At 39.8% G+C, this 288,358-nt stretch overlaps 5 protein-coding genes, 1 long non-coding RNA gene, 5 other non-coding genes and 1 pseudogene across 14 annotated transcripts; 2 read left to right on the top strand and 10 right to left on the bottom strand.

Moving 5' to 3' along the window:
* Positions 1-4,400: 4,400 nt before the first annotated feature.
* On the bottom strand, positions 4,401-4,561 carry LOC131244737 (U1 spliceosomal RNA). The gene has a single exon (XR_009170513.1). It is a non-coding gene; the product is annotated as a U1 spliceosomal RNA (small nuclear RNA).
* A 2,176-nt stretch (positions 4,562-6,737) lies between these two features.
* LOC131244239 (probable magnesium transporter NIPA6) lies at positions 6,738-44,468 on the bottom strand. The gene is made up of 8 exons (XM_058243878.1): positions 44,383-44,468; positions 44,220-44,299; positions 24,996-25,105; positions 24,717-24,809; positions 8,626-8,718; positions 8,401-8,518; positions 7,362-7,407; positions 6,738-7,244 (listed from the first exon to the last, which is right to left on the bottom strand). The coding sequence occupies exons 1-8, from the start codon at positions 44,466-44,468 to the stop codon at positions 7,214-7,216; spliced, it is 657 nt and encodes a 218-aa protein (XP_058099861.1). The 3' UTR covers positions 6,738-7,213.
* On the bottom strand, positions 25,827-25,987 carry LOC131244667 (U1 spliceosomal RNA). The gene has a single exon (XR_009170447.1). It is a non-coding gene; the product is annotated as a U1 spliceosomal RNA (small nuclear RNA).
* LOC131244691 (U1 spliceosomal RNA) lies at positions 26,951-27,111 on the bottom strand. Its single transcript, XR_009170469.1, has one exon. It is a non-coding gene; the product is annotated as a U1 spliceosomal RNA (small nuclear RNA).
* LOC131244749 (U1 spliceosomal RNA) lies at positions 36,839-36,999 on the bottom strand. Its single transcript, XR_009170527.1, has one exon. It is a non-coding gene; the product is annotated as a U1 spliceosomal RNA (small nuclear RNA).
* Positions 41,706-41,865, bottom strand: LOC131244678 (U1 spliceosomal RNA). Its single transcript, XR_009170458.1, has one exon. It is a non-coding gene; the product is annotated as a U1 spliceosomal RNA (small nuclear RNA).
* Positions 44,093-66,660, bottom strand: LOC131243498 (probable magnesium transporter NIPA6). Of its 2 annotated transcripts, XM_058242889.1 has the most exons (10): positions 66,234-66,660; positions 60,997-61,053; positions 60,780-60,870; positions 60,118-60,278; positions 59,885-60,012; positions 59,611-59,748; positions 45,938-46,030; positions 45,713-45,830; positions 44,674-44,719; positions 44,093-44,558 (listed from the first exon to the last, which is right to left on the bottom strand). In XM_058242889.1, the coding sequence occupies exons 1-10, from the start codon at positions 66,355-66,357 to the stop codon at positions 44,528-44,530; spliced, it is 987 nt and encodes a 328-aa protein (XP_058098872.1). In that variant the 5' UTR covers positions 66,358-66,660; the 3' UTR covers positions 44,093-44,527. The 2 variants fall into 2 exon arrangements, with proteins under 2 accessions (XP_058098872.1, XP_058098871.1); XM_058242888.1 differs by having other exon boundaries at positions 44,093-44,719.
* Positions 66,661-74,874: 8,214 nt separating this feature from the next.
* LOC131243497 (peptidyl-prolyl cis-trans isomerase) lies at positions 74,875-75,630 on the bottom strand. Its single transcript, XM_058242887.1, has one exon. It carries the CDS (start codon positions 75,555-75,557, stop codon positions 75,039-75,041), a length of 519 nt encoding a protein of 172 aa, XP_058098870.1. The 5' UTR covers positions 75,558-75,630; the 3' UTR covers positions 74,875-75,038.
* Positions 75,631-91,640: 16,010 nt separating this feature from the next.
* LOC131244238 (pentatricopeptide repeat-containing protein At3g24000, mitochondrial-like) lies at positions 91,641-92,081 on the top strand. The gene has a single exon (XM_058243877.1). The coding sequence runs from the start codon at positions 91,641-91,643 to the stop codon at positions 92,079-92,081; it is 441 nt and encodes a 146-aa protein (XP_058099860.1).
* Positions 92,082-109,468: 17,387 nt separating this feature from the next.
* On the bottom strand, positions 109,469-110,661 carry LOC131244237 (acyltransferase GLAUCE-like; annotated as a pseudogene).
* Positions 110,662-120,942: 10,281 nt separating this feature from the next.
* LOC131243495 (uncharacterized) lies at positions 120,943-122,662 on the top strand. The gene is made up of 2 exons (XR_009170098.1): positions 120,943-121,715; positions 122,450-122,662. It is a non-coding gene; the product is annotated as an uncharacterized LOC131243495 (long non-coding RNA).
* A 1,823-nt stretch (positions 122,663-124,485) lies between these two features.
* On the bottom strand, positions 124,486-266,228 carry LOC131243494 (uncharacterized). Of its 3 annotated transcripts, XM_058242884.1 has the most exons (32): positions 265,958-266,228; positions 265,658-265,831; positions 259,175-259,270; positions 223,551-223,620; positions 210,082-210,215; positions 209,765-209,905; positions 209,503-209,660; positions 209,183-209,351; positions 208,996-209,094; positions 206,953-207,030; positions 206,808-206,867; positions 206,540-206,697; positions 197,848-198,046; positions 193,219-193,338; positions 187,177-187,262; positions 186,955-187,065; positions 170,584-170,652; positions 159,637-159,725; positions 159,133-159,281; positions 154,518-154,661; positions 154,302-154,409; positions 148,936-149,046; positions 147,949-148,056; positions 147,717-147,827; positions 145,669-145,829; positions 144,271-144,745; positions 131,628-131,735; positions 131,418-131,476; positions 128,199-128,583; positions 126,533-128,089; positions 125,018-125,225; positions 124,486-124,652 (listed from the first exon to the last, which is right to left on the bottom strand). In XM_058242884.1, exons 1-32 carry the CDS (start codon positions 266,081-266,083, stop codon positions 124,552-124,554), a joined length of 5,922 nt encoding a protein of 1,973 aa, XP_058098867.1. In that variant the 5' UTR covers positions 266,084-266,228; the 3' UTR covers positions 124,486-124,551. The 3 variants fall into 3 exon arrangements, with proteins under 3 accessions (XP_058098867.1, XP_058098868.1, XP_058098869.1); XM_058242885.1 differs by lacking the exon at positions 170,584-170,652; XM_058242886.1 differs by lacking the exons at positions 223,551-223,620; positions 259,175-259,270; positions 265,658-265,831; positions 265,958-266,228 and adding an exon at positions 212,032-212,137.
* Between the last annotated feature and the right edge of the window lie 22,130 nt (positions 266,229-288,358).

Here is a 288,358-nt window from a genome sequence, read left to right as displayed (position 1 = left end):
ATTCTTGATCTTTCCCTTATTTTTTTGAAAATTCAATATTCAGGTTCTTGATTTTTAAATTTAAATATTTACTTTCTTGATTTTCTACTTGGACTATAGTTTTTTTTTTTTTTTTTTTTTTGGGGGGGGGGGGGGGAGTAATTCTCCCAAATCTCATGTCTGTGAACTCTTGCATTATATTGGCATATCTTTTATAGAAAGGTGTGATTATAAAAAGGTTATGACATTTGATTTCATGTAAAAGAAGGTTTATGCATATTCTCATGTGGTTTGCTCATCACCAAGTATGTAAGGATTACTTGATTCGCTAAATTAGTTTGGTGAGCATGTAAGGATTGATCATTTCACTAGATTGGTTTAGTGAGCATGTAAGAATTGCTCATTAGCGAACATGTAAGGATTGTTCGTTTGCAAAAAATAAAAATAAAAACAGAGAGAGAGAGAGAGAGAGAGAGAGAGAGAGAGAGAGAGAGAGAGAGAGTTGAACATGTAAGGATTGCTCGTAGGAGAGTGTGTATGGATTACTCATCTCACTAGACCAAATAGGTGAGCATGTAAGAATTGCAAAAGGCACCTATTGTTTGAGCCATTCGAGGTTTTGGGAAGTTGCATATCTCATACATACATTGCATTAAAAGGTGGGGTTATCAAGTGGAAGTTCATGTTTTATTGTGATATTTCATAATTACGCATCGTGGTGTATTAATGCCTTGTGATCTATGAATTATTTGTACTAAAATCATGATATCGCTTTATTGCATTGCATTGAAAATCTTGGTTTACTTTATTTTCACTCTGAAATTGTGTTGCGTATTTTCATATATTTATATCAAGCCTGTTTTCAAACTCGTGAAGGAAATGATCTCATTAGGCTTTCATAAGCTCACCCAACCTTTGAACATTAAATTTCAAGATTAGGAATCTTGTTAGAGAAAGGGTGAAGTCAAGGTATTCAAAATTGGTTACGGCCGATACGTAACCGTAACGGTTGATACCGTTACGCGATATGGCCCTGAAACGGGGCACCTCCATTTGTTGGGTTTGTAACGGCCATTGTGGCCCATAACAGACATTACGGTAGCATAACAGCTGTTACGAGCCATAACCCTAAAGAAAATAGGAAAAAATGAAAGGGGGGGGGCATACCTTTTTTCTTTCTTCTTCTTCTTCTTCTCGGGCTATGGCGTTGTTGCAGCTACGGTGGCAGCAGTTGTTGTTGCCCTTCTTCTTCTTCTTTCTTTCCGTTCCTCTCTCTCTTTTCCTCTTTTCAGTTCCCTCTCTCTTCTTTCCCTCTTTTCTTTTCGGTTTCTCTCTCTCTCTCTCTCTCTCTCTCTCTCTCTCTTTGGGAATTGGAAAAGCGAATGGACTGCACAGCCACACACTTCAATTATTTTTTTAAAATGCTCTGCGGTGCATGCAGCACAATGCACTTGAACAGTTTTGTTACGTGGGGCCCACCTTGATTTATATGTAGTATATCCATACCGTCCATCAATTTTTAGGTTCATTGTATGGCACAATCCTTAAAATGACGGGATACAAATCTCAATTGATGGTCAGATTTGGATAAACCAATCTTGCTGAATACCATGATGTGGTTGGATTAGAGATTTTAAGAAAATCAAGAAGATCCCACCTTATCACCTTTACATTGTAGGTTTGATGATTCGAAGAGCCATATAGAAAACTGCAGTCGGAAAGTCGACGTAGTTGAGATGCATTTTGGTAGTTTTGAAGACATAAAAGAGTGAATTTCATAATCATCTCAGTCATCAAAAAGCTTATTTATTGGCTCGTGTGTATATCTCGATCGATTGACTGTCATCACAGGAAAAGAAACTATATGAATTAATTGGGAGTGTTGGAAACTTGTGAAACCCTCTCTTTCCAAAAGGGGAGTTTTCATTTTTCTTTTTAATTAAAATTTTCATGTATACTCTTTAATTGCCATCTTGGTTGTTTTTTGTTATTTGAATTCACGGAATTTGTGTTTGGTTGGATGTTCGTCAGTTTTCATTTTCATGGCTACTAAGAAGTGATTTTATTTATATCTTGGATATTCATGTTGCAGATTGAAGAGAATGTTGTGTTACAGTACCTCTTAGTGTTGATTCATCACCACAACAGCATTGCGTGTGATTGTCGTAGGTATGTGATCTTGACAGAATATTTCCATTCATGGAAAACCTCTGTTTACTTATGTGATCTCTTCTTCTAATTCTTGCTTGGAATATGAGTTCTTTTTTTATTTGGGATGTGGATGCTTTTCATTTTTTTCCATTTTTCTTCTTTTCTTCTGGTGGTTGTTTTGGACTAATACTTCTTATGGTACAGGTATTTGATGCTACATAGACCTCCGGGTTACGCCCATTTACTATATACATATTCTGACTCAACACTTTGTAAATTCATAATTGTTCTACTGAAACGTTCTGCTATATTATTTATATATTTGTCGTTTTTAATTGACTCATCCATTTTTCTATGTTTTGCATATAGGTGGGAGGAACTATTGCAGTACTGCTTCTAGGGGATTTGATAATCCAATTTAGAATACCTGCCCTGATTGTGGTATAGGCTATACATAGTAATACTTAAGCACACATTTTAATTTTTTTTAAATGATCTGTATTACTGAATCACACTCTTGATATAATATGGATTTGGTACTGTTGGATTTCACCCTCTACGCGATACAAGTTCATCGACGCTGGCAACATCATACTTGGGTATTTGGTAGAGGCTGGGTGAAGCTGATGGAATAGTTGGCTGCGAGGTTGGTTGGGCTTGAGACACTAGGGGTGTGGGAGATAGACTGATTGATAGGTGGAAGGGCATGCAATGGTTTGGGGCTGGGTGACGCTGATGGAATTGTTGCCTGCGATGTCCCCAGTGCTGCAAGACAACTATAAATTAGAGTGCTCTTAGTTGCACAGGAACACGTGATAGTTTGCAATGTACCAATCATGACCGTCCATTGTGTCTTCCCCACACGTCAGGAGCCATCATGTAAGAATCACAACAATCGGATGATCCGGATCCTTTGAGAGCTTTAGACTGGCACATGTTTTCAAAGTATGCATTGGACAGCCATGGTTCTATCAGTGGGCAACCCATTTCTACCTTTACCTATCTTATACTGAATAGTGTGGAACGGCATGCGACATCATAATTCGGTATCCTATTGATAGATGGTCCTACCATATGTAGTATGTTTCTGGGTGCACCATATCAGTTCATGTTATCAGATTACATGGGTACGTATGGGGGGCATGTATAAAGCACCATCTCAGATCGCTAACCCACACTGGTTTTTAATTGCCCACTCGAAAGGAATGGACCAGACCCGACGGGTTGCCAAACAGGTGTGGGATGGGATTCCACACGTGAGTTTGTGCAAGATCCCATGTATCTCAGGCTAACCACCCAAACAAGACGGGCAGGTGATAAGGTCGGATGAGCTTGGGGAAACCACCATCCAAACAACACTGGGGCTCAAAAACTCATGCTGTCGGTCCAGCCAACCTGTAATTCCAAGACAATGACTTGACAAGGGTAATAATTTGGTTTTTTAAAACTCATACGACCTAATCCCATATATGACCATGCGCCAAACACCCCCTAAGAGCGTGTTTGATTTTCCAAATTCAGGTAAATGCCCCGAAAATGGTCAATTATTACAATTTCACCTGTTTGAAATTATGATGGCATTCTTGTTTCGAAAAACAGTCCAAAATTACTGATGTAAATTTGTGGGCCCCATTGTCATGTATACGACATAAGGTAAATCTAACATTTAAGTGGCCCACACCAAAGTAAACAGTGGGCCCAAGAAGTTTTTAACGGTGAGTTTTCAAATCTATTTTTACTATGGTGTGGTCCACTTAAACTTTGAATCTAATCTACATATATCATGGTGGACACCACATATATTTGGAAGCATCCTCGATTTTAGCATTAGAAAAGGTAGAGTCAAATCAACCATATGGAAAGGGGCCGTAATTACAGGGGTAAATAATTATCGCCCATTTCCCGCATTTACCATAGGATTTGGATGCTAAGATTCACTGTAACTGCCATCCAACGTGATGGAAGACACAAGCATCAGATTGATCCAAAACTTCTGTGGCCCCGGCCAGTAGGTAATATAACACAAACATCACAGTGGGCCCAGGTTTAGATGATCCACTCCACCGGATATGGTGTGATTGGCTTAGGTCAATCGATCCAGACCATCAAGTTTTTCCAAGGGCCCAACTTGTTATCAGATTAGTCTTGGCTGATGGAGTGAGCGATAGTCACGGTGGTATCCAAATCAATCCCCGATCATACAGTAATGACCATTTAAAGATGATATCTAAACCGTTAAATCAAGAAGAAAAATATTGGATTAAGCATGCCAGGGGCCGCGCGTGAGCGTACCCCCTCTAACACAAATTCTGACGTACACTCTCCTACTTGAGGAGATGCTAAGCAAGTGCCCCTCCTAAGTGCAATGGAGGCCACTAACCTAGGCCCTGGGCCTTCCTGATCGCCCATTCAACCCCTTCCAGGTAAGTATGATCCAACGGTCCACATCTCTTCTTTTTTCTAACCCCTTTCCCTTCCTATCATTTATTCTCCATTCCATGTGGGATTTATGCTCAGGCTTACTGATGTAGTACATACTCATGTACTAAGAACATGTATACATTATATACGTCTAATTGGAAATAACCATCCAAACAGTAGACAACAATATAGGGGACCATTAAAACAAAAAATTGTACTAAGATGATGTTTTAAATAATCAATTAGTGGAGATATAATGGACGGATAAAAGGAATGTTCCAAAACAGTCCAATTAATCAGTGGTTAGGATCTTTCCATCAATTTGACTTTGGACCCATGATAATGTATTTCGCATGGTTTGGAGGGTTAAACATGTATCCAGGTCTAAAGTTTTCTTAGCTACTGAATTTGGAAAGTGTGTGAACATCTAATCAATGCATAAAGTGGGTCAGACGGTGAAGACGACGTCATGCAAATATCACGTTGGTACGTACATCAGTTGGACGAATGCAGGCTTTAATGGAACTTCCTGCGGTCCCTTCTCAACATACACGTGTGGACCATCTGATGAATGGATCCAAATGAATTACTATATTTGACCACCTTTCACGTGGGAACCACCTTATCATGGATCAGATGTCCGACGTAATCATCAATGCCCCGTGTAGAGCTGAGCGCGTGGACAGGGTGTATTTGGTGCTAGCAAACATGAATGGGGAACGGATTGGCTACTCCCCGGTGCTCTGTGGGCCCCATCATAATGTATGTGCTTCATCCATTCTGTTCATCCATTTTTACATATTATTTTTAAGGTTTTATCCGAAAAAGCATGATAAGAATATAAGTCTCAAGTGGAACACACCACAGGAAAACAATAGTGATTGGATACCCACCATTAAAATCCTCCTACGGCCCACTGTACTGTTTATTTGACATCCAATCTATTGATTAGGTCATAAAGGCCCGGATGAAGGGCAAAAAAATAAAGATCAGCTTGATCCAAGACTTTTATGGCCCACGAAAAGTTTTTAATAGTCGATGTTCATTCAACACTGTTTTCTATAATGTGGTCCACTTGAGATTTGGATATACCTCATTTTTGGTCTCATACTATAAAATGACATAGAAAAATAGATGTACGGAATAGATGAAACACATACATCATGATGGGGCCCACATAGCACCGACCATCAGCCATTGGCCGGTGGCAGGGGGCGTAGCCAATCCATTTCCACATGAATGCTTCTCTCTATTTTTCTTTTTTCGGGAATTTTACCGCAAAATAATGGACAACCATCCAAAAACACCTAAATTCACATGGTATGGACAACCATCCAAAAACACCTAAATTCACATGGTAGCTCATACGAACCTAGGTTTGATTGGCCTGATTTTTGGGATGTTTGAATTTTATAACGGGGAGATCTTGATAGAAAGGTTGGATCCTGTTCACACCCAGGTGAGCTACCCACAATACTTCTACAATAAAATGGGTCTACAATGACAAATAGAGGATCAAGACATGGATACAATAGGAATAAATAACAATATTAAGAACCATTGCCCTCACTTAGGGTCACATGTGGGACACCTCCACTTGGGAGGAAAATCCCAACATGTCCAACTATTGGGCTCGTGGGCAAAACCATTCAGGCCAGCAAAGAAGGCTAGGTAGACCCACTTAAAATAATCAATAAATTTGAATTTGCGTTAAAATTTAGATTTAATTTTTAATTTTGCATTTGAATTTTGATTTTGAAATAACATTTCAAAGAGAAATTAGCCTTAATTATAGGAAAGTAGATTAGTCTTGAATTTAAATTTTAATATGAATGTGAAATTTAAATGTTTAATTTGATTTTTGGAGAATCCCAAAATATTTATATAATTTTCAGCGATTTCAGGAAAAAAAAAAAAAAACACTAGTAATCTTTTACTTAGTTGCAAAGAGGGCTGGTCTATCCTCAATTTAGACTAGATATCTCAATCATCCAAGTGCAATCTATCATAGTTTCAAATGAGTCACTTTTCAAAAATCACACCTATCAAACATCATGCACGTGGATGAGATAATCAAGGAATGATCAAGCAATACAATGGTGGATGACTCGCCGTTTTGAACGTAGTGAAGTACAATGTAGCCCATAAACAGTCTTTTGGGATCTCTCATTGAAGTATACAAGGAGCCCACAGACAGCTACAATTCTATTCAGCACATCGCATCCCGGTTACAACCAAGAAAGTTGTATAAACAACAGGCAATAACAAAAGTCTCAGATGCCACAAAATAGAAGTTTCATATACAAGGACACGTGAGGAGTACTCACCTATAACCCATTGCAAGATGATTTATACCATTCACTGAGAGAGAAGATTTTGCCAAGAATGGTAGACATGCCAAGTTAGGCAGAAATGGATTGTAGGTGAATGTTCCTCTACATGAACAAGAACAACCAACGAGGTACAAAATCACGGGAAAAAAAAAACCTCCACAGGTCCCAGAAAAATCCCACCCAAGATTAGATGATTTCTGCACAGATATCTCATCTCCCATCCTTGGCCAACCTCTCACAAAGAATGCCTTGGAAGTATATATATACCATGGAACTGTTACTGAACAAACACTTCAATCCCATTAGACAATGGAAGTGGCCAGAAGGCATCAAACTCGTCCCGTGTCATATCCAGCATGCCTGGTTAAATGCTCTTCTCCATCAGGATTGTCTTAAAATGGACGCGGAGCAAAAAAAAAACACTAGTGAAAAGAGTTTGAATTGTGTAATGTTAAGAAATAATCATCGACGACATACTTCATCAAGTCCCCATTGCTTCTAGAAATGTACCATGATATAGATGCTGCATTCAGCAATGGTAAATGCATAAGCAGGATGTCGTTACAAGATTCTGAATTCAACAGTAAATGCATTAGAAAAAGGAAATGTTTATATTTGGAAAGATGCTGGTGTAGCCATCAAAATTCATTTCCAGAGCTGGAGAAATGGCACATGGCACAACGGTGCAGCATGTTGACCGTTCATTAGGAGGTTTCACCGAATAAGAAAAGACCCATTTTGCATAAGCGGGATGAAGTTAGAAGATACAGAATTCAATAGAAAATACATTAAAAATAAAGGAAAATGCTTTTATTTTGAAAGATGCTGGTTTGGCCACCAAAATTCATTTCTAATTCTAGAGAAGGTATTCTGTAACAGTAATGGTAGCCATAATAGCCACCACCACTACCTTCACAACACAGGTTACAATGGCTGTTACAGCCTCTTTTAAAATTATATATATATATATATATATATATATATATATATATATATATATACAGGTATCAGGCCCGTTGTGTACTGTTACGGAGCCATTATGGCCTTTAGGGGGGGTGTAATAAGTCGTTATGGAGGTTGTAACAGCCGTTATTGGTCATTTTTCTCCGTACCATTATAACCAAGTGTAAAGGTTGCCACCATTACTTTTACTTTATGGCCCCATTACAGCACGCCATAGTTCTAGAGAAATGACGTGGCACAGCAGTCCATCCTAACCATTCATTGGACGTTATCTGCCAAAATAGAAAAAACCCATGGTGGGACAGGAAAAGTTCCGACAATTGAATGGGTAGGATCATCAAATCCATGGGAAACGTGAAGAGTGCTTTTCCATGGTGGACCCACCTAACGAATCATGGACCATTTGTACCATGTGTCAAATCCAAGTGCAGCAGAGCACCAGATAAGGAAAATGGCATGCCACCCTGACTCACATTAGATTTCTCCATATTCTAATGGTGTTGATGGTTCACCTAACCACCTATAGAATATTTGGAACTTATTCTGCACTTACCTGCAGCGGGAGCTGGCTCCTGTTCTCTCACAGAATGCAATATGATTGTTCCAGAAAGGACCGTAATGAACCCACAGAGCTTTGAAGTTATACTGCTTACATCTTGACCATAGCAATCCTGCAGCAGCATTGGATTTAGAAAACCATAGGATTCGAGCTCATGTTTTCCTGTAAATTATACCAAAAAATTATACAAGAAAAAAGATAAGATCGAGAGACACTCACCTTGAACATAATCGCACTTGCAATTATTGTTAGAGTTGTAAACATTACATAGTAAATTGGTGAAACGATTGCCGTGTTGAAGGAATCCAATGCCTGGAACAAGGATAACTCAGACTTCAGAGTAAGTCAAAAGTATAGATTTTCCATATAGTGATAGAATGTGTGAATACACGTTCACTTGGAGATAATCAGCAGATATATAGTTTGTGGTAGCACAGGACTCCGTATGTGCGGCATCTATGGTCCAGTGATTCAGATTGTTCATCTGATAGTCACACAGTTGGATGGGGAATGCCCCAAAAATCCTCCATACTGAGGACCCTAACACATCAATCAGTGGCCTCCAAATAGACAGTAATGACCAATGTTGTCAAATAGCATATGTGATACAGTAATGACCAATGTTGTCAAATAGCATATGCAATCGCACAATCACATATGCGGTCGTGTGTATGTGTGTGTGTGTGTGTGTGTGTGTGTGTGTGTATATATATATATATATATATATATATATATATTCCGCATTTTTTCAAAAATTTAAAAAAAAAAAAATCAGAAAAATCAGAAAAAATTCCAAAAAAAAAATTAGAAAAATCAAAATAAATTATTATATGTAATTGGGACATGAAAAACATTTAATTTAAGAAAAAATAAAATAAAACCAACCAATTACATACATATGATAATGATACATCATACATTTACAATTTACAAATTACAATATAGTTAACTTCTTAAATCTTAACAATTAACATTTTAGTTTCATTTAACAATAACAAATATCAAATATCAAATATCAAATATCTATATTTAACATTCAATACTACATGTACATGATAGTTGATACAATACATAATATATCAAGTTATCAACAATCAACAACATCAACATCAACACACTTAGACTTATGAGACAAGCATGAAACAAAATTAAGAAGTTATGTATTTATTATTTATCTAATCAATAATCATTAATCATATACATTGATCTAGCATCCATTGTGGCACATCACCACCAGATCCACCACCACCATCATCATCATTCGAGTCATCTCATTCTTCCACATACACTTTTTCTTCTTCTGTTTCTTCATCATTTGTACGTACTAATACTTTATCAACATCCAATGGTGGATGATCTTCAATTTAATCATCATTATCACATTCTCCTTCTTTAATCTCCTCAATCTCATTAACGGGTTGACGGCTACTACTCGCCCCCCCGGCTCCCCCCATCCTTCGCCTTCGAGTGATACTACTATCTTCACCAGGTGTCGATCCATATGTGGCATCTTCAACTTGTGCTCATGTCAGATTCTCTCCAGCAAATACCGAGTCCACTCGTTATCTGCATCTAACTCATCTAAGTAGATAAGGTTAAAGAAGTCGGGCTTTTCTTTTCTACTTTGGAATCGTTCTCGCAATTTTTGATTGTATTGAACGAAAACCAAGTCGTTGAGCTTTTTTTGATCGTGGCGATTCTTTTTCGTGGTATGAATCTGCAAGAAAGAAAGCGCATTTAGCATTAGCTATTTAGATAATTTATTTAGCTTAGGCCACTAAAAAATTAAAGTTTACTAAAAAACAAAACAATTACTAAACAATCTAAACTTACCGCTTCGAACGTGCTTCTATTGCGCTTGCAACCACTGACAGTACACCTGAGTCCAAGAATCTTCATAGCCAGCTTCTTTAGAGCTGGATCCTTCCTGTTCGGGTCTACTCTATAGGCAACCCACCAGTCAACTGAGAAAAACAGTTTAATTATAGCTAGGTTAGAGTCTTAGTCTCCTAGAGACACTTTGTAGAAAATTTTTTTGTAAGAGTTCAGTACACAGTTGACAGTACACTAACATTCATTCATAGAAGTACTTACTAGGTAATTTTATTGTCCGATGTCTTATTACGATATCCCTTGAGAATATCCCATCACTTTTTGTGTAGAAGTCCAACAAAGTTGAGATCTTGTTCTATTTTCCTTATCTGGAATCATTCTTTTTAAGACATCAATAAATCCAACCATATGCATAGTTAGTGCTTCTGTTGGATCAGCATAAGCGAATAAACAGGCTGGGTTAAGGATGTAAGCAGCCAAATACAATGGGGATGACATTTGGCTGCCCCATCTTTTATCTACAATATATAAATTTGGCCTGTAATCACGGTCTCTATAGTTAAAATAATTCATGATCTTATTTTTCATCATCTCCATCGCATCATATATGTAGCCCATTGCGGGCTTTTCATCATCATCCACCAATCGCAACACAGTGATTAAGGGCTCGAATGATTTTAGTGCCTTTACCACTCCAAATACTTTGAAAAAGAATTGTTTGTTGAACCCGTTTCCCTTCAGCCTTCTTTGACCAAGGCCCACTTGTTAAATCGACCGACACTACAAAGCTTCTAAGTTCTGATTTCTTTTCATGTAGCCTTTTTAGTGTTAAAAAGGCTGTAGCGAAACGGGTGACTGCTGGACGTAGCAAGTTACCTCCATGTGTTTTCTCATTCGACTGAGAAGAAGGGCGTGTTTGTACATAAAGACTGTGATTTTTCTGGCCCTTGCAATCACATTTATAAATAATCTACCTATATCTTCTAACATAAGATCAATACAATGAGTCACACAAGGGGTCCAAAATAAACGTCGCATCTTCTCCATACGAAGACGACTGACCATTATATATGAGGCTGCGTTATCTGTAATTACTTGTACAACGCAATCCTCACATATTTCTTCAACTACACTATCTAATAAGTTAAATAAATATTCTCCTGTGTGTGAATGGCCCGACGCATCCACTGACTTCAAGAACATTGTCCCAGTTAGACAATTTACCAAAAAGTTAATGAGAGACCGACCGGATCTATCGGTCCATCCATCGGCCATTAGTGAACAACCATATATTTTCCATGATTCTCTATATTCAGCTATGAAGGATTGTGTATATTTAACTTCAGTTTTTAGGCATGTCTCCCTCATTTCATGATATGAAGGAGGTTTAAGCCCAAGTCTAAATTGACCTATAGCCTCAATCATTACTTTGAAGCTTTTCGATTTTACGGTGTTGAAAGTAATGCCAGTTTGGTAAAACCACTTAGCAATATATTGAATTGTGGTTTTCCTATCTTTTTGTTTATACCGGTTCTCTAAAGTTGATTGAGCCGGCTCTTTCCCTCTACCCCTTTGGTCGACCACATCCTTGGTGTGTGGTCTAGACCATGTATCTATGGGCCCATGCCCTCGGGCTCTTTTCGATGGTTGTACTTGTGGTTTAGATCGACCTATCGAAGTAGGGAGAGTGGGACTAGCTTCATCTACATTAACTATATTTATATCTTCATATGCATCTTGTTCCATATATTCCTCCTGACGTAGGGCACTATCGCATTTCTTTCTTAATTGTTTTTCCATATACTCGACGATATCCCTTTGAATTTCTGGAGTAATTTTATCACATGCTTTTGCATTTGACCTCGGTAAATGTGCAAGGTGGTACTTGTGCCTTGCAATGCCACCGGAACTCACAAACCCACATAACTCACATACTATGTGAGTCTTTTCGGTAGCACTATGGTAGTGCCCATACTTCCAACCCGGGTCATTTGACTTGGGCTTCAAAGAAGAAGATTGGGAAGAAGACATTTTGATGGTGGATGGTGGTGTGTATATTAGCACTAAAAAGTAATTAACTAGCTACTAACTAGAAACTAGAAAGTAAACTACAAATAAAAAGAAAACTAAAGTAAAGTAAGAGACTAAGAAGAAGAACTAAGAAGTAAGAAAGAAGTAGATCTAAGAGAGTAAGTAAGAGTGAATAGTAAAGAGCCTAAAGAGATGGGACTTAGGAGGGGGGGCGAGAGAGAGAGAGAGAGAGAAAGTTACACTTATACACTTACACACTTACACTTGTAGAAACTAGAAAGGTAGAAGAAGAGGGAGAGAGAGAGTTGAGTTACACACTTACACTTGTAGAAAGGGAGAAGAAGAGGGAAAAGAAAATGAGAAAAAGAGAGAGAGTTGAGTTACACTTGTAGAAAGAGAAGGAGAGAGAGAGAGAGAGAGATTTACACACAAATAAAAGTAAAATTATAAATGTAACAAATCTAAAAGAGGTTCCCAACTTCCAACTTTCAACTTCCAAATTCGACTCTAAGTTGTCTACTTGTCTTGTCTTCACCTTTGCCCCTTCACTTGAGTATTGATCTTGAAATCTTGTTGTAACTTGTACTTGTAACTTGTAACTTGTAACTTGTAAGTTGTAACTTGTAAGTTCTAAGTTGTAACAACTAACAACTAACAATTAACAAAGTAACAAATCAATTAACAAACAAAATATACATAAAAAAAATGATAGAAAGAAGTTGTTAGACACTTAGAATTAGAAACTTAGAACTTAGAAGTTAGAACTTAAAAAACTTAGTGGATGGAGATTGGAGAGGAGTAGAGGAGTGAGGAGTCTCTTGACTCTTGAATCTTGATTCTTGAATATCCGGTAATGGTATAATGTATCATGTATCATATATCTTGGATTCTTGATTCTTGATTCTTGTACCCTTCCTTGATTCTTGATTCTTGAAAGTTGAAAGAAAAGAAAAGAAATATGGAAATGGAATATGGATGGAGAGGAGTGGATGTAGAATGTAGATTGTAAAGTGCTTAGAAGTTAGAATTAGAAATATGTAAGAGAGGATGTAGTAAGAGAAATAGATAATAGAGAGAGAGTTTTAGCTTTTTTTGCATGTAGGAATGCTTAGAATGCATATTTATAGAGTAAAAATCCAGATTTTTAAAAATTAAAAAAAAAAAGGTCAGAAATCTGACAATTAGCCATTATGCGATTGCATATGTAGTATGCGATCGCATACATTGCATATGCGATTGCATATGCTGGCACATGTGGCATATGCAATCGCATATGTGCAGGGATCGCATATGCCACTGCCACATATACGAATGGCCCACATATATGCGCATATGCGATCGCATATTTGCATATGCGACCGCACATGACAACATTGGTAATGACCCACATTCAATGATAAAATGGCTAAAAGCAGAAGGGTTAGGATATTTCAACCAGAGATTTTGGGGCACACTTATCCATTGTGGGCCATCAGATCAAAAGTTTAGCTTGCCAAACTAAGGGCCCACATGTACAAAATTCTATGCCTCAGCACAGGAGCTTATAATTCTTCATCATCATCATCTAAGCCTACATGAATCCTATTCCATCATTCCCATCTATCAAGAGCCATTCACCCTACAGGGCCTTATGATTTCTCACAAGAAATGTCATGCAGCTCATACTTCACAGTAGCACACTTAAGCAAAAGAACCATTTACTCTTTTCCTCTTAGGGCATGTTTAGATGCATGGAATCCAAGGCAAATGAAAAGAAAAAAAAATGATAATTACCCATGGATTCCAATTTTGACTTCCAGTTTGGATAACAAGTGAAAATATCACTGTAAAAATAATAATAATAATAAAACTCACATTCCTCACAATACTCGCTTATTTTCTTGTGTCTAGAATCCAAATTATGGAAAGGTGTAATGATTGCTTAGTGGAATCCTGTCAAACAACCATTTACTCCAAAAGCTTAAGCTGTCAGAGTGTGGTGTATCAATGTATATCAAGGGATTTTATCACTGGACCTTCCGCTCTGATACCATGTCAAGCAACCATTCACTCCAAAAGCTCAAGTTGTCAAAGTGTGGTCTATCAATGTATATCAAGGGACTTTATCACTTCAACACCCCCTTCAACAAATCCAACCTTTTCTTTGCTATCCAAACAACAAAAATCATCACATCAAAGGAAAACCCTTTTCCTGGTCCATTGTTTGGGATGGAATCCATGGTTTCCAGACATGGCCTTATGGTTGTTTGCAGGGTCAAGAGAGGATCTCGGATTAGGACTGGATGGAGATGGTAAGCTCTACTTCCCGGAAAAGCTGCACATGCCTTCGCCTTCCGCTTATTTTGGTTATGTCATCATTGAAGTCATGATTCTAGTCCTATACTTCGGTACTTGGGTTTATATCCATTGATGACATTTGAGTTGGAGAAAAACACGGCCTTTACTAGACTCTTTTTCTGTTATAGTACATGTTGAAGTTTGGAGCCTGCACCTTTATCATCTTAAGGTAGCTAGCCTTATTATGTAATTTTCATTGATGATTGTTCTCAATAGACATCAATTAATGTGACACCTCATTAATCTAAAGTTCTAAGCATTTACAATAAATTTGTAAAACGTGATTAGTATGAGATTATCTTCCAAAATAAAGTATTCCATTCCAATTCATAGTTCAAAAACTCAAGTTGACTCGATGTCCAGCCGGGTCGGGTTGACTTAAAGACTCAATCGAGTCTTTATATGACTCTACTCAATATTTACTAATAAAATTTTAGATATTACAGATAGTTATAGATCTGTTTTCGATTTAAATAAAACAAAATTGCAAAAGTTCTTAGCAATAACTTTACTGCTGCATTGGTTCTGTTGGTGGTGGTTGAGGGTTTGATATCCCTCCCTCCACCTTTACTCGACTTGAGTCACTACAAGTCAGTGTTTGCACCAATTCGAATGAGTATGAGGGTCAACTTGACAAATCTCCCCTGAAATCGGCTGAGTCAAGTTCAAAAGCGAATTTCTCAACGAGTCGAGTTGACTCGGCCGAGTTTGGAGGGGAACATATTTGAATGCATTTCGACACTTGTTAGCATGCATGGTATTCATCAAAGTCTTGTCCTTGCACCCCTAAGAAATGTTGTTGTTGACTGAAGGGGCCGCAGAATGAATCTCTCCAGAAGTCGGCAGAGTGAAGTTTGAAAGAAAATTTCTCACTGACTCGACTCAAAATCTCACCAAGTCGAGTTGACTTAGTCGAGTTTTGGGTTAGGAAGGAAACATTTTTGTATGCATATTGACATTTGTTAGCATGCATGGTATTCATCAAAAGTCAAGTCCTTGCACCCCTACGAAATGGTCTCTTTCCCGAGAATGAGATTTGTGACTATGCCCAATCCTAAGTATGGGAGGAGATCATATCATGGTGGAATGCTTTGGAGGGACACTCCATAGCCTACGTGGTGAAGCTTTGGTTTTCCAACTGGACTAAATTTGACAAAGAGAGGAGGAAGAAGATTGTGATCCTTGTTGAAGTGATAAAGTCCCTAGATATACATTGTACACCACACTCTTCTCCTCTTTTCTTCACACTGCAGTCATCAACCCATTCTCTATTATCCTTCCCATTTGTCTACTCGTCTATGACTCCATATTATGACTTATGAGATAGTAAATCGGGTAATAGTAGGATTTAAAAAGAATCCCCCTGTGCAAGCTACATGATGCCAAGGATAAAGATTTCCTAAGAAGAATCCTAACCAAAACCCTATCATGGGGACGGGAAATAGGCCACTGATTGGAAGACCCTATAATTAAAGTGGCAACTTCTGTCAATCTGGTTATACAAACTCAATTTTAACGGGGCCTAAATCCCCAATGATGAGGGCATCCAACCATTTAGAGTATACCAGAGGAGGAGGAGGTCGGCTCAACCTTCACTTTGGCTCGGTGACTTATACATGAGCCCGAGTGGGCTGCATTGAGGACTTGAAGACTCCACATGCATGATCGTGCATCCTATACTAGGAAGATACATGTGGGTTGCTAATTTGAGGAGTTTTGACTATTGGATCGTGAGGACACAACGATTAGACCATTGGATCGTGTGGATCCTTTGACTGGGCAATTGGATCATTATGATCCTTGATCACTTTGGTCATAACTATTAGGATTAGCTGATTTTATATTTTTATTCATTATTTATAGTCTAGGTTGAGTTATTTTCAGTTTATTGCATCATGGGATATGTGAGCTATGTTTTTATTGAGGGTATTTTTGTCAAAACACGTGTTAAGGCTGTAGGGGGGAACGTCCAACACTAGCCCATAATAATGGAATGAAAAACAACTCTTTCGCTTAAAAAATCTTTCTCTCATGTGATTTGAGATTCTCTTGTGAAAAAAGACTATTTGGTGTAAATTCAAAGGTGTGAAGCCTAGTTATCCTTTTCATCTCTATCTTATTCTCTTCTAAAAGGTTTATTTATTTATTTATTTATTATCATCTCTTATCAAATCCCCCTTCCTTACCACTTTTCTTCTATAAACCCTAAATCCTTACCCTTTCCTTGTAAACCTAAATCCATCTTTCCCTAGCCATCACTCCAAACCCAACCCACCACCACCGTCCCCACACATACAAATAGGGTCATACGACCGTTCGGTAGCCCATTCCCTTCATTTTCTTCCCTTTCTCCAATCCCTCTTCCTATCCTATAAACCCTAGCCTAAAACCCTAATCCCCAATTCCCTACGAAATCCTAATCCCCTATGAAACCCTAACCCTAATTCCCTACAAAACCCTAAACCCTTCATTCCCAAATCCTAAATCTCTCATTTTTCCCAAAATTCCCAAAACCCCTTAAAACCCTAACCCTAGAATTGTGCAAATCTGCCCGTTGAATTAGAACCATACCTATGCTAACATAAGAGCTCCAACCTCTCATTGGGCCTTAGATTTTCATACTTATGTGGTTTGTGCTTGTGTGGGATTGTGATTTAACGTAAATCTGAATTTAATTATCTATTTGGTACTCTTTTAATCATGGTAGAATGGCATGTTATTATATTTGACCTACTTTGATTAATCCGTTAATAATTTCCTGCTTCCAAATGGTTAGATCACATGTCCTGCATCACCCAAGCAGAACAAAGGAGCAATTGACATGCTAATTCAGACTGATGAGGAAGAATTCATAGCAGCCTATAGATATCCAGTTTACATCCGTCGTTGGAGCGAAAGTTTCTAGACTTTGTAAAGGCCTACAACTAGCAAATAGAATCAGAAATCCAAAATTGTAAATTGAAGGAGACTCTAAATTGTAATTGATGCCAACTTGGAAAATGCAAACATTCTATGGAAAATTTATGTTGTCTCAGATATAGTCATATATTCCTATTGGTCCTTATGAGCCATTATGACTTCTGTAAGGTGGAGGGGGGTCTATGGGTTGTTTTGTCATGTGAAAACTGCAAAGTTTCCTTTTGTGGAAGGACTTTTTGTATTGGGGGGTTCTCATTTTAAATAGGAGTACCTAGTTGAGTTAGGATTTGGGAACATCATATATAAGGTTTGGAAGCAAGTTTTTGTGTGTAAAAGAGAAACCTTGTATTTTGTACTCTTTCATCATAGTGAAAATCTCCTTGATTGTCTTAGCTTGTATACATGGTCTGTAATGACCCGGGATTTTGGTGCGCATTCGTATGCACGCATATATGTACACTTGCATTTATCCAAGCACATATACATAGATCTACCCATTCATCCATACATTTATTCATGACCGACTATCCATCCATCAATCTATGCAAGGTGTGACCGTTGATATATGTGATAGATTGTTTAGTGTTAACCATTGGTGCATGTAGTTAGTAATTATATGATTTGTGTGTGTGTGTACACGTTCACACTCACCACTCATGCACACAAAACCGATCGTTCATTCGTAAACTTGCCCAATCTTAACTGTTGAATATGCATTAAACCTACCCGATCATGACCTATGACCCATATACCAAAACTGCCCAACTGCAACCTTTTATTTACACTGAAAATCTACCCAAATTGGATCACCCGATTGTACGTCAAATCAGCCCATCATTAACCATCCAATCTTGAGCTAAACCTACCCAAAACAAATTCACGAAGTTTGAAATTTTAAATCAATCCGCTTTCATTTGACCCATAATTTCCACCATAGACTTGCATCATTAATGACCATTAAACCCATATTTCAGATGAACACTTTGAGAATTATAGCAAGCCCAAATTGTTGAAAACAACCCTACCACAAAGGTGAACTATTCTCTTGGTTCTTACCCTTAACCTACAATGCAAACTTTTCAACTCTCCCATGGATTCTAAGCCATCCATCATTAACCTCCTCACCCCAACCATCCATTCACATCCGCAAATTAAACTGCCATTTGATAATCTAAACCGTTCATTCATCTAACCATCTATCCGATCATTCATTTAACCATCCATTCGTCAATTGTTTGTTGATGCTTGTTTCTTATTTTGGTAAAAAAGATAAATCATAATTTGAAAACATATTTTTTTTACCAATGTTTCGTTTTAACATTATTTTGATATAACGAAAATTATGAGCTATTAGGATTTGAGAAAAACCTTATCATTTAAAAGTTCAATCTTTTTAAAAATATCAAAAAGTCGTGATTTGTTCTTGATTTGGAAATTTTGATTTTTAATTATTGAAAATTTGATATTTTAAGTGTTTTTATTGAATTCGAATGAGGGTATTTGTTTATTTACATAAAAATAACTTAAATGTAAAACGGTATTTTTATGTAAATAAGTGCATGTCCCATCCTTTGGTTGGTAGTGCATGTCCTGTCTTTTGGTTGGTGAAATCCTGAGATCCTCCAATCCTTCTAAATGTTCCATGATTTGTGATCGTCCATTCATCCTAACACTAGACACACTAACCATCCAACTAATCAATCAACACAGTCATCCATCTACCCAACCCAAATCGTCTACCCTTTTCATGGTCCAGTCGTCCACCTAACCATAACCTTTATCCACTCAACCTACCATACATGACATGTCTATGGGGAGCGAAAGAGGCCAACATGTGTAAGTCCTAAGGAGTATAGGAGTTGGCAATGTGCATCTTCTAGAAAGAATAAGAAGCGGGAGATGTGAGAGTGCATTATAAATAAAGGGCAGCTCCTCTCTTTCAATCCACGTTGGGAGAGAGAGAGAGAGAGAGGAGGAGGAGGAGGAGGAGGGGGAAGATAAGAAGCCTATTTTGTTTTATAACTCGTTGAGGTGAGTGATCCTTTCATATTGTAACAGCCCACGCGCATACTGTATGATATTGTCCGCTCTGGGCACAGCTAGCACGGTTTTGTTCTCGGGGTCACCCCCAAAAGGCCTCATACAATATAGGGTGGCAACTCTACATATAACCACCACAACTTCAGACGACACTTCCAATGTGGGACGAAGTTTCACCTTCACTGTGTGCACAGTAGCCTGCCAGCACAATAACCTGCCAGCCACACAGTAGCTTGCCAGCCACCTTGGGGCTCGCCCACATGTGCGCCCGCCCACGTGTGCCTGCCCACATGTGGCCACAGTGACGGGGTGTCACACATATGGTTTTCCTTCGCACCTTTTTTTTTAATTTTCTAACTCTAGTTCTAGTTTTCCTTCTTGCTGTTGAATTTTTTTTCTTGTTCTTTAAATCCAAAATAAAAATAAAAAATCAAGATTTAAGGTGAGTTTTTCCTCATGTGCATTATTTCATTAAATAGATTACAAGTGTATTTCTTAGCCATTTGCTTTTAGGAATAACCCTTTTGCCTTTGGGAATAACTCCTTTTTTTTCATTTAAGTTTAATATCTTCCATTTATTACGATAACACATATAACTTATGATATCCAAGGTTTGAGTTCACCCCTTCTCAATTCTCCGTGCCCTTCTTCAAAAGATAATTCCCATATTTATTAAAACCTTATCTATTTTCCTTATTTTCTTGAAAACCAAGATTTTAGATTCTTGATCTTTCCCTTATGTTTTTTGAAAATTCAATATTTAGGTTCTTTATTTTTAAATTTAAATATTTATTTTCTTGATTTTCTACTTGGACTATAGTTTTTTTTTTTTTTTTTTTTTTTTGGGGGAGGGGGGGGGGGAAGTAATTCTCCCAAATCCCGTGTTTGTGCACTCTTGCATTATATTAGCATATCTTTTATAGAAAGGTGTTATTATAAAAAGGTTATGACATTTGATTTCATGTAAAAGAAGGTTTATGCATATTCTCATGTGGTTTGCTCTTCACCAAGTATGTAAGGATTACTTGTTTCACTAAATTAGTTTGGTGAGCATGTAAGGATTGATCATTTCACTAAATTGGTTCAGCGAGCATGTAAGAATTGCTCATTAGCGAACATGTAAGGATTGTTCGTTTCCAAAAGATAAAAATAAAAACAAAGAGAGAGAGAGAGAGAGAGAGAGAGAGAGAGAGAGTTGAACATGTACGGATTGCTCGTAGGAGAGCATATATGGATTACTCATCTCGCTAAACCGAATAGGTGAGCATGTAAGAATTGCAAAAGGCACCTATTGTCTCAGCCATTCGAGGTTTTGGGAAGTTGCATATCTCATACATACATTGCATTAAAAGGTGGGGTTATCAAGTGGAAGTTACTTCATGTTTTATTGTGATATTTCATAATTACGCATTGTGGTGTATTAATGCCTTGTGATCTATGAATTATTTGTACTAAAATCATGATATTGCTTTATTGCATTGCATTGAAAATCATGGTTTACTTTATTTTCACTCTGAAATTGTGTTGCGTATTTTCATATATTTATATCGAGCCTGTTTTCAAACTTGTGAAGGAAATGATCTTATTGGGCTTCCATAAGCTCACCCAACCTTTCAACATTAAATTTCAAGATTAGGGATCTTGTTAGAGAAAGGGTGAAGTCAAGGTATTCAAAATTGGTTACGGTCGATACATAACGGTAACGGTTGATACCGTTACGCGATACAGCCACAAAACGGGGCACCTCCATTTGCTGTGTTTGTAACAGTCATTATGGCCCATAACGGCCGTTACCGTACCATAACAGCTGTTACGGGCCATAACCCTAAAGAAAATAAGAAAAAATGAAGGGGAAAAAAAAAGAAGAAAAAACATCTTTTTTCTTTCTTTCTTTCTTCTTCTTCTTCTCGGGTTGAGGCGCTGTCTTGGCTGCTGCGGTTGCGGCCCTACTGCGGTTGCGGCGGCAGCAGTTGTTGTTGCCCTTCTTCTTCTTCTTTCTTTCCGTTCCTCTCTCTCTCTCTACCTCTTTTCAGTTCCCTCTCTCTCTCTCTCTCTTCTTTTCATTTTGGGAATTGGAAAAGCGAATGGACCGCGTGGCAGTTTCAGAGCCACGCACTTCAATTATTTTTTAAAAATGCTCTGCGGTGTATGCAGCACAATGCACTTGCACTGTTTTGTTACGTGGGGCCCACCTTGATTTATGTGTAGTATATCCATACTGTCCATCAATTTTTCAGGTTCATTTTATGGCACGATCCTTAAAATGAAGGGATCCGAATCTCAATTGGACCACCCAGTTGGGATTGAATGCCCACTGTTAAAATCTTCCCAGGGCCCACTATAATGTTTATTTTCCATCGTACTTGTTGATAAGGTCACATAGACTTTGACCTTAATGAAGGGAGAACACAAATAATAGCTTGATCTATAAAAAAAATGTCTTAAGAAATTTTTAATCGTGGGAATTAAATCCTTATTTTGTGGTTCACCTAAGATTTGGATCTGCCTCATTTTTGGAACCATGCCCTAAAATAAGTTGGCAAAAAAGACGGACCATATGGATATACAACAAATGCATTGAGGTGGGCCCCACTTTTAAAGGGATACTCACTAGTGGTCCACCGAAGATTTAGATACACCTGAATTTTTAGACCATGCCTTAAAATGAGTTGGCAAAACAGATTCATGGCATGGATATACAAATACATCGAGGTGGCCCACCTAGCCCACTAGTGGTCCACCTGAGATCTGGATTTATCTTTTTTTTTTCATTGCCCTTAAATGAGTTGTTAAAACAGATGGATGGCATGGATATATAATACATAATTGAGGTGTGTTTAAGAACCTGAACTGAAAAATGATGCTAAATGTATGGATTGACGCTCTGAATTCACCAAAGCATGAAACAAACCCCAGGGGACTAAGACTGAAGGATTTACATACCAGGGATCCGAGGAAATCCACCTAGCCCACTAGTGGTCCACCTGAGATCTGGATTTATCTTTTTTTTTTCATTGCCCTTAAATGAGTTGTTAAAACAGATGGATGGCATGGATATATAATACATAATTGAGGTGTGTTTAAGAACCTGGACTGAAAAATGATGCTAAATGTATGGATTGACGCTCTGAATTCACCAAAGCATGAAACAAACCCCAGGGGACTAAGACTGAAGGATTTACATACCAGGGATCCGAGGAAATAAAGTCATTCACGTTAAAGAGGCCCGAAACTGGCACAGAATGCAAGATCACAGGGTTCTCGCCATCCGATTGGCTCGAAACTTCATACATGGGATTAGGACCATAAATTAACCGTACACGTCAAATTTCATCTGTTATATCCCTGTGAAAGTGGCCCAACAGACAGATTAGCCTCTAAAACTCTGATTTTGGGCCCACTTGCTATCTGGATATGCTTCAAAATTGGTATCAATGCGTTAAATGAAAAGAGAATACAGATGGACGGAGCGGATTTCTCACAAACATCTTCAAAGGGCCTCATGTATATCATGTGTGCACGGTAGACAAGTGCACTAGCCGTGCACTAAAAGTCTCAAAGTCGGTCAGCACACGCTAACCAACTCCATCCTCTCTGAATCAAAGAAGGACACAACGTCCTCACGCATTCCGCCGGTTCCGTGCAATGGGGCCCAGCTCTCATCAAAATCATCAATCTGGATCGTCCATTATGCACAGAGGAGGGTTATTAACCTCACCTAGGTGATATTTTGACATCATGCAATCCATGGTAAAATCCTAGTCATTGAACGCAGGATGGACGGCTGGGTTACAATTCAATGGGCCACACCTAACTCAATCCAAAATCACCCATCTCTGAACGATTTTTCGTGGGAAATCGAATGAACGGACTGGATTTTGAAACCGAACTTGATCATGGACTCCACCGACCTTCACAGCGCCCGACTGCGCACACTCTGTTCCGCAACAGAGCTGCGGTTGATCCAGGTGGGCCACTATCATACGTCGGGTGCTTGATCCGGACGTCTATTGTGTAGAGGGGCCAAAACCGTCCGTAGGGACGTCTTCATTTGCGTCGGTTGTGGATATCGCAAGTACCAACAAAGGGGCAGAGATTTCGGGCTCTCACGTGTAGCTGCGCACGTTCTGTGAAAGGAGTGCGTAACTTCTTCCGCAATGGCCGACCTCAGGAAGGTGACTCCGGCCAGCGTTTCTGGAGGGACTTTCACAGCTACAAAAGGAAAAAAGAAGTGAGGAGAGAAGGAGTTTTTTGGAACAGGAAGCTTGGAGGCAGCCATGGACTTAGGGCTGGGCGTAAGCAGAGGCAGAGAGAGAACATGGGCTGGCTTGGGCTGGACCTGGTTTTTTCTTTCTCTTTTCTTCTTCTTTTGTTTATTATGAACTTAGCCTAATCATGCCCGTGATTGGCTAAACCTCTTAGCTAGGGCTAAGAAGTGAAGCCTGTAGTGAGATGGGAGACTCTATTGTATGCTTTTAATTTAAATTTATGAACTGAATTTGATTGATTATTAAAGGAATATTTTTTTTATCTTTAATGGTCTGTTGTGACTAAAATTACAATGGATCTGCAATGGCTTTGAATATCTCTTTTTCCCTTTTGATGTTTATGACGTCAGGAAGCCCTGTTGTTCACCATCGTCTCCTGGGCAGGTCGAATGATGGTACCCTTCCTAACTTTCATGCATTGTTGATTGGTTGATAATTAGTTTAATTTTGTTGTTTGCTTTGTCTCCTGGGCATGGTTTGATGATGGAATCCATTCTAATTCATACGCCTTTTATCTCTTGAAAACCAAATCAAGTAAGTTCAGTTAAATGTCCATGATTCTTGATGCAGGCATAAGATATCCCTGATCTCTACAAGTGGATCCTTTGAATCCCTAGTTTCCTTCCTCTGAATTACTTAAGTTTTGTATTAGTATTTCACTCTTATTCCTCAAATTACAACTCGAATTAGATTTCATCTCATTCTAGTTTTAGTTCTAGTTAGTTTCAAATAACGTACGGATATCAGTCCCTTGGGATTCGACCTCGGTCTTACCGAGTTTATTACTACATCACAACCCTATACTTGGGGAGTGAACATCAATCATTGGCAACAAACAGTTGACACCACTTTCTATAAAACAAAACAAAAACAACATCATACCCTGTTCAGGTAATTCAATTGGGTGATGACACAGATAACTGCAACTACAACAAAAAACCATGTCTGAGGGTATGCAACCTGGCTGATTTCCCCCTAGTGTAAGCTTAATTTATTACAATTCCTATGGCTTATGTGCTAACAACCTACACACCGACAAAAGAAAAGTTCCAGAACCTAAAGGTATCACAGAAAAGTAAGAAGATAATGGTAACAGATACCATATAAATGTCCAATAATATGGTCAAACACTATCATTAGACCTAAGGAAAGATGAGTTACCGTCAACGAGCCCATTAGAGAACAGATGCCCAAGTAAACCAATATGTTTGTCTGTCCGTAGTGGGGTTCAAAATGCAGAATCAGTGCTAATACGATTACTATAGCAACAGCTGCAAAAATAAGAAATGCTGTAGAGAAAATACAACATAAGAATCAACAACCATATCCTAGAAACACCAAATATTTGATAAGAAACATTATTAAAGATAAATGAAATTTTGCATAAGACCAACTACAACTACTTATGAGTCTAAACTGTGGTAGCTTTAACCACTTAAGAGCATAAACTATGTGTGCTACTAACTGAAACCAGAACTTAGCGCCACCCATACAAAATAACACCATATAGACAACACTATATGATTAATAATAAAATGCAACACAAATTTTGATTGATTAAGCATGATGTTTAGCCATTATGTTCATACATGATATTTGTTTGTGATAGGCATGCATGACTCATCAAAGCTTGTCTATAATGTTAAAAAAGAGGAAATAGCAAATACGGAAGCAAACTATGATAGGGGGGGTTCATATATCATCTGAAATTCCCAAAGCAAGCATGTAGCGACGCAGGTCGTCTCTCAGTTGAACTTCAGCGGTTGCACTTTCAACTTCAACCTCAATGATAAGTCTAGCCTAGTTTGGAGCGTCAGTCAGCTCCTGCTCTAAAGAATTTATCACCTCCTCCCCTCTTGAAACTTCTAGCCACTCCAAATCAGCTATCCGCCTGTTAACTTAAATATCCGCCTATTAGAAGACCCCACACATAAGCATTACATCCAAACCGTTAAATAAAAAGTACAAAAGTATAGATTTGATTTTGAATTGTAGGGGCCGCGCGTGCGCGTACCCCCTCTACCACAAATTATGACGTGCACTCTCCTTCTTGAGGAGATGCTAAGCGAGTACCCCTCCTAAGTGCAATGGAGGCCACTAACCTAGGCCCTGGGCCTTCCTGATCGCCCAATCAACCCCGTCCAGGTAAGTATGATTCAACGGTCATCATCTCTTTTCTTTTCTAACCCTCACTCATTTCCCATTATTTAGTCTCCATTCGATGTGGGATTGATACCCTGGCTTCATGTTATGGTACATACTTCTGTACTAAAAAGTTGTCTACATTGCATACGTCTAATCCAAAATAACCATCCAAATAGTGGGCCACAATGTAGAGAGGCCATAAAACAAAATTTACATTAAAATGATATTTTAAATGATCGATTGGTGGGCACATAATGAATGGATAAGATGAAATGTACGAAAACAGTCCGATTAATCAGTGGTCATGATCTTTCGATCAATCTGACTGTGGACTCATGGCCATGATAGTTTATCTGCCATGATTTGGAGGGTTAAACAAGATCCATTTGTATGATTTTCTAAGTGCATTGGTCCGAGCCAGAGTACTTTGCCTAGGAATCAGTAGCTCTTGAAAACCACATACATTTGCACGCACAATCTTAAAAAGCATGTGTGACATCTTATCCCAAATGTATGTGATTTTCATTAGCTACTGATTTTAAGATTATAAGGATGTCCCACACATACAATCCATGCGTAAAGTAAGTTGTGGTAGGATCCTTGGTATTAGGGCTGAAAGTTGGGCGGGTTCAACCCGATCGACCCGTGACCGACCCGACATTGGGTTGGGTTCATATATCATCTGAAATTCCCAGAGCAAGCATGTAGCGACGCAGGTCGTCTCTCAATTGAACTTCGGCGGTTGCACTTTCGACTTCAGCCCCAATGATAAGCCTAGCCTAGTTTGGAGCGTCAGTCAGCTCCTGCTCCAAAGAATTTATCACCTCCTCCCCTCTTGAAACTTCTAGCCACTCCAGATCGGCTATCCACCTGTTAACTTAAATATCCGCCTATTAGAAGACCCCACACATAAGCATTACATCCAAACCGTTAAATAAAAAGTACAAAAGTATAGATTTGATTTTGAATTGTAGGGGCCGCGCGTGCGCGTACCCCCTCTACCACAAATTATGACGTGCACTCTCCTTCTTGAGGAGATGCTAAGCGAGTACCCCTCCTAAGTGCAATGGAGGCCACTAACCTAGGCCCTGGGCCTTCCTGATCGCCCAATCAATCCCGTCCAGGTAAGTATGATTCAACGGTCACCATCTCTTTTCTTTTCTAACCCTCACTCCTTTCCCATTATTTAGTCTCCATTTGATGTGGGATTGATACCCTGGCTTCATGTTATGGTACATACTTCTGTACTAAAAAGTTGTCTACATTGCATACGTTTAATCCAAAATAACCATTCAAATAGTGGGCCACAATGTAGAGAGGCCATAAAACAAAATTTACATTAAAATGATATTTTAAATGATCGATTGGTGGGCACATAATGAATGGATAAGATGAAATGTACCAAAACAGTCCGATTAATCAGTGGTCATGATCTTTCGATCAATTTGACTGTGGACTCATAGCCATGATAGTTTATCTGCCATGATTTGGAGGGTTAAATAAGATCCATTTGTACGATTTTCTAAGTGCATTGGTCCGAGCCAGAGAACTCTACCTAGGAATCAGTAGCTCCTGAAAACCACATACATTTGCACGTACAATCTTAAAAAGCGTGTGGGACATCTTATCCCAAATGTATGTGGTTTTCATTAGCTACTGATTTTAAGATTGTAAGGATGTCCCACACGTACAATCCATGCATAAAGTAAGTTGTGGTAGGATCTTTGGTATTAGGGCTGAAAGTTGGGCGGGTTCAACCCGATCGACCCGTGACCGACCCGACATTGGGTTGGGCTCGGGCAAGATATATCAGGTCCAATCTCAAGCTTAGCTATACAAACACCAACCCGATAAAACTTGGGTTGGGCTCGGGTTGAGGTCTCGGCTTGCCCAACCCAACCCGCACCCGATCAATAAATAAGTTACTTATAAATTATAATTGAGTGTGGATCGTTTGTATCGAAGGTATACTAGTGATGTCGAGTCTCATTTGTCCATGTCATATCCAAGGACTCAAGGTAACAAGATATGCCGGATTTTCTCTCTCCCAAATAGATTGCGTGCTATGTTGCATTACTTTTAAAGGAGTAGTTATCCTATATTTTAGCTTGTTTTTTTAAAGAAAAAAAAATGAAGTTCTTTATGACGCATAATCACATATATAATTAATAAAATCATAGATAAAAAAAATAAGTTCTATATTGAAATATAATAAACTAATGTATTAATGAAAATATTGGCACGTATACTCAATCAACCCGACCGAGCCCACTTGGGTTGGGCTTGGGTTGAGAATTCCCAACCCGAGGTTGGGTTGGGTTGGGTTAGGGTTGAACCTTGGGTTGGGTTAGGGTTGAGCACCAACCCGACCCAACCCGCCCGACTTTCTGCCCTAGGTGGTATACTCTCAGAAGTTTCAACACCTGGTCAAGGGTTCTAGTATCCATTGGTGGTGAAATCCCACTGTAGCATGAGTGTGTGGGGTGTGTGTGTGTGTGTAAAAAAGAAAAAAGTACAAAAAAAAAAATACCTTATGCAAAGGAAAGGGATAGAAAATGAACGTTACAATGGGCTCTATGTCAGCGTAACCTTATGAACAGAATAGATAGAAAATAAACGTTACAATGGGCTCTATGTGGGCCTCATTACGCCAAATGGAAGACCGGTGTGGATATGATAAATACACCATCGTGGGACCCATGTAACTTTGATCTCCTTTGGGTCCTTGCTCTTGCTCGGGTGGGACTCTCAGGAGTTTCAACACCCGGTCAAGGGTTTGAGTACCCATAGGTGGTGAAAAAATAAACTTTGATCTCCTTTGAATTGTTTGTACAACTTGGAGCTTGAGGAGCTGGGTTAGGGTTGAGCCAAGCTATGTCCAAGCCTAGCTCGCATTGTCTAACTTAAGCTCAAACTTAGCCAGGGCCAATAAAAAGACATAATAGGCCAGCCCAAGCCTGGCCCAAGAATGCTTATGTAGGCTTGGCCTGAGCACAACTCAAGCTTAAGCCCAAGCTCAAAAGAAATTTTGTAAATAAAGTGATGTTTTGTTGGGCCCATAGAAGCTTATGATATCTGTTTATTGGTGTGCCTGCATTAGAGAGAGAGAGAGAGAGAGAGAGAGAGAGATGGGAAGAGCAGTCTGGAAATAAGAGAGACATCAAGAGGGGTCCTTATGGCTTAGTGGTAGACTATGTGGTGTGTGTGGTGTGAGCATGTGTGTGTATGTAATTAAGAGAGAGAGAGAGAGAGAGAGAGAGATGGGAATGAATGGTTAAAGGCCTGATAAAAAGACTAAGGTGGGATGGGTATTTCTTTTAGTGAGAATCAATTGGGTTTTCCGGCTCCGGTGGGCATCACTATGGTGTTTGTGTGAAATCTGTTAGTGTACGTATTTGTATACCATGTTTGTTAATCACGTACGTCTGTGTTTCAGAGAGCTGGTTGAGCACTTGAAATCTAAATATTGAAATGCATGAAAACTCAAGCATCAAGGAAGTGAAAAACATATATACGAGATACTATGGTGACCCTAACCTTGACAAAAAAACAACCTTTAAACCTCTAGATGGTATTTGCATTAATAGAAAAACATTGTGTGACCATCCATTTGCCTTAGGAGCCTTATTGGAACATGATAAGATATGTTATAAAGATCCCGAGCCACTAGAAAATATATTGCCCAAACCAGCAGACTCTTTATTGTGCTCGAGTAAAGCTCGATCGATCGATCGTACATGGCAAAAAACGTCTAGAAAGCAACTGACCTACGATCGATCGAACATGGCAAAAAACATCCAAAAAGCAACTGACCTAAAAATGTTTTAGTTCGAGTGCTCGAGGCACGAGCTCGATCGGTCAAAAAATCCTCAATTCCTCTCAAGCGATCGAGCTCGATTAATCAAACATGGTCAAAACAATTCGGTGAGTGACCATTTTTGGCCTAGCTCAATCGATCGAGGGCCAGGATCAATCACTCAAGCCCAGTCGTTAGAGATCTGTTGGAGCCTTTTATGATATATATTGCACCCGAATCTTTGGGCAAACGATGAATTTTGGTATTTTAGAGACCCTAGCGCATTCCAACCTTTATGAAACCTCATTAACTCTATCCTAATGAGATTCATGCTCTTTTCTTAATAATTATTCACTCTAATGAGCATTCCAAGCTCAAACAAAAATATCATAATCTGAAGCCTTTTTTAGAGTTTAGACACCAATTCTAGTGGCAAATTCTAGTGTCTATCAACATCTAGAGTGTCCATCAATAAGAATCCTATAAGAATTCTATTTTCTATTAGTTGTAGGAGGTTTCACCCACATCACATCACCTTGGTCACTTCTATGAAGCATCGCATGAAAGATAGTTGATCTTGGATCTGAAGTATCAGCAAAACATCGACATCAACGATCAAGGGAGCAAAAATGGGAGTTGATTGAAGCACAGGATAGTATTGATCAAACAATCTAAGATGACGCATCAAAGGGACTCAATTTGACAAGTAAGTATCATGTATGAGTTTATACTCTCTTTTCTTATGTAGGATTGAAATTAAGAGTTTGTAACACAAACTTGATAGGTTCTTGTATAGGACATAGGCTCTTGTGTAGGGCCGAATTCACCGGACATGGTTGTATACATGTTAGTCTGCGTGGGAGCCTTCGGTGAGAGTGAACATAGGTCATTGGACTAGGACCGAGGTTGTTGGTTAGCCGATAGAAAATCAACTAAAGTCTCTTGCGGAAGCCTCCGGTGGGAGTGTACACTATATACATTCTTGTGTAGGATCGTGGCCTTTGTGTAGGGTTGTAAATGTTAAAGGTGAACCTAATTTAAAACCTCCGATAGTGAAATCTAGTATACTTAAAGAGAGTGCGTCCACCGAGAATAGAGTAGGGAAACCGAACCACTATACATGCTTATGCTTGTGATTGTCATTTGAGCACTTGTTTAATTATACTTATGTGATTGATTAGTGAATTATATATATGCATGATTAGATGAGTGTTATGAGTTAATATTTAACATATCCTACACACATGTATGCTATCATATATAGACTAGTTGCTCGAATGACATATCTAATATAGCTTACGTGATTAGACCCTCTATTAACTGGGAAGCCTTAGAGTTAATTGTTTTACTTAGTTTAAATTGACATATTAGTTTAAGTAAAAAATTGTGTATTAATTGGCAAACAATTCATTTGGTCTCCCTAGAACATAACCACCATCGTATAACCCTATCAAGCTTTCACGCATAGTTGTTGCATCCTATTCCAAGTGTGATTTCAAAATCCACCCTGACGGCTAGGTGTGTAACCCATGTTAGGCCCATGGCCCAAAAACCAACTCTATCCATATTTCAACTGGACCACATGATTAGAAATTATGAATAGAGCAACACTCACCCTCTAAATTGCTTCCCTTCGTGTGACCCATCTGAATAATGGATGGGGCCTAATGTTTGAGCATCAAGCGTACTTTTGGTGTGACATCTAATGGTTAGAGTGGATTATGTGTGTGTGTGTGTGTGTGTGTGAGGAATGCTTGGTTGCACACTAGTTCTCACGAGTTCTCGTGAGAACTCATTTCCGACGATATGAGTCCAAAATTTGAATCATCCACCTAATGCAGCACCCCCATAAAACCCTCATGGCCCAACTTTTACCATGATCCAAAACTTCGGTGGGCCATGGCAAAAGGAAATAGTTTCCTCCCTTAATTTGCCTCTGTCTTTCATCATGGCCCACCAAAAGTTTTGGATCATGGTAAGGGTTAGGCCCTAAGGGTTTCATGGGATGCTGCATTAGGTAGACGATTCAAATTTTGGGCTTATATCACTGGAAATGAGTTCTCAAAAAGTTCTCATGAGAACTCGTGACAATTGGTGTGCAGCCTAGCATTCCTCACACATACACACACCAATGAACTCACACCATTGTTGTTTTTCATCACAATGGGTACTCAAACCCATGAGATCATGTTGAAACTCTTGTGAGTCTACCATTGAAGATTTTGTATAAAAATCACAACTATTGTTATAAATATCAAGGGTGGGGTGGATGTCTCTCTCCCAACTATTTCCATTTAGTGTGAGCCACTTAAATCACAAATCAGCCTCTCTTTTTTTGCTATGGGCATAAATTATAATTACACATCTAATAGTAATAGTTGAGTGAGTTCTACCTATAGTATTAGGGTGAGCCCATAAACAAATCAAGGGTGGGTGTTTCTCTTGCAGCGGTTAAAAGGGAGCAAAATAGGTGCAGCACTGGCCTCACCCAAGATGGTGCAGCCCTTCCCATGGCTCCCACCTCGATGCATTTATTCTACATCCACGTCGTCCATCCATTTTTTCATATTATTTTAGGGCATGAGATAAAAAAAATAACCCACATCCAAATCTTTGGTGGACAATACCAGAGGACAATATAGTGATGGACCATTAAAAACATCTTATAGGCCACGAAAGTTTTGGATCGATCTTATATTTGTTTTTCCCCTTCATTGAAGCTTTTGTGACATTATCAACTGGTGGGGCGTTTAATCACCATTGTTTCCGATAGTATGGTTCACCTGAGATGTCTACTACATTCTTGGACTCATGTCCTAAAATTATTTACACCATGATCATAGCTCAAGTGGTAGAGATACCTCATTTCAACACTGAGGTCTTGGTATCAGTACTGAGGTCTTGGTATCAATCCCTAGTGGGGGTGACTAACAGTGAAGTGTGAACTGAGAGTAGGGTGTACTAACAAGCTAACAAAAAAAAAATGTCCAAAAATTATTTGTCACAATAGATGGACGGCATGGATTTAGAATGCATTCATCAAGGTGAGGTCACTGTAAGGGCCACGCTGTCTTTGGGTGAGGCCAGGGTGCACTTAGTTTGCTCCCTGGAAAAAGTTTTTTGGAAAAAAGAAGGGCCAATGCAAACCCTTAATTTTTGGAGCCCACCATGATGTGTATATAAGATTTACTTTGACCATTTGGAATCTAGATCATCTGCTTGCCACAAACTGAAAATTCATATTTTACTACATCATGATTGATGACGTTGTCAGCATTGCTGCATTAAAGTGGCCAAATTAGATTGCAACAAATAAGAATTTTTTGTATGTGGCAAGCAAAAGATCTGGATTCGACCACTTGATATGTAATTCCATGTTAGGTTAAGGATGCAAATATCAGGCTAAAGCATGATTTGGGTGGGCCATACCAAAGGAAAAGGTTGTAAGAGAGACATCCACCCTTGATTCTTACGAAGACCATTAGATGCCACACCATTATTTAGGTATAGGCCCCAAAAATCACTGTAATTCATAATTCAGGTGGGCCACATTGAGGAAAACAATTTGGAGGGTGAGAACTATCATATATACTGTTTTAAATCATGTGACCCAGTTGAATTATTGATGGAGCAGATTTTTGAGCCATGGGTCTATCATGGTCTGGCACACCTTATGGTTGGAGTGGATTTCATATCAACATCAAGTTGGAGCCCTCACTTTCCCAAAAATATTTCAAATTGCCTCCTCGGGGCACTCACCCTCTATGCGGTGTTGTGTATACGAAATAATATTTATCCAATTACTCATTTTTTAGGGAACCACTGTGTTGTGTATGCAAGATCCGCTCCAACCATTAGATGTATAATCTTAACTTTTGCTAATGTCTAAAAGTCGATGATCTGCAATTCAGGTGGCCCACACCAAGTAAAACATTTGGGAGAGAGACATCCGCCCTTTATATTTACATGGTCCACCGTGTCATTACATGAAATCCACTCCAAACATTATATACCGTACCAAAACTTAGGCTTGGGACCCAAATAGCATGTCCATCCAACATTTAAGTGGGCAACATTGAGGAAAGTAGTTTGGACTATAGTAGTGTTGGACTCCAAAAATCAGGTGGATCCAAAACTCAGGTGCGCTGCACCACATATATATAGTTCTTATTGGATTAGATAAGATATGCTAAAGGAACCCTTAAATTAATTAGGTAGCTTATTGAAAACTTTTCTTAAATGCTACAAAATGTAAATTCTATATTATTTAGGAAGTATTTTTTTATATTTTTAAATTCCCCTTTTTGAAAAATAACATGAATTAGTTTATTCAACAAAAAGTCAAAACTAAAGACGAACCTCTTGCTGATCTAAACCGTCCATATAATGGCCCTCACTATGAATAATGCCTGATGATACAGCATGAATTACCTTAATGGCATACATTCCCTACCAAAAACATTGTTAGTCCAAAGGATTGTTGGACTAGCAATATATTACCATGCATGGTTAGCAAAACAGGATACAAGTCGTCCATTAAAAAAGGATGCGCCAGAATAAACAGACAATAAAGGTATGATAAAACATGAAGATGCAAAAATTCAGAGATCGAAGTATGCGAGTTCAATACCTTTTGGACTAAAAATTGGAATGAAAAAAGAGTACTTATACATGTGCATATGTATATGTCTATATATTTTTATAAATAAAAATAAAATAGAAAATTTTATTTAAATTAATTGAAATTTCTATATGTATGATTAATAATATGTATAGATAGTCAAATGATGTTCCTTACCTCTTTAAAATCCTTCCTTTCAACTAATCCACATGTAAATCAGTCCATCTCTTTTTAAAAATTTCACCTTTTAATCAATTTTATTGGTAGGTTTTGACCACTTAGCCTCTATTTTCAAATTGTCCCCAAGAGTTATTTTGAACCGAATGCTTTTTATTGAGAAGAAAAAAGTGTTTAATTTGATTTGCCAAAATAGCATGTTTAATCCATTATACAATTTTATTTTTTTATATTATCTTTTTTAATGCAGAGTTTTGCCAACGAAGGAACATAATGTTTCAAATTTTGATGGTGATTTTAACACTAAAATTATTTAGAAATTAGAAGTTGAAATGCGTGACTTGATCATGTAGTGAGCTTTAAAATATTTTTATCTAGAAGTTAAAATTATTTACTAATTTATAATAAATGTTTCTAATTATTTATTTATTTTTACAATGTTTTCTACTTTATATCCGGAAAAATGTCAAAGTCTAAAATTTCATTGAGAAATTACCGGGAACCATATTTATTATTGAGAAGGTGTTTGGATTGTAAGTTGCTTAAGATAAGCTACTTATGCATGTTTGGTAAACAAAATACATAAGTTTATCTTGATTTCTACTTATTATTCAATAAGTATGTTTGGTAAACAACATGCTTATTATTAATCAAAAAGTAGAAAAGCATGTTTAGCTTACAAGGTAATAAATTTTCATTCTTCAAGTCTATTTAATTCCCCTCACATTTACCGTCCATTATTTGGGGCCAACCTTTGATGTGGACCACTCATTAAATGTGCCACACTTTTTATGTTGGTCCTCCATCATGCGGGGCCCACCTTGAACGTGGGCCATTCATCATTATCAACCGACCTTTTATATGCACCATTCATTATGTAGGGCATCTTTGATATTCGTCATGTGGGGCCCACAATCAATGTTATTTTCCATCATGTGAGGCCCACCTTTAATAGCGCTCATCATGTGGAGCCCACCTTTGATGTGATCGTCCATCATATGGACCCCATCTATGATGTGGGTCGTCCATCATTCAGAGCCAGCTTTGAAGTGACTCATCCATCATATCAACACGTTTTGAATGTTGGCTTTTTTATCGTTATGTGCCGACCTTGTTATGAACCATTCATATGTGGGCCCACCTTTTATGGCTTTTATTATTATGTGCCTACCTTGTTATGAACCATTCATATATGAGCCCACCTTTTATGTCGACCATCCATCGCGTGAGCCCCACTTCTAATGTGTACAATATATCATGTGGGGCCTCCTTTGATATAGACACTGAGGGAGAGCCTCCGTAGAAATGAACGAGGGAGAAAAGTCATGAGTTGAAAAGCTAAAAAACAGTAATTTTTAGCTAATAAAATACTTTGAAAATAATACTTACTAAACTAATTCAAGTAAAGATAAGTTGAAAAGTACTTTACCTAAAGTTAAAAAATAACTTAATAACTTATTTGGTAGCATCCAAATGGATTTTCCAAATTCAGGTAAATGCCCCGGAAATAATCGATTATTACAATTTCACCCGTTTGAAATTTCGATGGCATTCTTGTTTCGAAAAACGGTACAAAATTATTGACCTAAATTTGTGGGCCCCATAGTCATGTATACGATGTATCTGCGTCGTTCAACCATTTCACCAAAACATTTACATTTTAACGCATGAGCCGAAGAATGAGGTAAATCTAACATTCAAGTGTCCCACACCAAAGTAAACAGCAGGCCTAAGAAGTTTTTAACGGTGAGTGTTCAAATCTATTTTTACTATGGTGTGGTCCACTTGAACTTTGAATCTACCTCATTTTTTGGTTCATACCCTAAATTCATTAGGCATGATGGATGAACAGTGTCGATAATCTACATACATCACAGTGGGCCTCACATATTTGGCAGCATCCTCCATTTTAGCGTTAGAAAATGTATGGTCAAATCGATGCGGGTAAATAATTATGGATGCTAGGATTCACTGTAAATGCCATCACGTGATAGAAGACACAAGCATAAGCTTGATCCAAAACTTCTGTGGCCCCCGGCCGGTAGGTAATATAACACAAACATCACAGTGGGCCCAGGTCTAGATGATCCACACGATGTGATACTTAGATATGATCCACACCACCAGATATGGTGTGCTTGGTTTAGGTCAATCGATCGACCATCAAGATTTTCCAAGGGCCCGACTTGTTATCAGATTAGTCTTAGCTGATGGAGTGAGCGATAGTCCGTTAAATCAAGAAGAAAAATATTGGATTAAGCATGGTAGGGGCCTCGCGTACGCATACCCCCTCTACCACAAATTATGACGTGCACTCTCCTGCTTGAGGAGATGCTAAGTCAGTGCTCCTCCTAAGTGCAATGGAGGCCACTAACCTAAACCCTAAGCCTTCTTGATCGCCCAAACGACCCCATCCAGGTAAGTATGATTTAAAGGTCCACATCTTTTCTTTTTTCTAACCCCTTTCGCTTCCTATTATTTATTCTCCATTCGATGTGGGATTTATGCTCAGGCTTGCTGATATAGTACATACTCGTGTGTTAAGAACATATATACATTATATACGTCTAATTGAAAATAACCATCCAAACAGTGGACCACAATATAAGGGGACCATTAAAAAAAAATTGTACTAAGATGATGTTTTAAATAATCAATTAGTGGAGAGATCTAATGGACACATAAAAGGAATGTACCAAAACAGTCCAATTAATCAGTGGTTAGGATCTTTTCATCAATTTGACTTTGGAATCATGTATTTCGCGTGAGCGGATTGGATACTGAACACTTCAGTAGCTAAAACGCTACTGAAGTGATGTGGCAAAATGCCATTGGGTAGAAACCAATGGCATGTTCCTGGGTATAAATGCTACTCCGTATCTTTCTCCGTTTCCACCGTGCACCCACTCGGCCATGAAATCGGATTGTAGTACTGCAAAAATTCAGCTGGGCTCACTGTGAATTTATGTGATTTATCCACGCTTTTTATCTGTTTTTCTATCTAATTTTAGGCGTTGAGCTCAAAATTGAAGCTTATAAAAAAATATCAAGTGGACCATACCACAGGAAACAGTGGAAATAATGATTTCCACTGTTGAAACCTTTCCCGGCCCCACAATGATGTTTATTTTTCATCCAAACTGTTCAAAGGATCAAAAAACATGAACGAAGGTTAAAAAAAATATATATAGCCTTGGTCCAAAACTTCTATTGCCCTCAAGAATTTTTCAACTGTATAAATTTATTTCACTGTTTCTTTTTGTTTGCTTAGGTTTTGAGCTAAGGTCCTTAAATTATCTTATAAAATGGATGGATAGACATGATAAAATACATAAATCACAGTGGACCCCACAGCATTTACTCAGTACGCAATCCGCTTCCCTTGGCCACGTACCGGAGGTTTTTTTTTTCTGGACGCGGAAGTTCCTGGCAACCTAGGTCGGGTTCACTGTGATGTTTGGGAGAAATCCTCTCCTTCCATTCGTTTTTTAAGTTCATTTCATGACATGATGCCAAAAAAGAACCGTATCCAAAGCTCAAGTGGGCCGTACTAAAGGAAAATGTGGTTAGGAAAATTCCTACCATTAAAATATACCTGGGTTCAACAGTGATGTTTACAGGTCATCCGTACCATTAATAACTTCATTCCTACTGGGATGAACTGAAATAAAAAATATTAGCATGACTCAAAACTTATGTGGCCCACAAATATTTCAACTGTGGACGTTCAATTATCACGTTTTTGGCCCACTTGAGCCTGGAAACGGTTCATCTTCATGCGAAAGTCTTGGCAGGAAATCCGCCTCCTGTTTTTTCTTAAGATAAAATATTACCTATGCGTGGCCAAGTGCTTTTACGACGTAGATGGAAAAACACCCGATCTCAATTAAAAGAGCATTTATTGAAAGGAAACAGCCGATTGGTATCTACCAATGCCTCAATAACCTTTGTCTACTGAAGCGATCAGTATCCAATCCGCTCCCGTTTTTCGCATGGTTTGGAGGGTTAAACATGTATCCATGTCTAAAATTTTCTGAGCTACTGAACTTGGAAACGAAGAACAAAACCATACACATTTGCTAGCCCATGTGCATTCGCACGTGCAATTCTGGAAGGTGAGTGAACATCTAATCAATGCATAAAGTGGGTCAGACGGTGAAGACGACGTCATGCAAATATCACGTTGGTACGTACATCAGTTGGACGAATGCAGGCTTTAATGGAACTTCCTGCGGTCCATTCTCAACATACACGTGTGGACCATCTAATGAATGGATCTAAATGAATTACTATATTTGACCACCTTTCACGTGGGAACCACCTTATCATGGATCAGATGTCCCACGTAGTCGTCAGTGCCACGTGTAGAGCTGAGCGCGTGGGTATTTGGTGCTAGTAAACATAAATGGGAACGGATTGGCTACTCGCCGGTGCTCTGTTGTCCCCATTATGATGTATGTACTTCATCCATTCCGTTCATCCATTTTTACATATCATTTTAAGATTTTATCCAAAAAAATAATAGGAATATAGGTCTCAGGTGGAACACATCACAGGAAGACAATAGTGATTGGATACCCATCATTAAAATCCTCCTAAGGCCCACTGTACTGTTTATTTGACATCCAATCTGTTGATTATGTCATAAATACCCAGATGAAGGGGAAAAAAATAAAGATCAGCTTGATCCAAAACTTTTATGGCCAGCGAAAAGTTTTTAATGGTCGATGTTCATTCAACACTGTTTTCTATAATGTGGTCCACATGAGATTTGGATATAACTCATTTTTGCTCTAATACCATAAAATGACATAGAAAAATAGATGTACCGAATAGATGAAACACATACATCATGATGGGGCCCACATAGCACCGTCCATCAGCCATTGGCTGGTGGCAGGGGGAGCAGCCAATCCGTTTCCACGTGAATGGCTTCTCTCTATTTTTCTTTTTTCGGGAATTTCACCGCAAAATTCCTCAGGGAATTGGATTTTAACAGATAATACTTCTGCCATTTAAAATTTCCATGGAGATGCTTCTGAAGGATAAGATTACAAAAGTATTATTATTATTTATTTATTTTTCATTTCTTTAAAATAGCAAAACTCAAGACTCGTGGGTCCACGTGCTCTGTGTAAAACATCCAACGCTATAAAACATATGCACCAAACCATGGTCATAACATGAACAAAACATCAGTCGTATCGTCAATTGGGCTGCACTTGAATTGAATTAGCCCCACCTTACTATTAGATCTATCATATGTTTAGTTCATCTAATAATAACGTTGGTATTTTGGATAGGTTGGATGTGAGATACATGCCACATGTGCTACAACTTTTAATTTTTCACTTTGTTGAAAAGAAAAAGCAAAAGAGGATAATAATGTAATTTTAACTGAAGGCACTATTTGGTAAAATCCAGTTCCTTAAAGAATATTGTGGTAAAAATACTTTTTGAACAAAAATAATAATTCGTTTTATTAAATGAAAGTCAAAACCAAAGCCAAAGGTTCACCTCTTGTGACCGTCAATCTACTGACCCTCACTATAGGTGGTGTTCGATGTAGCATGAATTACAATGAATTTGTTAAACATGATTAGTATGAGATTATCTTCTAAAAAAAGTGTCCTATTCTAATTCATAATTCAAAAACTTGAAAACTTAAGTCGGTTTGATGTTCGTGACTCGACTCAATATTTACTAAATTAAGATATTATAGGTAGTTATAAATCTATTTTCAATTTAAATAAAATAAAATTCCAAAGGTATGTCACAATAATTTAACCATTACATATTTAATAATCTTATGTTTTTAGAAAAATAAAGGGATTGAAAATAGGATAAATAAATTAAGCCCTTTATTTTTTAGTATTAGTTTTTTCCTTTGTTTCAATGTTGGGTTTGGTCCTACATTAGAAAGTAGATACGAAGAAACAAACCTTATATTAGATGGGGGTTGCAGATGTGACGATGTGTGAAAATTCATCTTGGGTTTGTGTGGTTGAGATCGTAAATACACCAAATTCAAGTTGTTCATTATGATAGAGAGATGTTGTATCTCAATAATAAAATTAGTGAGATTCACTGCATTAACAATTTTCTTTGTGGGGATAAATATATTTATAAAATAGTGATTATAAGGTGCCTTAACTCTTCAAAAATCATTTCTATTATTTCCTATTCGTGATGTTTTGATTTTTTGCTCTATCTCTATATTAGAACCACCATGAGTTAATGTGAATTGGTGCCAGTAGTAATTCAAATGATTTTGTGAGTCAACTCGATGAGTCTCTCTCCAAGTAAGCCTAGCCATGTTCGAAAGCAAATTTCTCACTTTGCTCAAAATCCCCTATACTCAATTACTCACACGTTTTTGAACTGTCTGATTTATGAGGGCAGCATACAATGTCTGATTTAGGAGGGCAACATATTTGTACGCATTCTTACATTTGTTAGCTTGCCGCAAAAATATTTAAAAAAAAGGTAGGTTTTGTCAACAGTTGCTATGAATGGTGCTTGATGCTGCATGAATTATCTTAATGGCTTGCATTACATGAGAAAAATTTTATTAGTTCAAAGGTTTGTTTGACTAACAATATAGTACCATCCATTTAGCATAAAAAGAATGGAAAAAAGAAAAAGGAAAAAAGTTATACATACACGTGTAAATAAGATTAAAATAAAATTAAAAAAAATATTTAAAATTTTCTATTTGTGAATAATAATATCTATAACAATCAAATGATGTTCTGTATCTCTCTCTAATACTTCCTTTCAAGTAATCCACATAAATTAGTCCATCTCGTTTTTTTTCAAATAAAAAATAAAAAATCACCATTTAATCAATTTAATCAGTGGGTGATGGCCACGGGTCTCTAAATTTTATCAATGGACAAGATTTTCTAGCGTTCGGATGGTGAGAGTTGCAAACGATGGCATATAACACATATCAAAGTAAGGCTCAAAGCAGCCTTAGCTAAGAGAGTAAAGTCAATCCAACCACATATCAGGGCAGCAGCATCCCAACCATTAATCAAGGGAGCATCCAAACCGTTAATCAACAAGACTAAAGTGGCCCAAGCAAATCCAACCACAAAACAAGCACAACGTTAATGACTACATGAAATGGCAGGGGCCGCACGAACGCGTACCCCCTCTACCACAAATTATGACGTGCACTCTCCTACTTAAGGAGATGCTAAGCAAGCGCCCCTCCTAAGTGCAATGGAGGCCACTAACGTAGGCCCTGGGCCTTCCTGATCGCCCAATTGACCCGTCCAGGTAAGTATGATCCAATGGTCACCATCTCTTCTCTTTTCTAACCCTCGCTCATTTCCCACTATGTAGTCTCTATTCGATGTGGGATTGATACTCTGGCTTCATGTTATGGTACATACTCGTGTACTAAAAACCTGTATACATTGCATATTCTTAACCGCCCAAACAGTGGGCCACAATATAGAGGAGCCATAAAACAAAATTTATACTCAGATATATTTTAAATAATCAATTAGTGGACATATAACGAACTGATAAAGTGAAATGTACCAAAACAGTCCAACTAATCAATGGTTAGGATCTTTCCATCAATTTGAAGGGCTAAACATGTATCCAGGGATGAAATTTTCTAAGCTCTCAGCCTATAAGCATCGCACGTGCAATTCTGCAAAGCGTGTGCACATCTGGTCCATGCATAAAGAGGACCTCATGCAAATATCAGGTTGGTACGTTCATCAGATGGGCGATCCTAAACAAAAAAGAATGCACGCTTTAATGGAACTTTCCTGCGGTCCATTCTCAACAGACACGTGTGGACCATTTGATGAATGGATCAAAATGAATATCCATCCATTTGAAAAGCACCACTATATTGACGCCTGGCAATCAACCGGTCCGATGGGCTTTAATTTATGAAGCAAATGTATGTATCTAAAACATTTGATTGAAGTTTTTTAACCCATTCACCTATTTTCAATATTGGGCCCACCTTTTGAGTGGACTAGATTAATTTTAATGGTGAGCATGGCCACCATAAGTCTTGTATCTATTTCATTTTTTAAGTTATATCCTAACATGGTCTAACCAATAGGTGGATGGACTTGATCTCGGACCTACATGCCATGATGGGTTATCCAAGAGAGGACCTATTTGTGGGTTATCCAAGAGAGGGCACTCTCTTGAAGGTGGGTGAAGGTTGTTTGTGTAATGTAGTGGGTTATTCAAGACAGGGCGTTCTCTTAAAGGTTGGTGAAGGTTATTGTGTAATAAAGTAGGGGATCCAAGAGATGTTCCCTTGAAGATTGTAATTTCATTTTGATTATATTAGATTTTTTTGCATGCGCATTTTGAATTTTATTGAAATGAGGTATTTTTTTTATTTTTTAATTTTTGGTGTAGATCACCTTTATATTTAGATCTACCTTTTTTTATCTTTATCTTTTCCTTTTTCTTTTATAATTCTGAGCATTATGCGCATATGATTGTACATGGGCCACCGTAGAAAATAATGGACAACCATCCAAAAACACCTAAATTCACATGGTATGGACAACTATCCAAAAACACCTAAATTCACATGGTAGCTCATACGAACCTAGGTTCGATTGGCCTGATTTTTGGGATGTTTGAATTTTGTAATGGGGAGATCTTGATAGAAAGGTTGGATCCTGTTCACACCCATGTGAGCTACCCACAATACTTCTACAATAAAATGGGTCTACAATGACAAATAGAGGATCAAGACATGGATACAATAGGAATAAATAACAATATTAAGAACCAATGCCCTCACTTAGGGTCACATGTGGGACACCTCCACATGGGAGGAAAATCCCAACATGTCCAACTAATGGGCTCGTGGGCAAAACCATTCAGGCCAGCAAAGTAGGCTAGGCAGCCCCACTTAAAATAATCAATAAATTTGAATTTGCATTAAAATTTAGATTTAATTTTTAATTTTGCATTTGAATTTTGATTTTGAAATAACATTTCAAAGAGAAGTTAGCCTTAATTATAGGAAAGTAGATTAGTCTTGAATTTAAATTTTAATATGAATGTGAAATTTAAATGTTTAATTTGAATTTTGGAGAATCCCAAAATATTTATATAATTTTCAGCCATTTCAGAAAAAAAAAAAAAAAAGCTCTAGTAATCTTTTACTTAATTACAAAGAGGGCTGGTCTATCCTCAAATTTAGACTAGATATCTCAATCATCCAAGTGCATTCTATCATAGTTACAAATGAGTCACTTTTCAAAAATCACACCTATCAAACATCATACACGTGGATGAGATAATCAAGGAATGATCAAGCAATATTGGGCCAACAATTTGGACAGCCCAGATTCACAATGGTGGATGACTCGCCGTTTTGAAAGTAGTGAAGTACAATGTAAACCATAAACAGTCTTTTGGGATCTCTCATGTAAGTATACAAGGAGCCCATGTGAGGCCCACCTACATGGAATCAAGTGACCCACAGACAGCTACAATTCTATTCAGCACATCGCATCCCGGTTACAACCAAGAAAGTTCTATAAACAACAGGCAATAACAAAAGTCTCAGATGCCACAAAATAGAAGTTTCATATACAAGGATACATGAGGAATACTCACCTACAACCCATTGCAAGATGATTTATACCATTCACTGAGAGAGAAGATTTTGCCAAGAATGGTAGACATGCCAAGTTAGGCAGAAATGGGTTGTAGGTGAATGTTCCTCTACATGAACAAGAACAACCAACAAGTTACAAAATCACGGGGAAAAAAAAAAAAAAACCTCCACAGGTCCCAGAAAATCCCACCCAAGATTAGATGATTTCTGCACAGATATCTCATCTCCCATCCTTAGCCAACCTCTCACAAAGAATGCCTTGGAAGTATATACCATGGAACTGTTACTAAACAAACACTTCAATCCCATTAGACAATGGAAGTGGCCAGAAGGCATCAAACTCGTCCCGTGTCATATCCAGCATGCCTGCTTAAATGCTCTTCTCCATCGAGATTGTCTTAAAATGGACACGGAGCAAAAAAAACACTAGTGAAAAGAGTTTGAATTGTGTAATGTTAAGAAATAATCATCGACGACATACTTCATCAAGTCCCCATTGCTTCTAGAAATGTACCATGATATAGATGCTGCATTCAGCAATGGAAAATGCATAAGCGGGATGTAGTTACAAGATTCTGAATTCAACAGTAAATGCATTAGAAAAAGGAAATGTTTATATTTGGAAAGATGCTGGTGTAGCCACCAAAATTCATTTCCAGAGCTGGAGAAATGGCACATGGCACAACGGTGCAGCATGTTGACTGTTCATTAGGAGGATCCACCGAATAAGAAAAGACCCATTTTGCATAAGCGGGATGAAGTTAGAAGATACAGAATTCAATAGAAAATACATTAAAAATAAAGGAAAATGTTTATATTTTGAAAGATGCTGGTTTGGCCACCAAAATTCATTTCTAGTTCTAGAGAAGGTATTCTGTAACGGTAATGGTGGCCATAATAGCCACCACCGTTACCTTCACAATATGGGTTATAATGGCTGTTACAGCCTCTTTAAAAAAAAAAAAATTTAAAAAAAAATTAAAAAATTAAAAAAAAAAAAAACGGGTATCAGGCCCGTAATGTACTGTCACGGAGCCATTATGGCCTTTATGGGGGGTGTAATAGGTCGTTATGGAGGTTGCAACAGCTGTTATGGGTCATTTTTCCCATACCATTATAACCCCGTAACGTGTAAAGGTTGTCACCATTACTTTTACCTTACGGCCCCATTACAGCACGCCATAGTTCTAGAGAAATGACGTGGCACAGTAGTCCATCCTAACCATTCATTGAGTGTATCTGCCAAAATAGAAAAAACCCATGGTGGGACAGGAAAAGTTCCGACAATTGAATGGGTAGGATCATCAAATCCATGGGCTACGTGAAGAGTGCTTTTCCATGGTGGACCCACCTAACGAATCATGGACCATTTGTACCATGTGTCAAATCCAAGTGCAGCAGAGCACCAGATAAGGAAAATGGCATGCCACCCTCACTCACATTAGATTTCTCTATATTCTAATGGTGTTGATGGTTCACCTAACCACCTATAGAATATCTGGAACTTATTCTGCACTTACCTGCGGCGGGAGCTGGCTCCTGTTCTCTCACAGAATGCAATATGATTGTTCCAGAAAGGACCGTAATGAACCCACATAGCTCTGAAGTTATACTGCTTACATCTTGACCAGAGCAATCCTGCAGCAGCATTGGAATTAGAAAACCATAGGATTTGAGCTCATGTTTTCCTGTAAATTATACCAAAAAATTATACAAGAAAAAAGATAAGATCGAGAGACACTCACCTTGAACATAATCGCACTTGCAATTATTGTTAGAGTTGTAAACATTACATAGTAAATTGGTGAAACGATTGCCGTGTTGAAGGAATCCAATGCCTGGAACAAGGATAACACAGACGTCAGAGTAAGTCAAAAGGATAGATTTTCCATATAGTGATAGAATGGAGGAATACACGTTCATTTGGAGATAATCAGCAGATATATAGTTTGTGGCAGCACAGGACTCCGTATGTGCGGCATCTATGGTCCAGTGATTCAGATTGTTCATCTGATAGTCCCACAGTTGGATGGGGAATGCCCCAAAAATCCTCCATACTGAGGACCCTAACACATCAATCAGTGGCCTCCAAACAGACAGTAATGACCCACATTCAATGAGAAAATGATCAAAAGCCGAAGGGTGAGGATATTCCGACCAGAGATTCTGGGGCACACTTATCCATAGTGGGCCATCAGATCAAAAGTTTAGCTTGCCAAACTAAGGGCCCACATGTACAAAATTCTATGCCTCAGCACAGGAGCTTATGATTCTTCATCATCATCATCTAAGCCTACATGAATCCTATTCCATCATTCCCCTCTATCAAGGGCCATTCACCCTACAGGGCCTTATGATTTCTCACAAGGAATGTCATGCAGCTCATACTTCACAATAGCGCACTTGAGCAGAAGAACCATTTACACTTTTCCTCTTAGGGCATGTTTGGATGCATGGAATCCAAGGCAAATGAAAAGAAAAAAAAATGATAATTACCCATGGATTCCAATTTTGACTTCCAGTTTGGATAACAAGTGAAAATCTCACTGTAAAAAAAAATAAAAAATAAAAAAACAAGTGAAAATCTCACATTCCTCAAAATACTCGCTTATTTTCTTGTGTCTAGAATCCAAATTATGGAAAGGTGTAATGATTGCTTAGTGGAATCCAACCTTTTCTTTGCTATCCAAACAACAAAAATCATCACATCAAAGGAAAACCCTTTTCCTGGTCCATTGTTTGGGATGGAATCCATGGTTTCCAGACATGGCCTTATGGTTGTTTGCAGGGTCAAGAGAGGATCTCAGATTAGGACTGGATGGAGATGGTAAGCTCTACTTCCCTGAAAAGCTGCACATGCCTTCGCCTTCCGCTTCCTCTGGAGTATCCAGAGACAGTTCAAGTACTCTATTTTGGTTATGTCATCATTGGAGTCATGATTCTAGTCCTATACTTCAGCACTTGGGTCTATATCCATTGATGACATTTGAGTTGGAGAAAAACACGGCCTTTACTAGACTCTTTTTCTGTTATAGTGCATGTTGGAGTTTGGAGCCTGCACCTTTATCATCTTAAGGTAGCTAGCCTTATTATGTAATTTTCATTGACGATTGTTCTCAATAGACATCAATTAATGTGACACCTCATTAATCTAAAGTTCTAAGCATTTACAATAAATTTGTAAAACGTGATTAGTATGAGATTATCTTCCAAAACAAAGTATTCCATTCCAATTCATAGTTCAAAAACTCAAGTCGACTCGATGTCCAGCCAGGTCAGGTTGACTTGAAGACTCAATCGAGTCTTTATATGATTCTACTCAATATTTACTAATAAAATTTTAGATATTACAGATAGTTATAGATCTGTTTTCGATTTAAATAAAACAAAACTGCAAAAGTTCTTAGCAATAACTTTACTGCTGCATTGGTTCTGTTGGTGGCGGTTGAGGGTTTGATATCCCTCCCTCCACCTTTACTCGACTTGAGTCACTGCAAGTCAGTGTTCGCACCAATTCGAATGAGTATGAGGGTCAACATGACAAATCTCTCCAGAAGTCGGCCGAGTCAAGTTCAAAAGCAAATTTCTCACCGACTCCACTCAAAATCTCAACGAGTCGAGTTGACTCGGCCGAGTTTGGAGGGGAACATATTTGAATGCATTTTGACACTTGTTAGCATGCATGGTATTCATCAAAGTCTTGTCCTTGCACCCCTAAGAAATGGTGTTGTTGAGTGTAGGGGTTGCAGAATGAATCTCTCCAGAAGTCGGTGGAGTGAAGTTTGAAAGAAAATTTCTCACTTACTCGGCTCAAAATCTCACCAAGTCGAGTTGACTCAATCGAGTTTTGGGTTAGGAAGGAAACATTTTTGTATGCATATTGACATTTGTTAGCATGCATGGTATTCATCAAAAGTCATGTCCTTGCACCCCTACGAAATGGTCTCTTTCCCGAGAATGAGATTTGTGACTATGCCCAATCGTAAGTATGGGAGGAGATCATATCATGGTGGAATGCTTAGGAGGGACAGTCCATATCCTAAGTGGTGAAGCTCTGGCTTTCCAACTGGACTAAATTTGACAAAGAGGGGAGGAAGAAGATTGTGATCCTTGTTGAAGTGATAAAGTCCCTTGATATTCATTGTACACCACACTCTTCTCCTCTTTTATTCACACTACAGTCATCAACCCATTCTCTACCATCCTTCCCATTTGTCTACCCGTCTATGACTCCATATTATGACTTATGAGAGAGTAAATCGGGTAATAGTAGGATTTAAAAAGAATCCCCCTTGCGCAAGCTACATGATGCCAAGGATAAAGATTTCCTAAGAAGAACCCTAACCAAAACCCTATCATGGGGACAGGAAATAGGCCATTGATTGGAAGACCCTATAATTAAAGTAGCAACTTCTGTCAATCTGGTTATACAAACTCAATTTTAATGGGGCCTAAATCCCCAATGATGAAGGCATCCAACCATTTAGAGTATACCAGAGGAGGAGGAGGTCAGCCCAACCTTCACTTTGGCTCGATGACTTGTACATGGGCCCGAGTGGGCTGCATTGAGGACTTGAAGACTCCACATGCATGATGGTGCATCTTACACTAGGAAGATACATGTGGGTTGCTAATTTGAGGAGTTTTGATTGTTGGATTGTGAGGACACAACGATTGGACCATTGGATCGTGTGGATCCTTTGACTGGGCGGTTGGATCATTGTGATCCTTGATCACTTTGGTCATTACTATTAGGATTAGCTGATTTTATGTTTTTATTCATTATTTATAGTCTAGGATGAGTTATTTTCAGTTTATTGCATCATCGGACATGTGAGGTATGTTTTTATTAAGGGTATTTTTGTCAAAACACGTGTTAAGGCTATCGAGGGGGACGTCCAGCCCTAGCCCATAATAATGGAATGAAAAACAACTCTTTCGCTTAAAAAATCTCTCTCATGTGATTTGAGATTCTCTTGTGAAAGAGACTATTTGGTGTAAATTCAAAGGTGTGAAGCCTAGTTATCATTTTCATCTCTATCTTATTCTCTTTTAAAAGGTTTTTTTATTTATTTACTATCATCTCTTCTCAAATCCCCCTTCCTTACTACTTTTCTTGTATAAACCCTAAATCCTTACCCTTTCCTTCTAAACCTAAACCCATTACCTAAATCCATCTTTTCCTAGCCATCACTCCAAACCCAACCCATCACCACCATCCCCACACGTACAAATAGGGTCATACGACCGTTCAGTCAGCCCATTCCCTTCGTTTTCTTCCCTTTCTTCAATCCCTCTTCCTATCCTCTAAACCCTAGCCTAAAACCCTAATCCCCAATTCCCTACGAAATCCTAATCCCCTATGAAACCCTAACCCTAATTCCCTACAAAACCCTAAACCCTCATTCCCAAATCCTAAATCTCTCATTTTTCCCAAAATTCCCAAAACCCCTTAAAACCCTAACCCTAGAATTGTGCAAATCTGCCCGTTGAATTAGAACCATATCTATGCTAACGTAAGAGCTCCAACCTCTCATTGGGCCTTAGATTTTCATACTTATGTGGTTTGTGCTTGTGTGGGATTGTGATTTAACATAAATCTGAATTTTATTATCTATTTGGTACTCTTTTAATCATGGTAGAATGGCATGTTATTATATTTGACCTACTTTGATTAATCCATTAATAATCTCCTGCTTCCAAATGGTTAGATCACATGTCCTGCATCACCGAAGCAGAACAAAGGAGCAATTGATATGCTAATTCAGACTGATAAGGAAGAATTCATAGCAGCCTATAGATATCCAGTTTACATCCATCATTGGAGCGAAAGCTTCTAGACTTTGTAATGGCCTACAACTAGCAAATAGAATCAAAAATCCAAAATTGTAAATTGAAGGAGACTCTGAATTGTAATTGATGCCAACTTGAAAAATGCAAACATTCTATGGGAAATTTATGTTGTCTCAGATATAGTCATATATTCCTATTAGCCCTTATGACCCATTATGACTTCTATAAGGTGGAGGGGGGTCTAGGGGTTGTTTTGTCATGTGAAAACTGCAAAGTTTCCTTTTGTGGAAGGACTTTTTGTATTGGGGGGTTCTCATTTTAAATGGGAGTACCTAGTTGAGTTAGGATTTGGGAACATCATATATAAGGTTTGGAAGCAAGTTTTTGTGTGTAAAAGAGAAACCTTGTATTTTGTACTCTTTCATCATAGTGAAAATCTCCTTGATTGTCTTAGCTTGTATACATGGTCTGTAATGAACTGGGATTTTGGTGCGCATTCGTATGCACGCATATATGTACACTTGCATTTATCCAAGCACATATGCATAGATCTACCCATTCATCCATACATTTATTCATATGACCGACTATGCATCCATCAATCTATGCAAGGTGTGACCGTTGATATGCATGATAGATCTGTTTAGTGTTAACCATTGGTGTATGTAGTGAGCAATTATATGATTTGTGTGTGTGTGTACACGTTCACACTCACCACTCATGCACACAAAACCGATCGTTCATTCGTAAACTTGCCCAATCTTAATTGTTGAATATGCATTAAACCTACCCGATCATGACCTGTGACCCATATACCAAAAGTGCCCAACTGTAACCTTTTATTTACATTAAAAATCTACCCAAATTGGATCACCCGATTGTAAGTCAAATCAGCCCATCATTAACCAACCAATCTTGAGCTAAACCTACCCAAAACAAATTCACGAAGTTTGAAATTTGAAATCAATCCGCTTTCATTTGACCCATAATTTCCACCATAGACTTGCATCATTAATGACCATTAAACCCATATTTCAAATGAACACTTTGAGACATTATCGCAAGCCCAAATTGTCGAAAACAACCCTACCACAAAGGTGAACTATTCTCTTGGTTCTTACCCTTAACCTACAATGCAAACTTTTCAACTCTCCCATGGATTCTAAGCCATCCATCATTAACCTCCTCACCCCAACCATCCATTCACATACGCAAATTAAACCGCTATTTGATAATCTAAACCGTTCATTCATCTAACCATCTATCCGATCATTCATTTAACTATCCATTCGTCAATTGTTTGTCGATGCTTGTTTCTTATTTTGGTAAAAAAGATAAATCATAATTTGAAAACATATTTTTTTACCAGTGTTCATTGTTTTAGCATTATTTTGATATAACAAAAATTATGAGCTATTAGGATTTGAGAAAAACCTTATCATTTAAAAGTTCAATCTTTTTTAAAAAATCAAAAAGTCGTGATTTGTTCTTGATTTGGAAATTTTGATATTTTAAGTATTTTTATTGAATTCGAATGGGGGTATTTGTTTATTTACATAAAAATAACTTAAATGTAAAACGGTATTTTTATGTAAATAAGTGCATGTCCCGTCCTTCGGTTGGTAGTGCATGTCCTATCTTTTGGTTGGTGGAATCCTGAGATCCTCCAATCCTTCTAAATGTTCGATGATTTGTGATCATCCATTCATCCTAGCACTAGACACACCAACCATCCAACTAATCAATCAATACAGTCATCCATCTACCCAACCCATACTGTCTACCCTCTTCATGGTCCAGTCGTCCACCTAACCATAACCCTTATCCACTCAACCCACCATACATGACACATCTATGGGGAGCGAAAGAGGCCAACATGTGTAAGTCCTAAGGATTATAGGAGTTGGCAATGTGGATCTTCTAGAAAGAATAAGAAGCGGGAGATGTGAGAGTGCATTATAAATAAAGGGCAGCTCCTCTCTTTCACTCCACGTTGGGAGAGAGAGAGAGGGAGAGAGAGAGAGAGAGGAGGAGGAGGAGGAGGAGGAGGCCTATTTTGTTTTATAACTCGTCAAGGTGAGTGATCCTTTCATATGGTTTTCCTTCGCACCTTTTTTATTTATTTTCTAACTCTAGTTCTAGTTTTTCTTCTTGCTCTTTTTTTTTTCTTCTTCTTTAAATCCAAAATAATAATAATAATAAATAAATAAATAAATCAAGATTTAAGGTGAGTTTTTCCTCATGTGCATTATTTTATTAAATAGATTGCAAGTATATTTCTTAGCCATTTGCTTTTAGGAATAACCCTTTTAGCTTTGGGAATAACCCCTTTTTTTCATTTAAGTTTAAGATCTTCCATTTATTACAATAACACATATAACTTATGATATCAAGGTTTGAGTTCACCCTTTCTCAATTCTCCATGCCCTTCTTCAAAAAATAATTCCCATATTTCTTAAAACCTTATCTATTTTCCTTATTTTCTTGAAAACCAAGATTTTAGATTCTTGATCTTTCCCTTATTTTTTTGAAAATTCAATATTCAGGTTCTTGATTTTTAAATTTAAATATTTACTTTCTTGATTTTCTACTTGGACTATAGTTTTTTTTTTTTTTTTTTGTGGGGGAAGTAATTCTCCCGAATCTCATGTCTGTGCACTCTTGCATTATATTGGCATATCTTTTATAGAAAGGTGTGATTATAAAAAGGTTATGACATTTGATTTCATGTAAAAGAAGGTTTATGCATATTCTCATGTGGTTTGCTCATCACCAAGTATGTAAGGATTACTTGTTTCGCTAAATTAGTTTGGTGAGCATGTAAGGATTGATCATTTCACTAGATTGGTTCAGTGAGCATGTAAGAATTGCTCATTAGCGAACATGTACGGATTGTTCGTTTCCTAAAAATAAAAATAAAAACGAGAGAGAAAGAGAGAGAGAGAGAGAGAGAGAGAGAGAGAGAGAGAGAAATAGTTGAACATGTAAGGATTGCTCGTAGGAGAGCGTGTATGAATTACTCATCTCACTAGACCGAATAGGTGAGCATGTAAGAATTGCAAAAGGCACCTATTGTTTGAGCCATTCGAGGTTTTGGGAAGTTGCATATCTCATACATACATTGCATTAAAAGGTGGGGTTATCACGTGGAAGTTACTTCATGTTTTATTGTGATATTTCATAATTACGCATCGTGGTGTATTAATGCCTTGTGATCTATGAATTATTTGTACTAAAATCATGATATCGATTTATTGCATTGCATTGAAAATCATGGTTTACTTTATTTTCACTCTGAAATTGTTGCGTATTTTCGTATATTTATATCGAGCCTGTTTTCAAACTTGTGAAGGAAATGATCTCATTGGGCTTCCATAAGCTCACCCAACCTTTGAACATTAAATTTCAAGATTAGGGATCTTGTTAGAGAAAGGGTGAAGTCAAGGTATTCAAAATTGGTTACGGCCGATACGTAACGGTAACGGTTGATACCATTACGCAATATGGCCCTGAAATAGGGCACCTCCATTTGTTGGGTTTGTAAAGGCCATTGTGGCCCATAACGGACGTTACGGTAGCATAACAGCTGTTACGGGCCATAACCCTAAAGAAAATAGGAAAAAATGAAGGGGGGGGGGGGGGGGACATACCTTTTTTCTTTCTTCTTCTTCTTCTTCTCGGGCTGCGGCATTGTTGCGGCTGTGGCAGTAGCAGATGTTGTTGCCCTTCTTCTTCTTCTTTCTTTCCGCTCCTCTCTCTCTCTCTCTCTCTCTCTCTCTCTCTCTCTCTCCCCCTCTCCCTCTTTTCAGTTCCCTCTCTTCTTTCCCTCTTTTCTTTTCGATTTCTCTCTCTCTGGGAATTGGAAAAGCGAATGGACCCCACAGCCACGCACTTCAATTATTTTTTTAAAATGCTCTGCGGTGCACGCAGCACAATGCACTTGAACTGTTTCGTTACATGGGGCCCACCTTGATTTATGTGTACTATATTCATACCGTCCATCAATTTTTCAGGTTCATTTTATGGCACGATCCTTAAAATGACGGGATCCAAATCTCAATTGGACCACACAGTTGGGATTGAATGCCCACTGTTAAAATCTTCCCAAGGCCCACTATAATGTTTATTTTCCATCGAACTTGTTGATAAGGTCACATAGACTTTGACCTTAATGAAGGGAGAACACAAATAATAGCTTGATCCGAAATAAAAAAATAAAAAATTGTCTTAAGAAATTTTTATTCGTGGGAATTAAATCCTTATTTTGTGGTTCACCTAAGATTTGGATATGCCTCATTTTTTGGACCATGCCCTAAAATAAGTTGGCAAAAAAGATGGACCATATGGATATACAACAAATACATTGAGGTGGGCCCCACTTTTAAAGGGATACTCACTAGTGGTCCACCGAAGATTTAGATATACCTGAATTTTTGGACCATGCCTTAAAATGAGTTGCAAAACAAATTGATGACATGGATATACAAAAACATCGAGGTGGCATGCCTAGCCCACTAGTGGTCCACCTGAGATCTAGATTTACCTTTTTTTTTTTCAATGCCCTTAAATGAGTTGCCAAAACAGATGGATGACATGGATATATAATACATAATCGAGTGGACCCCAATACATGGCCCTAAAAATTTATACATGACGTATATATCAACTCAAAATTAACCAATTAAATTTTGGGACCATCGTTGCTAAGTCACAATCCCAAAATTAAATAACTCCTACAATTTTCACCATTAGTTTGCAAACACTTGTTTTTTGAAATAGGACCATTTGATATTTTTCATTTTTCATTGTCCAATAAATGTCCACCAATCCATTAGTGGGATAAGTGCCAATAGATTGCATTAATTTGAGGTTAGTTTGCGGCATTAAATGGTCCCCAAATCAGCCCCGAATTGACAACACTATTTACCTCTATTTAATTTTAATTTTTTAAAAGATTTATGGGGGAAAATGATATCAAATTGTTAGGAAACAAAAGTCCCTAAACTCTATATATTGAAATAAAATGTATGTGAGTCACGAAGTATGTAATACACTAACAATATAAATAAAAGGAAAACTTGAAAATATAAGATGTTTTGGTATTGCATTCATTATAGTAAATTTATATAAATATTATATAGTTAGAAAACTAAATATAAAAGGCTTGCAATTAATTTTAGGTTGTCATGTTCATAAATCCATCAGATAGCCTGATATAGCATTCTCACCAAAGAGTGGACCGTTACACCACCATAAACATGTTCCAAATTATAAATGAATGCATATTTGGAATATTTAGAATATTCCGGATTTAATGGATACTTTTCCATAATTTTTTTACCAAAATTTTTTTTACACAGTTACACACCCCGTATCAGCCATTACGGCCCCGTATCGACCGATACAGGGCATATCCGTATCGGTAACGGTGGGCACCATACTGCAACGGAACACCTTGAGCGAAGTAGAGTTTTAGGCGTTTATCTTATGATTGTCTAGATTCACTTCATTTTCAAGTTTGAATTCCTTGTTAGAAGAATGATAGTGAAAGAGTGAGTATGATTTTAGATAGTGGTGATTGAATGTTTCATTATTGTATTAGGAAAGTGTATGTTTTATGGAATGGATTTATGTAATGATTTATGGTTTATGATTTATATTTATATTATATATGAGTCATGTCTTGGGATGCGGGATTGGGCCTAGCCAACCCAGGTCCAGATTTCAGGGCGTGACATAATTACTTTCATGATGAACCACATAAATCATTGTATGTTGTTTCTTGCTTCTTGCTTTCACGTTTTCAACAACCCTATTATCGTAATTTCACACAACAATTTCTGACACGATATCTAATTACAGGACTCTACTTGGTACGTCTAGGAACTACAAGCAGAGAAGGTGAACAGGGAAGGGAATCGTGAAGCAAACAGGGTTGGAAAGGAACAATGGCTTATCCCACCATTTGGCGTGGTTAACACCTGATCTTTTATTTTTATGAATATCATAGATACAATGTGTTAGCAGACAACTCCAAACTTTAATGGGAATCTTTTTGGCTTGTGATTTAATCCAATTGCAACATTCACTATAAATTCTTAATAACTAGTACCCCTACAATGCAAAATCGCAATAGAATCAAAGATTATCAAATCTTGGCAATGGATCCCTAATCCTTACCCCGCCATCACATGTGCTCAGCTTGAGTACTCCAAATCTTTTAAGGAGTTGATTATTATTTTGTATTTATTTATTGATTGTGGAGTAGAGATCCACGAATGAGCTTATGGTCAACGACGCCCATTCATATGTCTAAGAAACACGTTGTCCAATTATCTTTGAGTTTTAAAAGAATAGAAATAGGGAGTAAGGACCTAATTCAGATGAACATTGGAGATTCTAGACATAGACCATCAAGTTTTTTTTTTTCCATTTTGCAACACTAGTTGTACCTCTTCCCACAATTCAAGATGATGGAGATACCAAATAGATTACAAATAGTTCCAACACTTTCACGATGTTGTTACAGGTGCTGACTTTAATCAAAGTAGTCATAACTCATCCTTATTTTTGCACACCACTGCTCACGGAATTGTCATTGTTCTCGTCTATATTGATGACCTACTTCTGACTGGTAGCGATGCTGCTGGCATATCGGTTTTAAAGGAAGTTCTGCAATCCTCCTTCAAGATGAAAGACCTCGGCCATCTCACATACTTTCTTGGGCTTGAAATTTCATGTTCTAAACGTGGGATCCTGGTCAATCAGTGTAAATATACCAAGGATCTTCTCGCCTTGGCATCATTGACGGATCAGAAGATGGTTCAAACTCCCTTAGAACTTAACGTTCAATAGGCCGTGATGATGGTGATCTACTTGCACAGCCCGACTTATACCGCCGTTTGGTTGGGAGTCTGATTTACTTAACTATGACTCGCCCTGATATTGCCTACGTTGTCCAAGTCGTCAGTTAGTTTGTTTCTTCTCCTCGGACTCTTCATATGACTGCGGTGTTGCGCATCCTACGGCACCTACGTAGAACTCTAGATCGATCATTGTTCTTCTCCTCCACGGCGACTCTGGACCTTTGTGCTTATTTGGATGCTGATTGGACCGGTTGCGCTCTCACACGAAGATCTACCACTGGCTACTGTGTTTTTTTCGGCACTTCTCTCATCTCTTGGAAGTGTAAGAAGCAGGCCGCTATTTCCAAATCAAGCACAGAAGCCGAGTATTGGGCGATGTTCGCTGCGTGTAGTGAGCTTGTCTGGTTACGTGGACTTCTTTCCGACATGGGCATTCCTCTACAGAATCCTACTCCACTCCATGTTGATAATCTAAATACCATTCAGATTGCCTCTAACCCAGTTTTTCATGAACGGACGAAGCATATTGAAGTTGACTGTCACTTTATCCGCGAGAAATTTCAATCTGGGCTCATTTCTCTTCCACATGTTGCATCCCATAATCAGATTGCCGACATTCTCACCAAGTCCCTCACTTCTGCACGTCACTCATTTCTAGTTGGCAAACTATAACTTGTCGATGACCAGCATTAGTTTGAAGGAGGATATTAGACAGGCTCACATACCTTGTATAGCTAGTATACCTTGTATAGTTCGTTTCACATACCTTGTATATCTAGTATACTTTGTATAGTTCGTTTCCATAAGTAGAGGATTCTGATTTTATTATTTTCCTTGTATAGATGACTGTAATCTCTATATATTCAACCCCTTTGGGTTGTCTCAAATACAAAAAAACTTTCAACTCCTCTCTGTTTACAAAATCATATCAACAGTTTGGATCACCAACCATGGAACCCAATTGCACAAACTGACAACTCGAGGATGCTATGCCTATACTAAGGTCGAGGGTCGTATGATTCCTCAACTGCACATAGACAGGCATCTATGAATGACATCAGCTGATCTCAAATAAAAGTGATAGATGATATATTGAAAATGTTCTCAAAAAATAAGAATGTGCCAACTTTTTTGTTATTACAGCTTTGAGATTCCAAATAAAGGAACGACAGAAGAAACTTCTCTAAATGTGGCATAAAAAAGATGACGGGAGAACATCTGCATGAATTTCATCTAAAAACCCTAAAGAGAAACTACAAAACCATCAGGCATGCATTAAGCACAAGCGAATCACCCAAACCCCATTTTCATTACAAGTATTAAAGGTTTGCTTGAATATATCCCGCTGTATTGCAAATTTGCCATACGATACATCGGGACTTTAGCCTCTAAATATGGCTCATCTTCCAATGATCCAAACCATTTATATGATAAATTTCACTTTCTATGGTGGAAATACAACAAATAAAAGCTCACGATTGGATTACTTCGGCCCTTCGATAATTTGGCTCTTTTGCTTTGAATAATCTATGGGTTGAAATCATATTGTCAAAATCATTATCGTATCACAAATCGTAATGGGGGTTGAATCGTATTGAATTGCAAACCGTATTGTAAATTATAAGATTTTTTAAATGATTTTCTTTAAAAAAAAAGTAAAAAATATATAAATGAATCAGAAAAAAAATAAATTAATTAAAAACTAAGCACTTATCCTTTTTGCCATCAATATGCACCAAGTAATACCATGTTATGATCATATTAAAGGATTCTTATCTTTCCTATTTTTGTCTTCCAAGAAATTTTTCTTAAAAACCATACTAGGATCCTTTAATAATTTATGTTCTTGCTAACTTTCGTTAACGTGGAATCACATTGGAAAGCAACATTTGATTATGTAGACCAACGAAAAAAGAAATTTTGATTTCTAACCATCATTCCACAATACATATAAGTCAGCATGATTTTAACCATCCATAAAGACATTCGAGATAAGTCATATATCAATTTGATGTTTCGACCAGTTAAGAAGATGTTTCAACCAGTTAAGAAGTAAGAAATCATATAAAAAAAAAAGCTCTACGATTTTACGTGAAGAGTATATATTATTTAGTCTTTTATAAATTAAAAAAAATTTTAAAAAAATTATCGTTTCTAAATGATTCTTTTTTAAAGATTTTTTTCTAAATGATTCTTAAAGCCACAACCAATTAAAAAACATAAAATGAAAGCCAGGTGAAGCTTAAAATAGAAGAGAAAGAGTATGATTTGAATTGTAAATCGGGATTTGAATCATGAATTGTAGGATTTAAGTTATAAAATTGTAGGATTCATATAAAAAGGGATTCAAAGGTGGGATTCAAATCATATTGCTTAAGATTCGACTCAAAATCGTAAATCGTAGGATTTTGACAACACTGGTTGAAATATTCAAACGTCTAACTACCATACAAAGAATGGTGCATCAAAAGCATAAGATGGTCCACGTAAAAGCCATAATCAACTTCAAAGACCACATAAGATGGTGTATGGTATTCCAACAACTAATGAGAATGGATGTTAACTCATGAATGGATTTCCTAGGAATAACAGCTGATAGTTGAAAACAAAAAGAAAGAAGCATTTGATTTGTTTCAAAAAACTCAATCTTTGACTTGAAAAGGGCAGGAAAGCAATTGCATTTGTTTGGAGAACGTCAATCATTGGCAACAAACAGTTGATACCACTTTCTATAAAACATAACAAAAACAGCATCATACCTTGTTCAGGTAATTCAATTGGGTGATGACACAGATAACTGCAACTACAACAAAAAACCATGTATGAGGGTATGCAACCTGACTTATTCCCCCTAGTGTAAGCTTTATTGCAATTCCTATGGCTTTTATGCTAACAACCTGCACACCGACAAAAGAAAAGTTCCAGAACCTGAAGGTAACACAGAAAAGTAAGAAGATAATGGCAACAGATAGCATATAAATGTCCAATAATATGGTCAAACACTATCATTAGACCTAAGGAAAGATGAGTTACCGTCAACGAGCCCATTAGAGAACAGATGCCCAAGTAGACCAATATGTTTGTCTGTCCGTAGCGGGGTTCAAAATGCAGAATCAGAGCTAATACGATTGCTATAGCAACAGCTGAAAAAACAAGAAATGCTGTAGAGAAAATACAACATAAGAATCAACAACCATGTCCTAGAAACACCAAATATTTGATAAGAAACATTATTAAAGATAAATGAAATTTTAAAATATTAATACCAGGTTGAGTTGCCAGAGTCCAAATTTCTTCCACAGAAGTTGGAGTCTGTTCCTGAGGTGCATGGAGCACAATCACCACCGAACCCACTACACAGGACACACAGCCAACAATGCTCATTTTCTGCAACCGTTCCCTGAGCATGAAGTGGGCCAAAACAGCACTGGTCGATTCACAAATCATGTTAGTTCCAAAAACCCATCAAAATATTCAGAACTACTTTATCTGAAGCATCATATCCAAAAAACAAAGCTCAAAAATAAATAAATATATAAGAGATCTCCAAGTCCAACCGATTGGACAAGGAGTTATGTTCCACGCAGCAGATAACTTCCAACCTATTCAGTGAATGCGAAATCCAACCCTTCAAATAGGTTGGCCCCAGAGTGATGATCACCTAGTGCAACATACAACCGCAACTACTCATCAAGTGGGCCACAAAAAACAATGTCCACATTAACAAATATCAAAATACAAGTGCAGTCCACTCAATGAGTGGATGTATCTTATTTTTCTATAAGGCAATCCAAATGGTGGGCCCAACCCATAATGGATTAGGTGTTGCATGCACACGGAAGGTTGGAAGTTATCCATTGATGGACCATAACTCATGATCCAATCGGTTGTACTTGAGACCTCAATAAATAAACATCTCCCTCATTACCTGATAATTATACTCAATGCACCTAGGGGAGTTACTAGAATAGCCGGAGCGAAAACATAAGCCACAAAGTTCACCACCTCTCCAACAATCACTGTTTGTCAAGAAACTTCAAGCCCCAGATCAATTACCCATTTGACTATCACTTCTATGCAAATATATATATGAAAAATAAAGTAATGTCTTTATATATTAGAGGGTTCTCGGATCGTGAGCTTACTTGCCACCATTCCTACCCACCAAAGTGGCTCTAATAAGTAAGTATATCCACCAGCCCCTAGAGTATGAAAAAATAACACAGTAAGTTTAGTTTCATTATGCAAAGGCTAGGATTAAACAGCACATGGCACAACAAACAGATTATGGAGCAAAGCAAGAAGTTTTGGATAGTGAAGGAGAATGTAAGTTTCCATGCTCCTCATGCAAATAGTTACACACCAAAGAGGAACTCAACTGAGAAATTAGCCCAATAAGGATTCAAGACAACTGAGAAAACAAAATTTCACTGCTTATCAATTTGGCACCATGTAGCCTCTTAGAGAAATTGCAAACAAATCCATTTTGTTAAATTAAAAGTGAAAAAGAAAAAAGAAAAGATTACAAATCAAAAACATGAGAACGGGCTTTTTTCTTAAATGGATAGAATCCTGAATTCCTTTTCAGATTGCAAAAGAACCCCCCATAGACAAAGAAGGAATGGGAAACTTAACTTTAATGTTATGATCCTTCTATTTCAATGAAGGGATAGCTTAATATAAGGTTGTGAAGAGGGTAAGAGCTAGTTTAGGGTAAGGGTTTTTGATGGGGACATCACGCGCACACGCGCACTCATGCCGCCCCCCTACGCACGTACGTACGTAGATGGAGGACCCCACCATCGATCTGCCTCGATGACGACGTCCAGGAAGGGCCTCCTAGCTAGAAGTCAAGTTTTTGTTCAGAAAAGTGGCCCATAGTCAAGAAAAGCCCACCATGGGATCTCATGATCGTGGCCCACTCGTCGGATTGGTTTTATATTTTAGGTTTTGCTTATTGTTATTATTTAGAACATCGTGAACGCTTTAGATTTCCTTGTTTGGTTTTTATTTTAGTTTACTTCATCGCCAAGTAATAGGTGTCGCACATGGTGCGAGTTTTTGGGTATAGGGTTCTCCCTATAAATAGGCACCTTTTGTAGTTCTTTTCATTCATTGAAGTTAATAAAAAAATTCCTGCTTTATTTTTCTGCTCTCTTCGTGAGTTGTGGAAGAATTCAAAAGTGGGTGTGAAGCCCTCCCTTTTTGAAGGGCTAACTACTGTGGTGCGAAGCCACATCGATCCCAATTCACCCCCATCTTCCATCATCTTTTTTTTTTTCATCTTCCCCCACCATCCATACTTCGAATTTGTCCTTTTGTTGCATCAGATTTCTTCATTGAAGCAGGTTTCCAGATTTCGGCCCGCAGGCGAGCTGAAACTTCGGCGGAGCACCACGCACAAACCGTACATCGGATCGAGCTGAGATTTGGAGGTTTTGGAGTCCATCCCTGGCCGACCAGGGCCAAGGTGGCCTTTTTCTGAATAGTGGGCCCCACACACGTGCGGCCGGGATCACACACACGTCCGTCTGGGCCATTGTTGCTGTGCACACGCGGGATCATCTTTTGGCTCAGGTTTTTATCCTCTTTTATCCTCTCATAGCCGTTTTTTTTTTCATGAATCCTAACCCTATATTACATGATCCCTAATTGATTTGCCCCTTTTTGTCACCTTAGGGTTCCTTGAATTGAAATTAGGGAATCCCTTGGATTAGGGACTGATTTTTATGCATGAGTAGTTGATTTTATTTCCCTTTGACATTGTTTGGCTTATAATTTCATTGGTCCAGTCCTAGCCTGTGTCGGCTTGGACTCGCATAGATTCCCCTTTAATTGAATGTTTGGATTTTCATGTGGGATGTGGAATTTGTGTGATTGTTTCTGAATTGGTGTGATCTAAGCCTGCAATCTTGCATATCATATTTAATTTTCCATGTCCTGCATCAGTTTTCCATGGGGGTTTGAGGATTGGATTTCCAAAAGTGAAATGACAACTCCGCTGGAGTGCAGAGATGGTAATAGTTACAAAGTGGATACAATGTGGACAACAAGAAAAAAAAAAAAAAAACTACTACAGTACTTTTTTGTCATATGGAGGGGGTTTGAGGATTGGATTTCCAAAAGTGAAATGGTGACAACTCCATTGGAGTGCAGAGATGGTACTAGTTACAAACTAGATACAATGTGGACACCAAGGAGCTTAGAAAGAAAGGACAGTATGATGCCCAAAGTTATAGCATAATTGACGGAGGACCGATGCATGAACCAATTAACATATGAGATTAAGTAGCGGAATTCAGATAATTAACCCAAAAAAAAACACAAGCATTGCCATAATCATCATGAATCCCATAAAAACCAAAAGAACATCATGCATGATCCTAGCCTAGGTTACCAACATCATCACATAAGATTATTAAATAAAACAAAACTAGGATCTAATGGATGTAGGAACATCCAACTAGCATAGGGTATAGTCTATTTCAAAGTAAAAACCTAATACAACCTAGGGTAAAATTAGGGTTTGGGTAATTTGGGAAAGTAGGAAAATTATGAACTTTAGATTTAGGGTTAGGGTTTTGGGAATGGGGATAAGTAAACGAAAGATGGATTTATGAATGGATGAAGGCTTCAGATGGGAAAATCAAAAAATTCGAAGAAAGTACATTGATGGAGGAGAAGAGAGAAGTGGGGATAGATGGAGACATCGCACCTCCGTTGATGAAGATTAGCCTCGCACCAATCTTCCTTCCAAATTGCATGAAAGTATCTTCAAATCGCATAAAGATGGAAGAAGAAAGCAAGAGCTTTTCTCTTTTTTATCACAAAATCCAATGGGAGAGAGGTCACACGCCCCCCTTTTTATAGATCCAAGAAGTTCCAAAAATTACAATAACCCCCCTATCTTGTGAATTTTAACAAAAATGGCCCTACTCTAAATAAAATAAACTAAAACACGCATAATGTGTCCAAATATAAAATAATCAAAAACTAAATAATAAAATATAATAAAGTCTAAAACTGATGTGGACGATCAACAATCAATGGCCTGATCGTGTGATCTAATGGCCCGATCGTCGCGTCCCTCCAATCCAACGGTTTGGATTGCTCCATAAAGCAGCCCATGTGCATCTTCCTAGTGTGGAGTCTTCCAGATGCTCGCACATGCACATGGGATCTTCAGTACGATCACGGGTACTCGCCAAGCCACAGGGAAATCGGGGCAGCCTGCCTCCTCCTCTGATACATACGCAAGAGCGTACGTGATGTGATGTCCTCATCAATAACAACACAAGCTGAATTTCACATAGATTGTAGGAGACCTTTGCTAAGCCTATTTGCACCTCTAACAATGATAACTGGATATGGATATTGACTGTACATTGATACGAATGAGGACACAGGTCTCCATTTCTCAAAATCTAGGACACATATAGGGATATACTGTCTGATTCATATTTAAAGTCTATTTCATGCTTTTTACTTAAGTCATTTGACCATTACATTAGTTTTCAGTTTTGCTAAACAAGTTCCAATTAGGGGTCATCTGGATGCCTGTAAAATTGACTAGTTGTTAAGGGTTTACAGGTAAACACATTACAAGCAGTAAACACTTCATAAGAAAAGGCCCCTTTTTTCCTGGCATTTTGTTGTATTAGGAAAGAAAGGTGCCTCAATCCAATACCCACTGCTGCAATGCAGTATGGTGCACATGCATTGTTTGTAGGGCACACCATGATGTTTTGAACATATCCAACCCATCCATTGGATGTTTATTTGTCATCTAACCTGTTCATAAGGACACAAACATAGATAAGGGGAAAACACAGACAATATCATCAATGTATCGATGTTGCCAAAAATTTGTTTATTAAAAAACTTTCCATTTAAAATTTTTTTATGGGCATATGGTTATATGCAGTATTCAATTTGTCAACGATAATATTAATCGCATTGCAAATATTATCGTTATCATGACATGGGTGAAATTGAGACCACGGTCTTTCATTTCCTTTCCCATTATCGACGATTTCTTGGCAAAATATCGTGTATTATTGATATTCTAAAATATCAATAGATATTTGGATGGAAGGTTGGATGGATGGTTGGATGGATAGATAGGATAGATGGGATGGTTGGATTGATTTCTTACAACAACACATGTTTTTATACCCCTATCAAATGGAAACTTATTATGCATGCATTCTTTTTGCAATTTTTAAAATTCCTAAATATGCAAATATGTGTATTTTAGCATCTCTTGAAGTTTCACTGAAAAAATCCACCATTTCCCCATGTTTCCATGCATTTCCGGTTATTGAGGATATTATTGGCAATATCCATATTGTTTCTGTATCCTCGGCTAGTGAAACTTCTAGAGATACCGATACTTCAAACACTAGGTATCACTTAGTATACGATAATTGTATGGTGAGATGGCCCTTAATTTCTAAAAGTGAAAATGGCGATGGTCAAACCGAACTTTGAACACGAAACATGAGTGTGTGAGTTAGAGCTTACGAATTAAGAAAATTTTAATAGAAGTTCCTTCTTTGGTTGGAAGCAAGGTTCAAAATATTGGTTACATATCAACCATATTGATTAATACAACTGATATCATATCAAACCAAATCAGTTTTTTGGAAAGACCAATTCATACATATTGTGAGCATGGGGTGTTTGCCATGTATCTTTTATACATGAAATATGTACTAACATGTGTTAACTTGAAGTGGTTTGTTAGCCTATATATAGGATTGTAAGCTCTTGAATGAATGCAATGAAGTGAGAATCCTATCTACTTGAGATCTTGTGTTTAAAGAGAATTTACTTCTCTAAACACTTAATCAGAACAAAAAGAAAGATTTACATCCCCATAAAAAATCAAGCTGGTCCATTAATCAGGTGGACCACATGTATAGCTGAATGTAAACCATTGGCCACTGTGCCTAACAGTCCATCATTTTCATAGATGTGAAGATGAAGCACAGCAGATGATTAGACAATCCGGACCATCCACAAGACAAGGCCCGACCGAGCATGGGACTCACATGTGTGGGCCAAGTTGGCACGTGTGCCTGCAAGTTGTGATGCAACTCCTAGCGGATCCATGACACAACTCACCCACAAAATCTTTCCAATCATCAAAAAATATTTGAAGGAATCAATCAAACAAACCACCTAACAAATACCAAAAAAAGAATGAAAAACAAACAGAAGGAAGCCACTATATCCTTTCATATGATTTCAATTTCCAAGATCTGAAACAGGTGTATGAAATACGTGTATAGATATTAATTCCCGACAAGAATTCAAAATCCCCAACTTCTCAAAAAACAGAAAATTGAATTTTACTGAGGTGGAGGGAGTAATTTCTCACCAGCACGAGCACCAGCGGCACCTGCACGCTTAAGCCCCTTCTTCTTCAGTATGAAGCTAGAGCCGATGAAAGCGCTCGATGCCACCGCAAGAATCAGCCCTCTCGTATTATCTGAAATCCCCATCTTTTGGCTCTCTCTATCTCTCTCTCTCTCTCTCTCTGAAGAGAAAAGGCCAGGGAATATTAATTTTCAAATTTTCCCGGGAAAGACAAATGGTATTTACATATCTTTCGGTTTCCCGCCAATGAATTCGATGATTTCTAGAGAGAGACGACACCAAAACGCAGATCGTGTTCCTTTCTCTTCGTCAGAGTTCTATCGATCGGGAAAATGGGAATTGTTTAGTGGGTTTGTTGTTTGATGAAATTTCAGGAATGCCATTGATGAGACCGTGAATGGCGGTGGACGAATTGTGTGGGACGCGGAGTTTGCTCTGTTGTTTTAGTTCTGACTAGTGAGGGTTATGTGATCCAGACCGTTGGTCTGTTGAGTTTCATCTTGGATGGACTAGGTGGGGCGCTGAAACCTTTAATGGTCCTGTAAGCAACCTTATAACGAATCAAACGCACAACAATAGAATACAGAAATTTATATGAAAAATTCATACGTGGAAAAAAAAAAAACAGCATAAAGCAATGATCAACGCACTGCGTTAAAAGATTTATAAAAGATGAAATAACTTATTCATCAAAATTGTGCACACTATTGATACATGTGTTTTATTAATACTGCCTATTTATATGCATCCTTTACACATGACATTTTCTTTATATATATATATATATATGTATTAAGTGACTAACATTTATTGTGAATTTAATTCATTAATTACAATTCCATGGTCCAATGTTTTTCCATGGTAAGGCTTTTATCCCATACTTTTAGATTAAATTGCCAAAATACTATGGTATTTCCTAAGATGTGTTCATTGTGCAATAATGGTTTCCCATGGCAAGGTTTTTATCCTCAACTTGAGATTGAATTGCCAAAATACTATTGTATCTCCTAACATGTAATCATTGTGCAGTAATAGTGTTAATCACATCTAATACAATTCTATAACATTTAATCCCATGGGCCAAACAGTCCCTTACTAATTACTTGAAGATTGCATACATAGCTCAATCTAAGCTGTCCAAACTATGAGTCCCAATTTATACAAGCCATGGATTTAAAATAAATAAATAAATAAAGGCTTATTTAGCTATCTGAATATCAAATTCAGGTACATTCGTTTGACAGTTGAAATGAAAAATATCTAATGCTATTATTTCAACAACCAAGTGTCTATAAACTATGGTAGACCCTGATTCAACATGAAACACCTATTGTAGACTTTGTTGTCTTCTAGATGATTCGAAGCAATACACATGGCCGATAGAGAGATGAGTGGGACCCAGTCGACTGGGACTTATCAGCTCAGGTCGCCCTAGTCAACAAGTCAACAACCAACCGTGACATTTCCTTAACAAGAGAGCATATTTCACAGTTACACAGCTATTCACATATCGCTGCTACCGCCCCTCTCGTTCTCTCTTTTTTTTAATTCTTTACTCTCTTTAAAAAATAATAATAATAATAATTTACAAAATAAAAATACCTAATTAATATGAAATTTATACTGTATTTTTTTTCGATAAAGATTTCAAAAAGTTACTTTATTGATCTATGCAATTATCATTCCACAATCTCATGTCACCTCATGCCATGGCGGCCTGTAAGAAAATAAACCACCTATAAGAAAATGAACGCGTAGCTCAAGTAATCTCCACCATGATTTTAATATAAAATCGGCATGATCACTAGGTGGGTCATCCAATGCTAGGTCAAGTGCCCAAAAATCAACTCCATCTATGACTCAAGTGAACCAAATGATTGAAACAATGTACAATGCCCACCCTCCAAATTGTTTCCATTAGCCTGGCCTAAGTGAATTACATATGGGTATGATTTTTGCACCACTAGCATAAATTTGTGTGGTATATAATAGCTGGAGTGGATTTCATATAAATATTGGTTGGACTTTTAAAATTTAATGGTGGACGTCTCTCTCAAAATTAAAGGCCAACTTATTATTATGTTTTTTTATTGTTGCCTCTAAGCTAAATACAAGACTAAATATCTAGTGGTCCGAGTGGATTGTACACAAACATCATGGTGGCCCATAAAAAAAATAACAGTGGTATGCATATAATTTCTGGTTTTCATATACTTTCTTTGATGAGAGAGGGAGAGAGGTAGATTTAGCAGGCCTACCATGATATGCATGTCAAAATCCCAAAGACTAGTGGATGTGTAATCCCAATTTAGGCCTAGGGCAAAAAAAGAATAGACAAACTTGTCATTAAAATGGGTTACTAAAAAACCTTTTGAAAGAGAGATGTCCACCATTGATTTTTAAAGGGCCCATCATGATGATTATATAATATCTACTCCAACCATTAGAATCCATACCAAAATTCAGGCCAGGGCCTAAAAATCAGTCCCATTCATGATTTAAGTAGCATACACAAGGGAAGTAGTTTGAAGGGCGATCATGGCCTTGTACACTATTTCTGTCATGCCCCAAAATTCGGGTACCCGAATAGGGTGTCCAGGACCTGAATTCCAGACCCGTGACCTATATAAAATAAAAATAAAAATAAAAAGATAATGTATGACAATTTCATATGCATTTCATTTTTTTTTTTTCACACCATAGCCTAAAACTTTAAAATTCAAACACAAACTAAAATAACTAATTACATAATTGTTATTACATCGATGCATAATTATTTAACTTAACTTGAAGTAAGAAAATCAAGTCAAACATTACTACATTCAGAGTTCTAAAATAAAATAAAATTTATCCTATGTAGAATGACATGCCACGTGCATCTAACCACATTCCATGCTCCACTACTAATAGTAGTACCCTGCATCTTCAAAATATTCATAACCTGAAATGGTTAAAACATAATGAGTTGACAACTCAATAGGATCACATCAATCCCGAGTTGAAAATCTCACAAATATTACCAAATTTAATCTCGACATATTAATCAAAATAAGACGAACATTGGATGTAAAATCATAGTAAATAATTTGACATTCATGAATATGGAATGAATAAATTGTTTAACATAGTTTTTCTAAAAATACTAAGATTTGGAGTGGGCAAAACACTCATGTGTGCTGATCCTTTTAGGGGATGACCCACGGCAGAGCACCGGTGTTGATCCTTTCAGGGTATGACCCTCGGCAGAGCACCGGTATAACCTTTTAGGGACAAAAGCCCAGGGCAGTGCACCCGTGTGTACTGATCCTTTTAGGGAATCACCTAGGGTAGAGCACCCGTGTGTGCATATCTTTTAAGGAATCACCCAGGGCAGAGCACCCATACCGATTCTTTCGGGAATGACCCTAAGGTAGAGCATGCGTAAATTCAAATACATTATACATCATACAATAATAAGGAAATAATTACAATTTAAGCACATAATGATAATTAATTGAAGTCAGTTAATAACTCAAATAAATTACCTATATAATATGCAATTAAGAATCAAATAAAACAATTTGCAACTAATGACTATAATCAAATCAATCTATATGTTAACCTAAAATTTTCAATAGGGAATGATCACCTACCTGCTATGGAAAAAAATAGTGTGATGGGAGGAAAATAAATTGAAGCAATGTTGATTTCTACGTGTACTAACTTGAATTGACTAACTCTGAACTTAACCCGAATTAGAAAGTAGAATTTCACATAAATGCGTTCATCTCCATAAAAATCAGATATTATAAAAGGATCTTCAGGTTAGCCCGTACTCGACGAGCTGAGTTGCACTCGGCAGATTCAGTCAACTTGGTGGAATAACTTGATATACGCTACCTCCACTCAGGATCTCTCTCTCTTTCTCTAGAATAGTTGCAAGGAATGCTAGAAAAATCAACAACGCATCATTGGGGATTGAGTCAATGAGTCATGAACTCGACGTTAAACCTTCACAGATACTTTCCCTTCTCCTGATCTTTTTTTTTTTTTCTTCTCACAATTTCTCTTTTATGATAGCCACGTAAAATATTTTTAGGCAAAAGATTTTAAGGGCTAAGGTTAATCGAGGGTCCGGGTTTAATGGACGGTTTAGATTGAGGAGTGGGTCCCATCATGATGATGACATGCATGGTGGATGGGTTCACATGCGCGACCGTACCGCGGAGAAGTGGGAAAGAAAGAGAGAGTCTCGGAGGAGGATTTGTTTCATGGGGTGATGTGTGTCACCACGTCATTTTGTGATTTGAATTTTTTTAAGAGAATAGGCCCCACAGGTGTCACATGATAAATCCACACCATTCATTAGTTTTGCCCATCAAAGTAAGGGCATGTTCCAAAAAAAGAGGGTCATCCACAACTGGGCGGGCCACACCAAAGGCAATAATGGAACCTATCATTTAAAAGAAACAAAGTATTACAATTTCCATTAATGTGGTCCACCCGAATCATGGAGGGAGTATGTTTGGGCCCTCGCCTGACATAAGGTGACACACTTGGTAGTCAGGGTTGATTTTACGTAAGCATTGCAATGGACCTACTTGAGCAGCTGACCTATCTGCTCACACCCTAGTAGTGGAACGATAATTTATCAATTAACGAGGTAGCTTTAAAAAATGAAATATAACTTTCATATTGATTAGGTTTTTTCTTCAATTGTCCGAAGTCCACCTTATCGCTCTTATATTCCTTCACGAGTGGGGACCATCTATGACATGGCTTGAGAAAAGAGCAAGCAGCCCCTGTGCATTTCTCTTCTACACGTTGCTCGACGTATGTTATGTTGAAATCTTGATCGGTGGAATCCTTGAAAAAAAATAAAATCTACAGCTACTCTTCTTAGAAAAGTATCTTCTATAGCAAAAGTATATTCTATAGGAGGGAAATGATACAATGCACCATTGCATATTGCGATAGGATAAGCCACTAATCATGATATGCCATGTGATATCTTAAAATCTGAATGGGAAAAAAATTCCCTTTTTTATTGACTTAAGTGGGCCTCATAAAAAATCAAGGGTGAGCTCTTGTAAGTTTTTTATTATTATTAATATTATTATTATTATTATTTTTAATACATCAGTAAAATTTTAAGAATAATTCAAAAATGAAAGCCCCCCAAGGGTTGGAAGACGATGGCCTGAGAAATCTATTCTGGCTATTAAATATCAAGAAAAAAAAAGGTTAGGGAAAAAAATAAAAAAATCAGGCTTATCCATGATTCTAATAGGTGGAATAGAGGTATCCAACCTTTATTTTTATAGAACCCACCCCAATGATTATATAAAATTTACTATCATAGTTAGATTTTACTATCATATGTTATGACTAAAATTTAAGCCCAGAGCGTAATAAAACCAATCCACACTAAAATTTAAGCTTGGCCAATCAAACCTATCCGGTGATTTAAGTGAGCAGGTGAAGCAAATATAGGTAAAAAGTTTTGACATAAACATTATGGTGGAGCTGGCATGGCAAACTCCAACTTGAAAAATTATATGTTAACAAGGTAATATTTTATAAAAAAATCTTAAAAAAAAAATGGAAGGTGCTTGTTTTTCTATTCATAGCTATTTTGAAGAGACGAATGTTAACCATTGATTTTTTTAATTACCTTTATGATAAAAAGGGTGTGAATCTGTGAGTCACCCAAAATCATTTTAGGGCCTGTTTGAGAGTGTGGATTTGAAACCCCTTGGATCTGGAATCCCCTAGATTTGAAACCCCGCCGATTTAAAATCCTCTTATTGTATTTGGCACCCTAGATTGAGAATCGACTTTAATCCAAAGGTAACTATTCATAATATATTTACAGGGTTTGAGTTTAATTACTAAATGAACTTTAATATATCTCTAATTAGTGAACTTATGTAATTTTTGACACAATGGTTGTAATAAGCTTGCTGAAAATACATACTTTGCTAAAAATAAATGATGAAATTCTAAGTCTCGAATGGGCCACATGCACAAAATCACATTCAAGTGACTAACCAATGATTTTTATCCATTGATTTACAGGACAATGTTTAAATGGTGCTTATCATCGTTGAGACTCAAATATTGCATAATTTTTTCCATTTATATCTTAGTTTTATGAACATAAATCATCTTAATATTCTATTTTACTCATATATGTATTGCAAGGTGAATTTAAGAGCTTGGATTGAAAAATGTGTTAAAAAGTAAGAATTTGATGCTAAAAAAACCCAGGCAAGAGATGGATCTTAGGAGATTAAGATTGAAGAATTTACATGCCAAAAATCCAAAAAAATCAAGCGAAGAATGAAGAGAATCGAAGATTTGAAGTGAAGAATCGTGAAATCGTCCTAAAAAAGTATTCGAAAATGTGAAGTTTATTTTGAAAAATTGCAGCAGGAAGTCTGTTTAAACGAACTATGCAGCGAGAAGTCTATTTTGAAAAATACGTATATTTGAGGCGTTTTCTAGGGTTTTACTTTGTACGAAAATTGGAGTTCCCTACTTATAAATAGGGCCTCCTAGGGCATTCTAAAGTATCATTCAAAGCATTCAAGAGCAATATTTAGAGTTTTTTTAAGAGTTTTTAGTTTTATTAAAGCTTTATAAGTTGTTTCTTTCCTTTTAGATCTTTTCTATTTGCAATTTTTCTTCTTTCTTTCTTTCTTATTTTAATTATGTTTTTCTAAGTTCCTTCTAGCCCAAGCTAGAAGGGAAGCACATGGGTTTAATATTTCTTTAAGTTATGATGATTAATTGTTTTAATGATGAGAAGAATGGTGTAGCATTATCCATTATTTAGGTTTTGTTTTTATCCTTTTGTAAGATCCATATGTTTTATCATATAAGATCCATTGATGGATAGGCGTCTCTAGATTAATCAGTTTCTAGATAGGAGATGTTACCAACTGTTATATTTCTTTGATATTTATTATCCTATAGATATTCATCGTATTAAAGTAATTATAGTGATGCAATTGATAATCTAATTATTTTAGGATATCATTAGTGGATCATGTGTCCAATAGATTAATAGTCTAGTGATACACATGCAACTCGGGAATGATTTTAGATGTAATCCAAAGTCTCACCTTGGATTTCAAACCCCTGGTTGAGGGGATTTGAAACCCCCGTTTCCTTCATGGTGCCAAACAACCCAGGGGTTTTACAATCCCCTCAAATCCATGGTGCCAAGCGACCCCTGGGATATGTGCTAAGAATTGAGTGCGTGGACCACAATATAAGAGGCGAAACTCATGTGGGCATATAAACATGGGTGAAGGGAAAACACAAATTTCAGCTTCATCCAAAACTTTTTATAGAGTAAGGGTGCACACCGAGTAGAACCAATAAACTAGGCACCGGTTCCAATTCCAGAAAATCAAAGAACCAGTTAGTTTGGTTCCCATTTCAATTCCAAAAATCTGGTTTGATTATACAGAACACGTGGTTTGATTCTAAATTTTACATAGAACCATACGTAGAACCAAACCAGACCGTCAACCAGACCCCGGAACCGAACCTAGAACCAAACCCCTTGGTCAATAAATATTTAATTTTAATTTTAATTTTTTAATATAAAAAATTAGACCATTCATCGAATGGATCACAACATAAATAGACATTGGCAACCAAATCATTTTGGGAACACGAAGGTTTCAACGGCAGGTGTTAAACTCTTGTTTCTTGTGATTCGGCCTGCTTGCATCACGATTGACGGGCATAGATCTACAACGATAGGCCCCCCACAAAGTTTAAAAATTTCACCTCATATGAATCTACAGTTACTTATTTTACCATTGCATCTTGACAAGGTCTGCTTTTTCTGCTATTGACATTGATGGTGTGCCTAACCTGTTGGACGGCTTCAATGTCAAATCTAGATAATCTAGTTATAGACACATACGCACAAGGGCACAATAGATTGCCGGCCTAGCGGCAGATGAATGTTTCACCACTTTACCTGCAGCCGTCCTAGGCCGTGGAATCCGCCTGATGAATGTTTCACCATTTTACCAAATGTTCTAGATCTGTGGACGTATGTATTCCATATCCCCACCGTCCATCTGTTTTAACTTTTAATGGACCATTTTAGGGCACGAGACCAAAAATTATACGGATCTAAAGGCGGCCTTAAAATATTTTTTCAAAAAAAACATCAGCTTGATCCAAAAGTTGTGGCCGACAGTTTTTAACGGTCAATCACCACCGTCTCGTATGGTCCACATGAGATTTGGATGAGTTTCAGAGCCCAAAATTGGTCTGGTAAAAAGGTCTGACGGTGTAGATATAGAATACATATATCAAGGTGGGCCCCACCTTTCCTGTCCATCAGATATAACACGTGGATAACGGTCGGCCCCACATTAGAACTGCATACTATCCTGGACGGCAATCGACCTGAAATCATCTTTCAAATAAGCTGTAGTGCATCATGTCCTGTGGCATCAACTCCTTGTGCATGCACAGATCCAACCGTCCAACCGACCCAGATCAGTGCTAATCTCAACTGAGACGCTTACGATCGTTGATCGCCAAGGACGGATGTGATTTGAATGTAGGGCATCAAACGTAGACCCACCCTAATGAACGGTGGAGATCCACCGCCGCGTATGAGTAAAAGGGAATGGAAAACGCAAGACCCTAATCTTATTATAAGAAAGAACCCTTTCTACACCCAAACAGTCGTTTACTCCCTTCTCAAAGACAAAAGCGTAAAAAGATCACAAGACTCTAAACCCAAAGTCATAAACCCTAATTTCTTAGGACATCATCATCCCAACCGTCCATCTCAACAGAGCTGACCGCAATCGGCGATCACGACCGGCTTCGAGGTCCTCCCAGACGAGGACCCCACCTTCTCGATCGCCTTCACGATATCCATACCCTCAACGACCTGACCGAACACGACGTGCTTCCCATCGAGCCACTCCGTCTTGGCCGTACAGATGAAGAACTGGGAGCCGTTCGTTCCAGGTCCGGCGTTGGCCATGGACAGGATCCCGGGGCCGGTGTGCTTCTTGATGAAATTCTCGTCAGCGAACTTGGAGCCGTAGATCGACTCGCCGCCGGTACCGTTTCCGGCAGTGAAATCGCCGCCCTGGCACATGAAATTCGGAATGACTCGGTGAAAGCTCGAGCCCTTGTAGTGGAGGGGCTTGCCAGAGCGCCCTGTGCCCTTCTCGCCGGTGCAGAGGGCCCGGAAGTTCTCAGCAGTCCGTGGGGTTGTGTCCGCGTAGAGCTCCATCACGATCCGGCCGGCGGGGGCCCCACCGACGGTCATGTCGAAGAAGACCTTGGGGTTTGGCATGGCTCAGTGTCGGATCGGGTGCTTTCGACTCAGTGAATCGGTGGAGGATGGGAGATAGGTTGTTGTGCTAGGGTTTTGGCAGTGGTAGGTTTATATAGAACGGTGGGGGTTGGGATTATCTAAGTTCCGAGCATTTCAGCCGTTGAAGTTGGACACGTGGTGCAATCTGGAGCCGAGGCTGAAGAAGCAATTAGCGTACTCGCTCGCTTGAGGTAGATGGGTAGGGGAGTCTTCCAGGTACCGAGGTGCATGTGTTGAGAGATCCAGACCATTCATCAGATGTAGTGTACCTTTGCTCCACACAAAAAAAAAAAAAAATCTAGTCTATTTATCAGATGGTCCACCTTTTATGAGATAAATCCACTATAGCAAGGGAAAAGTCCATATTTGGTGCACACGTGTAAGAGTCCAATTTTACATAATCGGATATTCAAAATCATAGAAAGAGATGAATGGACCGTCTGGATCTCGTAAAAACATTCTATTTTAGCATGTGTATCGCGATGCTGCTCGTTTATATCATGCGAGTGTGTATGCATTTTCGTGGAAAGTGAGTTTATTAACTATGGTTAGGTTGGTTTGGGGTTAGGGTAAGCAGCTTGGGTTGGAGACTTCGAGTGAAGCAGACGTTTCCTACAATACATCGCGACGTACCGTAATAGGATACGTTGGGTCTGTTGCAGTTGTCTGTGAGTTCAAATTCGTCAATCCAAGCTGTGTTTATAAGATGCATCTACCTTTGATGGATGATATATGACAATACAACTCTCCTATTGGAATACTCTACGGTTAGTTTGTTTAACATTTATCGTTGAATAGAGACCGTTCCCTTCATTGTGACTTTGTGGGCCATTGATTTGAATGTTTAGAATTTCTCCAATAGTGAGTATTTTCAAAAAAGCCCCTTTTATTGTTGTAATTCGTCAGATTGACCGTTTGGATCTCTGAGTATGACACCAGATCCAACGGCTCTAGACCCATAACGTACCCTACCACAGTACGACAGGATGTATTCTAGAAAACCTCAATGAGGCATATGCTTTCATTGATTCGTCGGGACTCGGGAGAGTGCATATCTCGTTCTCGCGCATCTCTCGGCATCGTAATTTCTCGGAAGATTTTCGGATTTTGGCTTCCTTTTTTTTTTCTCTCTCTGGATATTATCGAAAAAAATATCCCTGAAAAGTAAATTTCATTTATTATAAATGAATAAATATCTAGGTATAAATAAATGAATCGCGATCATTTCGTGAATAAATCGCGATAAGTCCAATCGTCGATTTTTTAAAATATCTGAATTTTATCGCGATAATATCGTATGATTGTTTTTTCGGGAAAATATCGGTATATTTTTAAAATCGCGACAATATTTGTCACGAGACTAGGGAGACTCTGGTGATAGGGTGTGGTTTCGCACGATTTGATCTGAAAGTTCTTCGCACTTCGTCGTACGATTCTGCCTTACACATGCGAGCTCACGTGCCGGTATGGAACACTTGTGCGACATCCGAGCTTTACATCAGGTGGGCTACGTTTTTGATCTCCTGGCCCAGAATTTACGTTGTTTCCTTCTGAAAGTGGGTTGCACTTTATTTGACAATGGGTGGCTAGAAAATTTCGTAATCTTGAGATTTGTAGCTTTTTAAGCTTTTCTTGGATAATATTTTGGTTAAAATATAAACGAATTGCTTGCTATAAAATCCTTGAAATTTCAAATTTTACAAATTAAGAACTGTCCTTCATGGGGGATGAAATTAGCAGAGCCCAGTTGGAGCTCTTATTTAAAAGATGGTGAGGGACGTCTTCCTTGTTGGGTGACCATTTTAGTGGGGCAGGGAGCGGTGACATGAGATACTAAGAAATCATCTACTTATCACATGAGTAGCTTATCTTGATTTCTACTTATTAAAGTGAAATAAATCTACTTATAATTGGTCACAGACAAAACTTACTTATCTACCATTGGAAGTAGAAAAAATAACTTATTTAGTGAGTATCCAAATGGGCCCTAAGTAAGAATCACAGGGCCACGTTGTGTATGACATCTAACCCATCTAATAGATGGATTCTACTATAAAGATGAGAAGAATGAAAAGTTGGGTAAATCCAATCACAGGATAGGTACATCATTTAAAAATATTTAAAAAAAAAAAAAAAAAACATACAACATGCAACATTCCAAAATATCCAGGCTGAAGGGTAGCCCATTGGATAATTAGTCCATAACCATGATCAACATGATGATCAGGTGCATATGTTAGATGTGTTGGATGTCAAATTGTATATGTTAATACAAAAATCTAGCTACTCCAACCGAGCACCATGTGGCTAGCTCCGAGGCCTGTGAACCAGCACAAGAGAAAGCAAATGAGACCCTGGCTAGAGTAGGGGACCTTCCGATGCCAAAGTCAGGCTAACAATTTAGGTCTAAGTAATGTAACTGGGAGTTTAAAGTGTCAAATGTTGCGTCCCTATTCCAATGGATTCATCTCCTATTTATACCTGTGGATGAAAGGGGACCCGCCGTCAATCTTGGCACGATCTCTTCCATCAAGCGGGCGCTGCATGTGTGCCAATGTCGGTCGTTATCCTTAGATCGTGCACCGGGCAACTCTCCAACATGCCTTATTGGGGTTGTTTCTTTAGCGTGATCCTCGGCCACATGTGCATCCGAGCCGATCTTAGCCCATGACCCTCCGAGCCCATGAGCGAGTTAATCATGGTCAGGTCTCGGATGACTCATATCAGCATCGAGTACTAGTTCTCTGACTCCTGTATATGAGAGAAATATAGCACCATATTCTCATCTGACCCGGGCCTCGCTTACGATCCTTCGAGCCACTGATCGGACTGGACAAGTCGGGCGTATTCCAGTTTCTTCCAGGTTCCAGGCCTGTGTCAAAGCTCAGACACTCGATCCAGGGCCGTAGTTCTTCAGATGAGAGTTCAAGACGTTGGTGTGGCCCAATCTTCTCTTCCAAACCCTAGTTTTGGAATCGTAGTTCGGAAGCATGGTCGGTTTGGATGTAGTGTTATTACACTGAGGCTTTGCTCATCGATTTCTCTAATTCGGCCTTTGTTGGGTTCGACTCAGATTTTTTTATAATAGAAGCCCCCCAACTCTTGTGTCTGAGCTCGGACTCAGGGAGTAAATGTCTATAAAAATGAACCGCCGCCTTACTCATGATGACGGGTCGGCTAAGTTGAAACGAATCATCGTGATGATTATGCTTCGGAATCTGCATGTTGTATGACGATTGTGGCTTTTTGAGTTCTGGCCACTGGATGGCGAACGTGTGGCGTTGGTTGAGGATTCGAATCGGCAGGATGAGTAGGATGTTGTCGCGTGTACATCGGGAGGCGAGGGGTCGCCTATGCAATAAATGCTGCTCAATACTGATGGCGTTCGCTCGGAGAGTATCGGCCCAGACGAATTGTTTGCTTCCACGTGTTAGATCAGGTCCGGGACCGAGATGTTTCAGCTTGTCTGTCACGATTGCGCCCAGCTGGCTGCATTTATATAAACCCCTCCCAGTCCTCATTTGAGCTCTTCTACCTCTTCATTTTCATTCCTTGTGCTCCACTTTCTCTGAGAGTTTGCGCAGTGAGAGGCATTTTGGGGGGCCATTCTTTGTGAGTTTTCCTTCCCAAACTTCTTTTTCATTTCTTTTTAAAACACTATGTCGAACGATCGGATGACGTCCAAGAGGTTCGAGCAATGAATAAGGATTCCTAGCCGGAGACCATAGACTTGGAGCGCGCGGACTCCGAAGGTCCCTTGGAAGCAGTACCGCTCTATTCTCTGGTCAAGAAAACTACGGGCTCGGGAGCCAAAAGCCGAGGCACGGGATCAAAGAGGGTACCTTGGGATCTAGCGGGAAGGGCTAAAGCTGGGACTTCGGCAGGCAGATCCGAAGCGATAGTTCCCAGGGGCTCGGTTTTGATCGAGTCTCAAATGGCTCAACTCCGTGCCGAGTACCATATTCTTGACTTGGTGCATATTCGAGCTCCTTCTCCCCTTCACACTCCAGGTGTCCCTGCCGATGGGGACATTGCAATATTCATCTGCGCCCTTCAGTGCGGACTCCAATTTCCCATCCATTCGTTCGTGTGCTTGGTGACCACACGTCTGAAGCTAGTTTCGAACGCCTGACGAATTTTGGTCTCCTCTTTCATTCTCTGGCACCAGCTGAAGAACCAACACTTGACGTCGGACGAGTTTCTAGCTATATACCAGGCCAAACATGACAAATCTGAGCCATTCTGGTACTATTTTTCGGCCATGCCCCAATGTACCCCGGGCCCGATAAATAGACTCCCTACCTCCAACAAAGATTGGAAAGGTAAGTGGTTTTGGGCCTTGGGGGAGTGAGAGGCGTCTGCTGCTGAACTCGGTAACCTACGGGTCCAAGTTCCCACCAAATTCTCCAATCCAGGTCTAGTCATTTTTTTATACTATATTTCATGCCTCTAGCTCGTCCTTCATCCTGACCTATTTTTTGCTTGTAGTTTACCCGAAAGGGATTCTTGACCTTACTCCCTTCCTTCGAGCCCAGATCGTTAGGGCTCAAGTGCTTAAGGAGGACTAGTGCGTCTAGCAAGACATCATCAGTTTGGATAATCTCTTGTTGTCTAAAATTTGTAGATTCAAACCTCATTTTATCGCTTTGGATAAGCATCATGACTCTTCACTCAATGATCCTTCGTATAGTTTTATATAAGCCGATGTCTTCTTGGACAAGTATGACTGAGGCATCATGCTCCAAGAGAAAAAGGTCAGTGGTACTGCGCCTTCCTATGGACGTGATGATGATTGCTGAGCCAAGGGTAAAGATTACGACCAAAAAGAGAAAAACCACTCCGCTGTGGAGACTGTTTCAGTTGTGGCCGAGCCCGCAGTAACTCCGGCCTCAGCCCTTGAGGCTTAGCTAGTTGTTCCGTCTCATCCCCCTGGGATCTAGAAGGAGGTAATCGGAGAGACGGCCGACGCAGGCCTCTCCCAGGGTAGGGAAGCTTCTAGCGAACCTATCCATGTCAACATCAGCCTTACGACTACTGAGGTTGATTTCCTGACCGGCAGGACGGACGCCCTAGTCGAGAATGTCGCCACACATGAGGCCGAACCTCAAGCCTTTGAGGCTAGCGACGTGGGGAGAGCATTCGATCGAACTCCTTCGGGATCAGAGGTGGACGGACGCCCTAGTCGAGAATGTCGCCGCACATGAGGCCGAGCCTCAAGCCTTTGAGGCTAGCGACGTGGGGAGAGCAGCCGATCGAACTCCTTCGGGATCAGAGGCATTCCCGCCCGGTTACCACACATCGCAGCTGATTGAGTGGGTGGCCAAACATGCAACTGAGGCGTACATTGTCAACACCCTTTCCCGACTACCCGAGTCGTTCGTCAACGACTATACCCCGGTCTACTACACGGTAAGCCCTCAAGGAGACCCGTTGGTTTTGATCGTTGCTTATTACTTTCTAACTCTTCCCTACTTTAGGTGTTGCCGATGTTTATTGTGGTTTGGGATAGGCTGAGGGCGATGACTCAGCTTGAGAAGGAGAAGGCCGAGCTTGAAGGGCTTTTAAAGGCCTCGACTGATGAGCAGGAGAAGTTGAAAGGCCTCGTGGGGGAGGGCCAGCTGAGGGAGCTAATGCTCCAAGGCGAGGTCAACAAGCTCCAGACCCGCTTAGACGCTGCTGAGTCCTACAACCCTTTTATAATTATTCATCATTGCGGACTATAGACCTTCCAATCCCCCGAGCCCATGTCTCATAATTTATATACCATTAAAAAGTTATCGCGATGCCCGCTATGATGGTAAGGAAGATCAACTATAGTTTTAACCAATGATCAACATATAATCAAAATTTTTACGATTGCGACCCTATGGGATATGCGACGTGGGGTCCGCTTGTGGGTAGGTCCCACATAATCTTCCCTTCGAATATCTTCGAATGGATATTTCCTTTTTATTTTCTCTAAAAACTTAATATTTGAATTTAAATTCAAACTCAAAGAGATGAATGGATGAAGTAAAGAGAGATCGGATGTGATATTGCTTATCGCTATCACATCTTAATTCTTTGCATATCCTCTAAATCCCCTATTTATTAAAAAGGAGGTATCCTTTGTCGTTTAGGATCATTACTGTGCTGCCCTGACCTTCAAACGCCGAGCCTCCGACCCATCTTGAGGGACCTCACCGGTGGTGAGGTATCTGACGATGGGATCCATCCAACTTGTAGTTGCTTGCATGGGATTGATCATTTCTTGATCAGCTCGGTCGATACTCAGACTATCAACGAACTCCACTGGAACGATCCTCGGGATCTTCCCCTCAGTTACTGAGGCAAGCTTTACGAGGGTGTCGGCCCAAGAGTTCTTAGCCCTCAGTATTTGATTCACGGCGCAATCCCTGAATTTCTCTGATAACTTCTGGACTTTAGCCAAGTAAGTTATCATCCAGCATCCTTGGCCTCATACTTGGTTGATATTTGGTTCACCACAATTTAGGAATTGCACCACACATCAAGGAGTTGGACTCTCAGGCTAGCGGCTAATCTGAGTTCGACCAATAGAGCTTCATATTCCTCCTCGTTATTAGATGCCTTGAAACCGAGCCTAATCGCGTATTGAATAATGGTCGCGTTGGGTGCAACCACGACGATCCCTGCTCCTGCTCATTTCGATTGGATGACCCATCTACGAATAGAGTCCATCTATCACCTCCCACCTCTACCTCAATGCTCTTAAGGAGAGGAAGGGCTAGGGAAATAACAAAGGTCGCCTCCAAACTCGGCGATGCCTCTAAACTAATGTCTCTGATCCTGCAATTCAGAGTAGTGAATTCAGTTATGAAGTCAGTCACAGCTTGGCCTTTGATCGCAGTCTTCGGTTAATATTGAATATCGAATTCTCTAAATTCCACCGCCCACTTGGTCAGATGTCCAGACAATTTCGACTTCTGGAGCACTTGTCGGAGAGGTAAATCTGTGACGACGATAATGGAATGTGCTTGGAAGTATGGGTGCAGCCTCCAAGCAGAGATGATCAGATTCAAGACCAGTTTCTCCATACTCGGGTATCTGGTCTTGGCTGGACCCATAGCCTTGCTGGTGTAGTAAACAGGGCATTGTTTGCCCTCAGCTTCTCAGATAAGTGTCGAGCTGACAGTTGAGGCGAAAACTGCCAAGTAAGAAACAAGGGCTCCCCCTCTTCGGGCTTGGACAACAACGATAGTGACCCCAAGTATTGCTTCAACCCCTGAAAGGCCTGCTCGTAGTCCGACGTCTATTCTGCCTTCCTGTGGCCCTTCAGCTGCTGGAAGAAGGGGAGACACTTATTAGTGGCTCTAGATATGAACCGATCGAGTGTGGCGACTCTTCCAGTGAGGCACTGGATTTCTTTCATTGTCCAAGGCGAGCTCATGTCAATCAAAGCTCTAATTTTGTCAGGAATTGCCTCAATACCCCTCTGACTGACCTGGAAACCAAGAAATTTGCCTGATCCTACACCAACCACACCAAAGGCACACTTGGTTGGGCTCAACTTCATACAATACTCCCATAGGATTGAGAAGGTCTCTCTGAGGTCTATGATGTAGTCGGATGCTTTGACGCTCTTTACGAGCATGTCGTTGATGTAGACATCCATGGTTTGACCGATCTGTTGGGCAAACATCTGATTGACTAACCTCTGATACGTTGCACCAGCGTTCTTCAAGCCAAAGGGCATGACAAGGTAACATTAGAGCCCCTTGTCGGTGACAAAGGTCATCTTCTGTCTATCCAGAGGATACATTGCTATCTGATTGTAGCCAGAGTATGCGTCCATGAAAGTGAGAAGCTCGTGCCCGACCATGCTGTCGACCAATTGGTCAATCCGAGGTAGGGGGAAGCTGTCATTGGGGCATGCCTTGTTTAGATTTGAGTAATCTACGTAAACCCGCCGTTTTTCGTTGGCCTTCTTTATAAGGACCACGTTCGCCATCTAGTCCAGGTAACGGACTTCTTCGATGAAACTCGTGCCGAGGAGTTTTGAAACCTCGACGGCTATTGCCGCGTACCTTTCGGGCTCGAAGGCTCTCCTTTTCCGCTTCACTGACTTGTGCTCAGGGTCCACATTCAACTTGTGGACCATGACTCTGGAGAGATACCCGACATGTCTTGGTGGGACCATGCGAAGACGTCTTTGTGCTGTCGCAGGAAAGTCAACATTTGGGCTCGCTGCTCGAAATTCAACAACGATCCGAGCTGAATTGTTATACTCAGATCGGCGTCCTCGAGCGGGACAATCACAAAATCTTCAATGAGGGAGCCCTCCGCAGAAGTGTCTCCTCTGGGGTCGAGTATGCCTATTGTGAGGTCCTGCTTCGCAGAGACCTTTCTCACTGTTATTGAATAACACCTTCATGCCTCTCATTGATCTCCTTGGACATAGCCGACTCCCCCGTCAGTAGGGAACTTCATCATCAAGTGGAACATTGACACCACTGCCCTCATGGCGTGAAGGGACGGTCGCCCTATGATGGCATTGTGAGCTGATGGTATATTTACCACCAGGAAGTCCACTAGCAGAGTCACCTGATTCTGCCCTTCTCTCGATATGACTGGGAGAGAAATCGCGCCCTCAGAGATCACTTTATCACTCACGAATCCGTGCAGCGAAGTCTTCATAGGTCGAAGGCGTGACCTATCTATCCTCATCTTATCGAACTCCTCTGAGTACAATATATCGTCGAGCTTCGGGTGTCGACCAAGATGCGATAGACTATGTGGCTGGCTATCATCATCGTGACCACCAAGGCATCGTCATGGGGATGTTGAATTCCTCGTGTGTCATCCTCTGTAAATGTAAGGCTGCATGGGCTTACTCGGAGTTCCTTCCTTAGGCTGTCAACTAAGTAAATGTAGTGCTCGGGGTCGGTGCTCCCGGAATGGGCTTTACGAGCTCGATTCAAATTACCGTCACCGAATAGATCGTCATAAATTGTTCAGATCTCCGTAGCCTTGTCTGAAGTTCTGCCTGACCGGTCATCCTTCTGGGCTTATTTCTCTTCCTTCACATATTGACGCAGATGACCCTTGCGAATGAGGGTCTCGATTTTTTCTTTTAAGTTGACGTAATCACTGGTGTTGTGACCATGGTCATGATGGAAGCGACAATACTTGCGTTTATCCCAATGCTCGGCATCCGTCTTCATGCAACTCGGCCAATGCAGTAGCCTCTTGTCTCAGATATCCAGCAGGATTTGCTCTGGAGATGTGTTAAGAGGAGTGTACGAGCTAAACTTGTTCTTGGGCCTCCTACTTGGCCTCCGGTCTTGGGAGGCAATGTCGTCCGACCTCCTTTTGTTTGTTTGTTGCGGCACTTCATCCTTTCCTCTCTTCTCTTTAGACGAGTTCTCCGAGGTTTGGTTGCTCTTACACGAGCTGAAGAACTCTTCAACATTTGTATATTTCTGTGCGCGATTGATGAACTCACCAAGAGTAGTCGGTGGGTTCTTCCCTATCGAGAAAAGGAATCTCCCTTCCTTGAGCCCACTGATCATTGAAGATAGTGCCATCTTGTCGAAGTAGTCATCCACCTGCAAAGCCTCCTTGTTGAAGTGAGAGATGTAGTCTTTCAATAACTCTTCTCTCTTTTTCTTGAGGGTAAGTAAGTTGGTTGATAGCTTCCGACTCTTCTTTTTTAAGTTGAATTGCGTTAGGAACGATCTACTGAGCTTGGTGAAGGTGTTGATCGACCTCGGCTTCAACTGTCATACCAATTCCCGGTGGCCCCAGTGAGGGTTATTGAGAAAGCTCTACACGTCATCACTTCTGATGCTGACTGAATCTGCATCCACGAGCGGTAAGATTCCATGTGCTTTGTTGGGTCCCCGAACCCCGAATATTGAATGATATGGGGCATCCTGAACCTCGGAGGCATTGTCACGCTCATAATCTCACTAGTGAAGGGAGGTTCAGTTTCTTCCATCATCGCTTCTACCGCAGTCGGAGCAGCGGTCTGCTGGTTCCAGTGCAGAGTCTTGATCTGGTTCCGGAGTTTGTTAAGCTAGGCTTCCCACAAATCTCAGTTTTCAGCAACAGTTTCTCGAGGAGCCTTGACCTCGGGCATTTTGCCCCTTTTCCTCCTCTTTAATTCATGGCGAAGGTCAGTCGGGGCTAATGTCGAGGTCACAGATACATAGGTTGGGGCTCGAGTCGTTGCATTTCATGCAGGGTTTGGAGCTCGAACAGACAAGTTTTGAGATACTCCGGCCTGCGAGCTTATGAGCGTCGGCTCTTCCGCGGCTGCTGGGGTGACCTCTTCCTAGTGGGGAGGTGGCCATTGCCCCTGTTGTTGCTTCATCCGATTGATTTCGTCTACTAATACTTGCACCTGGTTTTACAAGGCCTTATATTTGCCTCCTCAGCTTCAGGACCGTTAAGATGGCCCCATCAGAGTTAACTTAGCATGGAGTAATGAAGATAAGCGTGGTTGCCCGTTTGGCTCAAGTTCCATAGTTGCTACTAGAAGTGCTTTCTTCTTTCTTCTGACCATCTTTTTGTAGAGCTATCAAATCTTTTCGTTATGAGCTTCCCAAAGACGGCTCCAAAATATTGATACAAAAATATGGCTACTCCAACTGAGCGCTGGTGGTGTAACGCCTTGAAAATCGGGGGTCGAGCAGGTGCCCAACTCCCGAGTTCCAACGCATCACTTATGCAATATACATAATGATGATTTGATGTTTTCCATGTTAGTGCATAAAACATGAATGAGATTAAGCTAAATCAGTAGATCATACTTCAGGGACAGTTAAATTTACGCAAGCGGAAGACTGTAATCAGAGTATAAAATATATAAATCATTGTAGGTCCCCAAAGTATGAATGCATTGCCAGGTTAAATAGTTACAAGTACTGTTTCAAAATACAGAATGTCCATAAGAAATGATAGTTCACTACAAGTATAAGCCTTGAAACCCCGTCGATTCAGAACGGTTTACGTAAACCGGCCTGAATACTGCATGTATGAGAATGCCTCCTCCTCATCCTCAATGTCCGGCTCTGCCTCACAGGCTGCGCCATCATCTGAAACTACAATAGGGTCTGGTTGGTGTGTACAACACCGCCCTGTAACGTGGGAGTGAGTGATCAATCAGTGAAATAATAAAGCAAAGGTTAACATGTTATCAAACCAATCAAGCAGTAATGATAAAGTAGCACAATCAGACATCCCTAAATACTCTGATTAATGCAAGAATGATATGAAATAATGATACATGCCATCACCTGCGCTCCCTCAGCGACTTCATCTCATGATCGCGCATGAAATACTTCCTCAGTGCTTGACCTGCTACGCCAAACGCACACGTAATGCGGTGCATGAGCATGATTACCAAGTTCTTATTAGTCCTTTTCATACAACAGGATTGGGAAGCTAAGGTACCTCCCTTATATCAATTCTCAAATAATCATCCATTCTAGGGTCATCAGTCTTAGCAATTCTCATACGATGTTGTGGTTCTAGGTCACTGTAAAGAGCTCGTCACCTTATCAGTGTAGGCCTAGTTTATACTCTAATTGCTATGGAAAGACTCGTCGCCTCTGCGCAGTCTTAGAGTATGCTCGAGGTCACTACGAATGGCTCGTTACCTAGACGTAGGCTGACAGCTCGAATACAGTGTCCCAAACCACCGTATTCAGCTCACGAGTCTGGGTTGCTCACTGGTCACTACGGGGAGGCTCGTCACCCCAGCGTAGGCCGACAGCTCGACCACGATGTCCCATACCACCATGCCCGGCTCATGAGTCTTAGCGGATCGAGGTACCAAGGTTAAAGGAGTTTTTGTTGGTGAGTTTGGTACCTTGGATTCAAGCAGTAGCGTCCATACGTGGTGAATATACATCGGTTCAATCGGGTTACTTGACGAGATCGACTATTACGAGCACACGTAGACGTAATCGACATGGAGTGCATAAGCATTCTGCGTGGCCTAGCCACTGTCATCAAGTGACGTACAACTCGGATTTGTCGAATGCATCTGTCGTGGCTAAAACAGCTCAGCCACCGGTCGTAAATCATTATCGATCGCCTGGACTACCACGTAGCCCCAAACACACTCCAGATCATAGCATTCAAATGTAATAGCCAAGACAGCATGTAACAACACAATTAAATATAGATCCCATATCAGCATCTCAACGAACACCTAGAATACATGTTAACATACATGAGCATTTAATTCACAAATCACATAGTAGTAAAATAGACTACATGAAGGAAACTGTAACCCTAGATAAGGGGATTGAGAATCCTATCTCAACACCCTCATTAAGCACATTACATTAAGCATTTTCTCACTCAGGCATTTTATCAAACACTTAGACTATACATATTGCGTACATGCAATAAATTAGTTAAAACGCACATCGTAGCAAATCCTTCCACATAGGAGTTGCCACACGTACAACCATCATATATCCTCACATATAAATTATGGCAAGCACAAATCATGAGTCCATATTCATTCAGTCATTTCAACAAACACTTAGAATGCATTAAAATCAATATAGTTTACATCTATGTGTAATATATGGGAAACATCGTGTCTAAGCATATGAGATATCAATTAAGTCAGTCATAAATCGTTACTGACATTGAAAGCCTTGAAAACCATAACCTAAACGTTTATAGTCTGCACCTTACGCCGGTAAACGCGTATCGAACTCAATTTGTATACCGAGTCTGTGTCTACGGCACCACAACAACCTATATTAGGGAATAGGTTAGCTATTTCATCTATTACAATAGTTGAAAACCCTTAAATAGGTTAATGTTAGGATTCCTTACCCAAGTACGGAATCAGAATCGCCCGTATAGCGATACAGATAGGGTGGTTAAGTGCGTGGAGCAACGGGATCAAATCCCAGGATGAATCTCCAACTCTCTCTCTCTCTCTCTCTTTCCTTTCCTTTTCCTCTCCTCTCTTTCTTAGGGTTTAAAATTCGTATGGAATATAAGAGAGAGGGTTTAAGGCCCTTACATAGGCCCAGAACTGATGGGAATGGCCCCATGGCCAAGGTATACTTAGGTTATATCCAAAGGGCGTCTGTTTCAGCCCAACGGAGCACCTCTAGTGGCCCCTTTTCCACGTGCAGTCGGACTTAAGTTCCCTGACCATGGATCTAGGTCAAGCTGAGTTTTCGCTCCGATCGGGTTTACAGATCAACCGTGGCGGACCAATTTCAGTTCAACGGTCACTGTCACTTGATCAAGGCCACAAGTAAATTGCCATGTATGAAAAATTTTCTGTGATTCGAGGGTATATTTAGGTCAGATTTTGACAATCTGAATCCTTATATTTAGCCCGTAAGCGACACGACTCAGTTTACTTAAATTCAAATTTTACTTCTAAAGACATTCACGTTTCTTACACACTTTGTTCCGGGCTCAAGTTGTGCATTTCTAGATACAATTAAGACTTGATTTTTGAGGGGTTGTCAAGTCCAGTAATGCGGTCATAGCTGTATAGTTTTGCGGTTATCGGACTTTCGACGTACGGTCCAAGTCTTATACGGAGTTTCGGTGTGCTCCCGAGAGCAACTGGGTTTAGGGATGGATTCTAGATTTCAGAGTAATGTAGCGTTAATGATTCTGCATGGTTTGGGTCTTGCAGATCATATTTAAAGTGATTAGTGCTAATTTCATAAGTACTCTAGTTTAACACTTGCTAATATTAACCTAATTTCTAAAGTTTTCGGTCCTGGGTGATTTCTGTCTGAAGTGGTACTCGGGTCCTTGTAAGGATTTTTTCGAGACATTACAGGTGGTTAGCTCCGAGCCCTTTGAACCTGCACAAGAGAAGGACAAAGGAGACCCTAGCTAGAGCAGGGGACCCTCCGATGCCAAAGTCAGGCTGGGAATCTAGGTCTAAGTAATGTAGTTGGGGGTTTAGAGTGCCAAATGTTGTGTCCCTGTTCCAATGGATTCATCTCCTATTTATACTTGTGGATTAAAGGGGACGTGGCCGTCAATCTCGACATAATCTCTTCCATCAAGCGGGCGCTATGCGTGTGCTGATATCGGCCATTATCCTTAGATCGTGCACCGGACAACTCTCCAACATGCCTTATTAGGGTTGTTTCTTTAGCGTGATCCTCTGCCACGTGTGCATCCGAGCCGATCTTAGCCCACGACCCTCTGAGGCCATGAGCGAGTTAGTCTTGGTCGAGTCTCGGATGATTCATATCAGCACCGATTACTAGTTCTCCGACTCCTGCCTACGAGTCAGACATATAGCACCATATTCTCATCTGACCCGGGCCTCGCTTACGATCCTTTGAGCCACTGATCGGAGTCGATGGGTCAGGCGTATTCTGGTTTCTTCCAGGTTCCAGGCCAGTGTCAAAGCTCAGACATACAATCCAGGGCTGTAGTTCTTTGGATAAGAGTTCTAGACGTTGGTGTGGCCCAATCTTCCTCTCTTCCAGACCCTAGTTTTGGAATCGTAGTTCGGAAGCATGGTCGGTTTGGATGTAATGCTATTACGCCAAGGCTTTGCTCATCGATTTCTCCAAGTCGGCCTTTGTTAGGTTCGGCTCAGATTTTCCCATAACAGTATACAACCGACCTTAGGTAAGCTTCGCTTAACATAAGGCGATAACATTCAATAAGTCTTGTATAATAATATCCCCAAATGGGTAAGCTTTCCTCGCTCTATATAAAATAAGCAAAACCAACAAAATTTAAGGGTGGTCTAAGTCCTCTTTTTTTGTCGAAGTAAGGTGATATTGGAGCCTTTGTTTTTTGTTTGATCTATCAGTCAAATAGATGCGAAGATCTCAAAATAATGAGTTCCACAAGAAAATTAATCTTAATATGCCAAAGCAAGCTAAGCTTGAAAGGCAGAATGGGTGGACCCATGAGATCTGACCGTATCTACACGATCTTAGTGACCTTCACATCAAGCTAAATTGAAGACAAGATAACCCAAATCTAGTAATCTGCCTAACTACTACAAGACTGTAAATGATTTGATCACCATCCTGATCCAACAATTAAAATTGCCTTGGAACACAATCAATAATTTATAAATTATGGGTAGTATGTTTACAACATTTGTGACTATCCATTAGTTTCATAGAATGGGACCCACGTCCTACTTTGAATATGTGCCAAAAATGATCTCAAAACCTTCCCGTATTAGCTAAGAAGAATAGTTCCAACATTTTCATGACCCAAGCCCAAGTCATTGCCATTGTGGCGGCTATGTCTATTGCAGTTATGGCGGGTGGTAGCCAGCTCCCCAAACCCTTCTTCTTGCTCTTTTAAAAATAAAAAAAAACTTTTATTATTAATTTATTTATTTCTAACTCTCTTTATTTTAATTTTCTATTATTTCACTGCTTATTTCCTCTTATTTTTCTTTTTCATATCTCATTAGTTAATAGAGATGTTTGTCAACACATTTTGGGCATCTCTGTGAAAGAAAGATAGTTAATTGGAACTTGGTTGAAATGGTGTTAGTTTACTGATTTGTGTATCTTGTTTGTCAATCCCATGAGTCCATGTGTCATATAGTCAGTTAAGCCGTTGAAAGCTGAAGACCGAAAACACAAGAGGACGTGAGCATCAAGGAGCAAAGAACAAATAAATGAGATGCCTTGATGGTCCCAACCTTTGACCCCAAACAACCTCTTAAACATCTAGATGATCCTTAGCTTTATAGGTAAGCAATTTTTAAATCATCGCTTGTCATTAGAAGTTTAAGGGCGTGTGTGGATTCGCGTATAGTATTGTACAGGGAAGTAAAACTGTCCCATCAACGTATTAGTGGTCCTGCAGCAGTAATGCGTCTGCAAATTGCAAACCACTCACAATATTTAGATAAGAGCGCACTTGTAATTTGAGGAAACCATCGTTTCCAAAATCAGTGTTTAGAAATGGAGTGTTCATCTCTTGGTATCATCCTATATCATCAAACAAGAATACTCTCTCCCCGAATTGATCCAATATGCATGTATTTTGCACTTTTTAGGGCACACCATGATGTATGTATTGAATAATCACTGTCCATCAGTTTTTCCTGCAAAAATGAGAATGAAAATGAAGAACTTGGGCATCAAGAAAGATCCAATTTGCAGTTGGATTGAAGTAGGCAACACAGTTCATACGTTTGTAGCAGATGATGATTTCCATCCACAAATCGAGGAAATAAATCTCGCATTGAAGAAATTGATCGAACAAATCCAAGAAGCTGGCTATGTAAACCATTTAAATCTAACATTTAGTTGTGATGGAATAGAGGAAGGGAGGCAGTCGTACCATAGTGAGAAGTTAGCGCTCACCTTTGGGCTTATCAGCACCCCTTCTGAGAAGGCAATCGGGATCATGAAAAACCTACAAGTTTGCAGTGATTGCCATTCTACCATGAAGTATGTTTCTCAGATTTCAGGCCATGAGATCATTGTAAGAGATGTTTGTCAGTTCCATCATTTTAGAGATGGGAAACGCTCTTGTGGAGATTACTGGTAAGAAGATGATTGTTACTTGTCCCCATGCATCTTTTAATGTTAAATACATGCACCTCACCGGTAGGGTCGTCGACTGGCCAGGCCTAGACTGAACAAAATCAAATTTCTGAATGGGGTTAACCCAACTAGTCATGTCTAACGATGTAGAACCACAAGCTTCTGGTTCGGTAGATGGTGTAGCGATGTTGAGCTCTAAACATCCTTCCCTCTTATCTTCTCGTTGGCGGTGGCTGAGGAAGCAAATGCGTGGACTGCTATGAGTTAGTAGCCAGCCACATTGTGTGGAATCTGCTCGAAGAAGAAATCCGAATGAGGCAGAAGTATCGCAGTTTTGGAGATGATGCGCCTGCTTTCTTCTTTGAAGATAAGATCAATTTAGAGGATTTTTTTTATTTTTTTTCCATGGAGATGGGACCCGTTCAAAAAGCTGTTACAACTCACGAAATGGAAATGAGGTCTTTTTTTTTCAAAGGTGGTGCAGTGCAACACTGCACTGTGGCCTGCACTGTACACCGATAAATGAGATGCGTGGTTTCAATAAAGTAGGTCGGCGTGGTACTCGGCCCGCCAACGTACCACGTGGCAATATTTGGATAGAGTAGCTGTGAATTGTATATTTTATTAAATTTTACAGTACTATACGATATGGGCCCGGCATCCAAACACGCCCTAATTAGAATACGATAAGTAAGGTTATGAGAGGTGCAAAGCTGTTGTAAAATCGCATGCCCAGAACAACATACTTCCGAGTGGTGCTCAATCTCATCGAGTAGTTCTTGAGCATTATTTGATGGCATCAAAGACCACTTGATGGAATCAGGTAGGTAACTCAGATTTGTCTAGCATATATGATTTTTTATCTAAGTTTGTCAATGGAATCAAAGAACCTTCGATGACATTGAAGGGTCCTCTTGATCCCACTAAAGACCACTCGATAACATCGGGTAGTAGTGTGTAAACTATCCAGTGACAATTCAGTTGGAAACCCGATTTTCTCGATGCCATCGAAGCCCTACTCAATGTCATTTATAAAGTCGTTATCTACCTATTTTTCAAACATTGGAGCTTAAACTCCTCATAAAGGGCACTCGAATCTTGGACATAAATTTTTTAAAAAATAGAAGTTTATGTGACTACATGATCATATCCCTAGCTTCTAAACTAATGAGTTCAAAGTTATATTCTTTTATATTAACACTCTAATGGGGATTCTAACATACATCTTAAAAATGTGCTTGAACTCCACATTTTTTTAGAGTTTAGACTTAACTTCTACAGGTAAGCCCATGTCTAAATCCTCTAAAACACCCATCTACGTGAATCCCCTAGGCATTACAACTTTCATTTAGTTGTATGTGATTTCACTTAACCTCCCATCACCTTGGTCACCGAAAGGAGTATCGCATGTAATATATTTGATCCTAGAGCTAAAGCATTGACAACGCATTGACATCATGATCAAGGAAGCAAATGAGACTTAATTAAAGCACGAGAAAGCATTAATCAAACAACCCAAGACGGCGCATTAATAGGGCTCAATTCGACAAGTGTCATTAAGTGAGTCTATGTACACTCATTCATTGTGTAGAATTGTATGTAAGAGTTTGAATTGCCAAACTCAACTAGGTTCTTATCTATGATGTAAATCAAGTCCTTGTGTAGGCCATTGGACACGGGTGTTGTAACACCCAGGTTAAATGTTGTGATGTCTTGGGGCATCCACAAGCAGATCTGCCATAGGACCACACTATGCAATCATATGATATGCATGTGCGAGGCCCTAAAAAGCTAGGGATAAATGATAGAGAGTCACTAGCATAATTAGACCTGAACATGATCAGTGTAGGGAATAGACCGTGGTCCCAGGCCTTCTAGCAATGCACTGCGACAAACAAATGACCGGGTATCGCCCATAGAAAATCCGATGCGTCCAAAATTATAGAAGATTATGGACCTCACTGGGCCTGAGGCCCATCGCGGATGATATACCCTAATGATGCCTTAAACCGTGCAACTTGATCTGTCAAGTCGGTACATGAAAGGTGCGACTCCCCAAGTCTAAAAACTTGTAGACCTGAGATTTAAATAAATGACCCTACCACTAAACAACGAATCACGACTTTTTGACCATTGGATTTCATTCAAACGTAAACCACAAGTCAGGGATATTTCTCCACTCCTCACCAAACTAGACCCCTGATCGAGTAACAGCAACCGTTGATCGCAAATCAGACCCCTGCGATCAATTGCCGCATCCATTTACCACAAAACTTGGGACAACCCCTCATCAGATTATGGGACACCTATCCCATGGCATAGATGAGCCAGGGGGCTACTGGGACCGCCCCAAGGACTAAAAGTGCACCCGCCAAGGATATAAACATTAGGATCAGCCTTCTCAGGGCTAAATGGACTAATTTCCAGGCTTTATAAGCCTAAAAACCTCCTTCCCTCACTCCCATACGAAATTTCAGCAAAGGGAGAGAGAAGAGAGAGTAGAGAGAGAGAGTGTGTGTATAGGAGGAAGGGGCCCAAGGGAGCTGAAACCTTGAGAAATCTCCCTCACCTACCACAACCACTTGCCTGGGATCGCATCTCCACCGCCATAGAAGCGATTGTCACTTATTGGGAGGTAATCACCTAAACTCTCCTTAGATTTTTGTAGTCTAGGCCACTTGCATGTGTCCTAACATGCAAATTTAATTGGTATAGGGGCCCGATGCATCAATTCACGAGTTCGGCACCCTTAGTGCGACTCCACAAGCCCTCAATGACCCCTAGGTGCGAACCATTGTTCTTAGGTGGCCAATTATCGAACCTAAGCTGAAGTTAATGATTGTGTATGTCAAAATTTTTGTGCATGAGTGTTTATTGGGGAATCCTTTAATGAATACTCCTTGTAGTTGGCCTAAACATGCTTAAAGAAATCATTGCTCAACTCCATGCCAAGTAGACTAAGCTAAATTGAACATTGCCTTCCTCCCTTGATTTTTCCTTCATATTATGAGAGATTAAAGTTGGATCATCCCCCAAAATTGGAATGAACTTGGGGAAATTGCGCTGCATGTTTGCCTATGCCTTAAAATTTACTCAAATGTTCAATGTCGATTTCCATGCATGTCTGAAATTTCCTGCAAATAAGAGTAATTTATGATCTTCTCTTTGTTATTAAGAAATTCAAATCCTTTATATATTCATATCCAATTATTGTAATTAGAAGTAGTTCTATAATATCTTTTATAATGCCAAACAATCTAAACCTTGATTATTTGCATGCTTAAATTCTTTGTAACTAAGAGTAGTTCATGTACGTATTTAAAATGTTGAGTAATTTAGCCCCTTCACTAGTTTGGCCAGTGAAACCACAAGGCCCGTGTGGGCAGCCCCATCGGTTGGGCCGCTTAGTGGCCAAACTGACTAATTTAGGTCGAACACGAGTAAATGGCAGTAGTTTGACTACGTGGGATGCTCACACCCAATGCCATGTATTTCACGATTCTCCTGAATTGAACAAATTGGTCCACTAACTGACCAATCATGTTTGTTAACCATGTATGATCACACCTGTTTGAACCTGAAACACCCTACGCCCATGGAACGCCCACTGGCAACAGATAGAAAATGATCCACAAGTCTCGTGAGCCGAGCATGGTGAAATGAGATACTATGCCTGAGTTGTCGGCCTACGCTGGGGTGATAAGCCTCCCCATAGTGACGCAAGTGAACCCAACTTTCAAGCAATTCTCATATGCGTCCATTGGGAGTGACGAACCTAAAAGGATCAAGAACCGTGGGGCCTAGGCCTCATGATCGAATAAGGGCATTAACTTTGTTAGGGTGTTCCAATTTTTTCAATTTGCTGGACGAATGAACATAACTAAACACTCGGCTAACACGTTCATGATCGCATTACATTAGTTAAGCTAGCGACTCGGCGGTTGAGGTCGCATTGAGGGAGTGTTGATGGCAAGGGCATGCATCATTTCACAATACATGCATACGCACTAACAAGAGTATTTAGGAACTTGTGCTTATATGCTTTTCATTAATTTCACCTATGGAATTAATAACTTGTGCAACTCATTGCTAATGACACCCACTGAGTTGAATACTCACTCCCACTCTGGGATGGTGTTTTAAAACACCAACTAGACCCTTCTTTAGATGCAGGTGTCATGGAGCTCGATACGCTGGATGCGGCGAGTATAGATGCGGAGGAGCTTTCCTATTTTCGGCTCTTGGGCAGATCTCCATAGACCGCTTAGGATTAGCGATGGGCCGTCGGGTGAGAGGATAATTGTATATCATTTTTGGACTATATATATATACTTGTATATTTTGCTGGGGTGTCGCCTCGTACGTCACATATGACATTTCCTTCTTTTGGACATACATCTACTTGGTCGTACCTTATTTTAATAACTTGGCAGTGGTTTATGTTACATGATCCATTTGATCCCTCTATTGCTCATTTTTTATTTGATTATACCTGAAATTGTTAATCCTTAAGACATAAGTGACACCCAGGAATTTGGGAGTCGAGTATTACTCGACCCCCGAATTTCAGGGCGTTACAGGTGTGTACATGTTAGTCTTTGAGAGAGCCTCCGACGGGAATAAATGTAGGTCCTTAGACTAGGACTGAGGTTGTTAGTTAGCCGATAGAAAACTAATTAAAGCCTCTTGCAGGAGCTTCTGACAAGAGTGTACGCTTTTGTAGGTTATTGTGTATAACCGAGGTTCATAGCAAGCCTATAAAAAACCATGTAAGTCTTCGAGGGAGTCGGTTCTTGTGTAGAATTTTAAATATTAGAGGCGAACCCGATTTAAAACCTCTAATAGTGAAATCTAGTACACTCATGGGTTGAGTGCGTTTGCCATGAGTGGAATAGGAAAACCGGACTACTATCCATATGCTTGTGTTTTGGATTATCTTTGATCACTAATTTAATTATGCCTATATGATTAAACGTTTAATTATAATATGCATGATTAGATGAATGTTATGAGTTGATAGGTAACATATCCCGCACACACATGTACGTGATCATTTATAGACTAGTTGCTTGAATGTCATATCATTTGTAGTCTATGTAATTGAACATTCTATTGACTTGGAAGTCTTAGAGTTAATTGTCTTACTTAGATTTAATTAGAGATTAATTTAAGTAAGCAATTGTGTTTTAAAAGACATACATTTTAATTGGTCTTAATCACTCCCCTTCAGGACATAGCCACCATTTTATATCTATGCTAAGCTTCTGCATATAGTCGTGATATCCTATTCCACACTATTTCAAATGGGTGTAATTGGATGGTGATGATCAATTTACAAATAATGGGCATTGAATAAATAATTAAAAAAAAAAAAGAGGATAGGGAACTTAACTCAATGTTGATTCCTACAAATTGGAGATCTGTCATAACCTAGTTCTGAAACCACTTTGAAAGGTCCATATAAGTGGGTCAATGGGATTTAACAGTAGGCACAGGGTCCTATGGACCTTCGTATAAAGTCTAACATGGATAACCCACATTAAATGGTTAGTCTAACTACCATGAGAGCATAAATTATCCAATTACGCCTATGATCTTATAGTTAGAATGCCCCCAAATAGAAGATCGTTTAGAGGCAATCTAATGGACAACATGTATTTTATCAGTATTATTCTCTTGATTTTTTTTGCTAGATAACTTCTCAAGACAAGATACCTTTTTATCGAGAGAATACCTTCTTTTTAATAAATAGGGGATTTAAAGTATATGCAAGGAATTAAGATGTGATAGTGATAAGCGATATTACACTCGATCTCTCTTTACTTCATCCATTCATCTCTTTGAGTTTGAATTTAAATTCAAAATTTAAGTTTTTAGAGAAAATAAAAAGAAAATATCCATTCGAAGATATTCGAAGGGAAGATTATGTGGGACCTACCCACAAGCGGACCCCAAGGCGCATATCCCATAGGGTCGCAATCGTAAAAATTTTGATTATATGTTGATCATTGGTTGAAACTATAGTTGATCTTCCTTATCATCATAGCGGGCATCGAAATAACTTTTTAATGGTATATAAATTATGAGATATGGGCTCGGGGGATTGGAAGGTCCATAGTTTGCAATGATGAATAATTATAAAAGGGTTGTAGGACTTTCGTAGCTACTTTTAGAGGATTCCAAGCATAATTTAAGTATTGCTTTCATGAACTTGATTTAATAATAAAAATTCATTTTTAATCTCTTAAACTCAAACATAAACTAATGAACTTCTATAGAAAGTGCGTACAGTGAGAAAATAAAAAAAATCCAATTAAACAATTTATGGAGATATTCATTTCTATCGATTCTTATTTGAAAGAAGTAATTGCAATCTTATCCTTCCATCTAATGAAAGAGAATAAACCTATTAATTTTGAACACACCCTTTTAATTGCCACTCTTATTCTCTCATTTTTGCATTTTGGCCATTAAATGAGCATATAAATAGAGATGTTTTATATATATATATATATATATATATATATATATAAAAGAGGCCTTTAGATTTTTTAACTCTCATATAGTGAAAACTTAGCCAAATAAAAGAGAAAAAAAGAGTTATAGCAAACGAGAGTAGAGAGCAATGGAGGAGAGGAAGAGACAGGGGCTTAAAAAATATTATTCTGACATAACTCGTCTTCATAAGCCAAAAACCACTAAAAGTTGCTGGCTTAAGCTGAAAATCAAGGCCAAAGAAACGTATGAGCTTAAAATTCTTTTGTCATTTTGTTTTCTATTTACTTTTGCATAATTGGTTACAATCAATTTTACCTAATGCACTAAAATTTGCGAAACTCTCATTCCTCTCTCTTTTCGTAGTGCGAATATCATGAAAATAGTCAAAGAGAGGTGATCTACTCCTTTCCCTCTTATAAGTGGATCCTTACTTAGATTTAGACTAGTTGAGATTGAAGTCAAGTTCATCTCATTTATAGGTAGTTCTAAGTCTTTATATACATCAACTTACAAGAGTTACTGGTGACTCTCAATCGGGATCATTTTAGCCGATTTGCACCTGACATCAAATCGTGATCACGCTACAACACAATTTTCTAGTGACTCAACTACGGTTAATTTGACCAAATTGCGCCGGACAACAAATTGCAGTGTCATACCCACAGTTTTCTCTACCTCATAGGGTCAGACAGGTTGGGCGTCAAAACACATACCACATGGCTCACTAGTCTCAACAATATCAATTCTTAAAGAAAAAATAAATAAATAGACATTTTGATAATTTAGACAATACTAGAAGGAATCAAGAATCTTGAAGGAACCGGAATTCTTAATTATTTTGTAGGGAAAATTAAAATGTCTATTATGAAATAATTAATAAAGCTTGTAATCCAAAATTCGTTAGAAATATTTATTTGATCAAACAATGCATTAGGAACTAAAATTCCAAACTGTCCATTTTTTTAGTTGTTCTATAAGAAGTGGAACGGTGGAGAGTTATGGGGCCCATGTGGTTTGTATTTGACATCCAATCCATCCAACAATCCACTCCTTTATGATCAACACAAACAATAATCAGGAGGCTCGAATCATCAAATGGGCCATAGGTGAATTTAGATTATTTAGGTGCTGTATTTTTATTTTTATTTTTATAGTGTGGACCACTTGATGGTGGGATCAGCCTGAGTTTCAGTTATTATGAGCTCAAAAGCATTTTGTTGATTGATTGGATGTCATACATATACCAAGTGAGCCCCACAGTTTCTCAATGCGAGCACCTTCTAAAGACAAAAAATAATTGAGGGCATTTCAGTTATTTGAACACTAAAAAACACACCTCATAAGTTTTGTGGGTTAATACATCATTTCTTAAATTTTAAATTATTGAGAATTTTGCAGTAAAATTCTCAATTAGTATATAAATCATTTATAGTTTTAACATATGTGTGTTAGTTTTTCTAAAACTTCAATAATTGCAATTGTGGGGAGGAAAACAACACTTTAGTGTGTCAAATCCAACATGGAGAGCATGGGTCTATAAAAATCAAGATGATGCTTAATTTTGATTTTGAAAGATTCCCTACTTAAATGGACCATTGGGTGTTTGGTTGCTGATTTTTATATTTTATAGATAAGTATATCTTTAATTTTTTAAAGAAATTAATTTAGTTCACGCTGTTTTAGTTGATTTTTACAATAATATTATTCTTTAAATTTTAGGTACAGAATGAAAAACTAAAAAAATTGAAACAAAAAATTAAAGTTTTCCCAAGCTTTTTAAAGAAAATGATGAAAGAAAATTTAATTCTTCATCAATAAATATCATGCAACTTTAATGATTCCAATGTATATAAAAATTATGGAACCGAATTCCTCTACTATCATTCGTGTACACACACATAATAATAATAATAATAATAATAATAATAATAATAATAATAACAAAAAAAAACAAAGCCTTAAAGTCCATCAGCAGAGGTTGCTTGTTGCTAGCGAGCAGCAATTGCACACTGGTGCATGTAGCGAGAGACAGAGAGTGTGTGTGGGAAAATGTATTATGAGGTTGAGCCCTGTTGCTCTACTGTGATTTTTGATGGACATCTATCCCATCATTCAAATACACGCTTCTATGGTGAGCCGTGTGTGTGTGTGTGGGAAAATGTATTATGGCGTTGAGCTCTTTTGCTCTACTGTGATTTTTGATGGACATCTATCTCATCAATCAAATACAAGCTTCCATGGTGAGCCATGGGCCAAAAAGTCAGGCGAATTCATGACTTCGGTGGGACACACCACAAACAATAATAGAGAGTGGATGCACGCACATTTAAACCTTCCTGATTGTATCTAAGGCCTGATAAATTGTGGTTTATATATCTAGCCCATCCATGGTGTGTGTCTCACTTGGATGAGGGGCCGCACCAAATTTCATGCCTCTCCAAAACCTAGGTGGGTCCACTAAATGCTTTAGATGTTTTAGACATGATTTTCCATAGTTTTAGATGGTGTGGGACACCAGAGTTATAGATATGACTGATTTTTGGCACATCCCATAACCCAGATGGAGCTGATTTCTGGCTCAAAGCTTAAACTGACGGGAGCTTCCCATGAAGTCGAGCTCTATAGGCCTTATGTGTGTCGGATGTCTATCCCATCAATTAGATGCATCATTCCATGGTGGGCTACGAGCCTATAAATCAGGCCAATCCATGACTAAGATGAGCCACATCACAAACAACATTTGAGAGTGGATATCCATCAATTGAAACCTTCATGATTGTTTATAGGGCCCACAGTTCACACATCCAGCCTATTCATTGGGTGTCCCCCACTTGAATGAGGGGTCATGCGAAATTGCAGGCCCTACACACATTCATGAAAGTTTCAATGGGTGGGAATCCCCGAGGTCATGGTTCATTCACCACATCTTCCTTTTTCTATTTTCTTTTATTTCTGTTAAACCGGGGACAGTGAGATTTTTCCTATGATATTATCAGGAGATGGTCCATCAACAATGAGGCTACACTAACCAATGGTCTGGATCCCCAAGGCATGAGCCACACATGTATGTCCACAACCCAAAAATAAAAATAAAAATCCAAAGGGGCCATTTGGATACCACAAAAAAAAGTAGTTTTTAAAAAAAAAAAAAAAAAACTTTTGTAAATTTGTAAGCTATTTTTCTTGAATAAGTTAATTTTGTTAATCAACTTAAATAAGTAGCTTATTAAATAAAATAACTTATTTTCATAAGTTTTATTTTATTACTTTTTAACTAATGAAAAGTAACTTAATATGTTATCATGTGTGAGAGTGCGCTTTAAATCCAGATGAATGGATGTGCCATGTGGGGAAATTAACTTGCGATGTTTTTGAGAAGTCCACTCAATCAATTATTTTATTCATCACATTTTAGGAAATTTTAGGAGATAGGCCCAAATATGAGTTGATCCAACACTTAAGTGGGCCACACAACTTATAATAGTGGTATTGAATACCCACTATTGAAACTGCACCTAATGTTATATGGCTCACCATGATGTTAATGAAGATCCGAAACTTAAGTAGACCAGGCAACTTGAAACGGTGTTATTGAACTTCCACCGTCCAACAGAGGAGCTCAAAAAAGGGAGTGTCCCACCATGATATTTTTAAGAAATTGACCCTGTCCACCATTTTTGTCAACTTATTTTAGGCCACGGGCTCAAATATAAGATAGGTCCAACTCTCAAGGGGCCCCACCACTTAAAATAGTGATATTGAACCTCCCCTGTTGAAATAGCCACGAGGCCTAAATTGATTTTTGAAATATCCACCTATCTTCCAATTTTTTCATATGATCTTATGGGTGTGGGAATGGCCTCATGACCGGTTTTGATGTCATATAATCAGCATAGAGGGGCCCAGGAAGATTTAAATGGTGGTTGGTTAATCTCCATTGTTTCCTTCAATGTAGCTGGTTGAAACTTTGGATCTGCGTCATTTTTGGGTCCACATCCTAACATGATGTGGTAAAATGAATGGAGAGAGTGGATTTCTATGAAACATAACCTAGGCACTTGGAGTTGGGGTCACCCACCGATGGGTTTCCAGCCAGCCAAGCAGATTAGGTTAGTGGGGCAACCAACTAGTTGAGGCATGCAATGATCATCGACCCTCCTTCATTTGTCTGTTGTATATCCATGCCTTCCATTTTGCCAGCTCATTTTAGGGCATGAGCCCAAATATGAGGCAGATTAAAATCTGAGGTGAACCACACCATAAGAAACATGGTGACTAAACACCCACCGTTAAAATCTTCTTGGGGCACAAAAGTTTTGGATCAAGCTGGTCTTTGTGTTTCCCTTCATCGTGGTCCATGTGAACTTATCAACAGGTTGATGTAAAATAAACATTACGGGGCCCTTGCAGGTTTTTAATGGCGAGCGTTTAATCATCACTATTTCCCATCGTGTGGTCTGCTTGAGATATGAATCTAGCTCATTGCTAAGCCAATATTTTAAAATTAACTGGCAAGACAGATGGACAAAATAAAATCTAACCCATACATTAAATGGGCTCTACGGTTGTAACATTACGGGTGTTTAAAACGAGGTATTTCCACTCAGTCTCCCAATTGAGCTATGGATCTGGGTGTACATACTTACCAAACATACTTATATGCTAATTAAGTAGAAACCAAGTTAAGTTACTTAAAAATACATAACTTATCTTAAATAACTTACCATCCGAACAAATCCTACGCATCAGTGTTCGACAGGGTGTGATAGATGATACACAGGCAACTGAAATGTTATTCAATTAGAATACAATTAATTAATTCTCGATAAACTGGAACTGTGTGCCTCAATTTAGATGTGCGATGAACCAGAAGAAAATGCATTTATTTAATGATATATCTATTGGATTAGTGAAATTCATTATACAGCTAGAAAATCCAACGGCCTTATTTGAGCAAACAAGTCTAATTTTAGGATTCTGACTTTAGTTTACCGTGGATTACATAATTTTTAGGCGGTTTAATTTTAAGTCAGTGTCAGCCACGTAGATAATTCTAAGTGCCAGCGTATCAAGTATCACACGCTGGCAGAGTATCAAATAACTTGTCCGAATTTTACTGCAAATTTTCTCTTGGAGGTGGATTTTACCGAACAGTGCGTACAGTAACGGATATTCCCCGCATGTTTAATTTTTAAGAGGAGAAATTACATTCCTACCTTCTTCAGCTTTTCTTTACAGCAAAGCAAAAGATCAAAAGTTGCGAATATATGGCATATATCTCACATCTAATCCGTCCAACAGCTGCAGACCAACATTATTATTAAAGAACAGTCAATAGTAAGGTGGGCCACTTCATTAAAAAATAAAATAAAACACACCATTCAAAACATCTCAATTTAAATTTAAATGTATCTCATTTGCTAATTTGATTAACCTCATGTTTTGCATATGTTATTACCACGGTGAGGTCCATATGTTTAACGTATTGGATGTTATACAAATAACACATGGCCCCACAAATATTGAGTTTCTCCAATTTTTAAAAGAAAAAATGAAGGCATTTTTGTAATTTCTTCGTAATAAATAAATTCCTCTGTAATTTTGCATTAAAAAAATGTAATATATAATATATAGATTCCTCAGTAATTTTGCTGTAAAAAATCTAGCTTCTGTAGGTGTGTTATGTAATAGAGTATGAGGTGTGTACACACCCAATCCGTCCTTGTAAGTAGAACATATCATACATGTTTTTAAAACCAGATGGATAATCATATGTAATATTGCCCAATAATTCCTCATGGACCATCTTTTGGATGGTTTGGATTGAGGTATAGAAGATCCACGGTTATCGTAATGAAGTGCATGTGTATGGATTAGAACATATACCAAACGTGATGTTTTTTAATTTTTCAAGCGCTGCCGACACAATCCACCGAAAAGCTGATGATGGTGATAAATCCACCACGTTGTATTAATGCCCGAGAGATGATACAGTGGAGCCGGAAGAATAAGAAATATGGTACAGCCATCTTTATATAGTACACGTAGCAGTTAGATATTCATCAAATCCGTCCATATGCAGGTCCATATCATGGATGGTTTATGTGAAAAAAAAAAGAATCTATTACGAAATCTTATACGTCTGATCGGTGGCCATGAAATTAACGGTGTAAAACCAAACTGCTGACGGTAAAAAATGCAGTGGGATAAACTGTAAAAAAAGAAGAAGTAATGGATAGATGGTGGGATTTATTTGTACAATTTAAGCTATCAGTACAGGTGTCAGTACGTGAGCAGAGGACGCGGATTTCCTGCGAAAGCCTTTCGCAGGAAGTTCCTGCACTGGGAACGCATGTGGGGCCCACTGGGATGTTTGTGAGAAATCCTCACCGTCCATCCATTTTGTGAGTTCATTTTAGGACATCAGGCCAAAGATGAATCGTATCCAATGCTCAAGTGCGCCGAAAACGTGATAATTAAACTTCCACAGTTGAAATATTTGTGGGGCCACAGAAATTTTGAATCATGATAATATTTGTGTTTTCAGTTCATCCCAGTAGGAATGATGTTATTAACGGTGTGGATGGCATGTAAACATCACTGTCGAACCCAGGGAGGTTTCAACGGTAGGAATTTGGCTAAATAAAATTTTCTTTTAGTACGGCCACTTGAGTCTTGGATCCTATCCAATTTTGGTATAATTTCCTAAAATTAGCTCACAAAACGGATAGACGGAGTGGATTCCCGACAAACATTACGGTGGGCCCCATCTGCGTTCCCAGTGCAGGAACTTCCTGCGAAAGGCTTTCGCTGGAAATCCGCGTCCGTGAGGAGACCCGATCCATACATCGCGCTGCCATGTGTCCGTGGGAAAATGACTATACCATATTTGGGTTGGTCTGGCTTACCGTACATCTCCCCGTACATAAATATAACCGTCCATATGAGGTACTGCTGGACGGAGCATATCTAAAACTCTTTCCATCTAACTATCAAAACTATCAGATACCAGCCGTTGAATGTGAACCACTCTCCATTTTCTTGTGATTGATTGATGATTACGAGTTGATGGCTAGGATCGCTCCGTAAGTGTATTTCCGGAAGGCCATACAAGTTAGATCCTTAAAATTGGACGGTTTGGATTGACTCTATCGGTTACGGTTAAAGAAAGGAGCTCATCACCCACATTCAACGGTCCAACTTGTGATACCCTACCATCTCTCCCGCTGACGTGCCACATCCGTCGGACATGCAATCCATACAATGAAAAAGGTGGGCCACACCACAAAGATCACCATTCTCTAAAACTAGGCTCATCGACTATCTAGACGGTCCACACCTGCATGTTGAGTCAGACCGTCTCCTGTGGTGTGGCCCATCTGATGAGCGACCGGCCTGAATTTTTGGGCCAGATGAGGATCAGTTCTCTCCAAGAAAGGCACACACCGGACTGTGGACTATCCAATTACATGTCCCGCGATTCAGCGATCTATAGTTATTTCCTAGTGCTTCGTGTCCGTACAAGTGGGGAACATGTTATGGTGATACGTGCCGTTGACGTGATGGAGACACGACAAAAAAGGAAGCGGATTCGGTGGATCAAGGGAACTACCTACTTCGGTGGTTCCGTGACTATGGGGACCACCTCGATTTTCATGTTTTATATCCATACCGTCCATCTGTTTTTCGAGCTCATTTTAGAACTGACCCAACAAATGAAGTAGATCCAAATGTCAGGTGGATCATATCACAGGAAGCAGTGGTGAATGAACCCCTGCCATTAAAAACTTATTGGGGTCCACAGAAGTTTTGGATCAAGGTTTTATTTGTGATGTTCCTTCACCCGGGTCTGTGAGATCTTATCAAAGGTTGGATTGAAAATACACATTACGGTGGCCCCTAGGAAGTTTTTAATGGTGAGCGTTTAATCACCACTGTTTCTTCTGGTGTAGTCAAAATTAGAATTGGATCCGTTTAACTTTTAGTATTACGTGCTAAAATGTTCTAAAAAAACGGGATGGACGGTGTGGATATAAATAATATACATCAAGGTGGGCCTCATCCTAGCCTGATACAGCGAATATGTGCGCCCACAAGAATGGGAGATATTTACGACTGTGGACCCCACCTTTTATCCAGTGGTTTTTACGAGCTAATACAAACTTAACATACGCATTTAGACCTCCTCGTACGGACACCGAATTTGAGGACGAAAATACCCCTGCCTTCCTCATGCTGCCGTGCAGAGACGAGAGCTGACAGACGGTCCGGCAATGGAAACTCAGGTCGGGCCCACTGTGATGTTTATGAGAAATCCTCCCCGTCTGAGCTCATTCACAGGGTCACAAAGACCTGGATGAAAAGGAAAAACAAATTTCGTAATGATCCAAAACTTCTGTAACCCCTGAAAGGGTTTCAATGGTAGACGTTCAATTCCCCACTGCCTTTTACAGTGTGGTCCACTTGATAGTTAGATCTATCTTATTTTTTTGTCTCAAGCCTTTATATGAGCTCACCAAATAGATGGACGGTTTGGATATAACACAGACCTCATGATGGGACCCACGAAAGCAACCTAGCAAAGAAAAGAAAAAAAAGCACAACGGTGGTGCCGCGGCTGTCTGGCGGAGAATTTTTTTTTTTTTTTTCCGGAGGGAACTTTTTCTTCCTTACATTTTTCTCTAATACATAATTATGTAAATATGTATATATAAGTATATAAAAATATTTTTCTATCTTTTAATTTATTTCTTTGTCTATTTATTTAACAAGCATATCTCTTAAATTAGAATGTTTTTTTTTTTTTGTTTTTTTTTTACACACGCGCACACACACCCCCATGCACTCACACTAGTGGAATTTCACCATGTATGGATACTCGAATACTTGATTGGGTGTTGAAACTCCTAAGAGTCTACCACCCAAGCAAGAGTAAGAATCCTAAATTAGAATGATTTACTTACAAGAGAAAATTTGGAAAAAATTTGGTTCATGGTACGACCCATTGATGACTGGCCTGGATTACCAATTGGGAGCAGAAAGAAAGATTCAGACCCAAAAAACTCTAAAACAAAAGTTTTATCCAAACAAGGAAACTATGTGGTTTATACATGACGAAATCACCCATGAAAATTAGCGGGGCAAGCATGAAAATGAACGGGGCAAGCATGAAAATCAGCGGGGCAAACTAGAAAAATAGTGGGGCAAACTGAAGTATGATCGGGGTAAACTAGAAAAACAGCGGAGCAAACAAGAAAAACAGCGGGACAAACTGAAGTATGAGCGGGGTAAACTAGAAAAACAGCGGGGCAAACTGAAACATGAGTGAGACAAACTAGCAAAATAGCGAGACAAACTGAAGTATGAGCGGGGCAAACTAGAAAAACAGCAGGGCAAACTGAAATATGAGCGGGGTAAACTAGAAAATTAGCGGGGAAAATATGAAAATGAGTGGGGGAAACAAGAAAACCAGCGGAGGAAATATGAAAATGAGTAGGGAAAGCATGAAAATGAGCGGGGCAAACCAGAAAATTAGCGGGGCAAACAGAAATATGATCGGGGCAAACATGAAAATGAGCGGGTCAAGCATATGAATCGTCATTTTTGCAAACATAATTTTACTATTTGCCTATGCCATATATAATTGCTACATCTATATATGAATCGCCATGCTGACAGTGTGTAATAATAAAGTCCATTTTCTCTTTTTTTTTTAGTACAACACTGATTAAAAAATGAAGGAAATTCTTCCACCGTACATGGCATACCTGCAGTTTGCCTCACTGTTTTTCTAGTTTGCCCCGCTCATAATTCAGTTTGCTTCACTGTTTTTCTAGTTTGCCCCGCTCATATTTCAGTTTGTCCCGCTGTTTTTCTAGTTTGCCCTGCTCATACTTAAGTTTGCCCTACTGTTTTTTCTAAACTACACCTATTCATCTAAATTAAAAAACGAGTTTAAGCTTTAAAGTATTGTCTTCCAATGTCATCCATCAACCATTCGGCTCATATCATTCCATATCATCCTGAAAAGCCTGATACAAGGCGACATATGTTGTTGATGTATCAAATCTTTCAGCAATAAGGTCAGTCGATGCTATCGACAGACCATTTGATGCCACCAAGAGCTATTCAATGCCATTGGCAGTTGTTCAAAGCCATCGGAAAAATACGGAAATCTCACGATTTGTTACTGGGCACTTTTAGTGTCATGCTCAAAGCTATCAAAAGAGGTTCGATGCCATCGACGAACCTTCGATGATATCAAAGTCCCATCGAAGTGCCATCGAGAAAATTCGAAAAATACATGTTTAGTCACTAGAACATTTTGGTTAGTTCGATAACATCGAAGATGTTCGATGTCATCGAAGTGTCATCGAATGTTTCATCGGACGATCATACAAAGTTACACAAAATTGCATAAGTGCGGGATTTATTTCCTATTTCGATTGTGATTCACCTAGATGTCATGCATATATATGGGTGTAATCGGCAATAGGGGGTATCAAGAGCTTTTTAATTCGTTCGTAGGGTTTCAAGCTTATAGCTTAGGTGATTCAAGACTTGTTCGAATCGAGTAATCTCTATCTCTTAAATTTTATTCTTTTATAGTGAATATATGTCGCTTTGTGCCTTGATACATCCTCAGTGGAAGTCAACTGACCGATGAATTGTTCTGCATCACCCAAAAATGTCTCCCACTTGTGAAAATTTAAAATTATGCATTCTGTGCAAAGATGTGAACCACTGTAATCAAACCATTATACAAGGATACCTAAAAAGTTGATAGTTAAACACTATAGTTTGTACTCTTTTCACTACAGTACAACTCATACACATGACAAGGACACTACCCTATTTCACGTGTATACCAACATCTAAAATATAAGGAAAGGACTACATCTCAAACACATGCATCATGAATTTCTCCATCTTCTCTTGTTTTAAGGTCATCTATACATTGACACCTCCACCTCTCCTCACCCTAATACCATTAGAGAGCAACAACACAAACTCATCCATTCCACTCACAACTGGGCCACCATAGGTGGGCCTCCCATACCCAAAATCCAGCTCATGGAAGGGCAGCTTCCACCAAGCTGACACATAAAAATTTCCATCTAAAGTGGAAGGGACCCCTTTATAAACCTCCAACCAATCCACTACTGATTTTCACAGGTGGGCCACCATGGCCTCAAAAGTTGAGCACTTGATCATAGCCTTGTTTTTTAGGGTGGTGATCATTTCAAGTGTGAAGTGAGAAAGTTTGTGGCTGTGATTGTGTGATACTTTTAAGAGGGATTGGGGTGAGGAAGGTTGGTTGGGTGATGTGAATGAGGAGGGAATGTTAGTTATTTCAGTTAGCTTTGTGTATTCCTTGTGTGGGTATTTGATCTGAGGTTGGATTCTTGCTTTGATACATGTCCTGTCATTGTTGAGAACATGAGTCTTGAGGCCTTCACCCCTGCAGATGGAGGCCAGGTTTTGGAACATCTCAGCTGCTGATTTCCCATCAAGTATGTTGTGGTTGATCATAAACCCAATTGAGAATCCTCCACATTTGAATCTTGTGACCTGAAAACATAAATAGATTTAAAAAAAAAAAAAAAAAAAACAGAATCTTGTTGCAATTGCTGATTGATCATATAGTATTTTTTCTTCTTCTTATTTTTTATTTTTTATATATTTTTTTATTTTTTTTAGTATCAAGAAGATGGGAGGAATTATCTCATCCATGCATTGTACCATGGTCCATACATTTGAGCCCATGGCCGACCAATCTTTGCTATTGATACTATGGAGCCTACATTATCAATCTGGATTTTCCAAAAACCTCCCCAATCTGAATGCAATAGGTCATCAATATGCGGCCCACAAATAGACAACCGAGAAAAAAACACAGCAATTCACCACGTGTCTAAAAACTAGGACAAATATTTGGATGACTGTTATCATCCAATCAGGGAGATTTTCAAGGAAATTCACATCCATGGTAGACTGGATCACCACACGATAATCATTGATTAGATAATTCCACAACAAGGAAGTAGCAACATTACCTGAATTGTAAAAAGGGAAAATTTCTTGAGACTCATACTTAAGTTTGCCCTGTTGTTTTTCTAGTTTGCCCCGCTCATATTTCAGTTTGCACCGCTATTTTTTTAGTTTGCCCCGCTCATAATGTAGTTTACCCCGCTGTTTTTCTAGTTTGTCTCGCTCATAATTCAGTTTGCCCTGCCGTTTTTTTAGTTTACCCCGCTGTTTTTCTAGTTTGCCTCACTCATAATGAAGTTTGCCCCGCTGTTTTTCTAGTTTACCCCGCTCATAATTCAGTTTGCCCCACTGTTTTTCTAGTTTGCCCCGCTCATATTTCAGTTTGCCTAGCTGTTTTTTTAGTTTGCCCCGCTCATAATGCAGTTTGCCCCCGCTATTTTTCTAGTTTGCCCCGCTCATAATTCAGTTTGACCTGCTGTTTTTTTAGTTTGCCCCGCTCATATTTCAGTTTGTCCCGCTGTTTTTTTAGTTTGCCCCGCTCGGGTGGTAGACTCTTAAAGGTTTCAACACCCGGTCAAGCATTTGAGTATCCGTAGGTGGTGAAATTCCACTAGTGTGAGTGTGTGGGGGTGTGCGTGCGTGTGTAAAAAATAAATAAATCATTCTAGTTTAGGAGATATGCTTGTTAAATACATAGACAAAGAAATGAATTAAAAGATAGGAAAATATTTTTATATACTTATATATACATATTTACATAATTATGTATTGGAGAAAAATGTAAGGGAGAAAAAGTTCTCCCTGTATATATATAAAATAAATAAATAAAATAATAAAAAAATAATAATAAAAAAATCTGCCAGAGTGATTTTTTTTTTTTTACTATGTTGCTTTTGTGGGTCCTATCATGAGGTCTGTGTTATATCCAAATTGTCCATCTATTTGGCGAGCTCATATTAAGGCTTGAGACGAAAAATAAGATAGATCTAACTATCAAGTGGACCACACTGTAAAAGGTAGTGGGGAATTGAACGTCTACCATTGAAACCCTTTTAGGGTTTACAGAAGTTTTGGATCATTATGAAATTTGTTTTTCCTCTTCATCCAGGTCTTTATGACCCTATGAATGAACTTAGACGGGGAGGATTTCTCACAAACATCACAGTGGGCTCCACCTGAGTTTCTAACGGTTGACGCTCATTCAACACTGTTTCCTGTAATGTGGTACACTTGAGATTTGGATATACGTTATTTTTGGTCTCATACCATAAAATGATCTGGAAAAATATATGGACGGCATAGATGAAAAGAATACATCATGGTGGGGCCCACAGACCACCGACAATCCGCCATTGGCGGGTGGCAGGAGGAGTACCCAATCCGTTTCCTTGGAAAGGAGGGGTATTTTCGTCTTGAAATTTGTCGTCCGTACGAGGAGGTCTAAGTGCGTATGTTAAGTTTGTATTGCTTCAAGAATACCCAATGGAATGGATAAAAGGTGGGGTCCACAGTCGTAAATTTCTCCAAGGATGAAGTCATTCATCAGTAAACAGGCCGAGCACGGAAACTCTACGGATGCACACCACTATTTTACACTTTCAAAGACAGAACTCAATCCAGTCCGTCCAAATCATGTCATCCACTATGTCCATTATAATCCAGAATTCAATTTGAATGTATGGTTCTAACCATACAACCTATGGGCCAAAACATGGACGGTCAATATCTAAAAGGATTAGCGATCCATATTTAAGAAACAGATGTCCATCAACTAATCTAGATAGTATGGGGTCGTATATCTACAGTCCATCTCTTGAATTCGACGGTCTGATTTTAAATACGAGAGTCCTGAACAGACAGTGGTGGAATGCATGCGTATGGATGTCCATAAGCTGCCAGAACATCATTGTCTTTTGTAATTTTTTCATTATAAAGACTCTGGCTAGGGCCTAGGGGTGTCAATGGGCCCGGCTAGGGCCTGCAAAATCAGAATTTTTAATAAGTCCGGCCCGAATCATTTCAAAATAGGGGCCAAGAGCCCAAGACCAACCCCAGGCCCGGCCCGTTGACAGCCCTAACTCTGGCAGAGCGTGGTAGATGATACTCAGGCATTTAAAAATTACTTAGAACTTGCATATTTGGAATTAAATTAAATTAAATTAAATATTATAAATTATGGTCACCATTTTAGATGTTTCAATAATTAAAAATTACACTTATTTATTTATCTTGATATTAGATTGATGGGCATTTTTTGGACGGTTGAAAATGAAAAAAATACCAAATGGCTTTCAGCAAACAACTGTCTATAAATCAGAGGCTAGAATAGTTAAATGCATATAAAATTTATTTGGTAACTTAGTCACATTGATTTTCAAAATTTAGTCGGTTTGATTTGTGTTTGTAGATTCCACGTGTACCATATCTAAGTGCCTGCGTATCAACTATCATAGGCTACCACAGTATCAAATAACTACCGCTATTATAATATCTTCAGCGTCGGTCCGAAAATACAAAAAGAATTCAAAATAGAAATGGATTGCACTCTTGCGTACACGTTTTATACCATTTAAATAATTTTGGTGACTTTTCAAACTTACGCATGTAGTAGTTTTAAGAAAATCCAAACCGTCCAAACTTCTGCATAGAGCACAAATGAAAATTTGTAACGATAATATAATTACAATCTGATTTTCCCCTTTGAATTTAGACAAGTAACTATTGAGCAATTAACCGTCCATCTGATACCCATTAATTAGATGATTAGGATTGTCTGATCAGTATGATTTTAAATATATGCTCCAAACACAATGGGATCCTAAATTTGGATGGTCTGGATAACTACACATGAGTGTCACATGCGAAGTATGAGCCACCACAATGTTTCAAATTGTGTAAACCTCACACAGAAGCCTACCAACAAAAGAGACTGCAGCATCCTATGCTAAAAGGCCTCTATGTGAACTATCAAGCATTTAAGATCCCTTCCACGTGGGATACAAGCATGAGATCCGTACTTTTCGTATATTTCACCCTGGATAGGCCACTTGCCAATATTAACAGTGTTCAGATAATCCTAGCCGCTGATTGAAGATTTTTTTCCCATTGAAAACCAACCGTTCAACCTTTCCACAAATTCTAATATTCAATAGCCCTCCAATCAGTGGCTATATACCACTTTATTAGTATGATTTTTGGGTAAGTCCCATTCATGGTAGGACCCACAAGATGAAAGGTCCAGATCTGATCATAACATGCGTCCTTTACAGTTATTGAATGCCTGACCACTACGAAAGTATTGATAGCGAGAGATCCTGTCTAGATGAAGACTAAAAAATGGACAGCGTGAATACCATGGTGAAAAATCTCGTTCTCGAAAAGTTCTGGAGATATTTTCAGATTCTAAGGGCCTGTTTGGCCGGGCGAATCCAATAGGATTAAGAGGGATGGGGTGAATTTTAAGATAATGATGTGGCGTCAGTGGATAGGTTTAAATCCCATGGAATTGCTATATCCCGCGACTAGCTCACTGGGTCTGTTTGGCATGCCCGGCATATTTCAGGATTTTCCCTTATCCGTCCAATCAAAGGATGAGATCAATCTTAAGGTAATGATGGTGATGTCAGTGGATTGTTTTAAGATTCATGGGATTACTTATATCTCAGACAAGTTCACCGGGGCTATTTGGCTCGTCATGTATATCCGGTCCCATCCCTCTTAATACCGTGGGATCGGTCCGGCCAAACAGGCCCTAAGTGTTTTCCCGGGACATTTGCAAAAATCTCTCTGAAAATATAATACTTAATAATATGTATTTTAAATTATTTAACAAAATAAAAAAAATTTTGCATAACAAATAAATATTCCCTATTTTTCGAGTTACAATCGCGATATTATCGCGAAGAAAGAGATATTTTAAGATCACTGGAGATTCAAAAATATCGTGATAATAATGTTCATTTGGTTTATCGCAATAGTACCGCGATATTTTCAAAATCTCTGCGATATTTGTCACCCTCGACTGGTGGAGTATCACACAACTCCTTTAACAACACCTACTATACAATACGTCAATCCAGGCCGTTGAAATATACATGATCCAGCTGTGCACGAAGCATGTTTGGATAACCAGACTCATCAGATTATCCGAACCGTCGAATCCGGTGGCCATCGAATGGACGGATGGCTCGTCCAAATTCAACCGGAGAAACCGCTTAATTAGTACGATTTCAGGTTGTGCATCAACAAAGATGGCGACACGTTTTGGACGACCGCACGTATTTGAAACACGTGTGACGAGCATAATAAGTGGGGCCCACACCTTTATGCGGTGTCACGTGACCGTTCACGCTTCTGTCACTTTGTTGAGCACCTTATCCACTCATCGAAAAAAATTACTGGCGTGATTCACGCCACGAGAAAGGTGAATCGCTGAATATTTTCAAATATAGCATGCCAATAGGAGATCCGAGCCATTCATCTGGTGAGAACCACCACAATGGAGATCCGAGCCATTCATCTGGTGAGGACCACCATAAATATGATCTGTTGTATAAAACAGACCGTTACACTAATTAAGTGAGCCATACTTAAGTATAAACAAACGGATGATCATAAAGAAAATGAACGGCTTGTGCAATAAAAGAATTCAAAGTGGGGCATATATTTCGATACAAACAACTTATTTTTTTTATATTACATATCCAATTAATTTTACACATGATTAACGGTTATGATCTTGATCAAGATTAGTAATATAGCAAGTGTATCGTTGTGATTTATCTCCGAAGTCTGTCCTCCCGCAAATAACTTATCGTTTCCAGAACGAGAGTAAAGAGAGATTTGGAACTGTGGACCCCACCTTTTTTCCAGCTGTTTTTATGAGACAATACAAACTTATTTTGGGAGGTTAGACCTGTCCCTTACTTTCGGAGACGAGCGCTGACGCTCCTCCATCCGAGAGTTGTACAAACGGCTCAAAATAGATCAAAGTTACATGGCCCTACAGCTATGTATTTATTATATCCACAACGTTCATCCATATTTCGAGATCATTTCGGAGCATTATCCAAAAAAAATAAATCATATCCAAAGATCAACTGGACCACACCATAAAGAGTAGTGGGAAAACTGGTTTTCACTGTTAAAAATTTTGTAGGTCCCACCATAACATATATTTTCCATCCAATCTATTCATAAGGTCACAAAGGCTTGGATGAAGAGGAAAATTTTTTCTCATAATGATCCAAAACTTTTGTAACCCCTAAAAGGGTTTCAATGGTAGACGTTCAATTCCTCACTGCCTTTTACAATGTGGTCCACTTGATAGTTAGAACTGTCTTATTTTATGTTTTGAGCTTAATATGAGCTTGCCAAATAGATGGACGGTTTGGATATAACACTGACCTCATGATGGGACCCACAAAAGGCGGTGGGAATTACAACGCTAAAAAAAAAAAAAACTGGAACCTTTAGCTACGGTTTATAACTGTAGCTATAGCCATAGCCCTGCCTTTGCAAAATGTATCGAAGGTCTGTTGATATATTGAAAAAAGTCCAAAACTGTCCAGCAAAATTGCCTTAAAAATCCTGTAGTTTTCCCTATGGCTATGGATTATAACCGTAGCCATAACTGTAGTCTCTTGCAGTCTATGCATTTTAAAATTTTTTTTTTTTTACATAGAAACTTTATTCTACCTACAATTTTCTCCAATACATATTTATATAAATATGTATATATAAGTAATTAATTTTTTTTATCTCTTTTAATTCATTTCTTTGTCTATTTATTTAACAAGCATATCTCCAAAGCTAGAATGATTTACTTAACATACCACATTTGATTTTGGGGTAGGAGGAGCTAATTTAGCCAACAAACTTAATTATTTTCCAAGATTCCATTGGGTCGATGGTCAAAAATTCATTCAATCACTTCGCGGTCAAACTGGAAATTGAGCGGGGCAAACATAAAATTCAGCAGGGCAAACTAGAAATTGAGCGGGGCAAACATAAAATTGAGTAGGGCCAACGAGAAATTGAGCGGGGCAAACATGAAATTGAGCAGGGCAAACGAGAAATTTAGCGAGGTAAACATGAAATTGAGTGGGGCCAACTAGAAATTCAACGGGGCAAACATAAATTTCAGTGGGGCAAACATGAAATTGAGCGGGGCAAATAGTGGGAAACAAAATATATTTGTGTTTTCCTTTCATTAATGTTTAAGAGACCTTATGAACCAGTTAGATGACAAATAAACATGTTAGGCTTAGGAGCACTAGTCTGTCTGGAGCTCAGAATTGGTAGGGCAGTACCTAATCCATCGTTAGGCTTTCTTAAGATGTCAGCGCCTCAAACGATCGTGTGTTGTGCCGGAGAGGGAAGCTGATTGGCTGGTGTACAGCTGCTGTATGTACGTGTTGTTAGAAGAGGAGCACTGACGCTCCTCGATCTCCAAGTTGTACGAACGGTTCAAAGGAGATCAAAGTTACATAGCCACACAGTGATGTATTTATTATATCTAGATTATTTTAGAGCATTATCCAAAAACTGAATCATATCCAAAGATCATCTAGACCACACCATAAATAGTAGCAGCAATAATGATTTTCACCGTTAAACAATTTGTAGGGTCCACCGTAATGTTTATTTTACATCCAATCTTTTCATAAGGTCACAAACACCTGAATGAAGAGTAAAAACAAATTTTATATTGATCCAAAACTTCTGTGACCCCAAAAAGGGTTTCAATGGTAGACATTTAATCCTCTACTGGTTTTTGCAGTGTGGTCCACTTGATAGGTAGATCTGTCTTATTTTTCATTTCAAGCCTTAAGATAAGCTCCCCAAATGGATGTACGATCTGGATATAACACATACCCCATGATAAGACCTACAGAACTCTCTCTCATAGCCACTACCCTATATAAAATGCATTCGGTCCCTAACACAGACCTCGTGTTTGCCCCGCTGAATCTCTAGTTTGCCCAACTCAATTTCTAGTTTGCTCCACTAAATTTCATGTTTGCCCCGTTGAATTTCTAGTTTGCCTCGCTGAATTTCGTGTTTGCCCCACTCAATTTCATGTTTGCCCCGCTGAATTTCTAGTTTACTCCGCTGAATTTCATGTTTGCCTCCCTGAATTTCTTGTTGGCCTCGCTTAATTTTATATTTGCCCCGCTCAATTTCATGTTTGCCCCGCTCAATTTATAGTTTGCCTCATTGAATTTCTAGTTTGGCCCACTGATTTTCGACCATCGACCTGATGGAATCTTGAAAAATAATTAGGTTAGTTGGCTAAAGTAGCTTCTCTTACCCCAAAATCACATACAGTACGTCAAGTAACTAATTTTGGTTTAGAAGATATTCTTGTTAAATGAATAAAGAACGAAATGAAAAAAAAGAAAGAAATTTTTTTTATATGCTTATATATACATATTTATATAAATATGTATTAGAGAAAATTGTAGGTAGAATAAAGTTCTCGATGTAAAAAAAAAAAAATAAAAAATAAAAAATAATTAAAAATAAATAAAAAATTTGCATAGACTAGTTATGGCTGTGGTTATAATCCTAAGCTATAAGTAAAATCACCTTCGATACATATCGAATACTCTTCCTATGTATCAAAAATTGCAGGATTTTTGAGACAAATTCGCTGTACAATTCTGAACCTTTTTCGATAATATCGAAAGACTTTCGATATATCGAAGTACATATTAAAATACCTTCGATATATATCAAAGGACATATCGAAAAAGCTGGGGCTACGGTTATAATCCGTAGCATTAGGGAAACCAGCTTTCCAAAATCACATTTCCTTTGTGGGTCCCATCATGAGGTCTGTGTTATATCCAAACCGTCCATCTATTTTGCGAGCTCATATTAAGGCTTGAAACGAAAAATAAGATAGATCTAACCATCAAGTAGACCACACTGTAAAAGGCAACGGGGAATTGAACGTCTACCATTGAAACCCTTTTAGGGGTTATAGAAGTTTTGGATCATTACAAAATTTGTTTTTCCTCTTCATTCAGGTCTTTGTGACCCTATGAATGAACTCAGACGGGGAGGATTTCTCACAAACATCACAGTGGGCCTCCAAAAAGTTTTATGGCCCCCAAAAAGTTTTTAATAGTCCACGCTCATTCAACACTGTTTCGTGTAATGTGGTACACTTGAGATTTGGATATACCTCATTTTTAGTCTCATACCATAAAATGATGTGGAAAAATATATGGACGGCATGGATGAAAAGCATACATCATGGTGGGGCCCACAGACCACCGACCGTCCGACTGGTGGCAGGGGGAGTACCCAATCCGTTTCCGTGACAGGAGGGGTATCTTCGTCCTCAAATTCGCTGACCGTACGAGCAGGTCTAAGTTTTCAAACGAAGTTTGTATTGCTTCATAAAACCTGCTGGATGAAAGGTGGGGTCCACAGTCCCAAATTTCTCACGAGTAAATGCTTAATATGCAGCTCTCCGGGGAGCTTATACACAGCTGCCTCCTCACGATTTACTTGGCTATTAAAGAAATAATCTAGGCTATTGATTTGGTGGGCCACAATTTGAATATGCTATTTTTGAAAATGGAAATGGATTGATGAGGATAGGTATCCCATCAATGGCCCTCAAAATAGATTATATGAATGGTTCATATTTAACTAGAAAAACCCAAAGAAATAAGTGGAGACAGCATTCTAATCGCCAAAATTTTGTCATGTAAGACAAAGTTTAGGTGGTCCAAATACAAACGGTCACGATCAACAACAATATTTTCTAAATATAATTTGAGGAGAGAGAGAGGTACATCTACTATTCCTGGTCTATACTTCAAATACAAAGCTGACACGGAATCCGATGACCTACGCAACGGCTAAATCTGCCACGGGAGCAGATTAGGTGCAACCCCGGCCGAACCCAATACAGTAAGGCACATATCATGGGTCCCACCATGATGCATTTATTCTACATCCACTCCGTCCATCTGTTTTTCCGAGATTATTTTAGGGCACGATCCCAAAAATGAAGCAGATCTAAGTCTCATATGCAAATAACATATGAAACAGTGGCGATTGACCATCAAGACTATTTTATGGGCCACAAAGGTTTTAGATCAAGATTATTTTGTTTTTCCTTAATCCACTTTTCTGTGATCGTATCAACAGGTTAGATGGAAATAAATATTACAGTGGGTCCCAGAAAATTTTTAATGGTGGGGCGTTCAGTCACCACTGTTTCCGAAGGTATGGTCCACTTGAGATTTGGATATAATTTATTTTTGATCTCATGCTATAATAGGATAAAAACGGATGGACGGAAGGGATATAGAATGCATGCATCAATGTGGGCCACACCTTAAAGAACGCACCATCGTGAGTGGGGCCGAGGCGGCACCTAATGCGCTCCCACCTACCACACGATGCGTGAGACCCAATCTTAACTTTATATATCTTGTCTTTTACCAAAGAGGAGAGATACTGCTCCTAGGGGCGCGGATTAGATGAAGTGACGTCACCAAGCTTTGTAGAACCCACCATGATGTGTGTTCTATCCATACCGTCCAACAATTTCTAAAGAACGTTTTATGCCATAAGAAAAAGAATGAAATAGGTCATACATGTCACTGTGCCCACTGTTTTCTACGGTGGAGTCCACTTGAACTGTAGATCTATCTCATTATTTTTCTCATGCCATAAAACGATCTCTACAAATGGATGGACGGTATGGATGGAACACATGCATCATGGTGGGGTCTACAGAGCTTGGTGACGTCACTTCAGTAGCGATTTGGCTGCTGACCTTGTCAGTATCTAATCCGCGCCCCTGCTCCTAGTTGCGTTAGGACATTTAGATAGTCCGATCCATTGATCTAGACCGTTGGGCTACCGTGCAGGCATCACAAAGGTCTTAGAAACGTTAGCCATTCGATCAAAGGGTCAAGAATGATTTACTCAAAAATGGGTTCAATCAAGATTTCGATCCATCTATTTAATAATGGTCATCATGGATTGCTTATGATTTTAAAGAATCATATTTTAGGCAATTGTAACCATCCCATCCATACTTGGAAAATGGATGGCTATAGAAAATAAATCCAAAGAAAGGATGGAGTGGATCATAGGGTCAGTTCGAATTTTTTAAAGATAATCTATTGAATGTGTTATTGACTTAATGGACAGTTCAGATCAGTGGATTGGACCATCCAAGCAAACCAATGCAACTAGGAGCACGGTAACTTACAGTGCCCTGAGAGCACTGGATCCTTTCTCTGAAAAGAGATAGTAGCCATTTCAATCCTACTCTCGCTCATGAAGCACGTGCGTCAATCAAGCCGTTCATCACATTGGCCACAACTTTCTGTTACATGTGGACCTTTGGTCAATTTTTCCACTGTCAATTTCTTCACCCAGATGCAGATCACCCCAACAACATAAACAGTAGCAGGTCCATCAGATGAACGGTGCAGATTTCGCACTACCCAGGCTCCTTCTCTAATAAAGAAATTCAAGAAAGAAATAGAGAGAGACCACATTCAAGTAAGAAAAAAAGAAGTAGCCGTTGGAGCCTCCACACTATAAGAAGCAGTTCAAAACATATGAAATGAAATGCCAGACCTAAACAGACCTCTCTTTTTTGTTGGTGTTTTTGAAAAAAAAAAATTCAAGATTTTCAACGGCTAAAATCTCTTTAGACATTTCAGATTGCAATTCCTTGAATCAGATTCACTCTCTCATCTCGTTTTCAAAATTCAAATTTATTTTAGTTTTTCACTCCGCAAAATCCTCCCAAAACCTCTCAAATCTCTCTGAAATTCGAATCTTTCTTCGTAGAAATATTCAATTCTCAGCGCCTCCTATGCAAATGGAAGCCAATCAAAACAGATTTCCAAAGAGAAATGGCAATGCCAAAGCTTACAATTTCACAAACCACTCCAATTCCTTCTCAAATCAAAGCATTTCTCGTAATCAGGCCAGTCGGAAACTTGGTCTAACCAAAGACCGAAATTCCACTACGAAGCGTCTTAAAACCTCCGATCATCATTCAAGAAAAGACCAACGGTGGATGATCATGACCGAGTCCTTGATCATCGCATCGACGGATCGACTGGGTCCAGACCCGGCTGATCTTCCAAAGGAAGTTTCGGAGGTACTAAAATCTTCTTTTGTGAAAAGTCAGCCGGTAGTCAACGTCGAATCGGAGTGGTTTTCCGGTTCTGTTTGTGTGCAATCTCCACCTCCGGACAGTTTGCCGTTGCCGAAATTTTCACCGAGGCCGAAAACCAGTTGCAGTGGTGAAGTAGGAGGGATTGATATCCATGCGACACATAACCTCCGGAGCCTTCTAGGCATTTAATAGATCTCTCAGGTGCTGTTTGGATGTGCACCAAATCACAATTGGATTGGATATTGGTGGTGGTAGGCATCCAAACGGTGAGAGTCCCATTTTGGGATTTACAGCCCAAAATCAATCCTGAAATTCTCTCGATTGATATTTGGGCAGAGTGCATCTGATCCATTCTTTTTCTTCTTTTTAGTATACTTGGCAGTGTGAAATGGATGGACGGGTTTGTGGCACACGTGTGAAAGATCTAGGACATTCATCTGCTGAAGCCCACCATGAAATGCCCTGGCCCAAAAATCAGGCCAGACATTTTACTTCGAATGTGGACTGTTAGTAATTTCTCTTGACAGGCGTCCATTTATTTGCAATCGCCCATTTCTTTTGTACATGTGCGTGGCCCACTTAATGAGCAAACAGGCCTGGCTTTTGGGTCAAGAATTCTACGGGTAAAGCCTGTCACCTGTGATGGGCTGGTGCAAAGAAAAAGTCATTCCCACCTTTTCTTTTCTCTCTCTCTCTCTCTCTCTCTTTTTTTGCAGGTAAACCCATATGAAGCTCATCAACCGTCCCAGAGGGAGAAAATAGATCGAAGGCAGGGGATCATCCCATCTTAAAGAAGGCATGATGAAGGGTGGATTGTCTATGATATATATGACCTTGCTTTTTCTAAAAGGAGTATCAGATCATAAATAGAACGAGATGTATCATACATGTAGAAACAAAGGAATGTATAGGATTTTGTTATAGACGTTTCTCAAATGGGCACATGAGGGTGCGTTTTGAGGACATACGTACGAACAACAGAGCCATGGGTAAGTGATCCAGACCATTTGTTGAGTGGGCCCTTGATGGATGGAACATACAGATTCGAAGATCCTAGCTCCCAATCCTCTAGCTTTTTTCACGGTTGAAATATCTAACAATAGCAATTTCTCCTCCATCTTCAACCATCAATTTGCAGAATAAAAATTGAAAGTTCAGGATATGAAGGAGATTTTTAGTCGAAGATCCTAGCTCCCAATCCTCTAGCTTTTTTCACGGTTGAAATATCTAACAATAGCAATTTCTCCTCCATCCTCAACCATCAATTTGCAGAATAAAAATTGAAAGTTCAGGATATGAAGGAGATTTTTAGGACATGGTCCATCCATTGAGGGGTATCAGCCAGGAGTCTGGTTCAGTAAACCATGGCCCTGCAAGTGCATGGTCAAGAGTGTTCTCTAGATTGTAATATTTTTGGACATAGCACAATCAAATTTCTGTTTTCTCTTTGTTCTTCTTCTCAGTGTTGTTGCATGATATGTTGTCGTCTTCACGGAAGAAAAGCCCAGCAGCGGATGAAAATGTAATATCATGAATGGTCCATATATTCACCTAGCATAAGTCTAACCAGGCAATCACAATCCTTGACCAAAATTCATGATGATCAAACCAAAATTCATAATACAGCACACGTTTGTGAGTTCCATGCCATTAATAATAAAGGTAGCCAGCCCAAAATTTAGACTGGTCCACTCATCAAGTGACCGGTCTGTGAGAAAAGATGACTCCCAAGTCCACTTTCAACAAGCATGGGTGCTCCTACCTGATGAACGACCTGGATCTGACTCATTAAGTGGGGCACACTTAAAAAGCCCATCTTCAATGAACAGGCTTGAATCTTGCACGTGAATCACAAGTTGGCGGGGGCACGCCTGTGTTCATAGTGACCAAGGCCTGCATTTTTTCTGCTAGCGGAGTGTCATATCCCAGCATGGATTGATCATGCCCAAAAAAAAACTCCATAAAGGATTGTTCGAAGGCCATCCTGTCCGCTTGTCGAGACTAATGAGCGAGATTTGTATAGATTATAGGGGCCTGCATTTTTTCTGCGAAAGGAGTGTCATATCCCAGCATGGATTGATCATGCCCGAAAAAAACTCCATAAAGGATTGTTGGAAGGCCATCCTGTCCGCTTGTCGAGACTAATGAGCGAGATTTGTATGGATTATAGGGGCCTGCATTTTTTCTGCTAGCGGAGTGTCATATCCCAGCATGGATTGATCATGCCTGAAAAAAAACTCCATAAAGGATTGTTCGAAGGCCATCCTGTCCACTTGTCGAGACTAATGAGCGAGATTTGTATGGATTATAGGGGTCTGAATGACCACATGGAGTGTGAAATAAGAATCAGTATATCGAGGGGGCTCTGCTTCAAGTGCCTTTGCTTATGTGATCTATAAAGATCCCACTCTTTTGGAGGGACTACAAGCATGGTAGGACAAGATTCCATGATCACCATCAACCGAAGATCCTTACCATCTGCTTGTCTAGACTCTGATGAGCTATGAGGTCTTTGATGAGCAACATTTGTCAAGATAAAAAGTGTCCGGATTATCACATTGTGGAGTGTGAAATAAGAATCTGGGTGTCGATTGGGCTCTGCTTCAAGAACTTTGCTCACATGATCTGTAGAGATCCCACTCTTTTGTAGGGACTTCAAGCTTCATAGGACAAGATTCCATGATTACCATGGACATCAATGATGCAACCACAGTTCGCAACAAGTTCGAAGAGATTGGAAGATGCCGTAGGGTTGACAAGAAACAGATATTTCACTCAATTAAATGTTACAGAGTAGGATGGATCACATACACTAGTATCACATGATACCCTCAGTTTGCAGCAATCCTGGGTACAGAAGTGCTATTATCTGTTTCAATGACTTGAGGGTTGCTTTTAAATATGCATGCTTCTCTGCCACTGCAAACACCAACAAGACAAGACAGAACCATCAGATTCATATAAAACATATCCATATTTGGCCTTGTTTGGATCGATCTTTTATCCTGAATTCGGCGGGGCCCGCAGTACTGCAATTTTCATTTGCAGGGTCATGGCCTGCACAACGCTAACAATGGAATCTCCAAAAGGAATTCCATGATTCATTGGGCAGCGTGTGATCCTGCAAGAGCGACAATGCCCGCCCAGCTGGTACCTGGGCCCCACAGAACTAGTGAATAGTTTCTCCACAATCGCCGCCCAAACTGGCTCTTTAAGGCATCCCTAGAGCGAACGCTATGGAAGGAAAAGGGAACTGCAGAAGAAACCATTTTGTTTTGTGATACCTTGTATCAATGCTTTGATTTCCTTCGAAAAGTCTTCAATGCGTCCTAATACGGGTCTGATTCCGCATGTCTGGGACACACACGTTTCCAAGTACAATGCCATCTCCAATGCTTGCAGCAGCATCAAACACAAATCCTGAATATTGGGCTGAATTGCTTTTGACTTGTTGGCTTCACATAGCTCAGTAATAATAGCGATGGCCTGGTCCTGCACCATCATGAACACTGCTCAGGTGCCAATTCGCAGTATATGTAGAAGCTGCATTTTTTTTCAGATGAAATAAAGTTTGAAGAATCTTCAATGTCCTTAGGTCAGAAAAAAATATCAGGTTTGTGCACTGGAAGCTTTGAAGAGGTTGCTATACGTGAGTATGATGTCCTGAACATCCTGATGCATCCATTCAGTACAAGTAGAGCCATGGTTAGGTGACCCAGACTGATCTGATCAGACTTCTAGATTGGAGGATCCTTGCACTTTGATCAATGGTCTCCATTTAGGAGAATATACAATGGCATTCCAAGAAAAAAAAAAAAAAAAAAAACAGGGAAAAATATTGGATGGCTAGGGACTTTAAAATTTCAAGAATTTTAGTGTCCCCCATCCATGGTGTGGCCCATCAGACCAATGGTCTGGAGAACTTGGACCATGAGCCCCCATAGTAAGGAATGGCTGCATCAGAAGACTTTTCATGTCCTGATGCATCCAGAAACAATTCAGTAAAGGCTGTTTTTAAAAAGTTTGGTTTCTGGACACATTTCTTATGAACTGGTTCCATTTTAGAATCTCTACCATGTATCATGAGAAGTCGGGAAAAAAATTTGCATGCAATTAGTTTCTCAAATTGCTTAAGCTATGCATTATTGAAGGACATGGAAGGGTTACAAACCAAAATAAAGAGCACTTGGGTAATTATGAGGTGGAGCCATTACTTGGAAAGCTACTACTTTTTACGAGCTGGATGCTGTGATAATTCAGAACCATTAAAAAAAAAAAACAAAAAATGGTGGCGACTCTTCAACCATACACATGACAGTTTCAAGGCAATCCAGAGTGTTCAAATCTCCGAACCACATAACCAAAAGTTATACTAAGAATATCTTTTTGCCCTTGGAATTTGGACCATTCACCAATTTACTTTTAACCCTCCATTTGGCATCCATCAATTGGATGGTTAAGATTTCTTGATCGGGGTGATTTTAGAGAGATGATCCACACACAACATTTCTTACAGGATGGTATGGATAGATGCACATGAATGCCATGAGTGAGGATGAGTCACCACCAATTCAAAATGGAGGTCAACCATCACAGTAGTCCACTTCTTACAGCCACTTTTCTGCCCTGTTATCTCACATCTTCAAACTGCTTCCTCTAAGGCAGAAGCTAATGTCCACTGCTACTACATTAAGTGCAAAAGCGCACCATGCCACTGTATTTTCAACCATTCTGCATTCCTATTAATTTTAACACATGCAACCTTACCGGAACTGGAAGAACGCATGCTATCATTTTACCTGTAAGCCATGCAGAATCTCAGGCATGGGAAGCTCAGGAAAATGCGCAAGATCAATGAATCCCACCTCCTCTGCCCTTTTAGCTGCTGCCTTAGCTTGCAGACACAGAAACTTCAAAATAAGAAAAGCAATTCTGTAGGTCTGTATAGCAACAGAATCAGTGAAGTATGTTCTATGGATTGAATCAGCTCTTCCACTTGCTCGATCCTTGATTGGGAGAGACAAGGCCGTGCTTGAAACTGAAGAGATGGGAGGTTCAGACCCACAACCAAGAGCAGAAAGAATAAACCAACCATGTTTGCTGTCAATGGATGGCGGTCTTCCATTAGATTCGACCTCCTCTTTTAATATCGGAGGACATAAGAGAGGTGCAGTCCTACGTGGAGATTCTCCAATGCGATGAGGTCCCTTGCTTATAAAAGCTAAAAGATGAATACTTCTCTCTCTTAGTTGTGAATCCATTTCTTTCATGGCTTTACTCCATGAGTGCTGATGTTTCACGAGCATGCAGATAAGCATGAGGGTGTGCTCTGTTTCTCTCAGTGCTGTTAGAGAGGTTAGTACCCTCTGAGTTCGGGCTCTCTTCTTGCTATGATCGTCAGTCGGGACGTCTGGTGCGGAAAGATAGAAGAATATCAAATACGATTTCTCGGAAAAGTAAGGAATCACGCTCTCCACAATATCGATACAAGATGGATCGTCCCCCAAAGAGCAAATCATAGCGCTGACAATAGCCAGCCCTAGTCCCCATATGTTATGAGGGTTTTCTTCTTTGTCACTTTCTTCTTGACCATTTGGAAAAGGCTTGTCATCCAATAAGAGAGCAAACAACACCTTTAGAGATGAAAACAGATTGATGGTTTGAAGCATCTCAGCACCTCCTCTGATGCGTGCAAGGGTCAAAAGGAATCTCAAAATTATGGGAATGGAAACAAGAGAATCCTTCTGTAGAAGCTTCGATAGAACATTATGGAGCTGCAGATGCTTCTGTAGGATGGGCAACCAGGTATTATATGTCGAGAAACCTTTCAACAGCATGTCAATTGCAGCCGCAGAGAGGTTACAGTATTCAGAAATCTCAATGAAGTTGCAAAGAACAGGCAACACCGCCAGACTCACAAGAGACACCTCAGCAAATGCATCAACAGCATCTGAATGTGACTTTTCTTCTACATGTGATTTCGGGTAACTGAATTCGATTGCTGTCAGAAGCAAGGTAAGGAAGAGTTTCACTGTTTTCTTGAGCTGAGGAGTAGATGGCCGAATATCACTCAGCACACGAAGGCCTGGGCCTGAAGTTCTCATGACAAGTGTACAAAGTGGTAAGCACTGCTGCTTGTTGTTTCTCACTGAAACTCTTCTGTATAAAAACCTGAGAAGATTGAGCAGTAATTCCCCTTGAGTTGTGAGATAGTTCAGTATATCCTCAGATGCATCCGGAGCTGAAACTAATGATTCTGCCGTTGACTGCAAACATTTACATAGGTAACTAATGCATGATTCCATGAGTGGCTCACTGATCCCCCCACCAAGTGATCCTGTCTCTGTCTCAGTTAACTGCAAGCATAGGTAAAATTCACATGAACGCATCGAACCAGATTGTGGCTAGAAAAAAGAAAAAAATATAGCTGTTCAAGTTGGAATATAGATTTCAAAAGGAACTCACATTTCCTTCATACAAAGATAAGGTGGCTGCAAGCGCTTTCAAAGAAGAATGCTTGGAATCCATCAGAAAAGCCAATGAATTTGCATCATGCATGTACACCAACATTCTTTCGGCAACAGGTTTAAATGCCTTCCAATCTGAATGATCCCAAAAATTCAATCCCAGATCTGCTCGTAGTTGCACAGGGTTAAACAGATGGATATTGTTCTCTGACAGGCAGAATTCCATGTTGATCTTCTTCTTGTTAGTCTGCAAAATTTCTGACTGAAGTAGGTGTAGCGAAAGCTCCTTAAAAGGACCAGGTGCGATTTCTCGGCCTTCCAGTTCCCCTTGTAGATGATAATAGAGATCACTGAGTATTAAAGAGCTCAACTCCTTTCCCTCACTGCAAACACCGGATAATTTGAGTACAAGATGTAGTACCATTAAAACACAGCATGGATAGAGAGTTTACAGGGCAAGAAGCTTAGAAAAAATCAAACTGGAACTACTTTCTATGCACGTTAATTTCAAACAAAAGTAGAAAACAGATAATACAAGGCACTCGGACATGATGGAGCAACATGATATTTCCAGTAAAGTTATGCTCATGGGGTTGACTATGGTGTGAGATTGCTTCACCACAGTGACTTCAGCAAAGATAAAAGACAGCAAAAAGTGGTGCCATAGCCAAGGAAGAAACATCAACCATTAACTTGTTGCCTTTGAGCACTGCTAATGGTGTAGCGATCTCACAGTGAAGTTTAACCGTGTCCTTACAAGACTAATAACCTGACATTGGTGTAGTTAAAGACTGTTGCCCACAGAAGACAGTGATGACTCAGTGCAGTTCGGGGTCCTGAGAATCAAGCTGACTGGAGACTCGAGGGAGTTGACATTGGAGGTCATGCCACCTTATAAAACATATGAAGAAAGGAAAATAATAATAATAATAATAATAATAATGAAAGAGCAACAAAATTAATTAATCCTTGTAGCTTAGAATCTGCCCAAGAAAGAGGCATGCACTGAGTGATGAGGTAGAGTTTTTGTGCCCTTGCCTTCGCTTCAAGACGGTGAAAGCCTAGCTGCTTTAGATATTTCTTGATTTATTAAAAAAAAATGTCAATACGAATCAACGGTTCCTTAATTGAAAGGCCGAGGATGAACGCTAGAGAAAATCATGCCCGGAGCTGCAGGGATGGGGCAACACCTAGGGTAAGTCAACAGAGAAAAATTCTCTTCTAAAGCAAGAGATCTGTGTAATGATAAATCCATATAGCACGATATACAAGTCCATATAGCTACACACAAAGCCAAAGCCAAAAATTACAAATATACAATAATACAACAACAACGAAGAACTGCCCCTCGAAGGACAAGAAGAGGAGATAGAAAAATCTATACTTCTGCCCACTCCTTCATATTAAGAAATGCCTGATTGAAAACTTGCACCACTCCGCTCTTTTTGTTTACGAAGCACTGCTTGTTTCTTTCCCACCATAAAGCCCATAGACTCGCTAACAAACTTAATCACCACAGCATTTTCTTTTCCTTCCCTACCGACCATACGAAGAGAAGAGAAATTCTTTCATCGACTTTGGAAACACCCACAACACCCAAAATTTTTGAGAAAACAATCCCAAACCTCCCTGGAAAATATGCAATGAATGAATAAGTGATCCACTGATTCTGCATCTTTCAAACACATCAAGCAAACGTTTGGTAGAATCATGTTTCATTTTCGCAAATTATTAATCGTTTGCACTTTATTCCTGCCTAGAAGCCAACCAAAAGCCGACACCTTCAAAGAAGCACCATAATGCCAAAGGAATGCCGTTGCAGAAACCTCAAAATTTTCCTTAGTCACACTCATGAATCGATAGAATGATCTAACTAAGAAAGAACTTGACTTGGACTTAAACCATCTCAAGGAATCCATTTCTGCTAACACTAGAGAAATCTTAGATAACACCTCAAGCAATTGAACCAACTATTCAAACTCCCCATCCGACAAATTCCTTCTAAAAGTAGGAATCCATGTTACCTCCTCCCTTCTTATTGAGTAGCAATTGCTCACCATCTCCACCTCTTACCTAGCTAGACCCGCTAAAAAAGGAAACCTCTCACCCAATCTCACCTCTCCCACCCACCTATTACCCCAAAATCTAATACTTTTACCATCCCCCAAATGAAAGCCTATTTCTTCCCACACTCTCTTTTAGGGACTCTATCGATTTCCACAAGTAAGAACATTGATACATTGATGAAGCCTTCGCCCACCACCCCCCTACCTCTTCCCCATATTTTTTCAATAAGACCTCCCTCCATCTAGCCTTTCCCTCCAACCTAAACATCCAAACCCATTTACCCAAAAGAGCTAGATTAATCTCTTCTAGCATTAAGATACCCACTCCTCCTAGCACTGTTGGTTTATAAACATCGTCCCATTTCAAAAGATGGAACTTGTGTTTGTCCTCTGACCCTTCCCACAAAAAATCTCTCCCCCGTCCCATTCTGCAGCTTTGTATATAGCTAATGCATAAAGTAACACTATTTTGGACTTACGTGGTGTAGGTTGTCTTGATCTAAATCTTTCTCAAAGTTTGTTTAATTTGTTTAAATGTGTCTTTATTTTTTCTAAAAATTTCAGATTTTTATCAACTTATGTAGTTTAGGTTGTCTAATATCTATAAATCCATCTGACACCCATAACCCAGATCATCGCTAAAACTGTTTTTCTTCACCCCAACAAAAACAAATTCCGCTGAAAAATATATAATGCTCAGGTAAATGTAGCGCTTTTTAAAAACACGATTACTGTTCACATAATCCAAGAGTACAAGATATCGGATTAATCTTTACAGATCAGGCAAAGTTGGACAGGAAAGGACCAATGTTGGTTCCTGCAGAATGAAAAGAATAAAAATTATCAAATACATAGGCAGTTTGGTGACCACAAGATATTGGATGTGGATTAGGAAATGAAGGTTTTAAGAGTGAGTGTCAGAAGTTCTCAAGCATGCATTGTGTTGAATGAGATGCAATTGCCTGAATAAAATTGCAAAATCATATGCTTGTTTGCAGCCAGAAAGGATTTGCTGATAATATAGTGCATAGGATGTCCTCCCGATTCAGTCTGTTTGTTGCAGAAAGCCAAATCATTAAAATGGACACACAAACAGGCCAACTACATATTAATAATTAGTGCCTATACTTACATAAAGCTTGGCATCCTACCTGTAACCCCTCGATGAGTATTGGGCTTTTAGCTCAGAAAACGCAGGTTGTTCGGTCAACTGTAGAAAGGAAAAATAAAATAGTATGTAATAATAATAAAGAAAAATCTCTAGAAGCAACTGACCACTAAATAAGAGATCTATCATGAGAAGAACAGATTTGAAAATAAAAGTTTCTAATTGTACAATTTTGTTGCATGCAGAAACTAACCTTTTTGAATATTTTATTGATCTTTTCAACTAATGATAGTGACAAGCTCCCATCATCGCCAATTGATATTCTCTCCATTGCATGTACAATACACAGACTTGCAGCCATCTGCGAGCCCACTCATGAAAAATGAGTAACCCCAATGAAAAAAAAAAGAGATAAACCAGAAGTTAGATCAATAAAACACTAAAAACAGGCACTAGATTGGGAACTTCAATAATTTAAATGAAGTTTGAGATTATATATTTTCTCCCTAGCTCTAAGAAGAAAATGGGCATTCAACAGTGTTCTTCTACCAGATTTGGATCACAATGTCAGTCAAAATTCAAGAGAAGGTTCTGGCAATATTCATGTGAAATGTTAAAAATGTGTTCCTTTAGTTTATAAAAAGGACGGGCACAACATAACTCACCAGGGTTCCTAAATAAACTAAAAATATCAAAATTGCAAAAGAACAAGCTGGTGAAAAATGTTCTATTGACACATCAAACTAGTTCATTGTCATCAATAAATCACTAAGAAAAAACACACAGACATTGGATATATCAAAAATCAGAACTGCAGGCCCATGCTCAATAGGGCAAGATATCCCTGACAGAGATACAAGCTACCAGTTTAAAGGTATTTAGCATTTAGGGAAAACTTTGCCTTTAGGCCATGAAACTCAATGCAGTTGGAAAATGGCAATAGGAAAGAGAAGTAATCCTGGTGATTATGGCCTCCATTAGAAATAGTGTGGCGTAGTAGATTTCAATAAGGGAAATGGCTCTTGATTACTAAACTGCACTGAAAAATGCAGTTGAGAATTTTCTTCAACAAATCATGTAAAAACATCAGTGCAAAATGATACCAACAAAGAATTGAATATGGTAGGAGAATGCATTTCACATGCAAGTGAATTTGATTCAATGTCTCACAATGTCTCCAATGAAGCTTGTACTTTAGGTGGAAGCTTGCGGAGAAGTTGAGCTTGAAACCTAGGAGTTTTAACACTTACGTCCAGAACCTCCCAGTGAACCTAGGGTCCTTAATACTGATGATGATCAAGGGTCTGCCCAGGTAATTTACATCATCTTTTACTAATCATCCTGCTGCTTCTTCTGCAGTACTATTAGTAGGTGCTGGAGTTAAGATGGCATAGAACTCATGTCTAGAGCAACCTTTACTAGGTGGTCCATCATCCCCCACCTTAGGCAAGTTCACAATGAAAAAAATGGATACACTTGCCCAGTATCTTTGGTATAGGCAAGGGCTCCAACCCACAGGTTTAGCTGGCTCCACCTTGTCCTGCTTACAAAGACGACAAGTTCTCACATACCCTCCAACCTCTTCCTCCATTTTTAGTTAGTAGTAACCTCGTGCTATCAAGGCCATTATCCTCCATGGGTGACCAGCCACATAAGATCCCCTCCTCTTGATATCAAAAGATATCATCGACAGTCCTTTGAAATAAATATATTATCCTGTAGATACATGTGATAATATTGCAGATATTATCAATTATATTAATGACAGCAGTGTAAATACCTGCAAAATTCCAGAAATAAAAAACAAAAAACCCCCCAAAAAAGGAAAAAAACATTTTACTGAATTTTTAGGGTGATCTCTTTCTAGGGGTGTTTTAAGTTAACGCATTATATGTGTTAAATTATTGCATTAAAAATCATATTTATTAATTAAATATTTTTTCCAACGGCGCATAGTTTGGGACCCTATACAATGGGAGCCTATCATGTATAGTTGTTTTTTCTAATATTTTGAGTCTAAATGTGCATTTATCACCATCATCATTATTATTATTACTATTATTATTATCATTATTATTATTTGATAATGGTGGCAATGGGCTAGGTCACCTACCTGACCATGCTTAAGGAAGAGCTTGGGCCAGCATGCATGGCCCGATCCATTTTTGGGCTGAAGTAAAAAAAAGAAAAGAAAAAAAGAAGCCTGACCCAGCCCAACCTGACTTCATATGTGTGTGTGTCAGATTCCACAAATATGCCATTCTAATCCTCGGTTAGAAAATCCATACATATTGAATGTAGACCATTGGTTTCATTCCTCTAAAATGTCTATTTCTTTGTGCAAGTGTGGCCCTTTTGATCAATGGCTAGATTAGGAAAATTCGAGAGGGAAATATGGATTTTATCAATTTTTGGGTCAAGCCTAGAGGTGTACATGAGCCGAGCCGAGCTTTGCCCAGCTCGGCTCGACTCGGACAACTTGAGTTCTCAGCTCGTGCTCGGCTTGGCGCGGCCTTCGAGCTTGGAACAGCAGCTCGGCTCAGCTCGACCAGCAGCTCGGTCCAGTTCGAGCCGAGTTTGAGCTGAGTTTTCGAGTCGAGTTCGAGTTTGAGTCTTCAAGCCGGTTTCGACCGTACCAGAGCCACCCGGCCAGTGGTCATTGGTCGGATGGGTTCCGCTACTCGGATGGACGCTACTCGCTGGAAAAAATGGAGAGAGGGGAGGAGAGGACTCACTTTCAGATGTCGGTCGTCCGGATAGACGTTGGAAGGAGATTATTCGTCGAGCGATTTGGGCGAACGGACGGACGATACTATTTGGGCGAACGGATGGCCAAGAGGCGGCGAACGGGTTAGGGTTGCTGGCCGATTTGGGCGAAAGGGCGAGAGTTGGGCGATTTGGGGGCTGGCCACTGGGTTAGGGTTGGGCGAATGGGTTAGGGTTATGGTCTGGGTCAGGCGAACTGAAGTGAAGGGTATTTTTTTTTAAAAACTTATATATATATATATATATATATATATATATATATATATATATATATATATATATATATATATATGAGCAAAACTCGATCCGAGTCGAGCTCAATACCGAGTCAAGCCGAGTCGAGCTAGGTCCAGCTCGGACTTGACTCGAAATGTTCCGAGCTCATAAAAAATGGCTCGACTCAGTTCGAACACAGTTTCGATCCGAGTCGAGTCGAGCTTTTCCGAGTCGATCTGAGCAAGCTAACTCGACTCGTGTACAGCTCTAGTCAAGCTTGGACCTAACCAATATTGTTCAAAACCCTAATGCTCGGCGCAGGCACCCCTACGGCCCCAAATTCAATTTTTTTATTCTCTCAATCCACAAAGCCATTGAAGAGGAGATTTTGGCCGATCAATTGGCCTTACAAGAAGGTCCATCTGCACTATTTTTTTCAATAGTGTTGAAGCCTAGGGTGGATCCATTTTAGGGGACCGGTACCATGCAAAATATTGTGGAATAAGCTTCTTCTACAATCATTTGTTGCATGGGGCCCGTTGTGGTGTGTGTATGGCATGGAATTAACCTTGTCCATTTAAACATGCTTTTCCATCAAAAAAATAAAGCATTTTTAGTCTTTATTTTATTTTGTTTTTTTAATGTTTGTTCTTACTATATATATATATATTAAAAAATAGAAGTATCTTGCAGCTTATGCCACATGCGACTGTTAGTATCCCCGATAATATCCGTATCTGTAGCTCGACGATACCAATAACACTAGTAGTATCATAAATACCAGGTATCAACAATATAACGCTAAGTATTGTCAATATTTTCGACTGTGTAAATTCTAGGTGTTGCTTGTATTGCTAATGTATCAATATCGCCAATGTATTAACAATAATTCAATAATATCGCCAATGCATCGGTATCACCAAAAATATGTTTATTAAAAAATGTTTACATGGTTGGATGGATGTATGGATATTTGGATGGATGGATGTTTAGATGGTTGAATAGTTGGATGAGAAGGATGGATTGATGGTTGGATCATCGGGCATGTGTATTATTATGTTTATATGTTTATTTATGCACGAGGAATGTATAATATAGGAACGCATTATGCATGTTTGTTAGCTTGTTAATTGATTTAATGATATTTAAGGAGGTTCTTTATATGGGAAAGGTTAGCTGCATGGTACGCTTGAGCAAGTTTTAAACCCCGCACTGGACCCTAACCTGTTCTTGTGGACAATTCTGTCCAATAGCCAGCTCAACTAGCCAGACACAAGCTCACTCGTTCTGGCCCAAGATTCTCCTTACTTAAGATCATTAAAATATAACGAAACAGACAAAATATACTCTAAGCATAATATTTGGCCATTTGATTTATGTGTAGAGGCCATGGTTGACCTTGGTCGGTGTTTTCTTTTCCGTAAAAAAGGAGTTGCCAGCGTGGTTGAACCAGGTTTCCAATGATCCACCTCGTTTCGGTGGTTCAATGATAGGATCTACGATCTCCCGCTTTTCTTCATTTATCCTCTATTTTGTTGCTATGTGAAGTCTTGTTTAGACATGTATGCTCAAGTGTTTATCTTAAGCATGATTGGATTTATGGAAAGTGAGAGCTGTTGGTTGTGTGCCCCGAAAAGCCAATGATGACTATGATCATGGATTTGGATTGCTACTATGTTTGCTATGTACCTTTGATGAATTAATTATTGTGTGGGAAATTTTAGTTGTTTATGATTATATGAGTTCCCGGGAGGGGTTCCTCTAACTGTCGTAGAGTCTTGGGGGAAGAAGAGTTTGGTTAGAATAGGCACTAGCCAAGGGAGAGTTGTGTGCTATGGATCTCAGAATCTTGAATGTCCATGAGAAACCTGTAATCATGTTCCATGGTCATCTTGTATGATGGGAACTAGTGACGAGTTAGGATGGACAGTCTCCACCATCAGGCTCTTGGTGCCTTAGTGCTACCCCACATGGTAGTGTAAATGTTCACTATGCATGTAAGTTTTTTATGTTTAGGTTAACTAGACACTTGCATTGGAGGATCGCATCAAGTCTTTGATTTGGGACACCATTACGCCTAGGTCGAATCAATTTGATCATGTACTAGCTTTGACTAAGCCTTGGACTGGAGCTCATGTTGGACTTCATGGTCCTAATGTTTTGTGCTTTGGACCACTTTGTGAGGTTATATTAGTGGTTGACATAGGGGAGGGATTGGCTGCATGCATTAGGATATGGCGAAGCTCACATGCTCTAACACTGGATGCACAAGTTCACCTGAAAACTTTTTTTAGCCTAGATCTTAGCGATTGGACTGTCTATCAAGTAGTTCTCTAGTTGGTCTAAGGACTTGAATGGTTTAAATGTTTAATCAAATGTCTTTAACTATTGATATTTTGTTTTAATCATTAAAATTGGTTTTAGAAAACTTGGTGGATATCTAATGGTTGAGATGTTGTGGTCCATCACTTAGGACGACATGAGATTATGGTCAAGAGTGGATGATGGAGGGACATGTGATGACCTAATCACAAATGCATATATAATCAGGTTAAGGAATGTTCAAGTAAAATACACGAATCAACTAACCATTTCCAATCAAAGGGATTAGGTAAATTTCAACACAAAAATGAGATTATTTTGTTAGGATTATGCCCCTTGGCATAAAATCGCGTAAACAGTAAAATGGAAGGACTTAGGAATATGAGGATATCCCAGATCTAGTATAAGTCAATCCACGATTTGGATCTGATTCTACCTAGTAACCATCCCTCTTTTCCATTCAAACTAGAAAGGGGATATCCAGAGAGGAACGAAAGGGGTCAAGAATGAAGGATTCGAGATGAAGAAAGTACAGGTCCTTTTGTCTTCAAAAGAAAAGGAGGATGATTCTTACCTTTCCCTTCAGCTCGAAGATCTAGAAAGAAGGAAATCTGAAATCGGGGTGGAATCCTCAACACCGAAGGGCCAATCCTAAAACCCTGATCTCTTGAATAAAGAGGAAGAAAAAATAGAAATTTCTATTCATTCAATAATAATAAAAATCGGGTTTCTCACAATGTATATATAAGCTATGGAAAAAAAAAGAAAGAAAAAAGAAGTGAAAGTGCACTAAAGCTCCTGAAAACAAGAAAAATAAAAAACAAATACGAAAAAAAAATAAAGAAAGTGCAATAAAGCTCCTGAAACAAGAAAAAAGAACAAAAACGCCTAAAACTAAAACACCCGTGTGGTAGGGTGTGAAATCCGACCCATGGATCTATGATTACGGTGCGGTCATGCCGCTCCTGGGTCCGATGGACCCAACTTCCTATAGAGAATGCTAGTGTATTGTATTTATTGTGTGTGGTTAGTGGGCGGCCCTTTTAGTGTAAGTGCATGTGCACACTTCCCTATTCTCCTGCAGTGTACTATATGCTTTATCACAATAAAATATTATGTGTTAGGGCAAGCAAGTCTAACACATCATCTCTCCTAAACTCTCCTCCTTCTTCTCTCTTAATATTCTCATCTCTTCTTCACATTATCCTCATCAAATCCTTCTCTACTTGGTATCAGAGCAAAGATCCAGGCATTCCGCATCCAACAGGTTGAGAGGCGACATGTCACCTTATTGACGTCAACGTTGTACGGACGCATGAACTCTGTTTGAGCTAAAAGTTTAGGGGTTTGATAGATCTTGATTTTAGAAGGTTTGTCATGATTTTTTCAGAATTTATTGGACCTCATTTCATGGTATTTTGGGCAAAATAGAGAAATTCGAAAATCGGTCCCAGATTCCGTTTTTCTTCGATCTACCTCAAATCGGTAAGCTTTTCTTTGGTTTCTTTGCTCAAGATGGACTGAAATCTTCCTCCCAAGCTATCCATGGTGGATTTTTTACTTAAGATCAATGTTTGAGAGGTTTTTAACCTCAAATGGGCGTGCGGCTGAGCCGTTTTTCACTCGGTCAAGCCCTATTTGACTGTGTTTCATGGTATTTTGGATGATTGATATTTGTTTAAGGTTTATCTCTTGTTATCTTGAAGGATTGAGTGAGATAGAGTTGTTTGAATCAATCTTTCTTGGCATAGGGGGTCTCTGGGCATAGGTTTATTTCTCTTGGACTCTACTATGGCTGACAAAGGGCCCTCATCTCTTGGCATAGGGTCTCTTGAATTCAACCCCTTGCAGATTACCTCCATTAAGTTGAATGGTGACAACTATCTTCAATAGGCACAATCTGTAAAAGTATTTTTAGGAGCCCGTGACAAGTTGTCGTATATTTTGGATGATCCCCAAGCTCTACAGATGTCACCTACAAGTCTTGGACAAAGGAGAATTATCGAGTTATTGCATGGTTGTTAAATAGCATGGATTCCTCGATTAGCCACTCAGTGATGTTTTAATCCTCGGCTAAAGGCATTTGGGATATGCTTCATGATATGTTCTCGGAATCTCAGAATTTTTCACGGATATTCTAGCTTATTTAAGAAATTGGTCGGTTTCAACAAAACTCCAAATCCTTAAAAGACTACTATTCGACGCTTCGGGGTATGTGGGATGAGTTGGATATGTATTAGCCTATTCCTTCCAAATGTAAAGAGGATCATGAACATGCTCATAAGCAACGGGATGATACTCGTATCAGGCAATTCCTCGCTGGGTTGAGTTCTGATTATCTTCACGTTCGCAATCAGGTTGTTATGCAGGATCCTCTTCCCCCATTGACAACAGTCTATGCCATGTGTCAGCGTGCTATGATCTCTACTCTTCCTTCTCATTCATTTGTGCCACTCGAGCGTTCGGCACATCTTGCTGGCGATTAGTCCTCTCTTGGTCTTCGGGTACCATCCTTGAGCTCAGGGCGCATTTCTGGTTTTGGTGGTCGTGGTAGAGGGCGTGAGGGAGATCGCAGTCTCAGCGGCCATAGTCTTCGTGGTCGTGGTGGACGTGGATGAGGACGTAATGGTTTCCGCATTTGTTCACATTACGGTGGAACTAATCACACTATTGATTATTGCTAGTAGCTACATGGTCGTCCTACTTATGCCGCTGCTTATATTGCTTCCACTGTTGCTTCTGAGACAGTCTGCCACCCCGACAGCTGAATAGTCTACTTCAGGGGAGTCTCTTATCATTTCTCGGGCGGCATATGATGCCCTTATGCGGCTTCACATTCGGGATATTCCTGAGCCTTCTCACGCAGCTTTGGCCCAGTCAGGTAGTGCCCTTCTTGCGTCATCCTCTCCTACCTCCTGGGTCATCGACTCTGGAGCTTCCTCCCATATGACTGGTAAGTTGCAATTCTTTTCTTCTTATTCTTCTTCTCCCACTCAGTATGTCAGTCGTAGATGGAACCCAATCTCTCATCTCTGGGATTGGTTCCATCCCTCTCTCTTCTTCCTAGTTTGTCCTCCGTATTGCATGTGCCTCGTTTTCCATTAAACTTATTGTTTGTTAGCTCTCTTACTAAATCACTCAATTGTTCCATCACCTTCTTTCCTTCTTATTGTTTGTTTCAGGACCTACAAACGAAGAGAGTGATTGGTGGGGGCATGAGCGAGGAGGCGTTTATCTTCTCGATGATACACCTGTTGCCGCTTCTAGTACCATTTCTCTATATCGAGAGTCCATGACTCGGTGGCATTGCCGCTTAGGCCACCCATCCATTGCTAGATTGAGACTTTTGTTTCCCTCCTTATCTGTCACTAAACCATTATGCTATGATATTTGTGAATTGTCTAAACATCATCGTGCTACGTTTCCTCCTAGCTCTTCTGGGAGGAAATCTCAACCTTTTTTTCTGGTTCACTCGGATGTCTGGGGACCAACTCCGGTTACCTCGACTTTTGGATTTAGATATTTTGTACCTTTATTGATGATTATTCCCGCATGACTTGGATTTATCTTTTAAAATCTAAAAGTGAAGTGTTTGATGCGTTTAAAGTGTTTTATCATGAAGTGTGCACTCAATTTTATTGTTCCATCAAATCCCCCCATTCTGATAATGGGGGAGAATACATGTCTACTGCCTTTCTGTCCTTCTTGTAGGAACGTGGTATTTTGTCTAGGACGTCATGTGCTTACACTCCTCAACAAAATGGTATTGCAGAACGAAAGAATCGTTATCTTCTTGAAGTTGCTCGCACCCTTCTGCTTGGTATGCATCTACCCAAACATTTTTGGGGTGATGCTCTTTTAACTGTTACTTTTCTTATTAATCGTATACCCTCACGTATTCTGTCTTACAAATCTTCATTTACTATATTGTATCCTCATGATAATCCATTTCCTCTACCACCTAAAGTTTTTGGTTGTACATGTTTTGTTCAAATTTTGGATGGGAGTAATGATAAACTTAGTCCCAGGGCGATTAAATGTGTCTTTATAGGGTATACTTGGAGTCAGAAAGGGTATAAATGCTTTAACCCATTGACTCGCAAGAAATATGTCTCTGTCGATGTCACCTTCTTTGAGGATCTTTTTTTTTCTCCTCTCCAGGCCGATCCCTCTGTGATCCTCTTGCGCGTCAGGGGGAGGATGACTCTTATCCTCTTTCCACTAGTGATCATGGGAAAACTCCTCTTCCCGCTAGTGATCATGGGAAAACTCCTCTCCCCTCTATTCAGCATCCTGTTGGTGATATGGGTGAGCCTAAGCCTCTGCGAGTGTATCATCGTCGAGATAAATCTTCACAAGCTCAGCCATCCACCCTTCCGCTCACTTTGGATGTTGGTTTAGGTGACTCTCCTAACTCGAGTTTAGATCTTCCCATTGCCTTGCACAAAGGGTCATGATCTTGTACTAAACACCCCATTAGTAATTTCGTTTCATATGATCATCTTTCACCGTCTTTTCAGTAGTTTGCAGCTTCCCTTTCATCACAGACTATTCCTAGATCTCTCTCACATGCTCTTCGGAGTCCTGATTGGATAAAGGTGATGATGGAAGAAATGTCTGCTTTTGAGAAGAATCATACTTGGGATCTTGTGCCACTTCCTGTAGGCCATAAACCTGTTGGCTGTCGATAAGTTTATACAATCAAGTTTCTTCCAGCTGGCTCAATTGATCGCTATAAATCCCCTCTTGTTGCTAAAGGTTACACGGACTCATGGTTGGATTACTTCGAGGCATTCTCTCCGGTGGCTAAGCTTAATTCAATTCACATTGTGCTCTCCTTGGCTGTTAATTTATCATGGCCCTTGTTTTAGCCTGATGTTAAGAATGCATTTCTCCATGGGGATCTTGCAGAGGAAGTTTACATGCATCAACCTCCTGGCTTTGTTGCTTCTTACAACCCTGCACTTGTATGTCGGTTGAAGAAGGCTCTTTATGGACTCAAACAATCTCCACGTGCATGGTTCGAAAAATTTAGTCAGGCTCTCTTATAGTTTGGCTTTGTTCGTAGTCATGCTGATCATTCTCTTTTTATATGCCATAGATCGACGGGCATTATGGTTCTCATTGTCTATGTGGATGATATTGTTTTGTCCGGTAGTGATTCTGCTAAAATGAAGGAGGTCAAAGATTTTTTGAAGACCAAGTTTGAGATCAAGGATCTTGGTCCTCTTCGCTACTTTCTCGGAATTGAAGTTGCTCGCTCATCATCCAAATTAGTCTTGTCACAACAAAAATATGTGCTCGATCTTCTCATGGAGACCGGCATGTTAGGGTGCAAGCCTGCTACCACTCCCATGGATACTTCACAGAAGCTTCGACCAGATGGTGCTCTCCTTACTGATCCCGAGATGTATCGACGACTTGTAGGCCGGCTTATTTACCTGACTATTACTCGTCCAGATCTCTCATTTGTGATGGGGGTTAGCCAATTCATGCAAGCTCCCCGTACTTCTCATCTCACGGCTGTCTACCGCATACTTCGGTATTTAAAATCAGCCCCAGGTCTTGGTCTTCTCTTTCAGTTGTATGGTCATCTTCATCTTTCTGGCTATTCCGATTCTGATTGTGCAGGTAGTACTTTTGATCGCCGCTCTACATCCGGCTTCTGTACTTTCCTAGGTGGCAATCTTATAACCTGGAAAAGCAAAAAGCAGCCAGTTGTTGCCCGGTCCTCAGCTGAAGCAAAATATCGTGCTATGGCTCATGCGACGTGTGAACTTGTGTGGCTTCGCAATCTTCTTAAAGAACTTAGCTATCCTCCTTCGAATCTTATTCCTCTTCACTGTGACAATCAAGCGGCCATCCATATTGCTTGTAACCCAGTTTTCCATGAGCGAACCAAGCATATTGAGGTTGACTGTCACTTTATTCGGGAGAAAGTCGCTTCTAAGGAAATCATCACTCCTTTTGTTCGATCTGGGGATCAACTTGCTGATGTTCTTACAAAGTCCTTGAGTCGAGATGCTCTTCATCGTGTTCGTGACAAGTTGGGCATGATCAACATCCATGCTCCAACTTGAGGGGGAGTATAGAGAATGCTAGTGTATTGTATTTATTGTATGTGGTTAGCAGGCGGCCCGTTTAGTGTAAGTGCATGTGCACACTTCCCTATTCTCCTGCAGTATACTATATGCTTTATCATAATAAAATATTATGTGTTAGGGCAAGCAAGTCTAACACATCATCTCTCCCAAACTCTCCTTCTTTCTTAATATTCTCATCTCTTCTTCACATTATCCTCATCAAATCCTTTTCTACTCGTCCATCCACATCAACTCCTCTGCTCCGGTACTCTGTCGGCGACGCCTCCTCCTCTGGTACACTCTAAAGGGTGTACCACTGATGTCCGCATCAATGGATGCCATTGGAAGTAGAGGGATTTGGTTGAGTTGGGTACCAGAGAGAGAGAGAGAGAGAGAGAGAGAGAGAGAGAGAGCATCTTCATTCACACCCTCTCTCCTTCCTTCCATCACACGTGTATGTGTGGGGTCCACGTAGTGAACGACTCACTAGTTGAGCATGCCTAGCCTAAACAGTGGGCGTGTATGTTGGCCTTCTACTCTCTATCTCTTTATTGGGATAGATTGGGGACGGATCTCCTACGTTGGAGAAGCAAAATAAGCAATTGTCACGGGATCAGAAGACAATTTAGGGCAAAATAAGTATATAAGCACCCCCCTTTTTTTTTTGAATTTGATTGTGTATCCACATGGGGATCCTAAAAATCTGGAAAATTTGGAAAGTTTACATTTCTACTTCTTTCAAAATTGCTAACAACCCTACTATGCATTTTGTAACAAAAATTTGAATTCTAAGTATGTAATATCATGCCTTCTAACATCTCCTAAAGTTTCATTGAAAAATTCCATCACCTTCCTCCCTCATACTGTGATACATTCCCTAATACACGCAATATTTCCCATGTGATGCTGATATGTTTCCTATCCCAAGGGTGCAATATGGGGTGTCGTACCGATACCTAAAACATTGTGTAGAAGATATCTAGGAAGGCCTTTTGAGATTTCCAAAGGGTGTCATTGTTGTTGGTTGGTGGGCATTGAATGTACCTCCATTCATAATTCCTTACATTTATTTCATGCGGGGCTGTTACCTCAGTTTGAGGTGTTTCTTGACAACTGACATTTAATTGTAATTTTTAAATGCAGTAGATCCTAGTTTCTACAATTCTGAACACATTTAGGCTCAAAATACCTCCATTCAAAGAAAAAGAAAGGTTTTAGAGCGTAACTGTGTTTACGAGTAGCTCATGACTAACATTGTGTCCCACCTATGGCAGCAATGACAGTTCTCGGATACCAAGACATGGATGAGAAGATAACATGAGCAACATGGAGGCAAAGCATCATCACATTAGAAAGAAAATTCTAAGGACAGAATGATAATTTCAATTATTTTGTACATGATGAATTAAATCAGTTCTGATATGATGTCTAACCATCTAAGAATTAAAAAAAGGCACTCCTGAACTTCTTCCAATAAGAACTAAAACATGACATTGCAAAAGAGTTCACCTTAGCATGGCCAACAGTCTCCCTATCATATCCACCAGACGCATATAATCTGACAAGATTTTCCATGACAGAGTGCTCACACCAGTTCGATAACATAGCCATAAGATCATGTAGACTATCAAATTTTTCCTTTTCAATATTAACTGTGTTTTCAATCCTCCCTTCGGATGATTTGGATGACTTCTTTTCAGGCTTCTTCCCATGTAACAATTTCTTTTGCAGAAACATTTCATGTGCCACAATCTCTAAAACTGCAGACTGACATTGATATCTGTATGCCACTTGTAAAGTCTCATCACCTTTCATATTTTCAAGTGAAGAAGCTTCATTGACAGAAAATGTCAAGATAGAAGACAACAGATGTTTCCAGAACTTCTCTGAGTTTTTCAGTCTATCCAAGATCTGCATATACTGGGCAGCCCCTTGCCACAATGCCTTCAGGAAGTTAAGGACATTCAGCAGTAAACGAGGATGGCTGGAAATACAGAAAATTCAGCAGATGAAATGTAGTTAATTACCTTTCCACAATCAATTTACACCAAGCTAACAAACAGACTAAGGGGGTGTTTCTTTTTCCATTTATGGTGGTAAATGAGCAATAATAACTTCTGAATGCTGTTTGGAAGGAAATGGAAACCGCCAACTATTTACTCATCGATTTTCGAGTTTGTCTTTAGAAAACGGAGTGGGAATGGGTGCGTTAAATATGTGGGTCTGACTGTGATGTATCTGCTTGATCCACACTGTCCATCCATTTTACCAGCTCATTTTAGTACATGAGCCCAAAAATGAGGCAGATTATAAGCTCAAGTGGACCACACCAAAGGAAACAGGGTGGATAATGATGTCCACTGTTGAAATGGTGAAACCTTTCTAGGGCTCACAGAGATGGGTATTGATCATCCAACCTGTTCAAAAGGTCGGACAGCCATGGATGAAAGGAAAACACAAACATCAGCTTCATCCAAAACTTTGGTGGCCCGAAAAATGTTTTCAATAGTAGACGTTCAATTCCCCCTATTTCAAGTGGTGTGATCCACTTGCACTTTGGATCCTTCTCATTTTTGGGTTCATTACCTAGAATGATCTGGTAAAACAGATGGATAGGATGGATCAGACATACATCACGGTGGGCCCTATAGAATTTTTACTTCTCCTCAGTATTAGCGTGGAAACTCGTTTCTGTCAACATCGCAAGTTGTGCCAGCATGAATTACACAAGTAATAATTACTTATTTTCTATCATTTACCACCAGTTACTGGGGGAAATGGAAAAACAAACACCCCCTAAATGAAACACATAAATGGAAGATGTCATTTGTTTTACAACTTGAGAAAAAAATCATACGGAGATAACCCACACGAATTATGAATAACTGTTATCTGGCCAGATGATACCTAGCAATAAGATCCTCAGATCTCTCGACATATTGCAGAAGAGATTGAATAAGACTTGTTTTCTTCAACCTTGATGATCCAAAAGAAGCTTCCAAATTGTCCTTTCTTGTGGATACCTCCACGTTCTCCTTTGTGGACATGATAGAAATGAGGAAAGCCGGCTGCAGTGAAAGAATTGGTATGCAGTAGAGAATGTGAAAAAGAAAAAAAAAAAGAAAAAACCCAAAAAATGGAAAAAAAGAACTTTCTATGGATTAAAAAAATGGAAGATCCAACAAAATACATTCAGTTGATATGGTAATTTGACAACCAAAAGCCATAAGCAGCAAATGGAAGAACTAAAATGCCAGATATGGATGCCAGGCAATAGGACAAATAAAGTTGCAAAAACCGATTCCACTCATATCAGCAAAATATTCATACTTCTAGTAGAGCAGTTGTACAAGAACCAGTTAAGCGGTAAAGAGAAAAACAGATCTCATTAAAAGTCAGGTAAGATTTTTTTAATGCGTAACTTCTCATATGATAACGTTAGAGCTAGAATGGACAGAAACCAAGCAAAAACACGCCCATAATTTCAAAAAATAACCTACTATTTCAGAAGCTAAGTTATACTGATGTAATTCTCATGCAAGGTTTCAAATTCTTGGTCAACAATGGCGAATCAACATTTTTTTGGAAAGATGAATGGCCAGGCAGCAGTCCCCCTCACCACCAAATTCCCAAGTCTATACAGACTGGTTAGTGAGAGGAAATATCAGTCAAAGATTGCATAGAGATAACAGAAGAAGGCTATCGTGGAATATCATCCTCAGGAATTTAAAGGATAGCAAATTGGTGGATTTCCAGTCTCTTCCTTGCATGCTGAATGAAGTGTGCATCTTGCACTTTGTGTGGGACGAGAGAATCAGGAAAAGAGATCCCTCTGGCAAATTTTCAGCCAAATCTTTTTTCAGATGTATGTCTTCTGAAGCTAAAAAGCCTCGATTCAACAGCCCCCTCTGGAAATCACCAGCCTCACCTTGAGTTTCAGCTTCCTTATGGCTCGCAGTCAAGAGGAAAATCTTAACAACAGACAAATTACAACATCGTGGCATAAAAGTCTGCGGTGTTCAAAGCTAATGAAGAAAACAGTCGCCACCTACACCTCCACTGCCAGTTGGCATCATCAATCTGGAATTTCTTCCTTCCCATATTCCAACCATCTAGGTCAAGAGTTTCCATCTAGAAGACGAATTCAACCATTGGAGCAGCTGTACAACACATGAGAAGGGAAGCATATTGTGGAGTTTGGTGCTTTTCATTTGTTGGGAGAATTGGAAAGAGAGGAACAACAGAATTTCAAGGGCATGAGTCAAGGTGTTCCATAATGGTAATGGTGGCCGTAACAGCCACCACCGTTACTGTTACGATATGGGCCGTTACAGCCTTTTTTATTATTTTGAAAAAACCTGGTTCAAGACCGTTACAGGGACGTTATGGGAGTGTTACGGGCAGTTTTTTCTGTAACAGCTGTTATGGCTGCTTCGGCCCTGTAACGTGCAACAGTTATGGCTGTTACCGTTACGTAACCGTTCTTGTATACCATGGCATGAGTTGTCCATCAAAGTGCTGGTTGAGAAGATCAAATAATCGATAATCGAATGGACATTGTTTTCCTCAAAATTGCAGAAAGTCTGTTTCGGACACAGGCCTCGATTGGCTCAACATGGTGCAAAAACTGTTGTGCAGCTCCTCCTGGGTTAAACATTTCATTTAAGTTGAAACCCAAAATGTTTTCCAATTGTTTTTGTTTCTCATTTTGGTTCATGTGGGCTCTGCTATGCCTTCTATTGCAGAACTTCAGCTCTTTTTTTTCTTTTTTTTTTTTTGAAAAATAATAACATTGGCTCTATTATGAATAAATTATGTTGCTTGCTCAAAAAAGAAGAAGAAGAATCTAATGCAAGGGACATACTTGAAGCAGATAAAAGTTTCAATGCGAGATTTCACAGATGAAATTTAGATAATCTTAATCATTTTGCATAGCGATGTCAGAAAAAGCAAACCTGATAATGTGCTGCGGATGTGAGCAATGCCAGTACAGCAACAAGCAGATCATTTTTTCTTATTGTTTCCTCAGACAAAATCTGAGAAATGGAAGTTGTTAAATCCCTAATCTGAAAATAACAGTAAAAATGACCTCATATCAGAAACTACTTAATTCATTCAATGAATCTGTTATAAGCTAAAGATTAGGAGAGCTTCAAGAATAAGCTCAGAGATGTAGAAATCCAAAACCTGAGAATCATCAGAAACAAGGCAGACATCTCCATATGAGTATGACTGTGCCTTCTCTGCGATAATACATAACATCGAAAGAACTCTAGCAGCAGCAACTTGTATTTCCTACACACGTAGTCCACAGATATCCCTTAAAAGATTCATTTCAATCCCACTCACCAATTAAAACTTTTATGCCATAAGCACCAACTAAACTATTAAAGTATTCATGAAAAGAAATAAATGAATGAAGTGGTGAACATGTATTAGAGACATTTCCCAGAATGAAAAGAAATTACACCTGTGCCATCTGTATAGATTTTATCTAATAATTATCCACAAATAACTGAGATGAGAATGCAGAGATGGGATAAAAGAAAATATAGGCACCAGTCACTTCGGCAACCAAGGAAACTTGTCAAAACCATCAAAACTAAAAGCAGCTGCGCTCGGTAATTTTAATGACAACTAAATGAGGTTCCGGTGTTTATTGTATGAATCAATTTAGAGTGAAGAAACATAATGCACAGCAGTGGAAAGAAAAGAAGATAGAAAGAAACAGATTTAACATGGATTTTCAATAGCTAATTCTCTGAAGCATTGAGAATCCTTTTTAAACTCCTTGCATGCATGGGTACGTGTGTAGGCACGTGTGTGCATTGTGCATGCACGTGTGTTGTGTGTGTGAGTGCCATGCATGCTGGAGTACCTGAAGTGGTATTGTTGAGAGAAATTAGGGCCCTGGTTCTAGGCTATACATTTCAAAACCAATATGGGTAGAAAGGCAAATTCAATTGCTGATGTTCTAGCAAAAGAAGATATTCGCCTGGAGGCTTTTCATTATGGGGATTCTTCCCACTTTGATCTTGTAATATACTTTCGATTCTATTTTCTCTTTTAAAAAAAAATAATTTACAACTTCATCTGTAAGGAAATTAAAATACTACTAAGGGACATAAATTTAAACATTAATGATCCACATTTTGAAATAGAGATGATCCTTACAGGATTACGGAATAAGGAGATCAATGATATCATTGCTGTAACTACAGGAACCGGCTTCGTGGTAGATGACAACATTGCTTGGTGAAAGGCAGGCAGACCAGAAACAAAATCCTGCAAAAATTTTCAATGAAGGCATTGAATATCATACGTAAACAAATGAAAGATAAACTACATGCACATGCAATCTTTTGGCAAATATAGATATAAAATAGCAACCATTATTAACCAAAAAACAGCAAGAGAAACTTGAAAGAATGAACAATTTCTGTTCTACTATTATTATCCAAGAACACTGACCCAGCTATCCAACTAAAAGTATAAATATGATAAATGTTCAAAGAAAGGATGAAAAATTGGAGCCTACGAAGTGAGCAAGTCCTATGAAGAGGGAGGAGCCGGCCTAAGAGACATGGAGCTGACGAAAATAATGATGTTGGGCAAGTGGTTGTAGAGGTTTAGGTTGGATGAGGGTGCCCTATGGAGGGAGACTATAACTAACGAGTGTGGGTGTCCGAATGGAGGGTGGTGCATTAGGGATTCCTCCTTATCTAGAGTATCTGTGACATGGAATGGGGTTTCTTGTGTTAAGTCCAAGTTCTTAGAGGGGATTGGATTTTCCATTGGTGATGGGGAGAAGATCCACTCTTGTGAGGACGTGTGGACTGGCGAAACTTCATCGTTAATTGCGTTTGTAAGAATAGCCCACCTATCCACGGAAAATTGGCCATTTGGTCTCCCCCTTGCCCGTAGATTCTTTCTCGATGAACAAGTGGAGTATATATTGCTATTAGATCGTCTTCAGTTATGTTGCTCATTCAGAGGGACCAGGATAGGATGGTCTGGCTAAAAGATAAGTTAGGACACTTCTTAGTCCCTTTTTTTTTTTTTTCTACTATGCACTTCAAACTCCAAGGATATTGATAGTGATAGTGATAGTGATGGCGAGATACATCAAGGTTTCTATTATCATCTGAAACATAGTAGCATCGTTTAGTTCTTTCCTTTCATTTGACTTGAGCTCAGGATTTTATTCAATTATAGTCATTGATGGTTTGCATTTTTTCATGCCAAACTTCTTGAGCTTTTTTTTTTTTTTGGTGTATTGCCTGGGAGTCACAAATAATCCTTCTTTGCACCTTTTCACCTCAACACCAATGCATTGTTTCTCTCCAAGGCCTTTTATCACAAACCAAACCAAGAGTTCTTTATGATGCCTAACATTGATTCACACAACTATCATCATACTATTACCCACTTACAAGAATACTATTGCATGCATATTTTCATCAATCTTAATAAACATGAACTTGCTACCTTGGATACTTTTCCGACTTAAAATCAGGTGGTTCCTCCATGTAGATCTCACGATCAATTTTGTCATAAAGGAAAACATTCTTCACATCTAATTACCAAAGCTTCCAATTGTTGCATGCCGCAAGAGAGATGATTGCTCAAACTGCCATCATTTTACCTACGGGTTAAATGTCTCATAATAGACTAACCCATAGCACTGTGAGAATCCTTGTGCCACAGGCCTTGCTTTGAATCGATCACTGGAGCCATCCACTATGCATTTTATTTTGTAAATCCACTTATATGATGGGTTTAACATCCACCGGCTAAGGAACTAAATTCCATGTCGCATTCTAGTATTTCTTCTTCATTACAAGTTTCCACTACGAATCCCTTTAGCATCTTCATATGATGCCGGTTCTTCATCACCTATTGGGCATGTAAGGAAAAAAGGAATGATATTCACAAAATTCACATAATCTTCTCCATATCTAACTGGCAAACTTCTTTCTAGAGTTGATATCCGCAAAGTAGGTCAATCTTCATTCTCTTGGGTTAAATCATATGCTTTTTTGCTCTTCTCGACTATTTGTAGCTTTGTTGCGCCCCTTGAGCAAAGATTCTTAGTTGATGGAGAACTTGAAGAAGATGATTCATTTGAAGGATCGGGTGAATTAGTCTTCATATTATCAATGTCTTCCATCTCCTCACTTATGGGAGTTGCACATGGGGTCAAAATTGGCTACACATATTAGGATGAGACAACGTCAAATATTAGCATCATGAAATCTAATGATCTTGGGCATTTTTTGATCCATACATCTCCAACCTTTTCTCTGTGTCATACCCCACAAATACACGCTGTAGATTTTGCTTCAGGCTCTTGCTTTTTCTTCAATGGGAATATGAGCATAACATGTAGAACTGAAAAGTCAAAAATAAGCAGGCCAAATAAAACATATTTACCAGCGTTGAAAATTTGAGAAAAGGAGATAAAGTTTTTAGTTATACTAGGAACATGATAGATGCTCTTCAAAGTTACGACTCTTGCTTCTGATCTGGTCTTCGCTTTAATACAACCTTCATTCTCCACAGGATTATATAGAGTTTTCAGCGGTCATGATTGCATAATTTCCCTTATACATATGAAACTCCAAAAACAAGAAGTCATTTCCAATTAAATGATGAGAACAATTGGAGTTGATTATCCAATAACTTTGGTAGTCTATGATTGCCAAAGCAGCGTCATTATGCCTTTCTTCAATTGAAGTAAGAACCATAGCTTCACGAGAGTGATCTTCCGCATTGACCAATGTGGTGACAAGACAAGTTTCCAAACCCTTGCGATCGCCATCCTTTTCTTCACTTTCACACAATGATGTGCCGATGTTGCCGTTGATAGTGTTAGATCTACAATCCTTCTTCATATGTCCAAGTTTTTCACATTTGAAGAATTGAAAATCCTTGGTCATTGATACTATTCTCAATTTTGAGGTTCCCCTTCTTGAACTTGTCCTTGAAAATTCTTTTGTCCTCCATGAAAATTTTTCCTCTTCAAATCTAGATTGGAGCATTTTTATTGCTTTCTGAAAAATAAAGCATCATGTTTTCAAGAAAGTGAAACTTTGGTCCACTTGTAGTGCCAAAGCTTCTTGGTTTGATAAAAGATTTTCAAACTCAACAAGAAATGGTTGTGTTGCCCACTTTTGCAGAGATGTAACAAAAGGAATCTACTCTGTTTGAAGCCCTCGAATTAAACACCACTTTAGTCTTGCTTCGCTCACAAGTTCATCTGTATCCAATTCCAAAAATTCCGGCACAAATACTTTTAACTTTTAGAAGTATATCCAAGATATGTTATTGAATTGCTCATTTGACGAGCATTCTCAATATTATGCCTTGAAGAGGACTTGAACCTCCACGCTCTTTAGCATGAGATTTTGAGTGTTAAGCAATCATCATGTTACCTTGAGAGAGTAGCACTTGAAGTCTTGCCGTATTTTTCAGGCTAAGGAGTAGAGTTTCCCATACTCACTTCAACGACACAATATCCCGAATATGATTGATCAAGTCTCTTTAGATCGATCCAGTTGAGCAAAGAGGGCTTTCTAGCATCATATTTTTCATTTTTTCCCTGCCTACATATTTTTTGTTGTGTCCTCCATACTGGAGTTGTTGAGCTTCTCCACACTGAATTGATTGAACCCACCATTAGCATCCATCTATGGTTGCTCAAATCAAACTGCCAAAAAGTAGTGTTCTACCATTTGAGTCTCTACTCCTTGCGAGGAAAAAGTGCTCCACCAAGCTAGTGAGATAGATATAATATCATGATGAGGGTTATCCAACTCCATAAGTGTAGCTAGATGCACTCAGTGTTTTAAGTATCGACGATATCGGCCGATATATCCCACGATATATCTTGTATCCCACATGAGCAATACGAAACATATAAGTTGTGGGATATGTCCCACATGTGCGATCTGGTGAGCATTTTCGATCTTTGCCCCCCCTATATATCATGTTAAATCAATGTCAAATTGTTATAAATCCATGATTTTTCTTCAATTTCGAGACTTGGGAGGAGATGGGCTGAGCTGCGGAAAATTGAAAAAAAAAATCAAAATTTCCCAATTTCTCGCAAATCGGTTGCAATCTTAGTGTGCAAACATAAAATCAAACATGTATGTAACCTGATCTAGTGATTCTTCTTTTGCTTTTGAATGTATCGCTTATGTTTCCACACATCTTCTTATATTTATACATTATATGAATAGACTTTCAATATAGCTGCATCAATTCAGTTAGACAAAGCAAGATTAGGACCTCATACAAAGAAAACTTATTATGTGCACTTGTTTTTTGTAATGTTTTGATTTATAAGCGTGTATTGATGTCTTTTTTAACAATCACTGAAGTTTCATTGAAAATTTTCACCAATTTCTCAATGTTTCCCCATGTTTCTAACAACAACAATACATTACACGATACAATCGATATATCCCATGAGATAACCGATACGTATCTATATCCCAAGGGTGCGATATGTAACGTGATATTGATATTTCGAACATTGGATGCACTAGACAAATGTATCATGCACTAGAACTACATGCTCAAGACCGTAAAAGAACAATGAAAACCCACACCCCATTGCAAGAAGAACTCGCTTGAGAAAAATAAAAAAGAAAAAATTTATTTACTCACAAGAACAAGCTCTATAACTCGAGCTTATGGGCCCAATTTCTCACACGATGCAAACTTTCTAGGCACATTTTACAGCATTTACTATTCATTACAGTGAACTTCTCTAGAGGTCTTTATGGTCACAAACAACACCCTTTACCCATATATAGATCTTAGAGACCTTTCTAGAGGTCTTTATGGTCATACAAATTTCTACACATTCTTCTCTAGACAATTCCAAAATTTTAAAAAATGACAAATTTCCTTCTTAGAGGCTTCTAACAGACTAAAAAAAGCCCTTGTAAAGAAAGACTAAAATGCCCATGCATAAAAAAGGAAATTACAAAAAAGCCACTCAATGTTAGCATAAAAGTTCAACATATATCAGGGAGGTAAGAAAAATGTTTGAAGCAGGACAACTTGAGGATAATGAGGAGAAAGAATGACAATTGGCTTGTAGCAATTGTAGTTGTGCCCCAGCTTTGGGATCGATTTTATGAATTTTGCTTCGTCAGTCCTCGGAAAAGGAGTTCTCAGGATTTCTTAGCAATAGTTCAAAGGCTGACTGACTGCCTACCTAACATCAATCCTCCTTTATCAGGATACAAATAAAAGAGGCTGCATGATGGATGCATGCAGTCAGACATCAGTGAGACACTTGAACCAATAGACTTGCACTTAATGTTGTGAATGCAACACCCAGTCAAGCATTTTCTCATGAATAAACTATCACTTAAAGGTTGCATGTGTTACGGATTACAAATTCACATTTTTAATATCTGATGTGTTTAACAAGCAATAAACTATATTTATGTCAATTCAAAATCCCATTAACTAGTTAAAAGCTAGTCAATTGTTAAATGACAATTTAAAGTTGCAAAATATACCTTCGAAAGATCAGCAAGTACAGACGACACAATATCTAGCACAGAACATACTGCAAGCTGCAAACCTTCAATCTCCTTCAAGTCATAAAGACGGCTAATGTATATTCTCTGTCAAATTGTCGACATCCAATAAGCACCAAAAAGGAAAAAGAAAACGCCTAAGCGATTACAATGGATATGTGGTACCGAGGAGAGAAAAATTGCAGTACCACCAACCTCCAATGTTTCAGTTCTTATGCACATGATTCGACATAGTGCGCTGTGAATAGAAGAGTCACCAAGTAAAATATCCCAGATAAGGCAACCTAGCTTTTGTGAATTCTGGACTGATTTAATGCATTTCTTCATGACTTCCAGAACCTAAAACAGTAGAAACCAACTGCAAATCTAAGCAACAATTTGTATCCATGCCTGACAACATCACTAGAAAGATGACTGCATAGCACAAATAAAGTCATGCTCTACTTCAATTGCAAGGATTTAGGAGATCTTCCTACCAGTGAAACAGTAACTAACATTGAAGTCTAGCAATATCAAAGATGCAAGAATGGATAAACATACTGATGGAAGCTTTACTAAACTTGTGCCATGACAGGAAAGGGAGTGAGGTGTGCTTGGTAAAGCAGAGATGTAAAAGCATGCAAATGCACACTTTTAAAGAAAGCAGATGCCAGTTCAACTTGCATATCCAGTATAAAGGCATAGTGACAGTTGGGAAAAAGAGGTAAAGATTACAAACAGTAAGTTACAAAATGGTTGACAAATCAATTGCCAGAGATAGCAATTCAATTGATTCTTTGAGATACATTTGTAGTGCCCAAATGAATGGTGAACACCATTGAAGTAGATATACTTAACTGGGATGTATTCTCTTATGCTTTAGGTTAAGGATGTAGTGGGATAATCAGTCAAGTTGGAACAGTATTTCAGTCTTTCAAATTTAGCTTGAGTCAACTCTTGAAATGTGAAGGTTAGGGAATTGTCTAGTGATGCAGTTGACATCTTTCATTTCTCGAAATTTTCATGTAATAACAAAGCAAGATGACAGCCCCTTATCCCACAAGATTACTGAAGAGCTGAAGATTCATCTGAGATCTTTAACACATCTTCTGTACAGACAGTGCTAAGAAAACTTATTGTTCTTAATAATAATAAACAGACTCTATGATCCTGCCTGAACAAATTCAAATTCCTAAGCAGATTCCTTTATAACTCAAAATGCAGTTGCTGGTCATGACTAAAGATTAAAGTTAGCAGCCAGTTCATATTAGAGGGCTAAAATACCTTTAATACAGAACCCTATGGGGCTGTGCTGATTGACAGTTATAGAAACTCCTCAAGAGAGGCCTATGGATGTATATAGCAGCCTCTTTTTTATTTTTACTTTTATTAAGTATAAGCATTTTTTTTCCCTTTAAAAGGGAAAGAAAACAAATACAGAAGTACATAGAACAAAGAGCTCCGCCATGGGACCTTAGCAGTGACAATACAGAGCAGAAAAAACACAAAAACAGCAGGACCAAGCACCCATGCAGCAGGCGACATCAAATTGACTGAATTTCTGCCTTCAATCAACAGAGAGGCCCTACAAGATGCAAAACAAATCAGCTACTTTCCACAGATTCAAGCCTGACTTAGCCCAAGAAACAGCATTACTTAGTGACCCTCCACAATAGCTAGGACCAAATTCTGACAGATTATAGTTCTTAGTGCTTGGAGAAAAGTGGCAGCATCTGCAACGTTAGAGTCCTTGATTCCTACAAACCCTGAAAAAATATTGAGAACACCTTCACAAAGTAACAGCTATCGAATTTCACTTTGAACAACCCCGCAAATGGGGCCTGCCATTGAGCATGACCTATGGGATCCTTTTTGGGGTTGTTTGTTTTTCCAATTGCCACTGTAAATGGTGGTCCATAACTAATAATGACTTTTGAAGGGTGCTTGAATGAGAGCAAAATACTTATATAATTACACCTTAAAAATCACATCCAAATGCATCAAATCGGATAGGGATTGGGTACCGTTAAAATATGTGGGTCCCACCATGATGTATGTGTCTGATCCACACCGTCCATCCGTTTTACCATCTCATTTTAGGGCAGGAACCCAAAAATGAGATGGATTGGAAGCTCCAGTGGACCACATCACAGGAAACAAGGGATTAATGATGTCTGCTTTCAAAATTAAAACCTTCCTAGGGCCCACAAGGATTTGTATCTATCATCCAACCTGTTCACAAGATCACATTGACATGTATGAAGGGTATACACAAATATCAGCTTGATCCAAAACATTTGTGGCCCCAAGAAGTTTTCAACGTTAGGCATTCAATTCCCACCATTTCCTATGGTGTGGTCCACTTGAGCTTTGGATCTGCCCCTTTTTTGGGCTCATCGCTTAAAATGAGCTGGTAGAACAGATGGACGGCGTGGATAAGATACATACATCACGGCGGGTCCCACAATTTTTACATGCAGAAATTATACGAATGTATTCCTTGGAGTCTAAAGCTTTGCAATGTCAGCATTGGGACCGCTGCTGCAATTACATGTGTAAATAATCATGAGTTATTTACCATGAATTACAGTTGTAAATAAAAAATGAAACAACCCCTACATGAAAATGGAGACCTCCATCTAATTTAGCTGAAACATTGTGCTAGAGATACCTCACAATCAAGCTTTTGCCAGCCCATTTACCTTGAAAAACCTTTCCATACCTTTCCAACCAAATAGACCAAAGCACAGCATGATCCACCATAGTCCACAGAAATCTGTCAACATCTCCCCACACCATAGTGAACCAGCCTCTTAATTAAGAGCTTCACCAAATCAGGAAAAACCCAGTGAATGTTAAATTTAGACATGAAAGATACCCATAACTCTTTGGCGGTCGTAGTTTAGTAGAAAATCCAATTTTATTTGTGGGCACCTGAGACCTATTGGATTTAATTTAATATAACTTGTCAGATGTGTGGTCCAGCTGGGGTCCCCACTTGTGATGTATTGCATGGATGTATCATGTATCAGTGGGGTTTCTACTCAAACCTATGTCGCTCGAGAATGTTTATATTGTCGCTGCAGCAATCATGATGAATGTGTCTTTCCAACATCCAACATACACCCAACTAACCTCTAGTGTTTGCTTAGTTTCATAGCCCATATATTCATACTTTTTAAAATCACAACAGGGTAAGATCAATGGTTCGAGTGAAAAAGATAGACGTACAAAGAAAAAAGTCTGACACAGGAGCTCCATTAAACTGGAAGCACTAAGATCTTCCATTCTCTGTGGCAAGAAAGATGCTGAAAGTCTGAAAGCCTCTTAATTACCATTGTAAACAAATGAACGATCTGCTCTTCATTTAGTACAAAAGGTATCTTCATGGTACCTTCACCCACCCTCTACCTCATGAATGGCAGTCCATCTTACAAGGCTTCTTTCTTCCATTACAAACATGCAGCCACACACTAATCATCACAGGCATGGTCAAAGCCTTCTTTCAAAAATACCAATGAATACCTTTTCTTCACAGGATGTATATTAGCATTGAACATGTTGACTGTGGCAATGACCCAATGAAGAGAAATCCATGCCAGGAAACTTTTTTTCCCCCAGAAATAATCAAATTCCTAGACCAGCAAGAAAACAATCAAACTTATGCCAAAGATTGATAGAAAAAAATATGGCAATTGTTACCACAATAACTTTGTTAAGTGCACTTTGACTCTTGCATGCTCCTTCTAAATTAACAACTGGAGGTTCACTCCAATGTTTAGATATCTAAAAAAGACCTACACAGTGTGACCACATGCACTAGAGGAAAGCTGACTGGAAGTGATCAACAAATACATGAAAGTTAAAACAGGACAGAGAGTGAGCAGGTGCACTAATGCATCGAGTAGCTTACATTCCTGGGAAAAAGTTTTACGAAGATGCAAATCTCTTCAACTATGTCAACACACTCCAAATAAATAGATCATTATCATGAGGGAATTTTAAGATAAAGATAATTAATTTACTATAACATTTCCTTGATAGATAATCAGGTGTGACCTATGAGTAATGATCTTGTGTGTTGACATCCACATGACCAATCTGGACCGTCCAATAGGCCAAGTCCACTCTCTCCATGGGCCGCATCGAAAAAATCCTACTGATCAGCTGATCCCAAGTCCCAACCGTCCAGTCAGTGGCATGCAAAATGGATTTACAATATTGTCATGGATGTCTAAGGCCATCCGATTGCTGTGATTTCTCCAAGATCTGAATGCCAACAAATCAAATGCAACTAGCTGCAGGTTTTCATGCAATTGCACACTGGATCATCACTCGTTAGGTATGATGTTTATATGAATGTGGATATCTCTATCTTTATCAGTTTCCATATTGTAAAATGTACATATGAAACCTAACTGCTGAAATACTTTTAACACCTCCATGTTTTCTTCTCTAATTTTTCTATTTGAAGGTTCCATGCGCAAGTAGAAATCTCAATCTAAACAAAGACTGAAGGCAGTTCCATTAAAAAAAAAAAAAAAAAACATGCGGAAGCCCCAATGCTAAAGGATGACTACAATCTATAAATCCAAGTTCAAACACACAAACACATGCAAACACACGCGTACACACATTGTTTGATCAATAACAAGAATTAACTACGAGAAGAAAAGGACGATACGAAAATCCTTAAGGCAATGAATACAAATCACCGACAAATTTTTTTGGAAGACACCCATACAGCACAGTCTTGTCCCCACTAACTGCAAAAAGCCCACAAAGATGATGATCTCTGTGCATGTGAAATTTTGAGACACTTGAAAAGTACCTTCAGTGTCACTTTCCATCGAACATGTTTCAACTTGTATTTCCAGTGCTCGTGATTAACAAAGACATACTGCAGAGAAAATACAACAAGTGCAGACACCATATCATCCTCTACTCCAGTTTCCACAAGCTGCATAGTGAAGTCCAGAACTGAAATAGCACAAATTGCTTTGGTCAGGAAAATATAGACATGGGTCACTACTAACTGTGGGAAACAAGCACAATTAACAACACGAGTATCTGCTAAAATCAATGTGACAACAAGCACTTGCAATAAGCTGAATAACAGCACTCTCCCAGAAACTATACCAACATCGTTTTCAGATGCAAAATGGACAAAATCAAACCAAATAAATTGGAGTAAAGGAAGAATTGGATAATTTTCATATTAAAAAATAACATCAATCAGGTATTCAGATTATATTTATGGATGCCAGATTGAATCAGGGAATAGAATCAGGATCATGCATAAAAATAAATATAAAAAACTAATGGAAATACATGCCTGAAATAGTCAATGAGCAGCATTCCCCATTTTGCTCACAGTCATATAACAGCATTCTTGCAAGCCCCCCTGAGAGCAGCCACGTGCTACTGAAGAAAAGATGTACCCATAGGGAAGTCAGAATCAAGTTTTTCTCTTGGAAGAAAAAAATAGTCTCTTGTAGACAAATGAGCAAAAAAAAATCTGCAGATTTGGATTCTTCACAACAAACATCCGACACCTCAATATTCAGTTTGTTAATGCAACTCACATAAAATATCAAGGCAAGATTGATATGCTTTAATCAAAATGCAGGGAAACAATTTAGCAGTAGCTAGTTGAAAATTTGAATTCAAGCATGGTCACATTAATAACATATCCAAAGAAAGAGGGAACCAGAAAAGAAGAAAGATGAAAAAAAAGAAAGGCAAAGCATCAATTGATACTAAAGCAAATTTAGTACATCATTTGATTGAATTTACTGTAGTCATCAGTGCCAATGAATAGTTGGATTTCGCAGCACTAAGAATTTATTTTTCTGTGGAAAAAAAATATATATATATATATATATATATATATATATATAGCAAAAGAAACAAAAACAGATACAGAGATGAGTAAAGATGAAGCGAAATCATCTCTAAACAGGAAAACCCCAGCCCAAACAAACCAAAACCAGAAAAAAGAAAAGGAAAAAAAGAAAAAAGAAAAAAAAAAGAAAAAAGAAGGGAACTCCCACACAAATGAGTTTCAGGCAGAAGGGGGGATGGGCACAGAAACTCCTTCAGTTATGTATTGGACATGGCTCACTTCAAAGTCATGGAATGAATTTTCTTTTTAAGCATCTCAAGTGGAAGACGTTATTCTCTGAAAATCCTGCTCTCTCTCCCATTCCAACTCCCCCACACAATTGCATAGGGAGCCATTTTCCAAACGGCCACCCAACTAGGAGAAAGGGACCTATTACCAATCCTGCAGGAAGCTCCAAAATGAATTCGTGGAGGATCCACGAAACCCCAAAAGGTGGAAAAGGAAAAAAAGATTTCCGACAGCCCTGCCTGCAAAGAATCAAAAGATGACTAATGTGCTGTTTGGTAAACTGAAAATTAAGGTAGTGTTGAAAACTTAATAGTGCTGAATTTTAGTACTTAAATAAGTACCGAAAAATCTGTTTGGTAATTTGTCTGAAAAAAGTCTTGATATCTGAAATTAAGCACATTTTTCACAAAAAGCTGTTTGGTAAACAAAAATCATAAATGTTTGAAAATTGACAATATGTCATATTTGCTCCGACTATCTTAGTTTCTATCTTCTATAGAGTATTAGACAAAACATGTTATTGTCACGTCACCAAATTTGGCACACTTATGCCCATTCATATATTTTTTTCAAACATAATCTTTGGATTGATGAACCATGTATTATGTACTTCTTAATAGAATAATCATAACCCTTCAACTAGTGTCCTCGAATTAGAGGACTAATAAGAGAAGAACAATAACATCTGATAATTAATTGATAAAAACCAATTTTTTGGTTTCATGCCTTAAAATAAGCTGGCAAAATGAATGGACAATGTCAATAAAGCAAATACATCATGGTGGGGTCCACAGAACACCGTCAAGTACAATCCATGTAACCTAGTGTGTAATGTGTATGCCATTCCCTTGGCCTTAAAACAAAAGAGAAGAGATGGACCACCTTGATGTCTATGTGAAATCCACGTCATCCCACCATTTTGCTAGCTTATTTTAGAGCATGAGCCCAAAAAAGAAGCAGATCCAAATCTCAAGTGGACCACACCACAGGACACTATGGTAATTGAACGCCCACCAGTAAAAACTTCTTGGAGGCCACAAAAGTTTTGGATGAAGATGATATTTGTGTTTTCCTTCATCTAGGTCTATGTGACCTAATCAATAGGTTTGATATCAAATAAATATTACAGTGGCACTAGGAAGTTTTTAAAGGTAGGTATTCAATCACCACTATTTTCTTGTGTTGTGGTCCACCTTAGATTTGGATCTACCTCATTTTTTAGGCTCTTGCCCAAAAATAATAATCCAAAATGGATGGATGGCATGGATAAAACACATACGTACTGGTGGAGCCCATAGAGCACGGTTCGGTTGGTGGTTACGAACAACGTCAATGTAAGCAGGCAATCCACAGGAGTGGATTAGGTGTTACTTGAGTAACACCTTGGGTGTTACCTTTACTGTGTGGGGCCCACCTTAATGAATGGGTTGTATATCCACGCCATCCATCAGTTTTTACTGCTCATTTTAGAAATAATTTTGTGGGCCACAAAAGTTTTGGATCAAGCTGATCTTTGTATTTTCCTTTCATCCAGGACTGCTTGACCTTATCAAAAGTTTGGACGACAAATAAACATTACGATGGGCCCTAGGAAGTTTTTAATGATGGGTGTTCAATCACCATTGTTTCCTATGGTATGGTCCATATCAGGTTTGAATTTGCTTCATTTTTGGGACCACATCCTAAAATGGGATGGAAATAAGGACGAATGGCATGGATATACAAAAATTCATCAAGGTGGCCCCACGGTAAGGGTACCAATACCACCCATTAAGGTGTTACTCGGGTAAGACCTAATCCGCTCCCGCGTCCCTAATTTCCAGCAACGGCCTATCAACTTCGATGGTGCGTTGACATCACCAAGTTCTGTGGGCCCTACCATGATGTATTTATTATATCCATTTGGTTATAAAGTTTTAGGGCATGAGCGCAAAAATGAGGCAGATCCAAAGCTTAAGTGCATCACACCATCGAAAGCAGTGGGGACAGTGATGCTCACTGTTGAAACCCTCCCAGGGCCCACCATGATGTTTATTTGCCATCCAACCTGTTCATAAGGTCACACAGACCTAAACGAAGGGAAGAAACAAATATCAACTTGATCCAAAACTTCTATGGCACCTAAGAAGTTTTCAATGGTAGACATGAAATCCCCACTGCTTTCTATGGTGTGGTCCACGTGAGATTTGGATCTGCCTTGGCTTAAGCCAAAAAATGATCTTGCCAAATGGACAGATGGTTTGGATATAAAAAATACATCATAATGGACACCACATAACTTGGTGATGTCTACACACCACCGAGGTCAGTTATGCGAGGCACACCACGCAATCCGCTTCTTGTTCAGAATCGTCTTAAGTAGCCTTGCTTACCGTGTTGATATGGCAAAGTTCTGTGGGCCACACCGTAATGTATGTGTTAGATCCACACCGTCCATCCACTTTTTAGATCATTTTCGGTCACGCGCCCAAAAATGAGGCAGATCTAAAGCTCGAGTGGACCACACCACAGAAAACAGTGGAGATTGAATGTCTACCATTGAAAACTTCTTAGGGCCACAAAAGTTTTGGATCAAGCTGATATTTGTGTTTTCCTTTCACCTAAGTCTCTATGACCTTATGAACAGATTTGATGGCAAATAAACAGCATGGTGGACCCCAGGAAGGTTTCAACGGTGGGCGACATTATCCCCACAACTTTCTATAGTGTGGTCCACTTGAACTTTGGGTCTACCTCATTTTTTGGCTCATGCCCTAAAATGAACTAGCAAAATAGTTGAATGGTGTGGATATAACACATACATCATGATACGGCAAAGAACTTTGTCACGTCAATTCTACCCTATCTGCCAAAGCTCGCACAACAAGTTATAAAAAGAAGAGTAAAGTTGCCATTTAAAAAAAAAAAAAAAAAAGTTTCAACTTGAAATCACTAGCCACTTTCGGCATCAAGCATTAAGCTAAAGGAATAAAGCTTTAAAAAAATCTGACATTTTCAGTGAAAATTTAAAATAAGCTCTTAATTTTTTGGATTTACCAAACAATCTGAATAACGGCAATAACTAAAAATAACTCTTTTCAGTGATAAGTGCAAAAATGAGGCAGATCCAAAGCTCAAGTGGACCACACCACATAAAACAATGGAGATTGAATGTCTACCATTAAAAACTTCTTGTGGGATCAAGCTGATATTTGTGTTTTCCTTTCATCTAAGTCTCTGTGACCTTATGAACAGATTTGATGGCAAATAAACGGTATGGTCGACCCTAGGAAGGTTTCAACGATGGGCAACATTATCCCTAAACTTTCTATGATGTGGTCCACTTGAACTTTGGGTCTACCTCATTCTTTGGCTCATGCCTTAAAATGATCTAGCAAAATGGTTGAATGGTGTGGATATAACACATGCATCATGATAGGGCAAAGAACTTTGCCGCGTCAATAGGCTTCTACCCTATCCGCCAAAGCTCGCACTGCAAGTTATAAAAAGAAGGGTAAAGTTGCCATTTAAAAAAAGTTTTAACTTGAAATCACTTACCGCTTTCGGCATTAAGCATTGAGCTAAAGGAAGGAAGCTTTAAAAAAATCTGACATTTTCAGTGAAAATCTAAAATAAGCTCTTAATTTTTTGGATTTACCAAACAATCTAAATAACAGAAATCACTAAAAATAACTTCTTTTAGTGATAAATGCAAAATTTAAGTTTTACCAAACCGGCCCTAACTCTTCCTCGTTGCACATAAAACAAATGTTCACAATGGCAAAGTTACACTTCTTGAGATTCTCAATCGTGAGGATTTTCATAGCCTTAGAAAGATTTTGATATCACCAGAAACCACTGCAAAGGCTTGGACCCTAGGAGGAACTGAGAATCTCTAGTTTTCCACAACTTGGCAAGCGGAGATTGAACCCTTTCATAGCTGACAAAACCAAACCAAACTGAAGTAGTTGTTTTTCTTCCTCTTCTGAACATTCTTGTCCAACTCTGTTGGATCAATTTGTGTCCCGTATATTTGACATGAGCCTATTAAAACAGCTTGAATCCTCATTTTGAGCTCGTTGAAGCAACACAGACAAAACCACCAATTTCGCATGCGCTCAAAGCAAACCACAACCTTTCATTCTCTATTGATGGAATGCAAGAATAGACCGGACAGATTTTGCAATCAATCCTACCTATGGCCCTACACAAGCCTTCATATCCCTTTCATCACCTCAATCCAACTCCACTTTAGGTCTTCCATTCATCTTCTTTACAGACCCTACAACCCTAACCAATGTTTCCCACCTTCATAGACTCCACAAAGGGCCTATTTGGCAAAACTTATTTTCTGCACTTATCACTGAAATATGTTATTTTCAGTGACTTTACGGATTCAGACTGTTTGGCAAATCCAAAAGCTTAAGTGCTTAATTCAAATTTTCACTGAAAATATCGAGTTTTTTTAAAGCTACCTTCCTCTAACTTAATACTTAACACTGAATACGGTAAGTGATATTGTGTTAAGATTTTTTTTAAATGACAACTTTACACCTCTACTTATCACTTTTGGTCAAGCTTTTACGCAGGGTAGAAACCATGTTTACGTGGCAAAGGTTTTTGCCCCCATCATGATGCATGTGTTATATCCTCGCCATCCATCTATTTTGCCAAATTATTTTAAGGCATGCGCCAAAAAAAATGAGCTCGACCTAAAGCTCAAGTGGACCACACCACAGAAAGTTGTGGGGACATTGACACCCATCATGGAAACCTTCTTTGGGCCCACCATGATGTCTATTTGCCATAAAATCTGTTCATAAGGTCACACAGACCTATATGAAGGTAAAACACAAATATCAGCTTGATCCAATTGAGCTTTCTCTTTATGATCAAGGCCAGTAATTTTAGTCTATCCTTTCATCACAAGGTGAGATTTGAGACATTCGATAAATCCATCATGTTTGTATTTACCCACTAGCAACCAATCGCCCATTTACCAGGAGGTAAGGGAACCAAAGTCTATGTCCCAGTGCGACGCTTAGCGGTAATTTCATCCTCCATGGCTTTTCGCCATCCAGGATGAGCTAGTGCATCATGGTATAAATTAGGGACCATGTCACGTGACAAGGCCATAGCAAAGGACCGATTAGAGGAATGTAGGTGGTGATAAGATATAAAGTGAGAAATAGGATGCAAGGTGCAGGATAGAATACCTTTGCCAAGGGTAATGGGTAGGTGAAGATCTTGGATAGTTAGTGGGGACACCAAGACCTCAGTGCAGGCTGAAGGTGATGGACGTGAGTCAAGCTGGCTAGAAGTAGGATCCAGCTCGATGTGGGATAGAGGCTCGGGTGAGGATGTTCCAGTAAGGATCATTCTGGAGAGGGAGGTGAAAAGAAGGGTTTATCTTTGAAGAAGGTGATGTCAACATTGGAGTGTAAATGATTGGTAACTAGGTCAAACCGTAGATAGCCCTTTTGAATGCATGAGTAACCGAGGAATAGACATTTGTTAGCACGTGAGTCCAGCTAATTAGAGGAAGTCCCCGACTTATGAACAAACACGGTACAACCAAACACCTGACGTGGCAGACGGAATGGTTATTTATTAGGAAAGAGGACATAGAAATGAGTACGACCAACAAAAAACGAATTAAGTTTGTCGATAGATGAGATGACAGGCCGCTAACATGGCATAGCTCCAGTAGTGTTTTAGATCATGCATGTGTATAAGAAATGATCTAACAACTTTCAAAAGATGCTTATTTTTCCTCTCGAGCACACCATTTTGTCCAGGTGTGTATGGGCATGAAGTTTAAATGTGTAATACTAGAGAAGGACAAATACTCCTGGAAGGAGCCGGACATTTATTCCAAAGCATTGTCAAATCAAAGACAGTGAATTAGTTTGAAATTGTATTTTAATTTCAGCATGAAACAATTTAAAACAAGCCAACACTTTAGATTGTTCATGTAGTAGCTAAACCCATGCCATACGCGAAAAATAGTCAATAAATCTAACAAAGTATCTAAAGTTATCTATACTTAGGATCCGAAAAGGACCCCACACATCTGAGTGAAACAAACCTAAACAAACAGAGTCATGATTATCGATTCTAGACCTGGTGTGCTTTGCCAATTGGCATGTTTCACAGTTTATTGAAGAAACGAAACTTAAGAGAAGTTTTCGAAGATTCAAGAGATGGGGTCCAAACTGGGCGTGTACTAAAAAGGGTGATGTTGCCTTGGGTGGTGAGAGCACACCCATGTTCTCCAGGTTTAAAGCAACGCAATCCATACCGCTCACACCCCCCACCAATTGTCGCCATTGTTTTTAAGTTCTAAAACACAATGGGAGGGATAAAAGGTTGCACGCAGCTGACGACCCCCACCAATCATCACCTACACTTTGAAGTCCTGAAACTCACAATGAGAGGGTTAAAAGGTTATTGAATAATTTAGAGTAATACGACTACTAAGGGAGATATTTCCCTTGTCGGGGACTATAGATGATGAGCAATTGGCTAGCGAAACTAGTGAATGATTGACTAAAGTATTGAGTGAAAAAAATAGTAATATGGTACCTATTATGTGATCTACGGCCCCAGAGTCGATCACTCAAGGTGATGAACTAGAGAATACAATGAGGATTTTACGTGAATTGGCAAGTGATGTGGAGGCAGAAGAACTAGAATTTGTAATAGTACTCCTGCTAAACAATTTCTAGATCAGCTGTGGAGATCAATACGGAGTCACTGGTATTGGAGGGAGCATCACCTGAAGAGGATTCGCCCATATAGATGGCGGGATGGGCTTGAGATCCTCCTTTATGCCACAGAAGATCCCAACACTTGTCCACAACATGGTTATTCTTCTTAGAGTATGTACTGAAATAATGCCGCCCACTATGTTGTTTGGAGCCATCATTGGACAATGAATGCCCACACCCTCTCATCCATCCTAGCCATGACCAGTGTTGTGAATAGCGTTGTAGCGTACGCTACGTAGCATATGGAAATAGCATATTTCCACTGTAGCGTACGCTCCGCACATGTAGCGTACATTGCGTACGCGTCAGGAGTTTGGTAATTTTCTTTAAAATAAAAGCTGCATTTTATTATGTGAGTTAAGAAAGTGTTTTAAAATGGTGGTGACCCATATTTTTCACACGTGGCAGCATGTAGATCCATCAGGACCATCCTTCACACACGTGACACTTTGTAGGTTATAAATATGTACTCATTTAAACTTTTTTACAATCTAAATCATTCAAAAATGGGCCTTGAAATGTACGGCTGAGACTTTTTCCCTTTCAATAGATGGTGGGAGACTCGTATTTTAAGAAGGAACCTTTTAACATAAAGCTATCAAAACAGGGCTTTCGAACAACCCTATCTTAGTGCAATAGCAACCGCACTTGTTGCCATTTTCAAGCTTTGATTTTGTCCGATCAAAAGGCCCATTGAAGATCAGATTTTAAGCATTCAATCAGACCTATAAGAGCATCTTATTGAGGGATTTTCAAGAGCATTGAAGCCCAAACAAGGAAGAAATCATGGTTTTCCCTTTTCGCAGCTGTGCAGACACAACTCAAAAAAGTCAATTTTCGGTTGATTGAATCTCTATTTAAGGTATGTTTTGGCCCATTAATCATTGTTAATGAGTTTTCTTTTTTATTTATGCTGGAAATTTGTGGTTAATTTTTCATTTTCTCAATTTTTTTCTTTTTAGAAAAAAGTCGGTTCTTATGTAACAAAGATGCATGAGGGTTGTAGTGTGTATGGCATGGATTTGACCCATCCAACCATCACCTGGGACACATGCGTGGGGTCCACTATGGTGTTCTATGCCATAGCCCACATGCGTGGGGTCCTCTGTGGTGTTTTATGCCATGGTCCACATGCGTTGGATCCACTGTGGTGTGTGTATGGCATGGCCCACATGTGAGTAGCTTACGCATGTTTTCTTACCATTTATCATGTTTTATATTTTTTAATATATATATATATATATATATATATATATATATATATAAAAAGTATCGTGTAGCTTACGCTACACGCTATAGCCTTAGGGGGTTGGACGCTACGCGCTATTTAAAACACTAGCCACAACACCACGATGGTCCCCCACCTCTGATATTTTTGCCCATGTCCAAAAGGAGAGCAACATTGTCACCAGAGTGAGGTGTTGAGAATGAAGATGATGGAGATGGCACAACAGTCTGGCAAATACATATAACAAGGATAGAGTCCATTCCCTGCCCAGGAGTTGAGCCTTTAAAGGGTCCAGATAAGGTTAGATAGTGGCAAGAAACATGGCAATACTAATCTCTTCCCTTTAGCGTTGTTGTTGAGTGATGCCTTGAGTGAATGCATGATAAGAGTTTCCATTCATCAACTAGGCCACACAATTTGGTACAATGCTTATGAAGATTGTCCCCTTGCTTCATAAAGATGTCATATAGACGTTGGATATTTTTCTCATTAAAATAGAGTTGTTGAAAAGTAGTCCAGATCTTCTTAGCACTATCACCATACATGACATTGGAGTAAACATGGTCTTCCATGCAGTAATCTTCCTCCCAGTAAGAGTACAAGTCAGATTCCTTTGCATAACCATCATTGAGATGTTTGTGACTATGATTGGATGTGAGATAGATTCTGACGGATCGAACCCCTATAAGGTAATTCTCAACCCTTTGAAGTTTCACAAAGGATATTTGTTGTGTATATGTACGATTCTCAGGTTTGGATTCCATAAAGAGGATGGGCACTAAGACAACCCAATTCAGGAACAAAGAACATCCAATAAATGATAAAGCATATATAAACGGACCAATAATAGTAGCCTCCAAACAAAAGAAATTAGGCATCAGAATTTTTTTCAGTAGTGGTGACACAATTGCCACATCTAAGGTCAGCGATTGCGAGACGTACTGGCAATTCAAGCCAATCACACCAACACAACTTTGGTCATGGTCAGCCAACATGGAACCAGCAACGAAACTAGCAACAAATAGCAAATCATGGTGGCATCACACTGACCTCTGAACCCCAACAAGAGTCGCAACAAGGAGCAACAATCACATGACAGGAATGAAACATTCATAACAATCACAACGAGCAGCAATGCCGAAAGCAAGGCAGCAATGATGAACCAAACGGCGGACAAATCAGCAGATCACAACCTACCAAGCCACGGATCACATATACTGATCAAACACAATCACGATCTTTGAGAACAATCTGTCCAACATTACACAACCATGTTGCTAACAATGGGCCACCAATCACAGCAACAAATAAAGACAGAAGGGGCCACAACAAATGACACTGATCTGGGCCAACACAAGGAAGAAACAACCACAATCAAGGGGTAGAGATTGTATATTTGTATTAGAGTGAGATTAAGAGTATGAGAGTAAGAGATCAAGAGAGTAAGGAAAATGGAAGCATGATAGTGCCTATTTACAAACAAAAAGGGAGAGAAATGGAAAATTAAAAAATTAAGTCCCAAAATTAAGACCTAACCATCAGAAATATGATCGTTGGGACATTATGCAATCGCATGCTGATGCATAATTGCATAATCATGGCTTATGCAATCACATACTTCTCTGTGCAACTGCATAAAACCAAACAGTCCAAATTCCGCTTATGCCGCTATGGCATAAGCAGTCCATTCTCCAAAAATGGCATATGCCATCGCATGATTGCTTTATGTGATCGCATAACAACACTGACCACAGGACAGCTGAACATGTGTACTTTCACGTTTAAATACACTTCAACACATTATGTGATCGCATGACAACACTGACCACAGGAGAACATTAACATGTGTACTCCCACGCTAAAATACACTTCAATATATATACACTGAACAGTGTACTCTAACAGCGCATACAATAAAAAAGAAAGAATGATAGTCCAACAGTCTGCCAGAATGGCCAAAGCACCAGCAACCATTCTTTTAATGAGACAAATGGAAGTAAAATGAATTAATGGCAACGATAGCAGCAATAAAACAACAAATGAAGAAAAGGTGCGCCTGATAGTTTAACAAGACATCATATATAACCAAATAAAGGAAAAATTGACTTCATCAATGTGTCAAGGACAAAAAAGTAAATTGATAAATGGGTAATGTTTCAAAAAAAGATTCACCTTGATGATTTGGTTCCTAAACCAAAGATATTTGTCTTCAAGGCCACCACAACAACATGAGAAGGTGCACTACATTGGTTATGCAAAAATGCAACCATTAGCAATGTATCCACTTAAGGTGTTCAAATAAATACAGCTAGCTAAATGTGGCGAATCTTTCAGTAAGGTGTGAAAGTTTTGAACTTGTTTTGAATACTATATTAACATACTAAAAGGATATTATACATTATCACAACCAATAAAGTTTGGTAGACAAATGAATCTCTCGCAACTCCCAAAAGGTGTTTGGGTTTCACAGACAAGGTTTTTACTCATCACAAGTTCATCAAAGAAGAAAGAGAGAGACTCACCATTTTCTCATTCCATGCAGCCATACATTACTTTCATAAAGTTAATGATAGATGTTATGTATCAATTCAAGATACCCAAGACAACTCTACATTATAAAAGGTATCCACCAGCATTTACGGATATTTTAACAATTAAATACAATCAAGCAAAACAAAGGAGTATCATTTTTGAGAAGTGTAAAACAAATCAGGTGGAAAGTTTTTTATGAAAATTTAGACATGCATGTCAACTGGGAAAATATCAGAAAAAAGAACAATAAACAGAAACAAAGTGGGAGGGGAAGAATGCATAATGCATCTCTTCCCAAGTCATTCCATTCTGGTTGAAGGAACCATAGCTAGGTGTTACCATCCAGCACACACAGGTACAGAATGGAAAGGTGGTCTGGCTAAATGCAGCATCAACACTCTCCGTAATGCACTATGGGAGATTATGAAGAAAACTCACAGGCAACTGTGACTGGGTAAAAATTAGGGTTTTCTTGCACCACCCTTTCTTTGATCAGAAAGGTGATCCCATCGGGATCTGGTCAGGGAGGATCATTTTCTGGGTCACTGATCCGTCTCCTTGGTTTTCTACAGTGGTGATGAAGAATGCTGCTCTGGAGCCTCCTATTCAGATTGCACCTTAGATGGCCAAAACGTATAATGGCAATCTTGTAATCTTGTTCTCTGAGGAGGAGATTGAACAATGGTTCAGCCTTTACAGTTTTGCTTCATTTCAAAGTCTCTTTTGGTAGGCTCAGTCATTGAAATTAGGGTTGGAATGGTGAGGTGGTTGGGACAAAGGAAAGTTTGGACAAAGGAATCAATGGTTACAATATCGGTGTCGCTGGCCCAGCGACACCGAAACCCCATTTTTTCGTTTCTCTTCGGATTATCGGCGAAATATCGGAGATATCGGCGAAATATCGGAGATATCAGCAAAAATCTTGGATTACCGCCGACCAAAAATCCAATAAATAGGTAAGAAAACCCCTCTTTCAAAAAATCAGAAAAAATATCGGAACGGGGGAGATCTCTTACTTGTTGATCAGAAATCGGAGCTCCGAAGATCGCCTCGATCAACATTGGAAGAATGCCAATCGACAGCGCCGGATTTACATGTAAGAAAATCCTCCTTTCTTCGGCAACAATCCACCTCCAAAAACCCCCTTTCTTCCGCCGCATTTTCTCTTCGGTGAGATTTTAGGTTTTGTTTTTTTAAAAAAAAAAAAAAGAAGAAGAAGAAGAAGAAAGGAAGATATGTAGCGTGAGTCGCGCGTGATGTAGTTTCACTAGTGGCGCGGTCATGATGTTATGTGGGCCCACCATGATCCATGTGTTTTATCAACACCGTCCATTCATTTTTACACGTCATTTTAATTAATTTTCTTATAGACGAGATTGACTAGAATCTCAGGTGGACCACACCATGGGAAAATAGTAATGATTGAACGTCTATCATTAAAAACCTCTTAGGCCCACTGTAACGTTTATTTGACATCTAACCTGTGGATTAGGTCACACGGCATGCAGATTAGTTCATACGGACCTGGATTAAGGCAAAAAACAAATATCAGCTTGATCCAAAATTGTTGTAGCTCCAGGAAGTTTTTAATGGTAAGAGTTCAATCAACGATGTGTGGTCCATTTGAGATTTTGATCCATTTCAGTTTTGGATTCTTACCATAAAATTGTCTCTAAAATGAATTAGACGGCATGGATGATACACACACATCATCTTTGAAGTCCACGGAGCACTGACCATGCTAGTCCTAGGGACTATCCAGTCCGTTTGAGGCAGTGGATTGCGTACGTAAGTCGTACGGGTTGGAACTCAGTAAACACGGTGAGGTCCACCGTGATTTATTTATTTTATCCACTCCGTCCATACATTTTAATAGATAATTTTAGGCCTTTAGGAAAACAAATGAGGCATATCCAATGTTCAAATGGACCACACCACAAGAAACAGTTGTATTGAATGTCTACCATTGAAAAATACTTGGAGGGCCATGGAAGTTTTGGATCAAGCTTATATTTGTGTTTTCCCTTCATCCATGTCTGTATGATCTTACGAACAGATTGGATGAAAAATAAACATCACTATGGGGCCTAGAAAGGTTTCAACGGTGGAAATCATTATCCCCACTATTTCCAGTGGTATGATCTACTAAATCTTTGGATATGAATCAATTTTGGGCTCAACCCCTTAAATTTGATGGAAAAATGGATGGACGGTGTGGATATACCACATACATTCAATGTGTGCCCAAATGAGTGATCAATTATGTTTAAACGGTGGTCACTGAATCTCCACTATTTTCTCTCATGCGGCTGCCCTGAGTTTTGGATGCATATGATTTTTTATCTGATATCCTAAAGTGATCTAAAAAAACGGATGGACGGGGTGGATTTTTTAAAAACATTATGATGGTTAGCATCTCAGTGCAGGAAGGAAATCACCGTCCACGACGCGGATTAGTTGTTAAGTAGGGAGACTCGCTGGTGACGTCACCTAGTTTTGTAGGCCCCACCATGATGTATGTGTTGTATCCTCACCGTCTATTTATTTTTTTAGACCATTTTAGGGTATGAGACCAAAAATGAGGTATATCCCAATCTCAAGTGGACCACATTACAGAAAACAGTGTTGAATGAACGTCGACCGTGGTAGACTCGCGGGAGTTTCAACACCTGGTCGAGGGTTCGAGTACACATAGGTGGTGAAATCTCACTGCGGCGTGAGTGTGTGATGGTGTGTGTGCTGTAAAAATAATAATAATAATAATAAATAATAAATAATAAATAAAAAAAATAGAAAAAATGAAAAAAAGAGAAGAAAAAAAGGAAACAATGTTGAATGAACGTGGACCATTGAAAACTTTTTGAGCCCATAAAAGTATTGGATCAAGCTAATATTTGATTTTCCCCCTCATCTAGGTCTGTATGACCTAATCATACATATTGGATGTCAAATAAATAGTATAGTGGGCCTTAGTAGGATTTTAATGGTGGATATCCAATCATTATTGTTTTCATGTAGTGTGGTCCATTAGACATTTGGATCTGACTTATTCTTTATTCTGTAAACTAAAATGATATCTTCGAATGGTTGGACGGTGTGGATATGAATACCGAGTAATTTATGTGGGTCCACTGTGATTTACATATTTTTTCCACTCTGTCCATCCATTTTATCACATAAATTGAGGGCTTTAGCCCAAAAACTAAGTATATCCAAATCTCAAGTGGACCTCACCATGGAAACAGTGTGAATTGAAATTATATCGTCTAAAATTCCATAAGGCCAAAGAAGTTTTGGATCAATCTGTTATTTGTGTTTTTCCTTCATCCATGTCTTTGTGATCTTATGAACGGGTTGGATGACAAATAAACATCATTGTAGGCCCTACCAAGGTTTCAACTGTGGAAATCATTAATACTACCGTTTCATATGGTGTGGTCCACTTGATCTTTGGACATGCTTCAAATTTCGAAACAACCATTAAAATGAGCTGAAAAAACGGATGGACGGCGTGGATAACCCACGCACATTGATGGTGGGCCCAACATGTTGGGTAACAGTAGTACTCTTAACTGTCGCGGGATCCGGACAATGATTACGAGTCACCTTGTCATTCTATGTATGGATGAAATGTGGTCATAAATGTGTATTTTTTTTAAATGCATTTACTTTTGCATGTCTTAATTATTATAAGCTTACATTTGTATTACATAAACTCATTTTGGTTATTATTTGAGTGATTTCTTATGACAACGCGTGCATTTTGACCCCCATTAAATAAAAACTTCTTATTTAATGCAATCTTTTTGTAATTTTTTTATTTCTGAATATGTAAATATGTGTATTTAGGCAAGTCCTGAAGTTTCACTGAAAAATTCCACCATTTTCTCCATGTTTCCCCCTTTTTCTCTGCATTTCCGGTTATCGGCGATATCATCGGCGATAACGATATTATATCTTTATCTCCGGCCAGCGAAACTTGTAGCGATACCGACAAAGGAAAGTTTGGACAAAGGAATCAATGGTTACAATAGGAAGACCAGTTCAGCATCTCAATTAGTATGCTTATTCTAATCCTGCTGCAGAATAACCTCTTGTGCCGATTTCGATAGGATTTCCACTGCTTCCCTTTTACTTGTTCAATGAGCCGTTCTTACGATCTATTGCAGGCTGCCTTGGGTGAATGCTAAAAATTGATGGTCCAACTTCAACCAGAATACATCCTAGCGCTGCTAGGGTTAGAAAGAGATCCTATGAAGAAAGGGACAGAAAAGATTTGGATAAGGACATGATCGAAAGGGCAACGGCAATAGATTGTCAAGGAAAGTCCCCCCAAGTATTGCTCTGTGTTAGGATTGACGGCATGATTTGGAGGGCTTCATTTTTATTTTGAGTTCTCAGAAGGATGCTGTGGATGGGTTAATCAAGATGGCCCAGATGTTGTTAATAATGCTTCAAAAGCCAGTGAGGGCCATGTGTTTTTTTCAGAATAGATCAGTGATGGTGAACAAAACAGTGGGCAATATAATAGGGTGGAGGAATATAATGGTGAACAAAATGACTTTATTAATGGTGCTCAGAAAAATTCTAGGATTGCTTCAAGTATGGTGCAAGTTTATGACATCAACGAAAATGATTTGGAATTCAGTAAACAGGACATGTTCGAAGGGGGGGGAAAATCGTTTCAGCTGTACGGAGGATGACTCACAGGGCAATTCTGGATGATCCCTCTCTGGAATGCCATGATTAACAGCGTGGGGTTGTGAATTGGAATGGAAAGAAGGTGACGATCTAAAAGGTTTTTGATGATCTTAGTTCTTAGGGGATTGAGACAGGTACTGGAAAAAAAAGGATGAGATGAGTTACTGATAATATGTTACAGTTGGAGGATCAGTTATTAATCAGAATGTTGACACTTTACCAGGAGAGTAACAACAACTGATTCCAATCATTAGGAGAAATCCAAATCAATCGAAATTAAATCAAGTATCACCAAAATTAAAAGGAAGAAATTTTGGTGCAGTGGGAGTGTTGCAAGTCAAACAGGTCTAAGATGACTTTGAATATTTTTTCCAAGAATTTGCCGCAATGATTAACGGCTCATTCTGGAATTTTAGAGAGGTTGGAAATGCCCCTTCTGGTAAGAAATTAAGGAACCTAGTTAGTAACAAGGTATTCAATAACAGTAATGGTGGTTGTAACAGCCAGCCTTATGGAGATTATGGTACGGGATGTAACGGTTATCATAACCCCCGTAACAACCGTTTACAGCCCTGTAACAGTCTTTTCCTTCTTTTTTTTCTTTTTTTTTTTGGAAGGAAGAAAATGCATAAGCCGTGTATCGGCCCATTACAGGGCACTTACCAGCCTTTTCTTTTTCAGAACAGGTGTTACAGGCCCATATCGCATAACAGCTCCCACCGTCACCAGCCATAGCGTGACCATTTTTTAATACCATGGTTGGTACAAATAGTCTCTTTCATTGCTTTGGAAGAGCAGGAAATAAAGCAAGGTGATATTTGTACCGTTTCTAGAAAAGCGCAGCTAAATAATCGGCTGTTAAATGATGTTGAATGCCCGGACCTTTGTTTATTATGGAATGACTTGTTGGTTGTTAAGCTGTTGTCTTGCTCGGTTCAGCAGGATTCTGCTTTTGTTGGCTTTCCGAAGGACCCATTCACTTGTTTCTCATGGATGTGAAAGTTGGCAGATTGGATGTTCTCGCATGAGACATGTAGGTGGGAAAGTAATGGATGGATGTGAAAGTTCACAAAAACAGATGTACATGATCATTCCCATTCCCATTTTATCAACCGAATGGGCAAAAAGAAAAAGGACTTAAACCGTCCCAGGGGATGCTATTGCTAGATCTAGTTGCCCACATGAACAGGGACTTCACAACGCATATGCCACCAATGCATACTTGTACGCAGTGTTCCCATTGTCGACGAAATGTCAATATTATCGCCGATAATATCGGTGTCGCTAGTCTAGCAACACTGATACTCCAAATTTTCGTTTCTCTCCAGATTATCAGCGATATCATCGATAATTTTGTGTTAATGCCGAGAATATCGACTGTAGCCACCAACCACATAACCTATTACAAGAAAACGGTAGCCAACGATCCCTTTTTTTGATAAATAGGTAAAAATCAGGAAATAAAATCGGAAGATCGCTTTCGCTATTTTTGTAAATGCGCGAGAGTGATCTCGTACCTAGCTGATCGAAACTCAGAAGTCGGAAGAATGCCTCGATCGACAACGCCAATCTTCGAATATTGCACACAAAGGTAAGAAACCTTTCTCGATTGGAAGCTCAAAATTTCGGCAAAAATCAGGGATTTTGGGAATTTCCTCACGATTTGGGAATCATTTAGGGTTTCAAAACCCTCCCTAAAAAATCCCTCTTTCTTCGGTGAGAATCTCCCTCCGAACGAAATTTCAGGGTTTTTTTTTTTTTTTTTTGGTTTTTCGACTTCGAGTTGTTGACGATATAGGGGAAGCAGAATAGTACATAAAGGCTTAGTAGCGATTTGCTAAGTCACCAAGTTCCGCGGACCCCACCATGATATATTTGTTATATCCATACCATCCATCCATTTGGTGAGATCATTTTATTCCATGAGTCAAAAAATGAGGTATATCCAAAGCTCAAATGGACCCCACCACATAAAATAGTGGGGCTAATGACGCCCACCATTGAAACCTTTCTAGGGCCCACCACGATGTTTATTTGAGACCTAGCCTGTTTTGAAACCTTCAAAATGTCACACAGACAGGGAAGAAGGGAAAATCATAAATATCATCTTGATTGAAAACTTTTGTGGCCCTTGTGAAGCTTTTAATGGTAGGCGTTCAATCCCCATTGTTTTTTATGGTGGGGTCCACTTGAGCTTTGGATCTGCCTCATTCTTTAGGTCATACCATGAAATGTTTTCTCCAAATGGATGAACGGTTTAGATATAACACATACATCATGGTGGGTCCATACATCCCTACATCAACACGTTATTTTTGTACCGAGTAACTCGTATGCTTAATCGTACTGAGTAAACTCTCTTGGGCCACCGTAAATGTTTGTGGTTTATCCATGTTGTCCATACATTTTCGAGATCATTTTAGTGGTTAATCCCAAAATTGAAGCATATCCAAAGCTCAAGTGGACCACACCAAAGGAAACGGTGAGAATAATGATTCCACCATTGAAACCTTCCTAGGGCGGCCCACAGTGATTTTTTGTTTTTTGTCATCAAAATTGTTAATCAGATCATACAGCTATGGATGAAGTTAAAACATAAAAAATCAACTTGATTCAGAACTTGTGGCCCGTAAGAATTTTTCAACAGTATACGTTCAGTTCACACTATTTCCCATGGTGTGGTCCACTTGATGTTTGGATATGCTTCATTTTTTACATGAATCCCTAAAATTATAGGGTAAAATAGATGGATAGAGTGGATAAACTACATAAATCATGTTGGGCCCTACACACTTTACTCAGTACGCTCATCGTACTCAATTACTCGGTGCACAATTTGTTTCGGATTTTTCCCAATGAAGTCGTGGGCATGCGACTTCCTTGGCTTAGTGCTCTGTGGGGCCCACTGTGATATTTTTTTGCCATCCAACCTCTTGATTAGGTCATACAGACATAGATGAAATGAAAACACAATTATCAGCTTGATCGGAAACTTTCATGGCTCCTAAAAAGTTTTTAATGATGGGATTAAATCACTATTGTTTCCATTGGTGTGGTCCACTAGAGATTTGGATCTACTTCATTTTTGGGACCATGCACTAAATGATTATTTGAAATGGATGAATGGGGTGGATTTATCACAATGATGTTGGGCCCCACATGATCAAAATAACACGGTGTTACTTGGGTAACAGCGAGCGGCTTTGGTGGACCCTGACTCTGGGGCCATCTTGATGTATGTGATTACATCCATGCCATCCATTTGTATTGGAAACTCATTTTAGGGCATGATCCAAAAAAAAATGAAGTAGATCCAAATTTTAAATGGACCATAGTATAGGAAACAGTAGTAATTGACCATTAAAAACTTCTTGTGGGCCACAAGGTTTGGATCGAGCTGATATTTGTGTGGTCTCTTAATATAGGTCTTTGTGACCTTATAAACAAGTTGGATGGAAAATAAACATTCTGGTGGACTTCATGAAGTTTTTAGTTGTGGGGATTCAATCACGATTGTTTCCTGTGGTGTGGTCCACCTAAGATTTGGGCATGCTTCATTTTTTGGATTATGCCTTAAATTGAGCTTTGAAAATGGTTGGACGGTGTAGATTTAAGGCACATGCATCACTGTGAGCCCCACAGTTAGGGGTCCCACCCACCTCGGTGGATCAAGGGACCCACAATGATGTATATGTTTATCCACGTCGTTCATTCATTTTTTCATATCATTTTAAGGTATGAGCCAAAAAATTAGGTATATTCAAATCTCATGTGAAGCACACCACAAGAATCAACGTGATTAAACGCCAACATTAAAAACTTCTTTGGTGTCATAAAAGCTTTGGATGAAGCTGATATTTGTTTTTTCCTTCAATCACCATTGTTTCATGTCCACTTGAGATGTGGCTTTGTCTTATTTTTGGGCCCAAGCTATAAAATATGTGTATTTAGGCATGTCTTAAAGTTTCACTGAAAAATTCCACAATTTTCTCCATGTTCCCCCCTTTTTCCCGCATTTCTAGTTATCGGCGATAACAATATTATATCTTTATCTCTAGCTAGCGAAACTTGTAGCGATATCGACAACTCGAACACTGCTTGTACGAGATCTAGGACATTCATAACGCACAGATCGTTGTGGGAATACATTGGTACTACCCTTAAATCTCATCTGTTTTTTTTTTAGACAATTACTTTATTTAGAACCAGAAAGAAAACAAAGAGGGAATCAACCTGATGAGATAGCAAGTCGATTACCCTCCAAAACAGAGCAGATTACATCCCTTTAAGAGGTAATCTCATCTGTTGGGTACATATCCTTGATGAGGACATCACATCTTATACGCCTTTGCGCACGTATTAGAGGAGGCGGGCCCCAGTCTCTCTGTAGCTAGGCGAGTATTCGTGTTGAAGGCCTTATAGTGCATGTACGAGCATTTGGAAGACCCCACACTAGGAAGATGCACATGGGGTTACTTTAAGGAATAATTTGGATAGTTGGATTTGAGGGACGCAACAATCGAACTGTTGGATCGCATGGAGTACATGATTGAGCCATTAATCGTGGACCATTTTTTATCATAGGACATATATCTTTTAGGATCAACTTTTATGTTTGATGCTTTTGGACACTTCGTGAGTGGTTTTATATGTTTTTCTTAGACTAGCGTTACTTTGGTCAAAAGACATAAAGCAGGGACTATTTTGTAATTTTCTTAAAGCTCTTGAGGGGGTGGGCAGCGGCATGTGAAGCCCACTCCAATGGTGATTTTCTATAATAATAAAAAAACACAAGTCTCTTTGTTTTCTCTTCTTCATGAGATGTGAAGACTAGTTCTATGCAATTTGGAACGAAGATCGGTGCGATGAATATCTTCAATCGCGAGAGTGTGAAGCTTCCAATTATCCACCTTGAATCTTCCTTCTTCGTTCGAGGTATTTTGTTGAAATCTCTTCTTTTCTTCACCCCAAGCCATCCAAAACCCTTCCAAACATCTTCCTTTCTTCTTTTACTATCCTCTCCATCAAAACCCCACGATCACGGACCAAACCAAGCCGACTGGACCCTACACATGCAACCGTACGGTCACACGTGTGAGCCCACGAGCTGGTCCGAGCGGCCACATCTCTATTCCCCTTGCATCTTTTGACTTCCCCTTCAAAATCCTTTCATCCATTATTCGAAACCCTAAAAACCCCAAATCTCACAATTTCTCAAAATTCCTAAACCCTATATCCCCAAATCCTTCAATTAACCTAAAATCCCTAATTTTCATCTCATAATACCTAAATCCTTTTATCCCTTCATCCAATTCCCCAATTTAGCCCTAATTTCACCCTTTTTCCCAAACTTCCCTAACCCTAGCTTCACCCACACCCGAATCTAGTAAACCTTAGGTAGTATTAGACCTTCCCTTTTACAATAGACCTAACCCTATGTTATTTGGACGTCTCTAAATTAACTAAATCCTAGTTTTCCAAGTTTAATGATCATGTAGGACGATGCTTGACAACTTAGGCTTAAATGATGCATGCTTTCCTCTTAGAATCTTGATATTTGTGATGACATTAGCATGATTTGTGATTTTTAAACTAATTTAATTTTGCTGATTGATCTCACACATGATTTGATTTAATGAATTGGTCTTGCATCAATCCTCATATACCCAGATCCTACCCATTAAATAAATCAGTCAACTTATTTTTATTTGGCTTGACCCAGATTATAATGGATAGGATCCAGGGCAAAAATATAGACCCGATTATTAAATGGGTTGGATCCGGGACACCCCTCAACCCGAACTAACCCATTTCCACCAATAATTTGCATTGCTCAATTTGTAGGTCCAATAGTGAATGGGCCAAATACCAAAAATAAGAGTTCAGAAGATGCTAACCCTTTTTGGTGGCACAGAAATATATATATATATAGTCTCATCAACAGCTTAAGTTCAGTGAGAAAATGTTCATTTGTTAGCTGGCTAGGATAGTCTCATCAAGGTGACAAGAGCCCGTTGGATGCGTGGTTCAGATCATCATTTGCATACCATGAGGCACGAAAAATCCATGCCTCTAGAGGCATTGGATCTCCTTCCTTGTTACTATTATTTAAGATTATGGCTGACCTGGACAAGAGATGCTTCCACTAACAGAGACGCCAATAGCAGGTTGACACTTGACACACACAAGGGCGTGGTGGACGAAATGTAGCTCAGAGGCAGCTGATAAGAGTTCCTTAGAAACTAACAGCAAACTGCCACTTGGTGGTTTGTGATTGGATGTTAGGAAGCTGAGGCAGTTCCTATATCCTATAATTTATAAATAGGGGTAATCCTGAGAACTTAAAAAACTATTATATTTAGAAGCTACACATCAAAAGCTCAGAGCCAAACCGTCTTTGAACAACTGAGTTTGTGCGAGTGAGAGCATTGAGCTTCTAACCGAATGGCGTCAAGAAGTCATGTAGACATTAATCATCAAGTGAGCTAGAAGTGATTTCATTTTTAGAGAGAGACATTGAACACTTCAGAAGGCAAGTATTGGATTAATGCATGAAATACAGTCATAAGGCTCACGAGGGAGATTGGTTGCAGTAACCACAGCAAGCATATACGTGATAAAAGGAAAAGCTCTAAACCCTTGACTTACAAAAACCTCATAGTGATGGGGACATCACGCGCACACGCGTACTCACGCCGCCCCCCTACGCACATACGTACGTAGGAGGACCCCACCATCGATCTGGCTCGATGATGACGTCCAGGGAAGGCCTCCTAGTTAGAAGTCAAGTTTTGGTTCAGAAAAGTGGCTCGATATTCAAGAAAAGCCCACCATGGGATCTCATGATCGTGGCCCACTCGTCGAATTGGTTTTATATTTTAGGTTTTACTTATTGTTATTAATTAGAACATCGTGAACGCTTTAGATTTCCTTGTTTGGTTTTTATTTTAGTTTACTTCATCGCCAAGTAATAGGTATCGCACATGGTGCGAGTTTTTGGGTATAGGGTTCTCCCTATAAATAGGCACCCCTTGTAGTTCTTTTCATTCATTGAAGTTAATAAAAAAATTCCTGCTTTATTTTTCTACTCTCTTCGTGAGTTGTGGAAGAATTAAAAAGTGGGTGCGAAACCCTCCCTTTTCGAAGGGCTAACTACCGTGGTGCGAAGCCACATCGATCCCAATTCACCCCCATCTTCCATCATCTTTTTTTCCATCTTCCCCTACTATCCGTACTTTAAATTTGTCCTTTTGTTGCATCAGATTTCGTCATTATAGCAGGTTTCTAAATTTCGGCCTGTAGGCGAGCTGAAACTTCGACGGAGCACCACGCACAAACCGTACATCAGATCGAGCTGAGATTTGGGGGTTTTGGAGTCCATCCCTGACCGACCAGGGCTAAGGTGGCCTTTTTCTAAATAGTGGGCCCCACACACGTGCGGCCAGGATCACACGCACATCCGTCTAGGCCATTATTGTTGTCCACACGCGGGATCATCTTTTGGCTCAAGTTTTTATCCTCTTTTATCCTCTCATAGCCATTTTTCATGAATTCTAACCATAGATTACATGATCCCTAATTGATTTGCCCATTTTTATCACCTTGGGGTTCCTTGAATTGAAATTAGGGAATCCCTTGGATTAGGGACTGATTTTTATGCATGAGTAGTTGATTTTATTTCCCTTTGACATCGTTTGGTTTATAATTTTTATTAGTCCAGTCCTAGCCTGTGTCGGGTTGGACCCGCATAAATTCCCCTTTTTAATTGAATGTTTGGATTTTCATGTGGGACGTGGAATTTGCGTGATTGTTTCTGAATTGGTAGGATCTAAGCCTGAAATCTTGCATATCATATTTAATTTTCCATGTCCTGCATCAAATTTGGTATCAGAGCCTAGGGTTCTTGTAGGGGAATTCATTACATGTTTAGGGTTTGGTTGTTTATGTCCATTACGCATCAATTCTCATCATATATGGCTGTTTAGAGGTCCATAAACCCTGAAATAAGCTGCTAAAATTTTCTGTTATCCCCTTATTTAAATTATTTTAGAAATTAACTTAGTTTTCGATTTCTAGGTTTAGAAACTTTCCTTTTCTGTTTTTTTATAAACTAATTTTTTAGAAACTTTCTTAATCTGTTTTTAGAAACTAATTTCCTTTCCTTTTTCTTTTTTAGAAACTAATTTACTTTCCTTTTTCTTTTTTAGAAACTAACTTACTTTCTATTTTTAGCAACTTTCCTTTTTTCTTTTTCTTTAGAAACTAGGTTGTTTTTTTTAGAAACTTTTCTAATTTGGTTTTTTTTTTTTTTTAGAAACTTTCCTAATTTGTTTCTTTAGAAACTTTCCTTTTTCGTTTTTTAGAAACTAGGTCGATTCTTAAAAAAATAAAAAAATAAAAAAAAATAAAAAATAAAAAATCTCTCTTATATTTTGACAACTATATGGCTGAATTTTGGTTGGCACCCTACACTAAATATGGAACAATTGCAAGAGTCAATAAACAAGTTGTCCCAGAAGTTGGAGTTTATGATTAAGCACTTGGAAATGGACTAATGCTTTGAGCAGCTTGATGAACGCATTGCCCGACTAAAGACCATCGCCAGGACAAACCCCATCATTGGGGTAGATGTTCAATCTCAGGTAGGTGGCCTGAAGGATAGACCAATGAATGGAGTTGGCCAAGGAATCAGTTATGCGCGTGCACCCGTATACCCACCCCATGACGAACATCAAGACCACTATTTTGAGGGGTACAACATGTGCAGCCTTGTGACTGGAGATAGTGCACCAGGTGTTAGTGTAGAGTTACTCACTGAGGTCATTCCGGTAGTGGATGAGTTCGTGATGTTTGTCCTGATGATCTACCGAATGAGTCCCCTAGGAGGGATATAGAGCACACCAGAACATGGGACACCGTAATACCTACAACCGAGTTTACGTTGAATAATTTTGTCGATAGGTCCACAGGTCTAAGTCTTCGTGAAGTCGTTACTGATTATAAACCCAGGAAACTTATTGATCTTGTCCCTATGTCACTGTCCCATAGGCCGTCAGAGTCTGCAGAGTCTTTTGCGCATCACATTCATTCATGGCATCAAGAAATCAAGCAGAAGATCATGACTAATAATGAACATTGCACATTTTCTACAGACCAATATAAATGTTTCAAATGATTCAATATTGGGGACTCTGTGATGGTCTGCATCAGGCCCGAGTGGTATCCTTTGAGGGCCGTTTGTAAGTTACACACGTGTAGCGCTGGACCCGTCAAAATTATAAAACGAAACGGTCTCAATGTGTATGAGGTGGATCTTCTACCTTTCATGGGAATTAGTTTCACATCCGATGTAGAGGATTTAGTTACTTTTCAGGGGACCACTGATACTTTGTTCGGCCCTTCGCCTACCCATCCTGATTCTCCATATATATCCCTTGAATTATGGCCCCTTCCCAACCTATTTTCCCAGCCTCTACCTCCCATATCTACTTTTCCTAACCTTTCTTCCCAGCCTCTACCTTCCATACCTACCCTTCTCGACCCATTTTCCCAGCCTCTACGTCCCATATCTACCCGTCCTGACCCATTTTCTTAGCCTCTACATCCCATATCTACCCTTCCCAACCCATTTTTTCAACCTCTACGTCCCATACCTGCCCGTCCCGACCCATGTTCCCAGCCTCTACCTCCCATACCAACCTGTCCCGACCCATCTTCCCAGCTTCTACCCCCCATACCCATCCTTCCCGACTCATTTTCACAGCCTCTATCTCCCATACCTAACCTTCACACACCCAAAAAGGAAATAGAGGATATCCTGGACCATCAGATAGTTTCAACGTCGAACGACAGGTTTCAGAAGTACGTGGTTAAATGGAAGTCACACCCAGCTTCAGACAGCACGTGGCTCACTGAGGAGGAGCTTCAGAGACTTGATCTTGACATCCTGGAGCGGTTCAGGAGTTTTATTTCGCCAGTGGCGAAATCTTTGCAGCCAGGGAGAATTGATGGGGACATCACGCGCACACGCACACTCACACCGCCCCCCTACGCACGTACGTACGTAGGAGGACCCCACCATCGATCTGGCTCGATGACGACGTCCAGGGAAGGCCTTCTAGTTAGAAGTCAAGTTTTGGTTCAGAAAAGTGGCTCGATATTCAAGAAAAGCCCACCATGGGATCTCATGATCGTGGCCCACTCGTCGGATTGGTTTTATATTTTAGGTTTTGCTTATTGTTATTAATTAGAACATCGTGAACGCTTTAGATTTCCTTGTTTGGTTTTTATTTTAGTTTACTTCATCGCCAAGTAATAGGTGTCACACATGGTGCGAGTTTTTGGGTATAGGGTTCTCCCTATAAATAGGCACCCCTTGTAGTTCTTTTCATTCATTGAAGTCAATAAAAAAATTCCTGCTTTATTTTTCTGCTCTCTTCGTGAGTTGTGGAAGAATTCAAAAGTGGGTGCGAAGCCCTCCCTTTTCGAAGGGCTAACTACCGTGGTGCGAAGCCACATCGATCCCAATTCACCCCCATCTTCCATCATCTATTTTTCCATCTTCCCCTACCATCCGTACTTCAAATTTGTCCTTTTGTTGCATCAGATTTCTTCATTATAGCAGGTTTCTAGATTTCGGCCTGTAGGCGAGCTGAAACTTCGACAGAGCACCACGCACAAACCGTACGTCGGATCGAACTGAGATTTGGGGGTTTTGGAGTCCATCCCTGGCCGACCAGGGCCAATGTGGCCTTTTTCTAAATAGTGGGCCCCACACACGTGCGGCCGGGATCACACGCACGTCCGTCTGGGCCATTATTGTTGTCCACACGCGGGATCATCTTTTGGCTCAGGTTTTTATCCTCTTTTATCCTCTCATAGCCATTTTTCATGAATTCTAACCCTAGATTATATGATCCCTAATTGATTTGCGCCTTTTTATCACCTTGGGGTTACTTGAATTGAAATTAGGGAATCCCTTGGATTAGGAACTGATTTTTATGCATGAGTAGTTGATTTTATTTCCCTTTGACATCATTTGGTTTATAATTTTTATTGGTCCAGTCCTAGCCTGTGTCGGCTTGGACCCGCATAAATTCCCCTTTTTAATTGAATGTTTGGATTTTCATGTGGGACGTGGAATTTGTGTGATTGTTTCTAAATTGGTAGGATCTAAGCCTGAAATCTTGCATATCATATTTAATTTTCCATGTCCTGCATCACATAGTAGTCAACAGACATAAAGGAACAATGACAGGAATATAAAAGCAAATGCTTATGAACCAACCAACAGAATCATATATAACTCACCAATTCAGAAAATTTGTCAAAATGCTAATGCATGTGGACATCACTCCTGCATTGCTAACATTAGGTTCCAAATTGCTGACCAAGGAGCAAATGATCTTGACCACATCAACACTATACAGTAGCCAACAAAGCAATCAGTTAAACTCAACATACAATAAGGAAGATAAAAGACTGACTGAAAACTAATTACATGAATAAAACTTAATAATCCTATCTACCAACCAAATATTCGTCTCCATGTTTCCATCCATTCGAGCTGCTTTCACGGATAATGAGTTGTCAATGTCCATTAAAGCAAAACACAAGGCCTAGAACATATTGAAATAGTACATCAAGTTCAGAAAAATGTATAAAGAAAAACTAGTTCAATTCAACAGCAGATAGGAAATACCAATGCAAGCAAGCTCCAAAAGTAAGAAAGACAACTTTACAAACAGGCATAATATACTAAATAATAGAAGGGGTTGGGACAAGGTCAGCCAAGAAAAAAATCACAGTCTAACAGGCACTCTTTTCTGGCATGGTCAGCCATAGACCTAGATCCATATTTATTGCCAAGTGAAGCCCAATGAGGTAAATATATCCGGACTAAGAATAAATACACTGACACAAAAAGTCACCAACATATCAATGTGTTTGCTTCTACCAGAAAAAAAGAAAAAAAAAAAAAAAAAGACACTTCCTTATATAATATTCAAGATGCATCCACAGCCATTGGAGTGGCACAGTTAAGGAAACACATAAAAAAAATAAAGAGGTATTAAATAACACTCCATTGAAGGACATGGTGTATGTTCATTTTACCATTCAAAAGCACAGGTAGGCCCAGCTGCTGATGATACATACCACTGACCCGGTGGGTTTGCCATGGGATGGTTGACACCCCAATATCTCCACATTCAGGTGATCCTACCAACCCAATCAAAATAGATAATTACAACCAATGGTCCCCCACATCTAACGAGGGCCCATTCAGGCAGCTAGGATAGTCTAAGGGGGGCCTAGGATGTCCCATCCACCAGGGGTCCAACTATGTGAACAATTTGGATCCCCAAGAAGTGGGCTTCACATGTATAGTTTTTTAGCAAAGCCAATGCTCAATCGAGCACTGTATATTTTATGCAATGTAAATTACAATCTGCACCATAGAAAATACAAAATTACCAACATAAACGCTACTGATGTATGAAAGCAACATCAACAAATAACAGCCATAATTGAAAACCAAAGAATAAAAAAAACAAAAGAGACGACAAATACAAGATGAAGATTTGGTGTGATGAGTCGACAATATTAGAATCCTCAGCGATGTTTGGGAGGAGGAATTTGTGCAATCCACAGATTTCAAATAACCCCTGCTTGTCTTTTGTCAGGGACTTGCCAGATCTGGTAGCTCCTCAAAATGGAAGACTCCTTTAAAAGCCAAAAAAAAAAAAAAACGCAATTCCTTCGCAATAAATGCTCCCCAAATCCATGAATTTGTAGTTCGATTTCCAAAGGGTGGAATTTGCCAAATCCAAATACAATGCAAATCCATGAATTGACCAAATTCACATATACATTTCCTTGATCCCAAACAGGGCCTAAATGACGCATAAATGACCATTATGACCAATCTGTTAGTCAAATAACCTTCTCAAGCCAATCACTAGATATCATGCATCCCTCATCAATGACCAGAGACACAGATAAAGTCAAAAGGCCACTATGCCACCATCAGATTCACACGTGTAGGATGATAAATCAAGAACAATAGTCAATGAGTAGGGTCAAAGAACTAGAGAAAAAAAAGGCACTTAGGTAGGCCCCCAAAACGGCCCCAAATTCATACAAGCTATGGCAACCATTTCACTAACGCATATCCCTAACCATTTAACATCATATCTCCCAATAAATTTTAAGAAATTTTTAAAATTAAATTCAGATGAATAGTGTCGCCAATTTGGAGGATCACTCGATGCCCTAAATCGGCCTCAAAATTCATTCAATCTATTGGCACTCATCCTGCTAATGTAATTGACCCCAAATCAATGGACATTTATTGGATAGTGAAAAATGAAAAATATCCAATGATCCTATTTCAAAAAACAACAATCTACAAATCAACAGTTAGGATAGTTCAAACAATTTGATTTTGGAATTGTGACTTAACAACAATGGATTCCATAATTTAATTGGTTAATTTTGAGCAAACATATGCGACGTGTACAATTTTTTGAGTGCTAGTCTCAAGTATCATTCGCCACCGAAGTATCATATTAGGAAAAAGGAGGTCTCAAGTTAAAATATTGGACCACATGGTAGGGTTCACCCAACAGATGGGTCCTACTCATTGCTCAGTGGTAGACTCACAAGAGTTTCAACACAAAGGTCATGGTTTCAAGTACCCATTGTGATGTGTGTGGGTGTGTTTTAAAAAAAAAAAAAATGGTCCACCCAACAGATATCTTCCAACCAGTGTTTTCAGTATGCTACCTAGTGTAACATGTAGTGTATGCTACATAGTGTAGTGTGTGGTGTACGCTATGTAGCATACGCATGTGGCATATTTCCCTGGTAGCGTATGCTACAGGGCATGTAGCATACCCTGTAGCGCAGGCACTATTCAAACTATCCCCGATATTATCTGTATCTACAGCTCGGCGATACCGATAACATTGGTAGTATAAAAAATTTTGAGTATCGATGATGTATCACTAAGTATCGCCAATTTATCGATATCGCCAATATTTTTTATTGTGTAAATTCCAAGTGTAAATTCCAAACGTCACTTCTATCGCCGATGTATCAATATCGCCAATGTATCGCCAACATTTTTTACTGTGTAAATTCCAAGTGTCGCTTGTATCGCCAATATATTGTGATATCTCAATAATATCGTCAATGTACAGATATTATCAAAAATCTATTAAAAAAAAAAATCATTTCAATTTTTTATGGGCATATGGTTGTATGTAGTGTTCAATTTGTTGACGAATACTAATAATATCATGATATCACCATTATCGCAACATGGGTTATATCGAGACCACAATCTTTTGTTTCCTTTCAAGTTGCCGACAATTTCTCGGTGAAATATCGTGTGTTGTCCATTTTTGAAGTATCGATGGACATTTAAATAGAAGGTTGGATGGTTGGATGGATAGATAAGATGGATGAGATTGTTGGATTGATTTCTTACAACAACACATGCTTTGAGGCCCCCATTAAATGGAAACTCATTCTGTATGCATTCTTTTTACAATTTTTTTATTTCTAAATATGCAAATATGTATATTTTAGGATCTCCTGAAGTTTCACTGAAAAATTCCACTACTTTCCCGTTGTTTCCCCAATGTTTCCTCGCTTTTCTGGTTATCAACGATATCGATATTGTTTCTGTATCCTAGGCCAACGAAACTTGTAGTGATACCGATACTTTGAACATTGAGTGTAGGTAGCGTACACTATTTGAAAAATCTCCTTTTTTATCATTTTTTCTATGCTAGTTCAACATTTATTTGAAATTAGTGGTGACCCGACCCCATCACACCGTGCCACTACATTAGATCAATCTGGACCATCCAAATGATGGTCCATATCATGGATAGAGAATATTCCTATTATCACACCCATAGGATAATCCTAACCATTTGTACTGGTCCATAAAAATGTACGATTGGAGAGTTTTTCTGTTTTAAATGGTGTCAAACTAACACAAACATAACCCCATAATACAACTCATCTTTCGAAAGAGGGGTTTCCATTTCAAAACCCCAAATACATCGCCAAAAATAAAAATCGCCAGCTCAATTCTACCAACCCAGTCAACCATTTAGGGAAAAAAAATTAGGAGTTTAATCGGACCCATGAGAAGATTGTGTAGCTAAAATTTCACTAGCATTGGATCCCAAACAAAGGAGAAATCATAATTCCCCCATTTCATGTCCACACAACTATGGAGCTTTAGATTTGCAGATTTTGCTTGATTTGGAAGAGAAAGGTACACTTTTAACTCCTAACCTCAATTAATCATTTTTATTTTATTTTGATTGACTAAATGATTGACGGAGTATATTGTCTTTTTTTTCCACTTTAGAATGTCGTTTTGTCATTTTTTTTCCTCTTTAGGATGCCGACTCTATGTTAAGTTGTAAAATTAGCATTGTTTTACAAGCATTTGTTTTGTGCAGCCTACTTTGATGTCTGTACAAGCATTAGCCTACGCTGTAGAATAGCGTGGCCCACTGTTTTACATGTTTAAGCACCTGTTTTCTATGGTGCGGCCAACCAGTGGAACTATGTGTTTGGCTTATTTCTCTTTTCATTCTCTTTTCCCTTTTTTTTTTTTTCTTTTTGCTCTTTTAATGTATTTTTTTATTACTTTAATTCACAAATATTGCATATTGTGTAGCTTACACTACAAGCTATTTAAAAACTGCTTCCAATTGGTTAAGTGCATATGAAATCCAACCTTTCCAATAGATTAAGCCCCAAAATGAGGTCACCTAGTGCAAATTTCATCCACATCTACTAATTGGGTGGGCCAAACCATGGACAAAATTTTCTGTCATTAATAAATTGCAAAATACAAGTTTGTCCACTTGATGAGTAAATATGCCTGAGTTTTGTGAAAGGTGATGTTCATGATGGGGCACTTGCATTCTCTTGGAAAGAGAGAGGCACTTCATCCAAGAAAAAGAAGAGAGACGCAAGACTGTAATGGACCGTTGCGGCTTTGCAACGGTGGTTACAGCCTTGTAATGCCATTATGGTTCTGTTTTTGGGGTTGTTTTGACCCCATAACACAACTGATTTGCCACAGCTTAGTGCCCCAACCTTTCGAAAGCGCAGCATGTTTTTTTTTTTTTTTTTGTAGAGTGAAATAACCATGGTACCTCATTTGATATTTGATAATATGTGTGTGTGTGTGTGTGTGTGTGATTTGAGTCAAAACATTGTGGAGCCAACATGGTGTGTTTATAACATCCAACCCATCCCAGCATGGTGTACATTTGAACCCATAATCAGGCCAATCTAATCATCAAATGGGCCAAACATGAACCACTTGTTGGGTTAGATGTCCTACGGACACCACATGGGCCAACAATGCCTCTGACACTAGCACCTTTTCTCAAGAAAAAACAATAGATAAGAGCATTTTGGTCATTTTTACTCACCAAAAAAGCACTTTTCCATACTTATAAAAGGTGAAGGCATTTTTTTGTAAAAGCACAAATCACGAGGAACTTTCCAGTAAAAATCCCTAGAATATTGACAGCATAATAACAATAATCTACATTACATAAAAAGTGGCAGTTTACATTTTTAGTTAAATACCATTCATGTCCTGTGAGTGCACTCTAGTGCAACAATTTTTATGTGTCTGCCCTCAGCCTATATTTGCACCTGATTTGAAACATAAATCCGGTGAGTCGCACCTTAAGCATGCCATGGTGACGAATTGTTGGGGATAGGCATGCAATGTGTGTAAAATCATGTAGATTTGTATGATAGAAAATGCATGATGGACAGCTTGGATTGTTGACTTCTGTCATGTTGTGACCTGCCTCATGTACATGGGTTGCCGTTGTAGCGGGTTACAGAGTCCACATAGGGGTAGACTACTTTGTTAGTTTTGCACCGTTTTCAAAATGGTAGCAGTTCATCGTCCTCACATGTGGTGCTAAGTAATGTACAGTAATGAAAACCATCAAAATCACACATCCACAATTGGATGGAAAAGATATCCAAAATCAACCTCATCAAGCATGGTCCACTTTTAGTGGCTATCAATTGGATGGGTGAGAATACTATAGTGAGTGATTCAAATTCAAAGAGAAATCAGATGGTTAATATTATTTGTATAGTTTTTTTGGTCATGCTCCATCCATAGTTGGGTCAGCAATTTGGACAGTCTGGATTGCTGTGCAACTATGCCATGTGTACAGTTGAAGAGACTTATTTCAAACTATGCCCTTGCATCATATGATTTGAAGAAACATAAAATATGCTATTCATGCCATTTGAAATAGCATATCAAAACTCTCATCTACCTTTCAAGAAAATTTATCTACAAAATCCAACTGATTCAGCACGGTTAAGGGAAGAACAAGTGTTTAGGCATGTTTAGGTAAATCATATTTGATACAGTAGTAACAAATCACATTACTTCTAATAACTCTTTCGGCACTAAAATCAAGTTGGAAACAAAGCAAAGATTTCAGTGAAGAAGTTATACAGAAAAGATGAAGATGTTAAGAAGCAATATGTATCAGAAATTACCTTGTTGAACAACACCATCCGACAAAGAAGGTCAACAGTAACGAAGACATCCTCATAACTGTTCAAATTATACTCTTGTACCAAACGCAACAGCAGCAAAAATATTCCAGATTGCATATACTGCATCGAAGTTAGAACAAAGAAAAACTGAGTCACAAAATTTATTGAAGCCTTAAAAGACAGAAAGGACACTATTTCTCCAAACAGGTACAATTTTTTTTTTATGGCGTCAAGGTGGTCCCCGCCCCATTTTGAGGCAAGACTATTTCCTGCGGATGCACACAATCACCCGCAATGAAGTCTGAATTGCCCTGTGTTCATACTTTATATCTTTCTCACTCATATCTTTCTCACTCTAAAGTCTGAATTGCTTTTAGTCACATGGATATGTAGAAATGGTAAGGGATTGAAATCATATCAAGAAATTATAACTATACTTGCAAATTTTGAAAACAATAATCCCAGGTTTTTTTAATCTTTCTGTTCGATAACTAGAAGTGGAATTACATGATTCCAGATCCCAGGGTATGTAGAGTAATCTAGGGCCCCGAGTTTCAACCTCTCGTTCAGTAATCCAGAACTTTGATCACAAGGGCCTAAGAGTGGGATGGACTGTGCCCCTAAATACCACTGAAGGGACAGTCATAACCCTACATTCACTGGCCTGCAAGTAGATGGTTAAGAAAACGTATAGCAACAGCCTTCATTCAACAGAAAAGGCACCAAAGACTGGATAACTATGATCTTCCAATCTGAGGTTTTTGGGGCATGGTCCATCCACAGTGACACCAATCAGACCAATGATCCGGCCTCTGGGTCACCAAACTATAATCCCCACTTTTTTGAACCCAGGACCTGAGGAAGCTATACATCATCTTCAGACCAAAGATCATCTACTCTGTCTTACAAGAAACAGCTTACTTCACATATCAACAGAAGTCTTACAATAAGAAAACATATTTAATTTCCTACAGGTGATTGCAAGCGATCTGGGACATGCGAGACATTGCCAAATCAGAATCATGAGCTCAACTAATGAATTGCTACAATGTATAGCAAAGAAAATCATGAAAGAGTACGTGTAAGAAACCAGTTTGCTACAAATCCTTACACAGGATATGGGCTTCATAACCACAACCACTTGATATTATATTTTCGTAATTTTCGTCTATGGGCAATCAGGTTCTGGTGAAACATCACAGGACATGTCAACAAGCATAAAATTGCTTAAAGCTGTGAAATTTGCAATCGTCTAGAAGAATGGGCTACCAGTGCTCATAACTGAACAGGCAAAGACATATGTGGGATACATTCTTTAAAGCAAATGAGAACGTAACAAACACACTCAGAATTGATAATTTAGTCTGATAATCAATATTAATGTACGTGATGCAAGGTATGCGTGAGCATGAGATGCATGCTCCCAAGGAAAATTCAACTACAAGGCTGGAACAAAGAACGGATTGAAGCACAACTTGGTAAGCTTCTTAAATCACTAGTTGGGCAATTTAATAACATGAGCAGAAGGTTCAGGAAAGGAATAGCACCCATGAAGGATTAGGTCCCTATCCAATGAAGTCCTAGATTGTCAACATGGATGCAGATTGGAGCTGTTATTTTTATTGAGAATTCACAAGCATGTGTATAGAGAACATGTCATTCCATCATTCAGAAAAGATGGAACTATAACAGACAATGTTCGATAGTCGAGTAGAGACATGTTTATCGAGATTCCCATTCATTCGACAAGAGATGCAGAAATAGTTGTCGTAGAACTTGAAGAAACATTCAAAATTAGCTGTTAATAGCTCCAGGCAGACAACTGAATGGAAAGTTTGATCGCATGCACCTGTCTGATGGCTTCCAAGAGGAATAACTTTGTTTTTGGTTGCCCCATTTGGAGCAATCAGTATCTTTCAAAGGCCTCATTAAGATCTACTACAAACACTTAAACATCTTTTGCAAGATTAGACTGTTATGGGCCTCAAGACTCTTCGGGGACATGGGTAACCAAGGTTGGGTCGAGAATTTGTTTCAAGTATAGTCTAAAACAAGTTGGTATCATCCAAGTCAAATCAATCAAGGTCCAGCAGTCTGCAACAAAACAAGTCACCAGACTGATATGGGACCAAAATGGATGATTTGGGGCAAGTCATGCCAATTCTGATCCCCAAGCGAGTCACACAACAAAACCCCAAGTCATGCCGGCGTCAAACTTTTGCCATAACTTTCATCATGATTCCGGACAATTTCTGATGATGTTTCAGATGATCATGTCAATATAATTATCAATAGACATACGAGGTGGGGAGCACTTGATGGATGGCACAGATTGATGATTGGACCTTTTCTGTTCTTGACTGGACCTTGTTTCTTGCCTTTCATTGGATAACGAAAACCATACGACTCTGATCAAAGTGATTCATGAGCAAAATGGATTATCAAAGGTGCAGTTCACAAGATTGATGATTGGAGATTTCCGGTGAGGGAATTCTTGAGAAACATGCTACTGAAGCCCAAAAATTTCAAGCTGGCAAGCCGAAAGGCAATCCAATTCGAGAACACTTGGAAACAAAGACTTACGTGGCAATGAGGAAAACCTAAGTGGCATTGAGCCATACCCACATCGGAAGGGAGAAGATTCAGGTTGTAACCAGGTCAACCCACATGACATCCTCATCCATTCAATAGATCAGATGCTTTTAGAGAGTGTTAATAGATATTGGCATTGCGGACTACCCATTTCAAATCCAGCATTAGCAAATAGTGGATTTTTGGCACCTGGTACTTATGGGACAGCTGTGATTCCTATGAATGTCATGGTAGGACAGTCTAGTGGACACATCGGCCTGATACATACGAAACAACATGAGTATGATGCTCGTCCTCTTTAGCAATCAAGGGGTATCAACATGGGGTTCAAAAAGAAGTATTACACATAGTTCCTCAGATACACCCAAATGGAGAGATTCTTGGGAGACCAATGACCTCATTTATATCATCTTCCGAGCCAATAGAAGATATTCCAAAAAATGCATCTGAAGAGACAAGTAACCAATAGGCTGCTCATCCGTGGGAAAGACAAAAGAGTTTTGGAAGAAGGTACAGTGTAAAAAAGAAAAAATAAAAACGACAGCTAGAATTCCAAGAGTAGATCTCCTAGTCCATTGGATTCATCCTTTGGGTCCAGGTGGTGCAATTCCTTAAGGGAAATGAATAGCTTGAGCTTGAAGTTGTTGGATTCCCTAGAGATGGCAGATTACAAAAAATCCAATTCACCAATATGTTATGAATCCAGCAAAGTCTTCTAGGGGACAAGGAGTATCACCCAAGTTCAAAACTGGACCAAATACAAGTTGGAGGAAGATCATGAGGCAGCAGAAGAAAATCCTAATTCTGAAGAGGACTTTGGCTCTATGGAGGGACAAAAATCACAGCATTGAGGTCAGTGGGTGGATCAAAGGAAGGGGAAGGTGCTACAGCCTACATTGATAAAAGGAACATTTTCCAAATCAAAATTGAGAAGACGGATGAGGATTGCATCTGAGTGCAGAAAAAAAACTAGAGAATCCACAAGGCCTCTCACAGCAAATCAATACTGTTTTATTTTTACTTTTTTTTTTCTTGAAGGAATGAAAATTTTAGGACCTTTCTCAAAAGAATTAAAGCCAATGGGAAAAATGTTAAATGGAACACGAAAGATTGCCTACGGAAAAAAAAAAAAAAATCATCATCTAAAGCTTGATCCCAACTAATTGGAGTCGCTACATAAATCCTTTTCCGCTTTCACTCTATCAAGGGCCATAACTTTGAACACCCTAGCATGAGTTTTGAGTTTGGAATGTTGTATAGTTTGGATTCATGGAAGTCATGGCATAAGTTTGATGTCGTCTGCCAACCTGACGCAACCTTCCTTTATCCAAGCTAGGGTTTCCATTCATGCCTCAGTGGTAGACAAACAAGAGTTTCAACACTGAGGCCAGGGATCGAGTGCCCGTGTGGTGTGAGCGGGTGTGTGAGTGTGTGGGGTGTGGGTGTTTTAAAAAAAAAAAAAAAAGAGGCTAGGGACCAGCAATGAGGGCATAGATATCACACAAGAGTGGGTGTGTGAGTGTGGGGTGTGGGTGTTTAAAAAAAAAGGCTAGGGACCAGCAATGAGAGCACAGATATCCCAAAAGTGCAATGTAATAGATATCAAAAAGAAACTTTTGCTACTAGTGAAGAATGATAATTGTTCTTAACAGCGTTCATTTAACTAATGCAGTGGTTTGGTAGGATGCACAAACTCAAAAAATAAATAAAACAAAATAAATCTAAGCGACTGAATAGCACAAAGTAATCTGTCACAAAACTAATCATGATGATCATTAATACACCGTGCTACATGGAATGGAGCCCATCATAAGTGGCTGCACAAGTAATTTCAAGATGTGTCACTCTAACATCACAAATAAATATAAAAAATAAAACATATTCTGGAAGCTAATCTTAAATGGCAAATGAATTTTAGACTTTGTCGATTTGATATCAGAGGCATCTAGAACCAGCACAACAAGAACGAAACTTAAATATCATAAGCCTAATTATGAAAAAAAAAAAAGGACTAGGAAAGAAAGTTGAGACATCCACCTCCCAACGAATGAGAGCATTTTTTCCATCCAAGACTCTCAAAACATGACCACAGGTTCCACGAGGAATGAGCAGGCCTTCGACCCCAGGGACATGCATTGGATTGGGTGTCACGACAATCTGGGAGATGTTGGCACAGGAATCGCCAGGGATCTCAAATAAGGATGTCATACCAACCATCTTATCTAAAAAATTATACCTGTTAACAAAAAGAGCATGACCTAAAAACACTGAAGATAATGATAAAATGCAATGTGCATAGTACATACTGTGAAGTCTTCCATTTCATGCTTTTCTAGTAAATATATGAGCATCGAGACAAGTAGGCATCAAATTAAGTGAAATATTTGCATAGCCAGTATTTGCCATTCAATAAAGCGGAAATACAGGTCCTGAAGCCTAAGATACGCATGGCATTACAGATTGTACAAGTGCTAGATACAATTCAGTGATCAAGATTGTTGTTCAGATGGACCTAACCATGTATGGATCATGTGCAAAAATATTCCTTGTTAGGACAAGCTAGGCCCTCTAATTAATGACTGGCAGAATAAACAGCAAAGATAAACAAAAAGCAACCTATTCAACAGAAAAGGCCAACTATAGGACACTTCGAATCTTGCAATCTAGGAAATTTTTGGGTATGGTCCATCCCTGGTCAGCCTCCCATTGGATTAATGGTCTGAAACATTGCACCATGGGACCCAGGTACAAACAAAAATTCACAGATACTATGCATATCTTCAGGCTGAGGATCGCAGAATTCTACTTCAATAAAACCATCATGAAACTATTATGTTCGAAAAACCAAGGATACAGTGAATCAAAAGATATGCAAAGACACCACACATAAAGATTAAGGAGCATACATAAAAAGGGGCAGGTTTTTTAATTGCTAAAAATGAGCATCAGCAAAAAAAGGCTAGTCATTACTAAATATAAAGGCAATACCGCATATATTTGTAGCAATTGCAACCTTCATGTGACCATCACTGAACACTAATGTACAACTCTAATCAACTTCAAAACCCAGCAAGCTCTTCCATGCATCGTATTGCATCAGTGAGTAGCAGAAACAAAGGATAATCATTATTCTTCTATCTACTAGTAACGAGCGCATTTGTGGCTTTAGATTCCTGAAAGGAACTCCTTTTAAGAATGCAACCAGATGCAATAAAAGTTCATATGGGGGGAAAAACTCCTTGACCATAAGTACTACCAAGACAAGCCATTTCATACGTTGCTTTTGTAATACTAACAAATTACTAACCAAGCAGACATTGCTGGCACTAGACTTTGAGACAATTTTGTTTCGGGAACTCCTTCATTGACATCAAGGTATAAACAAACATTACCATATGGTGAAAAAGGTTCTATAAGTTGATGACCCAAGCAGATATTGCTGACTATCGAGGAATATAGGCAACAGTTCAATCAGTTGAACCATCCGATGCCAACTGTTTAAGACAACCAAGCTGCAACTGGCCCAATATTCCAATGCACTGAAGGTGAGCTTCCAACATGTGTTCATAACTGTTTGGTTGAACAGTATAAACAAAGATTACCATATGGTAAAAAAGTGTGGGCACATAACAAAAGCATTATCACTAGATGTAGAGCTTCCCTACTCGGGGACTATTCAACTTCCCATCCCACTATGAGTAGCTATCCCTCACATTGTTGCACTATGCTCAAAGGAATCCCAATGGTCGCCTATGATCCCCAACAAGGCAGAGAAAGGGCTATATGCACTATTAGCCCTAAGACCACTCATGAAATAGGAGAGACCTCAAAGAAAGCTTATGGGATTTTTTATTTTATTTTTTGTAAGTTTGAAGGTAAAGGACATCCTCCAGTATTATGTCATACCAAGAACCTCAACTACTATGATGAACTTCTCTAGGCAACGACAAAAAATGAAAACATGACTGATGAGATGAATAAGGAACTGAAGGAGGAAAGTTGACAATGTTGAAGACAAAGGCGCCTTTCATTGATGACGAAGCAAATTGAGACAATAAGGAGAAAAAACTGAGAATCGTTTGCACAGTAATGCTTTCCCCAACTCAAAGTACACGTGAAGGAAAGCCCATCAAGGCCATCATCGACAATGGCAGTAGCCTTAACATTGGTTCACAGAATCCAGCTGATCAGTTCTAGCTATGAGTGGAGAAGTACCGACAGCCTCATCAGATCACCAGGATAACTGTCGACACAATGGGGGTGACCCATCAATTCCCTAGCGACTTACCAGGATGATAATACACTGAGTAGGTATGATGTGCCGCCATCCCAATTAGAGCTCGTCAGCTCCTACTTGGTCGAAATTGATTGGATGTATGATCATCCTGTGGAGTATTTAGAGTTCACCAACATCGACACCGACAACTTTTTGTGTGATGGAATGGAGATCACTACCCACCCGATGAAGGAAGATCCTCCACGAAAGGACAACAGGATGAAGACTGTTACCAAGACAACAAAGGACTACATAGGTGGTGGCATGATGACATGCAACCAGCTAGCAAAGGACATGGTGAACAAGAAGAAATCATATAATGCAACAAAAACAGCACGAAGAAAAGAAAGCCTCACCATTCGTGAAGAAGACGAGACTGTCAAGGAATAAATTGTGTTTGCGAATGCAAGTGGAATTAAAGATTGTGCTCCAGATTAGAAGTGCCATGTAAATGAAGTGCCCACCAACAGTGCGCAGCAGCCAGGAAAAAGAATCACTATAATGAAGCAATTGTCAGAACTTCCCTCTCGATACTGCTACTCGAGGTCGAGTTCTTTTAAATATGGAGGGAATTAATGCATCCAAACCACACGAGTTAGCTTATCAGAGATCAGGCCCATCCAAGAGTCACGATAAAGGAGTTGGACCATCCAACTGATGGGATTGATGATTTAAACTACATTGCATGTCTAGATTAACCAGATGGAAGATCAATGGTCCTAATGAGCATTATGGAAAGCATAGTAGTCATTGGCTTAGCTTTTCTTTTTTTTTTTTTGAAGAGAGAGAGAGAGAAAGAGAACAATTTTGTTAAGAAGCCCACCAAAGGTGAGAAAAGAATACAACCCAACTCTACAACTCAAAATGAGCGCGAGATTGATAGAATTAACAGTCTTTACATAAGAAGCCCAGCCCATAACACTATGCTTGACTTTATGAATACTTTCCTCCACTGAAGATTCCCTATTCTAGAAGCAGCGGCCACTCCGAGCCCCCCAAATCACCTAAAAAATAGCCATGATAAATATTCTCCACACCACTTTCTCAGCTTTCCCCACCCCTCCCCAATGCTAGGCCCACAGAAGATCCACAACGGACAACAGCATCACCAAATTTATATGAACCAAAAAGAAAAAATGCTTCCAAACATGGAGCACATAAGGGCAATGAATAAACAAATGATCGATTGACTCTGTATCCACCAAGCACATCAAACAGATGTTCGGAAGAATAGGGGCTCTCCTTTGAAGGTTGTCAATAATTAGCACTCTCTTCCTTCCCATTAAACGAACTAAAGCCACAACTATAGGGGGGCTCCATATGACGGAAAGCAAAAAGGGAAGTGAACAGGATGGACGAGAGGAGGCTCACAAATCAAACTAAAGAAGGATCTGACAAACAACCAGAACTAGGAGCATGCCACATCACCGAATCATCCTCATGAGGCAATGGAGCAACACAATTCAACCGATCTAATAAACGCACAAGCTCCTCAATCTCGTCATCCTTCAAATCTCTACAGTAAGGGGTAGCCCACAACACTACTACACTGCTAATAGTATAACATCGATCCACGGTAATACATCTTATCCACCACAAGGCAAGCCACCCTAGGAAAATCTTCTTAAAGCAGCCTATCACCACAACAAATGACCACCAAGAACCAAATAACATTACCGGATCCGAGCAAAAAGGATAGCCCTCTGCGAAACAAAAGATCAATTAACACAACCGCTTTCCAAATGCTAGAAGCTCGATAAAGCGAAGAACTCTTCACTGCCCCTGCTTTCCAAATGCTAGAAGATCGATAAAGAGAACTCTTCACTCCCCAAATCTCCACAAACATTTAGCAAGAAGTGCTAAATGCAGTCTTTTCCTTTCAATCAACTCCCTCAATAGTCTTTTCCCTCTTCATACCCAAATCTCAACAACCATTTACCAGGAAGCACTAAATTCATCGTTCCCAAATCCTCCACCTTCATGGACTAGCTTATAAAGCTCCTTCCAACTGAGGAGGTGCAACGATTTTTTCCTCTATCTCTTTCCAAAGAAAATCCCTTCACAACTTTTCCAACCTATCCGGCACCTATTTTGGACATTTAAACAACGACATAATATAAATCAGCATATAAGAAGGGGAAAAAAAAAAAGCAGCTTTGACGAGAGTTAAACAACCTCCCAAAGACAAATATCAGTGTTTTTAGCTAGACAACTTCCTTTCAACACTCTCAATAACTTTATCCCATAAATGTTCGGTCAACCTCCCAATACATAAAGGCATCCCCAGATATGTAAAAGGAAAAAAAAAAAACCCTTCTTCGCATCCTAACAACGTAGCTAAATGCACCAACTCCTCTTTCTCCAGATATATTCCTGACAATTAAATTTTAGCAACATTGATGATTAACACTGAAACTGCTTCAAGGCAAACCATAATCTTCCGAAGATTATCCACTAAAGTCGCATCCGCGTCACAAAATAAAATAGTATTGTCGGCATATTAAAGGTGACTAATTTGCATTCCCATCTCTAACACTTTGAAGCCACTAATTAAGCCCGCCTCCTCCCCTTCATGCATCATCTTACTAAGAGCCTCTCCAACTACTACAAAGTGGTAAGGAGATAGCGAGTCACCATGCTTAATACCCCCAGAAGCCTTAAAGAAGCCTTTAGGAAAGTCATTCAACAAGTTGAGAAGATAGCAGGCAAAACACAAGAACGCATCCACCCTCTCCATTTCTGGCCGAAACTCATCCCGCCAAGCATGTAGTCAAGAAACTCCCAATCCACATGATCGTAGGCATTTTCAATGTCAAGCTTACAAACTCTTCCTCCCTTGCCTTCCCGGTGCCTAGTGTCGATGTATTCATGAGCAATAAGAACACAATTCAAAACCTATCTGCCCATCACAAAAACCCCTTGATTCTCCAAAGTCACTTTAAAGAGCCCTCCACGAAATCTCAAAGCAAAAACCTTGGCTACAACTTCATATAGACCTCCAATTAGACTTATAGGCCCGAAGTCTTTTATCTATTACACACCTTCAATTTTGGGAACGAGAGCTATAAAAGAATCCCCAAGGTCAGTGGAAAGAAAGCTTCGCTCAAAGAACTCAAAGACGAACACCATCACATCCCCTTTAACCATCTGCCAAAACTTTAAATTAAAAATTAAATTTTTTATTTTATTTTATTTTTTTTTAAAAAAAAAAACATCATCAAAAAACCGTCAAGACCTAGGGTCTTATCTCCACACATCAAATTGAGAGTCGCCTTAACTTTTTCTTCAAAGATCAGACTTTCAAGATGAGTCGCCTCTTCCGCTGAAAGATGAGGAAACTCCAAATTATCTAAAAGTCGTCTCTTCCACTTTTCACAAGATAACAAATACTTATAGAAATTAACTATTGATTCGCAAATCTCTCCCTTTTCCAATGTTCTTTTCCCTTCCACTATTATGCTACTAATTTTGCTACCCCAAGCCCTTGCACAAGCTATACTATGGAAGAAACAACTATTCTTATCACCCACTTTTAACCACAGAGCTCTTGATCTTTGTCTCCACCTGATCTCTTCTTTAATACAAATTGGAGTACTTCATATTTAAATCATCTCTCTTCTCACAATCTTCGGTCATCAACTAACCTACTTCCTCTCTCACATTTAATTTATTAATTTCCTTCAATAATATGTTGAACTTTGCCTCACGAGCCCCAAGAACTCTTCCTTCCATATTTTAATCTTTTCTTCCAATATCTTCAGTTTTCTGCTTAACATAAATCCGACAAAGCCAATGACCGTGAAAGAAAACCACCACTCGATAAGCATATGGTTAAAGCCAATCACCTCCATCCAAGCTATTTCAAACTTAAAAAGGTTTTGGACCCCAATCCTCTCAGCTACCTCAAGAAAAATAGCGTCGTGATCCAATACCGTTCCCGGAAGACCTTTTTAACATACAAGAAAGAATTTTTCAATCCATTCCATAGAAACCAAAAAAATGTCTAATCGGGATAAAGTGGAATTCTTTCGACGATTTGACCAAGTGAATTTAGCTCCCCCCACTAGAAAATCTACTAAATCATGTGAATCCACCCAATCAGTAAAACCTTGCATACTACGGACTATATGCCCCCCTTGTGATTTCTCATGTGAAAATCTAATAACATTGAAAGCACCTCTAACAACCCACGACAAATTCCAGTTTTGTCTAACTTTAGAGAGATCCTTCCACAAAAATTCTCGCTGCCTAGCAATAGAAGACCCATAAAGTGCTGGGGAAAAAAACCAACAAAAACAGAAGGAGACTTCTCACAAAACAAATTTTGAAAAAATACCAACGTCCTTGTCTTCATTAGCACATAACGCAGAATTCCATGCAACAACGAAACCACCAGTTGATACCACAACATCCAAAGTAACGCAATCTTTGCTTTTAATCCCCCAGACTGAATTTGAAAATGCCGACTACATCTTTGATTCCGGCAATGCAACAATATCCGCCTTATATTATTTACATATCTTCCGAATTTGAGCCCTTTTAACCTTACAACCCCAACCACTAATATTACATGAGAGAATAATCATTGATCAACCGTTCTATTGCCTTTGACCCTCTTTCCCTCGTTGGCCTTACATGTGGTGTTGTACTTAGTTGAGCATTCCAAGCTTAGTAGTTCCCTCAATCCTCTTACAGAGTTCCTAGGCTTCATCACTTGACTCTCCTGTTGATGGAAAGCTCCCCTACCTCAAACAAATTGAAGTAACGCTTAAGCATCTTCACCCAAGCCCTAAACGATAGTCCAACGGACCTCTCACTCTTTCCAGAACATCCTTAGACCATCGCAATAGCTCTTCTAACAGTGTATGTTCCCCTGTAAACCCAAGTTGTTCTTCCCGCAACGGATCTGACTCACGTTGATACAAACTGTAGTCTTCCTCTCTCATGATGGTAGCCCAAAGAGCACTAATTATCACTGCCTCCTCTAAAAAGTTGTATGCAAATCCAACTGACACTATATGTTGATCTCCTAATGAATCATCTTCCATAGTTCTCGTTTCTCAGTTATTTTCAACAATGAGGACACTTGACACTTCCACTATAGTTCCAAATTCCACTGTTCTCCTGTCATTGTATGCTAGAGTCATCTGACCCCGAGCTTCGAACTCCATGGTGGGTCCCACTGTCAAACAACCATTTACTCCAAAAGCTTAAGCTATCAGAGTGTAGTGTATAAATGTATATCAAGGGACTTTATCACTTCAACACCCCCCCGCACGTGCGAGGTGGGAACTCCGCACGGGAACATATTGACGAAGGTGGAGGGACACTCACACCATAAATAGGTCGGGCTTAATTTCCTGGTCCCTGGGCCGGACCTGATTTTCCTGACCCCCCGTGGGAGAATAATATATTAGCGAGGCATATTTGCTGCTCTCGAGATTCGAACATAGGACCTTCCGCTTCGATACCCTGTCAAACAACCATTTACTCCAAAAGCTTAAGCTGTCAGAGTGTAGTGTATAAATGTATATCAAGGGACTTTATCACTTCAACACCCACCTCCCCTTTGTGAAACTCCGCTTTGGCTAACTACAACTATCGAAGAGTCTCCCGGTTCCTTTATTAAAAATAAATAAATAAATAAAAGGATGGAAAAACCTCCCACGTGTGATAACTTATGGCCCGTGTGGGAGTAATTGTCCCTCCAACACATGTGAGAGATTCAAGCATAAGAGGGAAGTAATGCCCGATGTTGCCAAATGATGTCCTTATATTAACCCCAAGTCAAACCACCTTCTCTCCTTTTACGTGTTGTCAACTTGTCATAGGAGTCGCCAGCACCTTTCATAACTAAGGCATGCATCACAAGCTCTGCATAGGTGACAACACGTGTCGCAATCTCTTCCTCTCCTCTGCCCCCATTATGCCGTGTGTCCTGAAGCTGAGATCGAACCGAGTTAAGCCTGCCAGCACCAGCACTATGTGTCTCATTCTCTACAGGTTTGGCACCCAAGCCGATTGCAAGAGACTAGTTCGAGGATGAGTACTCTCACCTCAATGCAATCACCATTAGTTGACCTTAAATACATGGTATGAATTTTTTATTACTACATAAAAAGCTTCATAACCGCATTTCTTAACTTCGAGAATAGTTGCTAGCACAAATCTTCATGCATCTGAAGGCATTCAAAACAACAGACATGAGGCTTCAAGATTACATAAGAGGCTCCATAGAAACTCATGCAGTTTCCAAATTGATATTAAAGAACAAATTCCAATCCAAAACCAAACAGCCACAAATGTATAACATATTTATGGGTTGAAAGAAAATTAACACAAAATTAGTTCAACTAATCACTTACAAGGATTTAAAAAAATGACATGACAAAGAAAACAAAATAAGACAGAAAAGGCCGCATAAATGAAAAAGAGAACAGAAAGGGAACATACACACATTCTGCAGGCCAAGTTCCTTCACAAAGAGCAGACAATAAGCGAACGAGTTCAACTGTTCGAAATGGGAATTCGCTCTCCAAGGAGCAAAGGAGACAACGAATTGGACCGTCGACAAAACTATTTTTGTCCCAAAATTGCATGCAAAGTGACTCCTGCAACATACAATGAAACCAACCTCCAGTAACAAGTCATGAGCAGCACAAAAATTAATAAAATTCACATGGACCTGTATTACAATTAGAAAACTGTTAGGCATTCAAACCTCTCCACGGTAGATCATACAAAGGATATCCAGTATCTGCTCAAAGGTATTCCCTTCCAGCTGTCATGCGATCAAAGGAGTATGAGCAAGCAATAAATACATTAGTTTGTCCAACAGAATTTAGCTGGTAAAAAAATTATGGTACCTGGTGGGTAATCTCATACGACGCAATAAATGCAGAAATAAATGTTCTGAGAACACTTCGATAACCAGCAATGTGGCTCTGCAAGAGCACATGCCAAAGGACTGAGGAAAATACTCAAACTTCAACACATCTTATGTCAAATTCAATATATTTCTCAGTCTACAACAGTTACAGTTTTCATGTCATGCATGAATAATGGCATTCTGACAAATGATGCTTTTCAAAACCCAAGCAAGCCAAAAAAGAAAACAAAATAAGGCACTATATTGTCCTCTATTGCTTAACCAATAAAACTGTCCAATATTGCTTACTCCTTGTAATCAATCAAAGAAGAAGATGAAGAAGAAGAACAGGAAGAAAAGTATTTATTCAAAGGGTCAAAAACAACAATCTCTAACAAACCCAAAACAATAACAATGAGATTGCCCTTCGCAAAGTGGACGCTTCAAATGTTGTCCCATGCATAAAATAGGAACAACACAGCAAGCTAATAAGGCCAGTAGGAAGTGACAATCAAAGGTCAGGAACCGCAAACCCAACATCTATACATATAAAAATAGATAAATGGAAAATGAAGTCACAAGTTAATAAACATCAAATCATCATTGTCGCCATCCAAGTCTTATCCCAACTAATTGGGGTGGACCACACGAATCTTGCTCTGCCATTCCACTCTATCACGGACCGTTTCCTCAGTTAAACCATATTCAACAAGTCTTTCGTTAGAAAATTACAGGCTTTTGCTAATCTAGTCTGATATTTGAGATAAGATTTGTCTTCTTTTTCTTTTTTTTGAAAGGTAACGAATTTTATTAAGAAGCCACCTTGGGAAGCTAAGACAGAAAACAATACAGAGCGATTACAAGCCCAAAAGGCAATGAGAACACGAGTCCATATTGCGAAACCAGACACCCACTCAACAACCCAAGAGAGTCTTTCTAACAACCTTCCCCACAGACCCGGACATGTTCTCAAAACAGTGGTTGTTCCTCTCACCTGATAACGCATAAGGCAGCCATCACCGCCAAACCATCTTCCCCTTTTTGCCACCATGCCACCAGGAAGTCTGGAATAGATCCCAGCACCACCCATTAAGTGTTAAGGGTAGCTAAAAGGCTTTTCCAAATCTTCCTTGCAAATGGACAATGGAGGAACAAATGATCCACTGATTTGGCATCACTCATACACAACGCATATGTTGGGGACCACCATGGATGTCTTAATGAGATGGTCAACGGTGAGCACCTACTTTCTTCGCATTAACCAAATGACAGATGCAACCTTTGAGGGGGCTTCATACTTCCAAAACCAATAATTGTGGCGGTTGACCAATTCAAGCTCACTAAGCAAACTATAGAATGACCAAACCAAAAACCTTCCCAAAATATGAACACACCACGTCTTTTACACTTGCCCTGGGAACCATGAATTTGAGGTTATTGAAAAGGCTAGTGAGATTGGCCACTTCCTCATCCCAGAGGCCCCTTTGACACGAGAGAGACCACACCACCTCACCACCGATCCAGTAATAGCAGCGAGCTACAAAGACGTTCCTGTCTAGCGTAAGATTGTCTAACCTCAGGAACACCTCCTTTAACGGGCTTTGCCTAACCACGAATCCTCCCAAGAATGAATGCAACTACCATCATCCACAGAAAAGGACACTCCTCTGAACTTGGGGGCCACCGTGAAGATAGCATTCCACAATTTGGACGCTCTGTATCGCAATGACTCTGTAACACACAAACCCCGTCACACATCCCATACCAAGAGTCTTCCTTCCTGAATAGCAAACTGCCACATCCACTTCCCTAACAGCACTTCGTTCATGGAATCCATACACCCTCCCCCCCCCCCCCCCCAAAAAAACTTTTTCTCAAAGAAAACCTTACCAAAATGAGTCGTTAAAAACCATTAAATACTAAATCTGCATTAATAAAGTGATTAGCCTGTTAAATGAAGCAATAAATGATTGAGAAAGCCAAAACTCCTAAAGACAAGAAAAGTAATTTCACCTAGCTTTCATAATTGAGTTTCGCTTACATCTGAATCCCTCAAAACATCGTTGTAAAGAATCTCAAGGAAATAACTTAGTGGTGTAGCTTCAAAGGCCTGGCGAACATAAGCTATGTGATCGATCTCCTGAAAGCAATGCACAGTTCACATCATAGAAGGAACATGCCATCAAGCTGACTATTAGAAAAATCAACAGTTCATGTAAAACACATACCACTAGAGTACTGCAATCTTGTTTCTCTGGGAGAGATGAAATTAGACAAAGGAAAACTGCCCATGCAAGAATCAAAGGCCCTGCTTCTGCTGTTTCCAAAGCATTGAAACTTGAAACTATAGCATCCATCTCTTGGAAATCCGCCAAGGAAAATGTAGAATGACCTTGCCTGATGAGCAATGCACCAAGTGAACAGTAACATGAATATCCAAACAAAAGAATGAGGTAAATATAGCTATATTGAACACAGTTCAGAAACTCTTCAGCCAAAACACTGAGAATCGAATGAAAGAAAGAGAACCCAAGAATCTGATGAAAACCTGAATGGCACTTCATCGTGAACCATTCGGAGAAGATTGTCCAGGTCCAGGGTCTCGATAAGAATAAGAAGTAGCTGAACTTTGGCATAGTATAAAGAACTTGTCGCTTCAATTGATATGGCCAGCCTTTCAATGCTTAAAGAATTAGACAACATTCCCTGAAATTGGGAATAGTTGAGGGTGGAAATGTTAAATTAGACCTGCTTCAGAGAGAGATATCTACCAGATTAAAGCTAACAGTTACCAAAAGAAAATAAATCACCTTGAAAAGCGAGCATAACCTTTTCCATTGCTCACCCTTGCAAGTGCAAAAGGTCTCATAATAAACAAGAAATAGAATATCCAATAGCAAATTAACTTCGATCAAAATCTCCTCCGCCCACAAAATGGCAAGGTCAACTTCCTGCAAAATGTTCCTCATAACATGCATAAAAGGTTAAAACACCAAAACAGACCTAATACTGTTATATAAATGAGAAGAATGGCAATTGAATGGAACAAACACAATAGCCAAAACCTCTTTGTCAATCACTACGGTCACCTTCGTCAAACATCAAGTATCTTCCTAAGCAAACATACCATATGTTCTGGATGCTTGGACGAAAGAAGGTCCTGGAGAACAGACAATAAGTTCCTTTCCAGTCCATCATTAACTAACTGCAACACCTCTTCTTCGGTTGAATTGCCTTCAAGAGATTCATTTCCAATATATACTGCAAAAAAAGAAGAAGAAGTATTAGCTTTAACAGTGTTTAGATAAAACCACAACCTCAATAATAGTATAATATCAGTCTTCTACATTAACTTAAATGTTCATGCAACAATATAAGACACAAATTCAACTAATGTCTTTAAGAAGAAAGGTGTCTACAAAGGAAGCAAATCCTATGTCAGTAAATTTTTACGGATGAATATGCAAGTTTTGTAGGCAGTATAATAGAAAGCATTGAGACCAAAAATTTGGATGGTAACAAACAAGAATTTTTTCAAAAGACAACCAAAAAAAAAACAGAGAGAGAGGGAGGTATTCGGCAACATATTTCACAAAAGGAACAACTAGCATCCACAAAAAGAAAGGCTAAGGTTGGAAGCCCCCCACTGAACAATAAAACTGGACAAGCGCTCCAATTTATGCATCATTTCCTGATGGAAGCGGAAATCCATAGGGGAACCAGACAGTTCAAGTATCATAAATATTGAAGTCAAGCAACCTACTAGAAGTTCATGAGTGGTCCACTGAAAAACATTTACAGTGTCACTTTATTCCAAAAGTGAGCAAGGTCCATACTGGTCAGCTCCGATGTTTGGAACCTCAACAAACATAGCCATCAAATACACGGACGTCCAACAGTACTTATGTAACCACCATTCTGTCTACAAACGCCACCCTCTCCAACTACGTTGAGATCATTTTTGTCAGCAATTGAACCTTAACATAGCTCATCTGTTGAAAGAAAATAGGATGTACCATTTGGTATGTTGAAAATGAAAAGATAAAAACTTAACAAGGATGACAGCAACAAGCAATCTAAAAGATCGCACATTCTGAAATATTTGCACCTAAACCAAAGAGGAAGATAACACAACTAAAATGCAACATAGGGTCAGCAAAGCTTTTTCCGTTCTCTATCCAGTTACTAGGAAAATTGCTGGAAGTTTCCAACTTGATGTGAAGCTTGTGTTCTCTGAGAGGTTACAAACTATCAAAGTACTTATATTTCAGAGAAAATCATGCAAGAGAGACCCAAAGTGCAACGCACAAGCAATGTTGGGAGCCTCAAGCACACAAGCCATAGCTCAGGTGGTTAAATGGTGAGCAACTTTTGCATCTCAAGGGTCAGTTTCTGTTTAGCTAGATACTAAAGTCTAACAGAGATGTTTGAAGGCTATGAGGAATGTGTTCAAGTGAAGCCAATGAGATAAAAAGTCCACAATCCTAAAGGAGCAAAAATAACCCTTTACTCCACCATCAGCAATGGAATCAAACTGCAAGCATTAACTGAGATAATTAGATTCTAGAAGAGCTCCCTTCCACAGCCAAAAGAAATATACTTCCATGGTGTATGGAGCAAAGAGGTAACAATATCCATCACATAACATGCAAACCAGAAAAGGGGCAACAATTCTTATTTTAAAAATTGCAAAACAGCATGTAAAGACCAAGTACATACGGACAAAAGTCCCATCATGGTACAATTTGCTCAACCAATGTTCAATCAGTATTGCTTACATACGAGTATTTGACCATAATGATGGCACAACCAATCCATTCAAAAAGTTGGAATCAAGAATTTTATGTGGGACAGCGCAAAGACAGAATGACAAAGGTACAATGACATGAACAGGTTCAGTTCATGATCATATTTCACAAACACAGCCTTTCAGGGAAAGATAAGAAATTGAAGGTTTTGTACAATAGGCATGTGATCGTAAGTTGGTCAGGGTAAAACTTTTAGATGTATAATGTATATTTCAGTCATAACATTGATAAATATGATATTATACGAAATTAACACAATCAATGTGTACCACAATATGTCATATCATCACCATCGTCATCGCCATTGTCATCAATACCTTGTACAAGGTTTTTGGGGCCATTTGATGCATCCAGGACCATAACCATAATGATCTGTGACCAATGATCAAATGCTAAGGCTCACAGCCTATCCAGCAGATAATCAGTCCCTGAAAATATATCCAATGGGCCTTATTCAATGTCCAATCTGTGGCCCCACTGAAACACACGAACGGCAAAATAGGGCCAATTACATGTACCTCTATCCAATCAGGTGGTAGACACTGCAGGTGGTTCGATTATATTGTGGACCCCATGCCTGCACATTTTACAAATGGGGCCTATGATCATGTGGGGCGATCGTAAGGAGCAAATCATGTGAGCTAATCAGACAGTCTAGATCATGTGGGCTACACAGTTCAACCGATTAGGCCATACAATTCAATCCAATGGACCATATGACTGGGCCCAATGGCTCACGTGCATAATTCTTTTTTACTTGATTTGGTCTTTTATTTGTTAGGTTTGCTTGGCTAATATGGTTAGCAAGTTACCATGGATATTTGGAATAGTCATCAGCTTTAGATATTTAGGAACACCTCTATATAAGGAGCAATTGTACAGACCAGTGACCGCTGATTAAAAACCCTAGAGTTTTCCCCTTTTGTTCTTGAAATTACAGAAGAGGTTATTAAGGGTGAGTTTAGCGGTCAAATTTGCAAACAAGTGTGTCCTCATTCTTGGTATTTTTAGCTATTACCTATTTCACTTCTAGTCCTTTTTCTTTTCTTTTTTTTCTTTTTTCTATTCTTTTTTTTCTTTTTCTTTTTTGAACAATGATGAGATTTCATTGAAAAAAGGCCGAAGCCTAAAAAATACAATATAAACAAATGTACAAGGGAACGCCCCCCTAAGGAAAACTAAGCTTCCAACCACTCATTCACATTAAGAATAGCCTGAAATACAATATAAACAAATGTACAAGGGAACTCCCCCCTAAGGAAAACTAAGCTTCCAACCACTCATTCACATTAAGAATAGCCCAACTGAAAATTTGCATCACTCCATTCCCTAAAGCATCAATCATTCCTTTCCCACCATAGTGCCCAGAGTGCAGCAAGGAAGCTTATGCACCACATTCTTTTCCCTTCTTTCCCTACCCCTCTACCATGCCAAGCTATTAGAAGTTCCTCTATCTTGATTGGAAACACCCATTGAACCCCGAAGATTTGTAAGAAACTCTCACATACCTCCCTTACAAAAGCACAATGAATGAATAAGTGATCGACAGATTCTGCATCTTTGCAGCACAACAAGCATACGTTCGGAAGGATCATTTGTCTTTTGCGCAAATTGTCTATTGTTAGAACTTTGTTCCTACCTATTAGCCATCCAAAGGCTGCGCTACCTTCAAAGGAGCGCCATACTGCCACAGAAAGGCCGTTGAGGATACCCGTTGGTTTTCCCCGATTGCACACAAAAATCAATGAAAGGATCTGACTAAGAATGACTTGTCCTTTAACCACCTTAAGGAATCCATCTCTGTTGGGACTGGAGAAACCTTTTCTAAAACCTTAAGCAATTGAACAAAGTCTTCGAACTCTCCTTCCGATAGGTTTCTTTTGAGGATAGGGGCCCATGTTAGCTCCGCACCCCTAACTGAGTAACAATTAAATACCTTCTCACCCTCTTCCCTAGCTAACCTGCTAAACATGGAAACCTATCACCCAACCACTCCTCTTCCACCCACTTGTCCTCCCAAAATCTAACTCTCCTACCATCCCCCAATTGAAAGGCAATTCCCTCCCACAATTTTTCTTTAAGTGTAGCGACCAACTTCCATAAAGAAGAGGATCGATACAAAGATGAAGCTTTAGTCCACCACCACCCTTCCTCAACACCATATTTTCTTGCTACAACCTCCCTCCATTTCGCTTCTCCCTCGATCCTAAATCTCCATTTCCCCAACAAAGTTAAATTCATTTCTTCTAATTTCAAGATTCCCGCTCCTCGTTGATCCGTTGGTTTGCACACTTCATCCCATTTCATGAGACGAAATTTATGTTTCTCACCTGACCCTTCCCATAAGAAATCCCTTCCTCGTCTCTCCTATGCATAATGGTAATCACAAGTACATTGTTGGAAAAGAAGCTTCCCTACAACCAAGTGCCTTTGCAAATTCCCGAACTTTCTCTTTGGATATGCCCACCCCTAACATCTCGCTCTTGTCAATGTTGACCCTCAAACCAAAAACCGCCTCAAAACTTACCATAATGGGGAGAAGATTTTCCGCCAAGAAGTCCGCCTTGCACAACGGAAGAGTATCATCCACATATTGAACAAGGGAGATATGAAAGTTCATGTTATCCACCCCAAAGCCTTTGACCAGACCAACCTAAGTTCCTTTGTCTATCATTCTACTAAGGGCTTTCATTATTGTAATGAATAGAAACGTAGACAAAGGATCACCTTGACGCAGGACGCGAGAAGACGCCAAAAAAAAAAAAAAAACACTTTCGGTGATCCATTGACCAGAATGGAGAATTTAACATATCTAACACAAGTTTGTATCCAAAATCGCCATTTAGGTCCACAACCTAACTTGCCCAACATATAGTCTAAAAAAGACCAATCAACGTGATCATAAGCTTTTTCAACATCAAGTTTACATACTAGTCCTTCCTCACCTTTTCTATGACAAGAGTCAATGCATTCATTGGCCAATAAGGAAAAATTAACGATCTGCCTACCAACGACGAACGCCCCTTGGGCTTCTGAAATCACGTTGTCCTTTTTTTTTCCTTTGAAACCCGTTGTTCTCAATTGCTTGGAAACCCTAATTTTCTTAAACCAATCCTTCAAATCCCATAGAGAAGGCTACAGCATCTTTTTTCTTCTAATATTCCATAAAGCCCAAGATTTCAAACCCCACTCCCAAGACTCAACTCCTAAAACCAATCTTTTACAGAATCGCACCTTCCAAAAAATTAAAGATCTATGGACCGAAACAAAAACCTTCAAAACCCATCATACAAGTATAAAAATGAATAAATAAAGTTTATTAACAATACTTGCAGGTAAAAATAATAACAAGTCAACAATAACATTAACAATATTAATAATAGTTAAAAATCGTTTTCCTTTTTCCTCCAGCAGTTCTGGATTCTTGGACAAATATCTACTTGCAGTGGCAAGTATTACTGTCAGGAACTGGATACATATGATTTGTTGTGGGAATCCAACCAACTTCGGTCTCTTCAAGATTGAAAGGATTTGTTGATTCTTGAACTAGAAAAAGAGCACCCAAGGCATCTAATGATTTGGAGAAATTGAAACAACAAGATGGTAAAGCAAGGGTTAACCCGGAAGAGGAATTTCACGAGGTTTCTCCTAAGTACCAATTAGGATAACTACACCTCAGGGAATTGTGCAATTGAGTAGAATGGTTCAACAAAGTTGCAGCAAGGAAAACCGGGAATTAGAAGCAATTTTTCCAATAATGGAAAATTTATATTAACCAAACGAAAGGGGAAACAAGAATAGTAACACACCAATACTGAGAGACTCCCATCACTTACTTGAAAAATGAGACAATTGGCTAATAAAAAAAAAAAGCAACAACAGAAACAATAGGCACGAAAACCCCACAGACAACAATTTGAAAATTGGTATAGTCCCCCATTAGGAGTACCGATCAGGGCTGCTCTCCATTCACAGAAAACATCCTCATACAAGTCGCCACTAGGCTCAAGCCTAGAAGAGTCCATCTTACAATCATAAAGGACACTTCGCATGATGTATTTGACTGCCCTTGATTTGCCTTCGAATACTCTCCTATTTCTTTCCTACCATAGTCCCCCTAATGTGACATAAGAGAGCATTTTCTACAATACGACCTTTTCTGATGGAACAGACCGACATTCCAACAACAATTTTTTTTGGATTGTGAATGCTTGCTTGTTTTCTTTTTCATTCTTTGTTTGCACTTGGTGTTTCTTCAAATTCTCCATTGTAAGGATTTAGTTTGTTGCTGCGATTCATACAAATGCTTGCATGTTTTTCCCCCTTTTTTATGAATACGTGGATGATTGCACTCTCGACATGAAAGGAGCCTATCAAACCTTAACATATGGCACCTACAACGACCTCAGACATAAAGATTTCCATTATTGACTTTATAGAGAATTTACCATTCGCCAAATGCTTCATCTTTCCGATCCTCTGCTAATGGATCAATGATAAGTGATAACTTTGCAGAACATCTTCATGAGCTCTTTGAATCGGCATAATTCACTTTCAGAAAAGTCCATATGAAGCTTGATATTCCAAGCGACGACATAGTCGAGAACTTCATAACAATTGATTACCTTCTCCTCTTTAGACAAGAAGAAGAGGGCGCAAACGGCTTCTCCACAGCTTTCTTACAAGAGTATTGGAGTATAATCAAACACAACTTTATGGGTTACAAGTGATTGCGTGCATCCGGAGGGAATAGTCCCCCCTCAAAAGGGGTGGGGATATCGTGTCATCCAAAAAAAAAAAACGTTATGGCTTTCTGATGCAGGACGGATGACCTAACCTAGAATGATGCAATGAGATCATTAACGGATTAACAAGAATAATTTAAAGCACAAAATAATACTAATCAATGACAAGCTTAATGAATTCAAGTATTTAACTATGCTTAGATTCAAGACTAAATCATAACCCGTCAGTTAGATCTTATAAAACATGATTAGATAGGACCTATGGAAGGTAGGACTTCCATCTAGCATAGGAATTGATCTAATTCTAAAGGGAATCTCTTAGTTTGTTAAAGGGTTTAAGACTAGGGTTTTGGGATTTGGGGATTTTAGATTTGGGAATTAGGGCTTGAGGTTTTAGGGATTAGGGTTAGGACTAGAGGGCTTAGAATTTGGGAATTAGGGTTTTGAAATTCAGGACGATTTGGGATTAAGGTTTTGGGAAATCTAGGTTCTAGGATTGGACTTGATGGTTTTAGACTTGGGGCGATGGATTTTAGAGAGAAAAGAGCAAAGATCAAGGGGGGAAATAGAGAGGAGATGGATTGGTTGTATGGTCTTGTCCATATGGTCGTACGGTCACGTGTGGAGGTCCGTACGGTGGTGCGGTGTAAGTAGGCCTAGGTTTAGATGGGTTTTGTGGGAGATTGGGGATTGGTTTTAGGGAAAATAAAGGAGTAGGGAAGGATTGAGAGAGCTTGAGGAAAGTAGAGAGAGAGAGAGAGAGAGAGAGAGAGAGAGAGAAGAAAAGAAAAGTGTGGATATTACCTTGAAAGAAGAAAATAAGAGAGAGATAAGATGGAATCATTCTATGGCTTCACACCACTCCAATCATAGGAGATTTTGCTTCATCTCAAAGCAAAGAGAAAGAGAATTTTTTGATTTCATATGCAATAATGACTATGGTGGGGACGTACAAGCCTTTTATAGTCTCAAAAAAGACTTTTTACAACAAACAAACAAACAAAAAAAAAAATGCTATTAGATAAAAATTCTCACATAAAGACGCTCAATGAAATAAAATTTGGTCATAACTCCCTAATCCCTATCTCAACAAAAATATAAGCTAAACCAACAAAACAAAAAAATATATATATCAAAACACAAACAAAATAAATAAACTAAACTATTTCGTGGCCTGTGGGATTCATGATCAAGATGTCCAATGACAATGATCCGACGGTTAGAATGGTCCCCGATTGATATCCAACCGTACAAATGGTCCAACCAAGTAACCCACATTCATCTTCCCAGTATAGGGGGGCCTTCAAAGATGCATAATCATGCATGTGGAATCTTCAACGGGCTAGGCACTTGAATTGGGTCCACAAGGCCCCATGTATGCATCACCTAACCATAAAGAAACGGGAGCTCTCATCCTCATCTGGTATACTCTGACTGGTGCTCGGATGTCATCATCACTTTCATCAAGGATTTTCAAGATAGTGTCATTCTAAGTAAAAGCCTTAATGCAGTGTTTTTTTCTTTTTTCTTTTTTCTTTTTTTGAAGGATGCCTTAATGCAGTGTTCATCATGTTAGTTCCCAAAAGTCAGTGTTGCCATCTCGACTTCATACCAAACAAACTTAGTTAGAGGACCTTAAAAGATTCCTGCCAAATGCCTTTCCCTCCCTCCTTCCCTCCCTCTAGCTTAGGAAGGCCACAAGCCATATTATTTCGTTGTCTGAAGGTGCATTTGTGGAAGGGAGACAACTTTTGATGGGATTCCACAGTACAATGAGTGCAATTGTTTACGAAAGAAATCAAGTAAAAAGCTTATGATCAAGTAAATCTGGATTTTTTGTTTTACTCACTTCAAAGGATGGGCTTTGAAGACATGCGGAAGGCATGAATTTCTTCGGCTTCTTGTTGCCCTTATCAATGGGACTCCGGCGTGCTAATATCTCAAGCACTAGAGAGTTGTCGGCCATTTATTTCTTCAGCTTCTTTCTTTGTCCTCATCAATAGGTCTCCAGTGGGCTATTTCTTGAGCACTAGGGAGTGGACATGGAAATCCACTCTCCGCCTTTTTTTATTGTTACCAAAAGCCTTAGCTTCTTGCCAACAAGGCTTAAGAGATTGAATTCATTGATCAAGTAAAGAACCACAAAGGCAGAGTTATGTGCCAATGTGGCGGCTTGCAAGGAAGTTGTGTAGAAAGTTCTCTCTATGAAAGTATCTTCACTTCATGTAGGGAGATGACCTCAGTTTCTTCATTTGGGGACGCTATTGTCAATCAAGTTGAAAAAAGATATCCCTCGCCAGGCGGGGGGGGGGGGAGGTTTTGGGAGGATGTGTGGATATTTGAAATTTCTCTAGCAAAATCCTTTTCCAATCTATGTGCCTTGTCCGTTTGTAAAGAGGCAAAGGTGAATGATTGTTATGAGCTCAATAGAGGATTTGTTATTTAGAGTGCAAATTTGAGAGTGAAGAGATCTCTTCCTTTAACAGGTTCACGGAGAAGTTATACTCTTTGAAAATTAACCCGGAAAATGACGATAAAAAGGGGTGGTGTTCATCAAAACTGACAGGCTCTCTTTCACATCTTTTCTTAGGTGATAACAAGGAGTTAGCATTCTTCCCTGATCGCCAAGATGTGGTATTCTTCTTTTCTTCTGCGGATGCAAACTTTTATTTGAAACACTTTAACAAGATCCACACACTTCACAACCTAAAAAAGAGGAATATCTCAATCCCTAATAGGTGTATCACGTGCTAAAAAGGCAAAAGAGTCTCTTAGTCATCTTTTCCTTCATCTTGAGGTAGCAAGGGACCGATGAAGTCATTTCTTTACATTTCTGGGAATCTCTTGGATGCCCAACAAGTCCATCTATGCAATTCTTCTCGGATGTGACAGATGCCATTTCACTCCAAGAGGGGTGATTTCTTTGACATTGTTCCCCTTGGCTTTTTATGGGGCATTTGGAAAGAGAGGAATCAAAGGATTTTCTAATATAAAGCAACTGTATAGGTTCTTTGAAAAGAACTTGGAATGGGCACTAGATCACCTTGAGCTCAAAGGGGTCATCTCTCTATAGGTTGTTCCTCTTGGGAACCTTTTATTGTTGGGGAAATTTCCATCTCTCTAGGTTGAGATTTATTTTTTGGGGGCGTAGTTCTCTTTAATTTGATATTATCCCTCAATGTGTCTTTTTTTAAGCCCCTTATATCTTTGGTTCTTTACTCACAACACATTGAGGTATCTAGTGATGGAAGACAAATTTACCCTCGCAATTATTTTCCCCGGGGAGGAGAATGCTTAACATTCAAAGGACATAGTAAGACATTTTAAACGGAAGTAGGGGTATTTTGGAAATTGAAAATGTAGTTGAATATTATGCTCGGCAAATTCGACCCCTGCAATTAGGTGTCAGTTTGGTTTTTCTAAGGGCATTTTGTACTTTAAAATACATATGTGCAAGTAGCAGGCATTAACTCTACTCTTTACATGTAGCCTGCATGGAAGGCATCTATTAAGAGCCCATGCAAGAGACTTCCTAGGCCTACCTTGATGGCCGCATGACAACCACTCCATACATATGTTGCACCATCTCATCTCAAGACATTCGCCCAAAAAAGAAAATCTATAGCTCAAAAGGGCATAGAATTGGGATAAGTTGGGATGGGTTATCCACTGTTGAGCCCTTCCCTCATTCTCTCTCTTCATGCATCATGCACCTGCATGTAGCCCGCCGGTTTCCCAACCTCTCTCTCCACTTTTTCTATCTTTCACTCCGGAAACTCCCTCCCTTCATGTCTCGACGTGCATCACACATGCCTTACCCCTAGTAAAAAATGGAGAGGAGGCTTTGAAAAAAATTCAGAGAAGGGAAAGTCATCAGTCAAAGTATCTTTCCATAAACAGATAACAATAGCTTTACTAATAAGGAAGGGCATACTTTCTAAAATTCACAACCAACTTTGCAAGATAAACCCTAGTTCAGCACTCTTAATCATCTTCCCACTTTGCTGATTTCTTTCCACACACTTGACCCAGCATGACTAACCAACCCCCCTCAGCTTCCCCATATATCCATGATATAACTCCCTCCGTAGAGCCTTCGACTCCTCGAATCTCCACCACTAACTCAGAAGGGCCCAATTTCTCTGTTTTTCCCACACCTACGCCACCTTCCTTCATTGGTCTTTGCACCTCTTTCCAATCCATTAGTTGAAATTTGAAGCCTAGTTCATTTCTTTATGTCAGCAAGTTCCTCTGGACTTGCTCCACCCTTGAAAGAACAGCCATTGGCATATTATAGAAACAAAGGAAGTATACCAGAAAAATGAAAAGAACCAAATTGATCAATTTGGTTGATGTGATTCTTCTCCTCAAGGATAAGTAGTTGCCTTACTCTTCAGAACTTAGTTGCAGTATCTTTCAAACCAGGTGCCTCACCAACTCCAGCTTGCTACCCATTTCTACTTGTCTACATGATGAAACAGCCAAACAGGTGCCTTCCCACTCCCGAACTCGAATCTGTTGCTAGTTCTCCTCACGCTTCGTACAACTATACCTCAAGATCATTTGGGCAAGAACATAGGGGATTCTGGAAGGTCTAAGGTGGTTCAAAAGCGAGTAGAGGTTCCAGACATCTTTAGAAAGTGCAACATGCACACTTTACAAGTATGGTTGGTGACAATAGAGGATCACTTTGGCTGATATGCTATAACGGAAGAGGAAAAAAGTTTGGCGAGCAAACTGCAAAGTTGAAACTGAAGGAATCAGCATTGTAGTGGCTACATCTAGAAGATTTCTTTAGCAGGCAGAGAAACCTACTATAGAAAATCGGGAGAAGATGAAAGAGAAGTGTGAAAAGTACCTTCTAGTTGACTAATAAGAAACCATATCTGAAGAGTTATACGAAGAGTTTCATGACCTGATGATTCTTTGTGATGTTCTCTAAAGTGATCATCAATTCATCTCCCACTCCCGAACAGGCTTTCACATCTAGAATCAAAATGAGATAATGACGGGTCATGACTATAGCATTGGGAAATTGCAATTGATGCTGAAAATTCAAGCAAAGCTCGGCAATCTTCAATTCACCGATTTGCATGCAAAATCAGGAATTTCCGTCGTCGCCTGGACAGACCAACGCAGCACATGAATCCCAAGCAGGGGTATACACCGTCGCTGACCTCATCTAGTATACCACATGAGACTTGAAGCACAACTAATGTGACAGTAACAAAATCGGACAGAAGCATAGACGCTGCCCCTACTATCCACCACAATGATTGAAAATGGTATGTCAACACTCAACAGGCCATTCAAGACAAGATAGCTGTGCCACACTTTGCTTTAAATGCAGGGAAATCGAACACTTTGTAGTAGTGTGCCCTTCAAAGATTTTACAATTTTGCGAAAAGGTGGAAGAAGAGGTAGAGAAAGGAGTGGTGAACAAGAAGAAAAAGGAAGAACAACAGATATAAGCTCGATGCATTGACTTGGCGCAGCTTAGAGATGTGTCATGCTATGACAGTGTTCGAAGATAGGAAAAAGAAGATTATGCAAGCACTAACATCTTGTGTATATGAGTGGATTATAAAGAAAAGATCTGCAATGTGATCATTGATAGTGGGAATAACCTGAATGTAGCACCAAAGTATTGGTAGATAACCTGAAATTGAAGGTGGAAGACCAGGTATACCAAGTTGCTTCAGTGCCTAGTTAACTAATTGCTGGGAAAGCATTACTCTGATTATCTACACTATGGTGTGGTTCCTTTTTTGTTCTTTTGAAGGATGATTTCAATGAAGAAGGTTGATACATGTATTGTTGGGGCGACCATGACAATTCGCAGGAAAGTGGCTCACAGTAGGAAATATAATACCCATACAACTGTGGACAATGGGAAGAAAATAGTTTTCAAGACCACTAAGAGTGAGCTGTCTCTGAAGAAGCATCAATGGATGAATATTCACATCAATCTGCTATGGATCATCGGACAAGTTGACCAAGGAATCCCCAGATGCATCTCCTCATGGATCTACAGCAAGATTAGAAGGATACATGGATGGATCTATGAGATGGATTTGATCAGCAGAAGGATCTAGATGGATATGCAAATGAATCAACAAAAGGATCTAAATGTGGATCTATGAAAAAATTCACCGACCAATTGACAGCAATATTTGCAAAATCAGAAGAAAAGTTGAATCCAAAAGTCCAACGTATCCCATTGATTATGTTTATGTCCACCAAACGAACAACCTAAAAAAATCTAGGATTTGAAAAGGTTCTTCAATTTCATGATTTTGTGTCCAAGCAGGCAGACTGCACAGGAACTTAGGACCTGAAACATCAAACTCCTAGAAACCTGTCAATGTCTCCTTAAACGACCAACGGATGGTGTCAAAGACAACCCTAGATAAGTCTATGATAACAGAAGAAATTGCAACACTAATCTCCCAAAAGCATCGCCTACTACCTTCTACAAAACCTTCACACTTTCTTCCAATCATCCAAATCCATAATAAGCCTTAAAAAAATCTTCCAAACTAACTGAACAACATCTTCCATCCTCAACTTGAAGTCCATTGGATATTGTCCAATTTAACTACTAGTGATAACATAAGGCCGAAAGATGAAGAAAAACATAAATGGCAGGATCAATACCATAGCCTCAATAAGCAGTATAATCCACTAAAGAAATTGATTTCTATTATATCTTATTAACTTAGATGGATAATATTTCACTACCAATCTCCCGCTCATTAGATGAGCTGGTAGGGACAGTGTAGTGTGTGTGATCCAGGGGTCAATCCCTGGTAGTGTTAGTTTCAAACTATATATATATATCAAGGAAGAAGAAGCAAGATGTGGTGGAAAAAAATTGGAAATGGATAAGATAAGACAGATTCTCCATTTTTACATAGGAAAAAAAGAAAAACCACAATATCTGCGGTGGCAAAATTTTGGAAAGGGATAAGATAAGACAGGTTCTCCATTATTACATAGGAAAAAAAACTACAATATCATCCGTGTCATCAAAAAGGACTTACAGGCATGCAGGAGAATTTGCCTGACACACTTCAGCAAACACTGTCGCTCAAGGTAATATTGAAGCAGTATCTTCATAACAGAAAAGAAGAAAATGTCAGTTCAAAGCTAACTGCACTGACTTTTATTCATATCAAAACTTTTATTCCATGATTGCAAGCGTGGCATGCTTAACATTTAGTTCAATAAGAATAGCATATAAATGAGCACCCAAAAAAAAAAAAACAGAGAGAAGAACATACAGATGCTTGTATTCATTTAGTACATGGAAAAATGATTTAGTTCTATGAAAACAAAAGAAAGAAAGAAAGAACGAAGTCACACCCACATCACGCTTAGAAATTTACACAAACCTAAAAGTTCATTTTGAGATACTAAAACGGTTGGGAGTCTTGGGACAATAGGGAAACCAATCATTAGAACAGATATCATAAATGATCGACTATCGTTTTCCTGAGCTTATGTTAGGGACCAGGGCAGTACCAATAAGCCCTAACCACAAGCCAAACCTCAGATTATATTGTGATCCACCTCCAAGAAAAAAAAAACGAAAAAAAAAAAACTAAGCACAGATTAGATTTCAGAAGATGCTTGTAGTAATTACAAAGTTTAAAAAAAAAAAAAGCAATTAAATCCATGTAAAACCTTTGAAAGTACAAAATAAACAGCTATCTCTACCAGCCAGCAACTGGAAAGGCTTCTTGTGCCAACCCATTGAGGAAAAAATGCCTAAACATGAGGGCATTTGGTTGTTCCTGTGCAGCCAAAGCAGCAGCTAGTGCCAACCAGGCAAAACAGAGCTAAAGCTGAGAAATGTAAATACAGCCTGCACAATGATTGACCATGAAAAGTCAATGTGGTTGTACTGTTAGGCTATCTGCACATTTTAGCAGGGAAGAGTGTGTACATCATGTAAACGACTCCAATTAATTGGGATAAGGTTTAGATGGCGATGATGATAATTATGATGATCTTATCTAACGATGCCACATTGCAATCCAACTTTGGCTTTTTTGAATGATTGAAAACATCCGGACATTCCGAAAACACATTAAGGCAAGTTGAGTGAAGTTCCCCATGAAGAGATTCAAGCAAAAGCCCATTTGAGGGTACTTTCGAAGTCTACCTTAGCATTTGGCATGACTAATTGTTAAAATTCTCCCTGCTCAGGATCATCTGGTTGCTAGTAGCACTGCTGATGACGCGACAGGAAGCTCGCATTAAGAGCAGTGGAAGACTGTGTTAACCAATAAATGACTGAATTTCCCCTTAAAGTTTCATGTACAATCCCGTTTTGCCATTCCACTCCATCAAGGGTTTGGAATGTCATGTTTTTCAGTTTCATTATGAAAGTTATAGCATAAGTTTGACACCTGCTGCCAACCTGTTGCAACCCCCCCCTTTACCTGGGATGGGGACTGGCAATGAAAGCACAAAACTCCCACAGGCGAAATGTAAAGACTATTAAACAGGCGGTTTACTATCAAAAGCCATCTAATAGTCTATCTAGCAGGTTGATTACAATCAACGAGTTCATTACAAGATAGGATCATGGCTGCTTTTAGCTCTGGCTTTAGATACCCAACTAAGAGTCATTTTGCCTTATTTTGAAAGCCAATGCCAACTTGGATAGTTTATCTTTAGTCAGATTGAGTATAGCAGGTACCAGTACCACTAGACAGTTTTCGAGATGTGCCTTATACATGACTACTATTTTCAGTGGTTATCAAATTGGATAGGATTGAACTCATTGAAGATATACAATGAATCCCATTGTTTAGAAGTTCAGCAAGTTGAATTTAGTAGTCATTAACATCAGCCTAAGTTTAAGTGACCACTATAATAGATTAAGAGGACGAGCATGGCTAATTTAAAGAGGATTATCATATTTCTCTAGAGCAACCCGAATTGTACTCCTTGTCTCATGGCAAGTTACAATGACCAAAACAACTTAATATGTAGGCTCCACAAGGAAAGGCTATGTGTCATGCCCCGGACTCGATGACCGGACTCACAAGGAACCTGATAGCCGGTTCTGACCGCAACAGCCTCCGTAGTAACCCATTCTCGGCTCCTGACACATGTTCCAATCCTGGGATCCTACAAGAAGGATTTCCATAACATAAATCCAGTGTTTCAAATATCGATACTATCGGCCAATATTATCGATATCGCACCACTGTGAGACGATATACTCACAATAACCTCCGGAAGATACCAAAAAATCCCAAATCCAAATATCGGCCGATATTATCGTCGATATCGCACGATATATCGTCGATATCGCGCCATTTCCTCTCCATTATTGTCGGACATCAACGCACGAACAGTCACGGGTGGATTGTAGGGGACTCACGAATCTCACTATAGCTAACCACCCACACACACCATAAAAATCGGATCCGAGCAATGGAGAATCAAAAAAAAATTGAATTAGAAAAAAAAAAGAAATCGGAGGGTACCTGGCTATAGCGGTGATCGGAGGTGGGCCATTCAACAGGTAAGTGCAATTTTCTTCCCATTTTCTTCATCTTCCCTCTTTCTAAGAGATTCCGGCGAGGAATCAGGCCGGAACGAGATTTGGGGGGACGAACTGGATCGGACTGCGTGGATGGAGCCATGGAGGTGAAAATGAAGAGGGAAAGTGAAAAGAGGGGCGGATGGGGAAATCGGGTTGCGTACTGAGTAAACTCTGTAGGGCCCATTGTTTAGTATATAGTTCATCCACGCCGTCCATCCGTTTGTCCAGATCATTTTAGGGGTTGAGCCCAAAAATAAAGTATATCAAAATCTCAAGTAGACCATACCAAAGGAACCAGTGGAAGTATTGATTTCCACCGTTGAAATATTTATAAGGCCCCCAATGATGTTTATTTATCATCCAAACTATTCATAATATCACAAAGACATGGATGAATGGAAAAAACAAATATCATCTTGATCTAAAACTTTTGTGGGCCCCCAAGAACTTTTCAACGGTAGACTTCAATTCAAACTGTTTCAGGTGGTGTGGTCCACTTGAGCTTTGGATATGATTAATTTTTCTCTCAAAAGCCCTGAAATTATATGATAAAATGGACGGACGGATTTGATAAAATGCGTGAATGACAGTGGGCCCCATAGAGTTTACTCAGTACACACTGCGCAATCCGCTTCGACAGATGGAAATAGGATTGCGTCCTAGTTACTTAGTACGCTTTTATCGTACTGAGTAAACTCAGTTGGGTCCACCTTGAATGTATGCGGTTTATCCAATCCGCCCATAAGTTATTTCACATAATTTTATACGTTGAGCCTAAAATTGAAGCATATACAAAGCCCAAGTGAACCATACCACTGGAAACAGTGGGAATAGTGATTTCGACCGTTGAAATCTTTCTAGTGCCCAAAGTGATATTTATTTCTCATCCACCATGTTCATAAGATAAAAAAGACTTGGATGAAGTGAAATAAAAAATATCAGCTTGATCCAAAACTTCGGTGGCCCCTAGAAATTTTCAATGGTAGACACTCATTTCACACTATTTCCTGTGGTGTGGTCTATTTGATCTTTGGATATAATTTTTTTTTTGGTATATGGAACTGAAATTAACTTTTAAAATGGATGGACGGTATGGATCTAATAGAAAAATCACAGTGGATCCCACAGTGTTTACTCAGTACGCTTAGCGTACTAAGTTACTTAGTACACAATCCGCTTCCCCGCCGATGGGGTAAATGCCTTCCACCGTTGAAACCTTTCTCCACTGATTTCTATAGTGGGGTCCACTCGAGCTCTGGATCTGACCCATTTTTTGGCTCATGCTATAAAATGATCTCTTCAAATGTATGGACGGTGTAGATAGAAAAAATACATCATGGTGGGACCCACGTAACTTGGTGACGTCTCGTGCCCCCATCACTGACGGGCATTCACGTTAGATTGCGTACTCAGTACGCTCTTATCTTATTGAGTAAACTCTGTTGGGCCCACCGTGATTACACGTGGTTTATACACGCCGTCCATCCATTTTTACTGATCATTTTAGGTGTTGAGCCCTAAATTGAACCATATCCACAACTCAAGTGGACCACATTACAGGAAACAGTGTTGAATGAACATTGACCATTAAAAACTTTGTGGGAGCCATAAAAGCTTTGGAACAACCTGATATTTATTTTTTCCCTTCATCTAGGTCTTTAGGACCCAATCAACAGATTGGATGTCAAATAAACAGTACAGTGGGGTGGATATCCAAGCATTATTGTTTTCCTTTGGTGTGGTCCACCTTCGATTTACATCCCTATGATTTATTGTATCAATCCCTAAAATGAACCGTAGAAATGGATGAACGGAGTGGATGAAACAAATACATTACGGTGGGGCCCACAAAGCACCGACCACCAGCCATGAGGCCAGTGTCAGGGGGAGTAGCCAATCCGTCTCCCCACGCACGATACTGACGGGTTGCGTAGCCAGACTGCCTACTGAAGTGACGCACCAAGTTCTGTGGGGCCCAGCATGATGTGTGTGTTGTATCTACACCGTCCATACATTTGGGTATATCATTTTAAGGAATCAGACAAAGAATGAGTCAGATCCACTATTTTCTGGGGCCTTAGAAAATTTTAATGGTGGGCGTCACTCTCTCCACTGTGTTCTATGGTGGGGTCCATTTGAGCCTTGGATTTGACTCATTCTTTGGCTCCTGCCCTAAATTGATATCTTCAAATGAATGAACGGTGCGGATACTACAAATATATCATGGCAGGTCCCACAGAACTTGGTCATGTCACTTCTGTAGGGGCCAGGGAGTCTAGCTACGTCTCAACCTGTCAGTAGCTAATCCACCTCCCACACGCAACCTACAAAAGGTGAAAGCCGCTATACATACGTGTCGTGCAAGGACGAGCGCGTACGCGCCTCGAGCTCTGAGTTGTATGAACGGTTCAAATGAGATCAAACTTACATGGCCCACCATAACGTTTATTTTCCATCTAATCCGTTAATAAATTAATAATGTTAAAAATACATGAATAAAGTGAAAAAACAAATTTCATATTTTAATGAGTTTCTTCGTGAATTTTAAAGTGAAAAAACAATACGTTGTGAGGCCCACCTGAGTTTCTTTTGTCATGATGAATTTTGTACATTCTCTTTATTTTAATAGGTTACACCTGATTAACGGCTTTGATTGAAGGTCCACATCATGGTGGCCCCTAATTACTAACTTATTGTTGCCATCAAATCGCATTGTTCCATGTGGTGTGGCCCATCCGAGTGCTGGATCTATCTGATTTTGACTCTATCCAATCTCAATGGATAGATAAAATATTATTTTACAGATAAAATATGTCGGGAGGAAGAGGAGGAAGAGGAGGGAGAAAACCTGATATAGGGTGGACGTACGGTCGGCCCATTCTCGATTCGAGAGTATTTGTGATTTATGTGGCCATGTATCGAGGAGTGGTGGGGTAACCCGCCTAAAGGAGCATTTAGCAGGAGGGTATCGCAATGTTGTTAATTGCCCTAAGTGCCCACAGGATGTGCGAGAACAGATGAAGACCATATTGAAAAAAAAATGTGAAGTCAAAAGATGAACGACATGCGCGAGAGAGGGAGATTAGGGAAGAGTTGAGGCGGCCACCATATGTAAGTGATGATGATGTAGTGGATCTCGATATTGATGATGAACCCGAATACAGACACGCAATTCAAGAGTCCATACGGGATTAGTGAGAGGGATCAAAATAGGAGGTGGGACACAAGTAGGCCTAGATTTGAGGGGTTTATCCATGAGCGTGGTGGGGGGAGTGGAGCAAGGGAGAGTGTTAGGGGTAGATCAGGGGAGGGTAGTAGGCGGGGAGGAATATGGGGCATGGGCAGGAGTAGTAGCATGCAGGTGATGGATCTACCTTCAAATACGAGGATGTACAAAGAGGCAGGAGGGACACAAAAGAAAATAAAGGAAATGTTTAGTGGAGGGGATGTGAAGAAAAAAGTTGAAAAATTTATAGTAAAATTTTTTATATACGATCAAATCCCCGCAAATGCCGCAGCAAGCCCGCACTTCAAAAATATGATAAGTGAAGTGCAGCGTGGGGGTGAGGGTGTGCAGCCGGCCACACCCGCATAGATCATGGGGAAATACTCGGATAATTAACATGCAAAAATGAAGACATACGTTGATTCGTATCGGCAGTCATGGGAGATGTACGGCTGTACTACCATGTGTGACGGTTGGACCGAACCGACAAAGATGTCGATTATAAATTTTATGGTCTATTCCAGGGGACAGGCGGTGTTCCTAAAGAGTATAAATGCGAGTAGGAAAATTATGGATTCTTAACTACATTTACAAACTAATGCACAACGTCATGCAAGATGTTGGGAGGAGAAATATTGTGCAGTTTGTTACGGATAATGAGAGCGCATTTGTTAAGGCGGGGAAGGATATTCAGAGGAAGTATCATATGTATTGGACCCCCTGCGCAGCCCATTACATCGATCTCATGCTGGAGGGGATCAGGGATAGGCTGTCGGTAAAGACTATAATTACTGATGCACGGCTCATCACAAGCTTTGTATACAACCACAGCTGGTTATTAGCCGCAATGCGCGAGAGGTGTGGTGGGGATATAGTGCGCCCCGGAGCGACGCAGTTCGCCACAAATTATATCGCCTTAAGTAGCCTTCTCAAACAGAGCTAAAGCTGTGGTGTGGTGGGGTTACGAGAGCTTTTAGCCTCTCCTGATTACGTAGAATGGAAAAAGAGGTTGACAAAAGTAACCTATAGAATTGAGAAGCTGGTGCTGCGAAATTCATTTTGGGATAAAGTGCGTGGTGTTGTGGGTATTCTAGAGCCCATTTATGAAGTGTTGAGGATGGTGGACAATGAGACAAATCCGTCGATGGGGTCGTTGTATCTGTCTATACAGCTGATGAAAGAGGCCATCATGGTTAAAGCTCCCAATGCATATAAGTGGGTGCATGCAATAATAGACGACCGTTGGGAAAGGACGCTTTCTCACACATTACATCAAGCTAGTAAGTACCTATATGGATTTTTTTTCCATATGCAATAATAAACGAGGGTTGTACTGATGTGTATATGTTGGTTTTCAGCGTATTTCCTGAATCCCAAATACCACTACAGTTGGAACCTCTTCGAAGATAATTCATTAAAGAGGGTTGTGTATGAGGTGTACGATCACTTATTCCCCGACTGTCCGGCGAAAGGCACCTTTGGTAGTGAGGTAAATATGTTCCGCATTTACATTCTCCTTATCTTCATCTCAATCATTAAATACTTATTCTAGTTGCTATACGCCATCAACAGATTGTTAAATTACGCAACGCGATTGGGATGTTTGGGTGTCACCCTGCGGTGAAGTCAAGGAATGCCATGATGCCAAGTGAGTCACTGTAGTAAACTTAACTTTTATATTATTTTGAAAAATCTAGGATAATGAAAGAATCTTATGATATGCAAGCGAATGGTGGTCCATGTATGGGACTGATTGCGAGGTTTTACAACGACTGACTGTCCGTGTGCTTGCACAGACAGTGTCCTCGTCACCCTGTGAAAGGAATTGGAGTACATTCTCCCTCATACATACAAATAAACGTAATAGAATAGGGTATGAGAGGCTTCAGAAGCTAGTGTATTGTCACTACAATATGAAGTTACGAGAGAGGTTGCTCCGCTCGGAAGGAAAAAGAAAAGCACAGGAAGACCCACTGGACCTGATGACGGTTGGACAGCATGCATATGTTGAGAATGCGGAGGATGACCTAGTTTACCAGTGGGTTAGGTCGGATGACTTAGATACCTCGGATGGGCGACCAGAGCCACATATTGCACCAGAAGCAGAGACACAAGGGATTGATGTTGACAAACATGTGAAGCAGTAGAGGTCTTCTGATGATGCACATATTGCGGCAGAAGCAGAGACACAAGGGATTGATGTTGACAAACATGTGGAGCAGCAGCAGAGCCAGTGGGTTAGGTCGGATGACTTAGATACCTCGGATGGGCGACCAGATCCACATATTGCGGCAGAAGCAGACACACAAGGGATTGATGTTGACAAACATGTGGAGCAGCAGAGGTCTCCTGATGAGGCATTCGACCCATTAACAAGGAGTCCAGAGGGCAACCCGCGGCAGTCACTATCACACGGGACACGTGGCGGGCAAACATTATCTGACACCGAGACTGAGTCAAAGAGTGATGAGAGAAATGAGTCCGGTGATGATGATGGCGGCGATAAAGGTGACAATTACTCTGATGACAGCAAGGATGATGATGATGGTGGTGGTGGTGGTGGCAACGGGGATGGTGGCGACGCGGGTGGGATTCAGGATAAGAGGCCTCTTAGCCCTTTTACCGGGGAGGAGAATTTCTATCATTCCACACAGGACCCTGACCATGGTTCTCGTCCAGGAGAACCATGACCCTGTCTTGTTTACAATAAGACATACATGCGTCAAAAGCTACTGGAGAAAAAAGAAGACTCGTAAACTTTCAGATTTTGAGGAGGAGCTGATGACAAAATGCATGAGGGACACAAACGTTCGTGGCAGGCGAGGTGGCTCTAGATTTGGATCACGGACGAGGGAGGGGAGCTCGAGTTATAGGCCACAACATGAATCTGAATCACAAACACTGGAGAGTAGCTCGAGTTCTGTGCCACAGTATGGGCATGGATATGGACCTAGTGGATATGCGACGAGTGACTCCAGTAGTTACAGCACATCATTTTTCAACCCTGGTCAGGAGTTCACTTCTGCATATGGGCAAGGATATGAGCAGCAGTATCGATATGGCCAACAATATGGATACCAAGGAGCTTCATATGTGCCCTTCCCAGATCCATATCAGTTACAGACTGTGACGATTACGCAGTACCCACGGATGGGCGTATTGATTCAGTCCGGAGAGGATGAGTACTAGCGTTATGTCAGGGAGTATCTTAACTGCTACCACTCTACTATGACTTGGGCACAATATTGTCGATTTGTGGAGCAGCAGTACTATGCCCAGCCCCGTCGAGATGGAGATGATGATTACGAGCCACCACGCAACTCTATGTGGGTCTAGACCACAACTAGTCCCCATCATTGATATGTATATTTCTCAAATTTTACTTCTTCAGTTCTTCTTTCGCTTTTGAATGAATTGGTTGTGTTTTCATACATGACTATGATATATTTATAAATATCATGCATTCAATTTAAAAATAGCTGCGTTAGTTCAATTAAACATCGCATAACTTAGGACCCTATACAAAGGAAACTTATTATGTGCATCTCTTTTTTGAGATATTATTATTTAAAAGTGTGTATTAAGGGCCTTTTTAACAATCCCCAAAGTTTCATTAAAAAATTCAACCATTTTCCCAATGTTTCCCCATGTTTCCCAAAAAGTGTGATAAACTATGTGATACAAACGATATATCCCATGCGATAACCGATACGTATCTATATCCCAAGGGTGTGATACATTGTGCAATACCGATATTTCGAACACTGCATAAATCTAATCCAATAAGAGAATACCCAAGATCATAACACATTAAACTCAGAAAGTAACCATAGGAACGCATTGCAAAATCCACTATTACATGATTTACATGGATCTACAAGAGCATAATGCTTCCTACTCAAGATCTACAGTGGAGATGCAATCTCCACTAAGGATCAAGGGTATAAATGACCAAAGGAACCTTGAACATAAGAAAGAAAGCCATGTAGGGGTCCATGGAGGATGGCCCCTTGCATGGATCATGCATGCACAAAGGATGGGCTATAAGCCACATCCATGAAGACATGGGGGCCACCACCATCATTTGATGGGCCCCACAAGCTTCAGAATGAAAGAAATGGGAAGAACAATTAAGAAATCAAGAAATCTAAAATGTTATCTACATGCACACCCACCTCAATGATCTATCTTCAAACCTCCACCACTATGATCCTCTAGCTCCGAGGAAGAGGTTTCTAAGGTGGAGATGGGTTAGAGATGGTTGGATTGGAGGAAATTTGAGAGAGGGGCTGGAGAAATGGAGAGGGTGGGGACGTCCTTGGGCTATCTAGAAAGGGAGAGAGAAAAGTGTGAGAGAAATGGGAGGGAAAAGAGGGACTTGGAAGATGTAGCTAGAAGATAATCATTATCTCTCTAAAAGAGGCATCTAGATAAGAGAAATGCAATCATAGTCATGGAAGAAGCAACCCATGCTTCCATAGGGTCTAGGCTATAGGGTAGGCTTTCTAGAAAGCTATGCCTAGGGTGATATCATCACATGAGAAAACGTGAATGGCTAGGGTGGGTCCCACCAATCACACATCAATTGTCCAAAAAGAGCGCGGGCCGAAAGGGTCAACCAGATCCTTGAAGATATGCTAAGAGCCTATGTGATTGACTTTGCGGGTAGTTGGGACGAGCATTTGCGCCTTGCCGAGTTTGCGTACAACAACAGTTATCAGACGACTATAGGCATGGCTCTTTTTGAGACATTATATGGTAAACCGTGCAAATCTCCTAGCTGTTGGACCGAGGTTGGAGAGCATCGTCTCCTAGGTCCCGACCTTGTGCAGCAGACGTCAAAGGTTGTGGATATTATCAGGCAGAGAATGCGCACAGCTCAGAGCCGGCAGAAGAGTTTTGCTGATCGTCGGCGTCCACCCCTCGAGTTTGCAATTGGGGACATGGTATCTCTCAAGGTCTTGCCTATGAAGGGCGGGGTTCGATTTGGAGCGAAAGGCAAGCTTGCCCCGAGGTTCATTGGACCTTTTGAGATTACCAAGCGCGTGGGCGCTGTGGCCTACAGGCTTGTCTTGCCTTCAAAGTTGTCCGGTATCCACGATGTGTTCCATGTGTCTATGTTATGGAAGTGTGGGTCGGACATCATTCCAGTGATTGATTGGCAGCCCCTTGAGGTCCGTGAGGATGCTTCTTATATCGAGCAGCCGATTCGTATCCTTGATCAGAAGGAGCAAGTTCTTAGGACCAAGGTCATTCCCCTGGTGAAGGTGCAGTGGGGTCATCATTCGGAGGCTAAGGCGTCTTAGGAGCGCGAAGCCAAGATTTGAGAGCGTTATCCCCATTTGTTTGATGCTTGAATATTATATTATTTTATGTATTGCCTTCTCTTAAGCTTATTGATATATATATCATGATGTTTATGCATGCTCGTTCTGGTTTTAGCTATTACGAGGACGAAATTTCTTTGTTGGTAAGGAGAGCTGTAAGACCCTACTCCGAGTGTGCATGTCGTTCCTCTAGGTCTTGCGGTCCTACCAGTCGAATCCCGGCGACCCGCGACCTATGGATAGTGTTTGCGGTCATCTTTAAGTCTGGTCACGTAGACCCGACTCGAATCGACTCTCAACCTATGCCATTGCAACCGCATCGGTGCCACGGTTCCAACACTGTGTCTCATGTGTAGATCCGACTTGTACATCATAAGTTATGAGCCGCGCTCTTGTTGGACAATTGATGTGTGTTTGGTGGGACCCACCCTAGCCATTCACGTTTTCTCATGTGATGATATCACCCTAGGCATAGCTTTCTAGAAAGCCTACCCTATAGCCTAGACCCTATGGAAGCATGGGTTGCTTCTCCCATGACTATGATTGCATTTCTTTTATCTAGATGCCTCTTTTAGAGAGAATAATTACCTTCTAGCTACATTTTCCAAGTCCCTCTTTTCCCTCCCATTTCTCTCACACTTTTCCTTCTCTCCCTTGCTAGATAGCCCAAGGACGTCCCCACCCTCTCCATTTCTCCAGCCCCTCTCTCAAATTTCCTCCAATCCAACCATCTCTAATCCATCTCCACCTTAGAAACCTCTTCCTCGGAGCTAGAGGATCATAGTGGTGGAGGTTTGAAGATAAATCATTGAGGTGGGTGTGCATGTAGATAACATTTCAGATTTCTTGATTTCTTAGTTGTTCTTCCCATTTCTTTCATTCTGAAGCTTGTGGGGCCCATCAAATGATGGTGGTGGCCCCCATGTCTTCATGGATGTGGCTTATAGCCCATCCTTTGTGCATGCATGATCCATGCAAGGGGCCATCCTCCATGGACCCCTACATGGCTTTCTTTCTTATGTTCAAGGTTCCTTGGGTCATCTAGACCCTTGATCCTTGGTGGAGATTGCATCTCCGTCGTAGATCTTGAGTAGGAAGCATTATGCTCTTGTAGATCCATGTAAATCATGTAATAGTGGATTTTGCAATGCATTCCTATGGTTACTTTCTGAGATTACTGTGTTATGATGTTGGGTGTGCTCTTATTGGATTAAATTTATGTTATGGAAATCCTCCTTGTAGGATCCCAGGATCGGAACATGTGTCAGGAGCCGAGAATGGGGTACTACGAAAGCTGTTGCGGCCAGAACCGGCTATCGGGTTCCTTGCGAGTCCGGTCACCGAGTCCGGGGCGTGACACTGTGCACGTAACATTAAGCCATTAAAATAATCCCAATAGCTCAAGAAAGGAATGGTCGAGAGGAAGAATTGTCAATAGTTCGCATTCAATAAGTAACAATCCATAGATCAATGGTTATTTTGATATGGGCCATTGGGCCTACATAGGCCCACTTAGATGGGTTATTTTGACATCAATTTGGAAGAGGGGCCAGCCATGATTAACTACAAACAGCACACCCAAATGGAATTCAACTTGGCCAGAGGAGAAATGGTTCTACTATAATCACCACCAAGTGTTTGAGTATACCCCTTAGCGACTAGTTGCGCCTTCAACTGTTCAACCATACCATCAAGATGAAACTTGAGTGTGTAAACCCATTTGTAACCCACAACACATTTACGAGCTAGAAGATTGGCAAGTTCCCAAGTGTCATTCCGAAAAAGTGAATTCATCTCTTCCCCCATAACCTGCTTCTACCCCTTATGCAACAGAGTTTCTTCAAGTGACTTGGAAACAAAGTGAGTAGACAAGGGCAGGGCACAGTCGTGGAACTTTGGAGATAAGCAACAAAAGGAAACATATTTAGAGGTAGGATTATCAGTATACATATGGTTACCTTTTCATATGGCATTTGGAATATCAGATGTATGTACATAACTCACTAGAACACAAGTCTCTGAAGAAGATATGTTGGATGACACATCATGATCGATTGTACCATTTGTCCATTTTCATCGTGAGTAGACCTTCAGTTGAGGCACAATGGAAATGGAAGACATAGTAGATGATGAAGGTTAGACATCCTCAATGACCACAATAGGTATGGGAACAGTTTCCCTATCAAGAGATTTGTTGTCATTTGAGAAGAACGAGATAGACTCAAAATAGGTAATATATGAACATATATATTATCTTCAAAGTGATAGATTGTAACAATAATAACCCCTCCATGTATTAGAAGATCTAAGAAAAATACATTTAAATGCTTAAGGATCAAATTTATCATGGCCAGACTCCAACTGATGGATAAAACAAACACATCAAAATCGCAGACATCAAAGGACCAAATTTATCGCGGCTGGAGTACATACTCGTGCCTGAGAATTCCGAGTGTTAATAATGTAAAACTTGGATGCTTCAAAATCGCACCTTTTTTTTTCATTTAGATCTCATCCAGTTACATTCACGAACGTAACCATTCACAGGAGTAAAATCAACTATATTTATTATTCCATTCAAGTAAAAAGCATACAAATAATTCTTTAATGCCCTCTTAATGGGAGCTTATTACATCAAAGTTTTGCAGCGGAAGATAAATAAAACGATTCTTGGTGCTATCCTTCTTTTTTATTAGAAAGAATCTTCCACAGAATGTTTATCGTCCGTATCATCAAATTGTAATTCACCTGCAATATATGTACAGTTGGAGAGGGTCAACGCCCCACTCATAGTAGCGGTTGTCCTTTAAAGTTTACAATGATTCATGTAATTCAAAAGAAAAACAAAAGGGTACCGATACATCTCAAACTCCACAAATACAAGTGGTATCAATATGTGCGAACATTCTATATGAAATGCATGCCTAGCAAAGTATATGCGGTTCATCACACTCAGCGATCATGGTCACAATGTGGAAGGTAGTTCAAGATATCCGACTCTCCCCGCATTCTCACACTATGGAGATTCGCCAGCGTGTCCCACGTTAACGTGAATTTATGCGAACATCTCAAGGCGACACAACAATGCAATTGGGGGATTTACGTGACATGATGTGTTCATGAAGCAACTATTTGCGACATCCAATCCCGAGAAGTGATGTGACATGAGTGGCGATTTACTTACATCGATTGTGTATCACTCACCAACCCACGGGATTACGTACCAACTAAGAGGGCCGCAGCCCAAAACGCATTACATCCACAATAATATATTGATCGCTAGGAGTAGGATTTCCAACATGATACTAGCGTGCAAGATGATAATATAGTGCTTTGAATTATGTAACAATGATTCATAGGGGGAAGATAAACAATAGTAAGAAAATGTAAGGAAGATGTAGTCAAATCAATTTAAATGTAAAATTTAAAGGAATAAAACCCCCATATTTGGTTATTTAATGGACCAGTACCAAGGTTAGATGTCCAGAAACACGCGATGATCAAGCTTTACCCTAATTTACAGGTTCCGAATTGTTAGGATTTAGCTTAGTCCGATTTTATAATAGAGTTAGATCTAATTGAATTAATGGCTCTTAAAGGAAACCTTGGTTGAGGGATGGTTTGGATGTGCTATAAACCTTATGAGCTTCGACTAGAAACCTTGAGGTTTTGGTGTCCTTACACCGAGTCGAACCTGGTTTGACAAGGTGGAATTCCACGCATCTGTTGCTGGAAATAAAAGGGATAGAAGAGAAAGAAGAAGAGAAGATACAGCAGTTTTCGACCGTTCAAACCTGAATTTTTTTCAATCAGCCACTTGGCGATTTTGGTGCACGTGTAGCAACTTCTCTCTCCTTCCTTCTTTGCGGCCAGAGCTCCTTCGGTCAGACCCGATCTTTGCTAGAGATCAACGAGTCTGGGTGCTGACCTTCGTGCTTAACCTTCTCTCTCTCTCTCTCTCTCTCTCTCTCTCTCTCTCTCTCTCTCTCTCTCTCTCTCTCTCTCTCTCTCGGTGCAGAGGCTGGATGGTTCTTCCATTCCTCCGCATACCAGGCTTTTTATAAGCCTTCGGATGTGGTTCAAGCGAGAGGGAGAGTTTTAGTCAATTAAGGTTGCGTCTTACGTAACTCTGTTTTTCGCTCAGGGATATCGTTGTTGATTTGTGCATGGACACGGTGCAGATTTAGTACTTTGTCTCTTCTAGGCGTTGGAGAGATTTCCTACTTGGAGTGCTATCAGATGGACAGTTACGATTCACATTTAGATGTTAGAATGGTGGCTGTCGTCCAGCGGCTGGTCGAGGAAGACGAGCCTTGCTCCAATGGTGGATGCGCTTTCCGACTATCTTTCCTCGACCTAGTTCTCCCAGACTGTCTGGGATTGTCATCTAACGATCCCTAGCCCACAAGATCAGTGGTCCGGATGTGGAGACGTGGTATCTGCGAAAGCGGTTTTCGCAAGGAGCAGATGGCTTGCGTGAGAAGCAGCGGAATGTCGACTGACTTGCGTGAGAAACGGCAAAACGTCGTGTTTCCCTTCCTTTCTTGTCTCTTTGTTCATCAGGGAAGGATCAGAATTCACTTATCCGGAGTTTGGACGACTCGGATCGGAGTTAGATTCAAAGGCTCGGAAGTCCTAGGCATGGGATCTTTCGAGTCGATCGGTTCACACCCTGTTGCGATTTGCGGAGGGAGTTCTACTTCAGTGTAATTGCTGGAGTTGATGGGGTCCAATCATGATGTTTGTTTGAGAAATCCACTCTATAATCCACTCTATTCATCATCTTGGTCGTGTCACGCAAACCCATGTGTTCAAATATGGAGCTGATCTGAGTTTTTAGTGGGCCACAACACATTTGATAAGAAGATGTTATGTAAGGCTTAAACGGTTTGAAACCACGTAACAAGATACATGATTGTCTCTGCTATAGGTGGGGTCCACTTGTGATGTCCTTCGGGAGATCCACTCCGTTGAATAGTTTTAGCTCGGTCATAATGGTCATGAACTCAAAAAGTGATGCAGATCCAACGATTAGGTGGGGTCACACTTATCTTTATGATAAAAAATCTTCCGAGGCTACAGGTTTGGAGAAGGAAATTTCCTCCAACACGTCTCTTCCTCCAACACATCTCTTACGTGAGGTAGTTTGGATGCGAACAGTGTTGTGTAGGTATAATGTGGGGTCCATCACGATATTTATAAGGAATCCACTCCATTCATCGATCTAAGCAGGTTGTGTTGGGCCATGGGACTAAATATGGAGATGATCTGAGGCTTAAGTAAGCTTATCTTGAAAATACTCCTAGCGGGTGCCAAAACAAACTTGATCTTAATTAACGGTCCATGTTCAATAATCGTGGCCCAATTTTTGGAAAAATGTGTAATCAAGATAGGTAAATGGTTGGACAAAATTTGGTAGTTGATCGATTGTGAGAGGAGCCTACATCGAAAATTTCACCTTTTACAATAAAAGGAAGGAACTAGCTTCAACGTTCAACGGTGTAGGATCATGGATCGAGGTCTAAATTTTGTATGATAACGTAGTCATGTGAGGCCAAGGTGTAGTCCAAGTTTGAGCTTCGATGGAAGGCAGGAAATGGTTAAATCTAAAGATCTAGATTTCTACGGAGTTGGTAAGGCTCAAAAGGATAACTTCGCGCCAAAGTAAAAGCCTACCAAAGTGGGGTCTTCATTTTTCACACTTGGTCCATATGATAGGCAATCCAAGTCGTCCATATGAAGGGAAATGTCTTACTACAACTACCCACGAGCTTTCCTCATTTGATGGACACCAAAATCAATGATTAAGGGCTGATTTGTCAATTGGGCCACTTTTACAATGATTTAATGGCTGAAATTTGACATGTACGGTTAATTTATGATACATAGGTTAATTTATGATACATAGGCTAAAATTTGACATGTATGGTTAATTTATGATACATCAAACGGATCATGAGAACCATGTGATCTAGAATTCAAGGGTCTAGGTTAATGGCATTTTCGTAATTATTGTTGATCTAAAAGTTTTGGAAAATCTAATGATCCTACATGATTATAGGCATGTTTTTAAGCAATCTCTACAAAAGAACTTATATCTAAATTATTGTGAATAAAGAATTATTCACCAAATTAATTAAGGGAAGGTACATATATCAACTAACATCATGGACGGTCAGATATTTTTACCTAGCAGTGATTAGTTGACTGAACGGTCAATTATGATGGACAAATGAGAATACTCAGATATATGATGATTGTCTTAAAAATCAATGGTCGGATGACTGATCTATGGATGAAGATTATTTTCAACCATCATTTAGATGTAAGGTTAGGATTGGCTAAATTGGTATCCTGCACATGTACATGCTAAGTTCAATTTCATGGTAACACTTGAGAACTTTCAATACTCGGGTATTGAAAAGTTCGGGGTGTTACAATAACATATAAAAGAAAAGTACCTCACAAGCACAAACACGGGTTGACCTAGCACAATCAATGAGTACCATACTTGAACATTTCACATGATGCACATGCCACCTCAGATAGAAGAATCAGCCCACGCATCCACTACTTCCAACCGGCCACATAGAAAGATAGTCACAAACACGACATCCAACACAGACATACAGCCCGCACATTTACAACAATCACAATTCACAAATGAGTTGATATCGTTCAAGAAGCCAATGTCTTCATTCCCCCATGCACACACCGACCGGTAAAAAAGGCCCATCACACAAAAGGAGCAAAAAAGAAACTCTAGGTTTCTTGATAATAATAAAAAGTCGGCACAAGATATGGACCCCAAGGGATAAAAGAAAAGAAGAAATAAGAAGACTTGGATAAGAAGAAGGATCAGAAACCAAGTATCTCTAATACCACGTAAAATAGTGGAAACAGAGATGGAATAGAGAAGAAGAGAGGAGAAGAGAGTCTATGGAGAAGGGTGGTTGAGCATGGGGATGGTGGGTTAAGGGAACTTCTCTTTACAGAGCCCCATGCATTTGGGGGGCCATTGAATGTGTGAAAAAGAGATAATTAAAAAGGGGGTTTGCTTTGCAGTAAGAAATGGTAAAGGGGTGCTCTTCTGGGATAACAACTGGCTCGACAACAGATCTCTTTGCGCCGAATTCCCTAGATTGGTGTAGATAGCTTCGGATGCCTAGTCTTATGTTGCCAATTGTTTCTCAGTGGTGGGCGAAAATTAGGTGTGTTCTCCTTCCTATAGAAGAAACTTCTTTGAAGAGGAGTTGGAGGAATTCTCAAGAGCAGCGGAAAAGCTTCATGGAATTTGCTTGGTACCGAGGATGAAAGCCTCATTAGTGTGGAGTCTAGGTAAGCTAGGCAAGTTTTTCGTCAAATCTTTTTATAGTCTCCTCCAGTATACCACTTGTTTATTCATTACACATTTGCTAGATACCTTTGGGTGGGCTTTTGGGGGCGTGTTCAAGATTGCATGGGTGATGTCAGGCACTATTGAGGACCTCTTTCTGGCTTGGCACCGAGGCAGCATTGGTAGGAATGGCGAGAAGTTGTGGAGGCTATTCTTTGATCTATTTGGGGCAAGAGAAACAACCGCCGTTTTACAGGTACGAGTGCTCAGGTTTCTATATCTTTAGGGAGGATTTTGTTCTATCTGAAAGAGTGGGCTTCCATTTTGAATATTCCATCTGATTGCTTTTCTTAAGCGAGTAGGGTTTCTTTGCATGTGAGTTGGGGTTCTGTCTCTTTTGTGCTTCTTGCGCTCCTTTTTTAATAAAATCTCTATTGTCTTGAGAGAGAGAGAAAATAGGAGATAAGAGGGGAGGAGAGAAGAGAATGCAGAGAGAGGAGAAAGGGCTGAAGTTAGAGACTTCATATTGAAGTTTCGTAGTTACAGAAATGCCATTAATAATAAAAGTAAAAATTCCGTCCTAAACCAAGATAACTCATCTGAGTGAGCCTATATAGGCCCATATCACATTAATTAACAACCACAATGTTGTATTTTTTGCCACAATCATCCTCCAGGAAAAGCAGACAACTCACATTTGTGCAATTCCAGTGCACAAATCATGCGACAAGGATTTTTAAAAATGGATGGAAAGAGGTTCAGTTAAGGCTACAACTTGGATTCGAGTTCACTGGCACAAACCAAGTGTGGGTCGACTCGGGGCAAGTTGTCAACTCCTTGGATTGGGTTAGGGTTGGCAAACTCCAGGTTTGAAATCGAGTTGAGTTCGGGTTTCAGCAAATTCAGGTCTAGTTATGTTGGGTTGGATTGTACAACCCGACCCGACCCCGCAGAAGTTGCACCTTTAGGTTAAGTGGGAGGGGAATCTCAATAAGAGAAGCCAAAGCCACGGCAAACAGGAATAGCAGCAAAGATGAGACTATTGTTCATGCAAGTGAATCTAGTCCCTGGCATGTCAAAGTGGGCAGGGATGTGAATTACAAGCAAGGGCTTAGATGGTCATTCAAAGAGGGATTGGTTGCTGCTAGTTAGGTGTGAAAGGGGATGTGGTCACGATGCATAAGTTCATTGCTAATAGAAGATCCTCGAAGCTAGCTAGATGTCGCATGGGGAATGCCTCTCGTGGAGAAGTTTCTATTGTGGATGACATCAATGCTCTTCGAAACTCTTCTTTCGAGGCGCCAAGAATCTCAATGGCGACGATATCTCCACTGTCCTTTGTCTCAAGGGAGAAGATGCATGCATTCATGGATCCGATCTTGCATCCTGCAATGTCACTAGCCAACATTGAGAGATGGTGTCCATAGAAGGCAGTATCTAGCAAGGGTTCTTGGATGTTAGATCTCCCTGTTTGGGATTCCAACATGCGTGGACTAAATCAATGATGATCAAGCTTGGAATGAAATCTTTCCGCGTGTAAATCAAAAAATGATTCCAAACAGGGTTTGTAATCTCAAGCCTCTTTGCATGTCTTCTGAGCTGGAGTTGCAGGGCCCCGGACTATTATGTTTTGAATGAGTGTGGATGAAGCACCACGGCCATGATGTTGCAGTTCAAGAACGGTGGGCTTCCTTCAATATCACAGTTAGGACTGCTCCTAGTCTCTTTGTCAAGTTGTGGGTTGAAGGAGTAATTAAAATTATGGAACAAAAAGGTATTCGAGGATCCAAAGTCAACTAAGACAAATCCCCACCAAGAGGACCTTGCTCGATTGAAAAGATTTGAAGAAGAGCATGGATCATTGCCCTTGGATTCCGCCTCTAGTGAATCAAAGGTCACTGAGGAGTTGGAGGGTATCCTAAGGAGAGAGGAAGTATATTGGGAGCAGTAGTCTTACAACATGTGGTTAAAGAAGACAGTAATTCAGCATACTTCCATAAGATTACTAGTGCTCAGAGGAAAGCTAATTGAATCTCTATCATTAGAAATGGGGAACACATTCTACACAGGAAGGGAGAAATTTGCGTGCGCTCACCAACTTCTTCCACTCTACATTCTCTATCAAATTTCCCCTTAGGCCTCTCTCCATGGAGAGGTTGCCTTCAATGTTCTCTCTATTTTTCAAGCTCAGGAGCTAGAAGATGCCTTTACAACTAAGTGGAGGCTATTGTTTTCAATGCTAATAGTGATCGGATACCAAGAACTGACAGGTTCCCTCTTGTGCTTATTCAGAGGTGTTAGGAAGTGATTAAAGTTGATGTTATCGCTGTCTTTGCAGAGTTCCGTGACTTCTTATTTAGATAGGTAATCTGGGCTTGAACCCGAGACCTCAATGGTGAAACACACCTTGTCTACCATTAAACTATGGACTTGAACCCGTTCTAGGATTAATTTGTCATCAATAAATCTTTAGATGCTTCTTTTATCTCATTGACCACAAAGAAAGAGGAAGCTGAGAGCGTCAACGTTTTCAACCAATCAATCTAATCAGCAGAATATACAAGCTCGTCGCCTACGTTCTGGCTTCACAGCCTAAAAGAGTTATCAACAACATGATATATGAGTCTCAAAGTGTGTTTGTCTTAGGGATATCGATAGTAGGTGGGCCATTCACTGCAAACAAGTTGGTGGACAAATACACAAAGTTTAAAAGCTTTTTGTTTAAGCTATACAAGGAGACAGCATACGATTTTGTAATTTGGATTTGATTTTATATATATATATAGAGAGAGAGAGAGAGAGAGAGTAATGGTCACCTGCGCTGCTGCGCACCGTACCACTGGAGACCTTTGTGCACACCAGGCTGAGGTACTAACATATTTGGAGAGAGGGTTGGGGGTGGGCTCTACGGTGATGTGTTCATGAAATCCACTCCAACCATTAGGTTTTTTATGGTAATTTAACCGTAGGGCCAAAAGAACAGACAGCTTCGTAATTCAAGTAGGCCACCCAAAGAGAAACAATGGGAGAAGGGGACGCCCACCATTGCATTTTTATAGGGCTCACCATGATGATTATGTGAAATCTACTCAAACCATTAGCTGTCTTGTAACAATACATGCATTGGGATAAAACTTTAGGCCCATACATGATTTATGTGGGCTACACCAAGCAAAACAGTTTAGACGGTGGGCGTTACCTTCACTGTTTCCACTTTTATGGCCCACTTGAATTATGGATGTGGGTGATTTTTGAGCCCCTGTATGTGAATTCTTATCACACACCTTATGATCGAAGTGGATTGCACATACACATCGAGGTGGGCCCACCCCCATCCCACCCTGTTGGCACGCTGGGGCAACACAGGGAGCGGCTTCCATGGATCCCTGGATCACCAATACCGATGGATCAAGGTGTACATTCATCTCCTTGGTTCTCTATTTTAGTGAACAACACACCAAAAGGTTTCTTCTATGCTAGATGTAGTATCAAACAAGGTGACCCCCTCTCCCCTGTTCTATTCTACATTCCAGTGGATTCTTTATTGAGGCCTATTGACAAGGCTACTCTATGAGTCTTATCAATGCCATGGCTGCTAATAGTGGCAATATTCACGTGACATATGTCCAATATATCGATGATATGCTACATTTCGGCAATGGCTTGATCACTAAAGCCCAGACCTTCAAAGACAATATAGTTTATTTCGAAGTGGTATCGGGGCTTACGATAGTTGCACTATCCTTTTAACCAGCCCCGATAGTTGCACTATCCTTTTAACCAGGTGTCACACTATCCTTCTAATAGGGATCAGACCTACTTCAAATCTCTCTTCAGACTATGTTCCCGCTCTTGCCTCCTAGCTGCTTGTACTTGCAAATATTTTGAAATGGACACTTAGCTACTTCTGCATTTGAATCGCTTGCCTGATGCAAGACAGAATGATCTAACCTAATATGATGCCATGAAAGTAAAAGACAAATTAACTTGAGCAATGGAACGACAAAATAAAGCCAATTGACCATAAATTCATAAATTTCATATCCATGACATATCCAAATTCAAGCCTATGACAGTCCCACAATGCAAATCTCACAAATTATTGATTAACTAGGACCTATTGGAGATAGAACCCCCGTCCTAGCATAGGATTAAATATGAATTCAATGGAAATCATGTGTCTTGTACGAGTTTTGACATGTTAGGGCAGTTTAAAGGCTAGAAAATGTGGGAAATGGGTTTGGGGTATCTAGGCCTAGAGAAATTAAGGGTGGAACACTGGGGTCAAGGATTTTGGAGGTTTTGGGTTGGGATTTCAGATTTTGGATAAAAGGGTTTTCGGACTTAGGGTTTCTAGAATTTGGAATATAGGTTTCAAGTTGTGGGAACTAGGGATTTATGATTTGGACAATGGACTTTCATATTTTGGGGATTTGGGTTTGGAAATTTTGGAAATTTAGGAATTTGAGAATTTGAGGGTTAGGATTTGGTGAAATTAGTTTAGGGGTTTTTTAAGAGGGAAGCAAAGGGAAGGGAAGAGCATTCGTAACGAAACAATGGGCCACTATACAAGGTTGTCCATACGGACAGCCGTATGTGCATGCGTCCGTACATCCATAAGGCCAGCAAAGGATGGCCGACTGTGGTCGGTTTGGGCTTAGGTTGGGTCGATTTAGGTTTTGGATGGTAACAAAGAATGGAAAAAAAGGAAGAGATGAAGAAGGAAGAAAAGAAGAAGATGAGAGAAGAAGATACATTGTTGAGAAGAGAGAAAAGTAGAAAAGATAACTAGGGAATCGCTCCCTATGATTTCGCCCCACTAATCCAATCACAGGATGAAAAAAAATTCTCAATCTCAAAGTAAAAGGAGAGAAATCTTTTTCATTCATAACATGCATAATGGTTAGGGTGGGTACGTCCAACCCTGTATAATCTCAAAAAAGACCTTTTACAAAAAGGCACTCAGATAAGATTCTCAACTTAAAGATGCTTAATGAAATAAGAGTTGTTCTTAGCTGCCTAATCTCAACACAAATATGAGTCATACCAAAAATAATGAAACATGTAAACAAACTAAACAATTAAACTATTTCGTGGCCCATGGAGGTACACAATCAAGATGTCCGATAATGATGAACCAACCATCAAAATGGTCCACAGTCGAAATCCAATAGTCCAATCATCATGTCCACTCAATCCAACAGTCTAATGTGTCTATCAAGCTCATACATGCAGCCCACGTACATCTTCCTAGTGTGGGATCCTCGAAGATGCAAGAACATGCACGTGGGATCTTCAACGCGGCTATGAATATGAATTGGGCCAAATAGGCCCCATGTAATGGTCGTCTAGCCATAAGGAGACCGGCTCAGCCCTCCTCCTCTAGTATGGTTCTCGGATGTCCTCATCATTGCCACATCCAGTGTTCAAAATATCGGTATCGCGTTCCGCATCGCACCCTTGGGATACGGATACGTATCGGTTATCGCATGGGATATATTGATTGTATCGCGTAATGTATTGTTGTTATTGGAAACATGGGAAAACATTGGGAAAATGGTCAAATTTTTCAATGAAACTTAAGTGATTGATAAAAAAGACATCAATACAAACTTATAAATTAAAACATTATAAAAAAACAAGTACATATAATAGCTTTTCTTTGTATGGGGTCCTAATCTATGCACTGAATCTATGCACTGTCTAACTGAATTGATGCAAGTATATTCAAAGTCTAGTTATATAATTTATAAATGTAAGAAGACGTGTGGAAACACAAGCAATACATCCAAAAGCAAAAGAATAATCACTAGATCAGGTTACATACATGTTTGATTTTATGTTTGAACACAAAGATTGGAACCAATTTGCGAGAAGTTGGAATTTTTTTCAATTTTTCGCAACTCAGCCCATCTCCTCCGAATCTTGAAATCAAAGCTCACAATCCAAATCATGGATTTATAACAATTTGACATTGATTTAACATGATTTACAGAAGTAAAACAAAAAAAGGATCGAAAACTGAAAATGCTCATCGGATCAAACAGGCAGAATATGTCTCACTACTTGTGCATTTTGTATCGCACAAGTGAGATAAAAGATATATCGTGGGATATATCGGTTAATATCGTAGATACTTAAAACACTAGCCACATCACTTCACAGCTTCATGCTTTGTGCAGCTATAGGTGAACCTTGCTAAAAGCAATATCTCGAGTATTGAATTAGACTTCGCAATGGAGTATCTTATTGCAAGGGAGATTGAATGTGGGGTGGCTGCTCTTTCAATAAATCATCTTGGCATTTTGTTGTTTAAAGGCAAAGTAGGCTTGGAGATTTGGATAGGGTGACAGAGAAATATAATAAAAGACTGTTGATCGAGAGAAGTGAGTTTTTATCTCATGGAGGGAGATAATTCTTATCAAATATGTTCGTTCCTCCCAATATATATGATTTCTACTCCATGTCGCTCAGTGAAGATTGTGCCAAGAATTGAAACAATTGTTAAGAGATTTCTTTGGAACGACTGGAAAAGTTCACACGAGTTTAATCTTAGTGCAACATACAAGGTCTAATCATTGATCAACCATAGCAGCTTAGGGTTAAGAAGTGTAAGGACTATCAAAATGTCCATGCTTGGGAAGTGGTGATGGAGATTGGCTAGGGCTATCAATGCGCATCGGGCTTTAGGGCCAAACATGGGCTTAGATACTAGGCCCAAGGGTCGGACTCATGCCTAAAATTTAATCATGTTTATTAATTAGGCCAGGCTCGACTATGTCTAAGAGCCCATCAGCCCGGCCTGAATTCGGCCCCAACTGGCATGTTTAAGGTTTCAAGGGTATTTTTATCAATGTCAAGCATGACTGGGCATGCCTAATAAACGGCCAAAATCTAGCATAAAAGAGGGTGGTCAGGCTCAGGCTATACTCATACCCGGCCATCATAACCAACACAAGTCGAACTCAGGCCTGTTTGTTTTAGCCCGTCATGGGCTTGAGCCAGACTTGGGCTTGGGTTTTACTTTGAGAGCAAGGCTTTGACAAACCTCAACCCCTCCTGAACCCGACCCATTGACAGCCCTAAAGTTGGGAAGTGGAGAATCCTCCCTTTTGAGAAGTATCCTCATGGCGAAGTACAAGGAAACCGATAATGGATGAGACATTATTCATAACAATTGTCTTTCTTTCAATACGATTTGATATTACTTGATAATTAACCTCACTATAAACAATTTACACCCAAATATGCCCTACCGAAAGGCTTCAATTGATCTAGGAGACAATGCATTCCATGTTGCACATTACCTAGGGAAAAACCCCTAACTAAGAGGTAAAAACCAGAAAAAACTAATATGTTACACGGTACTGAATAGCACAATACAAATGATGCATAAAGGTCCTAACTTATAGTTCTGTCTTCAGAGTGTCCGGATCATCGATCAAGTTGAAGAGCAATAGCCTTTGGCGTCTGGGCATCTTGTATAGTCAATTGCACATCAGTATACTAGCAAATGTTGTATGTCATATACCTTGATAAGCATCGGTAGAGCTGGGTATCGGACAGAGTCAGATCGGATTGGGTCTAACTCGACTCGGTCCAGATTCTACATGGCCCAACCTGAACTCGGACCGATCCAGAACCGAGTCCAGGTCATCTGACTCGGACCGATCCGAACCCCTGTTGGCCTAAACCAATCCGAGTCCGACTCAGTTAGGAAAACCGAGTCGGATCGGATTAGGCAAGGTTCGAATTTGATCAAACGGGCTACATATCTAGAAAAGAAACCCACATCACAAGAACATGGTTGCCAGTATCCGACGCCCAGAGGAACAGGTAGAAACATAGAGGAATCAAGATAAAGACCAAGATAAGTTTTCTTTGAAACGCACTTCGAATCTGAAGGCGTAGAAACCTTCGGTCCTGAATTCATGCCGCCGTGAAATCTCGAAGACTCTGCTCTTATTTTCCAAAGATTCACGCAAGATGTAGGCAAGCGATTCCCACCTATTCCTATTCAAGGAATCGCCTATGAAGACGAGCCTCTTTCCTCAAAGCATGCATCTCTAGCATTTCTTTCCCATCCAATCTGCCCAAAAGAATGAAAATCAAACACCCATTTAAAAATTTCATCAAGAAATCAAAAAAGGAAAAAAGAAAAACAGAACCCAAAATAGAGAATTCCCCAACCTTGGAATCTCACAACCCTTTGGGCTTCCACCGCAGTCTCTGGAAAGACATTGAAAGTTAAAAAAGACATTGAAGAAGGGAAAACACAACTATCACCTTGATCGAAAACTTTTTTGGCCTTTAAAAGTTTTTAACGGTGGTGTCACTCTCCCCACTGTTTTCTGTGGTGGGGTCCACTGGAGCTTTGGATGTGATTCATTCTTTGGGTATTACCCTAAAATGATCTCTCCAGATGGATGGACGGCGTGGATACAAAACATAAATCATGGTGGGGCCCACAGATGTTGGTTGGTTATAACTTTGATCTCCAGCACAACCTTGAGGTGCATGCGTATGAAGTACCACGCTCCCCCTGAGTATTAATGCTCGTCAGGTTTTCATCTCACCCATTGATGGCTCCAGTCATTCACAATGCTATGTTGCGTTGTGTGGCACTACAAGACTAGTACCTCATAATTCCAATCCAACACCTGTTCTCCTCAGCGCGTAAAACACTCGAGCTGTATGTGGCCATACGACAGGCAACAATGTGATGGGACACCAACCATAGGTTTGTGTGTGGGGTCACCATGGTGCGTATATTTCATCAAACCCATTCATCAGGTGACCGAAGAGAGAATACAAAAGTCATCCTGATCTAAAACGTAGGTGGGCCACACCTGGGGGTCACCATGGTATGTATCTTTCCATCCGTGTGGCCCACTCAGGCCTGATCTTTTGTGCATACAATGAAAATACGGGACCTCACCTGACGAACGGAGTCGATTTGACATATACATCATGGTGGGACCCACAGAGCTAGGGTGTTCCACCCTATGGGTACAAGAGGTTTTATAATCTTGTAGACGATTCTAGGCCACATCAATCGTACTGCCCATCAATTCTCCCATGAAAGTGTCCAACCTTTCTGTGAGAAATCAACATGAATTATTAAGAGCCGTTCAAAACATCTCTGCGGTGTATGTGCCACATGGTAATCAGGACCATTGTTTCGTGGGCCATATGAAAAGATTAGGATGATCGGACTATGGGACCCGTCCGATTGGTAAATACGAAAAATGGATGGTCAACACAGTGGATAAAAAAAGAACAACGATCCAATTTCAATGAGATAAATGGTTAGGACCGTCCACAACGCATGGTTGTCCAATTAGATATTACCCTCATTTCCACACTTTTTACCTGCTAGACAGAAAGTTCGGTAATCCAGACGGTTAATCTAATGGGCCCACCTTCATGGACCATTGTCTCAAAGGATAGGCAACGTTATCTTGAACCATTCGTACAACTCGGAGCTCGAGGAGCGTCAGTGCTCGTCTTTGCACAACACATACCTACAGTAGCTATATAGCTGGTGTGAGGTACACCAGCCAATCCGCTTCCCCTCTCCCTACCTACTTCTTCCTGACCTACTTCTTCACCTCCAGCGTTTCTGTCCATTTCCCTACCTACTTCTTCTTCACCTCCGGCGTTTCTGTCCTCGCCTTCTTCATCCATTTGCCCACCGTTCACCGCCTCACCTCTGCCAACTTCAAATTCCTTAAAGACACCCCTGTACACCCGAGCCTTCCTCCCATACCTGCTTCTGAGATGCCCCTACCCATGCTCGACCAAAGCGACAAGGCATATGATGGATTTCTCTATATAGCCCAGCTCTGGATCGGGTCGGGTCGGATCGGGTTTTCAGATTGGATCGGTCTGGATAAACCACTGTCCAAACCCGACCCGAAAAACAATCAGATCTGGATGGACACTCAATCCGCACCGATCCAGGCCGTCGGCTAGGTTCAGAACTGGTCGAATCGGGACTGATCGAGTCGGATCCACTGGATCGGGTCAGACATGCCCACCTCTAGGCATCGGCTTCAGGTAGCCATGTAGGCTTGTGGTGTACACTAGTAAGGTTCCAACATTGCCAGGGGTCTCACATGCCAAAGATGTAGCAAAACAATGCACGCCTCCTTTAAGAGGGAGCGGGATCTAAACAGGGGGTTTGTGCGACCTCTAGAAATAGTGCAACATGATTATGAATCAAATATGGTTCTTCTGAATGCCTAACATCAGGAGGCCTAGGACAAGACAAATGAAAAGGTAAGCCCATGTCATGGACAAAGGTGTGCGACCCTCTGAGGACTTTCAACTTCACAGCATATAGCCTCTAGGGGTGCCTCGAAGCAAGGTGCACCACGAGGGACCACAGCCAAGTCATATAGCCTTTTTAGGGTGCCCTATAATATGGTGTGGGACTTCCCATGGGAGTGTGCGAGCAGCATTAAGTATACTTAGCTAAGGGCGCAAGGCCTCCACTGAGGGGTGAGCCCTTAAGCTGCTCCATGCTCACCTCATCTCAGTCGTCAAGGGCGAAAAGATGGAGGCAGGAGATCACAAACCATGAGCAATTCAATGAAGTCGCAAATGAGGACCCATGGGGGTAATATAGACTTTGGAAAGCTAGTTTTTCCTCTAAAATGAATAATGAATGGCTATTTTCTGACTTCTTGCCTACAAAGTTGTTAAAAAATTCTTTCACAATTCACACTCGAATGGTCGCTATGGACAATTTATGCTTATTTTGCATGTTCTTACTTCTTAACAGGCCGCGCTCCCTTAGAAAGTGACTTGTGCCTCCCACTAGCCAAGTGCACGAGGTGTGCACTAGGTACCTCGAAAGACGGCCCACTAGATGAGTGCGCAAACTATCGAACTTGATATAAAATCAGTCAAGTCTAGCTAAAAGGGTGCTTGAGTGGAGAGCATCCCGATTTCTGAGAGCACTACACCATTTTCGTGACCCAATAGATATGAATGAGGCATCCAAGAGAGTTAAGACCTCCAATTCCGAGAGTTGTTGAGTAGGTCCAACCTTTATGTTCTAACCATCTTCACTTCATAATTGGAAATGATGATAGAGACGAGTTCTAGGAAGATCTATGATGTTCATATGTCCCTTTGGCATAAACTTTCGAAGACTTACTCATCCTTGTCGATAAGAGATGCCTCAATGGGAAATTTTTCCAATAGTTGGACGGTAAGAACGTTTTGTACCCCTCTTTTTAGGGAGATTTGAAGGAGGAAAGTACAAGTCTTGCATGATGTTGTCTCTATTGTTATGTGCTTATATTCCTCGTTCAGTTTCTGACAAAAGAATCTAGGATTTGAAAACCGATGGCAAGTTCTCAGTCAATTCGTTGGCTCTCTTGTTTCTAAGTTGTCCAATGGATCACTCCTTCGTATTCTCGAAGATTCGTGCAACTGTCGGTCCGTTGGAAGCGAGGGCTTTCGTTTCACTGCCCTGCTTAGATAAGATCCTTACAATTGAAGACCTCAAGAGAAGAGGTTTTCCAATTGCAAACAGGTGTTGTCCATGATGCAAAAATGAAGAATCGGTTAATCACCTCCTCCATTGTTGTTATTCAAAGAATGCTTGCATAACAGTGATTTCCAAGTTCCATTTGAGCGGTCGCTTCCTCATTCGGTAAGAGAGATGATTGAAGGCTGGCCGGTTGCTTAATGGGGGCCTATGTCAGCTTCCTTGGAAATTGACGGTTTTTGCTGCAATCTGGCACATTTTTGTTGGAGAGAAACATAGGGTCTTTAATGGTAAAGCCTAGTCCATGTGTTCACTAGTAAAAAGGGTTTTCAGTTGACCCATTTTCAACTAAGGCGGACTAAAACTTTTACGGGTTTGTCCGCATCAACATTCCTAGCTTGTTGGGAATGATGTTTTGCATTCCCGTTGGCTAATTACTATGGGTGTGGATACCTAAAAAGCCTCCCCACAAATATGCTAAGGCTAATTGTGATTAGGGGTGCACATCGAACCAGTAGAACCGTGGAACCGGACCGGAACCGACCAAACGGTCCGGTTTGGTCCGGTTCTAGAGTGCATTGGTTCCAGTTCCGGTTCCAAAAATTAAAGAACCGTTTAGTTCGGTTCGGTTCCCGTTAGGGGGTATGTAGAACCGAACTGAACCATGATCCGAACCATGGATCCGATCCGTGAATCCGATCCGTGAAACCGAACATGGAACCGAACCTAGAACCGTGAGTTTACAATATATTTTAGTTGTATATTTGACTCATGATTTATGGTTTACAATGCACCTTTGGATTGTTTTCATAAATATATTTTTTTCACACCATATACAATATCTAAATCATTCATCAAATGGATCACAACGCGAATGGACATGGGCTAAATTATAAAATAGAACATGCGATTGGACTGGATTATAAAAAGCCCAGAACCGTGGAACCGATACGGAACTGAACCGGTTTTCACGGTCCGGTTCCGGTTCGGTTCTAGGGTACTAACTGTCCGGTTCCGGTTCCGAAAATCCTAGAACCGTAAGGAACGGTTCGGTTCCAGTATCACCCTGAAACCGGACCGGACCAAACCGTGTGCACCCCTAACTGTGATGGTTTCTCGTGGGGAAATCTCAGACCCTCCGGCTCAAGGTATCCCAAATCGATATCGGTTGGCGTAATGGTACCCTCCGATACTGATACGGATACAGGGGTGTAACGACGATACGAGGGCGTAATGGCCCGTAACAGTGCATTTTTTTTAATTTTTTTTGCCAAAAAAATATGAAAAAATATTGATTAAATCCAAAATATTCTAAACATTCCAAATATGCATTCATTTATAAATTGAAACATGTTTATGGTGGTGTAACAGTCCACTCTTTGGTGAGAAGTTGTATCGGACTGTCTGATGAATTTATGAACCAGACAACCCGGATTTGACTGCAAAACTCATATATTTAATTTTCTAACTATCTACTATCAATGATAGATATATTAGAATGAATGTAATATGAAAATATCTTACATGTGTAGGTATAAAAAAATGATTTTTCGAATTTTTTAAAAAAAAAAAGGCTAAAAATAGTGCGTAAATAGAAAAAACTATAAAAAATATATATATAAAATGACAACAACAATTTGTAAAATGGACATTAACATGTTCTACTATGATTAACACATCATCTTCTGCCATTAAAACAGCAAAACATTCAATAAAAAATTATTTTTCAAATTTTTAAAAAAAAAAAGAGCCGAAAATAGTGCGAAAATAGAAAAAATGTATAAAAAAATATAAAATGATAACAACAATCTGTAAAATGGGCATTAATATCTTCTAATATGATTAACACATCATATTCTACCACTAAAACAGCAAAACATTGAATAAAAAGTATAAATACCTATTTTTGAGAAATTTCTAGAAAATGGCCCACGGAGCTTCGAATCAAGAAAATCCTTAATATAAGTTGTTTTTATCTGTAATATCAAGCTAAGAGTGGTCGAAAATAGCAATAGAATGATTTAGGAAGAGTTTGGAAGAAAGAAATTTCAAAAAAAGTGAAAAAAACAGACCTTAAAAAGCCAAAAAAAAGGCCATTTTTTAACCGTTACACTCTAACCGTTACGGCTACAAAATTGGGGGGGTGCCCTATATCGCGTAACGGCCACTGCCGTTACCGTTATGTATTGGCCAATACAGCCAATATGTAACCGATACGGGACACCATGCTCCGGCTTGGGGGGCATCGTTCGAGACATCTCTATTAGAGACATATTCTAATTATATTGAAGTTGCAGCCTCGCTTCAAGGCAGTAAGTTTGTGATAGGTCACGGTTGAGTTTAGATAATCTCCAAAGGGGATTCTACCAATGCCATCTACTAGTCTGGAGGAATTTCTGTTAGAGGAAGCCTGGGACTTATATGTTGGGCGGTTAGCTTCCTTCTCTCAAGTCCCAAGAGAGACTAACTTTGGTGCAGATAGTCTAGTGAAATCTGGAGCATCTAGATCAGACATTTCTTTGTCAATAGAAGCCAAGAGTTTCTCCGGTCACCTATTGTTGAGAGTCATGGGGCCTTGTTGCTTCTTTTTTTCTTGTTGTACCTGCTTTTCTATTTGCTTTGAGGTCCCAAGTTTATGGTCCCTTTCTTCTTCTTGTTCTGCTTTCTTTGATTTTATTTTATTTTTGAAAGGCATTTCTTCGAATAAATTTCTTTTTATCCATTTTTATAATTTAAAAAAAAAAATGGATTATTTTTGGCATATGGCCCATCCAAGAATGCACCCACCTCCTAAGCGGTATTGATCACAGGATGGGTGCCCTGAGATCCAGAAGAGTGCAATTCTAGGTGATACCAAGCCCGTCAACCTTTACATGCAATTTAAAAGGATATAACAGTTGGATTTGTAGTTTTATTACCTACTTGCATTTTTTTTTACGTATTCAATTGAGGATTGTGCTTTTGTAGTTGCGCTCTTTCTGTGGACACTTCTATGTTTGAAAGCGAATCTTCTTTTTTTAATTCCCAAAGCAATACGATCTCTACTTAAATAGTCGAGTCCACTCCTTTTCAGCCAAAGGACCAAAACATTTCATATCTGTACCAAAATACGAAAGAAAGCACACTTCATATTGGAATAAATTATAGTCAGTTCCCACCTATTTTAGCCATTCCAATGATACCAATCCATTTCCTTCCCTTCTGATGGAAAATTCCCAATACCTTTTTACTTTCAATTTTTGGCCACTCCTGTCAGTAATTTCAGAGCCTTTATGTTCATTTCAAATGACAAAAAACATCACTCCAGATGGAATGAGAGGGTTAAATATAAGTAAAACCCTCTCTCTAGATAGAGGATTTCCTTCTTTCTTATTTTTTAGCTTCAGTGCATCTTTTCCTGAACTGAATGTAAAAATTAAAAAACCAAAATGCAAGACTTTCCACTTCAAAATATAAAAAATAAAAAAGCTGTGAATCAAAAGAGCATTTACCTCTGCATCCAAGTCTGAGCATCATCATCATCATCATAGACCCCACCCTCCTCTTCCTCCATCATCATCATCATAGCCTTCCTCCTCTTCCTCATCAGCATTATAGCTCTCTCCTAACATTTACAGCTGGGGCCCAGCTATTTAGTGTTGGGACAGTTTTACAAATCCCTTTTCATTATCTAATAGCCCTATCGCAAACGTTTGGGGTTGGGTCAGTTTCATGAATTCTCCCACGTCCTCCACCTCCCCGTCACTTCCTCCCATCATCATCAAGACCACCACCACTGTGATCATCTCTTGTCTTTCCTCACTCCTCCGTCCTACTACTCTCGTCGCTAACACTGCCATCATCCTCGTTGTCACAATTGTTGCATCATCACCTTTTTTTCTTTTTCTTTTTGTTAAACAGCAATGGTGAACTTAATAAAGCTCAAAAAAAGACAAAACAGGACTCGATGATGCCTTTCTATCACAACCAAATATCTTACGAATGTTGCAATGAAGTATGTGAAAGATAAATGGACTTGAAATTGAACAAGCTTTGGAGGCTTTGATCAGTTCACAGAAACTGAAAAGCTCAAAAGATGTTTCTGGACACTAAAAAACCAAGGTGTGCTAGTGATTTGAGTTTAAATATGATATGCAAGATTGCAGGCTTAGATCACACCAATTCCGAAACAATCACACAAATTCCACATCCCACATGAAAATCCAAACATTCAATTAAAGGGGAATCTATCCGGGTCCAAGCCACAGGCTAGGACTGGACCGATAAAATTATAAACCAAACAATGTCAAAGGGAAATAAAATCAACTACTCATGCATAAAAATCAGTCCCTAATCCAAGGGATTCTCTAATTTCAATTCAAGGAACCCTAAGGTGATAAAAAGGGCAAATCAATTAGGGATCATGTAATATAGGGTTAGGATTCATGAAAAAACGGCTATGAGAGGATAAAAGAGGATAAAAACCTGAGCCAAAAGATGATCCCGCGTGTGGACAGCAACAATGGCCCAGATGGACGTGCGTGTGATCCCGGCCGCACGTGTGTGGGGCCCACTATTCAGAAAAAGGCCACCTTGGCCCTGGTCGGCCAGGGATGGACTCCAAAACCTCCAAATCTCAGCTCGATCCGATGTACGGTTTGTGCGTGGTGCTCTGCCGAAGTTTCAGCTCGCCTGCGGGCCGAAATCTGGAAACCTGCTGTAATGAAGAAATCTGATGCAACAAAAGGACAAATTCGAAGTATGGATGGTGGGGGAAGATGGAAAAAAAGATGATGGAAGATGGGGGTGAATTGGGATCGATGTGGCTTCGCACCACGGTAGTTAGCCCTTCGAAAAGGGAGGGCTTCGCACCCACTTTTGAATTCTTCCACAACTCACGAAGAGAGCAGAAAAATAAAGCAGGAATTTTTTATTAACTTCAATGAATGAAAAGAACTACAAGGGGTGCCTATTTATAGGGAGAACCCTATACCCAAAAACTCGCACCATGTGCGACACCTATTACTTGGCGATGAAGTAAACTAAAATAAAAACCAAACGAGAAAATCTAAAGCGTTCACGATGTTCTAAATAATAACAATAAGCAAAATCTAAAATATAAAACCAATCTGACGAGTGGGCCACGATCATGAGATCCCATGGTGGGCTTTTCTTGACAATCGGGCCACTTTTCTGAACCAAAACTTGACTTCTAGCTAGGAGGCCCTCCCTGGACGTCGTCATCGAGACAGATCGATGGTGGGGTCCTTCACAGAAACTGAAAAGCTCAAAAGATGTTTCTGGACACTAAAAAACCAAGGTGTGCTAGTGATTTGAGTTTACTATGCAGCCTATTAGGGTTTTCTTCACAAAAGAGAAAGGAGGTTGGGATTTTTGCACCGGCTAATACTGATGCACATATCGAACACAAAAAAATAATAATAATAATAAATAAAAAATAAAAAATCTAAAGTGAATGGATAGAAAGCTTCCAACATATTTTTCAATGAAGCATTTGTGAGACCTAGTTACCAACCACCATCAAAGTTTAAATGCATGTACTACAATGGTAAATGAATACACGAACTATGAAGGTAAATCCATGTCATGAAAAGCAGAGTAAGATCTATTTACTCCCTTCATCAAAACCTAAGCATCAATGTCAGAACAAACAATGTGGGAAAATCTATGAAACTAAATCTGTCCTGTAAAAAACGAAAATGAGGAAGTTACTAACCAAATGAAGAAATTCTTTCACTTTGTAATCCGAATCCAAATGATTGCAATCGATAGACCTAGTGACAAGGATGTATGATTGCACCTCATCTAAACACTGAAAAAGATCAACAATGAAAATATCTAAAAACAGCCAGGAATATCCTTTTAGTCAAATTAACAAATGATGATCAGAAAGGAATCAAATTTTGAAGAACAAAAAATAGTGACAAGTAGTCATAACCAATTATGCAGAAAGAAAACACACAAATAATCAACTAAAATCATGCAAGTACTAGATTTCAAAACTAAAACATTATATGATTCAATTCTCATCATTTTCCTTCCGCATCAAATTCCACCAGACATGCCATAAGCTTACAATCTTAATACAGCATGTTATTCCTATTCAGGAAGCCCAAAATTTAAAATTATAAACCAAGGTCTTTGATGCTAAGGGGTCCTTTGGCACTATGGATTTGGGGGGATTTGAGGCGATTTCAAATCCCATAATATGTTTGGCACCATAAAGTAACTGGGGGTTTCAAATCCCCTCAAAGAGGGGGTTTGAAATCCAAGGTGGAAGCTAGGATTACATCTAGGGCCTGTTTGAAATCCAATTATGCTCAAGTGTAATTACCATGTAAATGGGTAATAATTATTTACCTAGGTAATTACCACATCTTTCCCAATGCAAATGTGACAACTTACTTTTTTAACACTTTAATTGAGAAATTTACAACATCAATGTGGGGCCCGTCGTGATGTATGTCACTTATCCACACCGCTCATTTGTTATGCCAGCCGAATTTATGACATGAGCAAAAAAATGAGGCAGATCCAAAGGTCAAGTGGACGACACCACAAGAAACATCGGGAATCAAACGCCTACCATTAAAATCTTCTTGGGGCCCTTAAAAAGTTTTGGATCAAGCTGATATTTGTGTTTTCCCCTTATCCACGCCTGTGTGACCCTATGAATGGGTTAGATGATGAAAAAAACCTCAATGTGGGCCCAGTGGTGTGGGTCATTTGAGTGTTGGATCTGCCTCATTTTTCGGTTTATGTTCCAAAATGTTCTGATAAAATAGATGGACTGCGTGGATATATCATATACATTACAGTGGGGTCCACATTTAAGTCAACACTTTTGTTTCGATTTTCGAGGTGGAATTCTCTCATATTTTCAAACATGGTGAAAAAGTAATAATTACTTATTTACCCTGATTTAAGTGTATCATGGAAAATCAAACAGGCCGCTAAAATCCTTCTCATAGTCGCATGTGTAACAAGTGTGTCACTAGGCTACTAATCTATTAGGCACATGGCCCACTGATGATATCCCAAAACAATCGTTTTATCAACTGCATCACTAAAATTACTTTAATAGGACGATATGCACCGTCCAAACATTGTCCATGAAAATGAACGGTTAAAGATCGTTGGTTAGTCACTTGGATGTGATCTTGTGCGTGTGGCCCATCCGAGACTTGGAATTTCATCATTTTCGGCCAAAGTATATATTTCAACGAGCTTAATGCAACCATTGTGTCAAACATCACATACGTACACTAATTAGGGATATTAAAGTTTATTTAGTAAATAAATACAAACCCCTGTAAATATACTATGCATAGCTACTTTTGGATTACAAGGGATTTTGAATCCAGGGTGCCAAACACAACCGGAGGATTCCAAATCCAGGGTATCTCAAATCCACGGTGCCAAACGAGGCTTGAGGATACATGAGTGGCTCAAAAGATTTTAATTACTGAAAAACCACAAGCATAATTTTTGGAAATCCTTATCAATAATATTTTCAAAGAGATCTATGATCCTCCCTAACATTGGTGTTATGTGTATGGGTGATGCATAATCGAATGATCATCTCTTTATCCACTGCCCTCTCGCTCGAAAGGTTTGAGATTGCTTTCTAGGCATCTTCAATGTGGCATGGGTGATGCTGAAGACGATGGAAGATCTTTTATTGACTTGGCATGGGGGAGGGCCCGAAAAAGAAGGTAAGGCGATCTCGCGGGTAGTCATAATGACAATGTTGTGGGTGATTTGGGGTGAGAAGAATGGTCGATGCTTCTAAAATAGGAGCACCTCCATGGAAGAGGTCATTAGGAAGGCTAAATTTGTTTTGGAGGATCGGGCCTCCAATATAGAAGCAATGAATGCCATCAATCTTGTCTCCTTTTTTAGGTTCTTAGCTTTGTGTTGTATTCTCCCCACCTTGCTTTTGCTTTAGCGATTTTCTTCATAAAATTTCTTATCTTTCAAGAAAAAATAGAAAAAGAAAAAACTGGGGAAAAAAACGCTTGTTTCATACCAAAAGAATTAATCATGTTGGAAAAGGTCCAGCACAAATTTGGATCATCCATCATGTTTCCCACCTTGGATTCTCCATATCTTTCAAAGAATCACCTTGATCTAGATAACCCCACATTTTGTCAATGGCTAAAAAAAATGACAGCACACATCATAAAAGGTCCCATTATCGGTCCACATCAAAAGGACCATACAATTGATTGATCTTGATTTGGGGACTCTCTCTCTCTCTCTCTCTCTCTCTCTCTCTCTCTCTCTCTCTCTCTCTCTCTCTCTCTCTCTCTCTCTCTCAGGAATCCAGTAAAATGTGATGTCCAAACTATGAAGCATGAAGAGAAAAAGATTTGGATGAGGGAACGGAGAAGCATATGTTTCAAAGTGTTAGCAACTATAAACAGATTGGATGCAGGAGCAGCACCTTGATCATGCAACTAAGGTCTGAACACCGATCTTCTAAAAAAAAATAATAATAAGTTCCAAACACCTCAGTAGAACACTTCATGAATTTGATAATTAGCAAGTTCGTGAAAAAGGCTTCAATCAAAGCAGCCCTTTATTCATTTAGGGGCCCAATCACATTTGTTGATCCATTGCCTTCATAAACATTTGCACTTGATCAACCAACTAGCACATTCTACTCACTATGCATGCACGCAAAGTCCAATGAGTTGACACACTCATGTATCTTGTTTTATGTGGGGGGGGGGAGGGGTAGTTATAGAATTGGATTTAAAAACTATAACTCCTCCCTGACAAGGATCGCATGACTCATTTATTTGTCAAGGATAAGAACCCAAAGAACTTCATGTTCCTTAGGAAAATCCCAGTTGTTAGAAATATGATGTCGTGACTCTGTAAAATTTCCATTATAACATAATTCAATCATGGTTGTAATTATCAGTTTTAGGGCATGTATCTATGAGATCAAACACTAGGGTAGCATGTGGGTAAGAATGGCCTGGCCCCTCATCCAGCCCACTTTGGGCTGAGCCTCAAGGCCTTGGAGATGGACATGGGACTGAGTTTGGGCCCTATAATAAATCAGACTGCATGGCTCAACAAATAGATCCATCACAGCCCAACTTATTTAACATTGTGGACTCTTTTTCTCTTTCTTTTCTTTTTTGAAGGATAATCAGCTTCTCTTTAACTCTGCAGAGTCAATGAGCCATGAAAAAACTCACAAAAACTCGCTAAAGCCAGGTCAATTTTGTCCCCGGATTGAATCAACACCTTCTTTACTCATTGTAGCAAGCGAAAAAAAAAAAAAAAGGGGCTAATTCGAGCAAGTCACAAGTCAACGTGGCAATTGTGCCAACTGTCAACCTTGATTTACAATTTTATATATCAGTATTACCAAGTCTTGGCGTTCAAGACTCAAAACATGCAACTGAGTTACTTGAGCCACTTCAATACACCCTCTAGTCTACTCAAGTTTTCAAGTTCTAAAATTATGTCCAAAAGGATGCATGCCTACATGGGGTAGTGGGCTGCCCTTGCTTGCGTTGCCAAGGGGATTGCCGGCAGCGCCCATATACTCATGATGAAGAGTGGGCAATAATTCTTCAGCACTTGTAACACTTATAAATAAGGGTGGTAATAGTTAAGGTGGCCTGATAAATTTGTCTCTCTAAAAAGAGGGGCAAGGAAGCCAAATAAGGCTCAGTCACCAAGCCCATCGGCAGGCCAAGCATTGGACCTAACCCCATTGGAACGAAAGATGATCAGGCAAAATTCAATGGCTTATTCAGTGATGGTGTTCAATGCGAACTTAGATAGTATCAGTTAGATAGGCAATAAGATGAGGGTAAGTAGACTTAGATGGTTTGGCCATATATGCAATGGAGACCAAGAACTGCATCAATTAGGAGTGACTTGTTTCAAGTTAAAGGTTCTAAAAGGATAAGGGCAAGGCCCAAAAGGATGTGGGTGAAGGTAGTAAGAAAATACTTGATGACCTATGATTTAACTAAGGGTATGGTCCTTGATAGAGTGGAATGGTGGAACACGATTCATGTGGCTGGCCCCAATTAGTTGTGATAAGGCTTTAAATGATCAAAATGATACATATAATAGTAGGAAGGTCATGAGTGGGCCACATTTGACATCTCAACGTATGTGCACTCATGTTTAACATGTGCAAATGACATTGAACTTCTAACACGAACAAATGTCAAATAAAATATATTTTTTGTATTATAAACTAATAGTTCTCAAACTTTTTGGGCTCATTTGGGAGCTTGTAAATGAAGGTAAATGGAAAATGGAATTGGAGGAAAATGAATTGTGAGTAGGGGTGTACGCCGAGTCGAGCTGAGGCCAGCTCGACTCGGCTCAGCCACTAGCTGACCCCAGCTCGAACTCAGCTCCGCTCGGTCCTCGAGCCTGACTGGCTGGCTCGGCTCGGTTCGATCAGCAACTCAGGCCAGTTTGAGCCGAGATCAAGCCAAGTTCGCCTGTGCAGCATTTTCACAAACACATGGACTGCACCTTCAAAATCTCATTGTTTTACATACAGCAGCAATGGTTTTACAGGTATTTTATCAAACACCTTCTAAGCAACATAAAAATCAAGAAAAAAATGGTATTTGTTTCATATACATACCTTCCTTGCCACCGGCCACACTTCGTTGAGTCATTTCATCAAACACTCAACATCAATATCAAAGTAAACGAGTCACCGAACTGGTTCGATCTGAGTTCGATTCGAGTTGGGTTCGATCCGAGTCGAGTTGAGCTGGGGCCAACTCAAACTCTGCTCGAACTCGTTTTCGAGCTCAAAAAATCAGCTCAACTCGGCTCAACCTCAGCTTCAAACCAAGTCAAATCAAGCTTTTTCGAGTCGAGTCGAGCGAGTTAACGAAGCTAGCTTGGTTCGTGTACACCCCTAATCGGGAGTAAATGGCTTACTCGGTTGTGTTTGGATGTGAGTAAATGAAATTCATTTGAAATCCAAATATTCTATTTGGATGGGAATAAATGGGAGGAATTGTAATGCATTGGAATTTTTCATCATATTCACAGGAACATATGTGATATCCCAAATTACTGTAAACATGTGATATTTAACAAAATAATTGTAATAAGCCCATTGAAATCTATACTTTTGCCAAAATTGAGGAAATTTTGAGCCTCGAGTGGGCCACAAACATGAGGATCACAGACAAGCAACTCGCCAATGTTTTTTAACTGTCCATTTAGATGGCCAACCGTTGCATGGTTTGAAACATTCTATTGGCGTGATCTTAGTGATGTAGTCGATAATTAGATTGTTTCGGAGTGCCATCAGTGTGCCGTGTGTATGGTTGAGATGTGCATAGTTGCACCTTTGTTCACTCGTGCGACTCTCCAAGGGAGCTCAAAAAGGCATTTCACTCCCATTTACTTCCAAAGAGAGGATTTCATTTAGAGGCCCATTTACTCTCATTTCATTTTTATGCATTTACTCCCATCTTTACTCCCATCTCAACAGCACGTTAAAACTTCCAACAAAAATTCTCTACCGTTGAAAGAAAAATTATTATTAATTGCACGTAATAATTGAAAACATGATCTATGGTTTAAGTGAGGATATGGTTCTTAATAAATCGGAATGGCCGAACAGGACCCAGTTAGTTGGGATAAGGCTTAGACGATGATGATGAACTGAAAACCTAGAAACAGGTGTACTAGTATACCTTGCTCATTGTTCAGCCAAAATGCCCAGAGCTAGTGGTGTTTTGGAGTGGGCCAAGTTGCATGCATATGAGGGCCACCTTTCAATGATCTAACCCTTTCATCTGTCAGCCCCGGATGGACGGGTCAAAATAATTCAAACATCTTCCATCGCCAATGGGGCCAACCAGTTAAAAAGTAAATAGAGTCAACGACTCATATGCACCAGGAGAAAATCCACCAATTGGCTGATATTTGCTCCATCATCCATCGCCCATGGGGCCGACCAGATGAAAGGTCCATACTAACATAAGGTAATTCCCAACCCAAAAATGAAAACATTGTCGATTCAAACTAATCATTTATAGCACCAACACATCTCTGAAAAACATTCAATAAATCACACATTTTCAATGCTGCGAAAAAATTTTGCGAGACTATCTACACCCCTCATCTTTTCACGGTAGAAAAAGGAAACAAGAATCCCAACATCATTTCCCAATAGCCTTGAACTTACAGCACATGAGCTAACTTCAAGAGCTACTGCTTTCAATTTAGACTTCACAACCAACCGATGTGAACCGATGGCAATTTCAGAAGAGTCCAGAGCCGACTTGGACGTCTGATTTGGAGGCTTGAATAAAGCGATGGAATCCAATAACCAGGCATGATGTCTCTTCAGCTTATTTGCCTACAGAAAGAAAAAAAAAATATGTATAGAAATAACGAAAGCGATGGTATTCTACGCAATTGCGGAAAGATTCGAACGAAATAGATATGTATAGAGAGAGGGAGAGAGATGAAATTTGGGTTTTACCAGAGAGGAAGGAAGTTCGGAGGAGGGAGAGAGAGGGGCGTTTTCAAGATCGTTGAGTAGAATGGAGAATGGGTCCCACCACAGAGACTCATCGACGGACTTTGTGCTCGCCGCAGTGCTTGCCATTTTCTTCCTTCTCGGGTTTCAGGAAACCCTTGGAAGGGAAATGAGAGAATGGGAAGTGCAGAAGAACCCGCGCTTTTTTACTTCGAACAGAGGGGGTTTTGGGGGGAAAGGGTTTTAGGGTTGTCGAGGGGTTCGCGAGGGAGCGTGGAGGTATTGGAACCCGGCGATACGGGTTTGGCCGCGTGCGTGTAGCCAAGCTCGTGGCTCGTTCGTGTGGCGAAAGGAAAATGTGGGACCTAGAAGATCATGCCCGTTCACTCATTAGGTGGGCCACGCGTATTAGAAAAAATAACCTAGGAAACACGTGTGTTCTCTGCACACGTTGGAAGCACGATTGATCGGTGAGGATCATCATTGAGTCACACTTATCGTCGATGTCCCGTGGTTCAAAAGCCATTCTTATTGTACGATCCATGCCGTCCGTGTGATTCGAAAGCAAATAAGGCAAGAAAAATGCATCTTTTTATGAAAGGAATTATGTCCAAATGCATGTTGACCTGGCGAAGCAATCTCAGCCTTCACTGTTCCCAAAAGAGATCCGTTTAAATGGCTGTGATTAGTTTCCATTTGTTATAATTAACCTATGTAATTGTTTGGCTTGAAAATCAGCCCTTGATGTGTGTGTACAGAGCCGTGTGTGCCCGTTCTTGATACGGCTCAATCTAAACTAGCGCCTTAGACCCAACGCCGACATAAACTAAGAGACCACGAGCTTGATAGTTCGGTAGCTTATTCAATCACGTGTAATAAGGATAATGTAATTTGTGAATGGGAGGTTTTGTTTTTCTGATGAGTCATTTTGACCTTTTAACTAAAGTATTTTTTTACCATAATCAAAAGACAGAGACCTACAAATAAAATAGAAAATTCGCTAGCCTATATAATATTCCTTCTACTAAGACAAATTACATGTATACTGAGGTGAAATTAAGTGTCTAGGCCCATAAATAACTATGGCATATTATGCAATCCCACATATGTCAATCCTCGTAGGTCCATGCAATTATTATCCTTTCGTCCACTTAGACATATGTTGTGGGCTGTGAATATTTGCCAACTCAGCATTGTTGTCACATCACTTGGTTTCTTGAGTAGTTTTGGCCATAAGCATATATTTTGTACGGTGATACAGTGCTTCTGCCGATTCTGTACTGGTTATGATTGAATTCCAGTTGTCATGAGGACACAAAAGTAAGTAATCAACTCTATCGTGTGAGTAAGACATACAACACGCATCGCGTGACAGTACTCTACTGGATTCATCCTTTCAGGCTGCTCAGAACTTCTCGAATTCAACTGCCGGAGCAGCTGATAACATCTTTTGTTTATCATTCACTAAGATTTTATTGTTACGTGGCATCATTTGTGCGCCATCTCAGATTGGTCATAAATAATAATAATGTTTGATTGTAATCAACCTATGTAGTAGTCTTCGCAACAAGTTGGCAGCCTTGTAAAACTTGTGCCATGGGTTGTGTATTTTCAAAAAAAAGAATGGGACTCTTTTTTTTAAGCTCAATATAAATTGCTCACGGTATTTGGCAATTCTTGCTTGTTCTTGTTTGGGAATCTTAGTGACTTTTAGAGTTGTTTACAGACTCTCATCTAATATAATAGTTGTTCTAATGAAAGATAGAGATTCATAATCCTTTACTGTGCCGCTTGTTGAATTAAGCATGCCTGGCAGAACAATCAAATAAAAACTTTGTTTAGAGGCGGTCCATCATGCGGGGCCCACATAACATGGATTGTCCATCATGTGGGGCCCAACTTTGAAGTAGGCAATCCATCGTGCGAGGACCTCCTTGAGTGTGGATCACTCGTTAGCAATCTTCAACGAGGAACGTCCATTGTGTGAGGCCCACATTGATGTGGGTCATCAATCATGTGAGGCCCACCTCGAACATGGATCATTGACGCAGGGATGAATGTGATGAGGATAACTACTGTGAATCCATGGAGCTTCTCTGGACTCCTCACAGAGACTTCTCATATCCACGAGGAAAGAAAGCAGAAAATAGAAATAAATTCAAAATTGATTAATTAATGAATAAAAATGAGTTCACAACCCTTTAAATAGGGGTACCAAGCAATGGGAAAGAAATTAGAATCAAACTACAACTCAAACTCTTAGAATCCGCGACTTACTAAAAATAGTAAACTTACTATTTATGGACCGTCGTGATGTCTATTAGTGCGTAAGGTTTTCGGCCAAAATTAGTAAGTGTCCTATTTGGCTTCACCAAACCATTCTCCTAATTATTATAAGCTCTCTTCACGTTAGGCGCAACTCCTAAAGCCCGACGGATGAAGAGTTATGATCAAACTAAAACTTACTATTTATAGTAAAAACAAAATTAAAATAGGGAAACGACCATCGATTCAGGGGTTTTTTGTAATTCCAGGCTGCATAACCCGGCGTAGCAGGGTCGGTTGGATTCAGTAGCTCGTTCTACCCCAAAATCATATATTTTACATTAGATAACTCATTCCGGATTGCAATATACGCCTGATTTAAGGTTCGATGGTCTGGATCACTTCTGTCGTCGACCGGGCCTTTTCTGATCCATCTTGGCCATGTAACTGTCTGCGACCCGCTCTACATCAGTTTCCTCTACTTCAAAAGAACTCGTCCTCGAGTTCTCGTCATGCTCTGGTTCATGATACTCGGTCAAGTCCGCGACATTGAAAGTCTGTGAGATTGCCATGTCATCTGGAAGATCAACAATATAAGCGTTGTCATTGATCTTTCGAATGATTGGGACGGATCCAATCTTCTTATTTTTCAACTTGTTGTACGTCCTGGTCGAAAATCTTCTTTGCGCAGATGGACCATAACGCGGTCGCCCATCTCGAACACTTTTTGTCGCCGATGCTTGTCCACTTGTTCCTTGCACTTCTCGTTCGAGGCATGTAACTTGGTCTGCACTTCTGCATGGATGTTCATGATCTTGTCAGCCATATGTTCTGCTGCAATGCTCGTGCCTGGGTGCTTGGGTAGAGGGACCAAGTCAAGTGTGTGACGAGGTACTCGTCCGAAGATAATCTGGAACGGTGATCTCCCTGTTGAGCGGTTCACCGTGTTGTTGAATGCAAACTCTGCTTGGGACAAGAACAAATCCCACTGCTTCGGTTTTTCTCCTGAAATACAGCGAAGGAGGTTTCCCAATGTGCGATTCACAACTTCAGTCTGCCTATCAGTCCGTGGGTGGTAAGCACTGCTGAATTGAAGTCGTGTATCGAATCGATTCTATAAGTCTGTGGGTCGTATGCCTCGCCAGTTTCCTTGGATTCCTCCATAAAATCCCAAATGGTCAAGAGGGAACTCCCCTCCACTTTAAAGGCTTCAGGGTGGTTCTCTGGTGCCACAGGGGCAAGGATTATTTTTCGACTATCCTTGACGAATACGTACACATTATCTCGTCCCCGATGGGTCGCATCACGGTCCGACTATCAGGGTCGACCGAGTAACACATTATCCTTCTAATTTTTGTCAATTGAAAACGAGATAGTGCATTGTTCAGTTACCTTCGTCTCATTCACCTTTTTTATCCAGCCAATTGAGTATGAGGAAGGGTGTTTCATCGTTGGTAGTCACAACTTGTCCACCATTACTCTCAAGACGATGTTTTCGCTACTACCATTGTCTATGATCACATCACAAACCTTTCCGTTAACGGTGCACCGGGTACGAAATATATTGTGTCGCTATGGATGTAATTCCTCTCGTGGGGCATACAGTAATCGCCTTACAACTAAAAATTCACCACGATCCTTGCTCGTCACTTCATCGCCACCTGTTATTTCTTCAGCGGTTTGTTCATGTTCATCAAAGCGATGGTCTTCTTCTGCGGCCTCATCTTCAGTGCCCCCTTCGTTTGTAGTCAAGTGCATTGCAAGACGTTGATGACAAGTGTTTGATAAGTAGCCTGGTTGGCCATAGCAGTAGCAATTGTTCGACCTTGGCCTAGTATAAGAATTTGGAATCCTACTCGAACCTGCTGTTGTGGGTGCTGCACATTAAGGTCTGGATGAGCCGCTCCCCGTTTCAAGGTTTGCGGTTGTATGAAGTTGAGGTACTGGATCTATTCCTCGTGACAGCACTGGATCCTCCGTGGGACCCGTCATGGAGGGTCGATTTGAATGATATGGACGAGCAGGAGCTCTTGCAAGTTGTGTTTCTGCCCTACCCGTCAATTGAACTGCTTCATCTACTGTCCCGACTGGGTACATCTGAACTCGGTCCTGAATTATCGATCGCAACCCACCTATAAATCATGCCACCTTCTGTTACTCAGATTCTGACAGATCATTTCGCGTAGCCAACCGTTGAAATTCTTCAGTGTAATCTGTGAGAGTTCGATTTCCTTATCTGCAATTTTGATATTGCTAGAATAATATCTGCTCATAATCACTGGGGAGAAATCGTAATCGAAGAAGACGTCTCATCCGTGGCTATGATGAAATGGGCGCCTTGTTTTGGTGAGCTCGTGAGAGTTATAATTGCTCCTACCATACAGAAGCATCAGATTTTAATTTAAATGCTACCAAATTTACCCTTTTATGATCTGACACGTCCATGTAATCAAAATATCTCTCTACTTTGGCTAGCTAATCAAGAAAATCTTCTATACGCAATAAACCGTTAAAACTAGGAAGTTCAGCCTTACCTCGATAGTCTTTTTCAGTACGATCTAGATGATCACTTCCATTGATTGGTTGTCGGGCAAAACCCTCATTAAAGTCCTCATCGCTAGAACTTGAATTATCTGGTGTAGCCCTACGGTTTGCCACTGATAGTGCTCTACGAAAATCGGGGTTGTATCGTACAGCAACCATGGGTGGTGGAGCACCGCCTAGGGCTTGGGGCGGAAGTAGCGCATCCGTAAGACGGTCGAGAGTTGCCTGCAGCCCTTGCATGGTCAACTGACTCTCCCGGTGGAAAACTTCCATTCTTTTCGAAAGATAACGAATCTCTGGATCACCGTCCCTAGGATTTTGATTCATACTTCGTTGTTTGCCATCGGTTCGAGGGGAATCCTCGCTCTGATACCAATTGACGCAGGGATGAACGTGATGAGGATAACTACTCCGAATCCACAGAGTTTCTCTGGGCTCCTCATAGAGACTTCTCGAATCCATGAGGAAAGAAAGCAAAAAAAAGAAATAAATTCTAATAAATTCAAAATTGAATAATCAATGAATAAAAACGAGTTCACAACCCTTTAAATAGGGTACCAAGCAATGGGAAAGAAATTAAAATCAAACTACAACTCAAACTCTTAGAATCCGCGACTTACTATAAATAGTAAACTTACTATTTATAGACGGTCGTGATGTCTACTAGTGTGTAAGTTCTTCGGCCAAAAATAGTAAGTGTCCTATTTGGCTTCACCAAACCGTTCTCCTAATTATTCTAAGCTATTTTCACGTTGGGCGCAACTCCTAAAGCCCGACGGATGAAGAGTTATAATCAAACTAAAACTTACTATTTATAGTAAAAACAAAATTAAAATAGGGAAACGACCATCTATCCAGGGTTTTTTGCAATTCCGGGCTGCGCAACCTGGCATAGCAGGGTTGGTTGGCTTCAGTAGCTCGTTCTACCCCAAAATCATATATTTTACGTCAAATAACTCATTCTGGATTGCAATATACGCCCGATTTAAGGTTCGATGGTCTGAATCACTCCTGTCGTCGACCGGGCCTTTTCTGATCCATCTTGGCCATGTAACTGTCCGCGACCCGCACTACATCAATCATCCATTGCCACTGGATGCAGATTGTCCACTCCTTAAGGCCCATCTTTGATGTAGATCATCCATTGTGTATGGCTACCTTGGACGTGGTCATTCATCATTGGGGTCAGCCTTTTATACAAATCGTCCATTATGCAGGGCTCACCTTGGGTGTGGGCCATCCATCATGCTAGACATTAGATATAGATCGCCCATCATTTGGGGCCCGCTTTTAATGTGGAATGTCCATCATCCCTTGCCTCAGTTCAAAATGGGACATACATTATGTGAGGCCCGCCTTGGATGTGGATCGTTCATTGTTAGGAGCCGACACTCATGTAAATTGTCAATTATGTGAGGCCTCACTTTTAATGCCCCTTACCCATCATTTAGAGCCTACATTTGACGTAGACCACCCATTGTGTGGGACCCACGTTTAGTGTGTGTCATCCATTATGCAGGGCCACCTCTGACATGGACTATTCATCATGGGGAAGGGGGGTAAGACCTTTACCCACTTTAGCACAATACACTCATAGAATTTATCCTACTTTAGCACGATACACTCTTAGAAATGCCAAACAACCCCCTACTGGCGGTCCATTTCAGCAATCAATGAGTTGTCATGCGTCGACACACTCATACGGAAAAATGGGAGAGACAGTCGCATAAGAAAAAACCACATGCGCCTATTGTTGAGGACACATGTCATGCCAAGAGGCCATGTGTTCAAATCATATGCACTGTTAGAACCCAAGATGGCAATCAATTCTTCCATAACGCAAGACCAACAGATGCAAAGCATGCACGGCCCTTAACGTGTATAAGAGGTATGGCTAAAGACCTGCCATTGCTGGATTCCCCATGGCCAACAATCACACAACATGGCCATCCCTGGATTTTAACTCGAGAGGAAACTATTTTGGAAGAATGTTCGAAATCTTTCCAGAAGCCACAAAAAAGTCGAAGCGAACGATGAACATCCATGTGAAAATATAAGCAAATAATTTACAATGGCATAATACAACAATGACTCCAAATCCAAATAGGAGACAACAGTTGGAAGACTCTTGCATGAGTAATTGGATCTTATGCACGAGCATCGTCTCTCCAAAGTATATAAAACCAGCACTCGAATATAAGTTTAGGGCCACACACCAATACAAACACAAACAATCTTTCAACTCTACGATGCTTATCCCCTCCGTCCTCCATGAACATCTATTAGTTTTTATCCCAGTTTCCTCCACCTCTGTCCAAAACAATGTTGCAGTAAGAATAGAGTCCCTTAGTTCACCTTTTCAACTTATTTTTATTATTGTCCAGTGCACCACTACAATATAATGGTAATATAAACATCCCCATGGCCTCATTGTTGGATTCTCATATTATTGAGTTCATACTCGGTATATCTACAGGTACATCCTGCTAACCTTGCATCATGACCGTTCTTGCCATCATAGATTGTCATAGGTAATTTCCCATACTTATTTAAATTTCTATTTTGCTACTTGTACTGCATTGATACCCTGACTAATAAAATCGGCGGTTAAGCGCTTTATTTTTAATTTATTTGACTTTTGCTATTTTTATTGAGAAAAACGATCTAAGATATTACCGTTGAAAGAAAAGTCACTATCTTTATGGCAAAAAAGACTCATTTAAAAATGATTGATACTCTCTTTTCCAAAAATGCATGATCGCTATAATAATTGATGGTTGAACAATTAGTCTAATCTTCACATATTTGGTCGTAATCCGACTAATTTGGCACATGGGATAATAAGCGTTCAGTTTGATTCGAATCAAATGCAACACTGGCATGGCCAACACTTAATCTAATCGCACACATTTGATTGAAATTAGATTGTCCATTATACATTTAGTCATGTGTTCAGATTAAACAACAATAGTGGCAAAAAGTTACAATCAATGAAAAACATCATGCGAGGGCACGTGCCTTTTCATGAATGGGACTTGAAGTGTCATTTATATGCATGTAGAATCCAACATTGGACTATTCCATACAAATAACAATCTCTTCTCTCTATCTTATTCTTTTTTCATTTTAACCACCTTTAAAATCTACATGGGTTGCAAAAATTGCGGGCATAAAGTACAAAAAGGTGAAGAAATCAATGGTGTATCAAAGAAAACAAAAGAAAAAGAAAAAGTTGGGAGTGTGTTATGCAAAGGTATGTTTGAGATGTAGATTTTGTTTTTGTTAACCAAAGCCTATATTTATTTGGTTCATAAGATGAGGTCTATTGTGTCATATATGTGAATTTGTGCGACACGGTTGCAAACCATCTTAAACATCGGTAGGTTGGGGGAACATGTCAATGATAGCGATATTACAATGCCCTGATCCTATGTTGAGGTGTGTTTTTGTTTTTGCTTCTTTTATTCTCTTATCCTATTTCACTTGTTGTAGACACCCCACCTAATGCGAGAGACAACCACTTACCATCTTGACCATTAAGAAAGAACTAGACGGACCAAATCGCCCGGTCAAAAGTTGTTCATGACCGATTTGATTGTAACAATGCAAATATCAAGATTGTACAAGGTAGGAAGTCCTAAAAGCCCATATACCCTTGATAAGAATTGGTCCCAATCTTGGCTCAAAATCAACCACTGATTCAGATCAGCAAGCTTGACATCAGAACGATTGATAGTCCAAAAGAGTCAATAGTAGACGTGATCAACCAGGACGCGTTTCCTCGATTCCAACGGTAACAAGGGCCACCCAAATTGGGTCCAATCGGATCCTCATCACTTGCAAAATACAATTACCATATCTGAAACAACTCAAAATTTGAATTAAACAGAGTACATTTCAGCCGAACATTAACCCCAATCCTAAAATTAATCACATGACAACTATGACCCAAAGATAGCAAAAACTGATCGATGGCCAGGAGATGACCACCAATTTTCTGAAAGTAGCTTGCCCTTAGACCTCACACTCTGACATTCTACCTAGTCGATAACGTATAAGGGCAACCTATAATTAGCAATGGTTCATGGAAAACCGTTGGTTTCATTTATAAAAACCGATCACGACAACCACCTAATAATGGGGAAAGTAAAGTCACAAAGCTATGCATGAGTTTTTTCAGCGGGAGAGCTTGGGTCACATGAAAGTAATTATGGTATTATGTGTTGAATTTTGTGGTTTTGGAAAATCAAAATATTTGAACATTTCGGGATTTTTTTTTGCCGCCAAAACGCTTTTTGAAAAATTCACAATGAAAAGTACGATGTGTGCTTTTGTCCCACATTGAAAACAAAAAGAAGAAAATTGTAGTTTTTATGTGGATGTTTGTGTAGTATTCTTAATTGGAGCTTTGGAGATTGTGACGCTTGAGTTGCATGTTCTAGTGTTATACGCGGACGCTCGGGCTCGGGCACGGGTACGGGTGTGGGGTGAAGGAAGTGTGACTATAGTGGTGTTAGTTGGCGTGCTTTGCGATGCATCGTGTTGCAGAGTGGTCGCTCCCTCGCGACCTTATGCAAACTGCCGTGAGATGATGCGATCTCAATGCGAATGGTCTAGCACGAGCTTAGGTGTGATGGGTCTAAAATGAGGCAGGGCTTTTATAGGTGACTGAGAACAGTCAGCCATTTTTTTTTTATAAACGGTTAACAATCTTTAAAGACATAACAGTAAAAAAACAGACGGGCCATGATGATCAAACAGTCAGATTTTTTGATCCGATGATCATAAATGGCTCAAACTAATGATCAATGGTCAGAAACACTTTTCAAACGTTACGAGCCATTGATGACCACCTAGCAATGGTCCATTCCATAGAGCATATATAAATCGGGCCATTTTTGTCCAAATTCCATCAACTCGAACACATCTCTTATCATCCATCAGATCCTCCATATTGCATCTCCATTTTAAAACACACCACTTCCATTGTTTGATTTTGCTAGAAGATCCATTGCGTTGAATTATTCCTAAGTGGACCATTCGTGATTGATGAACCCATCGGCAAATGAGAAGGGGGTGAATCACGCTGTAAGGACAACATAAATTGTATGTGATTGTGAAGTGAAAATAATTATTTTTATTTTTTAGTATTTCTGACACATTTCTTCTAACATTACGGTGTACTGGCATGAATAGTCCAGCCAGCCAACCCAAGTCCAATGGTGTAGATTAGTCCAAACAACACAGGAAACAACCAATCATCCAAATCAACTCAAGTGGAGAGTAGGTACCATTGGAGACGTCCAATCATCTCTTTTACAAAAAGAAAAAGGATAAAATTAATGCTTAATTTCTTAAAATTGTCCCGCCTCTTCAAGTTAAACTAGATATAAATCCACACATTCTATATATCGCAACAATTATTACATTTTTCGTTTCTTGGTTTATTTTTCCATTTTTTAAATGCTTGCCAGCCTAGAGAGTTAGATCCCTGTGCAATAGGGTCAAATGCACGAGAAGAAGACAAAGGAGACCCTGGCTAGAGGCAGGGGACCCTCCGATGCCAAAGTCAGAATATGAATCTGGGTCTAATAGTTTTAGGTGAGAGATCGTGCGTACCCCTTTGTAGATGCGATCTGTATATATAGGATCCTTGGTGGTGTTGTATATAGTACTAATTTTGTCAATTGGTGACGTGCCACGCAAGGAAGTTAATTTGGAGGAGTGAAATTGCTATCCCGAGATTCTTGAAGAAAATCCAGGAGATATCCCGGTAGATCTCGGGTGACGGGCGGCTCATTAAGTCGGGGTATGTGGCGGAGCTCCACCCGAGGCTTGAACCAAGCTCATATTCGAACTTAAGAAAATTGAAGTTTGAGGTTGAGTCCATAGTTAAATGGGCCATCATCGAGGTTGGTCAGAGTGAGCTCGGGGTTGATCAGACTGAGCTCGGGGTTGGTCAGATTGGGCTTAGGGTCGGTTTCGGGTTAGGAACTTAGGACCGAAGTTGGCATGATCCATTAACTTTGAGGTCAGGAGTTGAGGTCAGGAGCGCCGTAGTCTCTCAATTTTGAGTTTTTTTTTTTTTTTTGTCAGTCCATTTTTACCCATAACCAAAGCTCCCTTTCTTTCTAGCGATCTTCGGGTCCTTGAGGAGCAAGTTATTGTGGGCCGACTTGGTACTCGGTCTCGAACATGTTGGGAGGTTGAGAGATCAAATCACTGTTGTTATGACAGATGATGAGCGACGGCGAGCGCGGGGATTGAAGCAAATTTATTAATGACAATCGTGCCTCTCAGAGGTGGCGGGAGTGACGACATTGTTTGGTTATCAAATGCACAACTAGATGTAAAGGTGGGCAAGTTGGACCTGATTCGATAGATCTGACCCGATTTGACCTGACTCGGTACCGTTTCGAACAGAATCGACGACCTAGATCAGCCCTGATCGAATCTGTCCATCTAGATCTGATCGTTTTTCGGGTTGGATTCGGATAGGGGTGTATCTGAACGGAACCGATCCGAAAACCCGGACCGAAAGAGTCCGAATCAACCTGACCCAGGATATAACTATCCCTCGTTTTTGTAAAATTCTTTCTCCACGCATCTTTAGCTTTTTGTTTGGTGCCAAAAAACCCCACCCAATGTACACCTGAGCCCCAAATCTATTTCTCTATCTCTCTTTATATCTGTCTCTCCCTATATCTATCTCTCCCTTTTTGTTGAAGAAGAAGGCTAGCCAGATGTCTTGCGGTGGGTTTTAGAGCTTCTATGGGATTTCTCTGTTAAAGAGAAATATACATGCAAAGCCGTTGGGTTTTGGAGCTCGATTTCTATGTTGGAGAGGGAAATACACTGAGAAGTGATATAAAGCTATGTACGGAAGAGAGAAAGACAGAGAGAGTGTAAGACCCGTATCCTAGACCGTACTGTTCCGTCGAATCCTGCGATCATTTCTGTTGAAATCCGGCAACCTGCGACCGATAATCAACATTTGCGCACGACCCTAAGTCGTATCTTGTAGAACTAAGTCGGCTTAATCTAAGACTTGTACCATTGCGACCGCACCGTCGCCGCGGTTCCAACGCCGCGTCTCTCGCACCAATCCGATACCCTGGCCGAGAGATGTAGTCGGCGTTTATTTCGAAGAAAACGCCGTGCGGTTGCAATTCCAAAAGAATCTCTACAACATGTCAAATCAATCCCATCAATCACCTCATGTCAAGTACAAAGCAACCCATGCTTTCTTTCTCCACAAGTCAAGTAAACCCAAAGTCAACCAATCCATCACCTCACCCATCACTCGCATCCATCACCCATCTCCCATCACTTCTCTTTCAACCACCCCCTCTCTCTCTCTCTTTCTCTTCACAAATTCCAAGCAACCAAATGAGCTCACATCCAAGCTCTTCCATGTGAGAGAAAGTGATTTTTGGTGGCCCATTTTCCCATCCCTTTAACCGTCATCCTAGCCATTCAAACTTCATCTCCCTCCATCAAAGTGAAGCAAAAGGAGATTGGCATTCCAACGGACCAAGAAAATCAACGGTGGGTGCTCATTAGGCTAGATTTTTCATGTTTTGATGATGGGCTAAGTGAGGCCTACCGATTGACGGTATAGATCTCACTTGGGACCCTCGATGTGGCCGATGGCCCACCTTGATCTTCATGATCATTCCGTGATGGGGCCATTCTCCATGGACCCCATCATGATGTTTATTTTATAGCTTAAAAAGGGATCATCTAGACCTTACATCTTGGTGGATAAGGGATCTCCACCGTTGATCTTTAATTCGGTGGGCCCACATGCAATAAGACCCACTTGATGTATGTTTTAAATTATGCAAAGGAGGGCCTATAGTGGCGAGGTCCTTCCATCACACGTGTCCCACTCTCTATCTCTATCTCTCTCTCCCTCTTTTTATTTTATTTTATATAATGATGTGATTGCGAGGCCCACTCGGATGGACCCCACATTGATATCTCTTATCCACACCATCCAACTATTTGGTGGCCCACCTAGGCAGCACGCCGGTGGGGCCCACTTTAGATATGTTGTATACACAACCGTCTAGCATCCAGGGACGCTGGACACGCCTTCAAGTGGAGTGAGAACGGACAGCGAGGTGCACTGTCGGTGAATTAAAAATATCAGTTTGCTTTGAAACTTGGGGTGGGTCACTCATACGGGCCCCACCTTGATCCATTGATTAAATCCATGCTGTCCATTACATTCCCCAGATTATTTTAGGCATCGAGCCAAAATAGGAAGCAAATCTGATTCTCTGGTGGGCCATAGTGTTGAAAACAGTAGTTGTTACCGTTGAAATCCACCTTGACGTTTTTACACGCCCAAAACACATCGCATCTTGGGCTTGTTTGATCCATCCTGAGTCTTGGAATCTAGTGGTTGGGCTGGATTCACCTAATGCAGGTCCCACATATGAAAAACCATGGGAAAACTCATTTAAAAAAATAAAATAATAAGAACCAGCACCCTGCTGCCGTTGACGTCCTCTGGACGTACAGCAGGCATGCTGGGCCGGTTGGCTGGGGACCGTGGGTCCCTAGACGTGGGCCCCACCGTGATGTGGACCCCACATTAATACCGTGCATTTGCCAACCCCTTAGGGCAGTGAGTCCCCCTCCAAATCTTAGCCTTATATGTGGCTCAGGTGGGCCACATCATAGGAAACAGTGGTGATTGGATGACTGCCATTGAATCCCATTTGGGTTTCACAAAAGTTTTGGATTCAATATGATATTTGTTTTACTCTTCATCCAGGTCTACGTGACCTTATCATCAAGTTGGATGGAAAACAAACGTTACAGTGGGCCCCACGTGGGACCCACAATGATATATGTGTTTTAGTCCCACCTAGATGTATGTGTTTAATCTATGCCGTCCAGCCATCTTAGGTGGCTGCTGGACGGCAGGGGTACCCCCCCACCGTGAGTTATATGTTTCATCCATGCCATCCATCTATATGGGACCCACCCCACGTGTGAGGGTGTGTAACCCATAGGTGGTGAAATTTCACCAGTGTAAGCGTGTAGGGGCTATATCTCGTGTGCGTACGCGTTTATATATATTATTGTATATATACTTGAGGGTGGGCCTTTATGGGACCTACCATGATGCAGGTGTTGCATCCAATCCATCCGCCCATTTTAAAAGCTCATTTTATGATATGAGCTAAAGAATGAGTCAGGTCCATAGTTCATGTGGACCCCCACCATGATGCATGGGTTACCTCCAAACCATCCACCATTTGGCAAGCTTGTATTTCAGGCTTGAGACAAAAAAAAAAAAATTAGACAGATCTATGGTTCAAGTGGACCCCACCTTGGTATGTGTATGGGGCCCATCTTGATTTATTTGTGGCCGCCCATTGAGGCCCACCTTGGTATATATATGAGGCCCACCTTGGTGTACATATAAGGCCCAAGTGATTAGGCTCATCTTGTCATATTTATAGCCGTTGTTGAGGCCCACCTTGATGTACTTTGTGGCCCATCCGTTAGGCCCACTTTGATGTATTTCGTGGCCTAATCAAGAGGCCCACTTTGATATACATGTGACTCATCAGGATGTATCTTTAACCCATGAGTGGGGCCCACTTGTTGTGTGTTTTGAGGCCTAGTGTAACGACCTTGGAATTTTTGTGCTAATCTTTCCTTAAGTAGTTGTTTTGGGGTAATTAGCGCTTTACTCGATTGCTTGTGAAATCCGCATCAATCACTTTAAATTGTATCTGCATGGCTCTAAATGTGTAGATTAGTGAGCGCTACGTTACTCTGAAACCTGGGATCCATCGCTAAATCCAGTTGTTCTGAAGAATTTTTGGAAGATCTAGATCGGACCTAGACCACGCGTCGAAAGTCCGATGGCGATGATCTTAGGCTGTTGCGGTCACCGAGTTGGGCTTGGTCATCTCCTCAAAAAACAAGTCAATCTGATGTTCTGGGTCGATTTGATTGAGTTCGGAGTGAAAAGTGTGAGAACGGTTGGAATTTATTAAGCTTTTATTGAAATCTGAGTCATGTCGCTTGCGCGACGATTTTAAGCTATCTGACCGTTGGATTCTGACCCAATTTCACCCTCTGATCAGGATAGTTGGCCCAGGCATATCCTAGTGTTTGTGGACCTGATCGAGATTCCGTGACCTTTGAATTGAGTGTGGTCCGCCACGGCTGATCTGAAGAGCCGGTCGGTATGAAAACTCTGCTTGACCTAGATCAATGATCAAGGAGCTTAAGTCCGACCTTTCGTGGTTATAGGCCCACCAAAAGTGCTTCGTTGGATCGAGAAAGGCTTACTTTGGTTATAACCTAAGTATACCTTGTCCCTAGGGTTATTTTCATCAAGAATAGGCCTATTTATAGTCCTTAAACCCTAGCCCTCTTTTCCATACGATTTTCTCTAACCCTAGCTTAGAAGGAGAGTGGAAAAGAGAGAGAAAGTGAGAGAGATAAGTTGGTGAATCATCTTGGTTTCTTCCTTGTTCTTCTTCATCTTTGAACCTTCACTTTGAATCGTTCTTCTGACGATTCTGAGTTCTTTTGGGGTAAGTTAACCTAACCTTAACCTGTGTTAGAGCTTAGATTAGTCTTGGTGTTGTTGTATCTCATTTCTATCATTATTTTAGGGTATTCTATCGTCGTTGATGAAGACAACTCGTCTAAATCAGTTCGGTGTTCATTCCTTACTTAAGGTGCGGACTTTAAGTGTATAGGTTATGGTTTTCAAGGCTTTCAATCCCAGTTAGTGATTTATTCTTGTTATGGATGAGATTTCACATGTCAAATGTTATGTTTACATTGCTTTCCTGATATGCATGTGCTATGACGAGATTTGTGTATTCTATGTGTATTTATAAAGTACCGTATACGTATAAAATATGCACTTGTGTTTGTCATGATTATTTGTCATGTATGTATGCTAGATGCATGTATGACAACTCCTTAGTAAAAGGAATTGCCTAAGTGCATGTACTTCAACATACGTCATGTATGTTGTTCCATGTATGTTAAGTGTTCGTAGAAATGCATGAATGATCTAAGTGTAACTGATTACACTAATTGTGGGCGTTGAGAAGTGATTCTCAATAATCCTATTGATGCGCATGATTTCCTTTATGCAGTTACATTCCAAGTTATTTAAATTCAAGCATTACCTATGCTCTCATTTATGTTAAGTTAATATTCTTCAAGTGCTGGTGTACCATGATTTAAGTTGTTGTTCCATTACTGTCTTACGTTCCATATGAATATCTGTAGTAGTGTAAAGTGTTTGGGACTATGCCTTAGTCCAGGAAATCGGTAGTTGACCCTGTATGCGTGGTTGAGATTGCTTTCACCACGTAGGACGTATTAGACGAACCCGAGCCGTATTAGAGTTGTCGGCAGTGGTTTGGCCACGCGGAGTGTTTGCGCACTCTATGTCGTTCAATTCAACGTGCGCTCGTGCTAGTCGAGTTCGTCAAGTAACCCGATTGTCCGATGTATGTTAACCATGTATGGACGCTACTGCTTGAATCTAGGGTACCGAACTTACCAGTGACATCCTATTAACTATGGTACTTGATCTGCCAAGACTCATGAGCCGGACATGGTGGTATGGGACACCGTGGTTGAGCTGTCGGCCTACGCTGGGGTGACGAGCCTCCCCGTAGTGACCAGTGAGCAACTAACCTCGTGAGCCGATTATGGTGGTATGGGACACTATATTCGTGCTGTCGGCCTACATTGATTGGTGACGAGCCCTTTGTAGTGACCTCGAGCATACCTGGATACCGCAAGGAGGTGACGAGCCGAACTGTGGTAGTAAGGGCATGAAAGGCGTGCATTGATTGGTGATTAGACCTTTGCTACGACCTCAAATGTATGATCGTATGAGATGTCTAGGATTGACGACCCTAGTATGGATTACCGTTTGGATGGTGACATGAGGAAGGTATCTTAGCTTCCCAATCCTGCTGTGTGAAATGGACTAATAACAACTTGGTAATCATATCTATGCACCGCATTTGCATATGCTTTGTAGATGTGGCGCACTTTGAGGCGATGTCATGCGTAACGTAAGATGAAGACGCTGAGGGTGTACGCGTGAGGGCACGCATCATATTGCATTCATACTTGCATTAACAAGAGTACTTAGGATTTATTTAATTGTTCTGCTTTATCATTACTGTTTGATTGAACTGATAACATGTTAACCAGTGCCTTATTGTTCCACTGAGTTGATCACTCACTCCCACGTTTCTGGGGCGGTGTTAAACACCCACCAGACTCTGTCTTAGGCCCTGATGTTGCAGATGTGGATGCGACGTCTGAGGCAGAGCGGGAGCTGGATGACGACAAGGCTGCCTTCTCCTATATGCAGTTTTCAAACGGGTTCTAGCGAGCCTCGGTCTGATGTGCTGGATCTCTGGGATTATTTTTGGGAATTGAAATGATGTAATTTGATACTTATAACTTTGTTAAATAACACTTTCTTACGATCTGGCTTGTATATGTAATTCAGGGATTTGCACTTGTACACATATTTTGCTATAAGTCTTCCGTTTGCTTTGTTCACTTATCCCTGAATCATATCTGTGTTTTGGCTTAATCTATTCCATGTTTTATGCACTAATACAGTCAACATACATCCATCATTAAATATGTTGCATAAGTGATGTTTTATAACTCGGGAGCTGAGTTATGCTCGACCCCCGAATTTCAGGGCGTTACACCTAGGTGCAGGGCCCACCTGTTATGTATTTGAGGCCCATGTATTGAGGTCCATTGTGATGTATTTGGGGCCCATGGGTCGAGGCCCATTGTGATGTATTAGGGCCCATAGGTTGAGGCCCATTATGCTATATTTAGAGCCCATTGGGTTAAGGCCCATTGTGATGTATTAGGGCCCGTGAGTTGAGGCCCATTTGATGTATTTGAGGCCCAATGGGATGTATACAAGGTCTATTGCATTGTGTGATTCCACCATGGGTTATGTAATGACATTTATGGCGGACCGTGCCTTGGGAGTAATGTTGGTTTGACGTCCACATTGTAAGAATAATGTTGGTTAAATATCCACATTATAACTCTCCTTAGAGCCCATTGATACGCTCATACTTGTTGATAATTCATCACTTTATAACATGCTTAGTATAGCTCCATGATTCATGCCCATACGCATCATATGTATGCTTGATATGAGGAATGTTTGATTATAGCATAAACTGTTGGGCTGAAACATTTACGGGACTCCTTATGAGGTGGAGTGCCCCACATGATTGCATGGTGCGCGCAGGATTGCTGCATGATTGTACAGTGTGACTTCTGCATCTCGCATATATGTGACTTGATCATTATATGCCCTAGCGATATTAGGGTCGTGGCCTCCACAAGTACATCTTGGATGGTCAGATGAGACACTGAAAATATTTGATTCTAGCACTATGGGCACTTAGGATGTCCTTGGGTGAAAATCTCAAAACCTCCGAGGCCAGAAGTAGCCCCAACGTTTAGACCGAGTGGAACATGAGCGCCCGACTGCCGAATACCAATGGGCCGCGTCTCCCACCGTGTCGTAGTCGGTTGGGAGGGGGTGTGGCTTTATCCGCCCGAGTGAGGGGGCTATAAATTAGGCTGAGTATGACCAGCTCGTAAATGGGTCCGCTATCGAAGAGCCGAGTAGGTATTGGCAGACTACTGGTCAGCGGATGGTGAGGTTTATTCCACTCGCTGGGCTGTGCAGCTAGGGAGGAGGCAGTTGGTGTCGAGTGTAATAGACCCCGGTGATTTTTCCAGAGAGCAACCGTACTGATATGTGGACTTATTGAGCAGGAATTGCATATCCATTCATTCATTCATTCACTATTCACTCAGGTTGGTGATGCGTAACTATTTGTTACGTGTACCATCGCATGGCTAGTATTTCGGTTGGGTGCGCGACAAATCTGAGATAAGGAGTTTACCACATTGTGTCTGAATATCTAAATTTAGGTATGAGACTGGTTTGGATAAAAGTCTCTTGTGATGGACCTCATAGCCTGTGATACTTCGTACTATCATCCCGACTTCACATTCCAGCATGGTCATTTCATTCGCATCACATATTATATTGCTTCTGCAACACTTAGAATTTTTGGTTACTATGTTTTTATACTTATATAGCCTAGATGAGGTTGATGGTATTCACAGCTCGTCAAGATTTGCATAAAGCATTGCATCCTCAACATTTGTTATTGTCTTTTTATGTTTCGCATCGCATGGTCTTGGTATGACCTATAGTATTCATGTCTTACATCAAATAGCCTTGGTACAGCTAATAACATTTATAGACTTACCGCATATCTCCTCATTACTCTGATATTGTATGATTCATGATCTTGTCAGTATTTCCGCTTATTCCGATGGTGTATGATTTATGGGCTTTATTATATACTTGACACCTATCTTACACACACTTTCACCACCCTCTAAGCTTTTTATAAGCTTATGCACGATAGATGCGTGCAGGTGGCGTTAGGTTGTAGCAACGTTGAGCTTGGAGCGTGCAGTGGTCTTCTGGAGTTTTGATTTTTGACATATGTATTTCCCTTTCAGCATTGTATTCAAATATTTATATTAGTGGATATGTGAAGATGATGTTGCCTCTATGATTTGGATAAAGTTGTGGTTATGCTCCATAAAAAAAAATCATATTGAAAATCCTCATTGTAGGATCCCAGGATCGGAATCTGGCACATGCGCGCTGGGAGCCGAGAATGGGGCACTACAGAGGTTGTTAGCACTGGATTTGACATTCGAGAATTTGTGAGCCTGTTTTTCGAGTTTGGGTCGTGACAGAGAGATTTGTAGCAGGCATGGTTGGCATACAGCTATTTACCTGCTGGTTGACGGAAGCCTATTCGCTAGTGTACGAAGTGGATTTGCAGGTGTAACGTTAGCAAGTTCTGTAAGTCTGATTTCAAGGTATGCGTTATATCCAAACCGTCCATCCATTTGGCAATATCGTATTAATGCTTGAGACAAAAATTAAGACATATCTAACTATTAAGTGGACCACACTACGGAAAGTAGTGGGGGATTGAACGTCTACCATTGAAACCCTTCTTGGGTTTAAAGAAGTTATGGATCAATGTGAAATTTGTTTTTCCTCTTCATTGAGGTCTTTGTGACCTTACGAATAGATTGAATGAAAAAAACGCTATGGTGGGCCGTACAAATTGTTCAACGGTGAAAATCATTATCTCCATTGCTATTTATAGTGTGGTCCAGATGATATTTGGATATGATTAAATTTTTGGATAATGCTCTAAAATGAACTCTAAAAACAGATGAATGGTATAGATTTACTAAATACATCACTATGGGCCCATGTAACTTTGATCTCCTTTGAACCGTTCGTACAACTCGGAGCTCGAGGAGCGTCAGTGCTCGTCTTCACACGACACGTACAGAGCAGCTGTATAGCTGACAGGAGCTATAGCCAACAGTCATCTTCACACGACACGTACAGGGAATGGATTGGCTACTCCCCTTGACACCAGCCATTGGCTGATAGTCGGTGCTCTGTGAGGCCCACCATGATGTATGTGTATCATCCATGCCGTCCATCTATTTTTATATATCATTTTATTGTATGATAAAAAAAATGAATTATATCTCAATCTTAAGTGGACCACATTATAGGAAACAATGTTGAATGAGTTTTGACCGTTAAAAACGTTTTGGGGCCATAAAAGTTTTGGATCAAGCTGATATTTATTTTTTCCCTTCGTCTGGGTCTTCATGACCAAATCAACTGATTGGATGTCAAATAAATAGTACAGTGGGCCTTAGGAGGATTTTAATTGTTAATATCCATTCATTATTTTTGTCCTGTGGTGTGGCCCACTTTAGATTTATATCCCTATCATTTTTTGTATAAAGCCCTAAAATGATCAGTAAAAATTGATGAACGGCATGGATGAAACACGTACATCATGGTGGGGCCCACAGATCACCGACCGGAGTAGCCAATCCGTTCGCACACGTACGTAGAGTAGCTGTATAGCTGGTAGGAGCTATAGCCTATAAGACAGCAAGAGCCCATAGCCAATAAGATAGCAAGAGCTATAACTTATAGACAAGTACTCTGTACTTACGGAATTATAAGTAGATTTTGTAATGAGTTATCTGAGTAAACTATGTGGGCCCATCTTGAATTTTTTTGGTTTATCCAAACCGTCCATCAGTTTTTTTCAGATGATTTTAGGGATTGATGCTAAATTTTAAATATATCTAATAATCAAGTAGATCACACCATAAGAAACAGTGGGAATAATGATTTTCACACTGTTGAAAAAAATGACGATCTGGACCTTGCCCAATCCGATCCGACTTGGTTATCCTGACCGAGACGGACTTGGATCGGCTCAGGCCAGGAGGGATTAGGATCTGTTTGGGTCAGATGACCCGGACTCTACTCTGGATCGGATCAGGTTCGGGTTCGGCCCTCCATATTTCGATCCTGGTCGAGTAGGACCCAATCCGGTCCGACTCGGTCTGATGCCCAGCTCTAGCTAGATGTGAGCTGTCCATGGGTTGGGGCTTGAGCTTGCTCTCAGTTAGAGTGCTTGTCACGTGGTCCACTGGGAGGGCCTTGGTGTGCGACGTTACGGTTCCTCATGTTAGAACATTAAGTAACGGTCATGAATGCACCGAGCTGGTAATGGGTATAAAGAGGGAGAGGGACGCCCAATTTTCTCATTCTCACTTTGCTATCCTGCTCTCAATTGGATCAAGCCATTTTCGGTAAGTCGGAAATCCCTCTGCTTCCCTCTTTTTCTACAGTATTCCCTTTTTCGGCCCGCGATTTCCCTTTTCCAGTCTACTTTTTTCCCTTTTATTTTCTGCTGGTTTGTTGGGCAAGTCTAGTCGTTGGCCGGTGCCGGGAACATCAACACTGCGCATTCGATGGTGCTCCTTTTAAGTCACGGGATATCTCAAAAATCAGGCGTATACGGGACTCAGGTGGGCCATACCATCTAAAACCATGTGAAGACATGCTTGAAACGTATAAAGCACTTGGTGGGGCCCACCTGAGTTTTGGATGCGGTTGAAACTTGGTGTAACCCTGTCAAGTGGAATACACACAATGGATGGACTTGATTTGTGAACCACGTCTCGTGATTATGAATGTTTTAACGGAGGTAGTTCCGCTCAGCTGTTGTGCGTGGTGTCGGGACGCGGTTTGGCTAGTGGCAGCTGGCTCGTGGCCTGTGCTCTGTGGCCCCACCATGCTCTATCTGTTTTATCCACACCTTCCATCCATTTAAAAAAATCATTTTAATACTTATACCATAAACGAGGCAGATCAAAATCTGGGGTGGACCACACTACGAGAAAACTGTAGTGATCGAATGTCTACCATTAAAAACCTTCTAGTGCCCATTGTAATGTTTATTTGACATCAAACCTGTAGATTAGGTCAGGTACAAAATAAATATAGCTTGATACAAAACTTTTGTAGCCCGGGAAGTTTTTAATGGTGAGAGTTCAATCAACACCGTATGGCCACTTGAGATTTTGATCTACCTTAGTTTTGGTTCCATACAT

The sequence above is a fragment of the Magnolia sinica genome, chromosome 4 (genome assembly GCF_029962835.1).
Source record: "Magnolia sinica isolate HGM2019 chromosome 4, MsV1, whole genome shotgun sequence".
Taxonomy (NCBI): domain Eukaryota; kingdom Viridiplantae; phylum Streptophyta; class Magnoliopsida; order Magnoliales; family Magnoliaceae; genus Magnolia; species Magnolia sinica.
Note: the sequence above shows the minus strand (reverse complement) of the source record. Positions and strands in the feature narration are given on the sequence as shown.

Coding starts and splice junctions, on each gene's coding strand:
- LOC131243494 (XM_058242884.1), bottom strand. CDS start 266,083: ATGGCAAGCACTGCGGCGAGCACAAAGTCCGTCGATGAGTCTCTGTGG. Junction 128,090..128,198: donor TATCTTTGTATGAAGGAAAT/GTGAGTTCCTTT, acceptor CTATGCTTGCAG/TTAACTGAGACAGAGACAGG. Junction 125,226..126,532: donor AGATTCTGCATGGCTTACAG/GTAAAATGATAG, acceptor ATGATGGTGCAG/GACCAGGCCATCGCTATTAT.
- LOC131243497 (XM_058242887.1), bottom strand. CDS start 75,557: ATGCCAAACCCCAAGGTCTTCTTCGACATGACCGTCGGTGGGGCCCCC.
- LOC131243498 (XM_058242888.1), bottom strand. CDS start 66,357: ATGGGGATTTCAGATAATACGAGAGGGCTGATTCTTGCGGTGGCATCG. Junction 46,031..59,610: donor AATTGAATTACCTGAACAAG/GTATGATGCTGT, acceptor TCCTTGTTCCAG/GCATTGGATTCCTTCAACAC. Junction 45,831..45,937: donor CAAGTGCGATTATGTTCAAG/GTGAGTGTCTCT, acceptor ATGCTGCTGCAG/GATTGCTCTGGTCAAGATGT.
- LOC131244238 (XM_058243877.1), top strand. CDS start 91,641: ATGAGAATGAAAATGAAGAACTTGGGCATCAAGAAAGATCCAATTTGC.
- LOC131244239 (XM_058243878.1), bottom strand. CDS start 44,468: ATGGTATATACTTCCAAGGCATTCTTTGTGAGAGGTTGGCTAAGGATG. Junction 25,106..44,219: donor ATCTTCTCTCTCAGTGAATG/GTATAAATCATC, acceptor TTATTTTTGCAG/CTGTTGCTATAGTAATCGTA. Junction 8,719..24,716: donor AATTGAATTACCTGAACAGG/GTATGATGTTGT, acceptor TCCTTGTTCCAG/GCATTGGATTCCTTCAACAC.